The 288,358-nt window shown below is 33.9% G+C and overlaps 3 protein-coding genes and 4 long non-coding RNA genes across 7 annotated transcripts; 4 read left to right on the forward strand and 3 right to left on the reverse strand.

The window, feature by feature from the left end:
- Positions 1–231: 231 nt before the first annotated feature.
- Positions 232–114,212, forward strand: milt (trafficking kinesin-binding protein milt). The gene is given in 16 exon segments (XM_074175161.1): positions 232–284; positions 35,016–35,120; positions 37,324–37,428; positions 70,158–70,234; positions 72,182–72,431; positions 79,477–79,593; positions 79,677–79,807; positions 82,953–83,150; positions 83,153–83,253; positions 88,095–88,370; positions 91,438–91,566; positions 91,628–91,837; positions 93,337–93,647; positions 108,147–108,403; positions 113,626–113,809; positions 113,867–114,212. Coding segments are annotated over 13 exon segments (2,454 nt in total). The 5' UTR covers positions 232–284; positions 35,016–35,120; positions 37,324–37,428; positions 70,158–70,183; the 3' UTR covers positions 114,106–114,212.
- LOC111506272 (uncharacterized) lies at positions 10,628–13,302 on the reverse strand. The gene is made up of 5 exons (XR_012465405.1): positions 12,126–13,302; positions 11,546–11,728; positions 11,302–11,411; positions 11,018–11,221; positions 10,628–10,959 (listed from the first exon to the last, which is right to left on the reverse strand). It is a non-coding gene; the product is annotated as an uncharacterized lncRNA (long non-coding RNA).
- Positions 114,213–119,436: 5,224 nt separating the features above from the next.
- LOC111513498 (E2F transcription factor 2) lies at positions 119,437–123,542 on the forward strand. The gene is made up of 6 exons (XM_023169714.2): positions 119,437–119,639; positions 119,696–119,805; positions 119,865–120,141; positions 122,818–122,940; positions 123,091–123,238; positions 123,296–123,542. The coding sequence occupies exons 1-6, from the start codon at positions 119,532–119,534 to the stop codon at positions 123,421–123,423; spliced, it is 894 nt and encodes a 297-aa protein (XP_023025482.1). The 5' UTR covers positions 119,437–119,531; the 3' UTR covers positions 123,424–123,542.
- Positions 123,543–127,655: 4,113 nt separating this feature from the next.
- LOC141482194 (uncharacterized) lies at positions 127,656–155,255 on the reverse strand. The gene is made up of 3 exons (XR_012465406.1): positions 155,120–155,255; positions 153,288–153,355; positions 127,656–127,993 (listed from the first exon to the last, which is right to left on the reverse strand). It is a non-coding gene; the product is annotated as an uncharacterized lncRNA (long non-coding RNA).
- Positions 155,256–155,293: 38 nt separating this feature from the next.
- LOC141482195 (uncharacterized) lies at positions 155,294–161,201 on the forward strand. Its single transcript, XR_012465407.1, has 3 exons — positions 155,294–155,425; positions 155,478–155,528; positions 160,655–161,201. It is a non-coding gene; the product is annotated as an uncharacterized lncRNA (long non-coding RNA).
- An 18,103-nt stretch (positions 161,202–179,304) lies between these two features.
- Positions 179,305–265,509, forward strand: Gsc (goosecoid homeobox). Its single transcript, XM_074175165.1, has 5 exons — positions 179,305–179,475; positions 180,095–180,196; positions 180,308–181,052; positions 217,958–218,211; positions 265,218–265,509. Exons 3-5 carry the CDS (start codon positions 180,755–180,757, stop codon positions 265,389–265,391), a joined length of 726 nt encoding a protein of 241 aa, XP_074031266.1. The 5' UTR covers positions 179,305–179,475; positions 180,095–180,196; positions 180,308–180,754; the 3' UTR covers positions 265,392–265,509.
- LOC141482196 (uncharacterized) lies at positions 235,519–238,121 on the reverse strand. Its single transcript, XR_012465408.1, has 2 exons — positions 236,252–238,121; positions 235,519–236,197 (listed from the first exon to the last, which is right to left on the reverse strand). It is a non-coding gene; the product is annotated as an uncharacterized lncRNA (long non-coding RNA).
- Positions 265,510–288,358: the final 22,849 nt, after the last annotated feature.

The raw sequence follows: 288,358 nt of genomic DNA on the forward strand, positions 1-288,358 counted from the left end.
ATGAGGAATCAATAAACTGTGCAAATGTTTTATACAATGTTAAAACAATAATAATCATGAAACGATAACAAATTCTGCCAATTTCATTAAGTTTTCATTTTCACGCCCTTGTAATCCTGCACTGAACGTAGTTACGAGAATATCCGCCATGAATTAACAGATTTTTTCGTTCCAGGCTTGGTGATAACCGTTCGTTTTCAAACTGGCAGCCCAGGAAGGCGAGAGTGGCGCAAAGCGCGCACTCCAACCTAAATCTGGTACAAAAAATCAAGAAACTCTTACCGGTAAGTAGTAGAATGTCTATCACACTCTTCACTCAAAAATTACTTTTTTTATTCGTTCTCTATTCTGGTATCTTTCCTAGTCGTAGAAGCTTGCTTTTAGGAGTAGCTGTAGAAGAGTACCTACGTTGTCGATATGCAGGATAAGATAAAAAGTGACCATATCTGAAAAATCAAGTATAAAATATCTGAGAAGTGCATGAAATCATTTCATTAGCCTACGTGCAAAATGTGAAGTGTTTCGTAACAGTAATAATGTATGAGATAAAACGGACGTTTAATAATTATCTTAATGAGATGATTTATTTTACAGTAAGAGCAGCTTGTCGCTGATCCCATACAGTGCGTACGTATAAAGTTCTCTCTTAAATTTTGAACTGATTGATTTCAATATCGGACATTGAAAGACACCATTTTTAGTACTTTGTGATGAAAAATAAAACAATAGTTTTCCATCACTTGTCGTCGAAGCGGCGTCGTTAGATTTTTATCTAAAGGAACGGGAGGCTCTTATGATTCCTCGTTTGATAGGTCCTTCAATTCTCCATTTAATACCTGTTTATTTTTGGAAAATGGACCAGCCGTTTCTAAGTTTTATATTTTTCAAGAATCTGATAATCAAGGATGAATAACTCTTAAGATTATGGATTGTTATGTCGGTCAATTGAAGTCTACATTGAAATGTGCGTATTATGCTCGTGCTTATTATGCTTCGATCAATTAGTTCTGGGATTTATCTTTCCCCATACCCATGTGACTATATAGTCACATGAAATTAACACAACTCTAGATAAAGAAGCTAATCAGAAATACAAAGAAAGACGTAAATGCAGAAAATATATATCAATCCATTACTTTCCTCGAAATTTGGTCAGGCAGTAACACCAGAGAACATAAAAAATATTCACAAAATCGTTTTGAATGATCGAAAAGTGAAGTTGCGTAAGTTAGATAACATTGTGAAGATATCAATAGAACGTGTTGGCTTTATATTGCATGAGCATTTGACTACGAGAAAACTCTGTTCAAAGTGAGTACCGAGCGAGCTCACCATTGACCAAAAACAAGAACGTCTTGATGATTCTGAACAGTGGATACTGTTTTATATTTTTGCGAAGACACATCTTCTTGCAAATCAATTATCTCTATTTGAAGTGATGCCTTTGGCAGCCACATATCTCCATTCTGCTGTTACATCAACTTCAAATGACGATTTAAGAAACGGAGATAGCTTGCCCAGCTCTGCTCTGCATCTTGTAGCAAATTCGTTCCTAAGATCGGCCAGAAATTTCACAAACACTGCAATGTCTTCTTCAGAGTTCTTTTTATATTCAAGAATTGTCGGAATAAGAGTAAATTCTTGTCTTGCAATATCTTTATCAATATCTTTTTCAATATCTTTTTCAAAGATATCCAGCTTGCGACGAAAAGCAGACACGTTTTGTATCAGATCACATATTGATTTTCCATTTCCATTATGATTCTGTGTTGAACGCATTTGAATATTTCAAAATATCTTTTTAAAAAGTCACGATCAGCATATTAAGCTAGTTTGTCCTTTAGGGTTCCCTCCGTACCTATTTTTCTCAAGAAGGAGGTTACTTCTTCTTTTATCAGCCAGAAACTTTCAATAACTTGACCTTTACTTAGCCAACGAACATTTTGTCGTGTTGCAGTCGAGTCAGAATACGCTGTCAGAAAGAAACTCCTTGAAATATCGGTGCTGAAGAGCAGAATAAGATTTCATAAATTTAATCAACTTAACAAAGCTCTCCATCACTTCTTTTAGTGTAGCACTAAGTTTTCCGCAAAGGGCTGCCTGGTGAATTATGCACTAATACGATGTTAGACCTGAGTTTTTATCCCTGATTCTCTTTACTTCACTTTTTTCTTTGCCAATCATTGCTGGGGCCCCGTCAGTTGAAAGCGACACCATTTTATCTTAACAAATATTAGATTTAGTAATACATTCATCAATGACCTTGAATAAATCTTCTCGAGTGTAACCTTTCAACGAAAATATTGCTAGCAACTCTTCCCTAAAAATCTGACACTCAATATCAAGAAATCTTACGATAATAGACATTTGTTCATCATCAGCAATGTCATATGATTCATCAAGTGCTATGGCGTAACAAGGTGCCTTTTGCAGAAGTTCAAGAAGAGTGTTTTTAATATCAGCAGCAAAAATTTTCGTTTTTCGTATATTACTTCTCGCTGATAATGAAATACTTTGAAATGCTGCGACAACATCTTTTTTTCTTCAAAAAGTGCTGTGACTACTTCTAATATACATTTTTTCACCATCTCAGAATCTGAAAATGGTTTCCACTGATTATTAAGCATCCAGCACATACGTAGCACTGCTTCTGTGGATTTTTCTTGCTAGCTTATGCAAGGAACTAGTAATTTTGTTTTTTGTTTGTAAGAACTGAGATTGAAGATTTCCTTTACGAGCCTTACTGCCAAGAGGAAAGTTTTTGTGAAATTGCTGATGAGTTGTTTCGTAGTGTCGGTTCAAATTATCACTCTTAACAATAGCAACAGTTTTATTGCATATAAGTCACACTGGAACCGTTTGAGGCCTATTAGGCAGAGTAAGTTTATTCAGAATCCTTATTAGCATAGGTACGAAAATATTATGAAAAAGTGAAAAATCACAAAACAAATGAATGGTTGCTCCACGGTTTGCGCTACGACTGACAGTCAGCTTCCTCCGCCCACACGCCCGCACTTCTGATTTTGATACTCGCTCACGCTTGTTTCGACAAAACAAAATAGTGGCAAGCGCGCACAAACACGCATACACACGGGGTAGATAGGAAACTAATAAAACCATATCAGTTGTAGGTAGGTAGGTAGGTCTATTCGACCTTCCACCGCAACCCAAAGGGTTTATTGTGGCTCACACCTATTTACACTCGGCCAAATAAACCCAGCTTCTTAACGAAGCCGATTAATTTGTATGGTGAGTGGTCTTTCAGGTCAGATGGTGAGAGTACGACTCTGCTGAACTCTAAGAACCTGATTCGGTCCCCAGCGGGGCAGGCACAAAGTATATGCTCTGCTGTTTCATCATTTTCAAGACAGAGGCGACACACACTGTCTTCCAACAGTCCAAGTCTCTGCATGTGATGATTCAAATGACAGTAACCTGTAAGAAGGCCTGTTAGACATCGTAGTTCATCCCTACTGTAGTCCAACAACTGTTTGGAATCGAGCTTCGAAGAGTGAATAAATGCCTTGGAGTGAGCCAGTCCTGGAAGGTTCTGCCAGAAGTGCATAACTCTTCTTGCCATCCAGGTGTTGAGTGTTTGTTTGGCAAAACCCAAAGCGATGCCAGTGACAGGTTCTGGTCCAATGAAGCAGCTTGCAGCACCCTCCTTTGCAAGAGTCAGCAGCTTCATTGCCTTCCAGGCCAGTATGGCCCGGAATCCAAACCAGAGACAATCTGTTAAGTCTATCGAGGAGAGTCTTTTTTGGCAGTTTGCTACCAATTTAGACGTTGCTCGGTAGGAGCCAAGAGCTTCCAACTCGGTAGGAGCCAAGAGCTTCCAACGCCGCTTGACTGTCCGAGAATATTTTTATTGACTTGTGAGTGAGGTTGTAGGTACTTGTAAAACAAGTTAACTAGGCAACTTGAAATAAAATAAGTACATACTTAGTTGAATTCTATGTAGCCTTAAAATATTAATTCAATTAATAAAGGTATAATATACATTATCTACGTATCAATTTTTATATTTGGTATGTAACACATTACAATATTTGGCGGTCCGATGTTCGACTTTTCGCAGTCCGCAAATGGACCACGGTCCGCCTGTTGCCGACCGTTGAGGTAAAAGATAAACCGTTCTACAAAAGTGGTATTGAAATGTTACAGCGGCGCTGGAATGATTGTGTATCCCCTAGTCATTATAATTTTTATGCACTGTAAAATAACAGGGAAACCTCTTACAGAGGACATTACACAGAGCATACTGTAGACATCCGTACACTGGTAAGTGGCACGAATATAACGATTCACGTGTGTCACCAATTCCATCAAAATATCTAGCAAGTAGAGAGGCGTATGTCCTCTTCTATGAACAGGAGGGAACAAAATCGGACTTCAATTTGTAATAATTTGTAAATAGAGAGGCGTATGTCGTCTTCTGTGAACAGGAGGGAACAAAATCGGACTTACATTTGTAATAATTTGATAACTTCAAAACAATTTGAAATCGGATTATTCTTTCCTTTCGAAGTATGTATTATATGAAGAAGAAAATTATTAAAATTTTGTATTATCTGTTTAAAAAAAAAACTGTTTAAAATCTGTTTTTCCGTTAACCAGCTGTCGCACCCCTACGAACGACAACCCTCAGAAGTAGAAACTTGTGCGAGCTAAGGATTAACGAGGTCTTACCTTTTAACGTGTGATTCCTAACACGGGTTGGACGGTAGCAAGTGAAGATCGATCGTTCAGACTAGGGCTTGAACCACCGACCAACACGGCAGTCAATTCGAGTGAGTGAACAAAGCACCCACGCCGAACCGCTTGGCTACCGACTGACCAAATTATAATCATGCAATTTAGAATTTTTGATTAACCATATATTACTTTTCAATTTTTTTGCATCCACAATTGTACAATTGCAAAAGGTTGTGTTCAGTAGATCATCTGGTGCTGGTGGTGATAAAGTTGTTATTGGCTGTAGTATATCATTTTAAACTTCCAACCTCACTGTTCTGTATCAATTTCTCCTCCTAGCCAGGTTTGTGTTTGATAATATACTCGATGTTGAACTGTTGAAGAAGTATCTATCTATATGTCTAATCTATCTATACTAATATAAATGTGAAAGTTTGTGATGATGTATGTATGTATGTTGTATGTATGTTGTATGTATGTTGTATGTATGCTGTATGTACGCTGTATGTACGCTGTATGTATATGTATGATGTATGTATGCTGTATGTATGATGTATGTATGATGTATGTATGTATGTATGTATATATGTATGTTGTATGTATGTATGTATGTGGCTCTTTTACGACTGAACGATTGAACGGATTTATATGAAACTTTACATCAGAATAACATTAAGGCTACAATTCTACAATTTACAAAGATTTTGTGTAATTTTGGTCATAATGTAACGATAAGTATTGCGTGAGTATTCTTGCTCTGTGAGAACTATCTTGGCGTGCTCTGCCTGGACCATTGGAGTTACATGCAGACAATGTACCGTAAGATTGTTTGTCTTGAATAGTTCCAAATAAAAGTCCGCTATAGAATATCTACCTCTTATGTAGTGCCACTATATGCAAAATACTGAGTCACAAATATAATTAAATTGGATACTTTTTTCACAATGCACATTTTACAATATCTGTCAAATTCTTCTCACCAAATATTTGTCAGCTGAGCCATACACAGGTAGGCAGTAGTAGGTATAAAGGGACATATCTCAGAACAATAAAATAACATCTGCCAGTGGAGGTCGTTTGTATAATATATGTATGGTATATTTTACTAAGTTCCAAAACCTCTATAATATGAGTATATTTTTCACAAAACTCCCAAGTATAAGATAGAAGTTTTTAAGACACTCAAAAATATGAATAAAATGCAATAGAGTTTACGCCTTGGTGTTCGTATGTGAGTGCATTCTAGTGCTGTTCTCAGCGATCTACTCCGAAAACGGTTAATTTTGCAGAAAAATACATGCGGCATTTTTTTGATAATTTCACGATGAACCATTTTTATAAAGACCTCTATTGACCTCCGAGCAATAATTCGCGAGAAACTGATTTTCGTAACCTTTTGACCTTTATAACTTTTTTAGCCGGAACGATATTAATGACGATTTTTTACATCTTGATAACAACGCCGTGACTAAGGTTTATATAAAAATTCAGGTGACTAGCAATTTTTCCGCAGATTGGGGTTCAAAATGCCTAAAATAACTGGACTAATATCTCTGAGAACACCTTACTGGAAAGAGTCGGTAATCAGCACCTCTGTTTGGTTCGTGAATGCTTCAAGTACTCGTAATAACGTTAATAATTACGGAACCGTTGAAATGTTGAGTTTCCAAAGTGATAAAATTGGAGTTTTTGTAGCGGTATTTAGATCTTCGAATTCTATGGGTTTGACATATCGGTTGTTGATTCTAAATCCAAACTAAATTTAGCTAATCGTATTATTTTGAGTCATCCTCATTTCAACTATTTCTGTTTTTTACATTATGTTGGTAATAAAATCTATCGAAAATTTGAGAAATATTTTGTTCCTTAACCTTTATGAATGAATGGAATTTTTGGCTTCAGTTAACATCTCGTTTCTCACTTCTCTTACAATACTAACTCAGGTAGATTCTGGAAACAGATTAATAGATGAGTAATCCATACTAAACTGAAATAGGTCTTTGTTTACTTGATGATGTTGTCAAAGGAAAATTTCTAATAACGAAAAGAGTCCATGAGATATTGAATTGAGGAATTAATTTTTAACATACGAATATAACCTCAAAAACTAAATTCCTGTGAACTTTTATAAATCGTCACGTATTATTATAAAAAGTGTTGTGATGTGTCAACCAGTATTGTGATGCCCAAAGTTGCTATCGTATAGCGAAACACGTGTCGCGATTTTGTAAATTTTCAAGTGAAAATCTCACATTAAAGTGTGTGTTTTGAATACGTATGAAACTGAATGTAAGTTTATTTTCTATTTTACAAATTTTTTCACAAAAATATAAATTGATTATATGAAATGTTTCGAAAAAAAAACGATGCTAAGCTGTTTTTTTTTTCAAATAAATGAGTCAAAATTAAACGGGGTTTATTATTATTATTATTTTCTAGTTTGTAGTTTTTCTCTTTCCATAATGACTGACTGTTCTACTGTTTCTTCTTTTAGTTTTTTCATCTAAACTATGTAGTGTAGATATAGAAAGTTTAAATGGAAGTTATCATTATTTTTGATGTTACATCATAAGTCTGGAAGATGACATATTATCTTTGTTGTCTGAAAAATGTTTATTTTACAGATTTTGAAAAATATATAAAGTAATGCTCTACTCTAAATTGTCAAATTGATGTGTGGGTATAGGCCAGATCTCTTGTATAGATTAGAAAATCCTTCAAAAGCTGGTCTCCTACATTTTTTGTAACAGATTACTTTCTCATTGGTTATTTTTTAAAACATTTTCGTTTCGGGTTTGACCCCATTATCAAGTATAAATACTTGATGAGGGAGTCAAACCCGAAACCGGTCGTATAAATAAAATCTTCCAGTGGTATTTAAACGAAAGTATTTTTATTCATTTCATTTTAGTGATAAATGACATTTCCAAAAACAATCTTTTAGAAGAATTTTTTTCAATTGCTAAGATTTTGGTTGAATTATAGTCCATATGACCTTCTTTAAAAACGTGATTGCTGAGATCACATCTCCCAGGATGTAATTTACTATCACTTTTATTTGAAGTGATTTTATTCTTAAGTAGTATTAACGTATGACCAATATATTCATTACTACAATTCAAACATAGTATGGAACAAACGAATTGAGATCGAAAATTTGTAGGTGTTTTATCCTTAAGTTTCGAAAATGATTTATTTATGGTTGAGATGGTTCTGAAAGCTTTTTTTATATTTAAATTTTTGAAGGTTCTGCATAACTTAGGTGTCATATCACTGATGTATGGTAAAGAAGTGAATACTATAGGAATTAAAGGTGGATTAGTCCCAATTGTGATATTATTTGACGCTCAATTCGTTTAATTTTCGGCTGACGTAATTTTTGGTACATTTCGTTGATTTCCTCATGGGAGTACTCTGCTGTGATGGTTTGGCCCGGTTGCAGAAAGTTATAGTGTATTACACCAGCCGCTGACCGCTATACAGTAGTAACCACGGTCTTTTTTGGTGGAAATGGGTCACACTCGCTTACGGAAACGTTAACCATCTAAAAAATATGAATTATATAAATTAAATTTTTTCAATAAATTATTCAATCTGTAGTCAACATTTGTGAATATGACAAGTTACTGACCAATGAGACTCTTCAGTGGATTTTGGGGTGAACTTTTAGTTTGCCCTTTATTACAATTCAGCAGATTTATATTTGTGGGAGGTTAAATACCAAAAAACCAGCAAGAATCATTTCTTGTCGCTATTATTGAATGTATATTTTATTGCGTAATATTGGCATTATTTATTTATTTATTTATTTGATCCATACAAACTTGTTAAGTTTTATTACATGGATTCCTATTATTAACAATATATACAATGTAAATTCAACTTGAAAAAGGAATATATTTTTATTACGTACCTACTATAAGAACTGTTGGGGTACAGATTTAGGTAGATTTAATTTTCACGAAGATATATTCAGTATATCATTCAGTATTGTGTTACGGAATTTGGAATATGGTAAAGACCAATCAATATCCGTTATTTCATTGAATTCATTAGCTAATATCAACATGGTTGCGAGAGGTGATCTAGTGCCTAGATATTGACACAGAAATATTGAACATAATTGTATGTCGAGTACAGCGTGAAGGGACATGAAACGGAATCAAGTGTAGGATTTCGGGGGAATCAATTCGATTATTAATTATTTTATATATGAATATCAGGGCTGACAAATTGCGTCTTCGTTCTAATGATAATATTTTGAATTCGCTCCTTAGCCGTGATGTTCGTATTAAATTGTAATCGGGCCATTTATGATATTTTTTAAAATAGAGATATCGAAGAAATTTGTTTTGAACCTTTTCAATTTCTTTTCAATTATGATCAGTTAACTGGTTTAGGGATCCAATAATTGTTTTTTCAAGAAGGATTAGTTGGGTAACAGGATCAATTTTTACTAAAAAACAATCGTTTGCTTGCCAACGTTTCGAATTTAATTCAATTCATCGTCAGGGCGCTGTTACAATGAATTGACATTATGATTGATAGTTTATTGCCGTTACTGTATAAACATATTGCATTTAAAAAAAACGCTTTCCAGGCAATGAAGATATTCAAATCATTCCACTTTATCTTGGAGATGACTGATTTGAAAAACGAATTGAAATTTCAAGTCTCTTTTATTAATAATTAATTATTATTACCTTAACGGGCCCCTTTATCTTATCGATGCTCTTTGTAAATTTTGCAACTAGGCAATACTTGCGTCGGTGATAAATAATATTATCCATGATGATAATGATGGAATTTTCACAATAAATTTTAATTGAAACACGTTTCGCTACATGGTAGCTTCATCAGTTACTAATTGAATATTATTTCTTTTTCTTTCGCACATTTCGACTGGAAATATTCATTCAATCGGAAAGCAGTTTTAAAGTAGAGTTTACATGTGAACGCGAATGTGAATGAGACATGCGGAAGCGAGGCAAATTCAAATCATTTCACTTTATCTTGGAGATGACTGATTTGAAAAACGAATTGAAATTTCAAGTCTCTTTTATTAATAATTAATTATTATTACCTTAACGGGCCCCTTTATCTTATCGATGCTCTTTGTAAATTTTGCAACTACACTGTAAAAAATATTTTACACCATCTAACACCCGCTGACACCGACTGGTGTCCATATAGGTCCTCATTTTTTTAGTGACAAATAACACCGACATATTTGACACTACTGAAAGGATTACAGGGCACACCAAATATGGTGTTATTCACAACACATATTTTATTTTAAATTAATATTCCTTTTATTGATTTTGAGTTCACTCAGTGTGTTTTCAAATTTTTATGGTGAATATTATAAAAAATTTCGGTGTAAAATTCAATAATTTTTGGTGTGTATAAACTACAAAAAAGTTTCCTTCAACATTTTTGTAGTGCGATAAAACACAATTCTGGTGAAATGTTACAAAATAATGGTGTGAATCTACACTGCATCTGGTGTGAATTTACATCAACTGGTGATGTTTTTTTCATTTCATGGTAATATTTTTAATATTCAAGTGTTTTTTTTAATTAAGCTTCAAAAATGTTATTCCTGGCAGTGGTTTATAGCACTTTCTCGGTGTAAAGAAGCACTATTTTGGAGTGAATCAGGTTTCTCTCTCTAAATATTTTAAGGTGTAAATTTACACTAGGTTGTATTATATCATACTCTTCTGGTGCGAAATTTATCTTTTTTATTTCGAATTCATACCAGCACCAGTGTTTCTGTAAAAACATTTCGTGTAATTCTCAACTTAATTTGATGTATTTGTAAAGTACAATAAAATGATAAATATTAAAAAACACCGGTTTTGGGTATGAATTCGAAAGATACTCAAGAAATTAAATTCGCCTAAAAAAAAGAAAGAAAAACAAACATAAATCATGTATAAATTCCATTTAATATCAAAACGTGTATCTGTGGAAAACAAATAAAAATAACTTTTACATAATTACTTTAGAAATAATAGCTCTTTAGAAAACCTAACTGAACATGATTTTTGTTGACAATTGGTCTGATACCAAAACATAAATAATTCAAACAGAATATTATTAAATAAAATCAGATTTTGAAGTTCATTAGTAGGATTCATTTCCTCTGATGTTATCGAAACATTCTGGTCATGAAGGTGTTTGGCAGGAGGATTGTTTTTCTCTATTTTAGTTATTCTATTTTGAGTTCTCAGCCGATTTGCAGGATACCCTCCATTTGTGCTAGGGTTGAAAAAAATTTCCTAAAATATTACAAAAAAGTCATCAATTATGAACTCACGTAATCCCTTGTAGAACTTTCAAAATTTGTGTACATTGGGAAAATTTTTGCGCTCTTGGGTACTGCACTTCCATATTTTTCATAAAGCACATTTGCAACTATGTTTACTAACTATATTCTGCTTCTGTCAGTTAACATTTCATTCTTCTGGTACTGGTCTATTATGTACTGCCCGCCGCCACGAATAATTTGTGTTTGTAGATCCTACAAAATAATAATTATAACAATGATGTGAACACTGAATTATGGTAAGGAAAGCCTAATTCTACATAGTAAGTACTCACATCTACATCTGAAATATTTTTTTCCATTCTGGAGGTAATTGATAACGTAGATGTAGAGCTATTAGTTCTATCAAATATGTCAGTATCACATATTGCCTTAATAGTGGAATCTACAAAACCGAATCCGTATTTGTAATTAATTTTTTTATTTAAAAAGTCACAGTAAATTTTTGAAAACCTTGAATTCAAATGAAATAAATTATATTTTGCGAGAAAATATATTGGAAAAAAAGGTATTATTGACCTGACAATATGTCCAAAGGAGCCAAGATCTCGGAAATCGGATCAGAATCTAAAAATATTCTCAAATAAGGTTCTTCTTCAGATTTGCAGAAAAATTCCAAAAAATTGTCTTCAATTTCAGTGAAGTCTTTATCTTTTTCAAAAGTTTTTATTTCACTTTGAATAGGTACCCATCTTTTTTTTACTGAAACAAAGACAAAAACTTGCTGAAAACTTTCATAATATAAAAAAACAGATATTTGGTGTACTCCAGTAAGAGGTGTATTTTGTGAATCGGAATTTTGCTGTCCTACACCAGGAGGTGTTAAACCACGCCTAGGAGTGTTGGTTGACACTGAATCGGATTTTATGCAGGTAAAAACTGGTTGTTAATCATCAAATCCACACATTTTTTATTTCAGGTAAAATATTAAAGGAAAAACGTGAAATTAGACACATGTTCTTTGAAATCACCTATAAAATCTAGAAGTTGACTGACTACAGCTTTGAAATCAAATATTATACCTATGGAAGTTTAACCAACCATAATTCGCTAGGAGAGTAAACTTAATCATGTAAAATAAAATTTAAGAAACACTTACTTGCAGATTTGATTACTTCTGGATTACTACTGATTGTGATGTAGGATAACTTTTATAGGAATTGCTAGCGTTTTCTATATACACCAGTGAAATTCCTTCCAGAACTTTTAAGTTTCAAGATGTCTGATATCCAACTTCACTATACACAATAACGCCAACCAAGCACAGACAATAATTGGTTCCCAATAGCGAAATTTTTACAAACAGACGTCCTACTTACTGAGTGTAGAATTTGGAGTAACTCTTCCAAATCCACGGCTGTCTGATTTGATACGATCCTAACAGTGGCACTATTACAGCGTTGCCAGTAAAATAGGAAAATAATAAGACTTCAGTCAAATAAAAGTTCAAATAAATTTTTTGTTATATAAAGTAAGTGTTTACTTTGTATTCCAGCCTCAGAAAAATTAATTGAATGATTATTTCTTCTGTCAAATAGTAATTCCACAGAAATCCTGGAGGTTTCGAATCTAGGAAACATTTTTTTCTCAAAGGAAACATGTAAACTGTTCACTAGATACCACTTTGTAATTTTATAACCTGAACCAAATATTTTTCCTAGTGTCCATGATGATGATGATGTCCATGATGAAACCTGTGATGTGTTGAAACAGCTCTGTCTGATATTGGATCATGGATGGAATGTTTCGTTGCTTATTAATTTCATAACCTTATGGTTGACTGGAAGAGCAAAACCTTGTTCTATGAACAAGATTTTTGAAATATACCATTGTATTTTGAATGGTATATATATTAAGGTTGTGCCGGTGGGATCCTTTCCACGAAGCTCCGACCCATTCGGAGGGCTCGCTGACGCTGGCTAAAGACCACTCCCCACAGCTTGGTGTAGGTGATCACCGGGTCCGAAAATCATGTGCCCTGAGTAGACGTAATGAGTCATGAATGACAGCCTTCTGCATTTGTCCAGCCAAGATTTCTGCCGCATTGCGGCAAGCCGGTATGATCTTAAGATTTTAGAGTAGAGAGGGCATCATTCCACCAAGGACTCCAATAATCAGAACAACAATTTTAACAGAGTGGTCTGGGTAGAGTCTGTGAAGTTCGAAGAGTAAATCTTGATATTTCATCCGTTTTTCCTTCTCTTTTCGGACGATATTTGCCTCACCCGCATCTGAAAACTCCATGACAAATATTTTCTCACTTTGATGGTCGAGGAGAATTATACCAGACTTGTTTGCTTGTATCAGCCTGAGGAGGGGAAAATGAATAGTTTCAGTAAATTCGGCACTTCTCATTTTCCAAAACGAATTCAATATCCCCTGGAGCACTCGACCTGAGAAAAGCAAAGGTCAGGTGCTTTAATTAGCCAAGGTCTTCAATGTTGTTAAAGAAGACACCATGTATTGGTCTGTGGCCTCAACTCTATAGAGCTATTTGAATAATATTGGCCAAATAAGGTATGGCCGCACTGTCAGTCAATGAATAATAGGTAAACCAAATGAGTGAATTGAAGTACTACCCTGTGCCACTTGTAAGTACCTGATGGATAAAATGTTTCAACCACGAAAGAATTTCAACATTATAAATAATAATGTGCAGAGAAAATAAGGACAATTATGGCATACAAAGAGTATGCTAGATAGAGGTTATAATTTTTAAAATCTTTGCACCATATTTGAAAATATATTAATTACTACTCAAGCATTCTTGTTAACTGTCCACTTATTAATTTGATCATTTTTTTTTCAAATTAAATGTAACAAATATATAAAGTCCTTATAAAAATAACACCTAAAAATGTTTATTTCTGCAAAAATATGGTGTTTCTTACAAATAAACATTTTAGTAATCAAGAATATGTCATATTCGTGTATGATATTTACTCCTAATTGTCATAATGTAATAAATTTAGTGTAACTTATTAATTTTGGTGTATTTTTTGATACCAGATTTAAGGTAACACTAAGATATGTGAAAGTTTGTGAATATTTCTTTCACAAACTGTACAAAACACCGCTATTGGATTAATCACTACATAATGGAACACAAGTTACACCATATTATTATCATCTTGAAAAATATGGCAGATCTATAATATTTTGGTGTTATATTCAATCGGAGTGAATTGTGAAAACTCGTTTATTAAAATTACACTCAAATATTTTTTACTGTGTAGGCAATACTTGCGTCGGTGATAAATAATATTATCCATGATGATAATGATGGAATTTTCACAATAAATTTTAATTGAAACACGTTTCGCTACATGGTAGCTTCATCAGTTACTAATTGAATATTATTTCTTTTTCTTTCGCACATTTCAACTGGAAATATTCATTCAATCGGAAGGCAGTTTTAAAGGTGAGTTTACATGTGAACGCGAATGTGAATGAGACATGTGGAAGCGAGGCAAGGTTAAACGTATGGTACGAGTACATTTGTAAATAGCGAATGGGCACTGTTCCCACTAGTTGTTCCTTGGTTAGCGAATAAATTTGCAATGGTTTTTCAGATGTTAGTACATCAATTTCATGAAAAAGAAAAAGTATGGAGTGTTCTAATGATGAATCGACTGTCGCGAGAGCAGCTTCTATTGTAATTAGTAGTTTGACTAAAAAGCAAAAAAGAAGACGTTTGTGGATGACCACATTGTATAAGAATTGTCTCCTCACGCGTAGACCGTCGCCCATTGAAAACCTAATTGATAATGAAAAAGAAGGACACTTCCACAATTTTGTATGAATGAATTTACGCGACTTTGTAATTGTCTTGGAAAGTATTCGAGAGACATTTCAAGAAGCGATACAATTTACAAATGTACAATAAAGGGTTTGATTTTTGTAAATGTTAATCATTATTAATCATTTTTTTCATTAATATTGCGGTGCAGTTTTTTTTGCCTTTTTTTAGGTGGAGTGTAGCAAATTAGCAGTTTCTTCAGCCGTATCAGTATTTGATATTGTTGTAAATCATGCCCTAAAGAAAATAACGCCGCCCGTCACTGGTAGCCATGAACCAATTGTGACGTAGTTAAGAGCGTGCGAATTTACGATGTTCGCTGACGCTCTCGATGTAGCGAGAATAATGCTACCGACTTCGATGGAATTCCGGCGAATTTTTTACCGCATTCGAATACGATATATAAACGCTAGCCACAAGCATATCGACACAATCAAGTAGAAGTTACAGTGCGCTATACGAAGCGATTAAGTAAGGCGATAGACATTTGAATAATATTCTTAGTTTTAGTTGAAGTGTTTGTTGTATTTAAAGTGAAATGAAGTTGAATTTGATTATTGTTCAGTGTAGCCAATTATTGGTCAATCCACGTGAAAAACGAAATTATATTTTAAAATTTGAAATACCGTATATATATACACACACCACAGGCGTTGAAACGTAACTGACCACTCCGACAGTGTAGTGATATACCTGAAACAATGAATTCCGCCAGCCGATTGCAATTAAATCTGATTGGCCAGAGTAAGAAGGCTTGTTTATTTTATACAATAGATGAAAATGTGCGAGGTGATCATGCATTGATATTTCATCGTTTGGGTTACTTTGTTGGATGGATATAGTTCAGTATGTGAATTGAAATGGCTACTTCAGTTTTCTCTCTAGTGAAATGAATGAGCAAATGTGCTTTCTTTGTTATGACAGGGTGCAAATGACGTAAATTCAAGAATGATATAAAAATGAAGCTGTGAAATCACCAAAACCATCTTCAGGAATATAACTGCATGTTGATAAAAATTACAAACTTCGTTCATTTCATTTTAAGAAAGAAATACCGGCCCTCAACAAAATAATGGAAACCTTGAAAGAAGACCAAAGTATGTTTCCAGTGATAGGCAGAAAAAATTGTGAAAAACTTTAAAGGAATTAAGGAATGAAAGGGTTATTTTAAGTGATCTGGTGAGTCTCCAGTGGTAGGCGGAAAAATTGTGGAAAACTGTAAAAGAATTAACTTTTAGCTGGGGGAAAACAAATCACTCTCAATCGAAAATAATGAAATTATTTCCTGAATGAGAAATTACCACCTAAAGCTGATAAAAGGGTGGGAAAGTATTGAGTTTTATTAAGACGCGCACACGTCATGTTTGAATGTATGACCTGTATGGAATGATAAGCACTCTAGTTGATGACGGACAAATAGTTTTTTCCGTTAACCAGCTATCGCACCCCTACGAACAACAACCCTCAGAAGTCGAAACTTGTGCGAGCTAAAGACTAACGAGGTCTTAGCTTTTAACGTATGATTCCTAATGTCGTTCATATGATGCTTTTTAATTAGAACTGTTGATTTTGTTATCAATCATACTATGCATTTCAATAGTATCATTTATATTCGGTTCATTATATTCTGTGTCAATATCAAATGGTGTAACTGTATCAGCGATATTTTCCGATTCGTTTTTCTTGCTCTGCAGATTTTTATGCCTGACGTTTTATTGCTCTGATTGAACCCATACAAACTACACTTTTCAGAGTTTGAGTCTCCGGTTACATTGCGTAGGTGGTGAACGTGGCTTTGTTCCTGTTAGGTTTGCTGTTGAATGCAGGTAATCAGACTTTATTTATGTTGATTCCCTCTTCCTTTCGCCTGAAACTGTTTTGATTCCGGTTATTTTGATAGTGCATCATGGAGTTATCGATTTATGAAAATATTTAAAAAAAAAAATATAATATCAATAAAGTGTATTTCATCATTTCGGACTTCCATTGTCTAATATAATATAAATTGATTTGAAATAGCTGAAAAATATGTACAAAAACAAATATAAATATGTTGAAATATATGTTGTTCAACAACGCATTTAGTCAAGCTAGCGTAAAGATACGTAACATATGGAAACCTCTAATCAAACGAAAAACGACCAACTCCCGCCAAACGGTTATATCTCTCTTAAAACCAATGAAGCGGAGAGAGAGAAGAGGGGATAGGTGAAAGCACTCGAATGGCCTATAAATAGTCGGATTTCGGAGGAAAAAGTCCAGTTATCACCCGAAGACGATTGTGTATACTAACAATCGAAATGTCGTGACATAATTTGGTTTGAAATCTTTTAATTTTTATTTTTCATTTTTTGTTTATAATAATTTTTAATTTTCAGCTTTTATTAATATTTCAATTTTTATTTTATTGGTTGTTGTTTGGTTTTATGTTATTTCTTTGTAATTTCAGTTTTTTTGTTCAAATAAAATTGTGATTTTCGGTTAATCTTTTTAATATTTTTCAGGAATTTCAAATCAATTTATATTATATTAGACAATGGAAGTCCGAACTGATGAAATACACCACGAAATATTGTCAACCACCTTCAAACAAAAAAAAAGTGGTTAAATGCATTGTTAAAATTTTACGGCCCACTCATTTGCCAATGTTAGTTTTGGTTTATGGTACCACTTGGTGCAAGTACCATTATAGTGGATTCAATTACCAGTGATTTGAAAATGGGGCAAATGAATTATCCAATCAAAATCTTTTTCAACGGACGTTGCTTCAATTTTGATAGAATGGCAACGTTGGACGACAGTCCCCCACCTCCAAACTCCGAAACTAAGGTTGATAAAGTGTGGTTAACTCCAAGTTACTTAATTTACAATATTATTACTAGTGTTGAAACGAGTTGGAACTCTTGAGTATGGCCGATAAAAATAATGGTTTTCCCTTCAATAATTATATTATCTCACAGTAGTCAAATATTATATTCACGTCACGATCGTCTTGTAAGACATGGTATAAACATTCCGAGCGAAAACCCTCGACAGAAATTTTCAAAATAAACATTGATGATTAGAGTATGATTCGATGTGATTCAAGTAGGTGACATACTGGAGGCGTAGTGATTTATGTGAAGATGTATTTATAGTCTAAGTATAAAGAAAAGTGTAGTAGTGCATCGTGTGTTATAATTGAGGTAAAATTTCATGGCAAAATATATCTCGTTGCCCGTTATATAGGCTACGTACTGCTGATTTTGATTTAACCGCTTGTCAAAAAATATTTTCCATCAATATTAATTCAATTTTGTACCGCTGGAGAAAACATATTATTTCATAGATTTCATTACTTGCCAAAAATAACTCATGAAAGTATATCCATCCATTTCCATGAAAAAATAAACTGTGAGTAATCGCTATGTTGTGTAATAATAAAAATTGTTTTAGTATAAACCTACTAGTAGGCATAGTTTATTGTAAGATGTTTTACTAATAACAGGTTTTACAAAAACCCCGACCCATGTTCCGCTCAATTTAATTAGTGTAAACCTATCAACTTACGAATATCTTCAATTTATCTGAAATTGAATTTTATATAAAAAAAGAGGGAAGTTCGAAAATAAGAATATAATAGTATAAGAACGTAAACTACTGAAACAGCTTTGAGGTTTTTTCAAAGCTAATCATTGAACCATGTAACAGAGAACAAGGTTAAAGTAATATTTTCATGAAATATCGGCAACCTTAGAAAGTCATTTACTACGCCAATTAGCTTGGCCAGTTTCTCTTTATAATAAATCCCGTTGCTATTGACTACACAAACTTGTATTCATCATCTCTTAGTACCCTGCATTGCACCTTTGCTGATTGTTTTGGATATACAGATGATCTGTGAAAACTACACATTCTTATGGCAAATTGAACGTTAGGCCGACAAGTATTCAAATTATCCGACAGAGTATATATATATATACAGGGTGTCCCTGGACTTCCTCTTTTCCTCTCGGGAATGTATAGATGGTGTATAGATGGGGTCAAAATATCACCAGTACTTCATATAACTTTTTTTCCTAAAAGTCTTCGTAACCAAGTTACGGGCCCTCGAAGTTACAAAATGAAAAATGTTTTTCTTTGATAACTTTTCAAGTGAATATTCAAAATCATCCAAATTTTGGTAATTGACTAAACAAATGAATTCCGTCGATGAGCTTTCATGCAGGAGTCAGTTGTTTTGCTACAAAGTCAGGAACGGACTACCCTCGATGGTCCACACCCCAAAACTTTGAAATGACAGATATTTTTCAACAAAATAAGGTTACTTGGACAATTTTATGAATAAAAGTACTCGTGTGGAAAGTCGATCGGAGCAACGAGTCTTGATAAAAATGTAATTCTACTCGACGACATCAAACCCGCTCGTCCACCATTATTTGAAATGAATAATTATCAAAGCAGAAATAATAATGATAACGTTAATTCAACAACATTTATAACAGGAATAATACAAAGTATGCTAAAATGAAGTCGTAAACAAAAAGTACAGTACCTATATGGAAGTTTAAGTCACAATTGTGATAGCAGATATTTTTTCAAAAGAAATATCAAGTTCTGTAGATTCGTGGTGTTTTTAAACTAACAAGCTACTCTACTATGAAATATCGAATTCATTCCATATTTTGTATGTACATAATACGTGTGGAATAATCACGTTTCGTGTTGATCAGTTATCTGAATCTCATGAAACTCAACATTCGAATGTTTCAAATTCTTCTTCACAGCTAAACTGTTGAGGAGTTTCACTGATAATTATAATTTTATGGGAGAAATTCTTTAACACGAATATAAATTTAGCTGAAAAAACGCACATCGGAAAAAATATTTACTATACTAATAAAAAGCAAACGAATGAACTACAAAAACGGCTGCACACGATCAGGTGAATATGAAGAATTCATTTCTATCTTTTGATATATCAGTGCACACCAATAGTCCTACTAGGATATCTCCATATTCTCAAAGCACTATCGATTATATCTGTAGTAACTTGAACAACAACAATATATGCTGCAACGTAAAATCAGCGAACATTTCTGATCATGAGGTTGTCCATTGTGTAATAGATTTAGACAGTGTTATCGATATAAAAAAATATAAATATGGAAGGCTTTTCAGTAAACGAAACTACGACAAATTCTATGAAAATTGTTTACCTAACGATTGGAATGCTTGTTTAGAAACTATCGACCCATTCTTGTCTTTTTACAACCTTCTGACTTATTCCTTTAATTATTCATTTCCAATGCAAAAAATCAAAATAAAACGAAAAAACAAAAAACCGTGGTTAACACAAGGGATAAAAACATCCTAAAAAAATCTTAGATCGTTATATAATATAAGAAAGTATACAGATAACATATTCTTTCATGAATACTACAACAGGTATAATAGAGTATATAAAAATGTCATTAAATTAGCGAATAGGAGCTATTATAATAGCTCCTCTTCGCTAATTATCATAACAGAATGTCTAATAGCAAGAACGCTATCAAAGAGGCATGGCAGATTGTAAATGATTTGAGTGGAAGAAACAATCCAAGAACTGAGACCGTTACCCTTGATCCAAATTTACTCAATGAATTTTACTGCACTATAGCAAAAAAACTATCCATAAGCATTCCAGATTCCCCTGATCCCTTGATCTATATGAATAGTATCAAAATATCCGAAAACTTGATATTATATAACACCAATTTACAAGAACTTATGGCTACTATTAGTAGTATAAAAACAAAAAGTAATGTGGGTATGACAGTATCTCAGTTAGTATCATTGAAAACATGCCTATTTTCGTTTTAGAATTACTAGTCCAACTTATTAACAACTCGTTTGTGACGGGAACATATCCGGACTTCCTAAAAACCACTATAGTAATTCCAATCTATAAAGGTGGTGATATTAATAACCCTTGCAATTATAGGCTAATATCGCTTATACCAATTCTTGGTAAAATCATTGAGAAACTAGTAAAGGTAAGAATAATGGAGTTCGTGGAAAGAAATAAAATTCTAAATAGGCAGCAATTTGACTTGGAGATGCCATGTTTGTCTTCCTTAATGAACTGTACACTACACTAAACCGTGGAGACGCATGTGCGGCGGTGTTTTGCGACCTGTCAAAAGCATTTGACTGTGTAAACCATAAAATTCTACTGCGTAAACTAAACCAGTATGGTTTCAGAAAACAGAGTTATGATTGGATAGAATCGTACCTTAAACAGAGAACTCTGATTGTGAGAACACATAGGCTCTCAGATGGAGGTTCCGTCGAGTGTGGGGTTCCTCAGGGCTCAGTGCTGGGACCAATTTTGTTCTTACTGTATTTTAACGACTTAGTAAATATTACAACCGACGGTTCTTTCACAATCTTTGCTGATGACACTACCATTCTATGGTACGATAAAGATGCTGATAACTTGCACTCAAAAATAGTTTTAGGCATTACAAAGATCAAAGAGTGGTGCGATGCTAATTTACTCTCCTTCAATATTAAAAAAACTAACTGCGTATCATTCCACTGTGCTTTGTCGGATATCCCTCTGGGTGATAGTGCAATAAGAAATAATGCATGTAATAAGTTTCTAGGGGTGCACATGGATGGGGAACTAAACTTCCAGCATCATGTTAGACAGCTAGGTTCAAGGATCGCCTCGGGTGGTTATGCACTACGCATCGTTGTAAATGAACTAGGTACAGCGACAGCAATGCAGGTTTATCATGCCTTGATCGAATCGCACATTCGATATGGAATCGCTTTCTGGGGAGTCTGTAATCAAGTACATTTTAACTCAATCTTTGTTCTTCAAAAACGTGCAATTCGCTATCTTTGTAAGGCGGCTCCCAGGGTATCTTGTAAAGAACTATTCAAAACTCGTAAGTTGTTAACTCTGCCCTCATTGTTCATTCTCGAAACTGCCTGTCTAGTATATAAAAACAAAACACTTTACAAGTTCGCTGATGTAATCACCCGCCAGAGAAATGACATAAAACTTCCAATCCCAAAAACAAATTTAATAAAAAAATCATGCATAAATAACGCTGCCAAAATATTCAATCATCTGCCAACAGAAATAAAACATTCTGAAACATATGCTGTGTTCAGAAAAAAATTGAAAACTTCTCTTCTGGATCTGGCTTTATATAGTATTACGGAATTTTTTGAGACAGTGTTCACTGACGTCTAACATCAGCTCAGTATGTTATATGTTATATGTGTTATTTAATTTATTTATTTTAATACTTAGTTATAACCAATTGAAAATTAAATTAATTGATAGTCCTATTTTATTGACAATATCATGTGAACATTGATATATCAAGTTTTATGAATGTCTACACTTTGTCGATAAGATTATTGTATCTTCAGACAATAAAGTATATTTATTATTATATAGAAGCAAATCGGTAGTACCTGGTATGTAAAGTGCGTGTATAAATATAAATAAATTATATAACATTGAGACTAGAAGATTTCGTTAATAAATTAATTCAGTCTATGAAAGGGAGCCAGTATAAGCATTTTTCTGAGTTTTTATCTAAAATTACAAATGGGTAGTGATTTCAGAGAGGGGGGTAAGTGGTTGTCTACTTTGGTTCCCATAACTGTGAGACTTTGGCTCGTTATTTGAAGAGTATCGTTTGGAATAATTACTTGTATTTTTCTTGTGGAATATGAATGGGTATTATCTGAGCGGTTAGCTTGTGTGGAGCAGTACAAAGAAAACGCCCAGTATTGTGGAAAAACAATTTATGGCTTTTGCATCACGTTTGCTTGTTCGTGATTTTTTGGTCAAAAAAACTACTTTGAAGGGAAAAAATATAAATTGATGAATATATCAATATTTCTTGTAAAAAAATTAAATTCATCTCATTTTTTGAACAGACAGCTTAACTACTAGATAACCAGGCGAACTTGAAATTACTAACGTTGTGTTGGGTAATTACTAGCTTATACGATTTTCAAATTTTGTCGTCAATTTGTTTATCCTTTTTTTTAATTATTCACCTGTTTCAGTAGTCAGAATATCTGCCCTCTATACGTTGAGTTCTATCACTTAAAAAAACTAATGAAACTGCCTGAGCCCTTAATAAAATCAAATAAAAAAAGTTTAGCATACAACAGACTGTGCTTCATGATGTTGAAAGCCCTATTGTGGTCTTAAGACAAGAAAATTGTGGCTTTTCCATTATCATTGGTTGAAAAAATATCGTGGATCATTTTACACGCTTTATATTAGCTTCACCTGTATGAATGTCTGTATGCTTAAATAAAAGAAGTTTAGCATACAACAGACTGTGCTTTATGATGTTGAAAGCCCTATTGTGGTCTTAAGACAAGAAAATTGTGGCTTTTCCATTATCATAGGTTGAAAAAATATCGTGGATCATTTTTACACGCTTTATATTAGCTTCACCTGTATGAATGTATGTATGCTTGTTTGGATGTGTGCTTGTTTGTTTGTAACTTCCAACTCGGGATCTGTATTGAAAGAGTTATCGGCATTATTGTTTGATCTATTCGCGGGCAGATGACGCTGTATGTAATCTCCTCGATAGGTTGTTCGAAAGAAAATCAAAATAATAAATATAGTTTGAAAAACTAAAAAACACGCTTTTATAGCTAATGAAACTTGAAAGTAAAAAATAAATATAGTTCAAAAAACTAAAGAACACGCTTTTAAAGAACATCGAACTAAAAAGTCGAAAATAAATATAGTTTGAAGAAACTAAAAAACACGCTTTTAAAGAACATCGAACCAAAAAGTTAATTTTTTTTTTTAAATAAGCTTAAAACAATAACGATCGAAAAATATTAGTATTATTGTGACAAAAGCGTGGGCACTTTGTGCCATATTTTCTGTATATCTAGCGCCCAGGCTTTTCTCACAATATTACTAGTATTTTTCGATCGTTATTGTTTTAAGCTTATTTTAAAAATTTTTTTTTTGACTTTTTAGTTCGATGTTCTTTAAAAGCGTGTTTTTAAACTATATTTATTAACATTTCACTAGTTGTATTGTGGTGTACAGGTAGGATATAATTATCAGAGACATATTACATCTGACCATATGTGGCTTTTTCTACAATTTTCGGAATGGCCGATACTATATTTGTGGCTCCTAAATCATTGTGTGTCAGAGAGTTTGAAATATCGTTTTTAAGAAAAACAATACATCTTTTCATGCATCCACTAAGACACTAGTTTCTAAGCATTTTTCAAATGAAGGGGTTCATATAAGGACACAGATTTTTATCATATTTCTAGTTGCATTTGATTTTATCAAGTCGACTAAAATGTGAAGTTCGTCCATACTGATATGATGCAATTTGAAAATCAAATTTTCTTGAAATCTGGATGTTTTTAAGGTTGTCCACACTGATATGCTGCAATTTTAAAGTCAAATTTCCTTGAAATCGGGATGTTTTGTAGAAATTAAGAAGAGTATTAGGAGGTTCTGTGGCAACTTGACTGACCGAAGTAATAAAATAATTGTTTATTTCATTTGGATCAGAAAGAAGTTCAGGAATATTTTTCCTGTCTTTACTTTGTCAAATAACAGCTCTTTTGTCAATTCTGGATGGAATGCAAAAAAGCCTTTTTTTTCGTGCTGAACAGCAGATGCCATCATTTTCTCAAATCCTCATAAGTGTTCCAATTTTCATACGTTTTGAGTCGTCATCTGTTTTGAACCGAATCTTTTGTTTTAATCATAATCTTCAAAACGTCAGTCAACCAGGAATTATTGGTTCATTCTCACCATTATTAACGGGGCATGAACATCAAATACTGTAACTAATCTTCGAAAGTTTTCACAGTTCTACATATTCTGATATAGATATTATACCAGGACAATGTTATAAGATCTTTCAGAAAGGTATACTTGTAATAGTAGAAATATTTGAAAATTTCAAAAGTAAGTTAAATATGTTTCATTCTAACTGATTTGAAGTTTAACTCACAAGATACTAAACTATGATCATGTGTTACTTGAGATCTATATTAAAATGTCCGTTAAGTTGATTGTTGAGTTTTTCGCAATTGTGCAAACTTTGTCAATGGTGGCATGGCGATTGAGAGTTATTTCTTTAATAAATTTATTGACACTTGCTCTTGTCACGGAGTTGGTATTCTTGTTTCGCAACTCCCTCTGGATCTCAGTTTGCAGATTAGAGGTAGTTTTCGACCACTCTTTCGCACATTTCGGATGATAGTCGGCGATAACTTGACGAATGTTGGTTTTCAAATGCTCCAACGGTAGGGGATTATTTGCGTAGACACGATCTTTGACATAGTCCCACAAAAAAGTCTAACGGCGTCAAGTCACATGATCGTGGTGGCCAATTGACGTCGCCAAAACGTGAAATTACGCGCTGTGGAAACTTCTGACGCAATAAAGCCAAAATCGCTCGTGTTGTTTGGCTCGTGGCACCGTCTTTTTGAAATCACATAACGTCCAGTTCATAATCTTTAATTGCAGGCCAAAACAGATCGGTTATCTTACGGCCATAGCGCTCTGAATTGACGGTCATCATTCTTCCAGCGTCATTTTCGAAAAATGCGGCCCAATGACACCTCCAGTTACTTTTTTCAGGTACAGTGGCTTTTCCACAACCACTTCTGGGTTCTCTGAGCCCCCATATGCGACAATTTTTCTTGTTGACGTAACCACCTAGTGATAAATGAGCTTCATCGCTGAAAACAAATTTTATTCGAAAAACCAGCATTGAAAGCATCTTGCTCTAGCACTCAACCATCATATCTACGACGTTGTGAATAGTCAGCCGGTTTCAATTGTTGCTTGGGCTGGACTTTGAATGAATGGATGTGCAAATCCAAATGCGATGGTACGCCATAATGAGGCGTAAGATAGGCCCAATTGTTAAAAACGCCGTGGAATAGACAAGTTCGGATTATTTGCCACACTTTCACTAACAGAAGCAATTTTTTGCCAGTGCACCCATTGCGATGATGCACAGGCCTGACCACATCTGTAACGCTTCCAGTCTCTTCAAATTTCTTTATAATATTGCAATAATATTGAATCATCACATTTGTAGCAAGTTTTGTAGTAAACGGCAAATATTTCACTAAATGAATGACACTTCAGATGACAGATATTCGACATCTCACAGCCTTGCGGGACCGGCGGTTTTGAAACCACTAAACAGATAATTCTTTAAAGAAATTTCACTTACATGGACACTTGTCTTATCACCTCATCAGTACAACGGTACTTTTTCCCAAAAAAACTAATCTCTCTCGAAAATATCCTTTTCAATTCAAATGAAATCACTTCTGGTGCCCACGAGTTTTGAAATGGACTGCGGCCTATAGTACACTTCAGATGATGTCACGTACTTTTCTAAAAACATCTATAGACACTTCACATCAGATGACGAACCCCAATGATATTTATCGTTTGTTTGCAGAATCGTAAAACGAATGTGAAACCCTTCACCGCCGGAGATAACTGGCTACCTGTCCTTAGAGGTACAGAAACAAGGTCAAGTAATCCAATTAAGAGAAATCAAGCCATGACTACTAATAATAATATGAAACCAGAGTCAAATGCAAGTATCATGGTTAAAGCAATCAGAACAAGGATAGCATCAACTCGGGCGCTGCGACGTTTACCACATCCCCTTTGCTAATGTCTACCGCAGTAGTAGACAAAATCCTGCAGACCATGGCCAAAAAACCCGGAAAATAGCTTTCACACAAATATGAAATCTTCAAAGATAACATAATCCGGGCTGGTAGGTCGTCGAATGAAACCTCAGTACCAAACGTTTCGACATCAGTGGTACATGCGTTGACTGCGAGAATGAATATTATATCTTGAAGCCTCAGCAACGACCGAATGGCGAGCCCCCCATGCCCCCTCCCGGGTTGAGTGCCCTGAAGTAGAAGCTTCCCCCCCTGATAGTTTGCGCTAATCCCAATCCATCCACCCCCCTCCTCAACTTACTAATGGGCACTTCAGCAAGATTGACATCTGACCTCTTTTGGTCGAAAGTCAGCCTTTAGGTGCTATTCTTTCGCAATCGGTTAAACGTTTTCTCATGACTATTCCTAACTGAATTTTTGCATGGGGGCCCACAAAAACTAACCGGTGGCTATTGTTATTAGCATCGTGCATTCCTCAGTGAATCTAAGGAAAAGTGAATCGCGGTCGAGTTGTTCTGCGTTGAACCTACCTGAAAGAGAGTTTGTTTGATTAGTGTTATGCTTACCTGGGGGTGGTCGTAGATTCTGTTTTGTCGGCCTTGGGTGTTTATCCCTTTCTCGGAATCTGGGGTCATCCATATTCAACGCATCGTGTAGATCGCGTAGCGCTGGGTTGTTGTTCGATCTGATTCTATCGAACACGCTTTCTGCGTATTCTCTCATGTTCACGTCCACATATTGCGTGTCCAGGTCTAAGTCTCTGTATATAAATCTGTGCGTTTACGGCGGCCCTTACGCTCCCGTTCATAAACGACTAGCCCCAGGCAGTGCAGGCATACAGTATTATGGGCATGAGAACTGTTTTGATCATCAGCAACTTTACTTTAAACCCCATGTTGCTTCTGCGTCCTATGATTGGTGCCAGGCGTTATCTGGCGTGTCTAGCCATTCCGATTCTCTGCCGTACGTGAGACTGAAATGTTAGTTTCCTGTCTAAGATGACCCCCAGGTATGTTTGTTGGTCCACGGAATCTCTTGTCCGTTGAAGGTGACGATGCCTTCCAATTGTACAAACCTGCGAGTGAACAGTATCGCCTGACTCTTGTCAGGGTTTATACTGATCTTCCACAGGTTGGCCCACTCGTATTTATATTTTCAGATGGTCGTAGGGGTGAAGGTAGGGTCGACGGGGCTGATGGAGCGGACGGGGGCGAGGTGTCCATGCAAATGCACACTTTTACTTGGTCCGCGCTGTTACTCGGTTTATATGATCTGTCCACGTTTTTGACAGGTATGCTACTTGTGGAATGATTGGATACCACGTTTTGTCGATCCTTATACCTTCTTCTTTTCTGTTGAAATTGTTAGGATGTTTATAGATAGATCTCACTGGCCTTCCTATGAAGTCTTGCGTGGTCTTGCGTTGAATTATTACGTGGTCTGTTTCTTCTAGAACATTCTGCCATTGCGGATTTATCCGGCTGTATAAGGCGGCAGCTACCCTTTTGTTCTTGTATCTTGGTGTTGATTCCGCGTTTGGTAGTTCCAATATAAACTGAGCCACAGTAACATGCATCGTGTGAACACCGGCGGATGTCAGAGGCTTTATTTTGTCAATTCACAAAAATTGGCAGTCTCAAGTCTGTAGAAAGTATGGGATAAGTTATTTAAGAAAAAGGCAATCCTTCAAAAGTGAGCGTAGTCGAGAATCTTTGAATTTACGCCTTTTATTTTATTCGGATTTGTAAGTAATTAAGGTACAATCAGGAAGTCAATAAGTAGAGTTATTTTGTAAAAATTATTCTTATTATGTAGATTTGAGTCTGAACATATACATAGAGATGTCTATCTTGAAAAATTCCTTATAAATCACCATTGAACATGGCTAATCGTCCGGTACTGATGAAATTCCAGGTCTTGTTATAAAAAACGTTGCCAATGTAATTTCTGAGCCTTTGACTCATATAGTTAACTCCACTTTCATAGAGGGGAGGTTTCCTGATATACTGAAAATGTCAAAGGTTTTGCCAATATATAAAAATAAGGGCTCGAGATCTGACTGTGCATCTTACAGGCCTATATCGCTACTTAGTCAGTTTTCTAAGATTATTGAATACTGTTTCTATCAAAGATTATATGATTACTTTGAATCATTTAGATTATTTTCTTCTAGTCAGAATGCTTATAGAAGAAATAAATCCACTGTTGGCGCAATTGATCAACTCATTAAACATGTGTTGGAAATCTTGGAAAACAAACAGCAAACTCTGGGGTTATTTTTTTATTTGAGCAAAGCTTTTGACCTCGTTGACCATGACATACTGCTACACAAATTGCAGTTTTATGGTATACGTGGTCCTGCATTGAATTGGGTTAGATCTTACCTGACTGGCCGTAGTCAGCTGGTCTGTGTGAATGGAATTAACTCTGTAAGTAAATGTATAGTAAGAGGGGTACCTCAAGGCTCTGTTTTAGGACCTCTTTTATTTTTGGTTTTTATTAACGATCTTCCGAAATTTTGTTCGAAAGCTTCCATTATTATAATTTTTGGGGATGACACTAATATCTTGGTATCTGCGGAAACTATGTCCGCAGTAATTGTCAAAGCTAATGAAGTAACTGATCAAATTGAGGAGTGGTGTTCTACAAATGGTCTGCTGCTAAATTCTGCCAAATCTCAAATGCTCAACTTTGTTACTAAAAATATAACTATTGATAAAAGCTATTTGGTAAGATTAAATAATGAAACGTTACATCAAGTTAATTGTACTAAATTCTTGGGTGTTGATATTGATAATAAACTTACCTGGAGTTTCCATGTTGATAGTGTCAAACTGAAGCTCAGTAAACATATATATTTACTTCGTAGGTTGAAACAAACAGTCTCTTTTGATGTTCTCATGCTTTTATACCACAGTTTAATTCAGTCAGTGATTTCCTATGGTCTTGAACAGTGGGGTTTATCAGCTAAAGCTGATGAAGTGTTTGTTATTCAGAAAAAGGTAATTAGAATTCTTGCTGGGGCATCTTCAAGTGCAAACTGCAGGCCATTATTCATTCGTTATAGTGTATTAACAATGCCTAGTTTGTATATCTACCAAACTCTGATATACATAAGAAAAAATATTTCAATTATTCCTAGAAATGAGCAAATCCATGAACATTTCACCAGAAATAACCTTCAACTTTATCAGCCTTATAGTAGATTGACAGTATCGAAGAATCACCCCATGTGCTGTGGGATTAAACTATATAATAAGCTTAGTAATGACATTAAGTCCTCAAACATCAATGTCTTCAAAAGGAAGCTTAAGGTTTTTCTATTGCAAAAAGCATACTACTCTGTGGATGAGTTTCTCCTTGAGTCATAATCATAATTTGATTGTAGCTTAGTGATTTTATTTTTATTTAAGTTATGCTTTGTATTTGTTTTTCTATAATAGTTTGACCTGTTGTATCAGCCAGTATTTTATGATGATGTTTGCCTAATGTGATTGTAAATGAACACTGATTCAATAAATGTTTGATTGATTGATTGATATTGATGTTTATTGTTGGATTATACTCTCTGGAGAATAAAAACAGCCCCCTCAATATGTTAACAAATTCTGATCTTGAACAACTTAATTATTTTTATATTGTTTTCTTATCAAAAACTAACCTATAACCTAACCTAGCCTACGAAGTTGATGACGACTGCAGTGTCATAATTGACATAAGTGTATGATGTGATCCAGGATGGTCAGATACAGAGATTTTCTCAGCCGAGGGGATGATTCTTTTTGTGTACAAGTGTAGACATGTACGCCATCTAGATGTATGTAATTGACTGTGAAAAGTACATTTGTTACGAATTACTATTTTGCTCTCTTTTTTCTGATTAATTTGGCCGTTACTTGATGAAGATCTATAGTAATTTCAAAAACTACACCTCACGATTTGATATCCACAAACTTTATTTCACAATAACTATTGATTTAACAAATAATCTATTGTTCTCTAATGGTTTCGTAGTTTTAAATACATATTAAAATATCTTTTTCAAACTGGAGTAGTTAGTGAGACATTACAGATTTTGAAGGAACTTATAACAAGGAAATTGTTTCATATTTATTGTTAAAAATGTGGCAAAATATTTCCTGCCCGACATTTTTTCTGATTAGTGTTATTTTCATCAAGTTTGTCAATTTAGTTGTTTTTATTACAGTGCCTATATTCCAAAAGACTTTCATTTCATCTTGTTGAAAATTAAAATCATCACACAGTATCTATATTTTTCTTCCTTGAAGATGAATCAAAGAATCAACATTTTAATCAAATGAAGTGTTGACCTCCAATTATAAAGAATTTCTTGAATAGGATTGTGTTAAAAATTTCGTAACACTTTTTACAACAAATTATGCAGGTAATCTGAATATATAAAAGTTAATCAATTCTCTCTTAACCATTTATAATTTTTCGCAGTTTCATTTAACAAGGATTGAAATTCTTGAATCAACGTGCAATGCCTTTCAAAGCAACTTATCACGTGATCCCTTTCACATTTTTTCCATCGTACCATTTCATTACTACAGTGGTTATGTGATATTTCATTGGTAATGCATTTCTATTATCTTTTCAATCGGTATTTGTTTTTTAAGTGTCGACTTCAGATTTCAATGTATTTTCAATATATTTAGCGTACGCAGAAGTTATCAAGGAATTGTGGTCAGAAGATTCATCTGATAGAGTAATAAACACTGCTTACTTGAAAAGTCAGATTCAAAAATTTGCCCCTCGATTCATGGGATCTGCCCATCAAGACGCTCAGGAATTCCTTCGATATCTTTTAGAAGGTTTACATGAGGACCTCAATAGAATTACTGAGAAATCTAAACCGATCTTAACGGAGATTGACGAAAATTTGAGTGACACCGGAAAAGCGCAAGAGTCCTGGCTGAGATATTTAAACATAAACAACTCTAAAATTGTAGACAATTTCGTTGGTCAATTAAAATCCACTATGAAGTGCTCACACTGTGGACACTCTTCAGTAACCTTCGATCCTTTCTGGGATTTGTCTCTCGACATACCACAAAGAACTGACCAATTGAGTTTGTCACAATACCTAGATTCCTCTGAATGGAGATGAAAAACCAACGTGTTCGAGGTGCAAGGAAAGAAGAAAATTCACAAAGTCCCTATCAATCCATAAATTTCCCAGTATTTTAGTAATTGATTTAAAAAGATTCTCTCCAACGGAAAGATTCAGAGACAAATTGAATGTTGTCATCGACTTTTCTTTAGAAGGATTAGATATGAGCAATTATGCAGCAGACAATGTGGCCCCTTGTTGTTATAATCTATATACACTTTCGAATCACAGTGGGACTACTTACAACGGCCATTACACAGCATATTGCAGACAGTGGCACGTTGCATGAATACAACGATTCAAATGTGTGCCTAATTTCACCTAATTCGCTTGTGAGTGAGGAGGCATATGTCCTCTTTTATGAACAGGAGAGAACGAAGCAGCACTTTTGAGGTGTTTTTTTCCTCTTTTCTCTTAAATTATGTTAATTGATTTGTATGTTCTATCGGGTAAAATTATTTATTATTTAAAAAAGAAAATCAATTAAATTTGGATATGAGAAGGCATTCAATAGCTTATAATTTTCTGAAGAATAATCAGAATTTTGATCGGGGGTTATGAAATGATATGTTTTCTATTAATTTTTGGTAAACTTTTTCCATTTCCAAATGTTTGCGACTTGACGATTCTTCAAGAATCACATGTTACCTAAGCTAGAAGAAGGACTTTCAAATATGTACTCATATGTTCGTATAAATTGTTTGGTTTTCAAAATCGATGTAACTTCTACCGGTTGCAGTTTTCGATATAGTGGACATCAGAAGAAAAACATCACATATTGCGAAGGAGTTTATATTGCTCGAACTGTAAAAATATAAGATCTCATTATAAAAAGCTCCTCGACTCTACGAACCCTACCTTATAGATGCCTGGGATCAAACCGTTCCATAGGAATCCCGTAGAAATTCCTATGGGCTTATAATAAAAAAATTATCAACTCTTTGTTAGTTCTGAACTGTAAAAAAGTTATCAGATCTCATAGTATGTAAAACTTCTTGCGTTGGAGCGTGCAGATATGCTCTACAGACCCTATCTTATAGATGAATGGGACCAAACCGTTTCATAGGAATCCCGTAGAATTTTTATGGGCTCTTATGATCAAAAACTATTCACTCTTCGTTGTGTTCCAATAGTTACTGGAGTAAAGAAACGGCCAAGCCACATATTTGATCTATAAGGTAGGGCTTGTAGAGTCAAGGCGTATCTACACCCTTTAACATGTAACGTGTAACCCTACCTAATAGATGAATGGGGTCAAACCGTTTCATAGGAATCCCGTAAACATTCCTTTGGGCTTATGAAATGAAACTATTCATTTTTCCTTAATTTTAAACTGCAAAAACATTATCAGATCTCATAGTATGTAAAGCTTCTTATGTTGGAACGTGTAGATATGTCTCGACTCTACAAACCCTACCTTATGTGGCCAAATAGTTTCATAGAAATCCCGTAAAATTGTTATGGGCTCTCATGATCAAAAATTATTCACTCTTCATTGATTGTGTTCCAATAGTTCTTGGAGTAAAGAAACGGTCAAGCCACATATTTGATATATAAGGTAAGGCTTGTAGAGTCAAGGCGTATCTACACGCTATAACATGTAACGTGTAACCCTACCTAATAGATAAATGGAGCCAAACCGTTTTATAGGAATCCCGTAGACATTTCTTTGGGCTTCAATCTTCCTCAATTTTGAACTGCAATAACGTTATCAGATCTCATAGTTGAAAGATCTGATCTCTCAACTATGAGAGATCTCTCAACGCATATCTACACGCTCCAACGTAAGAGAGATCTCTTACGTTGGAGCGTGTAGATATGCGTTGACTCTACAAACCCTACTTTATAGATGAATAGAACCAAACCGTTTCATAGGAGTCCAGTAGAATTCTTATGGGCGTATGATGAAAAATTATTCACTTTTCGTTAATTATATTCCAATAGTACCTGCAGTTCCAGGGTCAGTTGAATTTTGTACAGGTGCAAGCCCAAGTCAAGTTGTGGTCTGCGAATGGTTGAGTTCTTATGAGCGAAACGAAATCGACTGCTTCGGAATCTCCTGCACATCCTCACAGACAACGGTGATGTTTCCATTGTGTTTCATCGACGTACGGGTGTTGATCAGTGGACTCAAATGTATCCACCACATTGTGAATTGTCCTCTCCGTAGGACAATTATGGCGACCGTAAAATGGGCGAAGCGAGCGGTACATTGCCCGGACAGAACACCCATCTTTCCGTCCATGGTGATTTGGTTAAACAGACTGAATAAGTGACAACTAATTTGACAGATGTGTCCGACCGAAACTGGTTTTTATGACCAAAAACGAATTTCAGCAACGGTCTCAGTTTCGCCCGAAACCGGAACCGAAACTTCCTTTCAAGGCTTATGTTTTGGGGGGAAAAATGAAGAAAACGTTATTATAATCAGTCAGTCTTTATTGTTTTATCTTTAAATAACAACGTTATGGAGTCTTCGACATTGTAATCAACATAACAAACCTTTATTTAAGAAAAAATACTAATTGCACCTTAAAAATACTTAAAATATGTGAGGTGTTTATTTGAGTAGATGTAGATCCTTCTTTTTTGATGGTTTTTCAAAAATATTAAACATAAAATTACTTATTTAAGTTGTTACCTACTATCGCAATAGGTATTTAATATTTATGTAATAAACAAAGTAAGTCACGAGTTACGACATGATTAGGCACGTGGACGCGGCAAAATGTCTTCGTCGTTTTTATGATATTCAACGTGCCGAACATGACCGATCACAGCGCGGGAACATCCGAATGCACTTTCGGTTTCGGTCGTAGTTTCAGCAGGTTTGCCGCCGAAACCGAAACTAAACCGAAACCTGTTTTTTTGCCAAAACTCGACCGAAACCGAACTTTCGGTTGGACACTAAGCTCCAAAAAGATGGCCGTTATCAATTGTCAAAGTTCGAGGAAGTCCCAGTTGGAATACCATATACTTCTGAAATACGCCACAATCCGCTTAATCAAATAAGCTAAGCCAGTCAAACAGTCAATGTAAAAATGTTTATAGAAGACAGGCATATAGACACCTTTTTTTTAAATTTTCTTATCGAGGTTGCTTGTGATGTTTGGGTCTCCAATTAGAAGGCCCATTCATCGGGTCCCAGGCTCTATGAATTCTTTACACATTCACGTATACGCACTTTAATATAAACTAAAAGTATTACATTTCAATTAAATTTTTCAAAATTGCTTTCATTTTGTTTTCATTCGTCATTTAATGAATTTTTCGACTTGCACACGTATACTATACTATTTCTGATACAATATAGATAAATGAATAATGTTAACACTTTTTTTCAGATCTGTGCAGTGGTGAACACCTGCCTGAAGTAGAGATTATCAGTCTCTTGGAAGAAAAAATCCCGAAATACCGATTGAGAGCTGATACTTTGACGAGTTTTGGAGGTACGTATCAAAAAATCTCCTTAGGGTGATTTATTGATGTTTCCTAATACACGAAATCCCTTCCTCATTTTAATGAAAGTTTCAAAGATAGTATTTACGAAGTCAATTCGAATGGCATAAAAACTAAATAGTTACCGAACGTCGGCAGTTTCTTCGTATGGCGTGGTCAGCGTAGCAAATTCATACGAGGTATAATCATTATTTTTATGTGGGAGGTTTTATATAGTTATAACTAGTAAATTTATCAGACCCGGTACATTAATCTTTTATTTAGCTGTACGAATTGACTTTGTATATATTACCTGTCCGTCAACCTGTCTATTAATGGCGAAGGTCAGCCGTTGGAAGTAACTTCATTCCCAATCAGATGACGCACTGGGAAAGTTATAATTTGTATGACCGTAAATAAATGTTGATAGCTCTTCACCTTTTTTCATCGCGTGCATATTAGGGCAATATCGCCTCCGATACCGAATTTCTCCAATGTAGCTGGATTCTGTGAGTTGGTGTCTCGTCAATACCGTAAGAGTGCTCGTCGATTTCACGTTTAACTGAAGTAAAACACTTTTTCAAGTAAACTTTATTTACTCGTTCACCTCTCGGTTCTCTAATACATACTGATAATTCTTCATCACCGTGGTTCGGATAAACCAAAACGCAGCTAGGGTGATTTATTGATCCAAAAACAAGAACTTCTTTCAATCACCAGAAATGCAATTCTCTTCTTGATGCGCGTTTCACCAACCAAGTTGGCGAGAAGATTATTGCATTTCTGGTGATCGGGAAAAGTGCCATTTTTGGGTTTATTCTATGGAAGAGGTTCCAGTTTTACTTTTTATGATTTTTGTTGTTTTCTAATACACTACACAATGTACGAGGTCTGTTAAAAAATAAGATGAATTTTTATTTTTCTCAATAAAAATGTATTTATTCATCAATTTCTATTTTATCCTCTTCAAAGTTGTCCCCCTCAATATAATATACTTCTGTCAGCGTCTTATCCAATCTTCGAAGTAGTGCAAGTAGTGCACTTGAATCTTGGGTCTCTTGAATCTTGGGAACAGGAAAAAGTCGCCGGGTCCAAATCTGGTGAGTACGGTGGCCGAGACACGATCACGATGCTGTTTTTGGTCAAAAAATTACGAAAGAGCAATGACTAGTGATCAGGTGCATTTTCGTGATGCAAAGCCATGAATTGTTTTTCTACAATACCGAATATTTTTTTCATTTTGCTTCTTGCAAGTTACTCATAACTTCAAGATAATACTCCTTATTGAACATACGACCATGGGGCACTACGAAATGGTAATCGAAGAAAACAGAGAAAAACCTTGACATTTTATCGAACCAGGCGTGCTTTTTTTTGTCTTTGCTCTCCTGGGCTCTTTTACTGGGACGATTGGATCTTGATATCGATGTCATAACCATATACCCATGATTCGTCACCAGTTATGACCGATTTAAGCAATTCTGGATCACCTTTGACGTCATTTAACAATTTCTGGGCAATACTCATGCGATGTTTTTTTAAGTGAAAATTCGGCAATTTCGGAACGAACTTTGTTGCCACACTCTTCATGTCCAAAATTTACGAAAAAATCACATGGCACTAGCCACCGGATATGCCGACACCCTCAGCAACTTCTCTAATAGTGATTCGATGAATCTACATAACAATTTCCTTTACTTTCTCAACATTTTCATTCATTGTTGACGTGTTGAGGCGTCAAGGCGAGCGTCATCATTCACATCTTCTCGACCATCTGTAAAAGACTTATTCCACTTGTAAACATTTTTCTGATTCAGAGCACAATCACCGTATGCCACTGTCAACTATATTGAAGTGTTTTTGAGCACCCAAATCCAATTTTAACACAAAATTTGACGCAAATTCTTAGATCCCTTTTTTTCGATAGCATCAGAAAATCGTCGAACACGCAAAACATTTCTAACTTTTATGCCTCTCACTAGCAAACTAAATATACTAAACAGCTAAAACTGTGAACATATTTTCGAGACGAGTGTATCAACTTAAAAAAATCGTAAATCGAATGTAGGTAGCCCGCGAAATCTGACATTTACCTCATTTTTTGAACAAACCTTGTATAGGTAGGGAATAATTGTATTGAGTTGAGTTCTTTTGTGATTCATAAATTTTTGAAATGTCATATCCGTTATTTTACTCAACATTTCTTTGTTATAGGTTACGGAAATCAAGATTGGTTTATATCGTCACCAGCACTTGAGGTTGATGAGGCTGACCTGAAATTAACACCGGATCAGATCCGAGAAACATTGAACTATTTTCGTAAGTTTTTTTGAAGTATGGTAAATAATAACTAAACCCAAAAAGATCATTTTACAATAATTTATTCACGATATGTTTATTATAAACGGTACACATATTTCCGAGTTTGTTCAACATAACGTATACAATATCAGAATTGCCATTATTGCATCGACAAAAGACTCGATTCATAAATATCGATATTTAACGAGGCTCACCAAAGCGTTTCATTGGATTCAACTGTCATTTAGGGTTCAGCCTAGCACCACTGATGAGAAGTATGGCGGATCAAAACAGCAATGTCTAGTGTAGGATCACGAATGCTACGTCTTTGAGCTTTGGTTTCATATAAAAATAATGACAAAAAAAGGCAAGCTCTATAGTGACAATACACTATAAAATTTGAAAAAGTACAACTGTGATACAGATATGAGTAATCTTGAAAGTTATCAGTGCCAAACTGAAACTAACCAAAATATCTAGTTGACAACGAAGCCAAAAATACAGGAGGACGAAATTAAATCAAAGTATCGTTTACCTGGATCTTTTATTTCAGGAACTTATTGTGAGTTGAATAAAAAAAAATAAACAGTTAAGCCAAAACTGTCTCTCATGCGAATTGCAATTTTACATGTGATCTGGTCAATATAATTACATGTCCTTGGATGTATGGTGCTATTATACACAATGTGTCTATACCGTGTATTTCTAATAGCAAAAAAATCTGCGTTTTATTGGTGAACTTACACACGTATGGACTGGTTATTTCCATATTGCTGATTATCTTGCTGAATTAACTATGTAATGATTAAGTGCAAAAATGTATATACTCCAGTCAAATTTTGTTTTTAGCGGAAAACTTTTTGGGTAATTTTCATTTCTTCCTCTTTGTATGTTTTTTGGGGTGCTGAATCCGAATCTGATTGTTGCTAACAAAATTATTCTACACATACCTTAATTAGATCATGTATATGTTGAAAAAATATGTTTCCTGGTTCGGCAGTCTCGTCCTTATGCATGAGGGTCTTTGAGAGCATCGATGAATCTTCGCAAGTAATTGTTCTTCTGTAGAACTTTGAGAAATTTCAGTTTTCCCAAATTGAACCATGCAGAAGTTGTGTCATAGCCACTCATCGCGTGCAGGAACAATATATGGTCTGATATTATAGAGGGTTTGAGAAACTTCCCGTTTTCCTGGTTTCTAAAAGAAGACGCCTTGAGAAAGCTATCTATGCTCTCAGGCAACTAAAGCTGAATGTGGATACAGACCATCTAAGAATGTCAACACAGATCACAGCTACAGAAAATATATTCATAGCGAAAAAAAAGTAATTCGAATAATAACATCCAGTTAATATGATGATCACTGTAAACCACTGTTCAGGAAATTAAGCATCCTGCCATTACCAAAATAAAAATATAAAAAAATATATTATGTCAAAGAATTCACTATAACACTCACTCGTATAATGCAAGGAAAAAAGTGATCTCTGCCAAACTTATAAAAACACAACTCCTATAGCTTTCTGGGCATCATTTAAAACTAAGATCTGTAAATATTCAACACAGTACTGTTTTTATTCCGTAGATGATTATCATGTAGTTAGATGTGCATGTGAGTAGGTAATCCTCTTCCTTATTGGGGTTACTATCATGTTCTTTGGTTTTAACAGGTTCATACTTAATTTCATAAACTACACACTCTAAAACAGTAGCTTTATCACTGTTATCGACAGTGATTTGAATTCAAATCACTGTTGATTGAGCTACTATGTCGTGATATATTTTTTAAATGAAGTTTGTGGAGATCAAATCATGAGGTGTAGTTTATGAAATTACTATGGATCTTCATCAAGTAACGGCCGAATCAATCAGGAAAAAAAAGGTTCGTACTTCTTGTTTTTAATTATATGTACCTTGTTACTTGTATGTTCATCCTGTGAAGCGTATTTTACACCATTTTATCTTATTTTATTTCTCTTATGTGATCAATATCACTATCTGAATTAATGTATACATATCTAATTGTTTGCGTGAAATAAATATTTCTATTTCATTCTTTATGTCATTCATTAAACTACATCAAACTTGATTTCAGTCCTCTAATAAGAGTTAATCATCAAACAATAGAACAGGTGAATTACATCAAATTTCTAGGTATCAAAGTAGATCAAAAAATGACATGGGATCCTCATATTAATGATCTAACAAATAAATTAAGCACAAGTTGCTTCATCATCAGTCAATTGAAAGGTACAATATCTCTGGAAACCCTTAAACTGGCTTATTTTGGAATAGTGCAATCGACAATAAGTTATGGAATAATGTTTTGGGGTAACTCTGTACATATTAATAGAGTTTTTGTTATGCAAAAAAGAATTATCAGATGTATGGCAGGAGTGCACTCCAAAACATCATGTAGAAAATGGTTCAATCAACTATAGTCCGTTCATAATTTGTTGATAGCTCACTGCAAGTTTGACCATCATTAGAGAACTGAAATACAGAGAGGACAGCTAATATGATATAATAACAAAAACCAAACTAAAACTGGCAGTTTAAGATGTTTTCGACTAACCCACCTTGTATCTGAAGAAATACAATACAGCTATAAAAGTTTTAATCCGATTATGTAGGTATTTTGAGTGGAAATGAGTGACCAGTGTCGTAGAGTATATGATTAAAACATTAGTTACTTTAAATAAATAAATATATTAATATTCTTAAACTGTAGGTACTGTAAACTGTATTTTTATTTTAAAAAAATTTCTTTATTTTATTCAAAAATAATAAGTTACTTGCAATTTGTAAAAGATACATTTATTTAATTAATACCTATTTTTAAATGATATAAACTACGATTACTTACAAAACTATTCAAATTCAAAATAAACAGGATCATCTTCGGAATCCGAGTCGTCTTGCAGGTTAATAATTAGCGGTTGTGTCTCTACAGTCGCATCAATTATATTGTCAAGATCCCACATTTTTTGTTCTTCTTCTATTGCATGTCTTACTGCATCTCGCCAATTTTGTTCTGTAATATGTTGTAAAGACTCATATAACAATTCACGTACAGCTTGTATTTTATATGACGTATTTTTTCTAGCCACATAGCTTTTCATTTGTGCCCAAATGAGTTCAATTGGATTTAATTCGCAGTGGTAGGGTGGAAGTCTAAGGATTGTGATGTTTCGTCTTTCCGCCATTTTGTCAACTACGTATTTCTTGAACTTAGATTTGTGTTGCCGGGCAATTTTTAAAAGTTCTGCTTTAACCATTCCATCTTCGTAAGGCAGGGACTTATTCCGCAGCCAGTCAATGATATCCTGTTTCTTCCACGCAGTCGTTGGAAGTCTTTCAACTAGTCGTGAATGATAAGGTGCATTATCTAATACTATAATTGAGTTTGGTGGTATATGTTTAATCATCTGCTCAAAATACTCTTCGAAAACATTAGCTGTCATCTCCTCGTGATAGTCTTTTGTGCTTTTGGATTCAAATTCCAACAAACCATGCTTAGCAAATCCTTTTTCACTGCCAATGTGAGAAACTATTAATCTACTGCCTTTACCAGAGGGTGGGGAAATACCAGTAGACCAACCTTCCATAAAGGCTTGCCTGGAGCTTGATATATTTTTATCTGTCCAAATTTTTGTGAGAGTATGACCTGCGTTTACCCACGTTTCGTCCTGATAGTAAATTGGCCTTCCTTCAGCCCGAAATTTTCGTATAGATCTTAGATACTTTCCTCTCCAACATATTATCTCTTCCCGGTCAATCAAAAGTGATTTTCGGTCTGATTTCTCCCACCGGAAATTTAATTCTTTTAAAACTTGCCACAATTTGGTTCGTCCGACATGAGGCAAATCCGGGTCGTCTCTAACTTCTTGTAAAATTTTGTTTAAGTTAGGTATTTCTTTTTTGTAAAAAAATTCGTGAATTTTCCTTCAAATACCATTTTTGGCAAATTCATCAATTTCAATAGGTTTTCTCCCCCTCTTTAAGTATTCGTTTGTATTTGGGTTAGCTATACCTTTTTTTTTTCTTTCTGATAGGAACCTATATATTGTTGACTCCCCTATGCCCGTCATGTTGGCACAACTCTTGATTATGTTCTAAACAGTGTTTGTGGGATTCTGAGAAACCAGAGCATCGTGAACGTTCAAAACAATAGTTTTCTCTCTTGGTGAATAGACAGACTTACTGACTGTACGCAACAGTACCGGTGTAAAACTTGATGATGTTGATGATAATGACGAAGCCATCGCAAGCAATCAAACAAAACAAGCAGGAACGAAAGGTACGTATATGTTTGTAGGAATATGAAAAAAAGTTACTCACGCACTGCACAAAATTCGCAAAATAAATATTAGAGACGTTAATTACTGCCGTAGACGCCGAAACACCAACGAGCCATAAATTAAATGCGATTAAAAAATGTACTAAACCAAAAATTATTTTCGATCGTAACAACTTCACCCTTTCAAGGCAAGTTTCGAATATAAACTGAAGCTTTATATTTAATGAAGAAACACCTCAGGAATCTCCGCCTATGATTTTACGAGTTTTACGACCGTTTTATGACTTGGGCCCTCATTTTGTGATATCGACAAATTATGAACGGACTATAGGAATTCTCACAGTCCCCTCACTTTATGTGCTGCAGATCATATTATACGTTAAAAAAGATGAAAATTATTTGAGAAAAAAAAAAAGATATACATAATTACTGTACAAGAAACAGTGAAAGATTATACCAGCCATACTCACGATTAGGAGTTGGTCAAGACTCCCATGTATATCAAGGTATTAAATGTTATAACAAACTCATGGCTATTCATCCTGAGTTAAGTTTAATGAGTAGGAATGAACTAAAATGTTGGTTGAATGAATTTTTAAAAAACAAGGTGTTCTACTCTCTTCAAGAATTTTCAAATTGTTGATGTTCATTGTATATTTTAATATTTTACTTATCAAAAATGTATATGTATAATCTTGTAAATTTTAATTACTTTTAAGCTCTCTTTGTGACTAGTCCAATAAGTTTCATGTATTTACACTTTTTTTATGTTGTACATGTGAACTTTAGTGATGAATAAACTTCTATTCTATTCTATTCATTACCTTTTATTTGAATTACCTGTACCATATTTGATTTAAATAAGGTATGCGCAGAAAATTTCTAATTGTTAGCCTTCAACAATAAATTAGAGTTTTGGAGTGGTAAAATTTGTTTTTTGCAAAGTCAGATAAAATACGCCAATTTTTAACTACAGTTTGCGCCAAACAGGTTTGTCGGAGAAAAAACCTAAATAGTGAAATTTATAGGAAATTTTTGTATGAAAAGGTCTTTCACGAAATGTTGATAGTTTCCGATTTATAAGCAGAAAACTGCAAATAATTGTGATTTTTTACCTTTTTTTGTATTTCCTTCAATGTTCCATCACGGAATTTTGTTAGCAAACCTCAGATTCGAATTCAGCACCCCAAAACATTTATCAGATGGAAGAAATCAAAACTACCCCAAAACTTTCCCGCTAGGGGTTTTTTCGAGCACAAATTTACTGTACTAATATAGCTTTGATGAAAATAAATGACACTATTCATGATAATAATCACAAATCTTCACCTTATTTTCAATACGCTTTTCACTACAACAGTATCATCGATCCAACTGAGAAAACTACAGTTGTAATTGGAAATAAAGTCTGTATAAGTATTACAGAAATGACATTATGACCCTTTGTGCCAGGTTACCTAATGTGTTAGAATTGGCACCTTATTGGTGTCAATAGCAACAGAGCTGGTGTTGATGGTAATAGATATTAAACTATGAGGTAAATAAATTAAATGGGATGTAGTAGTAACACAGATATTTCATAGGACAATGATGGAACATATATGTAAGCGTTAGAAATAAAAACAGTACCAAAGTCTGGTAACATATTTTTAGAGAAAAAAAAACTAATTACTGTCAAATTCACAATTGAAGCAAATATAAAATGGGCTTTTGTTTGTTTAAATGTGCCCAATGCTTACATTCGCAACATTGTAACCAATCTCCGGAGCTTAATGAATATGGACCACCACACACCAAACACAACCTCATTGGAAGACTCGGACGAATCATTTTCGGATGATTTCAGGGTTATTTTTCTATTTTTGAAGTTTTTCTTGCATATTGTCGATGGGAACGATTTTTTCTGTGAATTACATTCAAGCTGGACTTTACGCTTGACGGTGTCCCTTTTCTTTGAATTTTCTTTACTCAACATCTTCTCCATTGTATCAGTCAGTATAGCCGCATAGATGCCTTCAAAATCCGAATGAAGAGATGAATGAAATGATCAAAGTGTTACATGGTCTAATAAATGATAATGCTTATATAAACAATATAGCAATAATTTTGAGTTTTCGTGAACAACATTTCAGAATACCACATTATGCTGAAGAATGGTTAGTAAGATACATAAATTATGACTTTTTCTTCCTGTTTCGAATGACTCGAGATTCATTCGACACTTTACTAAGAGATATAGAATGTAAGGAAATACATAAGGATTTTGTAGGAGGAACTCAACCTATTTCCTCTGAAAAATTGCTCCTTATGACCCTCTGGTGGCTTGGAAAGGGAGAGTAGCTGACAGATTCAATATCGGTTTAAGTACAACTCACTCAAGTACAGAGTTGATTTTGGATTTAATACTAGGGCTTTTAGATAATTATATAATGTGACCTTCTGCTGAAGAACTACTTGTAATAGAAGTAAATTTCAGAGATAGAGGTGGATTTCCAGGTGTTATTGGTGCCATTGATGGTTGCAATATCAAGTTCAAAGCAAGCTCCATATCCACAACAAGATAGTCATATTGACTAAAAAATGAAACACTCAATCAAATTGTAGGGAATAGTAGTAGCTAGTTAATTTTTCATAAATGTTATGGTAGGTTTTCCTGGTTCAGCTCATGATGCTAGAGTTTTTACTAATTCAGGAATATTCATTGATGTGGAACAACAAGGAAAATATAGAAAGTGTTTTGAATGCAAGAAAACGCAATTTCAACACAAAATTGAGTCAAACAAGGATAGTAGTTGAACATACTTTTGGGCTTCTCAAGTCAAGGTGGAGAATCCTCAACTATGTCAATGTGAATAGTGTAATGAAAGCAGTTAAAATTATAACGGAATGTTGTATACTGCACAATTTTTGTTATATGGAATGAATATATTCCACTACCAGAAGATGATTGGTATGAGAATGCTAGTGATATAAATGTGGAAGCACAAAATAAACGAGAAACAATAGCTGCCTAGTTCCCAATTTAACTACTTTTTTGTTCATTTTTATAAATCAATGTGCCTTGAATAAAAACTATTCAACTCAGTTATTTCTGTTCTCTTCCCTTTTCGATTTAAAAGAAATGCACTTTACTTGAAAATAACATATATTTCTTTCATTATGGTAACAAAAATATAATGCTCCAAAATAGAGATCTAAATAAATGATTCTTAATTTTCTAAAAAATAAATGTTTTGTTCTAGGGTCAAATATCACAAAAAATAAATACACTAATTCTTCGAAAAGTATAAACCAGTCAGTACATGATACATGTAACTTTACCCTTCAAGTTTTTCAGAATCAAGTCTTCGGTTGGGATAAACCGTCTGCTTGCTTCTTTAGCAGTTCAATTATTCCCATTGTCTGTTCATGCCTTTGCTGATTCTGGACCTTCAATACATCGATGAGTTCTTTAAACTGATTGGTTTTACAGTCCTTTCTTCTCTTATTATATTCTCTACAGTGGTCAAAACAGACTTTTTGGACGGACAGATTTCTTAATTACTTCAAATGTATTTATTTTTGGTTTGTCAGATTGAGAAGTTGAAGGTCGACAGAGATATTCATCAGCGCCTATTTTGCTTGGGTCCTCCGGAGTCTCTTTGTGAAGTGATGATGCTCTACTTGAGTCCAGCACAAACTCAGGGTTGGACTTGTGCTTGTCCCCAAGAATATCATCTAACTCATCAAAAAATTGAGGTTTTTAATAAAACCTTCCCTGGCTTGTCTTGACTGATCTTTATATTTCATGTAGGAATGCTGCAAATTCATAAACTTCTGGCGGCACTTCTCTTTACCTGAAATGTCCTCTCCAAAAAAGAATCCCATTTCATTAATTCTATTGGCGATTTCTAGTCCTAAGATATTTTTACTAGCTTTTTTGTCATTGAACTTATCATTTAGTGATTTTCTTAAAGATATAAAAGCATAACAAGCTTCATTAGTAGGTTTTTTTGCGGAGGTCCATATAATTTTTGATGATTCTGATGACATTGAGGAGTCTAATGTTAGGGGTTCGTTCGAGGGTTCATTTTCCAAATTATCCTTTCCAATGTGTTTTTGAATTTGTTTTAAATAATTTGCGGCACATTCAGGATCTGAAAACATTTAAATGCAAAATCTCTAAAAAAAGAATAATTTTCATTGCACACCTTGTAAACTCTGGAAAGTGTTAAAATTGACATCCAAGCAATAATTTGCCAGCTTTATTTTGTACACCCTAACGAATTGTTTGATAAATAAATTTTCGAAAACAATCAAAATAAAGCAGAAAGTGTCAAGTGACGTAACGTAACGTCAAATTCAGTTTCAAAACCAACCTCACCTTAGTTTTGAATCATCATGAATACGTTTCAAATCATAATTCATGTGACGGCATCGTTTCAACGCCAGAATGAATGTATTTGAATCACAGACGAATACGTTTTGAATACATGAGCGCCAGAAAACGCATAAGATAGTAAGTAACACTGAAAATCTCGGCCGCGAAAACCTTGACCAATTTCTAGCCGCTTTTCGTCTTATTCTTCCTTTTTTTTTGGGTTTGGTCAGATCTGCTTTCGGAAATGGCGTTATGTCCTGAGGCGAAATAAATGCTGCTGGATTATTTGTCTTAGGTGACGGAGTAGTAGGCCTTTTTGGTGATGAGGTAGTGGATGGACCCGATTGACTTTCCACGTGACAGTTATCTTGAACTGTAGATTCTGGTTAATTTTATTTTCTACGGCTTCTTCATCAAGAGGCCTATCGGTTACAGCTGATGCATTAAAATCACTATCTCTAAACATCTCTCTTGAAAGGCCAAATAATTTTTATTTGGAGAAATCAGGAGAAATCAGCAAGAATATTTGTAGGCGTAGTGGCCAAAGGAAATGATGTTCTCACAATTGAAGGAAAATCGTATATAGTCATCCTTTTACCAAGATTGTTTTTCATCCACTGATCAGTAACATTATTAAAATATATCTTGAAAGGACCATACACCCCCCGATCTAAAGGTTGAAGCAAATGTGAAGAGTGTGGCGGAAATGAAAGTGGAGTAATGAAATTGGTTCTGCAAAATTCTATAAAGAGAAATTGAAATATGAGACGAGTGGTTGTCTAACAATACAAGCACATTATTGGCTTCACTTGGTTATACGTGTTTTACAAAATGTTCCATAAAATCAAGAAACTCATTATCCTGCATCCATCCAGATATATTTCCAGTTCCTATACATCCAACTGTTCAATCTCTAACAAAGTGGTCTTGAAAACGTAACCGTGAAAAGTCTAACATTGTAGGAACAGTGTTTCTTACTGCATTAACCGCAACACACAGTGTTAACTTAGAGTTTCGCGTTTCTAGCTATAACTTTGGATGGTTTCTTAATAGTCGAAACACCTGTCTCGTTGAGGCTCAAAATTATATCTGTCTAAAACAGATGACAATGTATTTAAAAAAATGCTCACATTGCTCTATCAAGACTACATTGCTCTACGAAGACTTGAATTTGGATTTCGTCGCATGAAAGCAATAAGCCAGTCTTCTTCATTAAATACTCTGTTGTGAGGATTGTATCCAACCCGAGGCTGCCATTTTTCACGTAACGAATTAACATAGCGATATAAAGAAACATGGCACATATCATAATCTTTAGCCACTTTTCTAATAGATTAATCAGTGTCTTTTGCCTTCCTAGCTGCTTCTTCATAAATAACTTTTGGTGTTAATCCCCTTTCCGTTTTTCTTGGCTTTGGCTTCACCATTTTTGATCGAACTAGAAAATAATTCAACTTTATTAGAAAAGATTATATAATAGGTGTAATTGCGTTTTGATTTATTTCAAAAAATGGCGTCACCCCTAGTTTATAAAAACGCAAGGTAACGAGGCAAGGTAAGGTAAGAAAGTTGAAGCATTGAGAAAACACACTTGCGTTCTAGATAAAAAGTAAGGTAAGGTAACGTCGGAAAGGCAAAGTAACGCAAGGTAACAAGTCGGCTATTTTCAACTTTCTGCGTTGCGTTCTTACCTCCGACCATTCAGGAAGCGCCATACTACGAACTTTGACGGATATATTCGAATGGTGTAAAGGTAATGTCACCAGGTAAACTTAAACGTCACATTGTGAAATTTGATTTTTCTTTTGATGGATATAAATACAAAAATTGCCGCGATCGTGTCAATAGTAAGTGTGTATCTTTTACTCAAGAGAAAGAAACGAAAAAGGAGGAGTTTTAATGTTAGACCCATTCTGAGAAGCAGAAAGACTCAGGTGTACACAATAATGAACAAGTATGTTCTGAACATTTAGTGAAACTGTTAGCGCCTTCATTATTAAAAAAAATATATGGATCGATATCTCCAGAAGAGAAATTGGCTTTAACATTCCAGTAAAGTGAATTGTTGAAATTGTAAATATGTATCTAACAAAAAAATGTTCAGCTATTTATCGCAAGAAACTTCGCAACAGTCGGAGGCGTGGGCATACCATTTGGGAAAGACTACAATCCAATATATCTTTGATATTGCACCTCTGGTAGCCCTATTATTTTGGCAATCACCTGCCATGCCTTCTCTTCCATTAATTTGTTTAAATTTTTTTTTATCATAAATTATTGGGTATTATTCTATTAATGATATAAGATATGCGTCTTCCATAATATTATAGAAACGAAAGTTGTTATTTATTTCATATGAATGATTGCTGCTGTCAAGATTATGGAAATGGAATGTAATATCAATATTTGTTTATGCATTCCTGCCAACTCAAAAATTACCAAAACCTATAATCCCTATGGCAATTCTTCATACTTTACTTTTTCGTGAACGTCAAAAAATGGATACCTTACCTTACCTCTCTGCATCACCTTACCTTACCTTACCTTGCATTATTATAAACTCGGGGTCAGGATCACTGTGTTTACAATGTCACCTGCTACAATTGAATTTAGTCTCCTCTACCAAATTTCAAGAATTGTTTACAATATGAGAAGAGCATAGAGAAGCATTCAAGCCAATCATTTTCAAAAATGGTTTGTAGATATCTAAATGGAAGGCTGAGGGTTTCTCAAAGTTACAAAAAAAAAATAAAAACAGTGATCAATTGACTCAACGCAACAGAAAGGTGTATGTTATCTAATGCAGTTCAAACAAAGTTTATGCGGTTATAATCTTTTGCCACAGGCGTATATTCCACATTTCAATAACAGTTTGCATTAGTAGTAAAATAAATCATCACATCATCGCTAATTCGAATGCAAATTTGAAATCAATAATCATATTTCAAAAACATTAGTGTTTGACAGGAAATATAAAATACATTCAATAATGGTGTTGTGGTTTTCTCGGTTTTTCCCGATTCTTAAGTGTTACAGCATGTAAATATAACAACATTTTACTCAAGCAACAGCTGCAGATTATCCTCATATTGTTTTTAAAGAAGTTTGAATGTACCAGAATTTCAACGAAACGTACTTCGATCAATTCTGTTTGTTGGAAAAGATTGATGAATTCCTAAACTGAACAAGGCACGAATGTCATAGCTAAATATACTCTCAGACCAAACGTACCTACATAGTTGTGAAAGAAGGTAAATATGCGACAATATTCATAACTTAAGGCATTTTACATGCACACACATACATTCAACCTAAATCATCAACATCACTTCAACATTGAACTAATTTAATCTGTATGCAGAAATTCTGTGGCAATACGTTACCCCTGTCGACCTTAACTAATTTGGTGATACTTTGATACTTTTTCAGTCATATTTGAAAAATCGCATAAAAAGTTCGTATTCTCGATTTGTTTACCAAATAAATACGAGTAAATAGATGCATATGAAAACTATATGGCATGAAAGGGTCAATGTAGATTGATTAATTGAATCAAACACTCGTATTACTAGGTTGGTACATATTTATCAGATGATAATAACCATGTACACTAATCCCTAATATGTTTGATATCAACGATTCTGAAACTTGATGTCATAAGGCATTTGTTTTACTTGTCAAAACATTTCCAGTCTCACCTTTTGGAGTTGTTCAATTTTTTTTATCTCTTTGAATCTATAACAAGAAATTGTTGTGATCGTCTTTATTCTAGGGACGTTCATCTTGGTTAATCAAAGTTCAAAGGTTTTATTTCTCCTACAAGTGGATAATTAGCAACTGACAAAAAGGTTTTCTCTTGGAGGGTGCTACTTCTGTGGGCTCAGATGTGTTGTCTTTCAGAGTTTGCTGATTGGATATCTGAGAAGTGAGTTCATGATTACATGATTACACTTTTTTCATTTCTGGAGAGTGTTTCAGCGTATTTGGTATCGTCAGTACCGGGCAGGTGGTCCTCGATTGGAGACAAAATGTGAATAACCAAGAAAAGTACTCAATAAAAATAACTCCTTAAACACAAGCGAGACATAAGTGGAACCAGCTATTGGTGTGACATCCAAACCAACTTTTTATGTCAGTGGTGGTGGTTTGGCCAACTGTCTACCGGTAGCTCTTGAATTGAAATCAATATGGGAGTTATCAGAATATTACTTATCTATTCTTCTTTTGATTTTCATGGAATTATTTCCCATTTATATATATATATATATATATATATATATATATATATATATATATATATATATATATATATATATATATATATATATATATATTCTTTGGTTTCATGGGTTCAGCAGTCAAATAATGTGAAAAAACTTTCGAAAAAATTTTTAATATTAAAATACTGAAAATGAAGGAAAATTAGTTGCATCATTATATTATACAGGGTCCTGCAACAGTGGCGCGGTGTTCCATATCTCTATATAGGAAGCAGATGGGAATCTAATTTTCTATAATATTACCTTATTGCTCGAGCTCGACAAAATAAAAATATTGGCGGTCACACAGGGTGTTCGATTTTTTCTGGGCGGATCCCAACTGTGTCTTTTTAAATGGCAACCTATATTTTTTATCGCTTTTTCGGTTTCTTCATAGAAAATAAAATAAACTTTATGTATATCTGCACTTCGAAAATATTGATGGTTTTCGAGATATCTAGCATGACAGGTTTTTTTTCCAATATTCGTCACTCAGAATATTTGAAATTATAAAGTGGTGCCAAGTCCAGTTGAAATTTTTTTTTTGGTCGAATATTCTACATTGGTAACTCTCTCAAACGATATATCTGAAATCGACCTGTGATATACGGGGTATGAAAAACCGCTTGCCAAATATTGTAAATGAAAATTTGCAAAATCTTCCTTATATTAAATGGAACACCCTGTATATTATTGATCCATAAGAAGCGCCAACGAAACCTCTACAAATTTCATTAAGTATTCCCTATGGCTAAGTTCAATAGTTTTTCTTAAATGAGCATTTCTTTCGAAAAATGGTCATTTTTTCAAAGCGAAATCCATTTGACGACTGATAAGAATATACAAAAAATACCCTTTCCTTAAAATATCGCCCATTCCTAAAATTACCTGTTGCTAGATAAACAAGTTGCGAATTACACCACAAAATGGACGTTCTTGAATAGTTACAATAATTTCAAAAATCTCGGAATTTGTGCCATATTCTTTCGGTCTAAAACAACCTTTCAGCGAATGAAATATTTATTGGAAATCAAGTAGTCTGGCAAATGACAGAACAAAATATTTGGCTGCAAATGAATATTGAAATTTTTAGTCAATCGTGAAGTTGAACTGTCGGTATAATTTCATCAGAATGTTGTTATCAAAAAGTGATTTGATTGATATGATTTTCATATTAGGTGAATCAGACAGGAATTGTTTATTGGCAAGTAGAATTTATTCTCAACGGTATCCAGATAGAAGGCATCCAGATGAAAGATCTTTCCGAAAGGTCTTGGGACGATTCGTTGAAACTGGATCTATTAATTATTCCAAACATGAGCGCATCAAGCCAGCTACTAATGAAGATAATGAATTGCAAGTTCTTCTTGCTGTTGAAGAAGATCGTAGTAGGAGTCAACGACAAATTGGGGAAATAGTGGATATAAGTGAGAGATCAGTGCAACGAGTATTGAAGAAACATCGCTTGCATCCATACCACGTTCAGTTACATCAAGAACTACTGTATGCTGATTTCGAGAAAAGAGTGAGATTTTGCAATTGGGCCATGAACAAAATTCGTCGAAACGAATATTCTTTCAATAATATTTTATGGTCGGATGAATCGACATTCCATAAAAATGGATTTGTAAATCGACATAATTACCATTATTATGCGACAGAAAATCCTCACTTATTGAGACAGGTGGATTATCAACATAGGTGGTCGATAAATGTCTGGGGAGGCATCATTGGAGAATATGTAATTGGTCCATACTTTTTTGAGGGACATATGAATGGTGCAATGTATCTCAATTTCTTACGAAATGATTTACCAGGTTTGTTAGATGATATTCCTCTTGACCTCCGCAATAGAATGTGGTTACAACATGATGGTGCACCTGCTCACTATTCGGCAGAAGTGAGAGATCATCTAAATGAAGTATTTCCCAATAAATGGATAGGACGGAATGGGCCTGTACGGTGGCCCGCTAGATCACCAGATTTGAAGAAACTAGATTTTTTCTTATGGGGATACATAAAAAATATGGTTTACGTTGAGCCACCAACTTCTCCCGAAAATATGCGACTTAGAATAACGAATGCTTTTCGCAGCATTACACCAGCTGTCTTGCGCAGGGTAGAACAGTCTTTCAAACATAGACTTCAGCTCTGCATTCAAGAAAATGGAAGACATGTTGAACATATTTTATAAAAGTTTCATTATCAACCTTAATTAAACTCTCCCTTTTGTAGTTTTGTAATTTGCCAGTTGACAAATTTGAATATCTAGAACTCAAGCTCTGAATGAATATAATAATATGAAAAAAATAGTTATTTATAATGTTTCTTTCTTTTAACTTGTTTGGTTTGATATTGCACGATTTATGAGTGAAATTCTGCATCCAATGAAAAAATAATTTTCCATTTAGCAAAAAGTGATCGGTACATACATTTATTTCGTTAAAAAATATTTGTTTGGACACCTTCTAATGTACAAAATTGAAACAAGATATCTTTCGTATATTTTTATCAGTCGTCAAATGGATTTCGCTTTGAAAAAATGACCATTTTTCGAAAGAAATGCTCATTTAAGAAAAACTATTGAACTTAGCCATAGGGAATACTTAATGAAATTTGTAGAGGTTTCGTTGGCGCTTCTTATGGATCAATAATATACAGGGTGTTCCATTTAATATAAGGAAGATTTTGCAAATTTTCATTTACAATATTTGGCAAGCGGTTTTTCATACCCTGTATATCACAGGTCGATTTCAGATATATCGTTTGAGAGAGTTACCAATGTAGAATATTCGACCAAAAAAAAATTTCAACTGGACTTGGCACCACTTTATAATTTCAAATATTCTGAGTGACGAATATTGGAAAAAAAACCTGTCATGCTAGATATTTCGAAAACCGTCAATATTTTCGAAGTGCAGATATACATAAAGTTTATTTTATTTTCTATGAAGAAACCGAAAAAGCGATAAAAAATATAGGTTGCCATTTAAAAAGACACAGTTGGGATCCGCCCAGAAAAAATCGAACACCCTGTGTGACCGCCAATATTTTTATTTTGTCGAGCTCGAGCAATAAGGTAATATTATAGAAAATTAGATTCCTATCTGCTTCCTATATAGAGATATGGAACACAGCGCCACTGTTGCAGGACCCTGTATATAAATGTATATATTATATATACAGGGTGTCCCTGGACTTCCTCTTTTCCTCTCGGGAATATATAGATGGGGTCAAAATATGACAAGTACTTCATATAACTTTTTTTCCTAAAAGTCTTCGTAACCAAGTTACGGGCCCTCGAAGTTACAAAATGAAAAATGTTTTTCTTTGATAACTTTTCAAGTGAATATTCAAAATCATCCAAATTTTGGTAATTGACTAAACAAATGAATTCCATCGATGAGCTTTCATGCAGGAGTCAGTTGTTTTGCTACAAAGTCAGGAACGGACTACCCCCGATGGTCCACACCCCAAAACTTTAAAATGACAGATATTTTTCAATATTTTTCAACAAAATAAGGTTACTTGGACAATTTTATGAATAAAAGTACTCGTGTGGAATGTCGATCGGAGCAACGAGTCTTGATAAAAATGTAGTTCTACTCGACGACATCAAACCCGCTCGTCCACCATTATTTGAAATGAATAATTATCAAAGCAGAAATAATAATGATAACGTTAATTCAACAACATTTATAACAGGAATAATACAAAGTATGCTAAAATGAAGTTGTAAACAAAAAGTACAGTACCTATATGGAAGTTTAAGTCACAATTGTGATAGCAGATATTTTTTCAAAAGAAATATCAAGTTCTGTAGATTTGTGGTGTTTTTAAACTAACAAGCTACTCTACTATGAAATATCGAATTCATTCCATATTTTGTATGTACATAATACGTGTGGAATAATCACGTTTCGTGTTGATCAGTTATCTGAATCTCATGAAACTCAACATTCGAATGTTTCAAATTCTTCTTCACAGCTAAACTGTTGAGGAGTTTCACTGATAATTATAATTTTATGGGAGAAATTCTTTAACACGAATCTAAATTTAGCTGAAAAAACGCACATCGAAAAAAATATTTACTATACTAATAAAAAGCAAACGAATGAACTACAAAAACGGCTGCACATAATCAGGTGAAAAATATCCAGGGAATAATATTTCTTTCACAGATGTTGACAAAAAAACCTTTTAGAAAGTTTTGATAAAAAATGAGAAACTGGAATGTGATTTTGTTTTGTTGAGTGGTGCGTTGTCATATGACTATCATTGTATTGTCAATATTCTATAGGATATTTTGGTACGGTTTTGCCAAAACGAGGTGGTGAGGGCGCTCCTAGGACTGTACGTACCGTTGTATTGGAGGAAAATATTTTGGAAGCCGTCGCTGATGATCCTTCAATGAGCATCAGAAATCTATCAGAACAGTTCCATACATCCAAGTCCACTATTCATAGAATAATTAGGGAACAACTGCTCCACCCATTTCACATCCAGAAGGTACATGCCATGACACCTCAAGATTTTCCAGCACGACTGGAATATGCCAATTGGTTCATGGATAGGCAAAGAGAGGATATGACTTTTATTAATCGAGTTTTATTCACTGATGAAGCAGGTTTCAGTAGAGATGGAGTTATCAACTCTCATAATCTCCATATATGGGCCGAAGAAAATCCCCATGGGATATTGCAAACCAAACACCAACGGAAATTCAACGTGAATGTTTGGGCTGGTATCATAGGAAACCATCTTATAGGACCATTCGTTCTACAGGACCGATTGAATGGAGAACGTTATTTGGAGTTCATTCAGAACGATTTGAATGGACTTTTGGAACATGTTCCATTGCAAACCCGAAGAGATATGTGGTTTATGCATAATAGCGCTCCTCCTCATTTTAGTTTGATTGTGCGTGACCATCTGAACCATATTTTCCACAATAGATGGATTGGTAGAGGTGGGCCATATTCATGGCCATCGCGGTCTCCGGATTTAAATCCATTGGATTTCTTTCTGTGGGGGCATCTAAAAAGCCTTGTTTACGCTACACCTATTCACACAAGAGATGCATTGTTGAATAGAATAACATTACATTGTGAAGCCATACGAAACGACCCTGGAATGCTATTTCAGAGAGGGTGTCTTCGCAGACTAAGAAAATGTATAGAGAGAGAAGGTGGTCATATCGAGCAGTTTCTGTAGCGGATTTTTCATTTCTGTTTGCTCTTGAGGCTCTTGAGTTTTCGTTAGTTAAACGTGTTTGCATTATAAAAATTCGTTATGAACATTTTACCTATCATTTCCATTTTCCTTAAAAACTAATATTTTCGAATAATGGTAGACATCTCAGGATAAATGTTGTTGAATTAACGTTATCATTATTATTTCTGCTTTGATAATTATTCATTTCAAATAATGGTGGACGAGCGGGTTTGATGTCGTCGAGTGAAACTTCATTTTTATCAAGACTCGTTGCTCCGATCGACTTTCCACACGAGTACTTTCATTCATAAAATTGTCCAAGTAACCTTAATTTGTTGAAAAATATCTGTCATTTCAAAGTTTTGGGGTGTGGACCATCGGGGGTAGTCCGTTCCTGACATTGTAGCATAACAACTGACTCCTGCATGAAAGCTCATCGAAGGAATTCATTTGTTTAGTCAATTACCAAAATTTGGATAATTTTGAATATTCACTTGAAAAGTTATCAAAGAAAAACATTTTTCATTTTGTAACTTCGAGGGCCCGTTACTTGGTAACGAAGGATTTTAGGAAAAAAAGTTATATGAAGTACTGATGATATTTTGACCCCATCTATACATTCCCGAGAGGAAAAGAGGAAGTCCAGGGACACCCATATATATATATATATATATATATATATATATATATATATATATATATATATATATATATATATATATATATATATATATATATATATATATATATGTAAACGGTCATTTGTCAGCCCGTAGAATATACGATGTGAACTCTGGTCAGCCCTCGGAAACGTCGGTCGTCCCGGTTTCAGGCTCACCAACGTTTCCCACTGTATATAGTGTTTTTTGGACATGTTATCATGTGAAATGACGTTTAGCAAATTTTCGGTTGGGCCGACCATTACACCATATACACATAGCTGATACACCACCTACTTTCACAAAACTTCGCCAGGAGGCGTGGCTGTGTAATTGTATACACCTGATGTGAATAGTGTCTTTGTGAGCCCAGGTTTATACGAACACTTTCAATGGATAGCATGTTGGTCAGCCCACAATCGGGCAACGCTGCACTTGTATTTCATGATTCTAACTAGATTGTCGTGGTGCAGAAATTCGATAATAGAAATGGAAAATTTTTTGAGAGATGTAGAATTTTATGAAAAAGTTCCTGTTTTGTATGTTTTTTGTACAAGCGTTCGTGTGCGTGCATCACCCTATATCTATACAAGCAATTTAGATCAGGAATTGTTTCGCATATAAAAGTTTTATCAGAGCTTCGTAACATATTCACTTGTAGAAAAATGCTTGATCTGAACTCATACTTTCCCACATTCGACTACTTACCCAAAATCAGATTTTTCGGATAACGGTTTCCGTTCTAGTTAGGATAATAATAATATAATTACTAACAGTGCGTTTTTCCATTTAGCTTGTCGAAGCAATTTTAACCTCTGCACTATCTTAGATACAAAAATTTGAATATGTTATAAGTTGAAAATATCAATATAGTGTTCGGAATCACACGTTAAAATGTAAGACCTCGTTAATCTATAGCTAGTACAAGTTTATACTTCTGAGGGTTGTCGTTCGTATGGGTGCGACAGACATATTTTAAACCGTTTCCTGTTTGTATTTTCAAATGTAGATTTTCAAATTCTAATTATTTGGCATGGACGCCTCAACAGAAATCACGTTGTGTAAATCAATTTTAGACATTAAGCAGGAAACTTCGGATTTGACTTTGAAATTGTAGATTTGAAAACCTGACTGCACAAAAATAATCGAAGTGTGACTGAGTAGAAATGAGTAGATGAAAAATGACATTTTTTTCACAAACGAAAAATCTAAAATGTGATGAATGATCTGGTAATGAATTTATTGAGAAATGAATAGTGAATATCCAGAATGTCTACAGTTTCAATAAATTCTATATAAAAATCCGCAGCATCACTACGGATTTCCGATATATAATTTAGTTCAAAAATTAGGTAAAAATCGCACTAAGTATGTTTTCTATGACGAAACGAAATTCTGAGTGACTAGCATAAGGTAAGATATAATTTGTGAAACAGATATTAGTAATAAGTTTCAATTCTCTTTTTCTTAGCAATAGTTTTTACGAAAACTCCCTTTCAGTTTTTGGAGGTATGATGTTGTTCAGGTTGAACATAATGAAGTGGAGATTAAACCAATGTTTTTCTATTATGTTGACTGTTCATGACGATGAATACGTCATATCATCATCGATTATAACATGCAGCAGACATTTCAATCAAAATAAAAAACACTTGGAATATTTCAGCACAGAAAAAATTTGATCAGGTTGAATAAACATTTATTTGAATGGAGTATTATTCTTCAATTTGAGAACTGCTGACAAAAATTGTTCGGTAAACTAATAAACACGTAGTATGAAAAAATAACATAATTTCTAATGAAATGAAACTACAACATGGGTAAAAAAATATCAAATGAAAATTATTAATATTATTTCTTCTTTCTATAACAACAGTAAACGTATTCTTTGATTGCAGCCCAGTTTCTATTTTTTAATAATGATGAATATTTCTTTTCCTTATATTTTAGATACAAACAAGAACTAATTCAATTCTAGCACTTCTTTTTTTTTCGGAGCGAAAAACTTTTTGACTATATTTCGTTTTGCTCCTTAGACCAAGTTTGTTTTTGAGAAGGTTTTATTGTTTTCAAAACTGTGCGTGTCTGATGATCTGAAATGAGATCAGTGTGTTGAAAAACTCTATCAAGATATCAAACGGGTTGAAAATGGATCCAAAAATGAATGATAAAAATAAAAAATGGAAGGACGATACTGAAAAGTGATTTGACTCATTTCCAACCTATACTCAGAGATACGGATGATTCCAAAACAGCTCAAAATATAAATAATTGATTGCATTTAGGGATTTTTTTTCAAAAGGAGCCACGTTCAATATCTCCATAAATAAGACAGTAATGTAAATTTCCCGAAACACCTAATTTTTGTGAAATAATATAAGGTATCGCTAAGATGCGTACACACTCCTCTTCAAAATATCAAACAAAATAACCCCATATATGCCATCTATTGGATAAGTGATTTTATCAGGAATTCAACGATGATTTTTCAGGGTTGATTTCTAATTTACTGTGAAGAAGGACCTTGAAGTATAAGTGAACGACTTTTTAGATTAATTGATACAATCTCTCACAAAAACGTATACAACAATTATTTCTATTGTCAAGTTCCTAACAGAAAACAACTTTTGTCGCGTTGAATTATATCTGTCGGATTTTTGGCAAAGTTTCTTTACACAAAACACTTCAAAGTACTTTCTAAAACTCACAGCCAAAAATGTTCCACTAAACAGTTTTATAAAAACGCGACACGTGTTTCGCCATACAATGGCTTCTTCGGGCGTATTTTTATCTACTATATTTTACAAATTTAATGCTTGGTATACCTAATTTTAAAATTTAAAGTACCTACATTTCAAGTAATTGAGTTTGTAATGGATTAAATGACCTGAACTTATGTCCCAGTCCCCACATTTGAAAAATATTCAGTAACGGTTATTCAATTCTAATTGATCATTTAGTTAGTTACCCGAATTCTTGAATCTATTGATTGCTTGACATTTTAGAAGATTGAATTTCAAACTCTTTTCTTCTAAATATAACATGTCATATTCATGACTGAACTCATGTACTTCTGCTAAAAGGTGGTTTGCAAATGTGAAATTGGTCTTTCTATTCACAAAATTACATCTAAGCTTTTAATTCTTTGGAAAATAATCTCCCTGTTTGGCCATTATACAGTTTTGGGCAAGAGTCACAACTCAGCTGATATACTCCTGATCTATCCGATACCAAAGTTTTGCCTTTATTGTTTTTAATAAATGCACTTACACTATTATTCGGACCATTACTATTTCTGTGAGCTAAGTTTACGCAGTCTTTCTTAAAAAAATATTATTAGTTGGTTCAGCCAAAAATGACAATGTCTCATAACTGACGTTATCGCATCTTGAATTTGGGTAGATATGGTCCATGGCTTGCTTTTGTAGTTTTTGTTTGATTTGTTTGATCAAACTCAGCTCTCTCTGGAAATTATTCAATAGTCTATGAAGAATATTATTGAATGCAGCAACTTTATGCTGGTAAGAGTGCGTAGAGGAATTATGTATGATAATGTCCGTGTAAGATGGTTTGTGGAAAATTGCAAATTCATGTTCATTGTTATTTTTTGTAATGGTTGAGCCAAGGTAATTTAATGAATTATTTACCTTCCTCTCAGTGGTAAATTTTATTGACGGGTGCATGGAATTGACATATTCAACGAATTTGCCTACTTTCTTTTCTGTAATGATTTCATTATTTACTAGTGATAAATGGATATCGCAATGCTTGAAGAAATACATGCATAATGAATATTTAATACAACAGTCCTGAACAAACTGTAACGTCTATTTGATAAGTATACCAAAATATTGGCAAGCCAATTAACAAAATAGCATTAGGACCATTGCAAAGATCGTAACGGTTCTCAAAGAGTTTCGCGCTAAAATAGTTAACGCGTGTCAAACAATTGCAGATTTCGTAGGAATACTGAAACTTTAATGAAATGAATAAAAACACTTTTGTCTAATTACCTATACTTGATTTCATTTATATGACCGTTTTCGGGTTTGACCCCATTACCAAGTATTACCTTACCTAGGTATAAATTTCGTCGCCGCTGATATATACCATTATTTTTTGAAGAGAAATTTTAATGATCATAATATCCTCCATTTCATAAATTTATTATCGTATGAAAAGTGCAATTTTCTATACTTCACTGAATTTGACTTCGATACTAAATTTTCCCATTTTCATGATGTTTTTCTTCAAGCTTTTGATATATCCTTTCCTAAACAGTTTCAAAAAATTAAACAAAATCAAAATTCAAGTAGACATAAACCATGGATTACTAAGGATATCGTTGAAGAAGGTATATTACTCAGAGATATTTATAATTTGAACAAGAGCTTTCAAAAAGTCAATACTTTAATAATCAATTCCTCAAGGCTCAACATAATCTGAAGCTGCCTGGTCTATCATCAGGAAAAATACTATTATAAACGATTCATCTAAGACATTGGCGATAGTGTACTTGTTGACGATGGTCCCGGTATATCTCAAGCATTTAGTAGTTATTTTGTCGATTCAGTGGAGTCATTAGTAAAAAATACTGCACCTGGTGGCATTGAAAATCGTTGTGTAAAAACTGAGAGTCTTTTCCTCTATCCAATAGATGAAACTGAACTCGTGGAAATAATTAAATTCGCATGTTCGAAAAATTCCAGTGGGGTTGATGAATTGCCAGGCAATGTTTTAATGAAGGCTGCTTTGAAAATAATGAAACCTCTGATTTATCTAATCAATTTATCTTTCTCTGAAGGTATTTTTCCTTCCCGACTTAAGCAAGCAATGGTCGTCCCAGTCTATAAAAAAAGCGATAAGCATGTAATGTCGAACTACAGAGGTATTGCTTTACTATCTCCATTTTCGAAAATATTTGAAGAATCATATCAAAACTTGTGTCCTTTTTAAATAAATACAATATCGTATCTGATAACCAATATGGGTTTCAAGTGGGTTTGTCAACCCAGGATGCCATCCTTTCTCTACATAATCATGTATTATCAAACTTCGACAACGATGAAAAATCACTTAGTGTTCTTTTCGACTTGACACGAGCGTTTGATATCAGTCATCATGGTCTTCTTCTTGATGAACTGTTTGGCATGGGCGTTCGTGGTCCAAGTCTGAAATGGATTGAAACCTATTCAACTGGTCGTACACAGGTTGTTAAAGTTAGGCTTCAGACTGGGTCATTTTTCTCTGAATTTCGAAACATTGGTACAGGTGTGCCCCAAGGTAGTGTTTTGGGGCCTACACTATTTATTTTATTTGTTAATGACCTTTCTAAAATTAATCATCCACAGTGCTCTATACAATTTGCTGATGACACATATTTTACTGTCAGTGGTTCGGAATGTGAAACATTGTCAGTAAGAGCAAATGATGCTGTATTCAACATGCAAAATTATTGTTCTAAAAATGGCTTGATTCGAAATAATCTTAAAACAACACCATTTTCTTTACAATTCAGGAAACTGATTGTAGTGTATTGGTTAGGTCTGAGATTAAAAATATTGAACAGGTAAACTATAAAAAATTTTTAGGAGTTTTTATTGATTCCCAACTCAATTGGAATCATCATGTTGATTTCATACTGAAGAAATTAGCGACACATTGTTTCGTTATATGGAATCTGCGTAATTTTGTGTCTATTGACATTCTTAAAAGTTACTATTATGCATATATTTACTCTGCCCTCAATTACTGTATTATTTGTTTTGGCAACTGCAAAAGAATCAGTGTCTTATTAATTTTCCAGAAAAAAAATATTAGAACAATTTGTTTTAAAAAAAAACTCGATTCCTGTAAACCACTATTTGCAAAGTTGAATATATACACTGTTACTTGCATGTATATTTTTAATTGCGTAATCTACGTTAAATCAAATTGCTCCAAGTTCTAGAACAGAGATGATACATGTCTTCTTTCGGGCTTCATCCTGAGAAAAAACTATAACATTTTAATTCCTAGTCATAAGTTAGCCAAGGTGACTAATGGACCTCATATCATGTCAAAAAAACTGTACAACAAGCTCCCAATATTCATTAAAAAATAACTAGTGTAAGGCTCTCTAAACAAAAAGTTCGGAAAGTATTATGTGAAAAGGTATTTTATTTGCTTGATGAATTTTTTCAGTCTGATTTGGAATTTTAAATTTTAATTTTTGTACCCCTTTTATGGTCTGAATGTTATGTAATATATCATATAATTATGTTGTTTTATGATTGTGACCTCATTGTAATTGTACTGAGTTATGTGACTTTTTCCATGCCGTCCCTAGGTCTACGGAAATAAAGATTTTTGATTTGATTTGAAGTATTGAAAAAATACTTAATAATGCGGGGTCAAACCCAAAACTGGTCGTATACATAAAATCAACTAGTGGTACTTAGACAAAAGTGTTTTTATTCATTTCATTAAAGTGATCATGAATTACCACAAAATAAACAAGTAATCAATCGTACATAATACAGAAACTATATGAAACATAAATATTCAATACTAACGGCATCTTTTTCTTTTCCTAATATATTTTTTCCGGTAAACTAACACATAGTTTACCTCTGAAAAACTGAAAAACTGGATTTGCCAGGATTTTAAAAACACTTGATACCCTCACGATGAAATCCAATGATACACTGAAATGGATCGCGTTCCTGGTCAGCCCTTCGATGTGGCAGCATTGTAGGGCTGACCAAGATGCTCTTCATATAGCGATTTGTATAACTATGGGCTGACCAACAGCATGGGGCTGACTATATTATATATATATATATATATATATATATATATATATATATATATATATATATATATATATATATATATATATATATGGTAAAATGGATTAACAGGGTCTCTCAGTCAAAAAAAATCAAAAATCAAACTCTGCTTTACTTTGCCAAGCTTTCGCTTCTAATGGGAAGCTTCTTCAGGGCCTATAATTTAATGATTTTTGAATATTTTCGCCTTTGAATAATATTACAAATCATACTTACAGTAAAAATGAGTGAAAAACAATAAATTGAAGATAGAATTGACATAAAAGTTAACATGTATACGATTTTTTTTGTGGGTTTGACAAATGTCATACCTTCACATAAATGTCATTTTTCAATGGGTATGATGATTTGATAATTTTTTACTGTAATGAAAGAGTTATTGATTGATACATCTTTCATTATTATTATGTTTTTGATGTAGTTCTAGTAAATTACTATATATACTACTGAGATTATCAATGTCAGTTTTCTTATTCATACAATCAGAAGACTTATTAATTTCCACCATTTCAAGAAAAAGGCGTTTGGAAATATTTTTTTCTGTATGTAAAACTTTGATATTAGAGAAATTTGGTTTATGACCTGTTTCTATAGAGTGTTGTGCTAATGCACATGATTTTTTATTGAGCTTTATATCACTTTTATGTGAAGTTATTCTATCATTAAGAATTCTAGATGTTGTTCCAATATAATTCAAGTTACAATTATTACAAGGAATGTTATAAATCACATTTGACTTTTTTGTTGTATCAGTTTTATCTTTCAATTTAGTATTCAAATTCTTTATAGTTTTAATATTTTTTTGGCATATTTTGATATTTTGTTCATTATGAAAAAGTTTTATGATATTTGAAGATAAATTTCCAAGGTTAGGTATAGATTTATAAGAAATATTGATAGGTGAACTATCATTACATACCTTTCTGTTGATTACATCAGAGTTTGTATTACTGCCAGTATTGAAAATTATTTTATTAAGAAGTTTTCTGTTAATCCATTTTACCATACATTTCTCCAGTCGCTAACATTATCCAATTTATATATATATATATATATATATATATATATATATATATATATATATATATATATATATATAATATAGTTTTATCACATTACCCAACCGCTATTTTCAACACCTCGACACGTGTTTCAATCCCCATGTGATCATCTTCAAGAGAAAGTATAATCTTCCTCTTGATAAAACTCCAGTAATATTCCCAGAAATTATTTATTACATTTTTTATGTGGTAACAACCGTTTTTCAATATAAATTACTGATAGAAGTACCACTGTAATTTCAACCTTCAAAGAAAATACTGTGATAGAAATACTACAGATTTATAGAGAAAGAGTGAAGGCAATAATACTTGTCACTCCTATAAATTTTGATTACTGTATTCGTCACTTCCCAAGCAAATCTCTTTCAGACCTAGGTCTTCATCATCGTCTAGCTGATATTCTCCCATATAATCACAACAGTTGCACTTGCACATTTGAGTACATCATAGTCCATTTGACTGACATGAATGGAGGAGATCAACGCCATTTTCGACTATGAGTAGGGCTGAGTTCCAAGGGTTGGTACCAACAACCTCTGTTCCATCTGAGACTGGTGGTTTGCCGGAATTCCACTAAAAACACTGAAGGTGAACTCTTAGCAACGCCGAATTTGGTGCAGATTTTGTTGGTAGGCTTTCATCTTGACATCGTTTCTTTGTAAGCAACAAAAAATAAACACTTCCAAGTTAGTCCTGACATCTTTGTTGAGTGACAGTGTCGTCCCCAATTTAGCCAAAGCTTCTAGCAGTGTGGCACTGGCGCAATTCAAAGCTTTTCATTACTTCATTCTGGACATCAGTTCCTGGGAAAATTACATGAGTGGTTTTGATTTCTGTGCTTTCTGCATGTCCGGTAGCACCACCACAATAGTCCCTTAACATTCATTGAGAAAATTGACTCTTTTTTTCTCCCCAAAATATTGATGAATTCGACTGCTGATGCTATTGATGAAACACTCCTATGCTCTTGCGGATGATTTTCATCATATTTTTGATTATCAACTCAAATAACATTCGTGAAATATTTTGGCGAATATTTTATATGGTACATGACATGCCCAACTGCATGTGAATCATTGATATCTAATTGCTTTATTTGAGAGTGCGTACTTTGCAAGCCTGCAACGGATTGTGACCTTCAGATATTTAGTAGCTTCCGAAGAAAGTACATTTTCTTGAGTAGGTTGAATACACTCTGCAGATGCCTCTTGAATTGTAGACATCGATTGCAAACACTCGTACTTGTTTTGAAGCCTGCCAGTTATGTTTTGTATGTAATATTTTTGAGATTGATATCACTTCAGATAGTATTGTTTCAATGTCTATAATAATAGATAGTATATGCATAATGATAGCTCAATATAATGGGGCGTCCAAATACCAATTTCATGTTTCTAGTGACTGAAAAACGAAATCTTTGGGCTAAATTTGGCTGTGATGGCTTTTCATAGACACTTTGATGTTCTTGTGAAAGAAGTATTCAACCAGGTCGCAGCCGGATGGACTAGGAAGTTGAATTTATTGATTTGGTATATTTTTATTAGTATAGCTTCTTTGTTGAGTGCCTGATAAATTTTAGAGATCATATGTCATTCGTTTTTTTAGAAATTTCACTTGATGTTTCACTTGAACTTTTACGATAATCACTTCATTTTCCTCAAATTTGATACAAATTGAATTCTTTGCTACGGTCTTCGAATTTCATCTGATCTTTCACTTGAACTTTTACGATAATTACTTCATTTTTCTCTAATTTGATAAATATTTTTGTCGCACATTCCCCAAATACCCTGCAGCAACGAAAGTTTCGTAGCACTGCATTTTCGATCCCCCCCCCGCTTTCTTTGCCACGGTATGTGTATTCCAATTCGATGTTAAATTTTTGCTCCCAGTTTTACAAAAAAGACCTTTGATAATAGTTTTTCTCATATCTTCAACGTGAAGAAAGTGGTATTGATTTACATAAGACTCACAGATGAATTTGAACACTGCCCAAGTTATGAAAAAAAAAAACAAAAATTGTTCACACTTATAAACTCCAACAAGGTTACATTTAATTATAGAACGCTTTTTCACATTTATTTCAGGACTGAAAGAAAAAGAAAACATAATCTAAAAATACTCGCCTCAAATATCCGCGGAAAGGATACATTTTATTTTTTTTTTTCAAAGCAATGAACCCATTCATTTTCTGGCAGCATGAGAGAAATATGTAGTTTATACCGAATCATCTATATAAGAATGTTTGGATAAATAACTTGAAGAGTTTTTTATGAAAGCCAGGAAAGAAATTTTAATATAAAAAATCGTAAGGTCACACATATCAGCACTATAAATCGATATAGTTGGGAATTATGAATGGACTTATCCGTTACTTGATCCATGATAATAATTAGGTATTTTTCACAAATGAAATTTCGCTAACACCGTAAAGTCATCAGTAGTAATGATGAAGCTACGATTTTAGCGAAACGCGTCTAGAATAAAAATGTTCAATTTGTTTGTTCAATTTGTTAAAATTGTTCAATTATTATCATTGATAGATTTAGTTGTGAGTTTAAATATACGAGGTGTGTTGAAAAAATTAGGTGAATGTGCAAATTTCGCGTTCCGAATATTTGTTAACATTTTCAGCTATTTAGCCTGTTCAGTTCGTTCGTGAGAGGCATAAAAAATTGTAGTGTAAAAAATTGTGTAAAAAATGGAATTAAGTGCTCAAAAACACTCAAAATGTTGACAGTAGCATACGGTGATCGTACTGTGAGTCAGAAAAATGTTTGTCAGGCGAGCATTCTTCGATTACCGTGGGCATAGTATAATAATAATAATAATAATAATACGCAGACTCTATCCAGACCACTATGTCAAGATGGTTGTTTTGATTATTGAAGTCCTTGGTGGAATGGTGCCCTCTCTACTCTCGAATCTTAAAATCATACCGGCTTACCGCACTAAGGCAGAAATCTTAGCCGCACAGATGCAGAAGGCTGTCATTCTTGGCTCACTGCGCTTGCTCAGGGCACATGATTCTCAGACCCAATGATCACTTGCCCCACGGTGTGGGGAGTTGGTTGGTTGATAATTCTGGCGCGCCCTCTCGAATGTATCGGGGCTTCGGGGGTAGGGCCTGACCAGCGCACACTACGATGAAAGAAAAATAATGTAAACAATAATAGACAAATGTGCAATGGACCATCTCAAAAGAGGACGATGCGGGGACTATGGAGAGGATGAGCAGCTCGTAGATGGAAACATCCTACACCATTTGGAGGCCGGAGAGACGTATACTTACCTCGGGGTGAAACAATGCCACTCACAAGAGGTAACAGCAGTGAAGAACTCTCTCCGCGGCAAGTATCAGCACAAACTTCGACAGATCTAGTCATCGGAACTGTCTGGGAAGAACAAAGTTGCTGCAACAAATATGCTTGCCGCTCCAATATTACTCTACTCGTTTGGAGTAGTGAAGTGGACTCGGGAGGAGCTGTAACAACTCAACGTAAAGACCCGAAAAATGATGCATCTCTATATGAGTTTGCATCCCAAATTGTCCGCTCCACGGTTGTACTTCCCCCGACAACAGGGAGGCCGTAGACTTTTGAGTTTGGAGTGTCTACAAGACAGAATGGTACTGGATACAGCCTGTAAAGTCCTTAGGAGTTCGGATCTCCTTCTCTGCATGGTCTGTGATCGTGAGAGAGCATGAATTGGAGCATATCCCTTTAGGGCAGCTGCCCGAGCAGCTGATGAACTCGGTATAGTTTTCGATACTAAACGAGGTGACCACAACTCTGTCAACGAGATGGAACCCGTTCAGCAAAAAGCTTATATGAAAGCCGTAGAGATAACCTTACTACTGCGGAAACACAAGGATAAGCCAATGCATGGGGTCTTCTTCAATAACATTAGAGACCTTGGCTTATCAAAGCGCCTGACTTTTGCTTTCCTCAGGTCGAGTGGGCTGAAGTCGGAAACTGAAGGGTACATCATGGCTTGCCAGGATGGTGTCTTCAACACCTTAGTCTACCGCAGTCGCGTGATAGGTATAGAGGTTCTTGACACAAGGTGCAGCGAGGCGTCCGAGACCCTAATGCACTTGCTATCAGCATGTCCAGAATATACGGCCTCGGCCTATATCCATCAACATAACACGGCCCTCAAAGTGCTATATTACCATCTACGGCACTATTACGTTATTGACGAGACACCGATGTAGCCCTACGCTCCGGGGTATATTGAATCCGTTGTGGGGAACAAGAAGTGCCGAATTTATGGAACTATTCGTCCTCTACCCTCAGGCTCATACAAGCTAATAAGCCTGATGTAGTCCTTCTCGACCACCAGAGCAAGACGATATCATCCAAAAAGAGGTGGAGAAACGGATAAAATTTCGATATTCTCTCTTCGAACTCCGCAGACCACTCTGTCAAGTGGTTGTTCTGATTATTGGAGTCCTCGGTGGAATAATGCCCTTTCTACTCTCGAATCTTAAACTCATACCGGCTTGCCGCACTAAGGCAGAAATCTTAGCCGGACAGCTGCAGAAGGCTGCCATTCTTGGCATACTGCGCTTGCTCAGCGCACATGATTCTCGGACCCAATGTATCGGGGCTTCGGGAGATAGGGCCTGACCAGCACATACCTAGTTCGGTATTAAAGAAAATATTTCCATAAACATGACTTCATGATACAATTAATGTGTAAATTTTTGCTGGTCAATTGTGTAATCTAATAGAGATACATATTCATTAACTTTTGAATTTTGACTAATTGTTAAATCAAGTTTTTCATAGGAAAAATGTTGGTTATTGAACTGAAAAGTGTCAGTGAAGTTAGTTGAGTTGTGATTCTGTAGTTAATATGGTGCAAAAAGAAGGTTGACAAGTTTCGGAAGTTTGGTGGGCTACAACTCTAGAAATAAGGGAGAGCACCGATTTTTTTTCTTCTTTCGGATTCGTAATCTACACGTCAAAATACATGAGTGCACTCAAACCTTTTTCAAAATAGGCAGATGCAGCCCATCCGTAACATAAAATTCACACTATATGTAATATTACCGCTCTTGGTGGAATCAAATGTGCCAATTCACTTGAACACTTCCCGTGAAAATATCTATAGAAGAGAGACAAATATCCAACCTTTCATCGATGTTCCAGACTATCACGGTTGCAAGTGATGTTCGCGATTCCAATGAGGCGGATGGCTCTTGTCTGGATGGAATCCAGCAACTTCAGGGTATGTTTGGGGGCAGAGCTCCATACATGAGAACAATACTCCAAAGAAGGTCTGATCTGACCTTTATAAAGCATCAAAAGTTGCTGATCTGTGTACAGTTTTCTGGTTCGGAACAGTGTTCCAAGCTTTTGAGATGTGCATCCGCAACCGATATCCTGGAATCCAAATGGAACGACGACGCAAGTGTACTGCCCAAGCTCAAAATAATTACCCTCTTTTATAACTTTTAATGATTTTTAACCACCATGTTTTATATAGTATATAATTAAATAAATAAAATGTTGTAATAATTCAGTTATTTTTTTTTTATTTGAATCTGGCTTGTTCCCTTTCTGATTAGTAAAATTTGGAATCTGGATGAATTCGTTTATTTTTTTTCATTACTATTATCGCCATTCTTGGTCAGAAGTAATATTCAAATTTGTTGTTGATGACAAAAATACGATGTCTCCAGATCAAAGCGTGACTGAAAAAGCTCAACGATGATAATATGTAGCCGGACTTGGCAAATGTCTTTACCTACTCCTTTACATCTTTCCCTAATTTTCATCTGATATTAAAAATGTTGATAGTGGACGATCACATTCAAAAAGAGGAATAGTTTTTGGCAACCTTTTTGGCCTTGTACTTCATGAGCATGAGCATGACAAGCAGTCCAAAATGTTTCCTAAACCCCGAGAAAATTTATCTGAGACGGTCCTCTAGTCAATTTTACAAATACCATAAGACATTTTATCATGATGTACACAAACACCTAGAGATATTTATAGAGATTATTATCAGCCGTGTCCTCATTATTGATTTGCTAAATTAATATTGTTTATTTCAGTTCTATGTAGTAATCGTGTGAGCCAAATGACCAAGACCTACGATGACATAGAAGCAATAACAAGGCTTCTAGAGGAGGTGAGTTTTTTCTTCCATTACTCTATATAGTGTATTCAGTAATTACTAATTTGATACTAATTTGATAAATAGAGCAATATGATAGTTGATCATATCTATAAAAAAGCAACTCATATAAACCCATTATTTGCCACTGCAAATAGTAATTGCGCTAATCCGCATAATATGTTGATTTATCACATTACGGATAATCATTTGTGGTTAAAAGGTCAATGGCAACTAGCAAACTAGCAAGATTTTTAATTTTTCGCATTACATATACAGCTACCTGAATAGAAAAAATTCATCAATACTTTTGTGAAAATGGATCACATTATTGTAATATCTCCCGTTTATGAATACTATTGTTTTAAGCAGTTACATAAGTCCAGTCTTCTCTTACCTACTCAGTAGGTTAATGGACTGACACCTATCAGAAAACAATTACTTCTCTGGCTAATACCACGAAGGGCGTTAGTTTATATCAGACAGGTATCATTGCATGATTGATGAGAAGTAATTCCTGCATATGATTTTAGTGATACAATTTCCGCAATCGATTTTCGATTATTAGAACGGTTACACATGCAGATCGGTTTCGGGCTGTTTGGCCACTCATCAGAGCAAGGTTGTGTCCTACATGAATATAAAGTCGATGATAAGTCACAAGAGTATTTCAATCACGTCTATACCAAAAGCTGGATAAGTGTTATACTAATTCCAGGCACATCAGTTTCAAACTTCATATCATAATAAATAATGATCAGGTACAGGATACATGCGTATTATATCTCAATTTGAAAATATAAGTCTTTAAAAAATATTTATTTCGAAAAATGGAAACAATACTGTGTTCCCTTGAGTTACAAAATTCAAATTATAAAATAACTGTAATGTGAATACAAACGTAACAAACTTGTAACTAACTCATTTCGCCATGCAGGACGGTATTTATAATAAAATAGATGATGACATAGGTTTAAAATAAACAAAGAAAATAAAGAATCTTTGTCGTTTCAAGAACTGCGTATTGCCGGATGTCGATTCATCATGTCAGCTTTGACATTATTCTTGTGTATCCATGTCACCTTGGGTATGAATAGAGAAGGTCAATGAACAACATATAACATGCTTATTATTAAATTTCCATTAACGTTTTTATCAGATACATCAGTGACGACTATCAATGTGCTAGTTAGATTTGGTAATCACCTGTAATCACCATAAATCATCCATTCTTGTTATTGATGTTTGAGATGTTTGAACTTATATCTCCTCTCAGAATTATTTTGTCAATATACGATGGAACTCACCCATATGCTTTAAAAATTATTCTGCATTCAAATATTTCTACATCCTATTACTTAAAATATGACCAACTGTTTTGTACTCTATCAGAGTATGCAGTATCAGTGTATGGGTGCCAAACAAATGTGTCTTTATAAAAAGTACAAAATCGATTCTTTCATTTTAAACTACAGTTCCTCTTCTGGACTTCATACTTTAGGAATTCAGCAGTTGAAACTAATTGAATTCACTATACGTGTCTTGTTAACAAGATCTTAGCATTTTTTCTCAACATACTTGACTTTTTGACTGGTCTATAGTAACTTTATATCTTTTACTAGAATGCTCTTTGTATGAATGAATGTATTGTACTTACATAAGCAAAAGTTCCTAATCATATTACTGTTTTTATAAAAAAACATTGAACATTGAACAAAGTATTATTCAAATTATTTTCTGATCACAAAAAATGCCGATTATGGTAAACGATTAACTGAGATATTTTCAAACGAAAGGAAGAAATATGGCACAGCTCGTAATCTACCACAAACTCAGAAACTAACACGATATAAACAAGACAACTCAGAAAATTTAATTTTCAACTTGCCTCATTTGGCTGTTACTTTTTGTTAGTATCCAATGAAGCAATTAAACCTGAAACCTGATTTTTTTCATTTGCAGAAAGAAAAAGATTTAGAACTGACAGCCAGGATTGGAAAAGAATTATTGGTGAACAACACCAAACTAGAGAATACTGTATCGTCATTAGAAACTGACCTGAAAGCAGCACATGAAAAAATCACCCAACTCAGTCATGAAATCCAAAAAAAGACTGAACTTATACAGATTCTTACTAATGATATGGATGAATCATGTTTGGAATCTGCGGATCTCGGACGGATAAATTTGGAATTGATAAATAAACGAATATGTGAGTATGTTGATATGTGCAATTCATAAGGTCTCGAAGGTTCACAATACATATATGATTCAAAAAGCATATACTAGACTGAAGAACCTTTTTTATTAGCACTATGTTCTGTGGTGGCAGTGTTAATACTCCACCTAGTATTATAATTTTGAACCAAATATAACCTACTAATAGTTTCAATCACAAAAAAATTATATGACATTCCTATATTCCCATTATTTTGGAAAAAAAAGTCTCGCACACCTGACAACTCCCACAATATTGTACCACCACCCTAATACATTTATGTGTGTTTCATCATGTTTCTACAATCCATTTGGATTTTTTTAAACTTTATTGTGGAGGCCCCTCTCCTGTGAAGGCCCCGGGGCAGTAGCCCCGCCTGCCTTCCCCTAAATCCGGCCCTGTAAATAAACACTCGTAATGACATAACTCGGGTGATTGTTTTATTGATAACTTTACAGACGTATTCCATCAATTCAAATCTATAGTTACATTTTTACCGTTGGTCATTTTTATCAGTGGGATGGAAAAAAAAGAATCTTGGTATTATGTGAATTCGGAGACTAATGACGATGTACTTTTTTCAAATGAAAACTCACATTTCTCTCTATAATTTGTGTTGAGAAAAATTATCTTCGCTTTATTTAGTGGCATTTTTGATAATATTAAAAGGTCACATTAAAACTGAAAAATGTCAAAATATACAAAATAAAGAGAAGGTGCTACTTATTTTTGAAATGGCGCAGAATATTTAGGTTATTGAAAATATTTTGGGTAGGCAAATCTTTTAGAAACATTAAAAAGATATTTTTTTCATTATTGGAAGTTTCCCAGTATTTTTGTTCAATAATGTAGATGTAGAATGTGAATTTTTTTTTCTCAAAGTGTTTTAGAAAAATGTCTTGTCACAAGTCATAAATATTCATATATGTTTATTTTATCGAAATATTTATTTTAAATCATCATTTATATTTGCCACCTACACGATATGGCAATTATCAATCATATAAGTAAAAAATAATGGTTGATGAAGTAATTGCTGTGAAAGTACTTACGCAAGTTAAAGATGTACGAGGTCTGTTCAAAAAATAGGGTGAGTTTTCATTTTTCTCAAAAAATAATTATTCATCAATTTCTATTTTGTCCCCTTCAAAGTAGTCCCCCTTAGATATTATATATACTTGTGCCAGCGTTTTTTCCAATTCTCGCAGTTCTGATATGCACTTTTTGGTATGACCTTGGGTTCTCACAGATTCGGTTTTTATCGCCTCAATCGTCGCAAAACTCCGTCTTTTCATAGGTCTCTTTAATCTTAGGAAAAGGAAAAAGTCGCAGGGGGACAAATCTGGTGAATACGGTGGCTGAGGCATGATTACAGTGTTGTTCTTGTCCCAAAAAATTGTAAACAAGCAATGAAGAGGATTGGTGTGTTGTTCTTGGCCCAAAAAATTGTGGACAAGCAATGACGAGAGAGTAGGTGAGTTATCGTGATGCAAAAGCCACGAATAGTTTTTTCGACAATACCAATTGCTCCTCGCAAACGGCGCATAACTTTGAGATAATACTCCTTATTGACCGTACAACCATGTGATAAAAACTCCTGATGCACTACGCCACGGTAGTGCATTAGTGTGTAAAAGCATGATATTTGATTGAACTTGGTGTGCTTTTTTGGTCTTGGCTTTTCTGGGCTCTTCCACTGGGACGGTTGGACTTTGGTTTTGAGGTCATAACCATTTACCCATGATTCGTCACCAGTTATGACCCTTTTGAGCAAATCTGGAACGTCATTGACGTCATACAACAATTTCTCAGCGATTCATATGCGATGGCTTTTTTGGTCAAAATTCAGCAATTTTGGAACGAACTTCGCTGCCACACGATTGATGCCCAAAATTTTCGAAAAAATTGCATGGCATGAGCCAACCGATATGCCTACATCCTCAGCAACTTCTCTAATAGTAATTCGACGATTCTCTATAACAATTTTTTTCACTTTCTCAAACATTTTCATCGGTTGTTGATGTGATGGGGCGTCCAGGGCGAGCGTCGCGTTGTCATTCACATTTTCTCGACCTTCCGTCGCGTCGTCATTTACATCTTCTTGACCTTCCGTCGTGCAAACATATTTTTGACTTTGAGCTCTTTTACCGTATGCCACTGTCAATATTTCGAGTATTTTTGAGCACTCAATTCCATTTTTTATAAAAAATTTTGTGCAAATTCGTTGAGCCTTTTTTTTTCAATAGGCAAACACTATCAACTTTTATGCCTAGAATGTATGTAGCCCGCAAAATTTGAACATTCACTTTATTTTTTAAACAGACCCCGTAAAAACTATTTTCATTCATTCAAGTTGCATTTTTAAGCGGATGTAAATGTTGTGAAAGGACTGATATTGTTTTTGGGATATGTAGAAGATTCTATCCTCTTAAAGTTGCATCCGTATGCAGTTATTCTGTTGAAGAATAATTATTGTAACTGATTTAGTTGAATACATGCTACCCACTCAAGATTTGAAATAAATACTTTCTTTTCATAGTCGGTAATTTAAGAAAAAAAAGTTGAACAGTAGTTATCTACAAATATGTAAACTTCCTACAGGTAATATTAATATATTTTCAGAAATCTTTCTAAATATTTAGAAGAGGTCTCTGTATGGGAATTTCCTATTACAATATTTTCTCTCATGATAAAATCTTTCGGAATTTGTACTGTAATACTAATAATCTCATGAAGCCATAATAATGGGCATTGTTTATATGTAGAGATATCATCATGATGTTCAATCTCAATTTCGAAATATAATGTCTATTCTTATTCGGTTCACATGGTTTCTTATTGAATGACTGAGAAAAAACATATGCACAGAAAATGTAAATAGTTAGAGTTGGTTATATCTGTTTCAATGAGGATGATTATGTAATAATGCACAAAGGTTTCGTTCTATGTTTTACAGTTGATTATGAAAAAATTGGTTTCGAATAATATTAAACATTCATCTCATCCATTTTAAAAATAAGAGAACTTCACTTCTAGAAAAAAGAAAAACTATAATAATTTTCATAAAACAATAAACGAATAGGTAGTAATATAGAACCATGATTTTGTATAAATTATCTCTGTTTATTCGTTTTTGAATTGTTGAGATTGTTGTAATTATTTTTCATTTTCATGCTGGGAGATTTTTGATACATAACCATTTAATATCAATTTGTGACAAAATTCCCTTTTTTTGTTGAACCTTGTTTGTTTAATTTACAATATACAGGGATATTCAAATTCATTTCTGTACATGGGGATCTCGTAAACGATGAGAGATAGAGTGTCGGTTAAATTGTGGCAAAGTTGCGTATTTTAGAGGCCTATTCAAAGATGTAAAAAAATTGAATATAACTTTTTTGCTTCTGGAGATATACAGAAAAAACCAAAAAAATCCCAAATTATTTTTTTGTCTACATCTTCTTTATTCGTAGACATATTTAAAATCTGTCCATATTTTGCCATTGGCACTTGATGCGTGGGCTATAAGAATATGTCCATGAATCTTTTATACAGGGTGTCATCTGACTTGGGCCACCCCCATCTTTGAATTTTTAAATACGGACCTGTATTTTTTGTTGTAGTTTTTGTATGTTCCACGTTCACTTCATACTGAGAAATTAAATTAAATTTTATATTATAGGATGTTTGGTTAATATTTGATTATAATTGTGTAAATTATTCCTTTTTAGATTACGGCTCTGCAAATTGATTGACTGCGTTGAAAAAAATACAATAGCAACGTTCACGTCTCCCTATGTACCGTAAAGTTATTCCAGAATTTTTTTTTATTTTTAGGTACCTATTCATTTTTTTTCCATGCTCTGAGCGTTTTCTACAATGAACTTCTTATAAGAAAACCTCTTATGATTATCTGAAACATATCTACATCAAAAATATATTATATGTGTTTTTATGAGCAGAAAAAGAAATGATAGCAATAATAACATCTGAAACGAACTCTATAATTGTAATGAAAATTGAAATGAAGTAATTTATTTACAAAACAAAATTAATGGCGCAATAAATGTTCGAATTGGAGTCCATCCATTTCGAGACATTTTTGAACTCTGTTTTTCATATTATTTATTGCCCTTAATACATTCATTTGCTGCATTGTTGCGAAATCATTCAAAATCCTCAATCTGAAATCTTCCACATTTTCTATCTCTCTGCCAGCGTCCCCCATATAAAATAGTCCAAAATAATAAGATCTGGTGATCTTGCAGGCCATCTTATTGGCCCATTATTTGTCTCGAAATGAAAGGATTCCAACTACTTCATTTCCATTTTCATTCGTTTCGGATGTTATTATTGCTATCATTTCTTTTTCTGCTCATTAAAACACATATAATATATTTTTATTGTAGACATGTTTTAGATAATCATAAAACATTTCTTCATTCGAAGTTAATTGTAGAAAACGCTCAGAGCAATGGAAATATAAAAAACAATGAAAAGGTACCTGAAAATGAAAAAAAAAACTCTCTAAAAACTCTACGGTACAAAGGGAGACGTGAAAGTTGCTATTGTATTTTTATTTAACTCAGTCAACCAATTTCCAGGGCCGTAATTTAAAAGGGAATAATTCACCCAAATATAATCAAATATTACCGAAACATCCCGAAATATAAAATAAAATATAATTTATCAGTATAAAGTGAACGTCTACGATCCAAAAACTACGACAAAAAATACAGGTCCGTATTTAAAAATTCAAAGATGGAGGTGGTCCAAGTAGATGACACCCTATATAGAAGATTCATGAACATATTCTGATACCTCACATCAAGTGCCAATAGCAAAATGTGGACAGATTTTCAATAAGTCTGCCAATAAAGAAGATATAGGCAAAAAAATAATTTGGGATTTTTTGGTTTTTCCTGTATATCTCCAGAACAAAAGAGCTATATTCAATTTTTTTACATCTTTGAATAGGCCTCTAAAATACGCAACTTTGCCACAATTTAACCGACACTCTATCTCTCATCGTTTACGAGATCCCCATGTACAGAAACGAATTTGAATAGCCCTGTATTTTGTTAATGCTACACATTCAACATGTTTGCGTACTTTATGTGAGTTTGATGGAATATATTTCATATACTTCGAATTATTCATTCATCTTCAATTAGCAGATTGAAACTCAAAATACTCAGGAATTATCCATTCTCTCAAATTCTGAAATTCTTGAAATGTGGTTAGTTTAATAGTTGAAGTGGAGCCACAATTTGAACTTGTGATGCCAAAAGTCGAACCTTCCGCAAGATAAGAATTAACGAGGTCTAACATTTCAACGTTCGATTTCTAGAATGGGTCAGATAATAAGCAAGCGGGCAGTCATCTCCCAGAATTGGGATCGAACCTACGTTCGCTAACGGCTGCTGTTCTGTCATGATTTTGTAAATTATGAATGTATTTACTTTCTAATAACTCTTGGGCTAACAAAAAAAATAGTAAATAGTGTGCAAATCAAACAAAAATTTCCGAAAGACATTGTTTGCTTAGAAAAATATCACCAGAGACTTCTCTGAAATGATATATCAAGACAGTGAAAATGTGAATAATAATAATAATAATAATAATCTCTTTATTTACTCAGATTGATTTGTATAACCACAAGAGCAGAAGTACAAATGAAAAAGAGGAAAACGTCAATGTACAATATTGAAAAGAAATAAAACTATACGAAATATATAAAGAAATAAAACTATACATGAATATAATAATAGATAATTGTTTTCTATACACACATATAGTATTGGATTACAAATAAAAGTCATCAATACTGTAGCAGTTCTTTGACAGAAGAAGTTGCTTCAGTCTTGATTTAAAAATGTGTAAATTTTCAGAATTTCTGATATTGTCGGGGAGTTTATTAAAAAGTTTGCAGCCTTGAAACTCAAAACTTCTTTGGAAAAGAGCAGTGCGATGTTGACTAGATAATAATAAGTGGGCATTCCGAGTAGAGTGATTATGACAGGCTCTGTTAGCAGCTAAAGTGTTTCTATTTCGATAGATATATGTGCAAGCTTCCATTATGTATACTCCTGCTAGCGTTAATATTTTCAAATGCTGAAAAGTTTCTCTACAAGAATCTCTATAGCCCAACTTAGCAATGATCCTAATAGCATACTTTTGTATAAAAAACACACGAGACACGGTAGAGGATGTGCCCCAGTTAAGGATGCCATATCTAAGATGCGAATTGAAGTTTGCGTAATAGACAGTTAATAAAATACTTTGACCACAATGGTGGGATAGAAACCTAAGAGAATAACAGGCTTTTCTAAGTTTATTACATAAGTGGTCAATATGTGTCCTCCATTGAAGTTTGTCATCAAAAATAACACCCAACATTTTTGTTGACTTGGTTAGGTTCAATTTTAAAGCAGTATCATCAAACAGATTCAACCCATATTGTTGCCCAGTATTCATCTTGAAATTTAACAAGTTAGTTTTGGCTTCATTCAACATTAAATTGTTTTTCTTTGACCACATAATAACTTTTTTGTAGGTCTCTAGAGCTGTGTTTTTGGCGGAGTCCATATCGTTTTCAATAATTAATATATTAGTATCATCAGCATAACATGTACAGTGAATGGCCGAGTTCTTATTCAGGTACACTGATAAGTCATTGGCAAAAGCTAAATACAAGAAGGGTCCTAGAATGGATCCCTGTGGTACCCCATCCTCAATATTTCTTTCAGTACTTAGACTTTTTCCAACTTTGACTACTTGCCTTCTCTTATATAAGTATGAGTTTAGTAAGGATAGGGGTATTCCTCTTACACCATATCTTGAAAGTTTGTCCAGCAAAAGATTATGGTTCACACAATATTTATAATAATAATGATAATGATCATAATCTTCTTTTTTGGCAATCATTGATTGTATAGGAAAAGTCAACAAAAATTATGACAAGTAAAAAAAAAAACATCAGTATATTAGTTTCAAATTGCATCATGCGATTCATATCTTGAATAAATTCAATTTGCAGCTTCACTGGAGGACGAGAATAAAGCTCTCAAAACAGAATATTGTCGATTAGCTTCATGTGCAGATGATATAGAGGCTCAAGAGGCACTATTACTGAAAGATTTGACTGGACAGCTAAGTAAGTTTTTTTACCTTTATATCTTCAATTTTGTAATGAAATGATGATGAATGAAAAAAAATGACCACAGCAATTATTTTAAGCGTGTGCAAACTCAAGCATGGGATTTTTAGAAGATGAAATTGATCGGTTGAAAGAAGAGAACCGAATCCAATATGAACAAATTTTGTTATTAAGCTCCCAGTCACAAGATTCAGAAGAGAAACTACGAAAGGTAATGTTGTTTTTATTGAAATTATTCCTTAACGAATGTTTGGAGTACAAACTGAATAGGAAAAAGTGTTTTTTATATAATTCAATATTCACATAAAAGTAGTTGTTTCGAAAGTCATTTTTCTTTCGTGTAATTCAATGTTTATATGAAAGTAGAGAGGGCTTTTTCTTCCAGTTTGTGTCTGAAAGTAACTTATTTGCATGATCTACGCACCTTAATTTGAAACTAATTGTTTTTTTTTCTTTTAGGGGCTGTTCAAGTATTACATAAGCATATTTATTACAATTGTTTACCCCTCAGCCCCCTTGTCAGCAAAAGTAAGCAAAGCTTTTACTCCCCTCCCATGGTTACGTAAACATTGTTATATGCATTTTTCAAACATAGACAATGTGTGGGTTGCCATATTTGTAAAAAGGTAAATAACAACTGCTGATGTAATCACCATCATCTAGACCCCCCCGCCTCCCATGTCATCAAAAATAAGCACAGCAAAGATGCCCCTCTATAGTTCTTACGTAATACTTGGACGGCCCCTTATCTAGAGGTTTCCTACATTTTCTTGTATGAAGATAGAGATGGAGAATGTCAAAACCGTTCTTTCCCATAAAGTATTTATTTTCACAAAGAAAAAATATAGCTAAAACATTTTTCGTTTGACTTCTAAAAAGAATTTGTGAAGTTTTATAATTTTCTTATAGTTCAGGATATTAATTTTGGAATATTGAACTGTTTTTGTTTTTATTTCAAACAAGCATTTGATTAAAGCATGAATTTGTGATGGCACCACATTCGCCCCCAAACAAGTGGAAGAATCATTCCAAAATATTTCAATGGCGATTGGAGTCCAGTATGTTGTTTCAAGTTCGAATTCTTCTCGCCTAATAAGTGTTTAACTAAGTCTTACAAATTGATAACTACCCGCTTCCATATAATAAAAGTGTTTGTTCTAGATGGTCATTTACAGATTGATTCAGTTACGAATTGATTCAGTGACAAGCGTTGACAATTCTTTGATAAAAATCCTATATGGGTGCTTGTTGTGTTCTATAGATTATACAAGTATTTCTACAAAAAGAAATCAAGGGGCGACAAGTCTGGTGCCGTGGAAAATGTTAATCTGAATACTGACGAACATTGAGATTCGTTACCCCTTATTTTCTTTATATGTTGGTATCTGAAGAGTATGATCTATATAACGCAAGCAGTATCTTTCACGATTTGCATAAAAAATTGTCTTCGAACCACTAAGGAAATGCTTCGGAATATATAATAACGTTTTTGAACGGATGTGGATGGTTTGTACCATCTGTCAACTAAATAGGGAGTTAGCAAATAAGCTAAATTTGAATACAATTTTGGACAGTTTTACTGAATATTCAGGACTGTAAATTGATACTTTCGAAATAATGCCAGGGCTTGAAATTTCTGCTTTTGACAAGACAATAATTGATGAATTGGTTAAGGCTTTCGCGGCCGAGATTTTCAATGTTACTATCTTCATTCGGGTTTGAAGGCCATCGTAGTTTGGAACTGCACCCTAACGTTTCGCCAGCACGAGTGGCTGGCTTCTTCAGAGGTTTATTCATCTTAATGATTCACCGATGACTGGTGTTTTGTAGTCCGTAGGTTGTATTTATGTTGACACAGGTAGTCCGCCTCTCTTGTTGATGTGTTGCTATTGGCCGAAGTGTTTAATAACATGTACCTGTTAGCGGGTTGTTATTGGTTACGGTATTAATACTTGACTTATTAATGAGTGACCTATCGTCTCTAAGAACCATTGCATTGCGCTGTTGCCACTTTAGCATCTTTGAGTATGGGATTCCAAATCCGCTTAAGCGTTACCGGCTTATCTTTTCTGTTGTAGTTCTCTGTATTTTTATGAATTTCTATGGCTTTCCGTACAAGCCGACTGTGGTGTCCATGATCGGGGACAAGTGGTTTCACATCTTCAAACAATATCCTGTGATCTTCTTCACTAAGCGCGTGTTCAGTTACTGCCGATTTATCTATTTAACCTAATCTACAGTTTCTCCGATGTTCATTCAGCTTTGTACCCACGGATCTCTTGGTGCTACCGATATAAACTTTTCCGCAGGGGGTATATCGTATACAATGCATATACAATACACCCCCGCAACTGATAGTGGATCTCTTTTGTCTTTCGCAGATCTAAGGCTTTGTTGTATTTTCCTGGTGGGCTTGAGCACTGTTTTTATTTTATGCTTCCCTAAGACAAAGGGTCTTGAGAGAACCAGGTCGTCAACAAAGTCTAAATTTTCCTCGAGAGGTTGCTCCCTATCAAGGAGGGACAGTGATGTTTTGGGGGCATCATGTTCAATCGCCGAACGTCATTAATTCCTATACGTGATAACATGACAAGTCGAGTTTATATTGAAAATGTTATCAGGCCCATTGTTCATCCATTACAAAAAATCGGGTGAAAATTTCAACTTCATCTACGATGACGCCTGACCTCATCGAGCAAGAATGGTTCAAGAAGTACTGGAACGAGGGCAAATTACCGACTAGACTGGCCACCTAATTCGCCCGATCAGGATCCCATTGAAAACATGTGGAATTTTGTTTCTAGAGTAGTTCACAACAGCATTAACCCATCCCAAAATGCAGAAGAGTTAATTGCAAAAACAAAAGATGGATAGAATAATATTGCTCAAGAAAAAATCAATTGCTTTATTGTTTCAATGCACAGTCGCGTCAATATGTTATTGAGAAACGAAGGAGGTCACACTCACTACTAATTGATGTTTAGTCAGGATGTCCTAAATTAATTAAAAGTGTATTTTTGCGGAAAAATACATTCGGAATTACTCATAGTTAGAAAAAATGTTATTTTATTTCAAAATAAAATAAATTACAAAATTACTTTCCGGTTAAAGACTTTGGATTTTGTATGTAGTAGTATTTTACAAAACTAATGGATAAAATTATAAAATTTAAAGTTTACAATGGAAATAATTTAAAGAGCTTCGAAACGACATCTCATGCCATTGATGCCCTTTCTTAGGAGTGAAAGTATAAGCACAAATATTGGAAAAAATGTTACACTTTTATCAAAAAACAGACACTGTTTCATTCGGCCACCCTGTACATAAATGTATATAATTAATTATGAATTTTTCAGCTTCTCAGTGAAAATGCTGAATTAGATGGTCTGTTACAAATCACCAAAGAAAATCAAGGTAGTCTCGCGGTTGAATTATCAGAATTCAAAGCAAGGTATTATGAAGTCGAGGCGTTACTGAGAGATACGCAAGAACAGTTACGGAAAATGAGAAAAAGGCAAACACCTGCTGCAAGAATATCGATGTTTTCTTCCTTGGTCAAAGTGCATCTGGTCCATATGATAGTTTACAGAGTGAACTTGAGATGTCTATTCATTCAGAACTTAGTGCAGATTCTGGAATATCTGGTACATATATATCGTAAGTTGAATACATTAATACAATATTTTCTTGTCAAACCATAATGACTGGAATTGAGTAACTATTAATATTCAAGTATGAAATTATATTATGATTACTTTGTGATATAATTCTGTCAGAAAAAGTGTAATTTATTGAATTAAAAATAAGGGAAGTGTTTCCTTTTTCTAATACATTTTTTTGAAAATATTTTACTGAAATTGACGTCCAATCAGTTTAAATACAAAGAACAAATAAAATTAACATTACACTGAAAATTTTTTGCCAAAAAAATTATCCTATCAAATTTGTCTATTTCTAGTCATGTGTGTCGAAATAACCAATGAAACCATCATTACACTGATAACTACCCATGGATAGTTTTCACGGGTAGTTATCACTTATGTCATGACATTGCTAAGCAACCAACACAATAAAGTTGTTTGACATTTCAGTAATTCAATTTATTTCGAAAATGTCACTTCCTCGCTTTGGTGTTCAAAATGATGCGGCAATTGACAAAATCATTGAAGAAAATACACCAAAAAATACTGTCAATAGTAAAAAATACACTTGGAAAATATTTATGGAGTTTTGTGACGCCAGAAAATATGAATTGGATGGAAATCGTACTCTCGAAGAGCTTGCATTAATACTCAAGGATTGGGCGATTAATATGAGAAAAAAGGATGGCACAGAGTTTAAGGAGGCTACTGTTAAAACCGTATGGAATATAACAAGCAAATTATTACAAGAAAAGTATTACAAGGAGTATAATATCATGCTAGAATCCTTTAAAAGTGTTGCATTCAAACAAGCGCGGAATGCACGCGACGCAGCACGAAGAAATTTACAAACAGATCCCACTAAACGCAAAACAAGCTCAGTACCATTAACTTCAAATGAAATGAGTAAAATTATAAACTTTTGGGATGAAAATACCCCTATAGGACTCCTACGCAAATTTTATCACATAGCAGCGGTGGAATTGGCTTGGAGAGGTGGTGAAGGTGCTGCTTGCTTAGTTGATTATTTTCATATCGAAAAGGACAACAATGGATCTCCAACTAATAGGATAGAATATAATCCAATTTTCAGTAAAACCTGCCAAGGGGTTCAAAGAACTGCGCCTCTAGCAAATGGTTAGTTCAAAATAGTGATAACAATGCTTGTCCTGTCAGATTATTCATTAAATTATTATCAAAACGAGGCACAAATATCAAGACAAATAGACTATTTTTAAGGCCAAATCGTCACTGGAAGACAGGAAGCGATAACTGGTATGACAATATGCCTCTGGGTAGAAATATAATCAACGGATGGACGAAATCTTCTGCTGAAGCAATTGGCTTGGATACGAAACAGAGGAAAATAACCAATCACTCTAATAGAGCAACTGCAGTCAGTCAATTAGCTAAGAGTGGAGTTCAAGAACAGCAATTGTTGAAAATTACTGGGCACAATAATGGAAATTCCATAAAACCTTATTTGAATATTGATCAGGAACATCATAACCAAATAATCAATAGTATGCGTGGAAACACCTATGCAGTAACCGAGGCAAATACAGCAAGATCAACGGAATATCATTATACGAATTGTTCTTTTAATAACTGTGTGTTCAATAAATAATTTTGTTCGAATTGCAAAAAATTTTCTCACCGAATATCCCTCGAACATTGATAAATAACTCATAATTTTATCACAACTTCCTCAAGCACGTTATTTTAGGTAACATCCCTCCGCCTTCGGCGTCGGGATGTTGCCAAATAACGTGCTTTCGAAAACTGTGATAAAATTATTTCGTTAGTTATCAATGTCCTTGGGATATTATAGCTGATAATGTTCATGTTGTCATAGAAATTGTGAAGGACGAAATGTCGAGCATTCACCACTTATCCAGGATTTTGAAATATTGTCTCATTTGATGTATGTTTAATGTCATAAGAAGTACATCTTGTCAACAAACATTTTTTTGCTAAAATGTAATGTATAACTATATAATATTAAGAAACTATCAGGCACATATTATACATGTACACACATATGAGCACATCCTCACGTAGAAGGCTTGTTATAATATAAGTTTGTACATTAGTGAAAATAAAATTGATTGAGTAAATGACATGTATAAAAAACACTACAGAGGAGAAAAAATATATATATGCAGAATATGTGTCGAAGTTATCCTTAAAAAATTCATCTAATATACAGGGTGTAACATAAGTACGTTAAAATATTCAAGTGACGTATTCCTGAGACAATTAAAAAAAAAGTCTATATGAACTTGTTTCCGAAAATGCTTCGTTTCGGAGATACGGGGTGTTGGAATTTAATTTTTTTGTTCGCTTTTTGAAAATAACTCTTGCAAAAAATAAGTTAATTGCACGAAATTTGGTACCTGGGGTTTTTTTGACGTGGAAAATCATAATTTCGTATTGATTTTCATGTAACATCTAGGGGGCGCTGCGTACGCTGTCATTAATTTCAAATTGCCCTAACTTTTTTGGCAGTGAACTTTTGGTACTTTTCATGAAAAAATCTAATTCTCACACCTTTTCCAAGTAAAAATGGTACACCTCCTCAACAACGCTGGAGGTGATTGTTTTCGAGATATTTACAATTTTCTATATCAATGCATATTACTTAGCTCCTAGGGCGCTAAGTGAAGTTGCTGAGAACATTACAAAAACTAAGTATGTGGTGGATCTCGTCAAAATAAACAACTTTTGCAGATGTTGTTCTTTGAAACCATTGAGCAAATTCGATACTGGTTGGAAATCAAGTAGCGTAAGTGCCTGGACACGCTGAATATGATAAGGATATAATTGCTGTTTCTTTAAAATTCTGTAAACTGTCATGTGACTCATATTTAAAGTTTGACTGATTTTTCTTGTACGTGTCTCTGGATGTTCACTAATTTCTTTGAGAACCGCCTCCTCCAATTCTACAGTTCTTCTAGTCCGTGGCCATCCTACTGCAGAATTTGTTTCAAAGCTTCCAGATTCGGATAGTCGCCGGAAAAGATTCGCAAATGTCGCTGCACAAGGAGTCACGCATTGGGGATATCTTTCCTGATAGATGCGTCTGACCTCGCTTGAATTTCCGGCAGCCAAGCCGTATGCAAAAACCATATCAGCTATTTCAGCATTCGTAAAATCGGGCATGGTATCAAAAAATCACTTTATAAACTCCGAACTGTGAATTTGTCAATTAATAATTAAAAATGTGACAGCGAACTTCTATTTTTATAAACAAACTTTCATAGCCTACTCGATTCAATTAACTTAATTTGCAAGCGGAGAGTGACAAAAATTATTGAAATCAAATTTGGCTATAAAGTAATGTGCATCGATATAGAAAATTGTAAATATCTCGAAAACGATCACCTCCAGCGTTGTTGAGGAGGTGTACCTTTTTAACTTGGAAAAGGTGTGGGAATTATGTTTTTTCATGAAAAGTACCAAAAGTTTACTGTCAAAAAAGTTAGGGCAATTTGAAATAAATAATGACAGCGTACGCAGTGCCCTCTAGATGTTACATGAAAAGTAATACGAAATTATGATTTCCCACATCAAAAAACCTCGGGTACCGAATTTCGTGCAAATAACTCATTTTTTGCAAGAGTTATTTTCAAAAAGTGAACAAAAAAATTGAATTTCAACACCCCGTATCTCCGAAACGAAGCATTTTTGGACACAAGTTCATCTAGACTTTTTTTCTTAAAATTGTCTCAGGAATAAGTCACTTAAATATTTCAACGTACTTATGTTACACCCTGTATAATGAGCCTTGCTGACAAAAATTGCCTTCAAGTTTTTCCTGAAAGATAGTCCTGTACGTACAGTATGTGTTGCACTTAATGTCATTTGAAAACGATTGATATAAAAATATGATAGAACTGACCGATACTTGATAAAAACCTATTATAACGCATTCAAAAAAACACTTTAATGTGAGATTTCTACTTGAAAGTTTACAAAACTGCGACAATTGGTATATTTTTGAATGTTGGCCAAGAAGTGTTTAGAATCATTTCCCATTCTATAAACTAATGAGCGTAGTGGATCAGGTGGTAGGACCAATTGTGGCAATTTTACTTTTCCACGAGCACAACACCGCTGTATTTCTTTGCCTACAATATTGAGAAATGATTGTGATTTTTCCAATCGTTAAAAATTTATCTGAACAATAATAAAGTTTTAGATTGTATCAGAATGCATCATTTTCAATCTCCTTGAAAGCAATTATGACATGTCGATTACGAGTATTATCATTTTCTGTGTCTCGTTGTTCATCAGTGTGATTAGCATGTGACGTAGCTCGTCACACATTTGCTTGATTTCCATAACCTAAGTAAGGTCGTCTTTTCCTTGGCATTGTTAATTTAAAAAGTTCTTACACAATAACTACTAAACTATTTTACTAATTGCTCTACATATTTGTTTGTTGTCAAATATTTATGGTGTCTTGTTACTTACAAATATGTATCAAGCTACACAGAAAAATTCCTATTTGGCTACTTGAGTAGCATGCTCATTTGGCACAAATTACCATTAAGTCATACGGCCAAATGTCACTTATTCCGGGTCTTTTATTTTCCTTGCATAATGTTTATCAAATAATTTCCCAACTTTTAAACCTTCCTTGGACTTGGACTACAAATATTTCAAAACCAAAATTAGCCAAATTGGTCCAGCCATTCTCTAATTTCTCTATGTAACTCTGGACTATTATGTTCCTCTAAAAAATATAAAACCTCCGACTTTCCAGTATATGTCATTACCCTGGAGGTTGTTTACAGGTCATAATGGATAAAATTCAGCCAGTGATCAACTCATGTTGTATTTATTTATTTGTAGGCCCCAATACAAGAAAGTTTTTGAGACGGTCAGATGTGCCTCCCAAAACTCATTAGGCAGCGGAGAAAGCATGATGGGCAGCTTCCATTCAAGCATGGGTGGTTACGTGAGCAGTTCTACAAGCGGTGAACCTCGGATGAGCATAAGATCTCAAGGTGGATTAGATTTAAGAAGATCGTCTATATATAGTAGCAGTTCTCTAGGATATCCAAGTGTTGATTCTACTGGTTATTCAGATACCGATTCTAGTCAAACTGATTCAGATGAAAGTTATCCGTAAGTTGTGAAAATGTATATAATGTAATGGAATTGGCTGATACTTGATGAAAATCCATAACGTAATCAAGAAACACTTTAATGTGATATTTTCACTAAACAGTTTTACAAAAATGCGACAGCAATAGCTTCTTCAGGCGTGTCTTTACTAAAGACATTCAATGTACTATAGAAATACTTTCATATGATAGGAATTCCTCTACATTTGGCATTATATTCAGTCTTATCTGACCCATTTTTTCAATTGAAGTAGTGAAGACTCACATGAAAATTTAACCATAAATGGTGATAGGTATTATCATCATCCCCATCAATTGATTTATTGATGGGGATGATGATAATACCTAACTTTGGGTCTAAATTCTTATATAATCTGTATGATCAACTAGCATTTGGAGATTTAATTATTGAAGTTTGAAATTCATTCCTTTCATATTCAATATTTATATCTTAGTACAATAATTTTTATCGTATGAGTTATATAAAACAGAACTGGTAACATTTATATCAGAAGATTTGTCGGGAATATTGATATTTCAAATGTCAGAAAAAAGGAATGATTGATATATTACATATTTATTAATTTACCTAATTTCTTACAATTTCTTTGACATATTGTCACCATTTTCTGCATCCTGCATCGACTATATTTGTAGCAATATTGACAAGCAAAATGTTTCATGCACAGTTATTCCATCTGGATTATCTGATCATGAAGCACTGACATGTTCTATTCTTTCAAAATCAACAAAAAAAACAAACCATACATAAGTATGGTAGATTGTTCAGTCGTTCAAACTATGATAGGGTCTATCAAAACTGCCTCGAAATAGACTGGGTGAGCATACTCTCTAAATGTGACCCCTTTTTATCATTCCTCAGTGCATTGTCCGATGTGTTCAATAATTCGTTTCCAGAACAAATCATTAAAGATAGATGTAAAAAGCCATGAGTGACAAAAGGACTGAAAACATCCCTTAGAAACCTGCGCTCACTGCATTATATCAGAAAATTCACAAACGAAATATTTTTCTGAGACTATTTCAATGATTACAAAAAAGTCTATCAATCCACTATTAAACTAGCTAAGAGGATATGTTACGGCAACAGAATGGGAGAATCGAAGAATAAAATTGAAGAAACTTATATAGTGATATGAAAGGTAAAAGAAAAAATAAAAACTTTGGACTCCCACTTAATCCATTGATCAACATAGAAAATATAAAAATTCATGACAGTCTTATTTTATAAGACACTGACCTTAACAAATTGTTCAAAACACTTCATGATATTAAAAACAAAAACACGGCCAGATATGATGATATTTCCGTTAAGATTCTTCTGAATTTACCACTCAATGCTCTAGGAACCTTGGACGCTATTATTAATACCTCATTCAGAACGGACTTATTTCCTTCTTTCCTGAAAACTTCCGTTGTCATTCCACTACATATAGGTGATGATTCCGATAATCCCTCCAATCTGCGTCCTATTTCCTTAATACCGACTTTAACAAAAATTATTCAAAGTCAAAGTAGGTTTCGATGAATTCTTAAAAGTGCACTGCATTATAAGCAAAAACCAGTTTGGGTTTTTGGCGGAAAAAGATACAAATGATGCTATCTTCTCTTTTTTATATGAAATTTACTCAGAATTGAATGCTGGTGAAGTAGCCACCGCAATATTTTGCGATATTTCAGAGGCGTTTGATTGCGTCAATCATAAAATTTTACTAAAAAAACTTCATAAATATGGATGTAGAGGTGTAACGAACACTTGGTTCGAATCGTAAGTTTCAGGTCAGAGTCAAATGGTGAGGACAACGGAACTCTCAGAGAACAGGGCCATTGAATTTGGTATACCACAGGGATGATACTACAATATTGTGGAATGAAAAAACTCAGTGAAGCTAAATAAAATAGTATCATCCGACTTGAAGAAGGTGAAAAGCTGGTACAATGCAAATTTACTCTCTCTCTCAATGCATCTAAAACGAATATAATATCATTCAAATGTTCGCTTGATGAAATTCCAATAGACGCTGCTATATTACAAAATAAATTAAACACAAAATTTCTCTGTGTATTAATTGATAATAGGCTGAAATTTGATGAAAACCTTAAACAACTCAAGAGTAATATCTCCTTCGGATGTTATGCAGTTAGAGTGGTTTCAAATGACGGGCTTCCATATCGCAAAGACCGTTCACCATGCACTTATTAAGTCTCGACTACGTTATGGAATACCTTTTTGGGGAGCATGCTACTCATCCCTTCTCTCTTCTGTATTGATATTACAGAAGATGTCTCTGAAAAGTAAAACACAAAGAATCGTGCAGAAACTTGTTCACTGCCAATAAAATTTTAACAGTCATCGCACTTTTTATCCTAGAGATGGTTTGCCTTATTTATAAACATAAATCGAAGTTCAACTTTGCCTTTAGACTTTCCACCCCAACTTCGAATTTAATCAAGGATTCCATATACTATAATGGTGGTAAGTTGTTCAATCATTTACCATTAGAAATGATATCTGCAAATCTAAGAAACATCCATTTCAAAAAGACGGTAAAGAACCTACTTGTTGATAGACCCTATTATAGGTTGGAAGAGTATTTTAGCGAATCCTTTTAACAATAAATTAATTTATTCTTTGTAGTAGCACTTTATAATATGGTGGTGTTTTATCTATATATGATTTGATTTATATTTTATTATATTATATTCAAAAATTTTCCTAATTTGTTCTTGTCCAAACGAATGTTCAGTTTTTAAGTTCATCTTTTCATAAGAAATAATAATTTCTTTTTAGTTATTCACTTTCGTGAATTTTGCCCAAATTATTCATTCACCAGGTACTGACCAGGAATTAAGAAATACACTGCTATTTATCGAGTTTTCAAAAACACAATTCCACGTAATTGTTTGCCATAATTCAACATAGATTTAGATAATTACGAAAATGCATTAAAATTTGTTAAGCCAAATGAGGGAAAATTATATTTTATATACTTATAAAATAAAAGTATTTTCAAACAAAAAGGGTTGAACTCTATTGAGTTTTTTAGGGGAGTTCCACGAAAAGGAGTCCCGGGTGTACCAGGTGCCACAGAACTGGAGGCAGCTGTGAAAAAGTTGACTCCCAGTGAAATCTTGGCGAGAAGATCAAATCTTCGTCATGGGCCTACATATGGAGGGTAAGTAAACTATTTTGATGGCAATTTATCTTTATCAAATGTTTATGAATTTTACTCTTAGTTATGATGGAGAATCATATCTTCCATTTGAATGTCGAACACCAGACAGCTTAATGTCTACAGGTTCCAGTAATTACAGTGGATGGAAATTACCTGAGAAGTTGCAGATTGTTAAGCCTATGGAGGGATCACAAACTTTACATCAGTGGTCACAGCTTGCTCAACCTACCTTTGGGGGTATTTTAGATGAAAGGCCTGGTGTTAAAATAAGGTTGGTTTTATTCCGTTCATATTAAGTTTATCATTACTCAAACTATTGTGCACTGTGAATTTATGAAAATGCAAGAAAAACACGGTGAAACACAAATGATATATGAATATAAAATGACCACTTTTGAATTTTTTATATAAATATTTGTGGTGATGAAATTCTGTAGTTCAAAAACTATGTTTTTAATATACAGTCTTTAAACAACATTCAATTATTTATTTATTTTATTTATTTATTTACGGACTTGACATTATACAATAAACACATAAATAGTGTGATTGAAAAAATAAACAATTTGAATAATAATATAGAATACCAAAAAACAAATATCAATTAATTATTAATAATAATAATAATCAGCAGTTTCTTCATAGTAGGTTTAACCTGATTTTTAAAAGAGTACAAGGATGAGCCAAACAAATCAATATAGCTGCTATTCTTATTTGCTAACCTAAGCATTCTGGTGATGGTTTCATTTAAGCCATAGAATAGTAAGGAACTTTAAACAACTCCGACACTATGGTTCTTCTTGAATTTACATTGAAGTTAATCATTTGTGTTACAAATGGACAGTTCATATCACCATTTAAAACTTTATGAAGAAGTCTTAGATCAATTTCAGCTCGGAGGTGCTCCAAAGTAGATAAATTCAGAAGAAGCATAATGTCTGAGTACTCATAGTCGGACCTCAGATATCCGAGCTTAAATGCACATGATCTCAGAAATTTGTTTTGTACTTTCTCAATCATAGATGTATCTGTCTGGTATAGAGGACTCCATATCATGCATTTATTTTACAATACTGAGCGTACCAAAGAACAGTACAATATTTCAAAGGTATTGTAACGAATTAAAGAATTAACTGTCTTAAACAAATTTATTTTAACAATACTTTACTATCACAACTAATTTATTTACATCACTCAGTAACTAACGCTTAATTTATCTTCACCGTTTGTTAACCGCTCGATTCGCTTTCTTGGTACAGACTACTCTTCGGGACGAAGAGCGACGTTTTTATATCGTCAACGAACGTTCCGGATCCCTCTGCGGATTTCGGGACCCATCCGGAGTTTTCGCGGTATTTCGCGATGCATCACGCGTTTGCTGACTGGGACATCGGTCAGGGCCGGCTTCAGATTCATTACAGTATTTATAGAAAATTTATCTGTGGATCATTGAACAAATCCCAATAATTTGAGTGATTTAGATATAATGTGATCAATATGACCTTTAAAGGTTACTTTGCTATCAAACAACACTTCCAAGTAATGAACGCTGTTAGTCAACGTTAGATTAATATATTTGATTTTATATGGATATACCATAGGTTTCACAGCTCTTGAAAATGTTATTTGATAACATTTATTTATATTTAAATGAAGCATGTTTTCATCACACCAACGAGTGTGATGAATATATTTGGGAATATTTCTAGAGGAGACATATTTGGAAACATAAGAATAAACGGATAACAAGTATATCATCTCAATTAACAGGGTTGGCAAGGAACTAGAGGACCTCGGCTTGGAATCCTATGCACTAAGTGATCTTGAAGAAGACGAAGAGTATACCAATCCCGGAAAAGTATTTGATACATCCGTTCATACATACACTTTTACAAATAGTACCATATTGCACCCAGAGGATGGAATGTATGTAACACCTAGCCAAAGAGGGAGTAGGATGTCTTCAGTATGTTCAAGTGTTCAGCCATCACCGCCCCATACTCCTAGGACTCTGAGCAGGCGAAATTCTTGTAGTACTTTCTCCACTACTTTAGGATTAGCTAAAATGCTTAACGAAAGAGGTAAGTTCATTTTTTTAACGATGGAAATCCCCATTTTTGAAAATGAGGATATTTATATTAAAATAAATAATATTAAGACTACTTATCAATTCTTGGAGTTTCATTGAAGGACTATGATCCCTGTAATTTCGATTGTGATACTTCACGAGAAGTGTCACAAGCTCCGGTTCATTTTAGTGTTCTTTCATTTTAAAGAGGAGACTTAAAGTAGTTGTGTTTCAGAAAACTTGGTAATCCTTACAATCCAGCTCCAGTTTGGATTGTAGTAATTGAAATTTCTGCACAAATACTCCATTTTCACTCCTGAGAATTTTTTTTAACTGTCTTCACTATGTTAATGTACAATTCATAGATGCTCCATACCAACAAAGCATATTCAATGTTAGAAAATATCTGTTAGGTACTTTTAGATTTTTCTGTAAAAAAGGTTTTTTCTTTAGGAAGTTTGTTTTCCAATTCCTCTATAAATTTGAGGTATATTTATTTGAAAATATAATGAAAACTCACCGATACTGAATGAAAATCCATTATAGCGTTTTCATAAAACTCACTTCAATCTGAGATTGAATTCAAGTGGAAACCTCACATTAAAGTATTCTTTGAATACAGTACATTTATTTATTTTTGTACTCGTGAAGTTCCGCTTTAGTTTTTTGGCATTCCTTGTCTGGAAACTGTGGGTTTCATATACTTTTTTTGATGATGACGTCAAATGAAATGATTTAGCTATTTGTAATTCCATGAAAAATTTTACTCTTTCAATCATGCCAATTTTTCTATTTTTGGAAATCTTGTTTAGTATTTATTACACTTGCAGTACCTCAACAGTCTAGATTCTACAGTAACTTTATGTTTCACCCTAATTTTGGAGTTAGTCAGTAACAAATCAACACTAGTATTAAGTACCACTGATAGATGGAGTAGGAGGCATACAACGCTTCGGATGAGATTTGTCTAGAAGGTGAAATATAGTTGAAGGTGTTGCACTGTGGTATGATGTAATGGTCTGAACAGCATCTAAGTTGTAAATTAGAAATAAGTGTTGTAACCAAATAGACGATAAAGTCTATTCAGTTGTAATCTCATTAATGATTCCAGTGATTACATTGCCGGTGCACTAAAACTTCATTAAGGGGTATGTTATTTGTATGAATATTTATTGTTGCACCAAGACTACATACAGGGCGACAATATATTTTACATAATCTATTATGAACCTATATCTTCAATATGGAAAATGGAATGTAATCATACTCTAGCAGAAACTACCCTTCAGGCGTATAAACCCTAAAAAATATATCATAAAATCACAAAAGTTGAAACAATTTTCATATTTGAATGTATGGAAATGACTGAGTTCAAGAAACACTTTATTGTGAGATTTTCACTAAACAGTTTTACAAAAACGCAACACGTGTTTCGCTATACAATAGCTTTTTCAGGTATGTTTATACTGTATACTGGAGTATAGACACGCCTGAAGAAGCGTGTATAGCCACACCTGAAGTGGCTTTTTTATAGCGAAACACGCCTGAAGAAGCTATTGTATACACGTGTTGAGTGTATACACGTGTTGAGTGGAGCTTCCTCAGGCGTGTATACAGGGTGTTTCAAATTCGATCCTCACCATTGGGATCTCGGAAACTATTAAAGATCGAAGATGGTTAAATTATGGCAAAGTTGCGCATTTACCTGATTAACAATATGCCGTTGAGAAAGTTCTGAAATTCCGAGTATATCCGGAGGTATCTGGAAAAAACAGAAATTTCGGAAAATGGTTTTTATTTTTTTTCTGGCTTTATTTTTCGAAGGATTCAAAAATAAATCGCACTTCCACATTGCCACTTTTTCCATGATACATACTTGTGTTTTCAGATTTGCTATCCGACGTTTCGTCTTTCGGCCACCATCTTCAACTTTATTTTTTTCTTATGGGCGCTACATTGGATTATTTCTGTTTTGAATAGAACCAGTTTTTTACCTTTTCAATAATATATCATAAGTAATCATTCTTTTTCGAAAAATTGGAGATATTGAAAAAAATTAATTCTTATCATAATAGGCTTTGACTTTGATGTTTCTAAATTTGATTTTCAATTTTTACACTCAATGACATTTTGTTATTGTACAAGTCATTGAATTTTTGGCGAAAAATGGCTTTCACGAATGAAGAAAAAAGAGATATGATACAAATTTATTACAAATACGATAGAAACAGTGTTAGGACATCGGAAATGTATTTAAACTTGTATCCCAAAAGACGACAACCACATCGAACTGTGTTCAAGTTATTGGATCAAACTCTCACAGAGTTTGGTTCGTTTGAAAAGCCGAGAAAAAAATACGGAGACAGAATGGACGAGGAAACTAAAGAAATTTTGATAAATAAGGTATGTATGAGGTAAGTTAAACATTGTGTCCTTTTCAATAAAAATTAATTATTTGCAAATAAACATGAACCCGGGGAAATCTACACGTCAAATTTCCTCCGAAATGAATATTTGTCATACAAGTGCTTGTAGACATCTCAAAAAAAGCTGTTTAACCCTACAGAGGTCGCGCGCGGAGTCTCACTCCGCAGGTGACTGGTAATCGTGATAACTCGGTCATTACGATTCCTTCGGCCGTCCGCGCTTTGGTACCTTCCGCCATTAGCGTGTAAATTAACTAGTCGTTACCAATTGCTTGGTAAGTTGAGGTCAGTCCAAGATATTAAGAAGTGCGTAGCGACAATCCGCAGCGAGCGTTTACGTGTCTCTTTTTTGTGAAATCACTTTTTAGAATATATTGTAAGTACATAATTTGTCTATCTAATAATTATATCAATATTATATATATATATATATATATATATATATATATATATATATATATATATATATATATATATATATATAATCGAAACTTGAGTAGAGGCATGTGTACTATTTTTGTTTTTTTGCTCAAGACATGGTATTCAGGTTATTTTGCCGAATAAGCATTTCTATGAAATCCATGTAAATTGTTACAGCAGTCTACGGTTTCAGGTAATATGGATTATGAAAAAGAACAGCAACGTCTTCAGCGTCTGATGAAAGAATGTTTACATTTAAGATTCAATGCCAGATGAATTTCAAGATGACGAAGATAAAAACGAAGATGACGTCGAAAATACTGAAATTTTGGATACTGACACAGAGCAAGAAATCTTGGATGATGATTCAATTAGCCAAGAGACAAGCGAAGAATTCAGACATACAATTTTTTATTGAGGAAATTAAACATTATTTCTGTGTCAAATATTTTTTATGTTAAGTGCATAAATCATCTAAATCATCAAATGTTTTTATGTTATGTGTTTTGTTTATATGATTCCTAATAAATAAATTGAATTGAATATTGAAATGAAAGTAAACCATTATTCTTTTGCAATTTTATTTCATACTGTGGCTAAAATTCATCTTATATTGTAGTGCGGAGTGTCACTCCGCAGCGACCTCTCATGCCCGAGAAATAGATGCGACTCGTGCAGGGTTAAAATGTTACAAAATACATATATCTCAAAAATTGCATCCAGGTGATCTCAAAAGGCGATTAGAATTTTGTAATTGGCTAATAAGAGGAAATTTGACGTGTAGATTTCTCCGGGTTCATGTTTATCTGCAAATTATTAATTTTTATTGAAAAGGATACAATGTCTAACTTACCTCATACATACCTCATTTATCAAATTTTATTTAGTTTCCTGTTCCATTCTGTCTCCGTATTTTTTTCTCGGCTTTTCAAATGAGCCAAACTCGTTGAGATTTTGATCCAATAACTTGAACATAGTTCGATGTGGTTGTCGTCTTTCGGAATACAAGTTTAAATACATTTCTGATGTCCTAACACTGTTTCTATCGTATTTGTAATAAATTTATATCATTTGTATCATTCGTGAAAGCCATTTTTCGCCAAAAATTCAGTAACTTGTACGATAACAAAATGTCATCGAGTGTAACAAATTGAAAGTCAAATTTTAGATACATCAAAGTCCAAAAGCCTATTATGATAAGAATTTTTTTTTCAATATCTCCAATTTTTCGAAAAAGAATGATAACTTATGATACATCATTGAAAAGGTCAAATCTGGTTCTATTCAAAACAGAAAGAATCTAATGTAGCGCCCATAAGAAAAAATAAAGTTGATGATGGTGGCCGAAAGACGAAACGTCGGATAGCAAATCTGAAAACACCATTATGTAGCAGGGAAAAAGTGGCAATGTGGAAGTGCAATTTATTTTCGAATGCTTCGAAAAATAAAGCCACAAAAAATAAAAACAGTTTTCCGAAATTTCTGTTTTTCCGGATATCTCCGGATATAATCGAAATTTTAGAACTTTCTCAACGGCATATTGTTAGTCAGGTAAATACGTAACTTTGCCCCAATTTAACCATTTTCGTATCTCTCATAGTTTCCGAATTCCCGATGGTGAGGATCGAGTTTTAAACACCCTGTAGGCAAGAAGCTATTGTTAAAAAAACTTTACACGTGTATAGACACGTCTGAAGAAGCTATTGAATAGCGAAACAAGTGTTGCGGTTTTTTAAAACCGTTTAGTGAAAATCTCACAATGAAGTGTTTTTTGAATATGTTAGAGATTTTTATCAAATATGAGAAAATTCCATCACATATGAAATAACTGAACTAGTTTTTTTTTAAGTTGTTACATTATTAAAAATAACACACAAGCATTCAACAAAAAACTAGAATGAAGTCAAAAATGGTGTTTTTTTTAAAGGAATCGCTTTTGAACGCTATATAAACATTGATACTGATTCAGTTTAATTCTCCAAAACACCCTCCAAGCACAGGAAATGTTCAATTGAATGAATCAAAAAAGAGTACAATAACTACAATGAGGAGTATAACTGATAAATTTTTGAAAGTTAAGCAGGAGCGAGGTCTTTCTTTTTTTTTTTTTCAATAGGAAATGTGCCTTGAGTATCATGTGAGTTTATTCATTGGATAGTTTCAAGTTGATAACACAGCTCTACAAAAAAAAAAATTGTGTTGCCCTGGATATTTTTGTAAATTTTTATGTTTTCGAGTGCCTAAATCACGAATATATTTATGAAAGTACTGAATGTGCTCTATTTTTTATGATTTTTGCGTATCTTGTATTTTTAATAATAATCGGCTTGTTAGTAAAATAAATTTATTTTCTCAGTCACGATTATGCTTCTGCGCAACTTCTTTGCTCTGCAAAACAGCTGAGAACTCAGTTATTTGATAATATTGAAGTACTAACACGGAAATCTGGATAAGTTGTTATATGTTAATATTTTGTTTCAATTGATGAGTGTCCGTTCTAATATATTTATCTTGTCTTTTTAAACATGAGTTTGTCACGAAAGAAGTGCAAATATAGTAGTGATTTATTCTGTTATATTTGTGGTATTTATATATCAAAAAAAACAAAGAAGAAATATCACATACTTTGTTTAGGAAACTTATGCTGAATATTTCGGTTTTAAAATGGACAAATTAGATAAATCATGGGTTCCTAATAAAGTTTGTAAGTCTTGCGTTGAGTCTTTGCGGTTGTAGAAAAAAGGAGAACGTTCTGGATTAGACTTTGTTATTCCTATGATCTGGATGGAGCCTAAGAATCATTTCGATGATTGTTACTTTTGCGTAGTAGATGCTAAAGGTTTTAATCGAAATCAAATGTGGAGATATCCAGGCTTACAGTCTACAAAATGTCCTGTTTTACACGGTGAAAATCTCCCTCGGCCTATTTATGTTTCACAAGTGATTCGCATGCCCTCAGAAACAATGATGTTGCCAAATTCACAGAAATCGAATCGGTCTACCAGTGGAAGTGAATGGGAAGGTGAAACATCTACGCCAAAGTTGTTTTCTTAAAATTAACTCAGTGATTTGATACGTGATCTAAATTTATCGAAACAAGGATCAGAATTGTTAGCTTCATGATTGAAAGAAAAAAAATTATTGGCACCGACAGTTAGAATTACAACGTACAGAACGCGAGAAAGTGAGCTATTACAATTTTTTGATGAAAATGAAGGATTGGTATACTGTAATAATATTGCGAAGCTGCTCTGGACATGGGTTTGAAAGAATACAAACCTACTGAGTGGCGTCTTTTTATTGATAGCTGTAAAAGAAGTTTAAAATGCGTCTTACCGCATAATGGAAATAAATTTGCATCAATTTCAATTGCCCATTCTACAAAACTCAAAGGAGAATATGAAAATGTCAAATTAGTTTTAGAAAAAATCATCATCAGCATCAATGGTCGATCTGTGTGGATTTAAAAATGGTTAATTTTTTACTTGGTCAACAAAGTGGATACACGAAATACCCTTGCTTCATTTGTATGTGGGACAGTAGAGCAAAGCAACGTCATTGGGAACAAGATGTTTGGCTTGAAAGAAATTCTTTAACTGTCGGTAAAGCTAGTGTAATAAGAGAGCCTTTGGTGAGCAGAGACAAAATTATACTTCCACCATTGCATATAGAATAGAATAGAATAGAATAGAAATTTATTCATCATTAAAAGATTTTATACATGTGGTACATACAGTATAAAACTTTATCAGACTAGTCAGAACCGAACATAAAGCAACTGTGCTTATCTATAGTTAGTGTATATATACATGTTATTAGAAGTTAAGTAGACATAATAAAAAGATGCAAGAACAGTGACAGATAATATATGCAAGTAGCTTAAATATTAAGTTAGGAATGATAAAGCAATTCGTAAAAGCTTTGGACAAGGAAGGAGATTGTTTTAAATATATTTGTAGAAAATTTCCAAAACTTAGTATGGAAAAGTTGAAAGGTGGAATATTTGATGGTCCTCAAATACGGCAATTGATTAAATTCACTGATTTTATTAAAGTTATGACTGTTCCGGAAAGTAAAGCTTGGGAAAGTTTTGTGTTGGTAGTCGAAAATTTCCTAGGTAACCATAAAGCACCAAATTATGAAGAAATTGTACAAAATATGCTGTCAAACTTTCAGATTCTAGGAGCAAATATGATTATCAAGTTACACTATCTTCGCAACCATTTGGATAAATTTCCAGATAATTTAGGAAATTATAGTGAGAAGCAGGGAGAGCGGTTCCACCAGGATATAAAAGTAATGGAAGAAAGATATCAGGGTCGATGGGATTGTCACATGATGGCCGATTTCTGCTGGTCTTTAAAAAGAGATCGTCCTCTGAAAAATTATAAAAGAAAAGCTCTTAAAAGAAATATAACATGTTTTCGAAATTTCCCTCTCTATTTACTTCAAAGTATCATATTTTTTTCCAAATAAAACTGAGATTATAAATATATCTGTTATTTTGTTTCTTGCTTTCGAATTTTTGTGATGTAAAATGAAAATAAATATTTAAAAGAAAACGAGAGCAAATCTTACAAAACCATTGATAATTTCATGAATTGTGAGTATAAATACACCCAAAATCAATCTTATATCTAGGGCAACAAAACCACTGTAGACCAGTGTAACCATTCTGTATTCAACTGCATCAGAAACTGATTCTGAAATCTTCATTTATATCAATTATTTAACTTAAACCAATAGCTAAAGTCATCAAATCATATATGGTAATATTGATATATACTTGATGATAATGATAATAACTTTCTGACACACAGTTGTAAGTTCACAGACACAACAAAAAGGCATATCTGAAATGTTTTTGTAATTCAAAATATCACTACAAGGGAGGAAATCTACTCCAAGTGTTCCACCGAATTATCTCTTCCTTTCTAGAGAAAAGGTCATCTTCGGCCTCATAAACTCCTTTAAGAAAGTAATATTTTTTTCGACATTTATTTATTTATCCACGGCATTGCCTATTTTTACAAAATAATAAATTCACTCATATATACTATAACTATCAGCTAGATGTAGGGAAAAAGCATAAAAAAGAAAGGCAGAAATAAGCCAATCAATTACAATCTTTTTACAGTCTTTTTTAAATGATTCCAAAGAAGAATAAAAAAGTTCTAAATCCACATTGTAGGTGTTTGCAAGTCTCGAAATTCTGACCAAAAATGGCCGATTCTGTAGTGTTAGAGGAAAGTGACTCTATAAATAATGCTGAAAATTTATTCATGTGCTGCAAGAATAAACCTAATTTTACTTACTATGTGTGCATTAAGTGTTCCCGCATTCTACACAAGAGCTGTTTGCAGCGAATGAAAAACGTGCACTTTATTAATTCTTACAAAATAATGTGTAAAGAATGTTACTCTACACTGGAATCAGCTGTTGACGATTCACATGAAATGTGTGAGAAAAAATTATATAAACTTGAAAAGGACAATGATGAAAAAGATAAACAAATCAGCAAATTACAGTTAGATTCAAAAACGATTTTAGATGAATCAATCGATATGGAATCAGAACTCAAAGCTATGATTGAAGAAAGAGAACAAGAGATAAGGAACTTGAATAAAAAAGTTCAAACACTGGAATCCTTTATAGCAAAAAGCATTGATGATAAAAACAATGTGAGTGATGTTTGTACACAAACAAGCCTTGAAAACAATATAACTGAAACTGAAGCTATTATACAGGAAGGAACACAGACAGACATTATTACCTTTTCTACAGAATGGACTCAAACGAAAAGCAAAACTGAAAATGAAATAAATATGAAGAAGAAAAATAAACGTAAATTCACTCTCACGAGAAAGAAAAACAGAGTCAAACTGAGAAAGAAAAGGGAGAAGTCAGGTGAAAATGATTTGGATAATGGGTTCAAGGTTCTAGTGATGTACAAAAATTATAGTCTCAATATACAAACTAAAAAGGACATTACTCCTCTGGTAACTACAAAGGATGTATCCAACATAAAATGCAATGAAAATCCTACAGAAAATAATGAGGGTGAAAAGAATTTTGAAGAAGATAACACCAAGAAGGCAGCTGATGATGAAAAAAATGGTTCAATGGATGCAAGTATAAGTGAATTTGTCTATGTAGCTATAGACTATATAGAAGAGAATTCAACAATAACAATTCTAATTAAAGGTGATGAATATACCGAAAATTTTTCTAAAGTAATAGGAATGATGCTTAACAATAGTAAAAAAATGTGATTTTATTTTATTTTCCATACAGAATTAACAGCCTAATTACATGGAAATTCTTATTACAAATTAATTGTGTGAGCTTACTTCTCTACATATACACTGAAAGATTCATTTTCAAACTTATTCTCTACGATCACAGTTATATTTCTAATAAATAATTAATAACATCATATTTGAAACCTGAGAATGAATTACTGAAATCTAAATTTTTTAAAACATTCATTTCATTTGCTTTTTGAAGGATGATCTAGAGAGGACTCAGAGCTGTTATTTCTTTACTTGCCTTGGGCCTTGGGTAGTTTAAAAAGGATTGGACATCTTTTAGGATACTGAGAAACATTAAAATTTTTGAGTTCGAGTATGTTTATATCCGTAATATTGTTATTTATCACTTTGTATAAAAACATTATTTGTTATATCCCATCTAATATAAAGTGATGATATTTTGAAATGCTGCCTCAAATCCATTGATCTGACTTTTGTGTACTCCAGCCAACAATATTTTCCTTAATAGTATAGATATCTCAGTAACCTATTTTGTATTTTTTCGAATCTGCTTAAATGCATCTGTGGTTGGGATTTCCAAATGAGCGAATCAAATTCTAATATTGGTCTTACAAGTGTGATATAAAGATGTTTTATTGTGAATACTTCCACAAATGAATAGCTAGATCTTATAATAAATCCCAACATTTTGTTAGCCCTTTTACAAATTTCATCAAAATGTTTCGAGAATGACAAAGTGTGATCATAAATAATCCCAAGATCTCTCACTCCATTTTTTCTGTTAAGGAAAATATCTCCAATTTGGTAACTGAATTCAATGTTGTTTTTTTCGCAATGAAAAGGTAACGATATTACATTTATTAATATTGAAGTATAATTTATTTTCAATTATATATCCTATCAATGTATTTTTGTAGTGCAACACAATCTCTGACGGTTTGAATTTCTTTAAAGCATTTGAAATCATCTGCAAAAAGGAACCCTTTGGAAAAATGTAAACATGATGTTAGATAATTGATAAATGAAACAAACAGCAAAGGCCCCAAGTTTGATCACTGTGGGACACCCGAGTTGATTTCATAGGGATCAGAGTAAATACCATTATATCTGACTACAAAGTTGCTATTCTGGAGATAATTATTGATTGAACCATTGTTGATACCACATTTGTTGAGTTTTGAAAGCAATATGTCATGATCAACTTTATCGAAAGCTTTCGAGAAATCTGTATAAATCGAATCAAGTTGCTGTTTATTCTCAAAAGTTTTGCAAACATCATTGGGGAATAGGAATAAATTTGTATTTATAGATTTTTTTAATAACAAAACCATGTTGCCACTCATCAATAGTATTTTGAGCATGAAAATAAATTTTTGTTGTATAGGATTTGCTGAAACAATTTTGCTAGTGGGCATATTATGGAAATTCCCCTATAATTAGTGATATCGTTTTTCTCCCCGGATTTGTAAATGGGTACACATATGGCTGACTTCCAAACCATTGGAAACTCTTCATTTTTAATCGCTAGATTATAAATGAATAGGAGTAGAGATTCCAACCATTCAGAACATGCTTTCAGTACATATGGTGGTATATGGTCAACTCCAGCAGATTTCTTTGGTTTCAATTTTTTTACAGCTAATTGAAAATCCTGTTCGTTCAACCAAAATATATCGTTTGTGATATGACTTTCCGTGAATTTCATATTATAATCTGATTTTTGTGCTGTATAGATGGATGAAAAATTTTGTGCAAAGCCATGAGCAACTTGACTTGTCTGTATGTGAATACCATTTAAATAACGAAAGATTTATTTTCACTTTTTAATCAATATGGACAGGATGATTATTTGAATTGAAGGGGTTATATTTTTAAGAGTGAATAATTTTTGGAAAAGAAAGTTTTTGGCTTTCTACTACTCCATCTTGATACAAAAAAAGGATGAGGGAATCTTTCAAAGAAAGGAAGGAAGTAATCAATTTGAAAATAAGTTAACTCTATACATGGATGTGTAGATCATGCAAAGAAGTAACTTTCAGACACAAACTGAAAGAAAATCCTCCTGAAACAGCTACTTTCATATAAACATTGAATTACACGAAACAAAAAAATTCTTTCGAAACAAATACTTCTATATGAACACTGAATTATACAGAAGATACTTTTCTCTACTCAGTTTGTATTTCAAACATTCGTTGTGGAATAAAAATCAGATATCATTTACATGAGTTCTACTTTAAATGAATGGTAACAAATTGTACTTACATGGAACACTGTCACCCTCACTGGTATACATCGATGTTTCGCCTTAAGACACTTGCCCTAAGGCTCTTCAGTACCAAATTGGATAAAATACACACAATTCATTCATGAATTACGATTTTTTATTGTCACGGAATAAGCTTGATCTGCTTATGTCATCGATGACATCGTAATGACATTCATTCACCTATTTGATTTAATCCCAGCCAAGAGGAATCTTATTTGAATTGAAGTGGTTATATTTTTAGGAGTGAATAATAGAAAGCCAAAAACTTTCTTTCCCAAAAAAGATGATTATGTTTTAGTAATGCTCAATACAAAAAATATCAGCAATAATCATACCTTAAAACTAGCTTCTGATTGGCAAATTTACGAATATTCTGATCATTGCAGAAGAGAATCAACCGATTGATATAACAATCATCGATCATATGAATAAAGAAATTGAAAATTACTCAAAAATGAAAAGAAATATTTGTGTCAATTTCTTAGTTGATCTCAAGATCAAAAATGGTAAAAAGTGCAATGCTGATAATATAAGACACTTTATATTCACTCATCAAAATGTTCAAATAGTCCTGAAAAGTGTAAGGCTTTGCGAAAGAAAATAAATTTTTTAGTCAACCTGAAGGATTTGATTGAAATCACATAAACGATAGCCACAACCTTAGTAATAGTAGTAGCAAATCTTGTGTAACTATCGTTTATAGTAATTATTTGAATAGTTTCAATGTTAACTCCCAACCCTGAGTGCAAAAATTAGTAATGTTGAGAAGAATGAATTTACTGTGTCCGAGAGTAATGCTCCGAGCCGTCTCTCATTTTGTCACCAAAACATTCAGTGTATTCCTAATAAGATTGTAATGTTAAACTATATATTTGCTAATGAACAAAAATGTGACATTCTTTTGCTAACAGAACACTGGCAGACTGAGACCCATCTTGACCTGCTGAAGCTGAAAGATTTTAGTATATGTTTCGAGGAATTAATGCTACCATTAATTATTTTGTGAATTAGTGTGAGGTCTGATTCTTCTTATATGAGCCAGAGTATTCAAGTTAAGAATGTCCGATATAATTTTATGATTATATTCATATCAATATATATCCCAGTTTGTATATAGAGTTTCTTAAAAACTTGTTTTGAACACATTCAAGCATATCAATATCCACATTATATGAAGGGCACCAAATTGTGGAGTTGTATTCCATTATTGATCTAACAATTGAGCAATATATGATTTTTAAGGAAGATAGGAATGATTCCTTTGCAGATCTAAGAGTGAAACCTAACATTTTTAGTGCTCTAGAAATAACATTTGCAATATGGGGTTTGAATGACATTTTCGGGTGATTCCTAAATCTTTGATTGTATTTGTTGTTTCCAATTCCGATTGCTTGATTTTATATGGAATATTTATGGGATTTTTTCTACAGAAAAAAATTAATTTATGACATTTGTACATATTCAGTTGCAATAAGTTTATATCACACCAGTGTACTAAGTTAGATAAATCAAACTAATAAATCAGTATTAGATAATAATAATAATAATAATAATAAATTTTATTTAATCTTTAGAAACACATACAGTTTATCGATACGTCAACAAAGTATATCTGAAATAGTCTAAAATTAAAAGCATTACAGGTTATTAGCTTAAAATTGAGTAATTGAAAAACATTAACACGCAAGTTAAAAATATCGACTTTATAGACTTGTAACAATTTTCATTTAGTCTTTAGGAAACACAGTCAATACAGGATAACATAAATTCATTATTACAATAATAGCATTACAATTGAAAGATATCACGTCAGTTTAATTTTCAACTTAATAATCTAGTAACTATCACATGCTATATATAGCTTTCTACTTTAGGCAATCAATTCGAACAAGTCTCTAACCTCCCAATTACATCAGAAAATTCATCAATGTTATAAATAGGGTTTGTACTCAAAATATTTTTTAACTTACTCTTGAATGTTTTGCTTGGTAATTGACGAAACTGAGGTGGTAGTAAATTGTATAGCCTGATACCGACATTATCAGTTCTCTTCAATCTATTTAATTCCTGTACAAGATCTGTTTTATGTCTTGTATTGTAATGATGTATGTCTGTGTGCATGGTATGTTTATTTAAGTTTTCCTTAATGTTTAGCAGATTTTCAAATACAATAACTAAATATAGAGTCATAATTTTCATAGCTTTAAATAACGGTCGACAGGTTTCACTGGGTTTACTCGAGGTTATGGCTCTCACGGCTGCTTTTTGAATAATAAATACTTTGTCTAGATGAGTTTTAGATGCTGAACTCCAGCTTAGAATCCCGTATTTCAGAATTGAATGGGAAAGGGAATGATATGTCATTAGTGCTGCATTTTGGTTTATAACTTTTTTATCACTCTTATTGCATAAATTGTCTTACTTAGTCTATTGCACATATTATTTATATGTTCTGACCATCTTAAATTTGAATCTATATTTACCCCCAAGAACTTGACTACCGATTGTTCGTTTATATTCAATTTATTGATTTCAAAAGTTAAATATTCAGTTTTTTGTTCGTTCAATATTAACTCGTTTGGTATAAACCAAGATTTTGCTTTATCCAATATTATATTCAGGCTTTGTTGCGGGCAATTTAATTCATCAACTGTTTTACTCAGCGTTGCATCATCTGCATACATTATTGTTTTAATATTTACTTGGCCCATGGTATGTGGTAAATCGTTATTATATATAAGGAACAATAGTGGGACCAGTATGGGACCCTGAGGCACCCCTCTGAGTCAGGAATAACTTTGTACATCTTCAGATCATCAGCAAATAGAAGAAATTCACTATAAATAATAACATCATTCAAGTCATTTACAAATAGGTTGAAAAATAAAGATCCTAAATGAGATCTCTGTGGTACACCACATGGAACCGTGATTGAAGAATGTATTTACTTGATAACGTTCATACCTAGTTTGACCTAGTAGATATATAATTTGTACAACGACCTATAGGGAACTATGAGAATGAGAGGACATTTTCAATACGTTGATTTTTGTGGTTAAAAATTAAATATTTTCATTAGAAATTATAAGTCAAAAAAGTGTCCAACTGCAAACCTTCCTTTCTAGGTATCAAGGCAGTCACCCCATCTTGCGTGAATACACCCTGTGGTGCGAACAGTTTCAGTCCAACTGCAACACCACACAACAGTCCAGACGCAACATCTTCTTCTTCAAGATGTGGCTCCCCCGAACCATATGAAGAGTTTAGTTTGCATCAACTGCTCACGAGTTCCTTTCCGCAATTCCTCAAAGAAACAATTGGTGGTGGAGCCAAAAAAAAGACACCTCTGAAATATAAGAAACCAGAAATCGAAAAACAGGAGGTAAGAATCTTCCAAATTTTAAAATCTACTTTCAATTCAATAATATTGAAAATTGGAGGCCTGTCGCCTTTAACGAATATTTGCAGTCTTTGTAAAACAATTCCTGAAGTGGAACTTGAATAATTCCAAACAGTAATCTGTTTTTAAACTTTCTCATGAAATGCCATGCTGCTGTAATTCATCTTTTTAGTCCATTGATATCTGTCAGTATGTTCTGTCTCACAAGTGAAGGATTTTAAAGGGTCAATGGGACTCGAATCCGGTGATTCAGGAGGCTATTCGAATATTTTTAATGCACCCTTTTTGATAACTCAGAAGTTGGTATTTGATTTTTATTTCGATGTCAGATCAGGCTATGTTATTCGAACAATTATTATTGTCATTATTGGTGATACCTTCCTTAAACAAACATTCAAAGTGGACTAGCGAGTCATAATATTCGTAATTATCAGTGAACAGTGAGCAAATTTGAAATTTATAACTTATAATTCATTATTAATCGATAATAACGATCATTGATCAAAAAGAAAGTGGACGGTTCAGGAGACTGTTAGGAAATCAAAGTTGGTGTAAGCTTTTCATTTCCTCAATAATCGTTAACTGTTTGAAAAATGTTTGATATCAAGTATGTTTCAAACAAATCTGTTCAGTTTGAATGTAATGATGCTGTCTATCAAATTGGTTGAGAAGAGGAAGTTATACTAAGAGTTGAGTTGCCAAGGTTGATGTTTTGATAACATGCTATTCTTTCATCAATTGTTGTCCACGATGTTGCTTGTAATGTTCATCAGCTACAGAGTTCACAAAAAACAAGCCCAATTTTTTAAATTTCAAATGCCTCGTTTCCCAGTAAGACTTTATTCTTAGATGAATTCACAATTCTATGGCAATATTTTGTTTGAAACAATAGCTTCAACAAAGAGGCTTTGCTTTCAATGCTTAAATTAAAAATAAAAGATGGTACTGGTAAGTTCCAAATTAAGTGCCAGCGTACTAAACCCATACATTAATTACTGTGGCATCTAGTCTAGTGACAAAATGAATTAGAAATTATGTGTCCCTGTGCCTTCATGTGCTATTGTATATATTTTGTGCTGCATTTGTCTGTTTTATTAGTTCACATGCCACATGTTGAAATTAAAGGTGGGCAGGACTGGTTTTGTGAATCTTGTTGGGTATTCTGCGTTCAATGTGTTGTAAGAAGGCTTTGTTGCTTGTTGAATTTTCATCCCAGATGTAGTGCAGGCTGTTTTGTGACATAATGTGTATTGCAAAATTTTTCAGTAAGTTATTAGGTGGTTATGTGTATCCTGTTTGCAGGCTGTTTTGTGACATAATGTGTATTGTGAAATTTTTAAGTAAGTTATTAGGTGGTTATGTGTATCCTGAAGTTCGTTTGTGTTCCCAAAGAAGTTGAGACAGAGTTACGTTTTTTCGTTGTATTTCAGAATGATTAAGAAGATAATTAACCAAGTTAGCTCAAAAATGAAGATGACAGAGGAGATCAAGAAAATGTTTTCGATGATAAAATACGTCATTGTTATATAATATATTCTTATATTGAGATTTGAGCCTGTTTTGACTTGTTTATGTATGTTACATATTTAAAACAGTGTTGTATGTTTAATTATGTATTTGATTTGTATTAAACTCTTTAATAAAAATTACCTTTCTAGTATTCTAATTTTTTTTTAATCATTTGTATTTGATCTTTGTGCATGGTTAATGTATTGGGTAATGTATAATATGAGACGTGTGTTAATTTTTGGGATTATATAAATAAGTCACTTGGCAAGTTAAAATTCGTTTTCAGTAGACATAAAGTTCTTAAAAATATATATATTGGATTAAAAATAATATGTATAAATTTTTTTTAAGGATTTCACAGTACAAAATAAATTGCAATTGGTAAGTAAGGGGCAAAACACGCATTTAGTTTCTCGTTAATAAATAACTCAACTTAAAAAAGGAAAATATTCAGAAATGAAAGGAAATTTATAGTGAAATAGTCCCAACTCTCGGAACTTAACCTCTATATTGGAACAACATTGGATCCACGAATAGAAGTACAGGTACCCGGTTCTCGTTTCCGCAATTGTGTTACAATGAAAAGGTGTCTAAATATGGTTACCCTTGACACTTCAGTATCTTCAAGTAAATAGTACTTATATACTCATATAGTGAAATTATTGAATTATTTATCACCTCCTTGTTTGTATAGAAATGTTTGAAATTCAAGCATTAATTATTCATCAGAAATCTCCGATAGTTTCTGGGTGAGATTGGCCTAGAGAACTCTTTCTAGGTGCACGTATCATAAACTAAGTTGAATAAGAAGCAAAAAAATTCAGGTGGTAGGGAGGAAATGGAGGTTAATAACATCTAGAGAATATAAAAAACCCAACACAACCGGCTTCATTCAATATTTACAGTTCTCATCAAATATCATTTATTCAGGAAACTCTCGTTCAACCACTGTTGACGGCACAAAAACAATGACATGTATTAACCAGAACAAAATCCGGGCATCAATGACATGTATGTTGGGAATATAAAGATGTTCCTGTAAAACTAAATTAACTGCTGTATCAATTCGACTCCCTAGATTAATAAGGTAAAAGAAGATTAATCTGTCCAGATTTCTTTGACGAATTAAGGCATTTTCAGAAATATCAGACAAAGTATTTTTTGTCGATGTTGGGTATGCCTTTTTACTAATAAACAGTTTTGTTTTTTTTGTTGAAAGAAATATTTGGTGGAATTTCAGGGTTGGCGATGAGAAAATTAGGCAGTTTCACAAAACTATACTAAATCAAAATTGTTATCAGAGAGTGAAATATCTGCAGATAGTCTTGTGTGACATTTCTGTCTACTCTGCCAATATTCGTGAGAAACTAGTTTCCAAAAATCATTTGACATTTTTGAGTATACCATTTTCACAGATTCACATTGTTTCTTTTTATCACTCATTGGGAATGGTTTCATTTTCATTAAAATAACAATCTCTGTGCATTCAATAGATTTCGGTAATTTTATTCTCAATATATCATTTCAAAAATAAAGCGGTTTCTTTGCCTTGAAGAGTTGTTGTGAGTTGCATGTAATAAAGGTTTAAAGAAAATAGTAGTTATGAATTATTCTTTTTCGATAAAAAGTTATAAATAATTGATAATTAGTTTTCAGAATGTCCCATACGTTTCAATCACCCTCAAGATTTCGTGGTGTTTGTATAAAAATCATTCCAAGTGATAAAAAAGTACCTACTTATGTAAAAATAAACCACCTAGTAACTTAAAGAGTAAAATCTCCATTTTTAGCTGTAGCACATTTTTCATTAATGGTGTGAAATGGTTTGCTATTTGTTTCATGGGGGTTGAATTCCGTATACTGCAAATATTCGTTAAAACTGACTTCCTGGAAAATACAATTGACTCGTCTTTCTGATTTTAAATGTTATGTATTTCAAGGATAATATTGAGGGTGATGAGTTTTCAAGTCGATCTTCTCTGTTTTGATATATAGAATTGGAACCTTCAACACTCTTCTGAAGGCTTATTTATATCCAAGGGAATGAACCCCCACTATTGCTTTTGGTCATGCATTAATGATTTCACGATTATAAATTACCTTGGAAATTTTCATTCAATTTTCGACAGAATAGTTCATAAAAATGCAAATGTTCGGAATGAGATCTTTATCACAATTTCATAGTTCTTGTGCCTCTCTTTGCTATTTCCATACATTTAAAAGCATCCAAAAGTCTACTATCACGTTATGGTTTCAACAATTTTAATCCATATGTTCATTTATTCCAAGGTGTGCGACAATAGACTTTTATGGTCTTCGAGATTGATTCTGCGCCGTATGTTCTTTGAAACGAGTTTTTAAAAGTCATTTAGTGTGACTTACATACCTTTTGTCAGAGTTCTCATAGCTCATTTCATGCACCCCTTACTTTTCGGTTTCGATCATCTTGTCTGTAGGGCTTGCCAACACTTGAAGTGAACAAACTGTTTTGAAGGCTACTTTTATGTTCACTTTTTGGAAATTTGATCCAACTCACTAGTGTGTCTTGGATTACAAGGAATAACAGTTAATTCAACTGAAGAAGCTATTGTGTAGTACAAAACGCGTTTTGAGTGAAGTTCATAATGTGAAAATTGATTATTATCATGGAGCATCTCAACGCCGAGTATTTACAAAGACACTATAAATTTTTATTATCTAATCAATTTACAAACTATATTTATAGTATACTCATTGTTTGTCCCTGATAACATAATTCTCAATAGGATATATTTCTCTGCTGATGGAAAATGTAACAAACCTACTTATAGTATAGGAAACCAGATATTTTGGCTGACTGGACTGTGAACAGCCACGATTCTCCTTGGGTCGTTCGGGCAAGTTATTGATATAGCTTGCTCAGATCACGAGGTTACTTACCATAGTATATGATACTATAACATCGAAGAAAAAAATTCTGAGAACTTTTACCATTGTCCAAATAAAAAATGTCGGGAATACACTTTCTTGTCCATAGGTTTGTTATGTTTCTCTTAAATAAAAAAGATACAAGAATTATGTTATCAAAGACATAGCTGAAAGCAAAGGGTAGTTGTAGTAATAATAGCTTGGATCAAATTTTCAAAAATGAACATACAGGTATTTTTTCACTCTAACAAGTGTAGGAAAATCTAAATATGAGATAATGGAAACCAAAAATCGGAAATTTATGACATGAGCTGTGAATAAAAACTACAAGTAGGTATATTGGTTAGACTAAATGAGCTATTAGAATTTGTTTGAAAAACATGCAGCTCATATCTGGAGACCAAAAAAGTCTAGTTGAAGGAAAATTGCTTTGAATTGTAGAGATCGGCACATGACAAATGATTATTGAAAACACTTTTTGTACACCAGAACAAAATCTCAACCTGTGTTTCGCTATCTAAGCATCATCAGATGATGCAAAGTATTATGTTATGACGAGGTAAAAGCGTTTCTAATAGAATTGTTTCCACTTTTGTGAACCACCCTGCCTAACATTAGGGGAAAATTTTCCGGGAAATTTCCCACCAATTTGTACTCCAAAAAAGTTATATTTGATGATTTAGTACAGTTTATCTCCTGATGACGCCAGATTGATTTGTGAAAATTGCGAGGATTGAGAAAATTGTTAGGACACTTCATCATATTCATTCATTTCTTTTTTTTTGCAGAGCCTTGTGGGTAGGATTGAAAAACTGGGAATAAGTAATCTGATGAATAATCCGAGTGCATTATACACCAGGACAGCGATGACCAGTCCTATGACACAGCTAACTTGTCTTTTGCTTAGTCATAGCTGTGATAATATTTCTCATATTGATAAAAATGTAGCACATAGTCCTTCAGCAATATCAGGTATTATCGTAATCAAACACATGTATCAACAAACTTCATGAATTTCATTTATTTCAGTAGGTACAAAACCGAAAACTAGTTTAGGGATTCCGGGAAAGCCTGGAAGCGGAGAACTCAATAGTCGGCTTGGGCAATTGAATGCAAGGAAACAACGAAGACAACAGCAAGGATCTGGAAAAACACGGCCTGATTTGGGAACTGTTTCTATCAAAAAAACTCCGGATTGTCCAGAACCGTCATCTACTTTTGGGACTCTCAGTTCATTGTTATTTGGTAGAAAAGGAGGCTTGTTTTAGGGGAGAGCCAAGTATTAAACCGTCAGTCCAGTTGACAGTATTTTTGTAGATAGAGAATTTGTTTAGAACCCATTTATTTAAATATACAATAAATAATGTTTCAGCGATGTTGTCTAATAATTGCAGTATCCTTTTCCATTGATGTTGATGAAGAAATTCATTTAGAAACCAATTGTTTCTATACTATAATTCCAAAATAGCAGGCACTAAATTCTCAGAAATGACTGAAGTTTTAGCCTCAATCTGTCTCTTGCGTACGGAAACTATACTAAACAGATGACGAAAAATGATGATAAATTATATACAGGGCTATTCAAATTCGTTTCTGTACATGGGGATCTTGTAAACGATAAGAGATAGACTGTCGGTTAAATTGTGGCAAAGTTGCGCATTTCAAAGACCTATTCAATGATGTAAAAAAATTGAATATAGCTCTTCTGGTTCTGGAGATATACAGGAAAAACCAAAAAATCCTAAATAATTTTTTTGCCTATATCTTCTTTACTGTGGGCTATCAGAATATGTTCATGAATCTTTTATACAGGGTGTCATTTGACTTGGGCTACCCCTATCTTTGAATTTTTAAATACGGACCTGTATTTTTTGTTGTAGTTTTTGGATCGTAGACGTTCACTTCATACTGAGAAATCAAATTCAATTTTATATTTCGGGATGTTTCGGTAGTATTTGATTATAATTGTTTGAATTATTCCCTTTTGAATTACGGCCCTGGAAATTTGTTGACTGAGTTGAATAAAAGCACAATAGCAACTTTCACGTCTCCTTATGAATTTTTTTCATTTTTAGGTATCTATTCATATTTTTTCCATTGCTCTGAGCGTTTTCTTCAATGAACTTCGAATAAGAAAACCTCTTATCTGAAACATATCTACATCAAAAATATTTTATATGTTTTTTTATGATTAGAAAAAGAAAAGATATCAATAATAACATCCAAAACGAACACTATAATTGTGATGAAAATTAAAATGGAGTCCATCCATTTCGAGACATTTTTGAACTCGGTTTTTCATATTATTTATTGCCCTTAATACACTTATTTGCTGCATTATTGCGAAATCATTCAAAATCCTCAATCTGGAGTCTTACAAATTTTTTATCTCTCTGCCAACGTAAATCCTATTTTTCATTGTCCCCCATAGAAAATAATCCAAAATAGTAAGATATGGTGATCTTGCTGGCCATCTTATTTGTCTCGAAATGGAAAGACTCCAATTACTTCATTTTAATTTTCATTACAATTATAATGTTCGTTTTGGATGTTATTATTGCTATCATTTCTTTTTCTGTTCATAAAAAAACATATAATATATTTTTATTGTAGATATGTTTCAGATAATCATAAAAGATTTTCTTATTTGAAGTTTATTGTAGAAAATGCTCAGAGCAATGGAAATATGAATAGGTACCTGAAAATGAAAAAAAACTCTATGGTACATAGGGAGACGTGAAAGTTGCTATTGTGGTTTTATTTCACTCAGTCAACCAATTTCCAGGGCCGTAATTTAAAAGGAAATAATTCACCCACAAATATTACTGAAACATCCTGAAATATAAAATAAAATTTAATTTCTCAGTATAAAGTGAACGTCTACGATCCAAAAACTACAACAAAAAATACAGGTCCGTATTTAAAAATGCAAAGATGGGGGTGGCCCAAGTCAGATGGTACTTTATATAAAAGATTCATGAACATATTCTGATAGCTCACATCAAGTGCCAATAGCAAATTGTGGACAGATTTTCAATATGTCTGCGAATGAAGAAGATATAGGCAAAAAAATAATTTGGGATTTTTTGGTTTTTCTTGAACTATATTCGATTTTCACCTCGTATACTTCCACATTTTTTGAAACCTGAAAATTCTAATGTGAGTTTATGTGATACATCGTATACAAAAAATGAACCGCTCTCCAGATATTTGTTTACTCAAATAAATAAACTAGGTATTCGGCTCTTAAGTGATTCCCTTATAAAATTCGAAAGTTTGATAGAATACATAAATACATACATAGATCATTGCCACATTCATGCACCCTGCTTGGTAGGTGAAACTTCAAGCTCATAGAAAATCCAAGAGAGACTAATAGAGGGGTTGCGATGACCGGAACTTCTACTTTAAAAATTGAGTGTAATTCTCAGAGGAAGTCTGGTCCTGGGATATGTACCGAAAATATGGATATATGTATATATACCCAATATGCAACAGGTAAGGCTTTATGCCGGTCACGGAAAAAGCAGAATAAGTACTTTTGGCAATCATCCAAGCGTCAAGAGGAGAAGAAGGATTAACTACACAAGCCGCAGGTGGATAAATTGTATGTTTAGAACAAGATTAGTAAACATGATTATTATAGGAGAGTTAGTAGTATTAAGACTAAGGCTTGCAAGAGACTGTCCTCAGAAGAGAGTTTTGTCTCTACCGTTATAAAACCTGGTAATTAACGAGGTATTAGGTATTCTGTACCATAATGGATACAGAGTACTGGGCTATGCATGCGACTTAGTTATCCTAGTCAATGAAAAATACAATGAAATACTGAGGGGGAAGCATGCAGCAGCTTCTGAATATGAAAACCTGACAGAGTGAGGAAGAACAGCTGAATATAAGCCCAACGAAATTGACCTCTGAAACTTCGAGGCGGAGAAATGCTGAACTGAAACCAACATCCAGAAAATGTAAAAAAAAAAGTAGAGGTGGCACTGAAGCTGATCAAACTCGCATATGGAAAGCCTTGGGATCTGAAATCAGTCATGATGTACTGACTCTACACCATGGTGGTTAAACCCATGATAACATATGAATCTAAGGTCTGGTGGCCATAGAACAACCAAACGATTGCTATCAACAAACTAGACAGGCTGTAATGACTTGCATATTTCGAAATAACGGGAGCAACAGAAACAGTCCAAACGGTTGCATTGAAGACACTCTTGGAATCTTCCTCTTTTATATATTGTAACGACAGGAGAACCAAGACTGGGCGAATCCAAACTGGAAAACTCGCCGACCTACATGGGCAATATAGAAATTTTGGATTATAATAACATATTCATAGATCGCATGACAACGAAATACATATTCGACATAAATTACACCGTTAAAGTCTAATATCATGAAGAGTGGAGAATGAACAGTTATCCCGAGAACACGCTCAATAAAAACACCTGTTTATAGACAGGCCGAAAACCAAACATGGGCCGTTCAATACGTGCGGAAAAATATTCATTTCAGTTACCCGCCCGGTCTGTACATATCCGTAATCCACGCTGAAGAGTATGTCTAAGGATTTATACACAATGTCCTGAGTATCATGGGCAAAGAAAAACAGTCGAGTGTGCCAGACAGGGATCTTCAACTTCATATATAGGCCCAGAAATACCTGTGAGGATACCAAAATCCCTTCAGGCTGCAGTGTTTTCCAAAGAAAGTAACAAGTCAGACGGCTTCCAGGAAGTGAAAAAACCGTCCTTACACCTACTGTGCCAAGTACAAAGTGCTCATGCGACACACTGATCATAATTCATATTTCACAGTTATAAGTGTAAATTCACAGTTGCAAACATGATTTGTGAATAAATAATATAGTTCTTCATATTTTTCCTGCCTCTGAGCATAGAAATGCATTTGAAGTATCAAATACATTTCAAGTATCATTTGATGTATGCATGATGAAGTATGCATTTGAAGTATCAAATACATTTCAGGTAAACGTTTTGCCGAATTTTTGTTTTTCCAGGCCAATTCACGTTAAATTGACCATTAGATTTATTTTGTAACACATTGTTTTTTGAGTTGGTTACTATTAGTGTCAGTTGTCACCTTAATAATTCCATTCAAAAAGCTTTCGGATTATCTCCTCAGAGTAATAAAAAATTATCTCAGTAAACAATCTTCAAATAAAACTCAATAATAGACAAAACTCTACTATCACCAGCGCCATATGACAACTGTTCTTATACCTAATGACAATCGTATAATCAAAGATGTCAAAGATATAATGTTTGTGACAACAGGTAAACATATATAGGTGACAGGTTTCGAACAATTGAACAACCTAAAAAGTAAAATTCCCTAGGATTTTTTTGTCCAAATCAACTTCAATACTTCGATTCATATATCCGGTAACAGCCAGGACTCTATAAAATTACAAATTCTACCTGTTCCGACTTTGAATTATTCCAAAAAAGGCCTAGAAAATGTCAGTCGGCTTAGACCCGAAAATTTTATAGTGGCAACACTGAATAGGGGTACTGGAATCGTCCATTAATTTTTTGTATGGTTAGCTGCCGATTATGTTGACTACCAAAAAAAGTTTCTTGGTATCATATTCTTAATCTTATAAACTAGAAACACATTTATCATAAAAAAATAATTTTGAAAGTTAATAAAATGTTTTTAGTGTGGGCACACTTAAAATAAGTGTTATTTCGCAATACCTGATTTATATAAAAAAAATAATATACATATTTTCATAGCTGAAGTATACACAGTTTTCTTTGGAACTTGTGTTCTGTACAACAACATGAATCAGGAACAAATTTTATTTTCTCATTACATTGTGAGACAGAGCACACCAATAGATCATGTGTTCTCTGACCATGACCATAAATCTTTTTGTTTTTTTTTCCACAAATAGTAATAGATTACAAGTTATTCTTCCAATTGTACATAACGACGTAATAGACACTGTGAAATGTATACTATACGTAGAATAGAGTTCACTGAATATACATGACCCAAAAGTAATGGATCTATTCCTATAGTAATTACATATGCCAGACTGAAACACATGTGTAAGCACAAAATAGTACATTGGAATGTTTGTTATGAGATTGGAATGGAGTTGTAGTGGATTATTATAAAAGTTTCAAAAGGATCAATAAACGAACAAAAAGTGGAGGTATATTTTTGATTGTAAAAATAATAAACTGAGGTTATGTTTGAGACAAAATGTCATTCAATATAAATAGAAAAATAAAGTATAAATGTACCTATGGTGTATGCCTGACACTTGTTCGAAAGTTCAGATTAACTTCATTCTGTATGATTTCAGTAAAAATTACTAAAACTACATTAAAATGTTTGGAGGTGATGGTGAAATCAGTGTCACTGGAATGTTTCTGCATTTTGAGGCGTCGTCTATTGGATTTTTTTTTGACGTTGGAGGTACCCATACTCTATGCCCTAAGGGATAACACAGACCTCTGAAGATGAGTGTCTCTTCTGTGTGGTATTTTGTGGTGTACGTAAACATCAGTGGCAACACTGATGTTCCTAAATTTTTTATGTTGTAATGTTGTCAGTATTAGTTGTCAATGGTCATTTATTCAGTGTGGTAATTTTCGAATGATTTGTTTATACTTTTTAGTTGTTTTAGAAGGGAATAAAAAAGTTGAAAATCATGGGTGAACCTTCTCACAGCAGATTTGAAAAATCTTTGGGTTTATTGACTACGAAATTTGTTGCACTATTACAGGCGTCTTCTGGTGGAGTATTGGATTTGAAAGTGGTAAGTGTAAATTCATGGCACCTAAATATTTTTTAAGGTTTCCAAATTACTTTCAGGCTGCAGATTTATTGGCAGTTCGACAGAAACGAAGAATTTACGATATTACAAACGTTTTGGAAGGCATAGGCTTGATTGAAAAGAAGAGTAAGAACAGTATTCAATGGAAGTGTGTACCTAATAAGATTTTTACAAAAACTCATATAATACAATTCACTTTTATTTCAGACCATATGCATGCAAGCATTTACCAGGAACAAACTCACAAGAATATTCATTTAAGGTTTCTGAATTGAAGAAAGAGTTGACAAAATTGAATGATTATGAACAGGAGTTGGATTTACATACACTACGAATTGAACAAAGTATTCGTAATACTACAGAAGATGTAGAAGCCAAAAAGTATCTTTATCTCACAAGTGAGGACTTCTTGAATGTATATGACAATGTAAATACTGTTATGGTTATAAATACACCTGTGGATAAGAGCCACATTAATTTACAAGTAAGTAATTAAAAGTTTAATTACATACATGAATTCCAAAATACCTACTTGATATTTCTTACTAACTGTATGCTCATTCATTCATTCGTATCAGTGTTGATACTTTTATTTTGTGATATCCAGGAAGAAACTTCAACTTGCTTCATTTCTACTTCCTATTGTTAGCCCTTTCCTTGAACAAATGTAGGCATCCTTTAGATATAATAAAAAATCAAATATATAAACAGCTACCGGACTGAGTCATGGCAGGTGGGAGAAATCGTATCTGCGTATAGTTTGGGACAACAAAGAAAGTATTAGGAAAAAAAGAATAGAAACTTTTGTATGCAATTTTATGTCACTGGATTTGTTTCTTGTTCCATATATATCTCACTTTTCATGGAAACACCCCTATATCTTCCGTAATAATCGAGGTAGAAAGATGAAACTCTCAGGACTGATGGAAATACTCAAAATCCACATACCACCTGAATGGGGTTGGCCAAATTGATATACACTGCCCGCCACTCGCGATGGAACAACCCATTTTTATGGTTAAACACACAAGGGGGCAAAATAGGCTGCAAATTCCTTCAGATTCGTGATCAGGACTACCAACTTACTATGAATACACTTTTTTATTCCTGAAAAAATTTCATTCCTGAAAAATCCGAATTTGTCTCACTTCTCATGGAAACACCCCCATATCTTCCGTAATTGTTGAAGTAGATATTTTTTTGGTTTTGGCATGAAAACATAAACCCATCGTAGAAAATCAGAATTTTCACATTAAAAAACAATTGCCAAGAGAAACTTGACTTTTGTTTTCACATAATAATTTATTTTTTATTTTAATGTATTTGTAGTAAGTTGGTAGTCCTGATCACGAATCTGAAGGAATTTTGAGACAGAAACAGTGTGTTAGTATAAGATCTTTCATCTTGAAAAAAATGTTGTGCAGTTATTGGGTAAATGATTATATAATGCAATATGTAGGGTATTTCGTTTCAATATATAGTTCAATATAAGTTAATCTGCCGACTTAGTGGGGTAACTATGGAGGGTACTGGCATAATTTATTCTTTTTTGAAAATTGGAAAGCACCATCCTCATATTTGTAGATTATAGAGCGTTGGATACTATAGATACAGTTTTATTGTGCAAAAAGTTGAAATATTTTGATTCCTTGATATCAGCAGCAGTTATTTGACTAGTCGAACTCAAACTCTTACACAGTAAGGTAAGTATTAGTAGTAGTAAGGTAGATAAGGAGATGTAGGAATAAAACTAAGAACAGAATTTTGAGGTATGTTGTCTGATGGACTCATTGCTGAGAATGGGCTAGTTTCATGCTATTTAAAATGATCTTTGTTTGCTTATAGAGTGATCAAGTCCCAAGATCTCTTTATATTTGCAGAAAAAAGAAGAATTAGAGAGGCAAGAGTTTAAATTGGTCGCGTGTCTGTTGACCAATAAAATTGATCGTGTCTACAGTGGTGTTGCCAAGTGTTTTTTTTTTATATATCCAATCACAGAACTGAAATATAGTGATTCAATTTGACAGACGCCATTTTTGTTGATATTGTTGTCAACTCTGTGTGAATACAACTATTATAATCCAATTTGTTCGTTATAATTTTCTAATTAAAGATCGTTTTCTCTCATATTTGAATCTGAAATGAATATTATTTTTTATGTATAAACTTATATACCAACTATAAATTGTTGTAATAAAAACTTTAATCCTGTTTGCTACATTTTTTGATTTTCATAACTGAATATTATTAATTATGTATACAATCATAGTTTGGGTAAATATTTTGTGATCTTTCAATTTTGTGTACTGATAGAAAAGTTATTTCCAGTCATGGTTTTCATATACATTTCATTTCACTGTTTTCATTAATTTAGTTCATTAGTTAATTAGTTCATATACACTTCCATTATTAACATTTCTGTGATATCAACATGAAAATGTCTACTGCCGGAGATAATTAAAAAATAACGTGTTTATTGAGTTTTGTGTTATTTGGATCCCATGTATAATTAAATATCCCTTCCAATGCATTTCTTGCACTTGTTTCGTAGATTCAGTTGTCAAAACTGAGTGATTTTACTTTGAATCACAACTGAATCAAAAAGTGTTTATAGGCTCCATGAGTTTTACGATTTGGCCTTGTTATTTATTTATATTGTTCCTATTAGTCAATCGAACAAGAAGAGGTAGTCTAGGCAGTCTTGCTCTGGTCTTCATAGGTACAGAAACATATATTAAGCACAATATAGACTTAAATTCAATAAGCGTTTCACTACAGCAGTTGATTGTTCTGTTTAATTAGTAGTCTACTTATCTTTTCTGATGCCTTTCCTGTGTATGTCACTGTTTTGAAAGTATTAGTAATACACTCTTTGAAAGACTTCTTACTGTTGTTCAATGATAAATAAGTAAATACTTAACTATTTGATTAGAATCCTTGAGAGTGATATAGAAAGTTTGAACCGTGTTGAATCTTAGATTCAATAAATAAAATAGAGCAATTAGACAAAAATGAACACTGACGGGGTTTTATAAATCTATTTAACCTTTGATTGAACATAATTCGTAAAATAATGAAAAGGAAATGTCTATTTTATGAAATATAAATTCATGTGTTTTGTTTGATTGTTAATATACTCAAAATTTTAATCCTGTTTCAGAAGTTGAATGAATCATTTCAAGTGAAAATTTCCTCATCCACGACTCCTATTGTTACTAGCCTTTTATGTGATTCATATGAAGACACCACAAAGAAAAAATATCCTTTGAAACGAAAGAATCAGGTAATTAATTATATTTTATCATATTACCAAGAATTTACCTTTTAACTTATTTCTGAATATGCATCACCATAAAATCTGATAAATCATTCAAATGCCTTTAAAGATTGTATGAAAATTATTCATGAATACCTTCTTTGCATCACATTTTAGAATAAAATGGAAGATGATGAGCCCGACATGAAGAAACCTCGTTTTATTTATAATGGAGAAGATCCTGATTTGATTACTGCAGGCATATTATTTAGGAAACATGGTTCCTCAGTTTTCAATGGAGATTTCTATGATGATAGTAATGAAAGTATGATCACTTCAAACTTGAAATTTTCAGTTCTCTACATATTTATTTTTTTCACAGGTCCTTTTATACATCTCAATTCATTCCCTATTAACCAAGACTACAATTTTGGACTTGCAGAATTGGAAGGTGCCGTTGATTTATTCGATGTGAATGATAGTTATCCTCCAACTGATACCAGTTTGTGACCAGCAAAATCAATTTCTATTACATTTTCATACATCTGTTAAGTTTTATATTAATTTTTTCTCTGTAAAATAGTTTTTCATTTAATTTTTGATATAAATATATGAAAGCATTTGTTATAGTTTTTGTATATTATTTACGCTTACTTACATTTAGAGTGGTAATAGCCACTGTTTATACACAAGATCAAGTGAATCTAGGAGTCACTTGAACATTTCACATATAAGTTGACCAAGAATTGCAGCAAATCCGCAGCTTTCTTTCAATGATCTAGAGCAGGGGTCTCCAAACTTTGAAGCCTTCAGGCCATATTGATTTTTTCAGTTTGCTCCAAGGGCCAATTTCTGCCCTTAACTATATTTCTAGACTAGGATAGTCGCAAAGTGCGTGACCTAAGCAAACTTACGCTTTTTTTGCATTTCAATTATTATTGTGTATTGTGACACTTAACGACATCTAGTGGCAAGTAGTGGTACTATATACTATCTTTTTCAGCCACCCGCTAGGTGGCATTAGGCGTAATTAAATTTTTGGATTTACCGCGTTGGTTCGAGAAAATTCTGGTTCTAGCTAGTGTATTCCGAGTGTATTACTAATACTAGTGTATTACTCGAGATGGCAGTAATAATTGCATATAAAAAGGCTAGCGGCGCAACTGCGAGTTAGTTTGCGTAGGAAAGGCGAAGGAAGCGAAACTGTCTATTGTGAAATAAAGTAACACCCGTCAATAAAAGTATTTTGATTTGACTTATTGTTTTTATGTGTGATTTGTTAATATGGAAAAGAAGCGAAAAATCGACAGTGAATGCAGAACGTTCCAAGAAAAATGGAACTTTTAGTATTTTGTTGAGTCCAGTAACAAGGCGCTATGTTTAATTTTTAATGAAACCATAGCTGTTCTTAAACGACACTATGAATCGAAACATCTTCAAAGTTACTCCAAGTATATTGGAAGTTTGCGGAAGGAAAAATTTGAAGCTTTGAAACGCGGACTCAAATCGCAGCAATCTTTGTTTACCAAAGCGAATACTGAACAAGAGTCCGCAACTCGCGCCAGCTTTCGTGTGGCTCTTGAAATCGGAAAACGTGGCAAACCATTCACGGGTGGAGAAATGATAAAAGAATGCTTGATTGCAGTAGCCGAAGAAATATGCCCTGAAAAGGTAAATTTATTTAAAAGTGTCAGTTTGTCAGCAAACACCGTGGCTCGGAGGGTGCAAGACATCGGAGAAAATATATCATCTCAACTGTCTGACAAAAATGGACATCATGAGTGGTTTTCTCTAGCATTGGATGAGTCAACGGATGTGTCAGATACTGCTCAGGTGTTGATTTTTATTTGTGGAGTAGATAAAAGCTATGAAGTGTATGAAGAACTTCTTGATATTGATAGTATTCACGGCACGACAACTGGGGCAGATATTTTTAAGGGAGTTGAAAATGCCAATAATAAAAAGAACTTTCAATGGAAAAATTTGAAATCTATAACTGATGGAGGCAAAAATATGTATGGTAAAAATAAAGGAGTGGTTGCACTTGACTGCTTGCAAAAGCTGTAGAAAATGATGGTGGTTCAAAACCATTAGTCTTACATTGTATCATTCATCAACAGTCCTTGTGCGGAAAATGTTTGGATATGTCTGAAGTTCTAAAACCAGTCATATCAGTTGTTAACTTCATCAGATCCACTGGGCTGAATCACCGACAATTCCGCGAGTTTATTCAACAGATTGGAGAAAATGATTTACCATATCATACTGTCGTACGCTGGCTTAGTTGCCGAAAAGTCCTTAAGCGCTTTTTTGAACTTCGAGCAGAGATCGAATTTTTTTTAAATGAGAAGCAGCGCCCTTTTGCCGATTTAGAAAATGGTGAATGGATGTGGAAGTTAGCCTTCTATGTCGATTTGACAAATCATATGAACGAACTGAATTTGAGATTGCAAGGAGAAAATCAGCTTCTCCCTGATTTATACACCAATATCAAATCAATATCAAAGCAGAAATAATACTATTTCAATCGCAATTACGTACAAAATGTTTCACACATTTTGAAACATGTGAAATATTCAGCCACACTACAGAGACTGAATTAATTTCCCGTCAATTTTGCAATCGAAACTTTGAGTGCTTTGAAGATAAATTTTGATACTCGTTGATGTCATTGCGAATGAAATTAAGCTTTTTCAAAATCCTTTTGATTCTGACATTGAAACCCTGGCTCTGGAAGTCCAAATGGAAGTTATTGATTCACGGTGCAGTGATATGCTTAAAATATATCAAAATTCATCTTTGTTGGAATTTCATACGAGTCTTCCACTGGAACAATTTGCATAAATTTGCTCGTGGGTTGTTTTCCGTTTTTGGTACTACTCACTTGTGTGAGAAAACGTTTTCCAAGATGAACTACACAAAGAATGTTTACAGATCTCAATTAACCGATGAGCATCTTAAATCTCTTTCGATAATTGGTACAAGTAAAATTGATACACAACTACAAAGTATTGTCGGTGGAAAATCACAATTACATAAATCTCATTGGTGTTTTTGTTTTACTGTAATTCATTTCAATTATTTGTTAGTTATTAATATGCTTAAACTTAGATACTTTTTAAGTTAAGTTTTCTTTGTCATCAATTCTGTCGTTAAGTTTTACCTTGCAAGTAAATAAAACCGAGTAATTATCATTCTGTGTTTTCTTCTTCAGCTTATCACAGCAATAGTAACAACAATTAGGTAATTTGACTGTCGCCGGCCAGATTGATGACAGTAAATCATTGGCTGTCGAGGGCCAGATTGATGACACTGGCGGGCCGGATTTGGCCCGCGGGCAGTAGTTTGGAGACCCCTGATCTAGAGTCTAGACAATCTAGTAACCTCAGGGAGCTCTATACTTTTTGACTGATACTAGTGTTCCAAGTCTGTGAGAATCTGTCTGTATTATCCAACCTCGTGGTTTCACCAAGTCATATTGGTATTCAATATGATACTCATCATTTCTTGATGGAGAAAATGAGTTTTCAATAATTAATCTGCCTGTCTGTTGTGTGTTCAAAAAATATGTATTTATCCAATTTCTATTTTGTCTCCTTCAAAGTAGTCCCTCTCAGATATAATACAGCGTTTTTTCCAATCTTCGAAGCAGTTCTATATGCACTTGAACTCTCAGCGATTAGGTTTTTATCTCCTCAATCGTCGCAAGACGCCGTCCTTTCATGGGTCCCTTCAATCTTGAGAACAGGAAGAAATATCAGAAAGGCAAATCTGGTGAATATGGTGGCTGAGGCATGATTACAGTGTTGTTTTTGGCCAAAACGTTTTCTTCGTATTGCTTCTCGCAAGTGGCGCATAACCTCAAAATAATACTCCTTAGACCGTACGACCGTGTGGCAAGAACTCCTGATGCATTGCACCACGCTCTTGGATATCCTGGGATCTTTCATTGGGACGATTTGGCTTTGATGTAATAACTATACATCCATTATTCGTCACCAGCAAATCTGGATCGCTGCTTCATGCGACGGTTTTTTTGTCAAAATTCAACTATTTTGGAACAAACTTTGCTGCCACACGCTTCTTACCTTTCACCGACTTCCTCAGCAACTTCTCTCTTGAATTGTTGATTCGACGATTCTCCATAAAAATTTTTTTCATTTTTTCAACATTTTCATCGGTTGTTGATATGCTGTGGCGTCCAGAGCGAGCGTCGTCATTCACATCTCCTTGACTTTCTGTGAAAAATTTGTACCACTTGTAAACATTTTTGACTCAGAGAACTATCACCGTATGCCTCTGTCAACACTTAACGCGTTTTGAGCACTTGATTGCATTTTTTACACAGAACTTAATGCAAATTCTTTGATCCATTTTTTTCCATAGTAGAAAATCGCCAAACTCGCGAAATACTTGTAACTTTTGTACCTCTCACCAACAAACTAAATATGCTAAACAGGTGAAACAGTGTACCAACATAAAAAATAAAGAAATCGCTGATTGAATGTACATAGCCCACAAAATGTGAACATTTACCTTATTTTTGAACAGTCTGAATCACGATAGAACTCATTTAGCTCCAGCTAAAGGAATCAAAAATTCAGGTGTGATTTTGGACGAAGGGCTTAGGCTGGAATGGTACCTCACAATGTTAGTGAAGTAAATTCGCTCTTGTTTTCTCAAGTTCAGATTTATGGAAAATATTTTCAACAGTAAACAAGTGATCATAATGTATTATTTATTATTTTGTAGAATCCTACGTTATTGTGTTTTGGCTTGAGGAGGAGCTTACAATTTGGCATAAACAAACTGGAGATAATATAAAATGAGTTTTAAAAATCATTCATAATGTAAAAAAAAATATTTCAATAGACGAGTTATATAAACTAGCAGAAGTTATGGATACATGTCAAATATATTTCATAACAATAGTACTTAATGAGAAAAAATAATAAACTCAACATGAACCGTATATACCCAACAAGACTTATAAGAGGACAAAAGTTAATCCAACCAAAATAAAAAAAGACACCCAAAGATGTGTTGCTTTCCTTGGACCGCATGCATATAATAACTCCAACTGAAATAAAACAATTAAATTCAATAAAATGTTCAAAAGTAAAATGAAGGGATGGCTTTTGAAACACAATAGATATCTTGCTCACCAAATCATAGACATGAACAACTCACATACTCGTCATTTAAATAAATTGTCGTTCGTAGGGATACGGCAGCTGATTAGCCGAAAAACTGATTTTTAAACAGATTTTTTTTTAACACGCTTTTATTAGCTTCATCTGTATGTATGTATGTATGTAAGTTTGTTTGTAACTCTCAAGCTCATGATCTGTATTTGACAGAATTATCGATATTATTGCTTGATCTATTTGCGGGCAGATGGCGCTGTACGCAACCTCCTTGATATAATAAGAACTCACTCTACACGTATTTCTTCATTTGAAGAGAATTTTTTTTATTAACATGCGCGCCTGCTGCCTTATTTATAACCCTCCTTCGCACGCCTGCTGCCTTGGGCTTGGTAGCTGATTTTCAGGCTCTCTTTCCGGAATCGGTAAAATCGGTAAATATCAATGGTCTTTTTCTAAACAATATACGGCTGATTGATCTCAAAGTTCAAATAAAATATAGTTTGAAAAGACTGAAAAACACGCTTTTATAGCATAAGAAACTAAAAAATTAAAAATAAATATAGTTTAAAAAACTAAAAAACACGCTTTTAAAGAACATCGAACTAAAAAGTTAAAAATATTTTTTTAAATAAGCTTGGGCGCTTGATATACAAAAAATATGTTATTTTTTTAAGTTTTTTTGAAAAAACATTTTCAACTTTTTAGTTCGATGTTCTTTAAAAACGTGTTTTTTAGTTTTTAAAACTATATTTATTGTTGATGTAATGAGTAACTGTTGTCAATTTTGAAATTAAGACATTAGATAAGTTGTGCATTAGAAAATGTGAAAGATAGATACTCGAAAATGGAACTCTTGAAGCAAATTTTGTGACTACTATTTTTGAGCATTTGTTTGCACATATATCTGTGATGGCAAAATTAATATTATCATTATTATTATTATTTAATATTATTATTCGAAATTGATGTATTTATTTTTTAAATTAAAATAGACTTCGATTAAACTATAACTTTGTATATTTCAGCAAAAATAGTATTCGTTAATATAAACAAAATTTTCAATACTGTTTCAGAAATTGAATGACTCATTTCAACTGAATGTTGAAATGGATGTCCTCATCCAAGACTCCTATCGTGACTAACCTTTTATGTTATTCATATGAAGACAGGATACAGAACCAATATTCTTCGAAACGAGGGCATGAGGTACTCATATATTATTTTGTTATAATACTAGCAATTCAACTTGGGTTATTCAGTATATGCTATATACATCACTATAAAAAGTGATAAATTATCCAAATGTCGCCAATGAATGTATGAAATTTATTCATTAACCCTTGTTTTTGTCATATTTTAGAATGAAATGGATGAAAATGAGTCTGACACGAAGAAACCTGGCTTAATTTATAATGAAGGAGATACTGACTTGATAAATGCTGGATTTCATAATTTTTTTTTATTAATGAAGGCCACAATTCAGAATGTGTTGGTGATTTATTTGGTGTGAATTGACAGTTATACTGCAACTAGCGAACCGCCCCGACTCCGCACGGGTGCAATGCTGATAATATAATAATAATATTAAAGTTCATTTGGATAAAATTCAACATTATATTTTATAAACTATGTAAAAAAATTAACAAGGAGAGAAACCGCAAAGCCATTGGCTGTCCGCGGTGAGGGTGGTTTATTAATAACTATTTATTCCTTAAGTATTTCAAATTTAAGTTATGTAATACAATGTAGGTTGCAATTTTTTAACATAGATGAAATTGATACAGTAAAATTTGTAAAACAAGATAAAAATTATAACAATAGAATATATAATTCATTACAATACTAAAAGTTTATTATAGATCATTTAAAAAAAAGTACGACAGAATTAGTAATAATAATGTTTATTTACCAAGTGCATAGATATGGTGAAGTGTACAGAGTATAATCTACAGTAGACAAACATGAATCCCACATAAACTCGAGGTTGTACATGGGAATCCGGCAAGTACACATGTATCATGGCCATAAAATGCAATTTCCATGTCAGTTGGCAATCAAATAATTATTCCTTGTACATATGTATACAAATATGTATATGTATATACCCACCGGAAATTCAAGAGTATGAGCTGACAGTGATAGAAATATAGTGTTGTTTTATGGACGCGCCTTTTTCCTCCGCGGCTGGTGCCCCATTTGCAGTATTTAAATATCCTTTCTTATTGCACATCTACAATATAAAACGAACCCACATACAAAATTTCAGTCTTCCAAAATATAGCGGTACGGAGAAAACAGTGATGAAAAGCTAAGTTTCAAATGTGAACGCGCTCCTTTTACCCCCACGGGGGGGGCGCCTCAGTTGGAATATTTGAAAATCCCTTTTTAGTGCGCATATTAGATCTAAGAAACACCTATATACCAAATTTTAGCTTCCTAGGACTTACCAGTACGGAGAAATCGAGTTAAATGATTGACTTTCCCATTTATAAGTAGGGGAAACCGGGGTTGGAAGTCATATTTTTTGTCTTTTGCATTTTTAGTGTCCTTTTTTTTAATTATCTAAAAGAACAATTCGATCAGGCCAGTCTCAAATTACTTACACTGCAGGTTAATGGACTGACACCTATCAGAAAACAACCACTCCCCTTGCTAATACCATGAAGTCGAAGATTTCCGATAATTGAAAATTTTCAAGGTAGTGTCTATCATCGACTTTATGTTGATGCACTGACCTTGCACTGACGAGTGGCCAAACAGTCCGAAACCCGCCAATAATTGAAAATCGATTCCTGCAGCTGTGTCGCCTACAGCATATGCAGGAATAACTTCAGTGGAGAATCTTGCACTGACACCTGTCGGATATAATCCAACGCCAGTAGGGTGCTAATGCCGACTGAACGCCTCCCCCCACTCCTTTTGACCTTGAGACGTCACACGACCTTGAATGACGTCACCTAACCTTGAACGTCGTACACGTAGTATGAGCTTGAATGCGGTGTTTGACCTTGAGTGTGGGGTTTGACCTTGACGTTCGACACTTCGACTACCTTGAGCTTGCTCCATGGCATTGAATGTTGACCTTGAATGAAATCGTGACGTGTACAGAATATACAGTGGGATTAGGCGTTGCGGTGTTTGACCTTGAGTGTGGGGTTTGACATTGACGTTCGTCACTTCGACTACCTTGAGCTTGCTCTGTGGCATTGAATGTTGACCTTGTAGCTCTCATTTGGGTTATGGTGGGGGGGAGGAGTTGGGCTTTTATAAGGAGTGTGGTGTGAACGTTTCACTCATTTCAAATTCTCCTTATCGTACGGTAGATATTTCTATATACAAGATGTATTCGTGCGTTGATTGTAAAAAAAGTTTCACTCGTAGTGACAACCTACGTCGTCATCAGCGGGATTCCTGCACACCCGCAAATGGTGATGGACCTCCAACATCGAAGAGGCAACGGTTGACACCCCCAGCACTTCCAACACTGCAAACATGCGTTTGCTGCAATTTGACTATTGCAAGCGATCAGATGAATGTACATCGGAGGACGTTGCAGCACAGAACAAATGCATGTGTTCAATATGGGGAAGGTGTGAAAATTGTCAATACAGCTTTCAAGTGTCGAATTGTGAGCTACCGAGTGGACAGTGAAAACCACCACATGGATTACCCAACATTCTTCAATGAAATTAAGCAGAAAGTAGTGAAACTACTCGAAGAAGTGTTGGATATCCATAAATGCATGAAAGTGAACATGGAAGTGTTTGGGCGGTACAGTCTGCAAACTAAGGATCTTTCAGACATCAAATCATTTAATAGTCCCAATGAAGTAATTGATCAATCGAATGATTTGGATGTGGTTTATAGCAGTTTTGCAGATAGTTTAACTGTTAAAGCAGCGGAATTTCAAGATCGGGAATCAGGTATGTGATCTAGTCAAAATGTTGATGATGATGGACTTATAGAGAAAACCCATATTTTCAGGTTGGACCATTGAGAAAATTTTGTACTTGGAGGTGAATATCAACAAGTATAGCCCCTTCGGAGGGTCTTCATACATCAAATTGCCAAGGTTCATCGAATTGAAGAAAAGTGTGGTGAATGTTCTTAATCAAGATCAGTGCTGCTTTGCGTGGGCTGTGATTTCAGCTTTATACCCTGCCAGTCAGAAACTCAATGAAATTTCATCATATCCCCACTTCTCAATCGTCTTGAATGTAGCAGGTATGGAATTTCCAGTTAAGTTGAAAGATATTCCTAAGTTTGAGGTTATGAACGATTGCTCTATCAATGTTTATGGGTTGGAAAATGTTTTTAAAAATGGTAGAATTGAATATGAAGTTGTGGGTCCGTTACACTATTCTAAACGTAGATTAAATAGTCATGTTAATCTGTTGATTATTACAGATGATTCTGGTAATAGTCATTATTGTTGGATTAAGGATTTATCGAGACTAGTATCATCACAAATATCTGCCCGTGGTCATAAAAAGTATTTTTGTGATGGTTGTTTATTGTACTTTGATAATGAACGAACTTTATTGCGACATCAGTTGAATGATTGTAATCACATATCGACAACGATACCATACACAAATTTCAGGGTTGATAAATTTGGTAAAAGGGTACCTGAGAATATTTTGAAATTTGAAAATATCGAGAAACAGTTGAGGATTCCATTCGTTGTATATGCTGATTTCGAATCTATTCTGAAACCAGTGCATACTAATGAGCCAAATTCTTCTAACTCTTATACAAATCGAACATATCTTCATGAACCATATGCTTTTTCTTACCTCATAAAGTGCTCTTTTGATGATTCTATATCTAAATTTGTACTATATAGAGGTGCTGATGCAGCTAAAGTGTTTGTGTCAAACTTGGAGGCTGATGTCACCAATATTTATCACAAATATTTGAAGAAAGTCATTCCAATGAGTCCATTGACTGATGAGGAAGAGCATGATTTCAATATTGCCGCCACATGTGGTATATGTGGAGAACCATTTGGTGATGGTGATATTAAGGTGCGTGACCACTGCCATCTAACGGGGAAAAAAAGAAATGGAGCTGCACATAGTATTTGTAACCTCAATTTCAAATTGCCCAACTTTATACCCATAATTTTTCATAATCTCAGTGGGTATGACTGTCATTTGTTCATAAAAGAGTTATGCACAAACAAAACAAAAGTTGATGTCATTGCTCAAACTAAAGAAAAGTATGTTTCCTTCACGAAACATATAATTATGGAGAGAATAGTAGATCACAATGGAGTGATGAAAAATAAGTTTTTGAAATTAAGGTTCATCGATAGTTTTAAATTTATGGCTGCTTCCCTTCAAGAGTTAGGTGACAATTTAGATGAAAAACATTTTGTGGAAACAAGGAAATTTTTTCCGGAACAGGATAAATTCAAACTTATGAGGCAGAAAGGTGTTTTTCCGTACAGTTTTATCGATTCTTTAGATAAATTAAATTATTCTAGTATACCATCAAAGGTGGACTTTTATGATAAATTAAATGAAAAACATGTTTCTGATGAGGATTATGATAGAGTAAAGCAGGTATGGAACACATTCAATTGTCAAGATTTGGGTGAATATTCTGACATATACCTAAAATCTGATGTTCTACTGTTGTGCGATATTTTTGAAAATTTTAGAAATATGAGTTTAGATACATATAAATTGGATCCTGCTCACTATTTCACTTCTCCAGGTCTTTCTTGGGATGCTATGTTGAAGTATACGGGTGTCAACTTGGAATTATTAACTGATATCGATATGGTGCATTTTCTCCAAAACGGTATACGTGGTGGTGTAAGCCAGTGTTCGGAGAGAAAGCATATTGCAAACAATCAGTTTCTTCCAAATTATAATCCCGAAGAACCTTCATCTTTCATAATGTATTTGGATGCAACAAATCTGTATGGTCATAGCATGTCTCAATCATTACCTTTTGGTGGGTTCACTTGGTTGACCGCCAGTGAAATATGTCAGTTGGATATCAATAGTATTCCAGATGATAGCCCCCAAGGATACATACTTGAAGTAGATGTGCATTACCCTGTCGAGTTACACGATCTACATTCGGATTTACCATTTTTGGTTGAAAGTATTATACCACCTGGTTCAAAGTCCAAAATACCCAAACTTATTCCTAATTTGAATGATAAAAAGAAATATATCGTTCATTATAGGAATTTGAAACAAGCGGTCCGTAATGGTTTGATGGTGATGAAAACTCATAGAATTCTCAGATTCAATCACCCCAAATCGAAGATTTACTGAATGTCTACAACCCGGACCTGGACGAGTCTCTGGCGGATTTATCGCATCTTCAAAGCTTCTTATCGCCCATCGAACTATTATCCCCCATCGATTCAGGGGATGAGTTCGAGAAACCGGTGAAGAGGGCCAAGAAGATGAAGAAGTCCGCACCTGTGAAGAAGTCCGCACCTGTGAAGAAGTCCGCACCTGTGAAGGCATCCAAAGCCAAAGGTGGGAGGGGTGGTAAGTTGAGTGCTTTTCGCAAAAAGTGTGAAAAGAACTCACCTTACGTTGGTTGGCCTACAGCACCCCTTCCAGTGATGGAGGTGCAGAACTTGGTGGAAGTCGTCGCCCAGGTCCATCGGGATGCGTCACCCCCTCCAGTCACCCCCCAGGTCCATCGGAATGCGTCACCCCCTCCAGTCACCCCCCAGGTACGTGTTGAGCATTCCGAACAAGAGGTTGGCCCGGAAAATGTCCTTTCACAGACTGTGGTAGAGGGTAATAAACTCAAAGAGTCTATTACCTATGCACAGTCTGTGAAAAAGAGATATTTGAGGGAAAAGAAGGTTGTGGATGGTTCTGATTCCAGAAAAAGGGCCTTGATGGCGGATATTTCCACCATCGAGGCCCAGAAACTGGAATTAGAGAAGCGACTCTCTATGCTTAGGGCGAAACTTCAAGAAGAAGATTCGCAACAAGGAAAGAGTTTGGCTTACATCCAAAAATATGGACCTCTTGTTCAGGAATGGGATGCCATGTGCCAGGGGTTCCTTAATACCTAACCCCTTTTGTAAATATATTTTTGTTTAGTTTAAGTTAGATGTATGTTTAGAATAAAAAATTTGTAATTTTAGGAATATAATAAAAACTTGCATGTTAATTTTAAGGTTATGAATGTTATGAATGAAAAAATAAAATAAGGAATATTGGAGTGCATATCTATTTTGGTTGTTGCACACAAAATACTGCGTGGTTGGGGCAGTATTTATTCCTTCATTCTAGTCATTTTCTAGTCACATGTAGTATATAGAATAAAATTAGTTAAATAGAATAATTGTATAGAATTTCCATCATTTGAAAGTGTGTGAATTGTAAAATAGTTATTTTTTCTAGAGAATAAATAAAAGTGATTCTAGTAATGCTCTGAGTATAATTCCAAAACTTTTGACACTTCTCTCATCATTACTTCTCTCAACATTATTCAAACAAATTTCATTTATGTGAATGTGTAAAAATAAAATCATGAATCTAATGAATATTATATTGGATTTATTCCCCAATTCTCACATCAATACTTGAATAAATAACCTAGTGGGTCTTTATTTTTCACATATTCCCCCTCCCTTACTCTACCCCACTTTCTTCAAATCATATAAATAAGATTGTATTCTCAATATTCTTCAACTTGTTCGTTCATCATGAATCAAGCAACACCAAATATTCGGGAAGCTGATTCCACCAGTGAACCTCATTTTGCCCCACCAGAGAATTGGTCCTATGGTGACATTCAAGTTGCTGTAGTTGATTCAACATCTCCCGATGATGAATTCGATGGTTATTCAGATACAACAAAAGAGCTGAATGAAGAACAAGATGTAACCTCAGACGAAGATGAGTTTGAACATGATGAATTTGCCAGCCCAGAACTTGTGGATCAACTGTGGCTTGAAGATCATCAAATCGCTCCACCAAATATCATCGTGGTGGTTGATTCTCCCGAACCTGACATCATCATTATAGATGATGATGATGATGATAGGTTAGGTTAGGTTTTCCTCGGAGTGCACATAGTACCTGGTTGGTGCACACGGAATGCTGCGTGGATGGGGCAGCATTCAACCTAACCACTCTATTTGGTAGTAGTGAAAAAAAATAGGCCTATATCGGTACACCCTTGCGGTGAAACGTTAGTTGTTTCGCTATAAAACGAACTAATTAGAAAATGGAAACAGTTAATCATTATCTTTGAATATCTTTGGAACATTATTTTAATAATGTTGATAAAAATTCGTATCATAAAGAAATTTCAAGCAATGTATATTCGGATAAGTAACGAAGGGAAAGGTTGTATAGGCGATCGCGAAGTGATCGCTTCGCGGCCTGGGGCGCTCAACATCCGCCACTTGCATCCGGGGTGCGTTTTTTGCGACCCCCACCTCCCCCCCACTCCGCCTCCCACTATACCCCCTCCTGTGCAAGAGTATAAATGTAGGAGTCCCTCAATGTAATCTTCAGTTGAGTAGCTATCGTCAGCATGTCAACATACCAGGAAGCCGATTCCACGACCGGACCCCAGGCGGAAGAACCTACAGCGCCACTCCCGGATCTTCAGTTGGAGGATTCCGATATGGAGAATCCAGATATGGAGGCCGATTCAACCACCACGCCTCATCACCCTTCCACATCTTCGGTCCAGGTACTGCATGTGACCAGTTCCGAAGACCACTCCGAAGACTCGAGCAGCTCGGATGATGATGACGATCTCTGGGACGACGACGCATTTGCGGAGGAAATGGCGTTTTCTGAGGGTTCGGTGATGTGGCAGTACTTCCCCCGACCCGATGACAGCGACGACGACGACGACTTGTAATCCTTTCCTTTTTTTTCCCTATTTTTTTCCCTATTTCACCCATCCTTTATCCTTCCTCGGAATACACATTTTGTTTGGTTGGTGTACACGAGACACTGCGTGGTTGGGGCAGTGTCTACCTCCCTCTCTCCTTTCCACCTTTGAAATAAATATTCTGAATTACAATACCAATTACTCTTATTGACTACTCTGAATAAACACCCCTCGAATTTGAAATATTGTCTTATGAAAATTATATTTCCAAATCTTGACATGAATTTTGCAATTGTTCAGATAAGAGAGAGCTAGTATGTTATCAAACAGATTCAAATCCACTCGGACGCTTAAACAATCATTTTTCAATGTGATTTATTTTACAAAGATAAGATATTCAGAGAACTTACATATTCTATAACACATTTGGGCATACCTCATATGTATATGGATGTACATTTTAGAGGTATATCCATATATTACAAACTACTCTTCGTATGATTATGTGACACTCAAAATATTCTATTTCTTTGATTGAGTGATCAATCTTATTATTAGATATCTACACTTTGTTTGTAGCTCTGAAAAGAGCTGTATTTTTGTTGACCCGAAAGTCCACGGTAACTGCTCCGCAGATGGGGTGTTGTTGCAATTTCATTATGAGATATTTACTCTTTGTTTAAATAATGTAGCCCTGAAAAGGGCTGTTTTTTTTTTGTTGACCCGAAGGTCCACGGTTACATCTCCAGAGGTGGGGTGTTGTTACATATGATACAGACGGCTATTCTCCTAAAGTTGGTCAAAGGCCTATCACATGCTTTACACAATGTTTGCCCCATCTCCATGAAGCGGGCGGTGTAATGAATGTCGACGTGCTCATAATACCCTCCATTGTTATTCCGCACAGAATAAAAGCGGAAGCAACACCAACACAACTTCTCTATTTCACCGTCAATCGTTTTGATCCTTACATGACTATCCGTTACACAATACAAATCTAACGGATCATCCAATGTCTCAGTGATATTCAACCACTCAACATTGCCAATAACTACTCCGCTATCGTCAGTCTCGTGAGTCGAATCTGTTGCGATACCTTCATCTTCTTCAACAAGACCTTCTTCATCATCATCAATATCTAAATCCCCAACACCTTGCTCAATTGCCTCATCGTCTTCGATATTTAAGCCACCTTCTGCACCTTGCTCATTCACCTCATACTGCATATCTCCACCATCATTTTCTTCGTAACACCCACTATCTGTCCAACGTCTTCAAACTCTTCCACCAGCTCATGGTTATTAATATCTCTCTGAGATAATAATGCTAACACAGCAGCTCTCTGGGCAGACATATTAATGTATTCTTGTGGTGATACTTGAATACTGACTGAAGTTTACAATCACTCACCGATTTTTATATGATTTTTGACAGTGGTGGTGGTAGCTCCCTCCACTCTACCCCACTCTTCACGGTACCTGTTTATAAGAGGGAAACATGGGAGCGTGAGAGTGTAGTTAAATTCATCGATTGAATATTTGTACATCTATCAGTGAATATGTCTTTCCCTAAAGAGTGGGATACAAAACCGACAATACGCGGCTTTCCAATCAAAATTGGCAAACATATAGTGTGTTACAACTGCCATGGGTATTGGCCTGAAACATATATCAACCCATGTACCGGCCTGTGTCGTAGATGTGTTGTGGCAAGGAATCCAGACCCACTTCGGAAGAGGATAAATGGTTCAACTCTAGAAGTAAGTGACTACCGCCAGCAGTGCAGAGAATGTTCGAAAGAGATTATGTGTAATAATATGGGCATTTCAAGGAATATATGCATAAATTGTGTAGCGACTTGCGATACATTAGTCCAGCGATGTCTACAATGTGGTGAATATAGTGTGGATTGTTGGAACAATTTATGCAGTGCTTGTAGAAATGATTGGCAATTGTGTGAGAATGTCGGCCAATTTCACCCCAACAGAGATGTCCACTTTCGAGAGTGCTGGTGTCTAACCCATGAAGAGCGGATAGAGAGACGGAGGATTCATGGAAATCTTATGCTAACATACACATCTTGAAGTGATTTCAATATGTTGAATTTATGAAAAATAAAACCAATAGTTTACATATTACTCGCATCATTTCTAAGATTATTATTCTATTTAGTTTTTAATAAATAAAACAATTTTAATACACTATTTTTTTATTTTTTATCTAATATTGAGTACAATCATGATAATGTCATTACACTAAAGAATTTTCATCGATCCATGAGTTGTGATCTTCAGAGAACCCCAGCCACTTTACATAGAGGCGATGTCCTTTTTTTTTTAAAACTCGCTCCACCAAATACGTATTGGGATCTTTCGTTTTATTCAACTCCAGCCCATAAAAACAGCCTTTGATTGGTTGCCCATTCACATCTTCTAATGCATAAGTTATAGGTTCTGTATTATTAACTTTCACAACTTTGAATATTTCAGCTGTAAAATTTGCTGTATAACCTTTATCGAATGCATTTTTATATTTGCTGATTCGAACACTATCCCCAATTTTAAACGTACTTTTTTTACGTTTCACATGTGGACTCTTAGATTCGGCATACATTGACAATTTAGTAGACTGTTTCACATCTGCAGGTTTCATACCAATCGTACGATGAACTTTGTTGTTATACTGACGAGTAATTCTAGGAAGAATGTTCAACCACTTGTAATGACCTTGAAGTGAAAACTCCTTATAAAGCCAACTCTTCAATGTTCTGATTACTCGTTCTGCAATTGCAGCTTTTTTTGTGCTGAATGTTGAGTAATGATTGATGTTGTGTTTCTTCATTAACGATGAGAATTTCGAATTATAGAACTCAGTACCATGATCAGATTGTAAATTTTTTGGAGTATATTTAGCATCTTTCAACACGCTTGCCATAGCTGCAGTAACTGAATCACCAGTTTTATTCTTCAACGGCCTTGACCATACAAACTTTGAATAACAGTTGATAACTATAAGGATGTACCTACATCCCTCATTTTCTTTAGAATATGGTTGTATTTCCATCAAATCCATCTGCCACAAGTCAGAAAAACCCTTTATTATCGTCTTCCGACGGGGGAAATTTCGACGCGCCGGCTTGTGTATTTCTTTCACAACCTGCCATTTTGCATTACTCATATTACTGCTCTAAGACTTCTTCAAGATAATAAAATTGAGGAATCACTTTTCTACTGATCAGGTGCAAGTGTAACGTTTGACTATTAAACTTCAATGACTCGCTCAGTAAAAGTATCAACCAACTTAGCTATTACGTCAGTTCGCTTTTCCACATTACTCAATTGATCAGCTAATGCAGAAGTGATGAGTGCATTTTTGTCAATGATTATTTGCACCTCATTATGTTTTGAATCAATATGTTTTCCGATGTTACGTAGCGTTGATGCAATGAATTCTTGGAAATACTTCAGAGTTGTCTCATTGACTCTTCTAATGTGATCGTCAACATATCCTTTAGTAACAGAATCTTTACTGTCTACAGGTTCACCAACATTTTGAAACCGCTTATTCTGAATATCATAATCACCATTTGGTGATAGAATGAATCCAACACCAGATCTTCCAACTATTGGTTTACTAACACCACCTCTTCTACGACCAAATTTATCAATTGTGGTATGCATAGTTAGATCGTTTGTGATCGACTGAGCCAGTTTCACACATCATGTTCATGATATTGCGGTCAATAGACTAATCCTTCTTCACGTAATTCCTCAATTATGGCTAATATTTCATTATCATGTCCGGTATGTCCAGCCAGTCGTGAACTCCAAAGTAGTCGAAGGCGATCAATCAATTCTTCGAGTTCATTCCAATAAACATAATCTGTATGCTTATTTCTGATATATTTTTTCTGGGTGGGTATTTTGATCATGCCAGCACCTTCTCTACTAGGGTTTCCATTGGATAATAATGGTAGGATTATTTCTCTATATTTCTTCCAATTATTCGATAGAAGACCTTGTTTTCTCTCATTGTATTTATATGCAGCCTTTGTTAATTTGAGTATATCACCATATGTGGTCATATCGGAAGAGGGGATATTTCTCGATGGTACTTTCATGAATATCAAGTTATATAGTTTTGGAGTGCCCTGATAAGAGCCAATAGTTTTACCATTTTTCATAAACATAATTTTCTCATCGATAAATTCCACATCAGCTACTCCCATTTGTAAATTTCCCGTTTCAGTGTTCATGTGTACTCCAAAGACTGTATCGTAAGAGGGATTTCCTGATAGTAACTTTTTTATATGCTTTTGTACTTCATCACCATCATCGAATACATTAGGTGATTGTGAATCTAAAGTTGTCAATTGAGAGGTTTGAAGATCCTTCGAGGAAGCCCCTTCAAATTTCGGTTTCCACTCACTTTCAATTATAGTTTTGGCTGTTAATGGTGTAGCAGGCTTTGTTTTCTGCATCACTTCATTCATTTGAGATGCTCCTTCAGTATTGGCAGATATTACTTTCAAAGGTGTTATTATTGGCTCATAGATCCTCTCGAGTGCTGATTGATCACCTAGACGACTACTTTTGATATAATTGAATTTCTTCCGAACGGCATCCGTTGCTTCAATTAACTTTCTTTTTAAACATATTTCATCATCATTTTTTCCCTCCATAATTCACTCCAAGAATTTGTATAATGAAGTGTTATCTCCACTATCTAGCACTCAAGTGATTCAATTCTTCAAGAACGTCAAGGATATATGAAAGCGTCGAATCCTTTTCGATAACGTCCATTTACCACTTCTCGATCCTTATCAATTACTAAAAATCCATATTTATCTTCCCAACATCTCGCACACATATCTTGAAATTGCTTATATGTTACATCTGGTGATACATGGTCGGAAAAAATATGATTGAGATTCATATCATCTTGTTTGAACATTACGATAAAATTTGCATTATCTCGTATCAATTGTTTCGGAACTCGTGAATATGTTTGGGCTAAATAGAAACAATCCACATTTTTATGACGACCCATACTGAAATATGATCGTATAACATCCTGTTTCTCGCACATAACATCATCAAAAATGAATATCGAATCAGGTTTGGCGTCTGAAGGCTCTACTATTTCACCTGCATTATTGGCAAAAGTGTAAAAACCCAACCCTTCGATTGGAGATAATACTTCACGTAAATACTCGTATTAAGGTTGATAAAGAGACTTTGAATAAAGATAAACATTTGCGAATCGTAATTCTAGAGGATGCGTTAGCAAAGAAATCATAACATTTGTCTTGCCACAGTTAGAAGGTCCAATAATCAGGCCGCGAATAGAAAGTGGAAGTAAAGATCCGTGACGTTGTTTGACACCGCTTCCCGATCCACCACCCACTTTTTCATCGAAATTATCGATGAAAAATTGCTGCTTCTGCTTCAATATGCGCATTGTATGACAGTTGGAGACTATATAAGCAGGGTTCCACATCGATTCCTTTATTTAAATAGGGGTTATGAGTCGATGCAGATCTACTGAATTGCATTCAAATAAAACTGGTAGAGGATTGATCAATTCCCTCATCAATAATCTACCATTTGAATTACACTTACCTGGCTATCAGTATTGCGGTCCGGGCACCAAATTGCAGAAAAGATTGTTGAGAGGTGATTCGGGTGTCAATCAGTTGGATTTTGCATGCAAAAAACACGATATTGCATATTCACAGAACCCCGATAATCTTGAGCTAGACACATAGCGGATAAGGAGCTTGCAGAAAGTGCTTGGAATCGTGTCAAAGCAAAAGACGCTACTATTGGAGAAAAAGGAGCTGCTTGGCTAGTTACGAATATAATGAGAGGGAAACGCCGATTTGGTATGGGTTGTGACTCATCTCCCAAGCAGTCACACATTCCGAAGAAAAAGCGTTCTATTAAGAAAAAAAAAGTTAAAAAAATATTGAAAGCTTCTAAGGTGATAGCTTTTGGTTCTGGGATCGTTCAGAAAGTGCGTGATGTTCTACACAAAGCGGGTGGAAGTGAATTTGTTGTCAAAAATTCTAAAAGAGCAGCTGAAATTGCACTCAAAGCAGCACGCAAATAAAGGGGAACTTCGATAAAATATTTTGATAGTTTTGGCGATTTACCCCCTCCCAAAGAACTGATTCACTATTTTTATATGGGTTCGAATCCTATCAATACTATCACATATAATTATAAGCGTGAACAACGATTCAACACAGTATGGTGTGGCCATTTGTGTTTGAAGTTTCTTCAGAACAAGACATGGAGTTAACACCAGTACAGGATAGGGAGAGTATCAAGAGGATGAGTCATTCATTGATCGCATATTCCAGAGTACGCACTTTACAAAAAATGAGTAAAGAACAACTCGCTGATATGCCGAAAGAGGTGTTGATTGGGTGTGCATCACATGAAATCGCATCTGTATGGGATAAGTTACCACAAAACCTACAAAATGATATTGATGTCTTGAAGTATCAGTACTGTCAAGAGCATTACAATGATTCCAGCGGTAGCAGTAGTAATTCCGATATGAATGATGGTCCACCTACAAGAAAAATTTTTTGTTGTTATTGTAAAGTGAATGATGTGAATGTAGTCACACATAATGATATGGATAGACCACCGAAAAAGCGACGATTGGTCCACAATTTCTGCTGTCAGCAATAAAAAGACATGAATCATCGAAAATTCGTCAGTCATGTCACGCACGTTTTCATTGTCGGGATACTCTAGCGAGTTGAGTGCCAACTTCTACCCACCCATCGAATTGGATACCAATAGTAATTATGGTCTGGGATTACATGGTTTCTACTCCTACAATTCCATATTCAATGTAGATGCTAAGAATAATGTTATCGGCTATTCGAAGACAATTATCTCACCCCCCACTATTATAAAAATTCCACCTGGGGCATATGAAATTGATGAAATTAATAAGGTGATTCAAAGATTCATGAAATCCAAAGAAGTGCAACTAGAAAATGGAATTGAAGAAAATATCGACGAAGTATTTCTCCTACGTGCAAACAATAACACTCTGAAATGTGAAATGCGATCGAAATATTACATTCATCTCAAACATGAAAACAGCATTGCTGAACTTCTAGGGTTCGATGACAATGTTTTCAATTGTGGTGAAATACATGAATCAACATTGCCCGTGAATATCAATAAGGTGAGGATTATTCGTGTGGATTGTAATGTCACAGCTGGAGCATATTCGAATGGCGATGAAATCCATAGCATCTTTGAATTTGATATTGATGTAGAGCCCGGTTACAAACTCACCAAAGAGCCACAAAATATTATTTATATGCCAATCCGACCTGGTGGTCGTCAGTACCTCGACAATATCACTCTTCGCATATTGGATGATAATGGTAATCTGATCAATTTCAATGGTGAAAAAATAATAGTCAAATTGGAATTGATAAAGCTATAATAATCATCATTTCTCATATATTTATTCACAACATCGACGACAGTCATTAGTAACAATCATCGTTTCTCATACGTTGATTCAGAACATCGATGACTGTCATTAGTGTATCATAAAGAAAATGAGTAAAGGAAGCATCGATAAGTTTGGTCGCAGAAGTAAGGCAGTTTCAAATACTGTTTTGCGTGGGCAGCCTGGAGTTGGTTTCAAATTAACAACCGATGGAAACTTTGATATGGAAAATAAACGTTTGAAAAATATAGCAGAGCCTGAAGAGAGTACGGATTGTGTTAATCGAGGATATGTCGGTTTTTACATCTCAAAGATGAGAGGAGAATTAGATACTGATATTGACAAAATTAATTTGAAATTAGATGGAGTAGAAAAATATTCCGTATCAGTGAGGGAAGATCTCATTACGCTTGGACTGAAATTAGTAGAATTTGTAAAAAAGTATGAGCATATGGATAAGGATATCAAATCGCTGCAATCTGATTTGAAAAAACAACCCTCGATAAGCATTCAAACGATCGAGCAAAAACGATGGTGAGCGATGATCATCTGTGAAAAAAGTCAATATAAAGCTGAAGTTGATCAAATTGTTACTCAGTATTTGTTACTTCCTAACGCTGAGCAGGTGATATTCATTGATGGAACTATAAATTCTGCGATTATCGTTTCTAAAAATGGGGTTGTGCTTCAATAGTCAGCGATTGCCGCAGCGGCAGCAGTTGAGCCAGCATAATGTATTTGGTGGAGGCTATGATCATGTGCATTTAAAGAAGCGAAAATCCAGCAGTCGATTCATTCCACGTATATCTGCCAAACGGTCAAGATATAGAATAAGTGCTAGTAGCCTGAACTTTCTCAAATCTATTGGCTTGAAGGTGCGATATAAAAAATAGTAATAACATGGCGACAATCACCACAAGTGATAAATTGGAAGTGTTCGAGGAGCCCATGTTCGACCATTCCCTCATCAGCCTTCATGAGCATACATATAAGCCGTATGGTTCACCATATTACAAAAATTCAGATGAAATACGAATTCCAATCAATTATCAAGATCTCATACTCGATATTGCAGATAGTTACATTTATATCGAGGGGAAGTTCACACCATCTGATGCCACAAAGCGGTGCTACCTATCCAATAATGCTCTCGCCTTTCTCTTCGACGAAATTCGCTATGAAATGGGTGGTGAGCAAGTGGTTGTTGTTCAAAAACCCGGCATAACTACCACAATGAAAACGATGATATCATTCGGAAAAACGCATGCAAATTCGCTACTACCGATAGGATGGGGACTCGATGTGAAAAAACAAGATATATTCGATCCCGTTAGCAATGTATTTAGTGGTAAATTACCCTTGAAGTATCTCATGGGTTTTGCTGAAGATTACAATAAGGGGATAATGAATGTGAAGCAGGAGCTCATTTTGATTATAGCTCGCTCATTCAAAAATTCATTCATTGGGGAAGTCGATGCAGATTTGGATATCAATAAAATAGAATGGAGAATCAGGCACATTGTGCCGGAAGATCGACAGAAACTGAAACTATTGAATCGCATAAATAAAAATGGTAATAATGCTAAAGTGAAGGTGGCTTATCGTATGTGGGACCTTTATGAATTACCCACACTTCGTGATACATCCTCGGATATATGGGCGGTGAAGACAACCAGCAGCCTCGAAAGACTACGATATATCATCATCGGCTTTCAAAACACCGACCAATCCGAAAATATGTCAAAAGATGTAACGAAATTCACACATGTGAATATTAATAATATTCGACTATCTCTGAACTCTGAAGTATACCCATATGAGCGTTGGAATCTGGATTTCGACAAGAAGTTAGACTCATCAGCTTACTATGCATATGAAAACTTCCAACGTAGCTACTATTATAAAACTATGAGTGAACCGATGATGGATATTGGTAGCTTTCGCAACAACCCACTATTCATTATCGACTGCTCCCATCAACCCGAAGCTATGAAGTCATCCACTGTCGACATCAAAATAGAATTCGAAACACGCAAGGTGAAGTTTCCAGCAAACACCAAAGTATATGCACTCATCCTCCACGATGCTGTTCTATCATATAATGCTCTTAATGGCTCTGTTCAAACTGGATTGTAATAAGATTGACATGTAATATGCTATGAAATATTCGATATTGATGAATAATAAAACACTCAATAATTATGTTATATCTTTTATTCACCAAACAATTAGATACAAACAAATATGGATTGAAACATTATTTTATTCACAAACATATACAACAGATTTCAAATATTTACAACACCATCATTTATCGCTTCTTCCAGTTGCGGGTTGGGACTCTGTGGTTCCAATTGATATTTCTCTATGATATTTTGCGGTAGGTAGGTGCATATGTCTTGAAGAAAATGTTTCAAGTCTGCTTCAATTATTAACTCACAGAACTCATCCAAATTTCTACTCCCATATGAATATTTATGACACAATGCCACACCGAGTTCATACTTCTCACTAAGCTCCAAAAGTTTTCGCACCTCTTCAGCATCGTAACATACACTCAAATCATAATTTGATGAATGTAGAGCATCAAAACTCAGATCAGCCATCTCCCAAGCCATTTTTCTTATGGCGGAATCCAAATCCACTGCTTCCGGCCACTCTTGGGCTGAATATTGCATCCACATATTTATAGAATGGTGAGTTCTGAAAATTCATAAATGGCATTCATTAGTTTGCAAATAATATAAAAAAAAATACTCACTTGAAATCTGACTATGTCTATGAAGTGACCAAGTTGATACATATTTTATATTATTCTACCATAGTTTCACTATTTACAAAAAAAAATCATAATTTCAAAATGTTCAATCTAAAACATTGAATTTCATCAATGATCGGGTTTTAGCACCAGGATAATCCTGCGAACTTTGACCCATATAAGTAAGTGTGAATTTGGCTTTGGATGAATTCACTTCACGAATGAAGTCTTCTGGTAATTGCTCTGTGACACGTTTTGGAAGCCATGCTTTAAAAGGAGTATCACTTTCCTCATCCAATAAAACTACTTGAATTGATTTACCATATCGTGTGGAATACATTGACATTTTTTCAATTTTATATTGTTTATCAATAACCAGAGCGTTTATAGGTTTCTGCTCTAAAGCTTCACTTTGTTGAATTATAGAAAAATTAATTTTTTCAATGTCAAATTTCAAATTATCCATATTCATAAATATAGTGAAATTACGGTTAATTAAAATAAAATATATATTCACCTCACTGACGAAAACGCCCTCTCGGATGGGTTGATACTCGTTGTCTTCACTTTGGAATTCGACAAATACTTCTGTTTACCTATTTGGGTATTTTAGAGTGTCTAAACTGAATGTGGAAGCATGATATTCTGAACTTATATAGGAATTACCAACAAGGGAGGGGGCAACGCCGAACCCCACTGTTCAAGGTTATATTCTGTGCACGTCACGATTTCATTCAAGGTCAACATGCAATGCCACAGAGCAAGCTCAAGGTAGTCGAAGTGTCGAACGTCAAGGTCAAACCCCCACACTCAAGGTCAAACACCGCATTCAATCTCATACTATGTGTACGACGTTCAAGGTTAGGTGACGTCATACGATATTCTGAACTTATATAGGAATTACCAACAAGGGAGGGGACAACGCCGAACGCCCACTGTTCAAGGTTATATTCTGTACACGTCACGATTTCATTCAAGGTCAACATTCAATGCCATGGAGCAAGCTCAAGGTAGTCGAAGTGTCGAACGTCAAGGTCAAACCCCACACTCAAGGTCAAACACCGCATTCAAGCTCATACTACGTGTACGACGTTCAAGGTTAGGTGACGTCATTCAAGGTCGTGTGACGTCACAAGGTCAAATGGGGTGGGGGGAGGCGTTCAGTCGGCATTAGCACCCTACTAACGCCCTTCGTTGTATTAGTCAGGGGAGTAGTTGTTTTCTGTTAGGTGTCAGTCCATTAACCTACTGGCCTGAATTAATTGTTCTCTTAGATAATTTGAAAAAAAATCTTTCAACATCCTCCATAGAGGAAATACAACAATTCTTATGGAAAAGAAAAGTGGGACATTTAACTCCGGGCCGGGGATGGTTGTCACAGTATCTGGGGCAGGTAGTCATATAAGTAATTGAGGGGTATGAAAAACATTCAAATGAATATTTTCATAGAAAGTGGAGTAATATATACGTGAATAATTATATTCAAGAAGTGAAAAAAGTGTCTCATTTGTTGGAAAAAAATGTATTTGCTTCAAATAAATAACTTCCATCTGGCAACTGGTAGCCTGATATGGCAAATGTAACCCGGCAAATGTAACGCTGTTTTTCGAATATCCTTGGGAGACGAACTTATCTCTCCGACAGTGAATTTCGAATATCCTTGGGAGACGAACTTATCTCTCCGACAGTGAATTTTTTGCAAAACAGTGTAAGAGTGCGATAAGAATTGATCCCAAAATCACTTCTCTTGTAGCACGCAATATCACTGCATGTAATACTAGCCGATCAGACTTTCTCATATGATGCCATGCCATTTCTATGATTTTCTTTAAAATAAACAAAATTGTATGTATCAGAAGCTCATGAAGCCAACAAAAAATGCAACGCACATATATGTTGTTGGTTGTCACATGTGACTACCAGCTCCCATCAAGTTGGGACAACCAGCCCCAAAACATATTCAAAACATAACCCCCTAAAATAACTCTAAATTAATATGCATTCATAAAAACGAATAGTGATATCATGAACCACAGGTCAAAAATACATGAAAAATTATATATATCTACGGAAAATTCTAGTATACTTATGAGACTCTACACAAATGCACCAAAATTAACTTTTGCCGCCCGAAAAAAAAAAATGTACGTATCTCCTACACACAGTATAAGAGTGAACTGAAGCACCATATAACTGAAGTGACGTTACGACGGAGGAATTGTTCTCGCGATCCTTAGATTTTGTTCGATATACAAATAAATATACAGAGAAAAAAAGTATTGCTGACAAATATCTATGTAATTTTTTTAAATGAAAGGTTAAACTGGAAATTCTAGCGTAGAATAAAACCAAAACAAGCACTTTTCCCAATCTCCAGAAATGCAGTAGGTACTCTTCTCGACGCATGCACAACGCATGTTTCACCAACCAAGTTGGCGTCTTCAAGAGATAAATAAAACTGAAAAACAGTGAGTATGAATTGCATTAGTTCGGATTTCCATTGTCTGATTTGATATCATTATGATTCGAAGTCTATGAAAGAACAAATTACCTATAAATAGCCATCTCTCGAAGGAATAGTCCACTCATCACCCGAAGACGATTGTGGATACACAATCGAAATGTCGTGAAGTAACTTGATTTGAATTCTTTTTCAATTTTAGCTAATTTTTAGTTTTTTTTAAATTTTTTTTTACAATGCAGTCATTTTCATTTTGTATCTTGTTTATTTTATTCGTTGTATTGTATTTCCATTTCAGGTTTCATTGCTTAACATAATTGATATTTCAGGTATTCATTCTAATTTCATTTGTTCTTTCATAGATTTCGAATCATAGTGGAATCATATTAGACAATGGAAGTCTTAACTAATGAAATTCATGACGAAACTTTGTCAACCACTTTCAAATAAACAGTGAGCAGTGAGTATATTAACATTGACGTTTTTCGACTCAGACGATTTGTAGCACAAATCCAGTTAAAGATATGTCTTATACATATATGTAGAATGAAACAATACTTTTCAACTACAAATAGGTAACCATTTTGTTTCGAATAGATAGCTAAATAACTTTTCCAACAATACTTTTTTATTTGGGTCTAAATATGATTTGTTAGTTGCGGGAGCCAAGAGTGTTGGTTTAAGAAGTGCAATTTATAGTGGTAATTGTAAGGACCAATTTGCAAAAGTATTTATTATAGACATAGACATACTTTATTTGATTGCGTTCATGTAATTTACATTTGTAGCAAGTCATATTACAAACATTTTATTTGAAAATAAATTGAATTTGTATTTTCCGAAAGAAAAAAAAATCATGGATTGAATGCAGAAACTGAATATACAGCATGAACAATCAAACTCAACAAAACATTAATACCTTAAATACGATCAAAGATATTAAACAAATAAAAATTTCAACATTCTCATGCGAAGGTGGGGGGGGGGGGGGGGTGTCTAAATAATCTGCAATATTGTAGAAACTTGAGCTGATGAGGAACTGTTTCACATTTTGATTGAAATAATTGGGGGACAAAGATTTAACTTCCCTGGGCAAGTGATTATAAAGAATTATATTGCGAGTTATTCATAGCTTTATTCAATCTATATCTTATAGTTCTAATTTGATCTGCATGTCGAGTGTGGTAGTGATGGAAATTTGAATTTAGTGAGTAAATGTTTTCAATTCTCTAGTTTTAATTGATGGCAGCGAATGGATGAATGTTAACTCAAAAATCATTATACCTATAGATTCAAAAATTTCATTTGAAACCACCTATAATTTCTGAGAGATGTGGTAAAGTGTTTGTTAAATCATGTTTCAATAGTGTTGATATATATTCATTTGAAAATTCAATAGATAACTTCAAAAATTACGAATTGGAAAAATCTGAAATTCATCACCATCGAATCACTTAGTGGACAGCGTGGAGTTGGCATTGGAATTATCTGTTGATCTTTGAGTAACTGAATTGTGAATGATACTTGTCTGCTGGCCATATTATAGGTAGAATTAGATCATACTAGTTGTTGCCCGCGGCTTCGACCCCGTAGAATCTGGTTTGTCACATTAAGTTTCGTGACAGACCATTTTAAACAAATAGTTACAATATTATCCCAAAACTTAGGTTTCCAACTTCAAATCTGACGAAAATTAAACAATCTTTGAACCCCTATTTTTCCCCCTTGGAGGTGGACATTCCTGATTCCCTTTCTTGATGCTCATTTACGCTATACAAAGAACCCACCTGCATATTTCAAGATTCTAGGTTTAGTAGCTTCGGTTGTACGTTACTTTAAAATACAGAAATAAAAAAAAGCCAACTTGACTAAGAAATGAATAGCTTCGCGAATCGAATTATGTTAACTATACAGAAATTCGCAAAAATACTACGACCGTCAACGACGTCTGCCCCCACGCGTCTGCCCGCGTTCTCGGCGATCGAGCTTCAGTAGACGCGACGTAATGGCTTACTGTCTTGCGTCAGGTTAATCTTATCGTGATAACTTTTAAACGAATCGTCCAAATTACTTAGTGTAAAAAAAAGTTTATATAAATTGAATACTTGAAATGACAATTATATCAATTTTTATAAGAATTTGGCAGATATTCTGAAATGTGCATTGTAAAAAAGTATCCAATTAAATTATATTTATGGTTCAGTATTTTGCATATAATGGCTACCACATGAAAGGTAGGTACATGCTATCACGGACTTTTATTTAGAACTATTTATATAAACGATCTTACCGTACATTATTTGCATGTATCCAATGGTATGGGCAGCGCACGCCAATATAGCTCTCAGGGTGCAAGACTTTTTCCGACTTACTTAATACTTATCATCATATTGTAGCCTATATGTTATTCTGATGTATAAGCTGTATTTATGTTAAGTTTCATCAAAATCCGTTCAGTCGTTTAGGCGTGAAAGAGCCACAAACATACATACATACATCCATCCTCAAAAACTTTCACATTTATATTAGTATAGATTAAGCAATAAAAGTGAAATGAAAATGACCCCAGAGTAGAAAGAACTAAAAAAATAAAGACAAACAAAAATTAAAAAATAAAATGAAAAATTTGAAAGATTTCAAACGAAGTTACTCTGCATTTCGATTGCTAGTATCCACAATCGTCTTCGGGTGATGACTGGACTATTCCTCCGAGAGATGACCATTCATATGTCATTCGAGCGCTTTCACCTATCCCCTCTTCTCTCTTTCCGCTTCACCGGTTTAGCAGCTTGATTACAGCACCGCTTGATTACAGGTTGTCATATGTTGCGTATCTCTACGCTGGCTTGGCTAAATGCGTCGTTGGACAACATATAAACAGCTTCTTTGAACTTCCCCTCAAACCAGTTTTCCTCCCTGTGGATGATTTCAGCTTAGGACCACTTAATGTTATGTTGATGAGTTCAGACATGATCTGCAATTCCCGATTTGTAGGTTTCACCTCGCTGTGTGTTTTTCTTGTGCTTGGCAATGCGGACTTTCAATGGCCTTTTAGTTTCACCGATATATAATTTGCCGCATTCATAGGGTATCCGGTAAATGCAAAGAACAAACAAAAATTGAATATCATCCTATCCATGGAAGCGTGTTGAAATTCATTTTTTTTGTATTTCAATGATGCAACTTATAGTCACAGACAATTATTCAAAATATATTTTTTTAGTTATTATCACACGTCTATACTACAAATCCCAAATCTAACGCATGTTTCGCTAGCTAGCTGTGCTAGCAAAACATGTTGTAATGTATTTTTCAAAATGAAATTTGTGAATATCAAATCGTGAGGTATAGTTTTTGAAATCACTATGGATCTTCATCAAGTAACGGCCGAATCAATCAGAAAAAAAAGGATTCAAGAAACACTTTATTTTCCCCAAACAATTTTACAAAAACGCAACACTAGTTTCGCTATAAAATAGCGTCTTCAGGTGTGTCTATACTAACTAAAATCTACATATTCAATGCTTTATATATATATATATATATATATATATATATATATATATATATATATATATATATATATATATATATATATATATATATATTTTTACAATTTGAAGTACCTGCATTTAAGTATCTGACTTTTACCTACCCAAATAATGTTAAACATGTATACTTACCTGAGTTTAATGGGAAGTATTCCGCCAATTGAAACAATTGAGCTGGTTAAGTGTCTCTTGAACAAAAACTACAAAAACTTATAAGACAGAAAATTTTAAATTTACTTAGTATTTAAGTATTTGTCTATCTCAAAATTATTTCCAACAGTTCAATCTTTTATATCTATTCTTTATATTGGCGAGGTTCATTTGATTTACATAATCATTTGATTCGTCTCAGTGGAGTTACGGTCTAGTCTTTTGTCATAATCATAGTATCAAATTAATTTTGTGAATTTCTGTTGAAGCATTTATGCAAAGTTTCAATATTTGGTCACAATCATATCTGAATATTTGATTCCATTGATTCAATTTGATAAGGACCATGATAGTGATTGAAATTGTGAGACCGAGGCTGAGGGCACGAAAATGGCGACGACCGAGCGTTGGCGAAGCGACGCGACGGCGGAACGGTGGCGATGCATACAACAACATCTATAGTAAAGACGTTTGAAGGGTATCATCATGATAAACACGTTACAAGTTTGGATTTGTCTAAATGATGTTCAAATCTAAAGAAATGAACTTTAAATGTTCAAGCCCGTCTCGGATATACCTACACGGTAGGTTGAATGGACTGACGCCTATTAGAAAACAAATACTCTACTGGCTAATACCACGAATGGCGTTGGATTATATCCGACAGGCGTCAGTGCAGGAATCTTTACAGAAAATATCCTGCATGTGCAATTGGCAATACAACTGAAAGAGTGGACCTTCAATTTTGGAACGGGCACACTTGCACACCGGTTTCGGGCTCCTTAGCCACTCGCCCGTGCAAGATAGTGACCATCATCGACCTAAAGTCAATGATATTCCATAATTGAAAATCGAAATTCTTTCAGAGTGTCTCATTCCTCGTCTCAAGTTGGAGCGAACATCAAAAATGTCACTCCATGTAGTGGACGAGGTACTAACCAACTGCATATCCGAAATTTGCCCGATTCCTCTGAATAAGGAAGAAACACTTTCTTATTAGTTAGTGGGATATGCTTGAAGTCAGGCAGTCAACAAATCTAAATAGATGAACTTTAAATGTTCAAGCCCGTCTCGAATATACCTACATAGTAGGTTGAATAGACTGACGCCTATCAGAAAACAACTACTCCACTGGCTAATACCATGAATGGCGTTGGATTACCTACTGTGCAGGTATATCCGAGACGGGCTTGAACATTTAAAGTTCATTTCTTAAGATTTGTTTACTGCCTGTCTTCAAGCATAGCCCACTGACTAATAATAAAATGGTGTTAGATTCGAAATCTATGGCAGAACATATATGAACATAAGTGAAAATAAATCAAATATAAAAGTCAAAGTATTCATTTGAATTATTTTAAACAGAAGTAGCTAATTTTGGAAAAAAAGGAGAAAAGCAATAATTGTAAAGAAGCCAATTTGCAAATATGAGTAGGTAAAACAGGTTAGTGTTACTGGAAATGAAAATGATAATGGGTTAAACAGTAAGTGAAATGTGAATAATTTTTAAACAATAAAAACGTGAAATGAAAACAAAGTGAAATAATCAAGATGAATGATGAAAATGCCAAAAATACTTGGAATTAAAGTTTAACATTTGATATTCAAATTGTTATGGAGATTCAGCTTATTCGTTATTGCACACTCTATCATCGTTTCGAATTTTTATTCCCGAAAAACTTCACACTTTTATATTTATACACGAAAAGTTACCTTAGTTTGCTAATATTTGTACCTTTTTCGCTATTGGCACAATATTCTTTTGTATACCGACGACGCAACGTAATTCAATATGTTAGATAAAATTTATTTACCGTGGAGGCACTCAAATTTTTCACGGAAGCTTGATCCTAATTGGAGGTCCATCATCATTCCAAATATCCCCAGCGAACTAGACAAACACTCCAAATCTAGACAGCTGCTACCATATAAGTCCACACAGAAACATACCTCACCTTAAAAGCACATTGACATTGTGTCAACATGACAAATTACTATTGCTTTTGTATTTAAAGAATTAGAAGGTCAATATTGACAAGAGGTTTCAAAATGTTTACTGCATTTTGACAAAATTTGTTTCGAACAAGGAATTCATGAGATTGTATTCCCTTGGATTACTGGTAAGTCACAATAGCGATATATGTTTACTAGTAATAACATAACCTTTGGTAGATTTTCTCCTAAGCATAAAGGAGAAGACTAATGAATTTTATTCTTAAACGAGTAAGTATAATCTACTTGAAGACATTCTAAGCAGATACTTGTAAGTATTTATGTACATAGCTGTGAAATACAAATAAAAGAATTAATGAAAAAGTTTGAATATGTAAGTACCTATATTCGATATGCGGTAATTATTCGTTATAATGGTTCGCACAAGTTAACTTTTTATCGGAATTAGGTACGTATTTTTGTCCGCTATCACGAATATAAAGTGGCGCTTCGGTCTACTTTAAAAAATTGAGTATTTCAGGAACTTACTTCTGGTAATAACTCGTTAAATGTCACTTTGTTTTCATTATCGCATTCTACCGTTCTTTATTCACTTGCCACGTCCAACAAGGTACTTTTTTGACTTTTGAATTAGTCCCGCTAGTAGTGTTACCAAATGAACCTTTTTCCTGAAGTACGAAAAATCACTCACTAGCAGCGCTAGTAGTTCGGTAGGGACGAACACTGTCCAATACTCATATAAACATATGGTAAAGTACCATAGAACAGAAGAAAATGTTTCTGAAGCAAAACTAAAATTTGCAACTATAAAGGATAACAATGTTGAAACATTAAAACGTTGGCTTGCATGCCGTAATTTAAAAGTAAGTGGAAAAAAAGTGAATTAATAGACAGGTTAGTATACATACGCTAGTAAACGAGTAACGGTAGATTCAAACTGTAATAAAAGAAATTTAAAATAATTATGAAATTCAGACTTATTTTCGAGTGAAATATGAATCAAATAAAGATGGTAATGAAATAAATTTAATGTAATATAATGAATATAATTTAATAAACGATTGAGGTTATATCTCATTTTAATTAATGGTAATTAACTATTAAAAATTTACTATTCATTTCATGTTAAAAGGATACATATGATTATTTATTTATTTTTTGCACTGTTAAATCCACTCTCCTCGAAGTATGTATCCATTTCTTTCATCTAACCTCATTAATATGAGGTTTTACAAATGGTATAAAAAACACGTTTTCTTCCGGATATCGATTTTCTGACGTACAATTCGCAAAACAGCAATGCTTTGTTGGCATTATACTAGCACAAAATATTTTTTTATATCAGATTTATATTTTTAAATAATAAATTAATATTACATAAATAACAGTGTTTTACATGTGAATAGTTTATTGTTTGTCCCTACTAGTAGTGCTGCCTCTCGTGGCACCTTTGCTGTACTATTCTCAGGAAAAAGGCTCGAATAAGAAATAAATGCGCTTTTGTCAAATTTTTATAGATATAGAAAAGATAAGAAATGCCACCTTGTTTTTGTCATGCGAAATGTTCCTCCCACAATTAGTCTACCATGTTTCATTTAGGAACATACACTATGTGGGGAAAATCGCGCACGGTTTGTAGCGTTCAAATTTTTTTCAACAAAAACATTTTTTCAGGCAGAGAGAGTGATTTCATCAAAGATTGAAAATACTAACGATCGAAATGTCGTGAAGTAACTTGGTTTGAAATCTTTTTTTAGTTTATTTTTTAATTTTTTGGTTATTTTCAGTTTTATTTTTTTTTACTCTGTAGTCAATTCAATTTTGTATCTGCGTTATTTTATTCGTCTTATTGTATTTTCATTTCACGTATTATTGCCTAATATAATTGATATTTTAGCTATTCATTACAATTTTGTTTGTTCTTTCATAGACTTCGAATCAAAGTGGAATCATATTAGACAATGGAAGTACGAACGAACGAAATTTTGTTGTTTTTATGAAAAAAACCGGACCGGTGATTTAAAAATCCAATTAGGGTTTCTGCATTTTTTTTGCAGTAGACTTGGCGACGTCTATGATTAAAGTACCTAGTCCAAGCTTCCTATCATTATCGCTACTTGCTCACTAACCGTGTTAGGAATCACACGTTAAAAGGTAAGACCTCGTTAGTCCTTAGCTCGCACAAGTTTCGACTTCTGAGGGTTATCGTTCGTGACAGCTGATAAACGGAAAACAGATTTTTTATTAGTAGGGGAGACCGGGTACAAAAGTAACAGCGGGTCGAAAGTAACAAATGCTCTCTAGATTGATCTAATAGACGAACACCGCTTTACCGCCGTCAGACGATAGCCAGAAGCGCCCCCCTCAATTGAATTCAGTCGCCGCGTGCGTCATGCGTCGTTAGGCTGTGTGACAGGACATTACGTGTTTTCACAAATCAAAAGTAAGTTTTTAGACGTATTCTTATTGAATGTTTACGAAGTCTGAAAAGGATGATAGTAATCCGAATATTTGCATATCCATTCTTGATTAGAGTAATTATATATTGCTTAAATTAATTTTTGTATAGCATGTTCCGTTTAAAGGTTATGTTGGACGTTTTGATAAAAAAGTGGACGGGTACAAAAGTAACATGTTACTTTTGTCCCCGTAATGATTTAATTATCTATCATATTTTTATGTGTGTCTTTACTTCAACAGAATGCCACGATAGCGCATAGGAACTACTGAACGAGGAACTACCGACACGGAAGTGCATCGAAAAGCGGCTGAAGAGCATTTTAAAGATGGTACAAAAATTAGAGGCCTGGCAAAAAATATAATGTTTGCCATGTAACATTATATAGATTTATAAAAAAACTAAAAGCAGGAAATACTAGCGCAGTTGTGGGCTACCGTTGCGTCAACAGAGTTTTTACTAATAATGAGGAAAGTAATCTACGCGACTATTTAATTGAGTGCTCTGCAGTGTATTTTGGGCTATCTCCATCTGAAGTTCGTAAACTGGCCTACGAGTTAGCGATTAAAAATGGAAAAATATTTCCTGAAAAGTAATCGATAGTCGAATGGCGGGTAAGGAATGGTTGACGGGATTTTTAAAACGACACCCGAGCCTGTCTTTGAGAAGTCCTCAAGCAACAAGTCTGTCGCGGGCTTTAAGTTTCAACAAGCATGAGTGAGTGAATTTTTTGATAATCTTGCTGAGGTAATGGATAGGTACCAATTCGAGCCAAAAGATATCTGGAATATTGACAAGACAGGCGTGAGCACTGTTCAAAAACCTAGCAAAATTGTAGCTCAAAAAGGAATTGAACAAGTGGATGCAGTAACCTCAGTAGAGCGTGGAAGATCAGTAACTGTTGCTGTTGTCATTAATGCTCAAGGAGGACATATCCCGCCTTTTTTCGTATTCCCACTGAAACGATTCCAAGACCACATGATACACGAGGGTCCTGTTGGTTGTGCTGGAGCTGGCAATGCTAGTGGATGGATGCAGGAGATGCAGAATTTTTACTGTTTCTACAACATTTCAAAAGACAAGTCAAACCCACAGTTGATCAGAAATGCTTGTTACTGCTCGACAACCATGCATCGCATACCATGCATCCTGGTCGAACGATGACTATTCATTACATTCCTGGAATTGTTAGAGAAGCATTTCCTCTTTCTGTCACTGATAGAAATGCAATTGCTGGATTCACCTGTACTGGCATAAGTCCATTTAATAGAAATATTTTTACTGCTGTTGACTACGCGCTATCATCTGTGACTGACCGGCCGTTACAAGTTAACAGACAAATTCTGCCAAATGATGTGTTGACTAGTTCTGACGCAATATCATCCATTCAAGTTGATCCAAGTTCTCTAGCTGGTGATCTTCCAACATCAATTGACCTATCTGTTCACCATATAGATAGCAATGATTTGTCAAACAATAATGACCAACCACCGGCTGATCAAAATATACCGGACCCGATCTCTGCTGACACTGATCCTGTGTTAGCTAACTCAATTTTTGATAAAAAATCCAAATCACCAGTGGCAGGACCTAATAGCGAGCTGCAATTTACAAATTCTATCAAGCCGTTTAATTTATCACCTAAAGATCTTAGACCTTTACCACAAGCAGGTCCGAGGACTGGAACAAATAAAGGTCGTAAAAAACGTAAGACTGCCATTCTGACGGATACTCCCGAAAAAAACTAAATTGAACAAGAACACCAACAACGAAATGAAGCCAAGAAAATGGTACTGCAAACTAATACTGGAGAAGGTAAAAGAAAATTGATATGTGCAAAAGAAAAGGGAAAAGGAAAAAAGACATAGAAGGCACCAAAAGAAAATGAAAATAAATCTGACGTCAAAGATTGCTTCTGTCTTGTCTGTTTAGAAACTTTTGGCAATAGTCGACCAAATGAACAGTGGATACAATGTATCGAATGTAAAATGTGTTCCCATGTGGAATGCATGGGTGACGATAAGAATTATGTGTGCCATAATTGCGATTCTGAGTGAGAGAATAATGACTGAATTATAAAAGTCTGATTGTAAAAAAATGATTAACATCATACTAAATTGATTTCATTACTTGAACTAAGAATACTTTTTATTGATTTGTTTTTTTAATATATAATTTTTGAACATTTAAAATACAGAAGTTGATTTGTGTTATTACGAAGTCTTCAAATAAATAATTTGTTGATTCACCACGTAGAATATTGTATTCATTACCAATCCCTGGTCTTGTTACTTTCGACCCACAACGTGTTACTTTCGACCTGCCTACGTGGTCGAAAGTAACAACTAACAATTTTTTTTTGAATTTATGTTATTCATATAAAACACATCATAATATAATAAATCGAGTTACTAGTGTAAAGGACATAAACTGAATTTATACATGGTTATATTAATTTAATAAAAACAGTAACACCCAGCCAGAAATCGAAGTGAAAGTACAAAGTGTTACTTTTGTACCCGGTCTCCCCTACTCATGTCATCGATGACACCATAATGATATTCATTCGCTTATTTGATTAAATCCCAGCCAAAGGAATCTTGTATGAATTGAAAGAGGTATATTTTGAGAAGAGGTTGATTTTTTGGGAGAGAAAAGTGTTTTTTGTATAATTCAGTGTTCATATAAAAGTATTTGGTTCGAAAGAAGTTTTCTTTCGTTTAATTCGATATTTATATGAAAGCAGCTATTTTGAGAGGGCTTTTTTGTATCAAGATAGAGAAGTAGAAAGCCAAATTTTTTCTCAAAAATTTAACCTATCTAAAAAATTACCCCTTTCAATGTTCATCAACTAAGCTAAGCTCTTCAATTTTGACTTTGACAAATATATTTCCTCATTAATATTATTTTTCGAACCCATATAAAATATATATTTCAGGTAAAACTGACACATGTTTCTTGCACTCTTTGGATGAAAAATGATAAAGAAAAAATCCCCAAACAACAACTCATTCTAATCTATTTTTGAGTCAATGCTATTATAACAATAAAAACTTTTACGAAAATGTAGTTCATGCAAAAGAAGTTCGTTTCGGGTACAATCTGGAAGAGTAAAAGTCACCCGAAATAACTACTTTCCATTAGAAAAATTAAATTGATTTGACAAATAACTTTGTTTCTCTGTTCTTATACGAAACATGCGTAATGGATTTGAAAACATTTATGAAAATATAGTTCATGTATAAGAAGTTCGTTGCAGGTACAATCTGGAAGAGAAAAAGTCATCCGAAATAACTACTGTCCATTAGAAAAATTGAATTGATTTGACAAATAACTTTGTTTCTCTGTTTGTACACGAAATATGGTACACATGCATGTTTCTGATCTGGATCTGAAATGATGTTATTCGCAAAATGTCATATTAAATGAATAGCATTATTGTTTTGGCAAACATCCCATCTAGAGTACCCCTTGCGATTGAGAACTCTTCATGTATTCCTAAGTGATTTTTTTTAGTATTATTATTTCTCATTTATATATTGAAAGGGTTTGTTTTCAGGAGGGATTAATTTTTGGAAAATGTTATCCGTATTTGCTACTGAGCCGATAAGGCAATTGTCTTAAACATCGAATGTCTAGCAGTGAGGATGACAGCTTTCCATGTAAGTGAAATTTTTATTAATTATATTGTGTAGAAATCCTGTGAATGATATCTGATTCGATCCCATATGAATGTTTCGAATGCTAACGGAATAGAGAAAAGTATTTTTCGTATAATTCAGCGTTCATATAAAAGTATTTGTTTCGAAAGTATTTTTCTTTCGTGTAATTCAATGTTTATATGAAAATAGCTGTTTCGAAAGGGCCTTGCTTCCTTCCTTTCTTTGGAACATTCCCACATTTTTTATATCAAGATCGAGAAGTAAAAGGCCAAAAACATTCTTTCCCATAAATTATTTCTCATATTACGTAACATTACATTTCCCGTACATGATATCTGCTTCAAATCCTTTGTTTGAAGGTGGTTGACAATGTTTCGTGACGAATTTCACTAGTTCGGACTTCCATTGTCTATTATATAAAATGATTTGAAATCCCTGAAACAAGTAAAAAAGAATAATTAAAAAAGAATAGTTGAAAATAACAATTATATTAAGCAACAATAAACCTGAAATGAAATGATAGTAAAATAACCTACAAGTAAAAATATAATAATTGAATGAATAAAAATTAAAGGAATGCAAAAAGAAAATAATAAAAAAATAAAAAAAAGTGTAGAGATTCCAAGTCACGTTAGTTCACGACGTTTCGATTGTTGGTATCTACAATCGTCTTCGGGTGATGACTGGACTGATTCCTCCGAGAGATGACTATTTTATAGGTCGTTGAAATACTTTCACTTTCTCTACTTTCCATTTTCCGCTTCACTGATTCCGTGAGAGATGACCGATTTGGCGGGAGTTGGTCATTTCTCGTTTGATGATGGGTTTCCATATGTTTCGTATATCTACGCTGGCCTGGCTGAATACGTTGTTGGACAACATGTATGCGGCTTCCTTAAATTTTCTCCTGAACCAATGTTCCTCTCTGTGCAAGATCTCAGCTTGGGACCACTCGATGTTGTGTTGATGGGTCCAAACATGGTCTGCTATTCCTGATTTGCTGGTTTCTCCTCGCTGTGTGTGCTTCTTGTGCTCGGCAATGCGAATATTCAATGGCCTCTTAGTTTCACCAATATAGGATTTTCCGCACTCACAAATCCATTAATAATTCAATTTTTGGGTAAATTTTCGTAATGTGGACACCTGGCGATTTTAAAAAAAATTTTGACTGTACTTACGTATTTTGATGCGTAGATTACGAATCCGGAAGAAAAAAGCGGCGCTCTCCCTTATTTAAAAAGTTACGGCCCTTCAAAGTTCAGAAAAGGGCAACTTTTCAGCCTTCTTTTTCACTAAATAAACTATTTAAAAACACAAGCATTTATTCACTAGGTCACCTTTACACTTTATTCCTCCTTCTTTAACACTTTTCACTTCAATAATCAACATTTTTCTTATAAAAAACTCAATTTAAAAACGAATGCTTCTCCTGGTGACATTATTCTATTTTTAGGTTAGTTACTAGTGACATTTCAGAAAAAAGCGGTTGTTAATTGCCGTCGCCTACTATTTCAAATTCGTAATACACCACCAAAAACCAATTTACGATCTAAAGAATGAAGGTAAAAAACATTTGAATTACTTCAGGAATATGGACTGCATCAGTCGTACCAACCATATCATTAACCTTAAAAACGTAAAATACAGTTATATGTAACCAAAAAGCAGCTCCGTACAATTTTTAACATTTTTATAAGAAAAATGTTGATTATTGAAGTGAAAAGTGTTAAAGAAGGAGGAATAAGGTGTTAAGGTGACCTAGTGAATAAATGCTTGTGTTTTTAAATAGTTTATTTAGTGAAAAAGAAGGCTGAAAAGTTGCCCTTTTCTGAACTTTGAAGGGCCGTAACTTTTCAAATAAGGGAGAGCGCCGCTTTTTTCTTTCGGATTCGTAATCTACGCATCAAAATACGTAAGTACAGTCAAAAATTTTCTCAAAATCGCCGGGTGTCCACATAACGAAAATTTACCAAAAAAAGATCTTTAGTCTATCTGCAGTGGATGTTTCCAGAACGGGTACTACTAATAACTTCTTCAAACTGCTTGCATTCGAAATTTTAGCTCTCATTGCAAACCTTGTTTCTCCAGTATCGACGGTGAAGAGGTACTGGTGATCAATCAGAAATTCTTCCACCACTAAGCTGATACTTTTGCGCATTTTTGGCATAAATGATGATTTCATTAAATTTTTTATGACACGCGACTGCTGCAGCTACGTATAAGATTTCAAAAATATCAATTGGCAAAAATTAAATCATCTTTCATTTTGGCAAACCTCCCACCCACAGAAGGAGCAGCAGAACAACATTATTACAGGGCATATTATCAGCTTCAAACTTGGTTGGGCAACGAACTGACAGCAACAGATTGGGGCTGGAAGCAACATCAACGTGGCTTTATCGAAATTCACAGAAAAGGAATTTAAAAAAATCTGTTCAAAATCTGTTTTTCTGTTAACCAGCTGTCGCACCCCTACGAACGACAACCCTCAGAAGTCGAAACTTGTGCGAGCTAAGGATTAACGAGGTCTTACCATTTAACGTGTGTATGTGATTCCTAACACGGGTTGGACGATAGCAAGTGAAGATCGATGGTTCAGACTAGGGCTTGAACCACCGACCAACACGGCAGTCAATTCGAGTGAGTGAACAAAGCACCCACGCCGAACCGCTTGGCCAATTGCGGAAGAACTACTTTAAACTATTTGCTGTAGCTGTGAAACTGGATGTAACAGTTTAAAATGTGGCTGTCGAAAACATGCATGGTTAAAATGCACAAAATGCTTAAACTGTCATGGCTCTGAAAATTGCCTCAACACGGAAGGAAAAATTTACGAAGAAGTTATTGATTTAGATGAAATTGTGGATGAAGAACCAATGCAGACTGGAAATAATATTGAAGACGAAGAAGGTGATGGTCTGAAGATTTCGAAGATCAACTAGAATTGGAAAGGTTTGTCGAATCTAACTATGAAGAAATGCCATGAAAGAGACAAAAATTAATGAATAAGTTATTAAAATTCAAGATGAGGTATTTATAAATAACAAAATTAAAGTTTTTAAAATATTATAATTAATAACGTAATCAGAATAAAGTATCTAAATTCAGTAGTACGATCTACATGTATATTTATATTTCATGAGATTTCCTATGACATGAATGTAATTAGAATTCAATAAATAATCTTTTAAAATGAAAAAAAATGCAGCAATCACATTATTTGTTGATGATAAAAATAATTCGAATTATAGTTTTTTTCGATTTTTTGCATTTTCTGAGAACATTTATTATAGTAATGTATTTTTTTAAACCATCAGAAAATAAAGATTTCAACGAACAAAAAGCACACCGACTTTTTGAAAAAATCTGATATTTTGACGCGAGAATTTTCGATTGAAAATTAGGGTGCTTTTTGATATTCAGTCAAAATAAGGTGAAAAAATAAATATTCTTAAATCAAATAAATTACAGTGTATTTTGTACATAAAAAGGTAAATTTTCACCAAATTTCGTAGAAAAAAAATCGAAAAAGATAAAAATAAAAAATCAAAAACTTGGTTATTTGAATTTTTCACATAAATTTTGGGGTTATGTGAAAAAATTGTGAAAACAAATTCATTCATTATATATCTACAACTTTGCCACTTACCTTTTTTCCATAAGGCGTGTAGTTTTGCCGGAAATCGAGATAAACCATTTTTTACCCTCAAAAACTCACCCCCTCCCACTTCCCGAACTCAGATCGCCGTAATTTATTTACCCTTTCATTTTTATTATATTCCCTTCTTTTTCTAATGGTTTTCATCCTACTGTATTTTTTTTGGTTTCAACTCTGGTTTCGACTCTGATTTAATATTGTGTAACAATCCTATGATATCTGATTCAAATCCATAAAGAATGTTTGGAGTACAAACTGAATAGGAAAAAGTGTTTTTTCTATAATTCAATGTTCATATAAAAGTGTTTTTTCTTTCGTGTAATTAAATTTATGTATGAAAGTGGTTGTTTCGAAAAGGCTTCTTCTTCCAGTTTGTGTCTGGAAGTAACTTCTTAGCATGATCTGCACTCTTTGTGAAGAGTTTATTATGAAATTAATTGCCAGCTTCCTTTCTTTAGAATATTCCTAATTTTTTTGTATGAAGATGAAGAAATGGAAAGCCAGAACCGTTCTTTCCCAAATATATTTTCTTCTTTTGAAATCACTTTGACTTGTATTATTTACCGGGTAGGTAACTATTATGGTAAACTTCTCTCATACAGTCAGTGGGCATACTTGAAGACTGGCTATAAATCAAATCATCTAAAAGAAAAATTCGTTCAGGCCAGTATTAACTCCGTACACTGTAGGTCAATTGACTGGCACCTATCAGAAAACAAATACTCCCTTGGCCAATACCACGAAGGGCCTTGGATTATATCCGACAGGTGTCAGTGCAGGATTCTTCACTGAAGTTATTCCTGCATATTCAGTTGGCGATACGTCTGTCTTCAAGTATGCTCACTGACTATATGTGAGAAGTTTTCTTTCCTTATGCGAGGAATTGAGCAAATTTTAGATATACAGTTGGTTACCTCGTTCACAGGTAGATGGGGCGATGACAAACCTGTTGTTTGTTGTCCGCTTCAGCCTAGTTCGAGAAATGATACTCTGAATGAATCAATTCGATTTTCAATTTTCGGAAATCATCGACTTTATGTTGATGATAAACACTACCTTGCACTGACGAGTGGCGAAACAGCACGAAACCGGTCTGCAAGTGTGTTCCAATAATTGAAAATCTATTGCGGCAGTTGTATCGTCAACAGTATATGCAGGAATAACTTCAGTGAAGAATCCTGCACTGATGACACCTGTCGGATATAATTCAATGCCCTTCGTGATATTAGCCAGGGGAGTAGTTGTTTTCTGATAGGTGTCAGTACATTAACCTACAGTGTAGGGAGTTGATACTGGCCTGAACGAATTGTTTTTTTACATGACTTGTATTATAGTAAACTTAATATATTTTTATAAAATTCCAACTATCGTCACTGACTTAACTTTTTTCGTTTGAGCAGTTACAATTAATTTAATTATGGTTTTAGGTTTTTAATTTATGTTAAAAAACCTGAACGAACCAGTTCCAAGTTATTTTGATTTCATCAACATAGATTAGTAGTATTTTTCCAATGATTATTTAATGGTCATCTAGTTGTCAAACTCACAGCTATGTATAAACAAACCTCGATAAACGACTTAGGCCGTTTAAATCATTCTGTATATGGGTGAAAGCAGTATTTTTATGAGTCAGTTCAGTGAGAGGTATCAAGAGCAGATGGGGATCGAGATTAAGTTAGGGTTGAAATAAATCCACCTTTAATCCACAATGTAGATTACATTTCTGAAAAAGATCATTACTTTTGACAGTTGTGATTTAGGTCGGCTGGAATCCAGAACCAGTGTGTCCGAAATCGCAAAACTAATCTGAAAATATCTCTTTCGATTTTGAAAAACACATCTATCGCGGAGATTTTACACAAGAAATGCCGAGAAATTCGAATGGTTTCGGACAAAAGAAACAATTTGCGCGTATCGTGTGAACCATTCATAGCGCTAATGTGTAAGAGTTCCAAGGTGCTTTACTCAATCTACCATATGAACATCCATTATGGAATCTTATGAGTTAATAATTTTTCCGTACAAATCCTGTTAATACACTGTACAATATAAAGGAGAGCTCTTTTCTTTAAATAGACGATTATTGTAATTTTTATCCCACACAGATGTGGCTGATGTGTTCATATACCTGGTGGCCGGCCTTAAAACGACCTACCTCGAATAATCCTCAGAACAAAAGAGTTATTCAAATTGATGAATAAATCAGAGACATGTTTACACGCGGGGTGTTTTTGTAATAAGATCCAGATTGTAAAACGGACTCTCGAGTCAGAGTTGCGAAGCAAAGTTAACTACTTTGTACACATAAATATGAAAAAATCATTTGTCAAATAATCGGATGTATTCGGCGAATCGGCATCGCTTCTGATAATGTATGCCGCAGTAGCAGACGAAACGTCAGATATAACAACCCGCTACAACGGCTAGTAAACCCGGAAACATCCAATAATTTGTTAATCACTGGCCTTGAAAGCATGATCGGGTATATTTGTGTTATATTTTAAGTATACTTTAAATGACACACTCATAGATTGATTAATTCATTGCAAATAATGAATTAGCAACTCTGAATCATTTGTGAAATAATATAAGCTCCACTATAACGATTATTCACTGTGAAGCACTTTGCTTTCTCTGGCCCTACTAAAAGCTGATTTACAATTTCTGTGATCTTGCTTCGATAAACAATGGGCCAAGAATGGCACATTCACATCGTATGTTCAAAATTATGAAATGAATTTCAAGATATATCGTCCTATTAGAGTTGATTTGATAGCCCTCATATATCAAATTGACACTGATTTGCTGTAAATCATATCACGTATGAGTTTCATAGTGAAATAAATATCTATGTATCGATCTATCCATGTAAGTGACTTTTTAATCCAACATTTTCCCTAACAAGTATTGGAAGGAAATATTTCTTTGAAATGCCTCCAAGATCGGCAGATCCAACACCACTGAACTCTTTTTGGTGGTCAAATGAATTAAATTTATTATTGTTTGAAAATTATTGTTTGGATTATTTAAATAAAACTTGTGGACAATTTGCTTTTTCGATTTAGTTCACCGAATCTCTTAACAATTTTTTAACATCAGTCACAACGCATAACAAAAAGAAATTGTGTGTTTGGAAGAGATTCAAATCTACTCCAAAATGATGAAGATTTTGATCCCTCGTGCATCGTTAAATTCACTACAGAAAGATGAACAACTAGCTATTTAAAAGGGTTATTCAGTGTGTAAAAGCCAAATGGAGTGAATTCATTATTACGGTTACAGTACATATTTTACAAAATCTCAAAACACGTCAAATTTAAATTATAATTTGACATACTTCAATTGAAAAATGCTACCCCTATCTTCAACCCCCGTCGAATGACAGGTATAACTACAAGTTTTTTGAATGGAAAGTATAGGCTTGTGATACATCGTTTGAAAGGTCTCTTCATTCTCTATAAAAAAATGTTATCTTTTCATGTTTATTGCAACAATTAAGAAAAAATAAATAAAATCATGTGGTTACCGAAATTCAATAAAATACACTAAAAATTATTGCAATATACTTAAAACTTATTTCATGTTGAGGTATTGATAATAAGAAAGTAAGCAAAAACCATAGCAATGTTATTTTTAGATGGTATCTTTTAAAAAACTATAAATAATTTCCGTGGCAACGTTAGTTTAAAACGCCTTGTCAACTTGTGTTGAATGTTACAACATTAGTTGTCAGTATTGTAATTTGATTTTAAAGATTGTTAACTTCAAGTCTGACAAATGGTTAGATTAACTGAAATGCATAAAAAAACAGTTTTACAAATGATTGATTACGGAGATAAAACCCGAACACAACAGAAAGTAGCTCATCTATTTCATGAGAAATTTCCTAATTTACCGCCCATATCTTAAGGAACAATAAGCAAAATTGAGAAGTAGTTTGCGAGCTTGGTTATGTGGGCAGATAAAAAAAGCGGCTGCCATTGCAATGAGCGATGAACTCAAATTAGATGTAATGCTTGAGTTTGAGGAAAACCCACATACATCGAGTAGACAGGCATTCAATACATTCAATGTTAGCCATACATCGATAGTAAACATATCAAAATAAAATATAATCCCTATTAAATAATACCTACCCAGGAGCTCATGGAAGACGATATTGATAGAAGACCTTATTTTTGTGAGCAAATGCTGGACATGTTGGATATCAATATCATCCAATTAGAAGACGTTATGTTTTCTGGTGAGTATACTTTGTCTCTTAACAGTCATGCTAATCAGCAAAGTTGCCACTACTGGTCAACGGAAGATCCTCACGTATAAGAAAAGAACACACGCAATACCCTCAAAAGGTTAATGTTTGGGCAGGGATTGTAGGAAACCATATCATTGGTCCTTTTTTCATTGAGGGCAACTTGAATGGCGATAATTATTTGGCACTACTTCAAAATGATGTAATTCCAAGTTTAGCAAATTTATATTTCGATCCAGGAAACTCTCAAATTCCAGTGGATAGTGAGGCGAGGATTGATTGAATGGCCAGAGCAATCATCTGATCTTTTATCATTAGATTTCTTTTTATGGAGATATGTAAAGAGTAATGTGTACAAAACTTAACCTTCAGATTTGAATGACTTAAAAGAACGAATAACGCTTGCGATTAGGTCGGTCACGTCTGATATGTTAAATAATGTTAGAAGACAGTTTTATTTGAGATTAGGATGTTGCCAACACGATCGCGGTGAACATTTTGAACACTTCGTTAACATCCATAGTTCTCTTTCGTATTCTACATTTCATTACGTTCTGCATTACATTTTAGTTTTTGAGTGCATTTTATCGAATTTCGGTAACCACATGATTTTGATTTATTTTATCTTCATTGTTCCAATAAACTTGAAAGCGACATTTTTGAATAGAGAATGAAGAGATCTTTCGAAAGATATATCACAAATCTATACTCTCCATTAAAAAATTTGGGAGTTGTACCTGTCATTCGAAAGGGGTTGAAGGTAGGGGTAGCATTTTTACGTTGAAGAATGTCAAATTATAATTTGCATTTGAGGTGTTTCGGTATTTTTTTCAAATATGTACAGTAACCGAAATAATGAATTTATTCCATTTGGCTTTTACACACTGTATATTTATGCGCGGAAGGAATGAGGTGGAATGAGTTTTCAAAAACTGAAATTTTAACCACTATTTGAAATCCAATTCGGAATACAGGGTGTTTCCCAACTACGGTACGAAACTTCAGAGGGTGATTCGTTAGGTCGTATTAAAAAAGTTTTCATGAACATATGTCCGGAATTGCTTCATTTCTGAGATACAGGGCATTGAAGTTTAAAAACACCAGTATTTATAAAATATCATAAATATTTATACACCGATTTGGTTGAAGTCTGCTACAGTAGTTTGAAGTAATAAGGCACTCATTTATCCCTAACTAGATTAAAATTATTAGGTCCAGTGGAGTCTCAGTGGGCAGCACATCCATTTATCAACTGAAAATACAACCTTGCTGTTGCTTGTGTTTTCTTCATATCTAACTTCGTTTTCGAAAAAAACAATTGAATCCACTTTGCATATCCACAGTTCTAAAAAGAAACCTCCAATACCTATATCACATACAGCGGGTCCAAGCTCTGCTGCCTCGGGATTTTCACCCAAGATTAATGTTTTGCAGGTGGTAATCACGATAGCACACAATAATAATTTTTCACGAGATGCTATTATAAATATTCAACGAAAGTCATTTTTTTGTGGAGGAAAATCAGTTTTTTAGCGACCTTTTTTGGGTATTTTTACCTTCCACAATCTGAAAAATATGAAAATTATAATGTTGGAGCGATCATCAGATCAATTTGATACAAATGTTTATCGGAAGAAAACACATACAAATAGATATCTTCACTACACATCGAGTGTTAAAAAAGATATAATATGCAATTTAACTGAAAATTTCAATAAAGAAATATCATTAATTAAATATATTCTGAAAGATAACGCTTATCCAAATTCGTTCATAAATTCAATGATAAATGCAATAGAAAATAAAGAGTCAATTAAAAACCAAACGACCCTTCAAACAGCTTCACAAATTCAACAACATCCAACTCAACAATTATCGATTCAACATCCACCTAAATCCACCTACACCTTTCACAACTAAAGTTATACCTTCGGTACATTTCAGGACTATCTGAAAAAATAAGACGAATTGAAAATAGGTATGATGTTAGAACTACTTTCAAAGCAAAAAATACCTACACTGAGATCTATACTCACACATACAAAACCCAACAACACTGAAGAAAAAACAAAAAACTGCATTTATGAGATAGGTACCTTGTTCTTGTGGTAAAAGTTGTATTGGTGAAACTTCGAGACCATTGAAAGTGCGTGAGAATAATCATCGAGATTACATAAAAAATAGACAATTGGCAGGATCTAAATTTAATATCAGACGGTGAACACCTAGTTGAATGGAACAAGACAAGAATGATTACTAATGAGCCTCATTCTAAGAGACGTAAGCTAAAAGAATCAGCGTATATTCTCATATCTGAAGATAATTGTATTTTGAACAGCTCCTTAGAAATAGACCGTACTTGGCTACCCATCTTGAAAAAAAAGGGATAGTGACGAAATGGCAGACTGATATCGGAGAGCACCTTGTATTACATTGAATGTTTCAGTTGTCAATTAACATTACAAAACTCTTTTTACATCTTTCGAAGAAGTTGAGAAATAAATAATCAGCAAAGGAATAACTTCAAATATCATCAATCATTCCTCAGAGCCGTAGAGGACTGTGTGGCATGGTTAAGTTGTTAGAAATGCAAGTTTCTAAATGCACAAAACTGCAAATATCTTTGAATTTGTTGTCTATTTCTGAAGATGGAGGCAGATTTTGGTCACCGAAAAGTAAAGATAAGTATTGTATTATTTCTTAGCAATTTTTTGACAGGCAAAATTGTAAATACGAAAAGTTACTGATAAATAGAACACTTTTCTTTCTGAAAAATACTTTGATTTTACGCAGTAACTTATCAGGGTAAACTAAAAAGTTGTCCCTTTCTACACTTATATTAAGTTTTCCATTATAATTTTGAAAAGAGAAATGAAAATTTCTATGTTTTTACCACTTTTAATTGTAACTAACGTTACTGCAGTTTCGTCCTACATGGACATTCTCAAACTAATTCAATATTGTATTAGTTTCTGTATGTAGTGTAGTTATACAATATTGTATTAGTTTTTTTGTATGTAGTGTAGTTATTGTATTAGTTTGAGAATGTCCTTATAGGACAAAACTGCAGTAACGTTAGTTACAAATAAAAGTGGTAAAAACATAGAAATTTTCATTTATCTTTTCATTATGATCTCCTACCACGTAGTAACGGCTACATCCATCAATTCATTATAATTTTCATATTTGTCAGATTGTGAAACGTAAAAATACCCAAAAAAGGTCGATGAAAAACTATTATAAACTTTCACGATGACCATTTTTGGGCCGACGAAAAACCTCACGTTACTAGAGAAAGTCATTTTCTTCAACAATTTTCGCTAAACGTTTTGGATAGGAATCATTGGTGACTACCTAATTGGCCCACACGGACTTTCTGCGAGATCAATTATCTATTTTGTTAAAAGAAGTGTCAGTACTTGTAAGTGGCAACGTGTGGTTTATGCAATACGGGGCTCTGCAGCTCACTTTAGTGTTCTTTCTCGTCAGCATCTCGACATCACTTACCCTAATCGCTGGATTGGACGTGCAGGACCTCAAAATTGGACAGCTCGCAGTCCTGATATGAATCCTCTAGATTTCTGTTTATGGAGTCATCTGAAGGCTCTCGTCTATAAAACTCCTGTACTAGATGCGAATAACTTGAGGAATCGAATAATTGACAATTGCAATGTCATAAGGAATAGTCTACGTATTTTTTAACGGTCAGACAATCAATGACAAATCGATTGCAGTCGTGGACTTTATCAAAAGGTGGACATTTTGCTCATTTACTTTAAAGTCGAAATTGTTTATTATTTACATTTGGTTTTTATTTTATGTTGTCCATGGACAGTTTTAAGAAGTGATTTGTTTTTCGAAAACGAAGCTTGATATGAAGAAAACACAAGCGGCAAAAAAGTTATATTTTGAGTTGATTGATCTAAAAAATTAAAAAACTACAAAAAAATCAGTAACATTCTTTTTTTTCTCAATGTTGTTGGCTGTGATGTCAAATTCATTCATTGAACTAACATTGTGTTCGTAACGAAGAACACAGATGAAAATGAGGACTCGGGAAGTGAAAATACCCCACCACAAATTTGTAGCGTGGTGAAAAAAGTAATACTATTCAAATGGTTATCACCTAATATAAAAATGAGAGTTATTGGAAACTTTAATAACTTCACCACACAGTAATTTGTGAGTGGGTTTTGGTATAGCTGTAAGAATGCTGGACTTCAATGTTCTTGGGTCTAAGTCTCATCAGTGGTGGACTGTTTTCCATTTTTTTCATCCACTCAATACTCGAACTATTTGAAATTGACTAAAATAACGAAAATAAAAATACTTTTGATTGCCAACCTTCTTTGGGTAATTTCACCTTCCACAATTTGAAAAATATAAAAATTGTAATGGATAAATTGGACAAATCCTTACAATTTATTATTTGAGATAAACTCCCTTTTTAGTCAAGTATTTACTTTGGAAGTATAAAAAAGAAATAATAATTTTCTATTGACTTGTATTAAATTGTATTAACTATAAAAAATAGGTATAAATACCTAATTTCAGACCATAATAAGGTATCCTAGGCAATTAACGTCCATTTAATTTCAAATCAATATATTATTTAATGAAATAATTTAATTGAAAAACTGTTTAGGAAAATAATGTTATAGACAAATAAAGAATACAGAAAACTTACACATTCCCGCTATTAGTCATATAAGATTATGCAAACAAAGACTTTTGAATACCCTGTCATGGGCGTCATTGAACATACAGTTTTTAGTAACGCCCATATGTTGTATTATCTTAATGAACATAAATATTTCGTCATAGAGCCGTACAAAATCTAAAAGAATATTATATTGTCTTTTTTAGATAGCATTATAATTATTATTATATGAACTACAAATACTACAATATTTAAATTTTGTAACACGTCCAACAAACTTCGTCCCTTCTACTTAATCATCTTTAACAAAAACCTGCAGCAGTCTAGGAAACTAAATTTCTTTTTGAAAATAAAATTGCACAAATTATTTTTATTAACAAAATATTTCTATATTCAGTTAAAAAAATTATAGCAAATCCACCCCTTCTAAATTCTACATTAAATCCTCATACTAATTCTGACTCCCCTTCTGCAAAAAAATGTTACTTCATCAGTAACTTGTCGTATTTGATAATTTTGTTTAATAATAAAAGAGCTATAAAATTATACAATATTTATTTTAACGTTTCGGAGGCTAAAATCTGCCTCCGTCTTCAGAATTGAAAAACATTTAGATTTATATACAATTTTTTCTTCGCTGATTTTTTTCATTTCTCAACTTTCTCGACAGATGTCAAAGGAGTTTTAAAATTCGAAATATGTCAATGTTGTTGATTGACTCCTGAAACAATAGATGTAGTACAAGGTATTACCTGATATCAGTTTGTTGCTATTTTGCCACTATCCATATTTTTATTCAAGACGAGTAGCCAAGTACAATCCATTTCTAAGTAGCTGATCGAAATACACTTTTTTCCAAATATGAGAATACACGAGTTTCACCAATATAGGTACATTTCTGATTACACCAGAAATGCGAAGGAAGAACTAAATATAAACTTAAATTTTGTCCAATTCTGAAAGTGATTTGAGCTTTCGAAACGTTAGCTTTGAGTATCTGTTTAATTCATTAGCTCTTTCTTCAATAGGCAAAATTATCAAATACGACAAGTGACAAGTTGCTGATGAATAAAACATTTTTATTTGGAAAATACTTTGAATTTACACAGTAAGAAACTGAACGGAATAAACTAAAAGTTTTCCCTTTCTACACGTGTTTAAAGTCCTCCAATACAATGCTCGTATTCTCCAGATTGTGGAAGGTGAAGATACTCGAGAAAGGTCGATAAAAAATGACTTACGTTCAATATTCTTGCTTCTTGTTATCAAATTTAATAATATTTCTCTCATTCCGAATATTTTCCCCAATGAATTCCATCTTGAAATATTCCTATTTTGAGTTCAGAAAAAGTATAGTACTCTACTCGGCTTTGGCTAACGTCGACAAACTTCATTCTCACGAGTAATGGCCACATTTCTCACTAGTTGAACAGTATGCTATTATCATGTATTATGAAGTACTGTAGGTTTGTATTTTTTTGAATTTGATCATTCTTCAATTATTCTTCAATAATACTTATCTAGAGTAGCTAAAATTTATAAACGGTTTTGACTTTCAAATACAAGAATATAGTATTCAATTAAGCGCTTCATATCTTTAAATTCAAATAAAACAAACTGTGTGAAATATCATCGACATTTTTATTTGTTTGAAAGATCTATTGATGCCATATGCCATTAAGTGTGGAATATAACATCGTTCAAATGTCCACCACGGCACGTGAAAAAGTCTAACAGGGTCAAATCGCACGATCTCGGTGGCCAGTTCACATCACCTCCACGTGAGGTGACCACACATTATCTAGATTTAAAGAAATCTTGCTCTCCTATATTCATGAAGAAATATTTTTATAAACTGAGAAATATAATTCTCTCAAGTTGAATTTAAATCAATAATTCAAATGGACTGAATAAACGCTTCTTTCAAGTAAAAAAAATATTCCACCAAGATTGTGCATACATTTCAATAGAAATCATCACATTAGCTCAAGAGAAGTAAGTATGAATTCTTTAGTGTGAGCAAAATCAATCTCGAAGCAAAACTTTTTTGGGTTTTGAAAGAATGATATATTAACTAGGGACACTATTTTAATATCTCCGTAGGAGAAATTAATTATTTTCCTCTGAAGAAAAGCATTTTTCATTCGAACGCGTTTATTTGTATAAATCAAATAAACTCATTCACTTCATCAAAGAGGAACTTATGCTTCTGTTTATAAACTTTACCTCTCATACGGATGTCTTTAGTTACTTGCATCCAAAGTATCTCATCTGTAATATGAACAGCTATAAGTGGTAAGGGAAGAAATTAATTAATACATTATCTATTATGATTGGTTTATTTGAAGCAATTGGAAATAATAAATATTATCCTGAAAAAGCATGTGATAAAAAACAAAACGTAATAGAGAACTAAATTGTCTTTGCTGATCTTTGCTTAAATGTCATATTCCAGTCACACACTATTGAGAGATCATACAGTTATAAAAACAACAGAAATAAATATTCAATCCAAAAACATATATAAAAAAAATTGACATATTCTAGACAAATTGCAAACTAACAAATAAAATGAAATCGAAGCCTATAAACAACATTACAACTCAGACAAGAAAATGAATTAATTTATTAGTAATTTTATACAAATAAAGTTTTTGAAGATAGATGCCATTCTGGTAAATAACATTAAAAAAATTAATATCGTCTATCAAGTTCTGCATTCTGCTTTTGTTTATCCACAATTGCCGGAACATCACTTGGATTCTGAAACGAAAGAAGAAATCAGCACATCATCGTTAGCCACTATTTCAAATATGTAGAAAGGCAAAACTATGAAAACAGCTGCCACTTAATCAAAAAAAGTATATCTCTTTTATTTATAAAAAACTGTTCGAGTGTGCGTTTATTCCGTTAACCAACCCAATTGTTGTCCGCATACGAACGACAACCCTCAAAATTTTAAACTTGTCTGAGGTCTTATTGTTTTACATACGATTCCTAGGAAGTTAAAAGATGTTCAAACATTTCTTGATCAGAAATAAATAATCAATTCAAAAGACAGCTCAATTCCCTTTGAAGTGGGCACAAGTAGAAAAATCACCTTTCAAAATAATCATTTTGGAACCGTTACTCAAAGTGTTGTGCTGTGACTATTATTAGAGAATCAATGGAAAATATAAAATATTTCATTTCAAACAAACAAACAAATACAAACATACTTAAAAGTATGTGATTCGCTATTTAAATAAAAACATTCACTGTTTTCACGTTTTTGGAAATTCTGATTTCTCCTCTGGTGAGTGTGGTAATATTTCCACCTATTTCTTACATTAGGAAATATATTAAATAATTTCAATCTGAGTTGGATATATTCAATTTGTTCTCAATGAATAACATGAAAACATTTTTGAAATAATTACAGAAAGCAAAGACATTTTGGAATTCAACAAACATTTACATATTGAAATCAGAAAGTGGCTGTCATATGTAGGTGCTTTTTACACCTACTGGTGCCTATTTTGGTATTTTTGTATTATAATTCATTGTCGAAACTATAAGTACCTCTCTCGTTCAATAAAAAATGAATTCGGTCTAAGAGAAAATAAAATTTTATTTAGAGAAAATGCACTTATTTAAAACAAGATAAAATATATGTTCAAAATAAGAGATAGGAGAATTTGAATCAACGTGGAGGATTTTTCATTTCAGAATAATATACACTTGCAGAGCTCGGCAAATCTAATAATGCATGTGTGAAAAATTACGAAGCATTGATATAATTTTCGCAAAATGAGAGCAAAATCAAGAGTTGCTGTCAAAGTTTACCACTTTCTCTTCGGTACTAGGTATACAACGCAGTACTTAGTAATATAGCGGAGTTTCTTTCTCAAATAATACTGAATTTAAATTCTTTTAAATAATATCTATGTTCAAATAAAACAGTTTTTTTCAAACTGAAATTAATGAAATACTTCTAAAGGAAATCCTGTTCATTCTATACAAAATTCATGTTATCTTCAGTCGAATATAGTTTTGTATATAGATTCACAAAAATCTTGTTATAAACGAATTGAGTTACTTGAAGGTACACAGTTTTGAATTCAAACAATATGTTTTCAGATCAAGTTGATATTGCTCTCCATTTGAAACAGTTCTAATTGTAGTTCTCATATTAATGTTCATAAAAAATAATAATAATGTAATTAACATTTGTAACATTTGTAACATAATTTAATTGTATCTATACCTATTGTTCATAACAAAACTTCTTTTATTGCTATTTGTTCAAAAAAAATCGTATTCAAATTACTTTCAACACTAGTATTGAAAATATTTTTAACACGCTACTTTGTAAACATCATCTTTTAATACTCTTGGCATCCATTAAAAATGCCACTTTTAATGACAGTTGTACAAAAATATCTTTGATGTGTCAATTAGATAAATCCCTCTTTTTTTTCGAAAATGAATACAACTTATCAAATCCTTATTTCAAGAGCAAACAGTACCTACTGCGTCATCAAAACCGAGCAGCGCTAGGCATGTAGATGTAAAGAGGTAGGGATATACAGCAATGCTGTTTGTGAACGACAGTTCCTACGCGCATCAAGATGAGATATAGGATTAATTACTTATTATCACAATTTTATGTACTACTAATGGTTGATGCATGTTAATCTGGAAAATGATACCTTCTTGTGTTACTTGTCAGACAGCTGACATATTTTTGTGGTACTCATTTTCTTCAGTTACTTACGAATAAAGCTGCTGTCTGTAGCATATATTTCAAACACCTACTAGAGTACTTTCTATCGCTATCTGATTATCTTGTGTTCTAAGACCACAATCTATTTTATGGCAGTTTTAGTAGGTATGTAAAGTGGCTTGTTGGCGACGTTCATTTCATAACTATATTTTGTTTTATAGGTAGTTAATATGTGAAAATATTGAGGAGAAATTCGTATAATGAAACAGTCACAACTTGAATAACCACAGCACCGAGTTCAAAAAATTCATAACACGGTTACGATTGTTTCTAGAGACCCAAATCAAAAAAAATGTTTGAAATATGTTTTTCCGTTAACCAGCTATCGCACCTCTACGAACGACCACCCTCACAAGTCGAAATTTGTGCGAGCTTAGGACTAACGAGGTCTTACCTTTTAACGTGTGATTCCTAACAAAATAAAATCAAAATTAAATAACAATTAGCTACAATGTTAATCCGAGATGAAAGATCAATAAGTAAACACAATGGAAACAAAGACAGCGACACTCAGTTGTCGATACTAGTTAGGTACAGAACCATCGGGTATTAACTGGTTATCACCCGATAATATATGTTAATTCTTTGCAATTTCAGCTTTTTTGTTTAATAAAATTGTTATTTCCGGTTAACCTTTTAAATTTTTTTTCAGGGATTTCAAATCAATTTATATTATATTAGACAATGGAAGTCCGAACTGATGAAATACACCACGAAACATTGTCAACCACCTTCAAACAAACGTTATCATCAGCTAGTTAGGTACATGGTTTGTATTTTAATTCCAAAATATCAATTAATAGGGAATTGCAATAATTTAACCGAAGGTACAAAAATTTGCCTATGAAAGTAAATTATCTGGCGTGTGCTCTTCGGGTTTTGGGTCGCTATAGTTTATATGTATAGTTTTGTTTACCTAATACCTACCCATTTGGCAAATTTCAGAAATCTGGAAAATATAATTAGCAAAACACATGAGTTGATGGTTACCTTAAAATATTTAAATCCAATTAAACATGCTTCACTTTGGAAATGTTATATCAGAGTGATTTCGATTGTTTGGCCACACTCAAAACGATTAAATAAAAAATTTGCAAAAATTTCTAGCGCAATATATTATTACGGATGAATTCAAAACAGTGGGTATACCTATCTATATAAGCAAAAATTTGAATGGGAGGCCATGCATGACTGTACCTACTGATATTTTCAACAAAATTGTCTTTTTCGACTGTTTGACCTGCTGAAGCCAGAAGTGCATTTTATACTTAATATGATAATCGAATATGCACAAATCTTTGCCGGTAAGCAAATTGTGCAACAAACAAAATTGTCATTTGTTGCAAACTTGATGGACCACTCACTGTATTACCTATTCCAGATCTTCATATTTGTTACTACCTACCAGATACAAATGTAACTAAAGGTGAATGGATATTCGAATTTAAAGAAAAACAGTGAAAAGTTAACTGCTGTTTGCCGAGTAAGTATAATATTTTAATAGCGTAATTCCCATAATTTAAAGAGTTTTCATTCAACTATCGTTCAATACCGACGCATGATTTAATAATGTCCTTAATTTGAATAACACCAGATTAGACAGAAACACCCCCTGTTGACACGCATCACGAGAGGAAAGATTGTCGAACAAATACGATGACAATAATAAAGCAGGCTGGCTATACACAAAACACCCCTAATACATATCTGATTTCACTGTGACAGCTCTATTTGTACCATTTAGCATGACACAGAGCGAAACTCTCACCCCTTGAACAGTCGAATGCTTCGCATTACGAGAAAGACCGTTCATTGGTCGGAGGCCATCCTCGGCTACCAATAGCGCCGCGAAAGGCGGGGCAGGTTATCATTATTGCAGGCAGTTATCACTCACAGCTTTATTTCGTCTTTCACGAACTCTGGTGATGGTTAAAGACTGATTGTGAAGTTAGGGAAAGAATTATCCACGCTGGCTTCTTTGGAGAAGCGTGATAGTGACTTGGATTGGTGCGAGGAAGATTTTACCGAAGAAGATATCAAGATGGTAGAGACTTCGCAACAGAAAAACAATGTTTTGGTGCCGCCGCATTTTTTGGGAAACGTTTTCCTAGGTGAAGGTTTTAAACCAGTGTTCAACAGTAAGTTGAGGGAGGCGTCAGTGGGACCGTCTACTTCTAGTAGTAGTAGTAGTTCGTTATTCACGATTGATAGCATCCTAGCTCCCAGACCGAAACAGATGACTTCCCTACAACGGCCGCTTGTGATGCAGCAACCGTCAGTTCACTTCGGTCATCTTACTGCTGCCAGTGGATTTGGCACTGCTCCAGCCGATTTCTTAGGTGAGTGATTACTTTTGAAAACCTATAGTTTTGTTTATACCTATTATATACGACAACCGATACGTCGTGGTGTAAAAATTATTTGGGTTTTCTATTTAGTAGGTAACTAGGTATGTAGCATATCTATATTTCTGTTTTTAACCACTTGGTGGTACCACTTTTCATGATGATCTCTTACCACGTACATCCATCAATATATAGCATATGTTTATAAATATCTGTGTTTTCGTTGTTGGTTATTAAATTGGGAACTGAAATTTAATTTAATCAATCGTCGATATTTTCTGTATAAAATATGTATAAAAATATATATGAAAATTCATTGTTACGGAGCCCTGAAGAAGAATTTAATTAAATTCGAAACGTCGACAAAGAAAAAATTGTTTTTTTCAAGAAAAAAATTTTATTTATATTTATATGAAAATGATTCTGAAGTATTTATTCTCCTGAAATTAAAGACAAATAATTATTTACTTATGTAGTACTTCATGTATAGTAAGCCACAATATATAGGCTAGCGTTTGTTTCTAATTTGTTTTGTCATACGAAAAATAGATTTTCCAATTGGGATTGTTTCTAAATATCTCTGTTACCTAACAGTAAAACGATATAAATGGTCATTTCAAATGCAAAACTCAAAATTTTGTGATTATATTATAATTTGCTACAGAAAGTATAGGCGGGTTTATAATACTTTACCGGATCCACCCTTTTTCTGTAAGGCGAATGGGTCAAAAATAAAAGATTTCATAAGTGTTCGGGTCGTTTTATTACTTGCAGGGGAGTGCGTTTGAATATTTAACTAAAAATACTTGTTGACACTAGGTAATATCTATGTTTATTTATTCATATACGATTATTATTATTATATAACATTTTAATTTGAAATGTTAATTTTCTGATTGATTCGGCCGTTACTTCATGAAGATCCACAGTAAATTCACGAACTACACCTAACGATTTGATCTTCACAAACTTTATTTTCAAAAAGTATATCACGACATGTTTCGCTCAGTAGGTAGGTATATAGCTGTTTCGTAGCGAATCCACTACGAAAAAGCTACCCGTTTTTTGAAAAAAGAATGCATAAACGTAGCTCACAGAACAAATATCTAATAATAGTCTATATATGTAAATTTATTTAAAACAATAAAGACAAAATTTCGGTATCGGATAGATCAGGAGTATATAAGCTGACTTGTGGCTCTTGCCAAAACTGTATATTGGCCAAACAGGGAGAACATTTTCCGAAAGAGTTAAAGAGAATAGCATCAGTAGTTTTGTAAATAGAAAGACCAATTCAACATTTGCAAACCACCTTTTAGCAGAAGAACATGAGTTCAACATGAATACGATGTATTACATTCGGAAGAGAAAACCTTGTAACTCAATCTTCTAGAACGTTTAGAAATCAATAGATTCAGGATTTCGAGTGATTCATTCAGTGGACAAGTAGAATTTAACAACTCCCTGTTACTAAATATTTTTTCAAATGTAGAAACAGGGACAAAAGCTCGGGTAATTTATTTCATTACAAACTTAGGTAAAAAACAGGTAGGTACTTGAAATGTAGGTACTTAAAATTGTAGGATAAGGTATATTAAGCATTGAATACTTAGAATTAGTAAAGACACGCCCGTTTCTGTAAAATAGTTTGGTGAATATTTCACAATAAAGTGTTTCTTGAATACGTTAGTTATGGATTTTTATCAAGTATCGGCCAATTCCATTATATATGTTATCAAAACATCAGATACATCTTCGTCGAATGATTTGATTAGGTGAAGGTTCTACAACTTCCTCAACTAAATGTTCTAATTTCCACATGTTGGCCTCTTCTTTCATAACATGTTCCATACATTTCGCCATTTTCAAGAACTCCTCGAGGAGTATTTTGACGTTCATTTTGAATGTATTGTTTCTTCATAGAACGAAACCCTTTACTTGAGTCCATAAGGGAGAAGACGCAGAATAATAATATAATATGTCGTTCCTGTGCCATCTTGTCGACTACATATTCCGTGAAACGAGCTTCATTTGAAGTAACAAATTCTGTTAGCGATGATCTAGATGTATTTAGTTGCAAGTTGTCAGATATGGAATCTACTTTCTAAAATTATTGTTTTGTCCCCTATTAGGAAATATAAAATGTGTATATGCTTGATACTCATATGAAAAGTTTGTGATGTAATCATTAAATTCTGTCAATTCCTGCTCTGTGACTGGGCTTTGTCCTGTAGAGTATTGTATTAAATAAATAAATGGTATGTTTTTTGTCTAAGCCATTCAATGATAACCGCTTTTCTCCATATATTAGTCGGTATTCTTTCAACTTTTCAATAATTAACGTACATCATCCATAACAATCACAGAGTCTGGTGGAATGAGGTATTCCATTTGTTTAAAATATTCTTCAAACACATCGCCGATCATAATGTCTTCATGGTAATCACCATACCTAATGTTTTCACCGAAACATCAATGATACGTCCTCAACAATACTTCCAATGCTGGTAATAATCAGTCGCTTTCCTTTTCCAAGAGGCAACGTTAATCTGGTAGACCAACCTTCTGAAAATGCTTGACATGAATGTAATTGTGATGCACTGTTTGGAACCTTTGGTGTAGTAATGAATATTACTGGAGGTTTTCCCCAACACCAAATCGTTATTTTAACAGCTGTGTTTAGATCACCAAGTGATAATCTTCAAGAGGAAGAGCAAACAGTTTGATTTTCCTCTTGAAGATGATCACTTGGTGATTGAAACACGTGTCGAGGTGTTAAAATAACGGTTTGGTGTTGGGAAAAAGTCCAGTAATATTCATGAATGTAATGTTTTTGTCTTGCCAAATCTTTCCAGCGGTATATCCTTAAGCCAAGTTCTGTCCAGATAATAAATCTTTCTATTTTCACGTCGATTGAGAGCAATTTTTTGTTTGTTTTTCCCAGCTGGAATTCAATTTCTTTGAATTTGTCTAAAATGTCTCTACCTATCATTGGAGAGACATTGGTCTTCTTTCAAGGCTCCCATTATTTTGTCGAAGACCAGTATTTCTTTCTCAAAATAAAATGAGTGTACTGTTCTTCTGATTGCAAGTTTGTATAGTTATCATCAACTGGCACAGTTTTTTCGTGATTTTATAGCTCCATTTTTCCTCTCATTCTTGACTTTATGTATCGATGATTTTGAAACCTCCGTCGTTTGCATCAGAGTACCAACGGTATACGAAGAATAATAATATTTTCTTTAAAATACGCAAGGGATCAATCAATAATTCATATTCTTCAAGTAATTAAGTACCTAGTTGATCGGATACTAAATTGGATCGAATTATGTGAGCTGCGCAGGTATGTGATACTTCGAAAAATGCTTTTCATAGAAAGTATTGAAAATTTTAATCAAAATCCGCATTACATCAATAATGCATTAGCTTGTATTCCATATTTTTGTTACTCATCGTATACATACAACTATAAAAAGTCTTTTGACATATGTTATATCAAAATTTACAATATAGATTTTCCAATTGTACCTAATTATCTTTTATATACTCCAATTCGTTATGGTTCATATAACTGCAGAACGAGTTGAATTATTTAAATTAATTGTTACAGAAGAGTACTTCAGTAAAATAACTCAGATATTCATTTTAGTTAGTGAGATGAGACTTTGATGGCTTCTATAGACACACCAAAAATATTTTCTACAATTAGGTGGTCTCCAAATTTCGAAAAATCTTTGAAAAGTGAAACAGTGAAAACCGTGTGAGAAATGAAGCAAGTGTGAACACTTCTTCATCTCCTGGTACCTATCAAGGTTAAGTATTCGTCAGCTGGCAAATGCTTCAAATAATTAACAATGAAAACTTTCTACTTAGTATATGCTTTTTGACTGATTGCGTTGATGTTTTTGGCCTCTAGCCTTTACCAGGAAGTGGATTCGTCTGTCTCATCTGAAAATCAAACTGGTTATGAAATGTATAGGTAGCTGATTAACGGCAAAACAGATTTTAAACAGATTTTTTTTTCTATGTAGCGCTTACTATCTTCAAATATATAAAAAAAACAAAGTGTGTGAAAGATATTAATTTTTTTTATTTTTTTGAAAGACGTATTACGTATTGATGTCATTTTATGTCCGCCACGGCTTCTCTGGGTGAAGCGCATCCGAAACGTCCAATTTTCTATGACTCTAGCGCAGAAATCAGGCTGAATTCGACCAATAGCATGAGTTATGTTGGCTATGAGAACCGCTGTGATTTTTGTTTTATTCGCATACACCTGCAACTTGAGAAAACCCCGGCACAAGAAAAAGTCTAACAGGGTCAAATCGCACCATCTCGGTGGCCAGTTCACATCACCTCCACGTGAGATGACCATGTCCTCAAATCGCTTGTGCAAAATATACAATGTGGCATGAGCTTTGTGGCATGTCGCGCCGTCCTGGTGAAACCACGTGTGGCTGGTAACCAGATCATTTAATATAGGCCAGTAGAAGTTGGTAATCATTGACCTGTAGTGTTCTCTGTTGACCAGGCAGTGATGGCCGGCCAACGTCGTTCCTAAAGAAATGTGGATCGATGACGCCGCGAGCACAAAGTCCACACCAAACAGTGACTTTTTCGGAATACATTGGATGCTCTTGGATCTCATATGGATTGGCATCGTCCAAAATTCGACAATTTTGTTTGTTCACGTACCCATTCATCCAGAAATGGAGCTCATAGCTGAAGATGATTTTTCGATGAAAATTAGTGTCAGTCGCCAATTGCTACAGAGCCCATTCAGCTATCGCACGTCATTGTCTATGGTCGTTTACCTTCAGTTTCTGGGTCAGTTGAATTTTGTACGGGTCCCAAGTCACGACGCAAAATTCGTGATGTTGTAGTCTGCGAAAGACTGAGTTCTTATGAGCGACACCTCGGATTCCTCTGCACATTCTCACAGACAACGGCGATGTTTTCGGCATATCTTGCGTTTCGTCGACGTACGAGTGTTGATCGATCGTTTAGTGAACCAGTGGGATCAAATTTATCCACCACATTGCGAATAGTCCTCTCGGTAGTACGATTATGGTGACCGTGAAATGAATGAAGCCCGGTTGTTGTTGAATGCTATATCCGTGTCCATGGTGATTTGGCAAAAGAGACTGAACAACAAGATGGCCGTTATTTTTTGTCGAAGTACGGAAGTCACATTTGGAACACCCTTTATTCATAATTATTATCCAAATTCATTAATTTGGCAACTAGAAAATAATGTCTAATTGTCACTATGACGAAAACAAATTGATACTCCTTTTTTTGGGTAATGGTTACCTTCCACAATCTGAAAAAATATAAAAATTATAATGGAGAACTTTATACAAGTGTAGAAGGGCAAACTTTTTAGTTTACCCCGATAAGTTACTGCGTAAAAATCAAAGTATTTTTCACAAAGAAAAATCTTCTATTTATCAGTAACTTGTCATATTTCACAATTTTGCCTATCAAAAAAATATTAAGAAATTATACTTATCTTTTACGTTTCGGAGGCCAAAATCTGCCTCCGTCTTCAGAAATGGATAAAAATTCGAATTAATATGCAGTTATTCCTTTTTTGAGAGCTCATTTCTTTACTTCTTCGACAGATGTCAAAGAAGTTTTGAAATATGAAATTATGTCAATGTTGTTGATTGTAAAGAAATGAGCTCTCAAAAAAGGAATAACTGCATATTAATTCGAATTTTTATCCATTTCTGAAGACGGAGGCAGATTTTGGCCTCCGAAACGTAAAAGATAAGTATAATTTCTTAATATTTTTTTGATAGGCAAAATTGTGAAATACGACAAGTTACTGATAAATAGAAGATTTTTCTTTGTGAAAAATACTTTGATTTTTACGCAGTAACTTATCGGGGTAAACTAAAAAGTTTGCCCTTCTACACTTGTATAAAGTTCTCCATTATAATTTTTATATTTTTTCAGATTGTGGAAGGTAACCATTACCCAAAAAAAGGTCGATAAAAAACCGATTTTTTCCTCCACAAAAAATGACTTTCGTTGAATAAATTGATACTATTCCGACAAAAGTTTGCCATGCCCAATTATTCATTAAGTACTGGTGAATTTTTGGATGATCATACTTTCCTAGACCTATACGAGTATTAGAAAACGGAATAACGAATGACTTTTACGTTCGATAGATTTGTCGCCACTTGATTTTTGATGTGGTGAAAAGAAAATTAAATGTGACTCAATACGAATGAACAGAAGATTTATGGAAAAGGTTTTCAAGTGAATAGCGTCATATCACTTCTCATCTTCTCAAAAACTACACAGTTTCCGATTTGGGCACGATACTCATTATTCTATGAAATTCCAATCGGGATAGTTATGTCTATACCACAAGTCAAATCTCTGTTTAATGTGTAAACAGTTTTTCAAAATGTCAAGTGAATGTGACTTCATTATAATTTCTTTTCTCTTATAAAATTTGATCTTTTTTAATAATAATTAGTTTTTGATGATATAAATGTGAGTGAATAAAGTATATCTCAGATCCGACAATGAATCATCAGAAAATCTGCAAGGAAAAACGAAAATTATTGAAATTCTACACGTATTGGCCGACCCCACTTTATTTAAAATTGTTTATCTTTCGCATAAAAAATCGTCGAGTCCGAGCGTTTAGGTTTGAAATATCTCATTACTTTTTAGTTTCTGTTTATTAAACGGTTTGTTTGGGTCAAATTCAGTAATTGAAGTTTGATCCCCTTCCTGTTGACAAATTGATCTGATATTTGATACACACATTCAGTTTTGATGACAATACAATTCAATACATTCTGTATCATTGTAAACCCTAGATGGTTGCAGCTACAAAATGGCCGAATACATATTTTTGACAATTATTTCAATATGGGTATCAAATGACAGAGCTTGACTAGTAGAATAGTAGTTCACGTTTTTCATGACTATGGCGGATTACATATTTTTTCACAACTACCTCAATATGGGTATCAAATGACAGGGATTGACTAGTAAAATAGTAGTTCATGTTGAAAAAGATGCAAATTCAAGATGGCCGCAGCTACAAAATGGCGGATTACATATTTTTTCACAACTACCTCAATATGGGTATCAAATGACGGGCTTGACTAATAGAATAGTAGTACATTTTGAAAAAGATGCAAATCCAACATTATAATCTAAACAAAGAACTTCGTCAACTGAGAATCGGGATACAAACTTGGATCTCCCACCCAAGTCAAGATTTTGTATCGTGTCCGAGGACTGTGTGGCGTTAGGGTGGCTAAAAATAATACGTCGTTAGCGATACACCACCCAAGTTAAGATAAAATGTTAAAACGTGACGAGAACTGTGTGGCATTATAGGGTGGATAAAAATTAAAAACAAAAATAAAATGAGTCAAAAAATATGTTGAACGGTTTTATTGAAAAAAATAGTGATGTAGACAGTGTACTAGAAACTAAAAAATAATTTGGAAGATCCTAGGTAGCATTCATCACACCATTTTCCTCAGCAATCTACGACATTGATCAGATAAAAAAAATAAAATCTTTGGGCGTAGTATTTACATATTTACTCAGGTTACGCAACGCCTAACGATTTTATTATTTTTATATTTGGTCAATAGTAGATATTGAGTGTTTCGCTATACAATAGCTTCTTCAGGCATTATGGTTTATTTTTTGTTAGATTAATTTCTACCTTTATGAAACCCATCCCTGACTACAAACGAAACACATCTGACTATCTGTTTGTAAATGTGTGATATATGTTGTAAACTGGAAAACTTTGTGAAAATACTTTTGGTGATGGCAATAATTTTCCATATTATTGTGACGTTCCTATTAGTTACCCCATATATTCAAGAAGAAAATGAAAATGCAATTACTCAGGAATTCCTATTTTACTTTTTCTCGAATGCAACCAAAATTTTCTATGTTGATTATAAACTCAATAATAATAATAATAAATTGTTTATTGCTTGCCGGTAAAATAATTACAGAACTGTAAAACTGAAGAAGACGGCGAAACAAAAGGAGTAGTGTTAGGTCAGTTGACTGATTCTTCGATACTCCCCTAAAAAAATTGTAACCAATAAATCATTAATGAAAAATCTACCTACTCATAATAAAGTATGTACCCATAACCTATATAAATAATTAATACTATATGGAACTCGGAAATTTGGGAATGTTACTAAATTATCACACCGTTTGAAGTAAATATTTATATGACTCCACGGTGTTTAATGTTATAGTAAAATTCTATAATAGTAGGAATTAAATCATCAGAAATATATATTATTGCATTAAAACGAAAACATTGTTGTCAAGGTTGTGATTCTATATATTTTATTATTATTTTTCCTCATTTGATAAGTATAATTTCCATACGCCAATGCAAGAGATAGATTAAGGCAAAAACGTCACTCATTTCTGAGAATTTAGTGCCTAACTATTTTGGAATTATAGTATAATTCTCCTTCATTTACCGATATTGAACTGGTTTCATGAAAATTTCACTGGCATTAAAGTTTTGGTTTTAGTAACATAGGTTGCCAGAAATCCTCCTTTGAGATGCCGTGTAAACGTGGTCTATTTTTTTAATTTGCAGATTCTCTGACAATGATAATTTCATATGATTTGCAGTAATAATAATAATAATACAGATGGGCTAGATGTGATAGATATGTGATAGAACACTTTTGTATAGTGGAACACGTGTTACTTGGATAATTTTTTAATTTTCATCAAAATCTAATCGTTTGCATTCAAAAAAATAAACGGAACTGGAACTACTACAAATCAGTAGATACTGTCACTGTTATCTTTTTGGATATTTTCTCATTCAACAAGAGCGATAATATCAACAATAATTTTTGGTAAAACTGTCATTAAAAGTGACATTTTTAATGGTTGTCAAGAGTATTGAAAGATGATGTTTACAAAGTAGCGTGGTAAAAATATTTTTAATACTAGTGTTGAAAGTAATTTTAACACGATTTTTCCGTCAAATAGCAATGAACAGAACATAATTAATTTTTCAAGAAAGTTCTATTATTAAATATATATATATATATATATATATATATATATATATATATATATATATATATATATATATATATATATATATATATATGATATGTATATATAATATGATATATATATATATATATATATATATATATATATATATATATATATGATATGTATATATAATATGATATAATATATATATATATATATATATATATACAATTAAATTCTGTTACAAATGTATTATATACATTGATTACATTATTATTATTTATGAACAATTATATGAAAAGTACAATTTGAACAACTGCTGATATTAAAACTTTGCGATGTAGAAGAGCCTTGTAATATATTTTAACAGAGTTGAAATTTCATGGGCATTAACATTTAATTCTTGAAGTGAAGAGGACGATGCTGTATGCAGCAATATCCTTTTTACGAGAAATATATTTATCGATGTAACCCTCAGCTACTGTTGTAGACTTCCATCCTCCGTGCTTCCTAATAACCGTTATATTTGCTCCTGATTCTGCTAGCAAAGAAGCAGAAGACCTTCTGAAACAGTGACCTGTATATTTCTTCGGTTCCGGGAGGTTCAGAAACTCAGCAATGGTAGAGGGCATTTTCCCAAAAGTGTTTATACCAACTGGGTTGGCACTGCATTCATAATTTGTGTACCTATTTCAGAAGAAAACGTTGATGATTTATAGCAGAATGGTGTAATGCAACGTATTTATTGAAATAGTCAATATTTTTTCCAACAATGCAAAAAGAACGACCTAGTTTCGTTTTTGTTTTTGGAACTTGAACAATCAATGATTTATCCATTGATTTAATGTCTTTTATTAATTAATGGCACATCTCTTCAAGCCGGCAGGCTCCATATATTCCGAAAATAGTAGCAACTTTTATCATCAAATATTTTTCATCTGGCGCCTTATTTATAAACCTCTGGACTTGTTCAAACGCAAGAGTTTTTGATTTTCTGGGTCTATAACTTTCTCTTTTCCGCTTTGAAAATGCTATTACCTTTGAAATATTTGCTTGTATCAACACCATTTTTAACGAGCGCACTCGACTCTATTCATCATTGAAAACTTACTCTACAAAGTTGACGAGTTTCATATTTTTGATTTCTCTTCTAGATAGGCTAAGAAGACGGTTTCGCTGAAAATTTCTTCTATATATACTTTTTTGAGTATACACCAGTTAAGCAAATTAGAATATGCTATGTCGTACTGCTGAGCAGATTTTTCGGTAACAATTCAATTGAAACTCTTTTTGCTGCCTCTTCCATTTCGTCAGGAACACACAATTCCTCACTGTTGTTCTTCATTATGCAAGACAATAAACACCATCAAGAAATTTGAATGTGACTTTAAATAAAACGCGTGAGGTGTAAACAATACTGTTTGTTGGGAACCAGGTGATTCGGCGTCACCTGACACGGCCACTTCACAGCAAATGCGATAACACGAAAATAGTTAACTGACAAGACATGTCAAAATGTGTTTTTCTAGAAACATTAAATTCATCTAATTTATTATGAAAACAGGATAATTGTACAGAAAACTGTGTATGATATTTGTGTTAAAAGTAAGATTTATTTTGTTCGTGAAATTACTCAACTCGCTACGCTTGTTTCGCAGATTATTTCACTCACAAAATAAAAGCTTACTTTTAACACTCAAATCATAAATAGCTATAAAATGAATTCTCATTTGGAAAAAAGAGCTACTTCGCAACCTCGCACAAGAGATCTTTCTATTTGTGTTTAAATGTAAAATTCTCACCATGGCTCATCACTTTGTTGATTAAAATAACTTTGAAAACAGTGTTAGACAACATTTCATTGTATTTGGTGGGAAATAGGTATTAGCAATGCATGAAGTAACTATGTTCGTTCAGCGGCTGCCCTAGGCCATTATTAGGGTGAAGCGAGATTTCCTTTTAGCTCCCTTCACTCATCTTTCCTTGAATCATTTTATACAAAAAATAAACATTGAAATTCAATGTACCCACTTTATATACTGCGATAGTCAAATCCTCATTCACATAACCATTTTGCGGATAATACTAGTGCGTGCTGTGGCATAGCTAAACCCCACAGCAACTCTTTGATGCAAGTAGAGAAGGATATGAACTGATTAAAACAATGGTATGACTCAAATGTTATAGCTTTGAATTTGAATAAACCAGTATTATCACATTCCGCTGCACTTTTTGTGATATACCTATGGCAAATGATCTGAAAAATAAAAAATCGCTAACGAAATTTCTTGGTCTCGTAATTGATGACAAATTGAAATTCGCATGCCATATTGAATATTCGTGTAAGAAACCAGCATCAGGTTGTTCCGCAATTCATTTTTTTGTCAGAGGAGAAATAATCTTTAAAAGACTACGGTCGTTCCGTAGTGATAGATTTTCACCACTTGAAATATAATCTCCTCTTCAGCGCTTCCTCCTACCCCTCCTACTGGAACCACTTTGGTAATACTTCAATGGGAGTTGATATAATATGGACTCATTCGTCCATTCTATAAGTTTCGATCTTCATTCTCTTTATTCTCTCTCTGTCGGCAATAAGTTTCCTTGTTACACTTCCTGCTACGAAAGATAATCTTTCAAGCTTCATGAATTCCCGCCGGAAATCTTCCCACTTGAAACAATTGGCTTCATCGTCCTGTAGGCCACATCGGATTCTACTTTCACACGAACGTATAGATACTTTCTGAAACAGCGTGTCCTGATAACGCTCATGAGAAAAAGTAATCCACTTCTATGTATGACCTCGCTGTCCAATCTAGTATGTTTGGGATTATGTAGTATGCATATCTTCCATAGTTATCATTATTACATTTGGCTTACCAATTAGTCACTAGGTTTTCCTGATATGCTTTCAGTTGTTTCCAGGTACCCCTCCCGTCTTTCTTTCATAAGGATTTCAATGGTAGGGACTCCAGCTATCACCCTTGCCGCTTCAGCTGATACAGTTCTGTAGGCACTGCGAATTATTAAAATAATTTTTATTTGTAGACTCGTAAATTTCGACAAGAGTTTTTTGTTTTACACAACTGAATGCTAAGCAGGTGCTGCATATAAAATCTCAGTAATATAGCGGAGACCTGAAAAGACTGTTACGCATATTGTTTAATCTCTGATGAGTTGGGTTCTAGAGTATCTGTAATGCTTAGTTAACTGACGGTGTGTTCATTTTCCAAAATAGAGCTTTGAGATACATTTGTAAAGTTGAAAGAAGATACTCTTGTGGAGAACTGGTCAAACAACATAAAATCTCAACAGTAACTACCCTTCATATATTTGAGACAGTATGTCTCATACATAAAAACACAAAATCCGCACAAATCTTCTTATCATCCGTAATACGAGACAAAACTCGCTCTTCCAACTACCGATAACTTGCACTGTTCTGATGAAGGATTCAATCTTTTAAAATGATGAGATCAAAGAGAGGGTTTTGAGTCAATTTCGTTTTTGAATTCCTATTAGAATTACAAATTTCGAAAGAAAACAATTGTGTGCAGGTAGTTACGAATACGAAAGAAAACATCGGTGCTCTAATAGGTCAATTCTAGAGTTACAGCGCTACACAACTCAATAACTTTGCAGCATTCTTTTTGTAAAATATAAACTATAGAATCACAAGTTTTTATTTCCAAATCATCTACATTATTTCTATAAAGAACTTGATTTAATAATTGTAAGTTTATACATTATTGACTTTCGGAAAAAAATCATCTCTAACAAATAGATTTTTTTACATGAGAAATGTTGATTGATAAACTGAAAAATGCCAAATGAGGTGAATTAAGATGTGGTGAATAATTATTAGTGATTCCATAGTTTGAATTATGCAAAAGGAAGGCTGAAAAGTTGCAATTGTGGGAACTTTAGTAGCTGTAACTCTAGAAATGAGAGAGTACCAATTTTTTCTTTCGGATTCGTAATCTTCACGTCAAAATACGTAAGAACACACCATTTTTTTCAACATCGGTCTTTCCGAAGTAAGTCAATCACGCGAGTCTCACTAGAATACCTTTTTTCTGAATTCCATATGCTATTTTTCTCCAGATACAAAAAATGACCTTGGAAATTCAGGAAATATTTTTTTATGGTAATAAAATACTTTTTCCGAACAGCGATGAAACTGACGGCCATGATATTACCATGTTATATGACTAATAAAAATGATTTGATATGAATTTTTTGTTTCTATATCGATGCATTCAGCAGAGACAAATTCACAGTGACTATGATAAAGACTGTGACCCTACTGTTAAATAACCATACAATGAACAGACAAGATATCGAAATGAAAAAGGAATTGCCGTACGTCACTCATTCACATAACCCCCACTTCGAATACCAACAATTTATATATGCTATTTAAAAACCTGAATATCTCAATCCAAACTTATTGGTACTTGTATAATGAGATATTTTTAATTCGAATCGAAACAGTATTCCGAATAGAAGCAATTTCATTGAAGTCAAAAAGAATACCCGACGTTAATCCATCTAGCCGCGTCATGTAAGTTGGGAGTCTCGGGTGCTGGCTCTACGGTTTCATCTCAAGACAAGATAGATTCAATAATGGAATCCTGTTTTTGGAAAAAATGAGTAGTTATTCACGTACTCTGTTGATATATTCGAACATTGTGTCTTCAATAATTGTACAGCATGATAGAAGTTTTCGTTCATAAATGGAAATTTATAGATAATATAGATAAAATGTCAATGTTTCTACCGTTACTTTGCACACATTGAATAAGGACCTTCGGCCCGTTTCAACTTAACTTTTGTTAACATATTTCTTGTGATTACATAACAAGCATCTCGTATTTCAGGTTTCTTAAATCATTGGTTGAATAACGATACATTTTATTTTACAAACTCTCATTTAACATGCAATGTTTCTGTATATGTAAGTATTTAACACCTGGGCTGAAAAAGTCCCGGGCCTAAGAAAGAAAACGTGTTTTTTTTTTCAAAATTGGCTTTATTCATCAACGTAATCTTCATCAAGAGCCACACAATCATTTCAGCGCTGCTATCACATTTCAATACAACTTTTGTAGAACGATTTATCTTTTGCCTCAAAATAGGCCCCAGTTTCAGCAATGACCTTTTCATTGGAGCGGAATTTCTTACCGGTGAGTATTTTTTTGAGGTCTGCCAGTAGTCGCTGGGAGTCAAATCTGGCGAATACAGTATATGCGGGAGCAATTCGAAATCCGTTTCATACAAATTTTGCCATCGTATTTATTGATTTCTAGCCTGTGCATTGTCTTGATGAAGCCGCACTTTTTTTTCTTCAAATGGGGTCATTTTTCCGCAATTTAGCCCTTCAAACGCTCCAATAACGCTATATAATATTCACTGTTGATGGTATTTCCCTTCTCAAGATAGTCGATGAATATTACACCACTCATATCCCAAAATACCGGGGCCATAAACTTTCCAGTCGATTGTTGTGCTTTCGGCCGCTTTGGACGATCTCCAGCTGCTCTCCACTCAGACGACGTTTTGATTCCGGAGTTCATGAAGTGATGGATCCATTGTTTCATCCATTGTCATATATAGACGCAAAAATTCCGGTTTGGTATGTTTAAACATGGCCAAACACTGCTCAGAATCATCAAGACATTCTTGTTTTTGGTCAACAGTAAGCTTTCTCATAGTAATATAAATCTCATGCAACATAAAGCCAACACATTCTTTTGATATCTTTATAATGTCACATAACTCACGCTGTTCACTTTTTGATCATTCAAAACGATTTTGTGGATTTTTTTATGTGTTTTGGTGTTACTGCCTCATTTGAACGTCCACTGCGTCCTGCGTCATCGGCGTCTCTACGATCACGTTTGAAGTCAGCAAATCAACGTTTAATTGTTGTTTATGATGGAGCAGCCGTTGCTTCGCTAGATCAGTATTTTTTCCCATCATGAAGCAGTACACCTCAAACTTCTTGAGAACTTTTTTCCAAATGAATTTAATATCCATATACTGTATTACTGTATGGGGGGGGAACTTTTAATACTTTGATAAAGCCTCTACAAGCCATGCAGAATTCCTCATTAAAAATAATATTAAAGAAAGATAAACGATTTTCGATCCAAAAACTGTATGAAGAAACCAAATTACTAAATGTTAGATCACAGTACTGCTACCAGTGTTTGATTTGGATGTTTTCAAATTCAAAAAAATATACAACAACTTTTAAAAAAACTAGATTTACTGATAATCAAAATGTTAGCACCCCCCATTACCGAAAATCCCATACGCAAAAATTCGTCTTTTTTTCGGGCCAAAATTATATAATCAGCTTCCTAAGGAGCTCAAAACAATATCAAAAATTGAAAAATTTAAATCTGCTATCAAAAAGTATATATTAGAAAATTCTAAAAGATTTGACATATTCTGAAAATAATGAATGAATGAATTACCAACAACTCATTATTTAGTGCTGGGTGTAACTTACAGTTTACTTTCTTCCGACCTTCACCCCCATTGTAATTTCAATCAAATTTTGATTTACTGTCACTTTTATGTTTCTTTTGTTCTATATTGACAATAAAAAATAAATAATTTTTGTTTGAATTATGTAAGCATGAAATGTAAAATGATATTCCAACTATGAGTGGAGTGAAACAGCACAAACAGGCATTCTGATGCCTAGGTGTATTTCACCAATTTGTAGTGGTTTTGACATAATATGTTAATGACTAAATTTCACATATTTGTACTGAAAAATTGAAATGAATTTGATTTGATTTTGAATTTGATTTGATCCAGCGATTTAAATTCAACGTGAATCGCTACTTTCGCACAGGCACCGCTCTTAGAACGTCTTAAAGATTTTGATGTAGTGCTTGTGTTTTGTCCTTAAAAAACACGAATTTGTTTTTGATCGATTGTTTGAGTTTGAGTAGAATATCATGAAATTTCAACAACTTCATTTTGAAGGTTAGTACTAACTGAAAAAGCAGTGAATGACATAAGACGAGCACCATCTATGTGTTAGATCTGAGACTTTTCAGCCTATATAGTATGTAGGTAGGTATTCATTATGTATGTATGAAAGTATGCATGTAAGATGTATTTCCCATTCTCTCTAATCTCTCTAAATATTTTGCATAATTTACACTATTAATATTTTGGACTTACACAATTGCAAGGTTTTTCTCTACTGGGATATTTGACAGTATGCATCTACCACAACGTGTTGTGGTAGATTACGCCTACAAAGGGTGAATCTCATAAATTAAGTTGTTTCTATGCGAAGTGAGTTAGTCATATAGTTCAAGTTATTTTTTAAAATCGAATAATTATATTCTGCTTTTGATACTTTTTCTTTCCAAGATGATCTGCGTACGACATAAATTCACCTTCAAACTTTTGTTTTAAGATTTAGTCAGAGAATCGCACATCGGGGAAAATTGATCTAGTTCTGGTGTGTAGGCAAAATGGTTTCATCAGATGAAACAATATGATATCAATAAAAATATTGAAAACTTAAAAAATAAATCCAAGATCTTAGCTAGGGATTTACTTTTTGTTATTCAAAATGATGGCTTTATTCAGGTATACGCTGATAACATGTAAATAACACTAAGATGTTTTGTTGGTTTCATTTTTCTTTGATGGGAATGCAGGTAGAGATATCATTATCTCATTTCTATTATTGAATGGAACGAGCCTTCGGGTGAAATCGAGCATTAAAATTGAATGTGTAGCCTGAACACATAATGGTGCTTCGTGGTAGGCCATTTGGCTGGCTGGCATTATTGGTGAAATTTAGCACGATATGATAGAAAATAGGTATTTTTAACAGTAATCTCTTGTTCTGTTTATATTAATATTGTGGTATATGAATTTCAATAATTTCAATTCATTTCGACAAAGTGAAAATGAATGACTTGGTCCCAGACAAATTCCCTGTTTCCTAATGATTATTCTACTTGATTTAATTTTGACAGTTTGCTGCATCTACATATATGAATCTTGCTTGCATAATGAGAAACGTAGAAATGAATTGAAGAAAAACAATTACCACCACCAATACGATACTAGAAATACTACTAATTTAATAAGAATAACTCACAGAACATGCGCATTCAAAAAATCACCAACCTAAGCTGGGTTGAAAATATATAATAAAACTCCCTGATCTAATGAAGACCTGTGATAGTCTTGAATTCAAAAAATCACTGAAAGATTTGTGATTGGCTGAAGACTTTTGTACATTACAAAAATATTTCGATAATTGACTTTTTGTAGATATTTCTATGTAAATCACCCAATTCTTCAATTCTATACGTCAACATGTTGATTCATATATTTTATAGGACGGTAATTATCAATTTGGGACCTATGTGCATGTTTATATGTATATATGGATGTAGGTACCTGTTTAAATATTATATATTTTTCATTTAATGAGTGACACAATCATATATTCACCATATACAAGTATATGTAACAATATTTCTATGTATTTTGTAAATGTTTTTACATTTTTTGTATTTGTATAACTGTATTTATAATTATGAATACGTTGGGAAATGATGTTTTTGGCTTCCTACTACACGTTATTATTATTATTATTATAGTTCTTATATATTTATAGGTATATAATGTATATTTTAATGGTTCTAGGTATATATGTATGTAATTTGTTAACCGGTTCAAATTGTATACTTACTTTCCTGATTATATCACTTTGAACAATTAGTTATATTAAGTGTAAAATGTAGTTGGTTTACGTACGAATACATTTTTTTTCTTCTTCTTTCCTCATCAATAGTTGAACTGCTCATAAATGTATTGGTTTTTGAAACGTTTTTTAAAATATACAGAACCTTTCAATTTTTTTAGTAATTATCAACATTGATCAAGAATTGACAAATCTAAAAACGGTGAAGTTCATCAGTTTCATGAACATTTGCCATTAATGCAAATGTTTTTTTCTTTAGTACTTTCTGTCGCATTGTACTTTGCAGCCAGAATATTTCGAAAAATAGATATTCATTCATTTGAAAGTGTGTCTGATTTTTTCCATTGAGTAACTATTGGTCATTTGAAGTATTATTGAGTTGGTAAAGAAAAAAACAGTGGCACAAAGTAGTAATGTTATGAATACATTGATCGTTTCATCTTATCTTGTTATTCAGATTGGAGCTGAAGAGGCAATAAGACAAGTGTCTTATTCCGAAACATCGATGTTCGCCATTCAGGATAACAGTGTTTCATGAGAGTGAAATTTTATCTTTCATATACATATATTGTGAAGTAATCCTGTAAGTGATATCTGATTCAATTCCATTACGAATGTAACTGAATAGGAGGGAGTGTTTTTTGTATAATTCAATGTTCATATAGGAGTTGTTATTTGGAAAGTATTTTTTCTTTCGTGTAATTCAATGTTTATATGAAAGTACATGTTTTCAGAGTTTTTTTGCTAGTTCGTGTCAGAAAGTTACTTCTTTGTATGATCTACACATCTTTGTGGATAGTTTATTTTCGAAATTAACTGCTTCCTTTCTTTGGAAGATTCCCACATTTTTTATATGAAGGTGGAGAAGTAGAAAGCCATAACCCTTCTTTCCCAAAAATTAATCTCTCTTAAAAATATACCCTTTCAGTTTTTTATTTATGTTCACATTTGACTATGAAAACAAAATATGAGAAACATTATTATCTGAATGAATGGGTAGCTCATCGTTATTTATGGTCTAGTCAGTGTCAAAAACTGTTTATAGATCACATCAAAAGCACCTTCGAACACTTTAAAGTTATGGTGGATGCGAACTAGATGCATTCGCCAAAAATTCAGACGGAAATGAAATTGCGACACATTCAAATTATATTATAAAAGGTGTTGGCACAAAAGTTGAAAAAAGCTATTGGAAAAACCTTTTCAAAATTGCCAAATGCAATTATGAGCTATTCATTTTTTGAATCATAAAAATATGAAATATTTTTGTCCGTTTCAATGTCATGTGTTTTTGTACATTCATATCTTTGTACTGTTAATTTTTGAAGTGATAACTTCTATGGGAGGGTAAACCGCTTCGTTACATAACGCGTAACGGCGCCAGTATGTCTGGCTTCCCTGGTTCGTGGGTTCGAGTAAGTCTACTTACTCTACTACGCCAGCTGTATTTCGGACAAACGCTGACTCAGTGTTCAGTGTGCGATCGACATATATTGTTGACATTGAGCAAATTATCTAAAACTATCATCACTTTTGAAAATGATTATGAAAAGCTTGATGAAACAAGCAGAAGCTGATCCTCGGAACATTACAGATAATCTCCTAACGAAAGATAAGTTCAATAATATAATATAATACGATTTATCAATAACATCAGGCCAGTCTCAACTTATCTACACTATAGGTTGATCTGTTTAAAATCTGACTGTTCAAAATCTGTTTTTCCGTTAGTCAGCTGTCGCCCCCATACGAACGACAACTCTCAGAAGTTGAGAAACTCGTGCGAGAACTAACGAGGTCTTACCCTTCAACGTGTGATTCTTAACACTAATGGACTGACACCTATCAGAAAACAACTATTCCTCTAGCTAATACCACGAAGGACGTTGTATTATATCCGACAGGTGTCAGTGCAGAATTTTTCACTGAAGTTATTCATGAATATGCTGTTGGCGATACAACCGGAATTGATTTTCAATTATTGGAACACACTTGCAGACCGGTTTCGAGATGATTGGCCACTCGTCAGTGCAAGATAGTGTCTACCATTAGTATAAAATCGATGATTTCCCAAAATCGAATTCCTTCAGAGTATCATTCCTCGAACTAGGCTGAAGCGAACAATTAACAACATGTTTGTCATCGCATCATCTGCCTGTGAACGAGGTAACCAACCGCATATCTGAATTTGCCCAAATTCCTCGTATAACGAAAGAAAACTGTAGATGAAGTGAGTAGGCCTACTTGTAGACTGGGGAGACCGGGGTTGGAAGTCACATTTTTTGTCTTCTGCATTTATTGTGTCCTTTTTTATAAAATTACTTACAAAAACAATTCGTTCAGGCCAGTCTCAACTTACCTATAGTTTAGGTTAATAGGCTGACACCAATCAGAAAAAAAACTACTCCCCTGGCTATACATATAACGTTTACGATAACTTCATATTTTGTATTTATTGTAATATAAACAGCATATAACTAGTAAGCACATAAAATTCTTTCATTATGTGAAACGTGGCTCAAAAATAATGATACTAATTTAGTGTATGTGCATTATTAGTATCATTATTTATTTCTACAAAAGTAACAATTGGCTTACGATAGCTATAACATACGTACAAACACAAAATAATCAATAAAATATTTCATTAATAAATAATCTTTCCTTACATTATCATATTGATATACATAAAATTTAAGTAATAACCTAAGCTTGTCTTAAGTTGAACGACAACGCCTGTCCGTACGTTTCACAAATCACCGTCAGAAAATTGAATGAATTGAGAGTCGAAGTTCTGCCTCATCCACTATACTCCCTAGACCTCTCGCCAGCCGACTACCATCTTCTCAAGCACTTCGATAACTTCCGCTATTCAATCCGTCGCCAACCAGGACCAGGAATAAACAGCCTTCGTCGACTTCATCGAATCCCGAGCACAGAATTTTCATGCTGACGGAATCAATATCGACTTATATTACGTTGGGAGAAGTACACTGATTCAAATGCTGCTTGTATCGCCTACAATGAATGAATATTCACTGAGATATTACAGTTTAAAGTAGACTCATAAAAAGGGACCCAACTTTTGAACGACCTAATAATACATACAGTGCGTTCCTTTTAAAACGAGCCACCCTGAATAACTCTTGGTACAATGATTTTTAGGAAAAATAAAAAAACACGTCAACAATAGTTTACAGGGGGATACATTTTGACATATTCACATTTGATGTTACTTTCCCTATCGTACCCCCATAGCATAGGGGTACGATAGGGATCACCCTATATTGTTTCGCATCATCAGATGCTACGTGATGAGCAGATTTAACAAAGTATAAAACATGTGGTCTGAAGCTTATGGTTCGGGAGCTACAAATAATTTGAGTTGAAAACGAGCCATCCTGAATTACTTTTGAAACAATGATTTGCAGGAAAAATAAAAAAACAGGTCAACAATTATACAGAAGGTCACATTTTGAAATATTCGTTTTAGAGACAAATATGGAAGCAATAAATCAGTAAAAGAGATTTTTTATTAATTCTTGAATCAAAATCTGATAACTGGACAATGAGAAGAAAAAAATTTCCATAGTAAATATTCAAAAACGTTTCTACAAACGTCCATACAATGCAATAGTATAAACGAGCTTCAAATCTTCTATTGTTGTTGATTCTATCTCATACATTTAATTAAGATTTCAAATAACCCCACAGAAAAAATCTACCGGAGAGATATCCGTAGACCTTGGTTGCCATTCTATAGGACCTCTTCTGCCAATCCAGCGACTAGGAAAATGATCATCCAAAAATTGCCGCACCTCGCCATTCTAACTGAACGTACATTCAACGAAAAACAAATTTTATACAAGAAATTTTGGTGCAAGTTGATCCGTTCAGCGAGACTTTCACAAAACTCGATACGTCTATCGAAATCATCTTCTTTCTATTCATGAACTAGTCTAAGCTTATATAGATGACATTTGTACTCATGATGGATTCTGAAAACATTTGTACAACTGACTCCTGATTCTCGAGACAAGTTAGTAAGAGATTGCAAATTTCCATTAGTTCAACGTGCCCTAAAACTGTAGTACAAATAGCTTCATCGTTGACAACTCCTGAACGGTTATGCTTTCTATTGTTAACAGATTCAGTTTCCATAAATTTATTCAATACTCAATTATTGAATAAATTTATGGAAAACGTATTTGTGTCGTACATTTCTTCCTGGATGATTATCATTGAATATACGACCAGCAGCTCTAGCACTATTTCCATTCTGGTAGTACAAACTTACTATTTCAATCCGTTCTCGAAGCATATAAACCATTGCTTCACAAAAATTCACAAAAAACAGAAACACCAATTGTAACTTCACCTGGTAGGTAATCGTTATTGCAGAATGAATCAAATACAAAATAAAGAGAATATCCAATTCAAACTTAACTATGCAAAATAAGACTTTTTTGAAGTATACACAAAAACACCTATAAACCTAGGTAACAGATTGTACAGAAGTTCATTCAGGGTGGCTCGTTTCCAACTAAAATAATTTTTAGCTTCCAAACTATGAGCTTCAGATCATAATGTATTCTACTTTGTTGAAATCTGTTCATCATGGAACATCTGATAATGCAAAACAATTGATCAATTAAAAAAAAATGGTGACATGCTATGGGGGTGCGATAGGGAAAGTTAGATCAAATATGAATATGTCAAAATGTGCCCCCCTGTATACTATTGCTGGGGTGTTTTTTTATTTTTCCTTAAAATCATTGTTCCAAAAGTTATTCAGGGTGTCTCGTTTTCAACTCAAATAATTTATAGCGTGTTGAAGTCTGCTCATCATGGAGCATCTGGAAATGCGAAACAATATAGGATGATCCATTTAAGAAAAATTGATGACATACGCTGGGGGTGCGATAGGGAAAGTTAGATCAAATGTGAATATGTCAAAATGTGTCCCCCTGTTTACTATGGTTGACGTGTTTTTTCATTTTTCCTACAAATCATTGTACCAAAAGTTATTCAGGGTGGCTCGTTTTAAATGGAATACACTGTATATACAATTTATTTTACTTCACCTAAACTGAAAAGTATAAACACATAAACCAGTGGAAGATGCAAAAACAATCATTTGTAAATTTTTTAAGAACATTTTTTGTGCTCGTGATTATATTTTTTTACACACACCTTTGCTATAGGCAACTAGTTTCAGAAATTTTAAAATATAATTTTTTGAATTATGGTTCAATTAAATTATATCACGCATTTGATAATTGTATAACGTAATATGTTTTTCACTTTGCCTGTCTCATTTTACTTCACTTTGGAATTTGACATATTTTGCAATATACACGTGTCTTCAAAATTGAATATGCAGCTGGAAAATCAAACGTACTCTATTCCTGATTTGCTAGCATTTCACTGATTCATTTGATTGGAAGAGCAATAAAATCAAACTTGTTTTGAAAATATTGTCCAATATTTCCAAGGAGACAAAAATCAAATATATCGTGTGAAATCCTATTCCAGAACGTAAAATAGATATTTTCAATTTCTTTCATGTTTTCAAATATCAACAAATGCATTTCAATTATCTACTGTTGAATGGAGCTGTTAGAGTATGACGTATTGTTGTTCCAGTGGTCGCAAGACGACAAATTTTTCTATTTATGTTGTAATGTTTCTCCACTTGAGTACTGATATTATAGTTTCAACAAGGAAAAACTTGAGTGAATTTCAATGATGAAGATAATTGAAGGTAATTCGTTAATTTGAGTTGAAAGTATAGACGCAAAATTTTAACTCTTGTGGAATTTATACAAAAATACTTTTTTTTTTCATTGGGTATCTGCCTGAACAAGTTTCAATATTCTTCAATTCTACATGCAGGAATTCATTGTTTGAAGTTGGTACTAGGATAGAAAGTCCTCAAAGGGGTGTAAAATGTTAATATAAGTTAATTGTTTTTTGGGAAAAAAAGGTTTTGCCTTTCCACTTCACCATCTTTATACAAAAAAATGTGGGAGTCTTCCAAAGAAAGGAAGGAAGCAATCAATTTAAAAAAGTTAACTCTATACAAAGATGTGTAGATCATGCGAAAATTGATCGCTTCTTGAAATATACACTTTCAATTTGAAGTTTATTGTATTAGTTTGAAAATGTCCATATAGGACGAAACTGTGGTAACGTTAGTGTGTATGAGAACATAGATACAGCCATCTATTTTTTCTTGCACTCAACCAGTCTGTATTTGATTTATTCAATTTGTTGTGGAAATATAACATATTTTTTACGGAATTTGTCGTGAATATACAATCAAAAGTTCGATTTTGAAAATGCCCTCACACTTCTAACTTCAAAAATAGTAAAGTGTTTAATATTTAATACCTTGGCTGAAAAAACTCGAGTCTAACACATAGATGGTACTAGTATTGTTTCATTTACGTCTTTTTTAGTTAGTAGTAACCTTCAAAAGGAAGCTGTTGAAATTTCATGATATTCTACTCATAAGAAGTTTGTGAGTTATTGTGCTAAGAGTGACACTACTTTTGATATTTTCAACACAACGGATCAAAAACAATTTCGTGTTTAATTTTACACTGCATCCATTGGGGCTCCGCTCCATAAGAAACAGCAATCAAACGTTGGTTTGCTGACTTCAAACATGATCGTAGAGACTTCGATAACGCAGAACGCAGTGGACGTGCAAATGAGGCAGTAACACCAGAAAACATAAAAAAAACACCAAATCGTTTTGAATGATCGAAAAGTGAAGTTGCGTCAGTTACCTGACATTGTTAAGATATCAAAATAACGTGTTGACCTTATATTGCATGAGAATTTGACTACGAGAAAGCTCTGTTCAAAGTGGGTACCGCGCGAGCTCATTCCAAAACCAAAGGCATCTTGATGACTCTGAGCAGTGTTTGGCCATGTTTAAATATAACAAACCAACACTTTTGCGTCGACATGTGACAATGGATGAAACACTCCGGAATTAAAACGAGTTTCATCTGAGTGGAGAGCAACTGGCGAACCTTGTCCAAAGTGCCCGAAAGCGCAACAATCGGCTGGAAAGGTTATGGCCACGGTATTTTTGGATGTGCGTGGTGTAATATTCATCGTTTATCTTGAGAAGGGGAATACCATCAAAAGTGAAAAAAAAAATTCATAAAGACAACGCGCCGTATCACAACTCAATCAAAACAAAGACAAACCTACATGAATTGAACTTCGAATTGCTACCACATCCACCGTATTCGCCAGATTTGGCTCCCAGCGACTACTGACTGTTCACAGGCCTCAAAAAATTGCTCACCGGTAAGAAATCTCGCTCGAATGAAGAGGTTATTGCTGAAACTGAGGCCTATTTAGAGGCAAAAGATAAATCGTTCTTCAAAAGTGGTATTGGAATGTTAGAGCGGCACTGGAATGATTGTGTGGCTCTTGATGGAGCTTACGTCGATGACTGAAGAAAATTTTGAACAAGAAAACGCGTTTTCTTTCTTAGGCCCGTGACTTTTCAGCCCATGTGTAGAGTACAGTTGCGACACGGTTTAGTAAAACAAGATAAGCGGATGAATGTCATTACGAACTGTCATCGATGACAAGAGAAGAATTAACTCATTTGTTACGAAAGGTCGTAATTTTATGAATGAATTGAGTGCTTTATCTTTTAATGTCATTCTGATTAGTGCTGAAGAGGCAATTAGGCTAGTGTATTATTCCGAAACAACGATATCCGCCATTGAGGATGACAGTGTTCCATGTAATTGAAATGTTTCCTCTTTCATATACTATATTGTGTAGCAATCCTCTGAATGATGTCTGATCCAATCCCATAACGAATCTAATATATAAAAGTGGATGTTTGTTGGTTGGTTGGTTGGTTGGTAAGTGATAAACTTTTACATCGCTCAACCGATCATGACGAAACTTGACATGTATAAGTAATTTTTCATAGAGAAGGTTTTTAGGCTTTCAATTTTTCTGAAACTCGCCACTAGATGGCGCTGTAGAACAATTTTTTGAAAGCACTGTTCTATAACGCTGCGCAGGCCTAAGTTCGTTGATTCTGATTCTGTCAAAACATTGAAACAGCAGCGATACAGCAACATAGTACTAGTATAAGTATACTTTTTCATTGACCTTTTTGGGTATTTTTACCTTCCACAATCTGAAAAATATCAAAATTATAATGGACAACTTTATACAAGTATAGAAAGGGCAAACTTTTCAGTTTACCATGATATTCAAAATATTTTTCACAAAAAAATGTCCTATTTATCAGTAACTTGTCATATTCAACAAGTTTGCCTATCAAAAAGAATGCTTAAAAATAATACAATACTTATCTTAACGTTTCGGAGGCCAAAATTTGCCTCTGTCTTCAGAAACGTACAAAAAAATTTAAAGATATTTGCAGTTATTCTTTTGCTGATTATTTATTTCTCAACTTCTTTGACAGATGTCAAGTTTTGTAAGGTAAAAATACCCAAAAAAGGTCGATGAAAAACTGATTTTCCTCCGCAAAAAATGACATTCGTTGAATCCGAGTAGTGGTTTCGAAAGTATTTTTCTTTCGTGTAATTCTATGAATGTAGTTGTTTCGAGAGGGATTTTTTTCCAGTTTGTGTCTGAAACTAACCTCTTCGCGAGATCTACTCATCTTTGTAAAGAATTTATTCTGGAATTGATTGCTTTCTTTCTTTCTTTAGAAGGTTCCTTTCCAAAAATTGATCCTTCTTGAAAATATCCCCCTTTTAATTCAGCCAAAGAATTATCGCACTAAATAAAAATAAAGTTTATATAATCTTTGAAGCTGGGAAACTGAAAGGGTTCCAAAATTTCAGTAGTTACGCAGTTTTTCTAATATACAGTGTAGTACAATTAACATTTGTACAGGTTTATTCTCAAACTGGGTTAATAATTACGTATTATTATGTACCACAAACACATTAACATATTTTTTTCAAGTATTTAAGGTTCCATCCCATTCCACCCCGTTTTACTGCTCGTCTGATTCATCAGTTACATTTTCGTAAGATTCATTCCACCAAAATTTCATCAAAGTCCTATAATCAAACTTCACGGAAGTTACACCAATACATTTATGGAATATTCAACAGAAAACTGTGTAGTTCATAAACTTTCAAATTTTGAAATAAATCACTGATTCAATATCGAAATAAATGCTCCCCTTTGTAGGATCAAAAAACCGTTAAACTTTCTTAGAAGGCAAATTATTGAGTACATTCCTTCAGTTTTTAGCGAATGTATAAAGCGAATGAATGAAATCAAGCACAAAGGCACTTACGATCTTAAGCAGACGTAAATTTACAGTTCATCAAACGCCAATCCTCGTCACATCATTTCAAAATCTCCATATTCTTACGGGATTTACTCAACACCCATCGATTCTGTACTCAGTTCTTCTATTCACATTTCCTGTCTACGCAGGCATCGATGCAGAATAAAGTTCATCCTATCTCGCAAAGACGTGACAAAACTACTTCCTACAATGAAGGATTCAAGCGTCCATACATAAAATACAGAATGAAAACATTCCTGATCGACGCGACGATTGGATTTTAGTTCGGGTGGAACTTTTGTGATTTCTATACCCTGCGAGTAAACAATTGATGAGGCAAAAAGGGAACATAACTGTCATCGTAACGCTCATTTAATTGAATTTGGTTTTTTCTATTTGAAAAATCAAGTACGAGGTAAATTTTCAAACTTCGTGAGCTATGTACATTCGATTTCCTTTTTTTTTATGTTAGTACACTCGTCTAAAACATTTCACCGTTTAAACTGATTAGCATGTTTAGTTTGTTGGTCAGACAATTTTCTGCTAGCGAGAAAAAAAGATCAAAGAATCTGCATAAAATTTTATGCAACAAATGAAATTAAGTGCTCAAAAACACTTGAAATATTGACAGAGGCAAACGGTGATTGTACTCTGAGTCAGAAAAAAAGTGGGACCAGCTTTCCGCAAAAGATTGAGAAGATGTGAATGACGACGTTTGACCTGGATGCCCCAGCATATCAACCATAGATGAAAATGTTGAGAAAGGGAAGAAAATTGTTATGGAGACTCGTCGAATCACTATTACAGAAGTTGCTGAGGATGTCGGCATTTCAGATGGCTCATGTCTTGCAACTTTTTCGTAAATTTTGGGCTTGAACAGTGTGGCAACGAAGTTCATTCCGAAATTGCTGAATTTTTACCAAAAAAAAAACTGTCGTCGCATTGGAATCGCTCAGGAACTGTTGAATGACGTTAACGGCGATCCAGATTTTCCTAAAAGGGTGGCGAATCATGGGTATACGGTTAGCATTAGCATTTTTACGTTTCCTACCCCGTGAACGCTACTTGTTGCGCTGACGAGCTAGGAAATGTACTGAGTGCCAAACACTCCGTTTCGTAGATTGTGGGTGCGACGCCACGTGCTTCATTATTTCGCGCGTTTTTTTGCTATGGTGCCAGTAAGTCGTCCACGTACAAGTTAAAAAATGTATTTCACATATTTTGTTTGTTTTGTGAAGGTAGGATTGTCAATATGAATCAGGGCGGAAAAGAAACTGTATAAACGTTTGATAGTAATATCAGAATAAATGATATCGACCAATTCAAATTCATTCTGAGAACCAATATCGAAAGAGATGTAGATGTTACTGCAATTGGATTAAACACTTTTCTAAAGCTACTTGCACAGAGTGGATTGTAAACAGAACATATCCTGAAATAAAAAACTAAAGTATCGAAAATATTGGGTTTGTCAGCACAATGCTAAATATAAGGAAACAAAAACAAGCAGCGTTAGGAAAAGAAACAGGAACTGTGGCGTCAAAACCTTTATTGAGGTTGAAAATGAAAACAAATTAAAGATGCAGGGATCCCTTGCCAAAAATTTCCATAAGTCGAAACTAATGGCTACCACTTCAAGTGATAAAATATGTGAAACTCTTGCCAATGTCCAAGTAAATCATATGAAACGATCAATTTATCATTTGTATGAACAATGAATGTACGTTCACTGAGAGAAGTTTTTTGCTACGATAGAGAAATTTCTTACAGCATCAAAACCGTTATGGCAAAGTGTTTTTAGCCACCAAAAAGTAGTTATTTATTAGTAGTAAAAATTTGATTGTGGTAGCAAAAAATGTCAGCAGCAGTTACTTTTCAAACAGAATTTTCTCAGTGTATTTCTGTTAAAATTTGTTTGAAATTACAAAATTATGGAGAAAGAACAAGCAAAAGCGTTTTTGAAAAGCTGATGGAGAAGGCACATTTTGAAGAGAATGGTACAAGACGTTTATAAGCGAAGAGCTGTTTTGCTATATTGTGGTAACGTCCTTAATGCTAAGAAAATCGAAACTATTGAAAATATTAAGTGTCGTTTGCTCATATCTGCACAAGCATTTGTAATTTAAAAAAATGAGAAAGATAAAAGTCCAACCTACTTCTATTGTACGCCGGTCAAATAGAAGTTTACATGCTGGCGCTAGAGCAATAGAGGCAGGTAGGCCTTCAAAGTTTTAAGAAACAAAAAGAAGAGATAAAATAGATGAGATCATTAAGTAAAAATATTGAGCTTGATCAACCAAATGCTATCAGCCATGGATGTAGACATTAAAATGTGCTACCTGTATACATATTTCTGCATTTATTCATATTTATTAAATAGGTGTTTATTAAGTACCTATTACACAATGTTACCTACTATCAAAATCAAAGCATCTAAAAGAACAATTCGTTCAGGCCAGTCTCAACTCCCTACGCTGTAGATTAATGGACTGATACCTATCAGAAAACAACTACTCCCCTGGCTAATACCACGATGGGCGTTGGAAAAAATCCGACAGGTGTCAGTGCAGGATTCTTCACTGAAGTTATCCCTGCATATGCTGTTGGCAATACAACTGCCGCAATAGATTTTCAATTATTGGAACACACTTGCAGACCGGTTTCGAGCTGTTTGGCCACTCGTCAGTGCAAGGTAGTGTATATCATCAACATAAAGTCGATGATTTTCGATAATTGCAACTGCAAACGTCTTCTAATTGTGTGTTTAGAAATGTTTGAAATATGTTTTTTCGGTTAACCAGCTATCGCATCCCTACGAACGACAACCCTCAGAAGTCTAAACTTGTGCGAGCTAATAACTAACGAGGTCTTACCTTTTAACGTGTGATTCCTAACACGGGTTGGACGATAGCAAGTGAGAATCGCGCGTTCAGCCTGGGGCTTGAACCATCGACCCCAGGCAGAATGCTTGATTTTCACTTGCTATCGTTCTTGTAGTGGATGCCTGTCTAATCTATGTATGTGGGTTTTTCTCAAACTCAAGCATCGCATCTAATTTGAATTCATCACTCATTGCATTGCAACGAGTTTTGAGTGTATTTTATCGAATTCCGGTAATCATTTTAATTTATTTTATCTCAATTGTTGCAATAAACTTGAAAGCGATAATATTTTTAAATAGAGAATGAAGAGATCTTCCAAACGTTATATCACAAGACTATACTTCCCATTTACAAAATTGTTAAAATATGTACCGTAACCGAACTAATGAATGACTTTTACACACTGTATATTACACTTATAATGACAGCACACTTTTCTTCTTCTGATCTAGATATACAATCTTTATCAGCTGCTAGTGCATATTTTCGATGACAACAAGTAGTTTGATTAAGAACAATTCAATGCTGTGAAATTCGAGCATCAGTTTTCTCTAAAAAGGCAGAACCGAACATAATAATGCCAGAGCACAGTATACCCTAAAGTTGCTAGATTGAATTTACGAAAAAGCTATTCGTTTGATTGGAGACCGAAACAATACAAACAACCTCGTTAGACTGAAACATCGACGGTAAGCTACATGTTTTCTCTCTATAGATACTTTCACGGAAAGTTTTCCACTGACTTAGCAACTCACCAACTGGAATAACACTATTGAAAAACTTAAATTTTGAGAACGACGTCCCTGTGAAATGAAGTACTTTAGACGGTTTTCCAAATAATTATAATGTACAGAGATTTGAATCTAACATGAAAACTAGTCGATTTCACTCAGTTCCTGAATTATATTAATGACTTGGTGAACCCTCCTAAAACCTTACTTGAGAATTCAAAAAATCCTTCAGATATACGTCATAACACTCCGAAAAAAAGTTCTCAGATTGGACATATTTTAAAAGTAAGCTCTTAAATATAATTCCCGCAAGGATAAAATCCGTACTTACTTTGTCTTAATTTTTTCATGCATGATGAACAAGGGCGTAGGGAATATTCTGTGTTGCCTGAGGGTCAGTCGTGATGAAGAAATGAATTAATATTTCATTATTTTTGAATAACTCCGGGTCCTGATTGAAAAATTGATCGAACACTGGTTATATTAACATTATAATATGTAACCGACGTGTTCGAAATGCAAGGAAAGGAGAAAATGCATAAAGTCCCTATCAATCCACAAGTTTCCCTATATTTTAGTAATACATTTAAAAAGATTCTCTACAACTGAAAATAGAGGCAAATTGAATGATGTCATCGAATTTCCTCTAGAAGGATTGGATATGGACAATTTTGCAGGAGAAAATCTGGCTACTTGTTATAATCTATATGCACTTTTAAATCACAGTGGGACTACTAACAGAGGACATTATACAGCATACTGCAGACACCCGTATACTAGCGCGTGGCACAAATACAACGATTCACACGTGTCACCAATTTCACCAAAGTCGCTTGTGAGTGGAGAAGCATACGTCCTCTTTTATGTAAAGGATGGAACAAAATCGCGCCTTCAAGATAACCGAGGGAAAGTTTAACTTTTAGTTTCTTCAATTTTGTAATTTTTTTCAACATCTCATTTTTGTAAATAAGTTAAAATAAAAAAAAAAAACTTATGATTGATTTGTAATAACTTATCGGATTGTTTTCCGTTAAGAAATGATATAACGTTACTTCAAGAAAGGAGACACTTTTCATTTTTCTTCTTCCTTTTGTTTATTTCTGTACTAAACATAAGTTGATGTCACCTTCATGAATTTTATGTAGAATATTTATTATGACTCATATACGATTTCAATCTTACGATGGTCAATTCATTGTTTCAATTCAACAAACGTGATACAATTTGAAAAACACGAAGAATGCACGTGTTAGAAGTAAGTCTTGTTCATTACACTCAAAATAGTATTGACATTGTACAGGGAATCTAAAATACAGAAAGAACTACCAAGTATATAGTTTCAAAATAAAATACAGTGCGGACTTAATATTTGAACGGGGCAAGATATCAAAGTCGGACAAAATTTGTATCATAAAGATGTATCTCGGGCGAGAAATAGATAGAAATCGTTGCATCTGTAGTGAATAACCTCCTGCAATACACGACAGTTGCTCGTGAGAATGGTATCTCAACAACCAGCTCAGAAGACATAAGTTACGCTCCTATTAACTGAAGATATCATTCGAATTAAATGAAGTCGACCCTGACCAAAGAATTCAGTTTTATGAGTTACTGTACGAAAGTTAGATTGCAAACCGAAACTGCGTTAAAAGTATTTGTTCCAGTGACGAATGCACTTTTTCCGTAAACGAAAATGATAATCGCCAAAATGTGTGATACTGGTCAGTTAGACATAAAACTACATATGTTTCAAGAAAGTCACACTCAGACTCCTGTGAAGATGAATGTCTGGGTGGGAATATTGGGAAATCATATTGTTGACCTCATATATCTAGGAATTGTATTTTCACACACGGATTCAAGAAATCGTGGTCAATAATCAAGAAGAATTAAAAAAACCCAGTTGTTTTACAACAAGATGGTGTTCCTCTACATTTTGTAGGCCTGAAAGAGATTGGCAGTGTTGCCAACTAGTAGAACTATAAAGTCGCTACACATCAATCAAAATTCCGCCACACTGCTTCATATTCCGCTACGCTTGTATATCTGACGCAATCAGTTGGCTCATGTGCTCTATCCAAAATTGAATACCACAGAACTTACAGTTTGTAGTTTGTGTACCGTTCAGATACCACCAAACTGCTGTCACTAATGTAAGTAATCAGGATCATGATAATTTTCAACCGCGCAACTCAGTAGATGGTACCTAATTTACAGCAGTTAATTTTTGAAAGTTGTCGTCTCGACCAAATATTTTTTAGCTTGAAAAAATGATTTTGAACAGTAAAAATAAAAATCAATTTGTTCACGTACGTATAGTCACACTGAGCTCTTGAACGATCATTCGCGACACGACTAATCCATCCTTTCAAGTTGGAATCAGACAAACAATGTTAATAAAAAGTTTGTTTTCGAGACTTTTTGTATTTTTTTTAACATACCCCATTCCCGTCAATTACAACTGCGATAGCTCTTTCGCTCGAGTCATAATCAGATGACTGTACTGTAATTTGTTTCATATAAGTTATAATACTCGAAACAGGTATTGGAGGTCATACGGTTTATGATATGAATGAAAATATTCAAAAATATTCTTCTCATTCATCATGTAAGGCCTCACTACTAAGACTATAACGTATTAGCTGTCAGCTTTGAGTGCTGTCTGCGGATAGCCTTAATTGCTGAGGCCATTGAATTGAAAAGAAGAAGGAGAGTGCTGTCCACTGCCTCTTCTTCTTCCATATTTTTTTTCAATATTGACTATAGAAAATTCCGCTACTTTATGTTCAAATCCGCTACGCCGCTACCGTCGAGTAAATTCCGCTACAGTAGCGGAATTCCGCTACGGTTGGCAACTCTGGAGATTGATTTCATCAGACATACTAAAGCATGTGGATTATTTTGGCACAGCTCGTTGGAATGACCTTCTCGTTAACCTGATTTGACGAGTTTTTCCTTTGGGCCTATATCAATTCAAAAGTTTTATGGGACAATACGTGAACTTAGAGACAGAAATACTGAAGCTTGTGCCAACATTACCCAAGAAATGTTCCAAAATGTTGAAAATGATTTCGAAAATAGACCATTCTACTCTCAGGAAGTTCAACGAGATAATTTTTAACATTTCCCCGCATTATTTTTTTGTATAAGATTAATGATCTGTCGTTTTATGTTCTTGAAATTAACACTTATGTATGACAAAAGATGTAACTGTAAAAAAATTGAAATACTTTTCATATGAAATGTAACAAACCCCGTTTCCGACGGCAAGTGAGGTCACATCACTGACTTTTTTATCAAAAAGTACTGAAAATTAAAGTTAGGAGGGGAACAGTTGAGGCAGTTGATTTCGCGTTGCTCACAAGAATTCGGCCTTTCGCAGACCACGACTAGGCGAATTTTGCGTTGTGACTTGGACCTGCACCCGTACAAAATTCAACTGACCCAGGAACTGAAGGTGAACGACCATGACGTGTGTTCGCTGAAGGGTCTCTGGAGTAGTTGGCAACTGACCCTAAATTTCAACGAATAAACATCTTCACCGATGTTCTGCATCATAAAATGCAACGATGTCAGACAGAGTGTAAAAACTATCAGTATGCAGTTGGAATAAAAACATCTTAATATAAAACGAGATTAACAGCAATCCAGATATTCCTGAATGGAATATGGTTCCAAGTCTATAAGGAAATCTTTCATTTTTTAAATTTTATAAGGCTCTTATAGGATCTGATATTTTGTGGTAATTTATTGAAAAATTCGATTGATGCATATGACGGATGCTTTTCTGTTAGTGTTAATCTATGAATAGGGAGACATTCGGCAAAGGGTAAGTATGATTTGATTCTGCTTCCAAGAACTTATCTTTATGTTTGAATAAGTACATTACACATTCATGAACGTACAGTGCATGTAGGTACTGTCATTATATAAGTATATTTGATTTTGCCCCGACAAGATTGGCGGTACTTGTTTGAATTCCAACTATATTCGAGATGCCACTACAAGATCCCCAGAATAACATACCAAATTTTGCGGGAGACTCAAAATTTACTGCATATATGATTTTTAATGATTTTTTGTACTAACTAGCCTTACACTGTAGAAGATCTGATTAAATTTTTTTCCTAAATTTATAATGAAGGTATGATAACGAATATGCTCATTGATGTGTATACCTAAAAATTTTGTGTACTTTCATTTGATTATTTGCTAAATGAACAGTTGTTGCTGACTCAATTCTTTGTTGAAGGGTTCTAAATAGAATCACCTTGGTTTTGTCGGTGTTGAGAATAAGGCCATTTTCAGAAAACCAGTGCTGTGTTTTTTCGACTAAATGGGATGATTTAGTATTTAAATTTCGATAGTTGCAGCTAGAAACCAGTAAATTCGTGTCATCGGCATAATTAGTGATAGTAGCCCCCTCGTTATTTTAAATATCTAAGATATCGTTCATAAAAATTACAATGAAGCCCATTTCAATCCACATGAGATCCAAGAGCGTTCAATGCCTCCCGAAAAAGTACCTGTTTGGTATGGATATTGGAGTGGCGGCATCATAGGTCCATATTTCTTTGAGAACGACGTTGGTCAAGCCATCACTGTCAACGGCAAGCCCTATAGGTCGATGATTACCAACTTCTTCTGGCCTAAATTGGATACCAATAAGATATAGTTTCAACAGGATGGCGCTACATGCCACACACCTCATGCCACATTGGATATTCTGCACGAGCGATTTGACGGCTTGGTCATATCACGTGGAGGTGATGTGAACTGGCCACCGAGATCATGCGATTTAACCCCGTTAGACTTTTTCTCGTGAAAAAGTCGCAGGTGTATGCGAATAACAGCAGTCCTCAGAGCCATCATAACCTAAGTCAACTGTCAAATTGAGCCTGATTTATGTACCAGAGTCTTGGAAAATTGGAAGTTTCGGAATAAAAAATTTCGTTATCTCACGCCCACTTTCTTTTATTTGAATTTGAAGATAGGAAGCGCTGAATGAAAGACCCTATATAGTATCTACCGCATAAAGTAAGCCGGTGACTCATATTATAGAAAAATACGAGTTATGTTATTTACGTTCCCGTTCATATATAGGAGTAGTCCAGTCATCTTAGTAAGTTCATCTAGGAATTTGACATGCCCAGCTATAAACTCGTATAACGTTGAATTTTGACATCCTAAAAGTTGTCTCAAAACCTATATATAGTAGCGTGTACGCCACTATTGAATTCTAAGATCGAAGTTAACGAAAATCGATTTTTCGCACATTTTTTGCAATTATGTCGTTTCCTGTGATTTTTTGCTATTTGTAGTCATCATCAATATTGTAGATGATTGAATTCCCACATAACTTTTGTTTCCAACATTTTTTTTACGTCGAATCGTTTTCGAGAAAGAGGGCGGAGGACGCCCTCATTTAAGGCCAACCGGTAGTCTCGGTCAAAAACACGCCATATAAAATTTATTAATTATTGATAAATACATTATTATTGATAATTTTCTTACTGCCTAATAATAACAATCATGATCTCCAAACATGACTCAACCTCTGACGTAAGCACTAAACTCTTACGAAGGTTCTTAATAGATGAACACTTCAATCTAGCAGACCACCATTATAATCTCCATGCAGTCATTGTTCACTGTGGTTCTGGCGTTGAATCTGGTCATTATTACGCATTGGTCAAAAACGATAGTCGTGTCACTAAGTATTCTGGCGAAGTCTTGAATTTATTGTAGCCTCTGGCGACACCCTACTTTTTGTTTTATTGAAGAGGGAACATTAGCAGATCAAGATCTTCAGATGATGTGTTGCTGCAGGTTTTTCCGGGTTTTTCTGCAGCTGAAAATGCAAATGCGCCACTGGAATCAATGAAGTCGCCCCGGAGCACTAATTAATTTTTGTTGTTTCATAATTTCATGATTTGAATTACTTTCTTCTTCAATGGATCTTAAAAAATATATTAGTTCAATTTTCCTATTACATTATATACCCAAAGAATGTCGATTAAAAACTTTGAGGTGACAGAGAAATATTTTTCAGTTTTTGCAATCTAAATTTGATAAGAGTGAGATTTGATAGAATTCATGCATACAGGCCTATAAAGGTAGACTCCTAATTTTGAACCAACTAACCTATTTGAGGTAAATGATATATTAACTTATTGTTCCAGCCATGGCGTACCCAGGTCTGTATCCAGGCTACGTTCACGCACTGGCAGCAGCAACCCAGGCGGCTTCTTTATCCGGCAATGCTCATCACCACTCACAACATCAGCCTCCCAAAAGGAAAAGGAGACATCGAACGATTTTCAGCGAAGAACAACTAGAACAACTTGAAGCTACTTTCGAACAGACCCATTACCCGGACGTTGTTCTCAGGGAGCAGCTAGCAATGAAAGTAGATCTTAAGGAAGAGAGAGTCGAGGTAACCAAAATGTTCATATTATCCATGTTGCTATACTAAAATTGAAGTTTAAAACAGTAATCTATGCACTATTTTTTTATTTATTTATTGCACGTGAGAATAAAATATAAAAAGGTTCAAAAACAGATAGAAAAACATTAAATAATGACAGTTGATAAACATTTTTGGCTGACATGTCAAGTGGGATACTCGAATGATACTCGAATTACTAGATCTTTCATTTTCTTTATCATATTTCAGTAGGTACGTGTAAATAAGACTATCAATATCAGTTCGTTTATTCATTGAATGTTCTTCGTTATTAATATGTATCATTCCCAAAAATATTCTTTTAGTTGTATTGGTTTCTCTATCTAAAATATTTGGATTTTCAAAATTCATTTTATGATCCTCCGAATTAACATGTTCTGTTAATGCACAAGAATTAACATTTCGTCTACAGTCGCTCTTATGGGAAGTGATGCGACTACTTAGAGGTCTAGATGTTTGTCATATAAATGTTTTAGAACAATCCATACAAGAAATTTTGTGTACTTAATTGGGTTTTTGTTTATTTGAAATTAGAGCTTTTAGTTTACTGTATAATTCAGATATAGAAGTGACATTTGTTTTAGATATTTTGAGGTTATTATTTCGGAATACATTAATTAATTTTGGTGTCAATTATTGAATATATGGGAGTGATTTATATATGAATGAAGGTATAACGTTGTTATGTTCAACTTCTTCATTATTATTTTGAAAGTTTGTTCTTTCACAAAATAAAATTCTGTTTACTAAAGATTTAGGATAGGAATTTTGGATCAGAATTTTACTGAAATTAGACAAACTTTGGTTTCGTAAATCGGTATGGGTAATTTTGATGATTCTGTTTTTTAATGATTTTATTAAATTAATTTTCATTTTATTTAATAAAATCATTGAAAAACAGAATTATCAAAATTACCCATCCCGATTTACGAAACCAAATAAATTAATTTTCATTTATTTATCTTTTGATTTTCATGGAATTATTTTCCAGCAGCTTGACTGACATAAACCTTACTCGGTTTCATATCATTCTTAGAAACATGTGGATTCGTTTTTCGATGGCATCCCAGGATAGCTACCCAAATTTCTTTACCGCAGCTGTCGCTTGATTGGTCAAAATACCAACACTGACATAAAAACTTGGCAAGTTGACTTGGGTGTCATACCTACAGGTGTTGGAGATATATATATATATATATATATATATATATATATATATATATATATATATATATATATACCTGCCCGGTACTGACGATGCCCAATAGGCTGAAACAGGTGTCTACCGGTGGCTCTTAAATTGAAATCAATATGGGAATGATCAAAGAGTACTTATCTATTCATTTTTTGATTCTCATGAAATTATTTTTCAGCAGCTTGACTGCATTAACCCTTCTAGTACTGAAGATTTGGAAAAAAAGTTTACTGTAATATAAAATCACTTCACCTGTACAATTCGTTTCTTTAAAGTGTAACCTCGACACAATTCAGGATTCTATACTGCGAAGGCGTCGTGTGTCCATGTCAATTACAAACTCGACTAAAACCATTAAGCTTTCATAAAGCTGAAAGACACACATATAAAGGGCCTATTGTTGAAACCATCATCTGGCGTATATAAAACTTCATTTAGTTTTCAAATATCAAGTATTGTTGGGTGGAAACAAACATTGGAAAATATTTGAAAAGAAAAAGGATTCAGATTTTCAATAAAAGTACACGAGTACGATAGATTTCACGCGATGTATTTTATTAAATATCATAAGGCGATACAGAGTCGAGAAAAAAAATATATTTCCTACATTAAAATAAAATCTTTTCCAAAATTGAAGCATGCATAAGCTGATTATTAATATTTTTTTTGATCGGTTGTTGGGAAAATGGTGAGAAAAAAATATGTAGATCAATGTAAGACTAGAAAATGCACAGTGATGCTAATAAGAGAATTTTTGCTTATAAGAAAAACAATATAAATTGTCCAATTTGTATTTTGAATACGTCTACAATGAGAAAGTTGAAATATCTACTCATCTTAATTGTAAGGGATACATTTTTAGGAGAGAATATAATATTTGAGAAAGAAATATTTTGGCTTTCTGCTTCTCCATATCATTACAAAAAATGTGAAAATATTCCAAAGGAAGAAAAAAAATTGCAATGAACTCTTCATACAGATATGAAGATCATGTCAAGAAGTAACTTTCAGACACAAACTGGTAGAAAAAGCCCTCCAAACAGTAAATTACACGAAAGAAAAAAATACTTTCGAAGCACCTACTTTTACATGAACATTGAATTATACTCCAAGCATTTGTTATAGAATAGTATATGAAAGAGGTAAAATTTCACTTACATGTAACACTATCATCCTCAATGACGGATGTCTTTGTTTCGGAATAAGACACTTGTTTCATTATCTCTTCAGCATCAATCTGAATAACATTACAAGATAAAGCACTCCATTCATGCATGAAATCACAACCTTATGTCACACAACAAATCTGCTCATGTCATCGATGACAGTATGTAATGACATTCATTCGCTAGTGTTGAAAGTATTTCTAACATGATTTTTTTGATCAGATCTATAAAAATCTGTTTTTCCGTTAATCAGCTGTCGCCCCCATACGAACGACAACTCTCAGAAGTTGAGAAACTTGTGCTAGCTAAGGACTAACATCAATAAATAAAACATAATCATTCAATTTTCAAGGAAGTTTTATTATGAACAATAGATAAAGATACAATTAAATTCTGTATTATATATATTAATTACATTATTATTATTATTATTTATGAACATAACTTTGAAAAGTGAAATTAAAACAACTGCTGATATTAATAACTTGCGATGTTGAAAGAGCCTTGTAATATATTTGACCTGAAGATTTGGGTTGATGAAAAAATATTGTAACTATTTGTTTGAAATGGTCTGTCACGAGACATCATAACTCTGGATGTCTATAGGGTTAAACAGTAGTGCGATTCAAACTCCTTATCTTTCAACATAAATAAAATAAACATAGTTTGCTTCAAACTCAATTTTGACGACTTACTTATAGAAAATCACACTATAGTTAACAAAACTCATACAACGTTTTTAGAGGTATTTATAGATGATAAATTGAAATTTGATGAGCATATAACAAATTTATGCAAAAAATTAGGATCTGGCTGCTATGCAGTTTGAGTTGTTTCTAATGAACTCAATCAATTCTCAGCCAGAACTATGTATTTTTCCTTGATAGAGTCGCAGTTGAGCTTTTTTAGTCAGCAACTACTAAATTCAGTATTCCTGCTACAAAAAGGACTGTCAGATACATAATTGTACGGAAAAATTATAAATAAAATAATATCAATATGAAAAAATACAAACATTCTGATACAAATGTAAAAATAAAGAGTTACATAAGAAAGTCATACATAGGAATATACTATATTTTCATTAAGAAATCCTTCAATTGTCTTTTGAATATATTTATCGAACCACTATCTTTAATTTCTTGAGGGAGGTTATTAAAACAATGTACTCCTTTATAAAATAAAGAAATATGTGTACTATTTTTTTTACATTTTTTAACTTTTATACAGTGTCACCGATAAAGTCCGCATCAAATGGGAAACTTTTTTATTTATCGTTTTATGTGAAATTTGATTTTGGCAGTAGATTTTGCTTAAGAAATGATGTCAAATGGCGTCTACAAAATAGGTCACGTGATTTCCTTAACCTGTCAAAATTGACATTTAAAAAGAGAAACATCGAAAAATTACATTATTCTTCAAAATATCCAAAAATATCAAAGGATAAAAACATTTTCTTTTGTAATTTTATACCCACACACCAAGTTTCAAACTCATAATAAGTATTTTATATTTTCACTATTTTTCCGCATTCCTGCTTTTTCTACTTATCAAAATTTAAGCACACCTGTACTCAATCATTTATTTTAACTAAACTCGTCACCGAATTTCTTTTTTTGTAATATAATAATATTTTAAGATCCTCTTTGATGTTAAAAACAAATTTTGAAAAATAAAAGTTGTCAAACTTGATGCAAAGCTCATCTAGTTTCAACGGGGCTTTTCAAACTATACAGTACTTGAGTTTTTTAATGAGCAAATGGCCTCACAATATGAATTAAAACAAAACGGAACATTAGGAAACAATATCTTAGAGTGTTTATTGTTTTTTTAACAAAAAATACAGTGGAATTTAATCTTAATTAAAAGGAACTGAAAATAAACATGTACCTATACCTAATAGCAAAAAAACACGAAAAAAAGACTCACGACATTGAATACACTACATTTCTGTATGTCTTCCATCACGTTCTATGCAGATAATTGTCCTTCTTGATACATCTTTTATTGAGTTGCTGATACTCACAGGGTTTATGTTTAGAATAGAGTTTCTAATAACAGTTTCTAGGTGATTCACGTCACGAAAAGGTCTTTCTTTATGAACGATTTGTTTTAAGTAACCCCACAAGAAAAAATCTAGTGGGGTTAAATCTGGCGACCTAGGCGGCCATATTTGCTCCATATTTCGCCCAATAACTTTGCCCCTAAACATTTCTAATAGTTTCTCTTTGACTTGTCTTGAACTATGAATAGGAGCCCCGTCACATTGATACCACAGACTGTGTCTTATTTCAACCGGCATATTGTCCACTATATCACTGATCTCAGTATTTAGAAATTGAAAATAATCCTGAGAAGTTAAATTGTGTCTAAAAAAGAATGGTCCCATTACCTGATTATTTAAAACACCGCACCACACATTTGTTTTAAATGAATATTGGTCCCGACATTCTATCACAAAATGAGGATTTTCCTGAGCCCACCACCTACAATTCTGGGAACTGACTACGCCGTTCGATGTGAAGGTAGCTTCGTCGGTCCATAGGATTTTGTAAGGAAATTTTCTGTTTAATTCTACTTCTCCTTGGTACCAGAAAGAGAAATCTAGTCGAACATCGAAATCTCTTTCCTTTAAGGTATTTATAAATTTGGGTTTGTAGGGTTTGAATTTATTTTTATGTAAAATTGCTCTTACGCTTTCTCTTTTAACGCCAGTTCTATCTACAATATTGGTAATACTTGATTTTCCCTGTTCGATAACATCCAGGCAGACAGCCAACTGAACCTCATCATTATTGCGTGATGGATTATGACGTTTTTTAAAAGTATTTTCAACTGAACCAGTCAGTTTGAATTTTTTTAAAATCCTACTTACAGTGGATTGCTGTACATGTCTACCAGGATGTCTTGCGTTAAAAATATCAGCCACTTGTCGATGCAATGTGTTTTCACCACAAATTAGCACAATTTCAATTTTTTCTTGTAAAGATAACATATTATTTTAATTTTCATACATTACATTGAACTAACAGGCATTAATTTATTCAGTGGCAGTGACGTTTTCTAAAACACATTATGTAGTTTCATATTTTTTCACAGCCTACCCAGTTTTTTTAAATTAGTGTTGTTAGCGGAGTAGGTAAATGTAAATACTATGAGTTTTTTTCTTTTATTGAATGGGCTTCAAGAATTACGAAATTATGTTTCCTAATGTCCCTTTTTTTCTAATTCATATTGTGAGGCCATTTGCTCATTAAAAAACTCAAGTACTGTATAGTTTTGAAAGCCCCGTTGAAACTAGATGAACTTTGCATCAAGTTTGACAACTTTTATTTTTCAAAATTTGTTTTTAACATCAAAGAGGCTCTTAAAATATTATTATATTACAAAAAAAGAAATTCGGTGACAAGTTTAGTTGAAATAAATGATTTAGTAGAGGTGTGCTTAAATTTTGATAAGTAGAAAAAGCAGGAGTGCGGAAAAATAGTGAAAATATAAAATACTTATTATGGGTTTGAAACTTGGTGTGTGGGTATAAAATTACAAAAGAAAATGTTTTTATCCTTTGATATTTTTGGATATTTTGAAGAATAATGTCATTTTTCGATGTTTCTTTTTTTAAATGTCAATTTTGACAGGTTAAGGAAATCACGTGACCTATTTTGTAGACGCCATTTGACATCATTTCTTAAGCAAAATCTACTGCCAAAATCAAATTTCACATAAAACGATAAATAAAAAAGTTTCCCATTTGATGCGGACTTTATCGGTGACACTGTATTGTTTCTGTTTCTGGTATTATGCCCATGTATTTCAGCCACATAAGTTAATTTATTCTGTAGATATACAGGTGAATATCCAATTTTGATTTTAAAAATAAACATTTTTGTGTTTGGTATTCGAAGAGTTTCTTCACTGGTAGCCAGTGAAGGGTTTGCAACATATTTGCAGGTGTTATCCTCTAACATTGTGACATTATTCGCATAGCACGATTCTGCATCTTGTGTAGTCTGTTTATCAGTCAGAAAATTCTTACTGTACCTTGTTTGTTCCTTTTAAGGTGCGTATTCACCAAAAAAGCGAGCACGAGCGAGCGTTCGTGTATGTTCGTTCATGTTCGCTCGTGTTTGCTCGACATATTGATGTCTCGTCCAGACCAGAGCGAATATCTTCAAGTTCGTAGTACCGTCTTCTTCTCGATCTTTTCTGAACGCGAACAAGCACACGTTCGCTCGCTCGCTCGATCTCAAAATCAGCAATTACAATTTGTTTTTTGATATATGGGAACAAGAAAATATACAACCACCTTCCAGTGTGCTATAGGTCAATAACAAATTAGAAATAATTGGTTAAAGGAGTACTTCTGCAAAAAGACGGCCATGAGTTAAGGGAATATTACATTGATGCATTTCAACTCTTAGTGTTTCAGAAGCTTACATATCTGTAATAATTTATTTATTTATTATATATAATGGTTTATATATTGTTTCATTTATATGTATTCATTGTATACGTACATTTTTAAACCTATAATGATTGTTCATTGAATATAATAATTTTAATATTTTTTTAAAAACTTTAACCCTGTTGACTTCGCTAGCTTTGTCAATAAGGATTTCTTGGACATGATTGATTGATCGATCGATTGATTAATTGATTGATTGATTGACAAACCAAATTCCAAGTGGGCAAAGCCGCGGGCAACAACTAGTAAAACATATAAATGAACATCAAATTTGGTGGCAAATTTCAACTGATATCTGATAATGAACATTGCGATTCTACGAGTGCCTCACTTTTATTCGTTTTTCAAACTGTGCGGAGAGAAAATCTCATAATAATGAAATGAAACGAACAAGTAGGAGTAATTAAGTGTCAACAGTAGGGCTTCTTGTACATGTTCGGGAAATCTTTTCTAGTTACAAAATATACGAACAGTCACTAACATAATAATTAGATTCTTTTCTTTAATTCACAAATAGGATATACGGTTTCATATTAAAGTGAAAATAGCTGTTTACTTATTATGGCCCTAATTTGCGTACAAGAGAAGGGCTTCTTCGGTATAAAGCGTGATAATGGGGACGCTTCCATATAGGCCTGCGGTTTTATTCGCTTCCCTTATAGCCCTAGCAACCCGACTCAGCTTTCCCTTATGTAAATAAAGCGATTTATTTTATGGTATCACCTATCTTTAGCGTTGAAAAATTGTTTTCAGGATTGATCATAACAACGTCTCAATTTTAACCAGTAAGAGTTTGTGGAAAACATTTTTCCTGATATTTAAACTCGAAAAATATTATCAATAATACATTTGATTCAGTATAGCATCTAACTATTGTCACATTCTAACTTTTTTTGGGTGCACAAGCAAGGTTATTCCATAAGAACGCCATTCTCCGAATATATCTGTATGAAATCAAGTGGGTTGAATCAGTCAAACACTCTCTGTGAAAGTATCTACAGAAATAAGAGGAGCCCCCAACCATATTTTGATGCTCCAGACTATCAAGGTTGCTTGTGATATTTGGGTCTTCAAAATATGGATAGAATCCAACAAGCCTTAGGGTATATAAGGAGCGGTCCTTCATGTATGTGAGCAATATTGAGTTATATTATATTCACTATGCAGGCCGTTTCATTTATCATGTGGTAACAATGCTATATTCTAAACCGTAACAGATACGAAGACGATTAAATGGAAAAAAAAGTAACTATGATCGGGAGCATTACAATGGTCAAAGAAAATTTACGGGGACTATCGCCCTTCTCGAGTTATACGGAGAAAACCAAAAATGCTGTTTTTTGTTTTTTTCGAATGGAATTGTTATTTCGTAGAATATCAAAAAATTAAATAGGAAAATGTTTTGTATTCGAAGTGTACTATGACGAAGCAATAATAAAAATTCGATAAAACGTTTCGTGTCAACAAGGCCCCCATCATTTTTAAAAAATACAGTCCTGTCTTTTTTATTACAGATATTGATGAAGCGATAAATCACAATCCAAGGGTATATCATATTTGATATTTTTATAACGTTTCATCTGAAATAACCACCATCATCAGTGACAACAATCAAACAGAAAAACAATTTATTTTATCATGAACTTTTGGGAAAAATGAAACCAATTCGGAAAATCAAAGCTACATGGCAATCTACATTAAATGCTCGATTTGACGAGCTCTTTGTTGAATGCACATAAGTTGTCGGTACAGACAATTTCTGTGGCAATTTTCTAGCATAAAAGGTGTAATACTAGTACATGCATCTTTCATTTTTTGTTTGAGATGGTCGATATCGGCACTTGGTGTTGAAAAAACTTTATGCTTCATGTATCCTAAGACAAAAAAATCTAAAGGAGTAAGATCTGGAAATTGAGCTGGCCAGTTATATGGTCCATTATTTTCAATCCATTTTCTTGAATGTTCCCTTACTATTGCTGCATTATGGCGAGTGGGTTTATTCGATCCTCTACCGCAACCTACAAGGGTTCATTGTGGGTCACACCAATTGACACTCGACTGAATAAACCCAGCTTCTTAACGAAGCCGATAAGTTTATATGGTGAGTAATTTTTCAGGTCAGATGGTAAAAGTGCGGCTCTGCCAAACTCTGAAAACCTGATTCGATCCGCAGCGGGACAGGCACAAAGTATGTGCTCTGCTGTTTCATTAGTTGCCAAACAGAGACGACACACACTATCTTCCGAGAGTCCGAGTCTCTGCATATGATGATTCAGACGACAGTGACCTGTGAGAAGGCCTGTTAGACAGCATAGTTCACCCCTACTGTAGTCCAACAACTGTTTGGTTTCAAACTTCGAGGAGCGAATGGACGCCTTGGAGTGAGCCAATCCTGCCAATCGTAAAAGGCCATGCGGCAACTAACGAAATTCTCTTCTACGAGATACTACATCACTCAAGATTTGGATCTCCCTTTTTTTCATTGGTAATGGGTGCTGGGTGCTGGGTGCTGGTAGCCAGATGGTTGAAATAATTTATGTGCTTTTGAATTCCTATTGCTTCCCTTTATAGTCTTGTATAATAGCACTGAATTATATCGAGCTAGTATTTACAATTATTTATGTGGTTCCGATATAGACCGATTCACAACTACAAAAAATCTGGTATATCCCCGGTGTTGTTGATATCGAATGCAAGAATCACCCTCTCTCTCCCTTGTGAATTATGTTTGTTTTATCGAATTAAGAAAACGTTCAAGGGACGCATTGCTGACATAAGATATATGCAAAAATGGAAGGCAAACAAAAACCGATAGATTTCGTTGGGACTTTTCCAACTGAACCGACACCACCGACACATGCGATTAAAGCTGAAAAAGTAGTAGAATTACTATAGAAATCTCCTTCGTCTTCTTTGTCCCTCGTGGACTTCCACTAGAGATCCATTAACTATGTACCTGCTTTTGGCGCGGAGTCCCTTAAGTGGATTATGGTCTTTTGTGAATTTTGTAGTAATTGCTTTATCGTGTAGCTAAGTTGCTTTCTTTGCGGGTTTAAGAGATGGTGTTCGAATTAAAAATAGATCTCCCACAGCCATATAACTTTGTTTTCGTAGAGTGAATGTCAACAAGTGTGGGTCAATATAACGAAATCGCCTTTACTGGACCGAAGTAACCAAGTCGGGTAACGAAATGGAATACTATAAAATCAAATCGATACTTTAAGATGTTCGGCTTTTTTTGTAAAAATCAACAATCTTAATGGATCCAATGATAAAAACCTTTCTTGTATTTTCTATTCAGTATCTAGATAAAACCACTTCGAAATCGTTGTAATAATGTCAAATTTAAAAGTATCACTTTGATGGTATATTTTAAAAAAATCACAAATATGTTGAAGAGCGAATACAAGTACTTGGTTGGAAAGGAATATACCAAAAATTATCTTACACTTTTCAATTCGTAATTTTTGAATTCTGTTAAATATTTTTCGTTGAATCTATTAGAACTGTACTTATGCAGTGGTGCCACTACTATTCAATTCTAAGAATCTGATTTTGAAACATGGATTTCGAGTTATTGGGATATGGGTTTTCCTAACTCCCACGTATATATACCTGAAGTTGGTACTTACTATCGCGTCCAAAAATCTATCCCCCTGAAAAATGTTGATTTAGTTTGCGATAGCTTCATTCATATATTATGAAAATTCACTCCAAATCATTGTTATCTCCACTTATTCGAAAAAGTATGCGACAGTCACAGAACTTTCTTTCTTTATGGGCCCCTGGCATTAGAGCCAAGGATCACTTTTGCGCTTCATCCTTTTTCGTGCCAGGAATCGCACGATAAAATATAAGTCCACGTTATTTCTTAGTTAATACAGAATGACAGTGAATCTGTGAAAACCCTATTGAACCCATGTTAAAGTAGTTTTTATTAATTTAGTAGTTTATTTTCGTTATTTATTATTATTATTATTATTATCAGATGTAATTCAACTTGAAGTATCATATTACTACATTTCAATAACTTGAACAAATGTCAGGATGTATATACACAATGTTTTAGGACATTAGTTACTTCAGCTGAACCATCAAAGTAATGAAGGAATAAAACTACCTTTTCAAGATAAACATCAAAGAATTTTTATTGCGCTTGACATGAGATTCTTTCAAAATTATTTATTAGAAGTTAAAATAGGTGAAAAATGTATGACATTCGTAGTTTGCGAATCTTAATTGAAATAACTATAAAGTGAGAAATGTAGTTTGGTATAACAGCACAAGTAGACGGCTTTAAAAAGAATTCTCCATTCTGAAGCAATAGTTTTTAGTTTCTGGGGTTGTCATCAGGAATTCTCTACAATGAAAATAAATTCCTTTGATCTTTATATAAACATAATCATGTAAGCAAACTATCTGTGCAAGTTCACATATAAGACATTGATATGGGGTCGTATTTAGGTAACATGTGTTCCATTATATATCAATCATGTCAAATTACAATAACGTATAAATAAATAAATAATAATTATTTCTTCTACCTACTCAATGGCTAATAGTTCTACCTGAAAATTAGTCTCTGATAGTGAAATATTCAACAGTCTGTTAATCATACTACTGCTACTTTATGTTGATATGGATGTATCGAAAAATTATGTATGACCAAGTCCATATAACATTGTTTGTGAAAAATTGCAAAATCATTTTTTCATTCATTCCTACAATAGTCGTATCTAGACGTTCTAGTAATGAATTTTATTGACGGAAGAGTGAAATTGACAAATTCGTCAAACTTGTCCAAGTACCTAGCTCTATAAGTGAAACAGAGTAAGATGTCATCTACGTATCTATACCAGTATAAGAAACTGTTAATCAACTGATCATTATGAATTTCATTTTTTTGTAAAATTCAGCTATCAAAGGACTCAACGAGTTTCCCATTGTTAGCCCTTCGCTTCATGAATGAAACTTGGATATTATTTTGGGACACAAACCTGGTATCTAAATAAATCTAGAATTTCCTGTTCCATTACAGGATTGAAATACTTTCTGCCCAACAAGCTTAATTGTTTCGATTGGCGGAATACTGAAAAATGAATTTTGAACATCGATGTTAATTTAGCGTTATCAGGAAGAATTATGTTCTAAGTTCTAAGGAGTTCGAAAGAAATTTATGACCATCTCCTCTTAATTTAATTTGTAGTCAAATCTATTAATGAATAATTTGCCTACACTATAACCAAAATAGTTGGATACAGAAGTCGATACCGCCCCTTCAGAGGCGGTACAGCAGTAGAGACCAGTAGCGTAATAAAACCAAAAACTGTACGGAGATTTTTGGAAAAGAAAGTGTTCCATGTAATGAGGGTTGTCGCTCGTAGGGGTGCGACAGACGTGTATGTAAGATACCTCACAGTGGTTAGTCTTGCAGATGTTACTCATTCATCCAGAAGCGGGACCATGCTGAAATCGATCGAGTAGATCACCTACAGACCGGTTACGAGGTATTACCTCTCAGTATTACCCGCAGGTGATACAATGAGTAATTCGAAAACTGTGTCTTTGGGATACCTCAAGGAACTATTCTAGGCCCCGTTATTTTCACAATTTACTTGAATAAACTGCTCCTTCTTGATACAAGAAGTAAGATTTTGAGCTTCACCGGTGACACTGCTATCCTATTTACAGGATCTACGTGGAAACAACTCAAGTTATGTGTGAAAAGAGATTTCCTGGCAATTGAAATTTGGTTTCGACAGAACAAACTCACAATCAACTACTGTATAACTGGAAGGGACTCAATTAGATATATTATCTAGGAGTAACAATTTGCATGATAGACTTCTGTGAGGTGGGAAGAAAGAAAGTTTTTGGCTTTCTACTACTCCATCTTGATACGAATCTTCCAAAGAAAGGAAGTAATCAATTTGGAAATAAGTAACTCTATACATGGATGTGTAGATCATGCAAATAAGCAACTTTCAGGCACAAACTGGAAAAAAAAACCACCTGAAACAGCTACTTTCATATAAACATTGAATTACACGAAAAAAAAAATTATCTCGAAACTAATACTTTTATATGAACACTGAATTATACAGAAGATACTTTTCTCTACTCAGTTTGTATTCCAAACATTCTTTATGGAATAAAATCAGGTATAATTCACAGGAGTTCTACTTTAAATGAATGGTATTCTGAGGTATTCTGCATGAATGTCTGTTTTTTCCAGCGTGGTATTAGCTGGCAAAGTAGTTGTTTTCCGCTAGGCATCTACCAGAACCTACTGTATAGGTACGTTGGGAGAGATGAATGTTTAGAGATTTTATTTCGCAATATTTATGTTTTCATATTGCCAGTTTTATTTTTCATAAAAAAAATTCGAGCTATTCAACTATTGAAATCTAGATACCGTACTTGTGAAAATTCATACGTTGATACCCATTAAACATTTCTCAATACAAAATATAATTTTTTTGTCATACCTGAGTTTTGCAACGCCACCTTGCGGTAATGGCCATGCCGCATGCCGAAGTATTCCGCATTGGACAAACAGCCCTCTCGAAATTCAAGCTTCCAAAAAACCAAACGCCATCAATAACTCAGAAACCAGTTAAATCAAAAATATTTTTCTCTTCGTGTATATTTCAATATGAGAAATGACAGATTGCGCTGAGAGTAATGGGTGGCGGGATCGTCCCTATAGTATAAATAACAGGCAAAGCAGTTTAGTTAGTTTAGCAAATGGAGCGAATGTTTTGACAGTCTTCCTTCGCTTCTAGATGCGGATATCGAAGCTCGATTACGATGAAATGAAATATCGTCGTTTCGAATTATATAAATACAAAAATTATATCCGTACCGTGCCGTTTCTTGAAAGATGAAGGTCTTAAGTGTTCTCTGGAAATGCCAGTTTTCAATTTCGAATGAGCTCACTGAATTTATGAATATTTGAATAGAAACATCGAATCAAATTATTTTGAAAGTATATATTTTAAAATTGTGAAAAGATTTAGCTATTTATATTTTTGTAAATTTAGTTTCTTCCTGAATAAGCATGTACTGTTATTTTGACGCATAAACCAAATTCATGTTATTTGTTTAATAACATATTCGAGAATATGGAAAATAATAATTCTTCCTTTTCGTAGTTCCAGTGTAGACCGACCTGCAGCTACAAGGAATCCGGTACACCCCGAGTATTGCTAAGGGTTCTCTGGGGTCCTTAGCTGACCTCATACTTTCTCCAATTGTTTTTGTTGGCCCAAACTTCATAATGAATACATTGGGCTACATTTTTAACATTGATAATTCAACAGCACCATGATATTAAGATTTCCTGCTGAACAACTTAACCGAACTATTTGAACATATCTCCAATGACCGATGATGATGTGACAGCAAGATGTAGCTTCTCTCCATAATTTTCAAGTTTTTATTCAACTTATTAATGGCATATTCTCAGAAAAGTATAGGCCCGTTTCCTTGATATGACTCCACTAGAATCTTCTATATGAAAGACATTTTGTACCAAGTGTCCTCAGTAGAATTGAAGGACCCTAAAAATTGAATCTGTCGTGCATGGCACATTATTACAACAGTGATTACATCGACGTGTACTAGGGAATTAATGAGACGATCTGAAACTTTCGTGGAATCTGCTGTAGAATATTTTTAGGGTTTGGGAAGTTTTCTGTATTCCATGTAGGTTAATGAAATATTTGAGATATTTCGTTGAAAATTATTGTTCATAGCATTTGAATTATGAAAAATATAACTTATCTGTTTCTAGAATAACAGGGAGAATCAAGTAATGTATACAATTTTTGGGGATGCCATTAAAAAATGTTGGGTGTAGTTCCTTAGAAACTGCAATGGCTACAACGATTTCAATGATGATTTTGAGTAAATTCTGGGACACCCTGTATATGGTTTGGGTCACAATCTCTCTTTTTACACTTGTGGTTGCACCAAGAAACTCACCATGGATAATTGTGATGACTAAGAGAATAATTTTATTTTCTCTAAGAGCCAGAGTGATGGTATTTTTCAATTCACCAAACCCTGAAGTCTATGAGTATGTGAGCCGTGAAATTTTTTTAAAATAACACATACCTTAGTAGTATGACTATATTAATAGTTACAATTCATATTCCCTATTTATCTATCAATTTCAATCTCAGATTTCGAATAAAGTTCTATATATCTTAAAAACTTTCGAGTATCTTGCGACTAAAGTTTTGAAGCTCAAAGCACCAATTTCTCAACTTCTCCATTTATTAAATTTCTATTTAGTAAAATATTCAGAACAACTTGCGATTGCTCTAATTAACGATGTAATAAAATATCTTTGAGAAAGGGCTACAGGAATAAGTTTCTCTCTTGGTAAATCTAAATTTGTAATTAACTAACCATTCAGAAAATAATCAAAGTTAAGCGAAAGTTAATGAGGCGAAAGTTGAATGCAGTATTAATAAGAAACATGCAAATCGCGAAACAACTTCATTAATATTCTTTGGTTCTCCTCTGTAGTTAATATCTCGAATGAAATGAAGCCCTTTCGATACGGGGAAGTTAGCGCATTATGGAACGGTTGTCATTGTCTGGGTCTGGGAATAAAACTCTCAAATTTGCCTGTGAAACATAATGAGTTGTCTTCAATTACGCGAGTTTCAACTTTTCAAATTTAAAATTTTATAACTGAATACAAATTATAATATTCAGATTTAGGAAAAAACTGTGGAAGGTAACTAAAAAGAAATTGATACACTCAAGTCCTAAACTTGGAACTGACTGGGAGATTGTGACTTGTTGCAATATACACATAGGAATTTCTTTGAAACTGAAGAAGGCTATAGAAGACATTTTACCTGGAATGAATGCCGAGCATAGACGGAGATGTTGACTGGCTCTAAGAACCCATTCATAGTGGAACCAATATTACGGGCAAAACAACAGGTGTTCCGCTGAGAGACGTTTTGTCTTTATGAATGGTGAATATCTAATTCGTGTTTGGAGACCAACGTTGGCACTGACTGAATTTACCACCCAATATCAATCTTAATTAATGTGAAAGCATGATAGTGGATGTGAATTATTATACAAAGGACAATGATGGGACAATATTACTTTCAGAACATTGTTTTTGAGACGCCAATGGTGATAATTGTATATTTATGGATCGATCATTGGCAAAATGCTGTAGAGGAAAAAGGAACTACCAAAATGGATTGGCCACCTAACTCAGCCGATGTAAATGCGATAGAGCATATTTGGAGTTACATAATATCTCTCTGCATTTTATCAACACCCATATTGACATCATCAATAGGGGAGGAAACCTGTTGGAGACAAGGGGAGGCAATAGGTCTCATTGAAAAAAAATCATGACTTACTTTATTGAATTAATTTCAAAGTATGTGATACACAGATGTTTATAACTATTTATGGTATCCATAAACTATTTTTTAGGCAGAACACGACATAGTTTTTTGTTGTATTTTTTGACATTTTTATATCCCCATTACATAGTTTGAAAAGGAAACTGATATTTCAGAAATACAGGCTGATGCATTAATTTATTGTTAGGTGATTAATTAAGAAGTTGACATTAAAAAAAAGCTTCTTGCTTTCTCTTCTTCTTCTTCATATAAAAATTGTAGAAAACTGCCCAAGGAAAGAAAAAAGTGATTAATTTCGAAATAAACTCTTTACAAATATGTGTAGATCATGCATAGAACTTACTCTCAGATATAAACTGAAAGAAAAAGCCCTCTCTTAACAAAAACTTTCATATGAACATTGAATTATACGAAAACAACTTTTTTCAGCTTGTACTCCAAACATTCATATATACTTCAGCATATGCTAGCAGCGCTGAACTGGAGGTTTGTTTCTAAATACTCTCTATTTTTGACATTAGTGTTCATTTTTATAAAATTAAGATGGGCCTAGCACCTCCATATCTTCTTAATAAAATAATTTAAAACTGTCAGATTCACCTATATCAAGCAAGAATCAGAAATAATAATTTTCATGTGCTACAACTGTTGAAAAGCTCTTTACAACATTCCATATTTTTCGAAGGTCTGAATGCTTTTAATAAATTGCCTGTTTTTATTCAAGAGATATTACTGGAGTTTTATCCGAACACCAAACCGTTATTTTAACACCTCGACACGTGTTTCGATCACCAAGTGATCATCTTTAGGAGGAAGATTAAAATTAAAATACGTAGAATGTTATCCTTATTTATACCACAGATACCTCTTCTATATACCTGCGTCTTGAGTGTCTTAAATTAATTTCACAATATTCCCTTATCTACTAGTTTTAAATTAATTTGTTTCACTACTAACCTGAGAAATTGCTATTATTTACTCCATTCCCCTAACAAAAATTAATATTTCTCACCCTTGGTAAATAATGATAATAAAAAAACACCTAGGTAAATAATGAGAACAATTCTATAATTTTAAAGATATTTACAGAAACTTTTGTTAACTTAATTATCAACTAGAAGTAGGAAATTGAACATTGGAAATACGCTTGAAAATTATTTGAAATTATAATTAATTGTACAATTGTGACAATTCATGTGTATTCCAGCATTTCCTGTATTAATGGAACTAACATTTGTACCAGGTAAATTCACTTCTGTGTTACAAACAATCCTCGTATTTTGAAAGCATTCATTACCTTTTTCCACTATATTATCTTCAACATGGACGTTTTCTAAGACAGCATCTTGACTTGCAGAAGAAGTTATATTTGAAGCTTCATTGGGTAAATTACATTTTTGCACTAATTCGGCGATTCTCTTCTTATCAGCTATTGATTCCTCAAAATATCCTTCAGCCACTGCGGCCGACTTCCACCCACTGTGCCGTTTCAGGCTTAGTAAGTCTCCTTCGTTTTCTGCGAGAAGTGTTGCCGAGCTACGTCTTAGAGAATGACCAGTATAATACTCCATTGAAGCTCAACAACAACAAACTTCCTTGATGTTCTGTTCTTTGAATTAAGAATATTTATCATGGTAATATCATCGCAAACATCTAAATCGTCTAGGAGCATATTACATAATTCACCTGTTCTGCAGGCACCGGCAACACCAATTACCATAACGGCCTAAATATCATTCCATTAAAAAATTAAACACAATCTAATAATAAAAAAGTATACCTTTTCTAATAAATTTTCGTCATCAGGAGCTTCAACTATAAATTTGTCAATTTATTCCTTTGTAAATACTTTCGATTTCTTAGGTTTATAATTACTGTATTTTCGTTTTAAAAATGCTACAAGCTTGAAAAACTTTGAAATGTCAATATTTTTTTTATATCAAGTGTCGATTTTAGCATGGAATAATTTTCTCACAATGTCGATACCTTTTTGCCTTCAGATTTCTCTTTGGAATACGACAATGAAACATTTTCTGTTACTTTAGCAACTTTCCTTTCTTCACACCATGTTTTCAGTTGGTTATATGCATTCATATTTTTTTGGCAATGAATCACTACTTGTACTAGCTGCCACCACTCTAACTTCAGGCGGGGTACATATCATCTCTAAATCATCGTCACTTGAATTTTCACCCATTTTTCAGTTAATTATATTGACGTTTTACTTATATAGATCTTTTAACTTCTTCAAAATGACATCTAAATTTGAATTAAAACCGCATTTGGCAAACTGACAGCAATAATAATCATTGTACAGTGTTTGGTTGTCATGGAAACGCCGGCAAACGTTTTCATGGCCTAAGTAGATGTTGCGCGCTTATCCGCGCTTATCATCGACATCGTGTATTCAACATGGAAACTGTACCGTTTCAATTCGACATGCAACAATTCATAGCTGCCTTGGGTTATCATACAACCAAGGAAATTTTTTTCTCACTATAATGCAGAATTGAGAAATTCTAAGTTCTGAACATACAGAAGCGATGAGAGAAGTGGCACATTGAAATATATCAAAAATGCAAAGAGATATTTTCTAGATTCATATCAAAATTTGACACATGCCAAATTTTTACATAAATAAAGCCAGTCTGATTAGAAACACGCTCCACTCTAATTGATATTCCGATATATTCAACAAATTGTTACAAAATTACTAATGCCAAAATCAAAATTGTTAATATATCAATGTTAGTAGTGAAAACAATTCTATATATAGCTCAGCTGAGAAAGCTATTATTTACCTCGCACATTAAAATGATCGGTAAATAATAGCTCACTTCTCACCCTAGGTATATAATATACTATTATAATGTGTCCTTATTTAATAGTCAGGTAAATCTGATTATTTCAAGAAGCTATATAGTATACTATTAGGTATTGGTCCACCATGGTTATTCATAATATTATTATGTTTACTTATTTCTACACTCTCATAGGTAACTAGATGCCTTTTGTTGTTAACCTTAATGGAGTATATAGAATGGTTTTGTTGCAAAATATGGTGGGCGACTGCTGATTTTTCTGGTCTTCCATATTTTGGGTGTGCTAAGTGTCCCTTATATCTTATTTTGAAAGATATTTTTGTCTGTCCATAGTATTTTGCATCGCAGTCTCACATTTAATTTCATTTCGTCAATTCCAGACTTCTTCGAATTCTCGACTTTGTCTTTTGGACTTCCTAAAAGGCTCTGTATTGTATGACTTGTTTTAAATACCACCTTCGTACCTAGTTCCTTGAAAATCTTTCCAAAGTTTTTCGTGTGTTGATGGTATGGAACAGAGATATATTTATTTCGTTTTAACTGTGATTAACTCAGTATATATTGTTATAACTAGAACTTGCCTCTAACAAAATCTTAATTTTTCCCATTCATAAAAATGGGAAAAAAGATAATATTGTTCATGGGTAACATAGTGTCAGTTAACTGAAATGAAAACAATGATCGACCATTAAAAAAAAGAAAATCCGGGTTGGTAGGCTGTGGTCGAAAGAAACCTGCAATACAAAACGTTTCGTGTCTTCTCCGGCAGACATCATCAGTGGTATATACGTTGGCTGCTGAAACAAAAACAGTATTGTAACATGGAAGAAAATAAAAATTCTGTGGAAATTTTGAAACAGTAACTTATGATGGATGCTCATGCTAACATACCTCTCATTCCAAAGCATAAAATGTAAGTATAGTTTGAGGTATTTCATTCGATTATAAAGTAATAGAGAGTAGAGCAATACGAGATTCAAGGATATTGTTAGAGTTTGAATGAAGCAATATTTCCAAAAGAACAAAAAATATAATATAAAAACGAAAGGAAGCTGGGAAACAATTCTGCACATATGATGTAATCAAATGAAGTAGTGAATCTTAGATTTCATACCAAAAGGCAATCTCGAGAATATAACGTAGCCATGAATTATAACATGCCTGAAGGGCGAACATTTTGAAATCGAATAAATCTGTATTTATTAGACAGTTTGAATTGTTGTCTTTACCAACCACACCTGACAGAATCAAATTTTAACATTGTTTTAATTTCCTCACAAGAACTGTAACTGAAATTAACGATATTTAACAGCAAGTCTAGTTTCAGTGGGGTTTAAACTAAATTATTTCAGAGAAAGAAGTGACGCGTAACTACTTTTTCTTTAAATAAAAACTATTTATGAAATACTTATTCCTTTCTTCAAACGAATGATTTTTTTTATGTAAACACCGTTTATCAAACGAAAAAAATCGAGGAATGAAAGCGTTCAGAAAGTAAAGAAAATTTTGTAGATATATTTGACCTGAAAAAAAATTAGTTTATTACTTTTATCAATATAAATTATTCAGTGCAAATACGCACTAACAATAAAAAATCATGTTGTGCAGCAGAATATTCATCCAGTTGAAACTTAGTTGCTTGTAGATAAAAAACGAATTTGAAAATTAGTTTTCTGTTAACCAGCTGTAGTCTCCATATGAACAGTGAACTTCAAAAGTCGCGACCTGATGATTAACAAGGTCTTGTCCTCTAATGTATGATTCTTAGTACAGCCGAGGATTTGTTTGAAGGTGATTGACAATGTTTCGGGGTGCAATATTGAGTAAAATAAAAAAAACTGAAATTGCAAAGAAATAAAATAAAAGCAAACCAAAAAATTGAAATATTAATACGAGATGAAAATTAAAAAAATATCAACAAGAAATGAAAATCAAAAAAAATAAATGATTCTAAGCCAAGTTACTTCACGACGTTTTAATCCACAATCGTCTTCGAGTGATAACTGAACTTATTCCTCCGAGATCTGACTATTTATAGGGTATTGCTTCATTAGATAGTGAATATTATTGGAAGAAAAATATTCCTCTTGAAAATTATCAATTGATGATTGAAACACGTGTCGAAGTGACTCAGATATATTGCCATCTCCACGACAAAATTGTGAATGGCGAAAAAATATCCACAGTATTTCATCTTTGAAATATCAGAAAAGGAAAACTATAACAACAAAATGTTGGTAAAGAAGAGAACCGACTTTTTCACTCATCACCTTGCGATTTATTCACAAATTTTCGAACCAATTCATTTCTGAAAAAAATCTATTGATTTAGTTCGTCAGATATTTCACGATCTTTCGATTGTATCGATAGTTCCTTCCGCCTCTGAGTAGGTCCATTCGACTTATGTGACGTGACTTTACAGCATCAATCAAGCAGCGTATTTCAGTATTTTCCAATTAACGAGAGGAATTTCAAAAATGGTAGACGCTATATTAAACTATGCAACAATTTCATGATGATAACTTTAATTAGGCGTCAGTACATATGTAAGTATTTTTTATCTGTTTGTAGACTTGTATGAAGGTTTCTTCATATTTTACATGTTACTTTTGTTTTACTTCCGCTTTTATAATACAACTCATACCGAATGTAAATTCACCAACAGGAAATTTAAGGACACGGAGAAAAAGTAATGAAAATGTAACTTTATTTAATGAACGCTCCTTTTCCCGCGGCTGGCGCTCCAGTTGAAATATTTAAAAATCCTTCCTTATTGCACATCTACAACATAGAACAAACCTATATACAAAATTTTGGCTTCCGAAAATATAGAAACAGAGATGATAAGTAATTTTCATATATAAACACTCCCCTTTCATTCCCAGTTGGAATATTCAATAATTCTTTTTTATTACGAATCTACGAATGTCATTATTCGATTGACGTTCAGTAACTGTTAAATAGGACAGTAGTTGTTGTATTAATTCGTAAATTTTCTGTAGTATTGCTGCTAATTAATTTGAAGTAATAATGAATTTAAGTGTTAAGTAAAAAATTGAAATACTTATGATGATTGGCTATGGAGACAGATCGCGAATTCAGATGGAAGTGTGCAACTTATTTAATGAAAAATATCCAGAAAGACGCATAACGCAGTCAGCAGTAAGTAATATTGAAAATAAATTTCTAGAAACTGGTTCAGTTGAAAATGCACGCAAATCAGGTTGTCCTTCTGTAAATGATGATACAAAACTAGATGTTCTACTTGCTTTTGAAGAAGATGTGCAAACTTCTGTTCGTAAGGTTAGTCATGATTTCGATGTCAGTGAAACAACCGTACACAAAGTGTTAAAATTGGAAAAATGACTTCCCTTTAAAATCGAATTTCTACAGGAATTAAACGAGGATGATCCAGATAGAAGAATAAAATTGTGTGAAGCCATGATGGATAACTGTCACCGAGACCGTCTCCTCGTAAAAAATTAATTTTTTTCTGATGAAGCCACTTTCACATTAAATGGTGGGGTCAACCGTCAGAATTGTAGGTACTAGGCCAAAGAAACCCCCACTGGATCCGTGAGCATCATACACAATACCCGCAAAAGGCAAATGTATGGACTGGCATTGTAAGAAACAGGATCATCGGACCCTACTGTTTCGATGGTACTTTAGACGGGTCAACATACCTTCAGTTTTTAAGAGGATAACTTATACCTACTTCATTTAATTCATTCCCCAGTAGAATTAATCCTGGAAGTTTTGATGAAAGTTTATGGTTTCAACAGGATGGTGCGCCTTCACATTATGCTGCAGATGTTCGAAAGTATCTCGTCTAAATGTTTACGAACCGATGTATTGGTAGACGTGGACATATTGAATGGCCAGCGAGGTCGCCAGACTTAAATCCGTTGGATTACTTTATGTAGGGCCATCTGAAGAATGTTGTTTATAAAAAAAAACCAGCAAATATTCAAGAATTAAAAGAGAGAATTCGAACAGAAATAAACAATATTTCTCAAGAAACCATAAACAAGGTTCAATAAGAATTTATTCAAGGTTTAGGTTACTGTCAAATACAGCAAGGACTACAGTTCGAACATTTAAAATAAAGTCAAGTATTCATTACTGGATTACTTTCCTATTGTTGAATTAATCATTAAAAAAAATATATAAAATGATTAATTAATTTCCACTTTTATTAGATATCAATAAATTTTATTTTCTAAGCGCACATCTTTCAAATTCTGTCCGTTAGACCCCAAGTATCATACTTTTTCGGAATCAGCTCGTTACGGATTATCTAAAACTGACACCAAATACAGGGTGTTGCATTTTAAAAAATTACCGATGACGTCATCACATTAATATGGATCACCCTGTAAAATGAAATTTTGTTGTAAAATGTAGAATATAAAAATTAAAAATCGACGTTTTTCAGGTTTTTGTAAAACGACCTTTGTTTTTGGAAATATCGAATTCATTCCATATTCTGCGGACACACTGTATAAGAAAATCGTAGAAAAATTGGTTGATTTTAAGTTTTATATTTACAATTTTTCTCCATTTTGTATTGTCGTACATTCAATTGTTTTTTCACAAATCATATTTTGTCAATAATATATTGAATTTTAGAATAGAACTATGTATAAACTTGTTTTATATTTACAATTTCTATCTTGCTTTGCCAATAGGAGTAACTCTTTGGACAATAAGGCGTACTTATTATTATCATTGACATAAAATTGGCGAATTTCATATATCAATTTTGATTAATTCACCAACAACAACATTTCACTATTTTGTGATACATTTTTGGCTTAATTCTGTAGGAGTACGGTTATCGAGTTGTTTATATAGGAGACAAGGTACACTGTTTTAACGACACAATCGCTTCCATTTTCACCATATCATATCATGGGATCGGGGAAGAATTAAGTTGTTTACTTTTAACTTACGGATATATTGTTATTAGTTATGGAGACAAGCACCCACTTACGAGAAAATGTGACGTAGATGCAGACCTCTCGACTTCTGTGTGTCAACAGAAAACTGCTGACACATGCCGAAGCCACCCAGAATGTCCTCACTTGTCTACACCCATAATACCTTTGTATAATCTTGTCGATCAGCCAGATTGTCATTGGTGATTTGTTAGTACTCAAGCAGTAAGCAATTGTTTATGAAAAGTTTGATATTTATATATTACTTTCAGATATACTGGGGTCCTCAAATTCGCCAAAAAATATATATGAATTAAATTTATACTTATACCACCAATACAAAATTATTGACTCCTTGTTCCTTAGGAAATAAAAATAAATTGAAATTTGAAAGTATACACGCAGAAAAAAACACAATGCCTTTTTAAAATATAACCTTTTTCAATTAATTCATATTGATTATTGTCATTCCGCCAATTTTGGTCAGTTAAAGAAAAATTATTAAATTCCAAATATGAATACACTTCAAACAAGCACTTTTTTCAATCACCTGAAATGCAATACTCTTCCTAACGCGCGTTTCACCAACCCAATTGACGTCTTCAGGAGATGAAGATAACCCTCCTGAAGACGCTAACTTTGTTGGAGAAATGCGCGTTAAGAAAAATGTTGCATTTCTGGTGTTTGAACGTCAAAGTATCAATTTCAATTATATAATTCCGTTGGACTGGTATATACTTATCAATCCAACTGATGAAGATACCGTGTAGTGAAACACGTCTTGCCTAAAGTGTATAGTGCAACAATCATAAAATTATTGTTTTTGATAATTTCAGCTTCACAAAAAAGAAGGTTAATGAATGATGTTATATTTATACGTATTTCAATACTTCTACAGCAAGTGCCAAACGTGATGGCGAGCCCGCCCTCTTGCCTCAATGTAAGTCCCACTACACCACTTCAAGACATACAAATGCTCGGTACAGAGGCGTATCGTGACTTGTCTTCCAATGCTTTTGGTCTATGGCATTGTCTGAATAATTTGTGTTGCTTATGAGAAAATGTTATCACCTAACAAAAAACCAGTCACCAAAAGTCCATCATTATAAAATATTTTAATGAACTGTCTATTTGCTACCCTGTCGGCACTGGCCGACAAGGGGATTATCGTAATCCAATAGTAACCTATACCTGCGCGATCGCTCGTCATCACGTTTGGCGCTTGCTATACACAGCTGTATATTTTATGTTGACAATTGTTAATATGTCAATTACAAATCCTTCTGCTACATGGTCTGAAAAGTCTTGGGCCCAAAACATAGATGGCGCTAGTCTTATTGCATTCACCACTTTTTCAGTTAGAACTAACCTTCAAAAGGAAGCTGTTAAAATTTCATGATATTATACTCATAAATTTGTGAGTTATTGTGCTAAAAGTGACATTACTTTTGGTATTATCAAAACAATGGATCAAAAACAATTTCGTGTTTTGATTTTACACTGATTCTTGATGGGAAAATTTTCGTTCAAGCGAAGCAATGGCTTGAAAAGTGTTATAAGGACTCGATTCCATCAGAAACAACAATTAAACGTTGGTTTGCTGACTTCAAACAAGTTCGTAGCGACACTAATGATGCAGAACGCAGTGGACATCCAAATGATCATTCAAAATCGTATGTATGAGAAAGCTCTGTTCAAAGTGGGTGCCTCGCGATCTTACTGTTGACCAAAAACAAAAACGTCTTGATGATTCTGAGCAGTATTTGGCTATGTTTGAATATAAAAAACCAGAATTTTTACGTCGATATGTGACAATGGATGAAAAATGGATCCATCTCTTCATGAACTCCGGAACCAAAACGACCGTCATATGAATGGAGAGCAACTGGTGAACCTCGTATAAAGCGCCCGATAGCACAACAATCGGCTGGAGAGGTTATGGCCTCGGTATTTTGGGATGTGCGTGGTGTAATATTCATCGACTATCTTGAGAAGGAAAATACCATCAACAGTAAATATTATATAGCGTTATTGCAACGTTTGAATGCTGAAATAGCATAGAAATGAACGCATATGGCAAAAAAAAACTTTGTTTCATCAAGACAACGCACCGTGTCAGAAGTCAATGAAAACAATGAAGAAACTACATGAATTGAAATTCAAGTTGCTTCCACATCCACCGTATTCACCAGATTTGGCTCCCAGTGACTACTGACTATTTGCATACCTCGGAAAAATGCTCACCGGTGAGAAATTTCGCTCAAATAATAATAATAATAATGATAATAATAATAATAAAATGAAGAAGGTATTGCTGAAACTGAGACCTATTTTGAGGAAAAAGATAAATCGTTCTTCAAAAGTGATATTGAAATGTTAGAGCGACGCTGGAATGATTGTGTGGCTCTTGATGGAGATTACGTTGATAAATGAAGCTAATTTCGAACAGAATAAAATACGTTTTCTTTCTTAGGCCCGGGATTTTTAGCCCAGTTGTTATAATGCGGTCGACATTCACGGATGAATAGAACCATGTCACAAGACGTATTTTCATACGATATCCTTCAAGATAGTCCATAAGGTTACAACAAAAAATATATTTTGGATATTGTGAAAATATTGACATTATATTTCATTATGTGATCCGTTAATCCTCACCTCGCCCAGGTTTCGACTTTTGAAAGTTATCGTTCGTTAAGGAAAGACAGCTGGTATAATATAGAAGAATTATATCATCTATGTACCTACAGAATGAATATCCACTGAATATCCCTGAGATGTCCTTGTGTTAACATGATACTTTCAATATTGTCATTGTTGTTTCCCTTAACAGTTTTCAAAAATGGTTTACGGTGGATTGAATTTATATTTCAACATTATTGCCTTTCGTCATCTTGAAAACAATAAGGAAAGTCATTTTCTCAAAGACTTACAAATTAGCAGTAGTAATATTAAATAGATAACCACTCGTAGTTATGTGCGAAAACTGGATCCACTGTCACGCCTATGCAAGTCAGTTTTATATAGATAATAATAAACCTTCATGTATCAACATGATACTTTCGAAATTTCCGTTTTTCTTTCTCTTCACTGTCACTGTCTCTTCACTTCACTGCACAAATTTCGAACATGCCTGTGTCTCTTGTGTAATCATGCCCTCCAATTTATCTGACCATGAGGCAGTCATTAGTAAAATAAAACTCAAATTGCACAAATCAAGAAAAAATTCTCACCTTGGTAGAATCTACTGTACAAAAAATTATAATAGGTTTCATCACTTATGCTCATGTACTGATTGGAATAGTGTATTGTTAGTAGATAAACCGTTCGAGGTTTTCTATATAATACTTGTTGAACATTTTGAGACCGCGTTTCCCAAACAAAAAATTAACAAAAAGAAACGGAAACATTGGATCTAAGGGAATACGAACTTCTTCAAAAAATATAAGATCAAATCAAAAAATTTACTAATAGTTTATTTTTTGACTGTTACTTCAATAATTATAGGAAAGTCTATAGAAAGGTAATCAGGGCTGCAAAAAACTTGTACTTTAATAACAGAATCACGGAAGCTGACAACAAAGCTAAGGAGAGCTGGTCAATAATCAACGAACTCGGAAGACAAAATATGTATACAAACACAACAGATACATCCTTGAATCCGGACCTTCTAAACAGCTATTTCTGCTCCGTCGCAACAAAACTCAGTCAAAACATTGTACCTACTCACGATCCCCTAGAATATCTCAGTGATATCTATGTAGACAGTACCTATTCATTACATCACATCAGTACAAATGAATTGAAAGAAGTGAGGGCAACATAAAAAATAAGAAAGCATCTGGCTTTGATGAAATTTCTATTAAAATTCCCGAAAGGCTTCCTGAGACTGCGCGCAATATACTTGCTGAACTGATTAACAACTCCTTTGAGCAAGGAACATTTCCTTCAATTCTCAAAACCTCAGTTGTCCTCTCCATAAAGGCGGCAAAAATGAAGGTCCAGCAAACTTTAGGCCTATACCTCAGCAAAAATAATTGAAAAACTGGTAAAAAAAAGAATAATGAAATTTTTGACCAGTCATCGGATATTGAGTACACATTAGTATGGCTTTCAGAATTTTAAGAGTACAAGTGAAGCTATATCAAAAATATTCCAATTGGTGTATAATGAAATCAACAGCGAGGAAGCCACTGCAGCAGTGCTTTGTGACTTATCCAAAGCTTTTGACTGTGTCATACACAGCATATTGCTTCGGAAACTCATAAGATATGGTTTTAGGGACAACAGTCATATTTGGATTAGTTCATACCTTTCTGACAGAAAACAATTTGTAAGAACGTCATCTAACTCGGACGTGGGAGAGATAAATTGTAGAGTACCTCAAGGCTCTGTGTTAGGTCTTATACTGTTTCTGTTATACATTAATAATTTGACCAACATATCGATTACAGGAAGCTTTACTTTATTTGCTGACGACACCACATTATTGTGGCATGATAAGGACAAAAACAGATTGCATAACAAAATGTGCCAAGACATGAAAAAAGTGAAGAATTGGTTTGACTCGAATCTTCTATCATTGAATACTAGCAAAACAAATATATTAGCATTCAAGTGTAATATACCTGATATCCCCCTAGACAATAACACAATAAAAATTAACTCCACTTTGAAATTTTTGGGAATTTATTTGTATGAAAATTTAAAATTCTCCCAGCATATTGCACACATCAACAAAAAATTGGCATAAGGATGTTTCGCACTGAGAAACATCTCAAAGGAACTGGGGTTTGCTGCAGCGAAAGTAGTGTATTATGCCTTAATAGACTCTCATCTAAGGTATGGTACACCCTTTTGGGGTGTTTGCAGTAAACAACTTATGCAGTCGGTTTTTGTCTTGCAGAAAAGGGCTATCAGGTACTTATGTAAAGAGAAATGGCGGGATTCATGTAAACCCCTTTTTGGAGAACATATCATCCTTAAGGTTATTTCAATATTTATATTGGAAACCGTGTCAATTATACATAAAAATAGGGAGAACTATGAATCTACAGCTACAGCCACATACCACACAAGGCGGTCAAATGAAATTAATGAAATTAAACGAATTGAGCGTCGACGTTCTGCCTCACCGACCATACTCCCCAGACCTCTCGTCAACCGGCTACCATGTTTTCAAGCAATTCGATAACTTTCTCATCGGTAGAACCCTCGCCAATCAGGACCAGGCAAAAACAACCTTCATCGACTTTATCGCATCCCGAGCACCTAACTTTTATGATTGAATTGAATAAGTTTTCTATGAGATATTTCATTTTGTACGTAGACTCATTGAAACGGATAAAATATTCGAAACAACCTGATAATATTAATTACCGCGTTCATTTGGAAATCAAAGATCTATTGTAGTCAGTTTTATGCGATGAGAAACTTTGTTATCTACTTTTCGTTGCGTCACCTATCGTTTCATTTGAAGCTACGGTATTTATTAATTGTACACCCGCTAGATACTGAATGGATATTCACTGGATATCTCCGAGATGTCCATGTATATCATTTAGAAGAGTTACAAATAAGAATTATGAATCCGACAATTCATAGTCAGTTTTATGTAATAATAAACCTTGTTGTTTACTTTTTCTCGTCACTTATCATTTTATCTGACGCTATGGTATATATTCATTGTACACTCACTATATACCGAAAGAATATCCTCTGGATGTCACTGAGAAGTCATCATTTTTCATTTTCTGTACCGTCATTGAAAAGAATTTACAGTGTGTTCAATTCATTTTTCAATATTATTCATTTTCATCATTCAGAAACACATGTTTCAACGTTACTTAGTCCCTATTATCATTCTGAAAAAATTAGGGAAGTCATCATTGTAATTATTATTGTATTATTAAACCATTGTAAGTATTAAACCAACAATTTGTCCTCAGTTTCATGTAATACTGAACCTGGTATACTTTCTTCGTGTTCCCTATCGTTTCATCTGAAGCTACGGTATATATTCATTGTACACCCGCTATATACAGAATGGATATCCATTGGATATCCCTGAGATTTATGTGTTGACATGATACTTTCGATATTATTAATATTATTTTCTCTGTACTGTCATTGAGAAGGGTTAGCAGTGTATTCAATTCGCATTTCAACATTATTTTCGTTGAATATTACTGGAGTTTTTTCCACACCAAACCGTTATTTTAACACTTGGATACATGTTTCGATCGCCAAGTGATCATCTTCAAGAGGAAGATTAAACTTGTTAAAATAGTTGAAATTATTACTTAACATTTTGTTGCAATTGAAAGTTATTTAGGTTTTTAATTTATTTGTAACATATTTGAAGCCAACAAGCGCTTGTCAATATATTGTAAAATCATTAAAAGTTTTGGAACTACTTAAAGCTACTTACAGTATTACAGTGTATTTTACTACTTATAAAGTATTGATCTGAAAAAAAACTATAAGTGTACCGAGTGTTGACTTGAATTTCTGGAGTAAGTTCAATTTCCTACTGAAAATTCTCTGAATTTTTCACGAAAAATACTCAGCTTCTGATTAAACTCAAAAAGTATGTTTTTCCTTCAACCAGCTTCAACCAGTTTTTCTGTTAAATAATTCTTTTGATATTTATCACCTTTAGAGTGTCAATATACGAACCAGTTTGATATTCCTCTTGAAGATGATCATCGAAATATGTGTCGAGGTTTTAAAAAAACGGTTTGGTGTTGGGAAAAAACTCCAGTAATATTCATTACTACACCAAAAGTTCCAAACACTGCAACACAAATTATTTTCTTTCATCATTTTGAAAAATATAAGGGAAGTCATTATTTCAAAGAGTTGCAAATTAAAAGTATTAACCGACAATTCGTAATTATATACGAAAGCTACTCAAATGTCACTTCTACTGGATTCACAGTGTAATAAATAATACTAATTATCGCGCTTATTTGGACGTCAAAGACCTATTTAAGTCAGTTTTATATAATAATAAACCTTGTTGTCTACTTTGTTCGCGTCACCTGTCGTTTGATCTGAAGCTGCGAGGCGCGATTTTGTCGAACAATCCATGCAGAACTAATTCCAATTTATCAGTACTGTGTACCTGTGCGAGTCGTTTGTTCATTGGCGTCTACTGGTTGATATGAAGTTTGATGCGATCATTCTACCGGAAATATTTCAATAGATGCCTCGGAGAGAACGAAGATACAAGTCATAATACCGAGAGATGCGACAGTGCGTTTTCCTATAACACGTAAACTATTCAAATAAAGGTGGAAGATGGAAAGAGTTGTCTACCTTTTTTGAACGGTTTTTGTTTATAGTGTTAGTTGAAACTATCAAATCATGAAACTAGTTCGTAGAAGGGCACTCTAAAGATGATGAAAATCGAAAGAGCCATTTAAGGGAAAAACTGGTTGAGGCTGGTTGAAAGAAAACATACTTTTTTGAGTTCAATCAGTAGCTAAGAATTTTTCGTGAAAAATACAGAGAATTTTCAGTAGGAAATTGAACTTACTTCGGAAATTCAATTGAACTATCGATACACCTATAGTTTCTTTTCAAATCAATATTTTATAAGTAATAAATTACAATGTAATACTGTGAGTAGTTTCAAGTAGTCCCAAAACGTTTAATGATTTAATAATAATAATAATATTTATTCAATTTGATCATCTATAGATGACATTGTGTACAAATACAAAATTAAAAATACAAACTCCGTGCATTCAGAGGCACAATATACAATTCACATAGATAATATGATATATAATAGTCAAAACCTGAAATAATCTGCTATTTATGCAACAAATTCAAATTCAAATCCAAATTTATTAACAAATGAACAATATCAAATGAATGTCTATAAATATTAAAAAATTGTAATTACTTGTATGATATTTCAACACAGTCTGCTAAGTGTAAATACTTGTGTTTGAGTGGGTTAGTTGAAAAATAAAGATAATGTTAACTGTTAATAGATATTGTTCATGAAACAATATGTAGAAAAGGAAAAATGTATCAATAATAGTGTTTTATTATGAATGAGGGTGAAATAAATTATCTGTTGAACTGAACTATTAACTAATATCCAATTGTGTAATGTTTTTTAAATGCTGTTGTTCTCAACTTTTTAATTTCTCGTGGAATTATATTGTAAATTTTACAACCAATACATATGCAGTGTTGTTGGATTAAATGTAGACTACACTTAGCAATTTGAAAGCATTTATTGGTTTTTGATCTTGTATCATACTGAAGTTCTATTATGCCAGTATTTGCAAAAAAAATTATATATATGGTACTGATTTTGTAAAATATTTCTCTGATATTTAAAATGGAATATTTTCTGAATAAAATTTTCGATGGAAATCTGAAAGGTTTTTTAAAAATTATTTTTATTGCATATTCATGAATAGATTTGACATATTTTAGCGAATTTTCATATGCACCACCTCAGGCTATTGATTCCGTAAGTTATAATATTGGAAAATAATGCATGATGAAACATCAATAGTGTTTTTACTTCAAATATATTTCTCAGAAGTCTAAACTCATAAAGACATTTTCTTAATTTTTTTGTTAGTTCAAGAAAATGTTTTTTCCACTTCAGGCACCAATTTATATAAATTCCTAAATAGTTTATTTGTGGGGTTCTGTTTAATTTAAGAGTGCAATCGCATTTTTGAAAATGTTTCTGTAAACATTTCGAACTATGAATTTTTATTTCATCAAATTTTGGTTGATATTTTTCATTACATGAAAATGTCATGAATTTAGTTTTCGTGATATTGAGTGTGAGCAAGTCATAACTCAATAATATAATAGTCAAAACCAAAAATATCTGTTATTTATGTAACAGCATCGTTATTAAATTCTTTCTAAAATGTTACACGTGTAATATGTACAGGGTCACAAGTTATCATCCATATTCTTTGAGAGAATAATAGGTTTTATCCAGGAGCAACTCTTTGGTTTGATAGTTATACCGTTTTAGAGCCAGATTTTTTATTGTACTTGGAAGTTTATTGTACAATTTAATGTCCATAAGCCTGAGGTATGATTCGGATACAACTGATCTGTGTGTTGGCACTTCCAACTGTAGGGAATTTCTAGTATTATAATTTTTATTACCATTAAGAGTAGGAAAACTGGTTAAATGCGATATCACATATTTTAATATCTCATAAATGTATTTACTTGTAACAGTCAATATTTTGAGATTTTGAAAGATGAGTTTGCAACTTGTCCTTCCAGTAACTCCTGCTATATACCTTATGTTTTTTTTTAATATTGAGTATTCTGGAACAATCACTAGATGCTCCCCAGCCTACAATACCATAGGGAATGTTACAATGGAATTATGCATGTTAGTACATTAATGAGAGTGATCTATTTACATTACAGCGTAGTTGTTGAATACAATAAGATATTGAGGATGTATTTTTACAAATCGTATCAATATGCTTGAAATTAAAAAATATGTGCAACTAAATATCAGCAATAATGAAATACTTAATATTAAATTGTTTCAGAAGTTTTGTCTCTTTTAATGTCATGTGTTTTTGTAGCTCCATATCCCAATAAATATTTATTCTACTATATGGTGCTATACAGTGAGGACGTAAAAAGCCCCCCCGCCCCCCAACTTTTGAACGGAATCAGCTCTCGAGGTCGGGTGCAATTCAGTTGAAATGGTACTACTTTTACTACATTTTGGCATAAAAATGATTGTGGTCACGTGGCCTAGTGTCAAGAGGGCACCATCAATTTTTTTTATGTAAAGGGAGGTAAAGTGGCTTCTGGTTTTGAAGGCCTTCCGAGTCTCTATCCAACATCGCTGTGTTTGTGAAAACCGGCCAAGTCGTTTCAAACTGACAAGCGTTTGCAACAAAATGTTGCAACAAAATTTTAAGTAACAATTTAAACTATTTTAACAAGTGCTCGAAATGTTCACCGTTCGTTTCTTAACATAAAAAAGTCGGTTTTGGAATTCATTCCGAACGTTATCAAATGTTTCAGGGGTAAGACTGTAACACATATCTGTTATTCGATTCCCGGAGTGACTGTGGCTGCGTGACGTACACCTTAGATTATATGCACCCTCAAAGAAAAAAGTCGATAGGTTTCATATCAGGTGACCTAGCTGGCCATTCAATGGGGCCACGTCGGCCTATCCACCGTCCCGGAAAATTCTCGTTGAGCCATTCCCGGACACATCTGTAGTACCTAGTGAGGGGGTGCACTTCTCACTACTACACGGTAAATTTATTTGGGATTGCCCCAACTACTTTTTGAATACTGTGGTGGATCTGATTTTGAATTATATTTAAATACAGATGCCTAGTTACATGTTCTACTATAAATTTTGGACCTGTGATAAGGTCACCCAAAATACCAGCCCATATGTTGAGCTTCTCTGAAGTTTGAGTATGACCCTCTCGAAAAACGTGCGGATTTACGTCTGACCAATAACGCACATTCTGTCTATTTACTGTTCCATTTAGAAAAAACCTAATTTCATCACTAAAACAAATAGAGTTAATGTAACCGGGATTTTGGGCTATGAGGTCAGACGTAACCTCACAAAACTGGAGTCTTCTATACGGGTCGTCTTCTGTTAATTGCTATAGAACCACAATATAAAACATCAAAAATATGCGCACCTGTTTTATCACAAAAAATTGGCTTTTCGACCAGAATCAGTAATGGAGTTAAAATTCTACTGCAATTAATAGTTAAAATAATTGATTTGTTGAATATTTGAAGCAAACATTAAACGTTTGTCAGTTTTGCCAATTTTCACTAACACAGCGGTGTTGGATAGAACTCGGAAGGCCTTCAAAACCAGGAGCCACTTGACCTCCCTTTACATAAAAAAAGTTGATGGTGCCCTCTTGACACTAGGCCACGTGACCACAATCATTTTTTATGCCAAAAAGTAGTAAAAGTAGTACCTTTTTTTAAACTGAATTGTAACCGATCTCAATAGCTTGGTGCGTTCAAAAGTTACAGATCATACTATATGATGTAGTTGAGACATTTTCGGCCAATTTTTCTCTACGAACTGAATTTGAACCAAAGCGCTACCGAATCAGACCGAAAAATCAACCAGGCATTTGACAATGATAATGTTAATGTACGCACTGTTCGACGTTGGTTTTCGAAATTTCGTTCTGGAGCAACGAAGTGGTTACGCTACAGTTATCCAGGACGTGGATTCAGGACTCTGGTTGAGACTGACCCATCACAAACGGTGCGTGGGATGGCAGAAGAACTGGGCGTCAGCTCCCATGCTGTTTTTGATGGTTTGAAACGTATTGGAAAGGTCGAAAAGCTCGAAAAGTGGGTGCCTGACTAATGCGCTTCCCCCTGCTTTTTCGACTTGGGAAAAAGTTGTGAAATTTTGGGCCGTGAAGATAGAAAATAATAATAGTAAAAAAATTAATAAGAATTGAAAAAATTAAAATGAGAGAAAAAAAAGGGAGAGGTAAAAAGAAAAGAGACATGCATGCAACATGCATGATTTGGAGATCCCATACTTTGAAATTCTGAGTTGTTTGAGAACTTCAAAAAAGTTTAATTTCTCCCAAGTAAGAGAACAGTCCTGAAAAGTCCACAAATCTTGAAGTGAAAATTTTACACAATTCCCAACTTTTCGCAGTTTTTTCGACTTGGAAAAGTTGGGAAATTTCGGGCCGTGAAAATAGAAAAAAATAGTAGAAAACAATAAGCACAATATTATTTAAGTGTTGTTTCCTTTCATTTGTATTGAGTATTCCTATAAATGGTGGATATGGTGGAAGACCAAGGACCTTGGTCCAAAGTAGAATAATTCCCATTATCATTTTTATAAATTCCAAAATTTATTTTTGTTTGTGCATACCCTAACGGGCATAGGCATTCAGCCAATCATTGGATAGCTAAGTAATAAAATCAATATATTATAATTGTAACTAATCCCTCGGCTTTCATTTTGGGAAATTTTGCTGGTGGGGTTGGGAAAATTTGGATTTCCTCCCCTCCCTGATATTTCTTTTCGCTACGGCCCTGCACATAACATAACATGTTAACCACCCAAGATTGTTTAAAAATGTTGTTACCTAGATGATCACTTCGTTTCAGCAAAAATATTAATCGGACACAGGCATTCAGAACTTTTTAGATCCTCAAAGAAGTTTTTAGATCAAGGCACGGTCGAAGCCTCAGCAACAACTGACTGTCGAGCTACTTGTTCACTCGTATTTATAATTTTATGAAAGGGTGGTGGATGACTGAGTGTCCATGTTGTTGACAGATATGCTGCTTGTGGGATGTTGATTGGAGTTGTTCTAGTCCATTTATGGCTTTCTTGAGTACTGGAAACCACAGTCTGCCGACCGGTCGTAACTTCTTCTTCTCAGTTGAATGCTTATATATCTCAATGGCCTCCCTATGAAGTCTTGCGTATAGCAGTTTCTTTGTTTTTTGAATAGTCTCTTTCAGAAAATGTTCTGCTATTGCAGATTTACCGGTTGCATGAGGCGGAGGCAGAGCTTGTGTTCTTGTATCTTGGTAGTGATGCCGCGTTTAGTAGTTCCGATGTTAACTCAGGCACAGGAACAGGGAATCCTGTAAACACCGGTTATAGTTAGATGATGTCAGTATCCACTACTCAAGACGTTCAGAAATGGACTAGAATTCAATTACGATCGACACTCCACCAGAAGCATACTAGTCCGTAGACCAATCAGAGCAGCTGAGTAACAGTGCGGTATAATCAGAAAGACCCAGTAAAAGTGCAGACCAATCTGGAGTGAACATTCGCATAGACATCGCCATTACCCCTATCAGCATTATCACCCCACCACTATCCCCACCACCACTCAACATTACCATCCCCACCACCTTCTGGCATTATAAAAACGAGTGAATACGAAGTTCGCCAGTCAGTTGTTGCTCAGACTTCGAGATATAACATTGGTGCTCGCAGTAAACGCACTTAGGATTGATTATGTCTGCCGCAGTAGCAGAATAAACGTTGGGGACCTTAGGTTCCATTTGTCCACGGCCTATCAGCCTAGATTTTGTTCTCTTTAATCGTTCTCCGGCTGTAAAAGCATATGTTCTTATTTCATTATTATCAATCGTAGTCAATGGTCCCAGTAAAATGATGAATTCATCTGTTTCCACCGCATCCATTATTTTTGAGAAACTTGTGAAATGAAAATGGATAATATTCACCGTTCGAGAGCAGATTATACGAAGTTACTATACCCTGGTAATGTTGCCGTAACAATCTCCGAATCCGCTGAAAACAAAAGATTTCGCGGCACCCTGTTTTTTGCCTATGCCGCGCGACTCGTATCCCGAGGGCAGCTAGATCAATGCCATGGCGCGCATAACTCTAATTAACCTTCCGTTGAATTTTTGATCCACTTGAAACAATGAAATGTTTTGAGAATAAACAAAATTAGCCCTCCCCGATGTTGATACGCGGTAATAGAATAATCTGGCAGGCAGCACCCAGCAACGCTGCTAAAACACACGAGCGGCGAATAGCGCTCGCTCATCGCAGCAGGCCGGGGAAAGTTAGCTAAACAACGAATGGGAAAACAGCCGACTTAATTGAATTATAGAGATGATGGGAAAATACTAAATAATAAAATGCAGTCATTGTAGGAAGTTATGGATTATTTTGAATGTTGAAATGTATACCATGTGAATGGGAGAGAAAACATGAAAATAAATACGAGGTGTTATTAAATGTACCTAATGAAAAATAATTTGGATGATCTCCTTCACACCGTCTGCTTTATTTTTAAATTATTATGGTTGAGCCTCTTACGGTGAGAAGTAAAACTATTTAAATTGAAAACGGGTTATATTTTTAGGAGTGACTAATTTTTTGCAAGAGAAAGTTTTTGGTTATGAACTCCATCTTGATACGAAAAAAATGTAGGAATCTCCCAAAGAAAGGAAGGAAGCAATCAATTTTAAAAGTAGTAACTCTATACATAGATGTGTAGATCATGCAAAGAAGTAACTTTCATACACACACTGGAAGAAAAAATCCTCCTGAAACAGCTACTCTCAAATAAACATTGAATTATACGAAAGAAACATTATTTTGAAACAATTACTTCCATATGAACACTGAATTATACAAAAACACTTTTCTCTACTCAGTTTGTATTCCAAACATTCGTTATGGAATTAAGTCAGATATCAATCACAGGATTTCTACACAATATACTAAATGAATGGTAAAAATTTCACTGACATGGAACACTGTCATCCTCACTGGTAGACATCGATGTTTCGCCGTGAAACGCTTGCCTTAGGGCTCCTCAGCTCCAATCTGGATAATATAAAAAATAAATATAGTTTAAAAACTAAAAAACATGCTTCTAAAAAACATCGAACTGAAAAGTTGAAATATTTTTTTAAATAAGCTTAAAACAATACCGAACGAAAAATACTAGTATTATAGTGAAAAAAGCGTGGGCCCTTGATATACAAAAAATATGGCACAAAGCGCCCACGCTTTTTTCACAATAAAACTAGTATTTTTCGTTCGTTATTGTTTGAAGCTTATTTAAAAAAACAATATTTTTGACTTTTTAGTTCGATGTTCTTTAAAAGTTTGTTTTTTAGTTTTTCAATATTTATTAATAATTTTTTTTGTTTCGTATGCTATAAAAGCGTGTTTTATAGTCTTTTCAAACTATATTTATTTTATCTAAACTTTGGGATCAATCAGCCATATATTGTTTAGAAAAAGGACTGCTGATATTTTCCGATTCCAGAGAGGGAGCCTGAAAATCAGCTACCAAGCCCAAGGCAGCAGGCGTGCAAAGGAGGGTTACGAATAAGGCGGCAGGCGCGCGTGTTAATAAAAAAAATACTTTTTTCAAATGAAGAAATACATGTAAAGTGAGTTAGAATTATATCAATATGACGTACAGCGCCATCTGCCTGCGAATAGATCAAGCAGTAACGTCGATATGTCAAAGAAGTTACGTACAGCGCCATCTGCTCGCGAATAGATCGATAAATAATGTCGATGTATCAGGGATATTACGTACAGCACCATCTGCCCGCGAATAGATCAAGCAAATACATACATTCAGGTGAAGCTAATAGAAGCATGTTAAAAATCATTCATAAATTACGATTTTTATGTCACGGAATAAGTTTTGTCCACTTATGTCATCGATGACATAAGTGGACATAAGTGATCATTATCCATACATATTGCAATAGAATCCAAAACAATGATTTTTAGAATGTTTAACTGTTGAGTGCGGTTTTCACCAATGTTTTGTAGTAAGTATTACTTAATATTTGGTGTCTGATTTATTTTAATCCATTCATAAATGAAAAAGTTGTGTCAATGTATGAAATATTATCAAACATTTCATGAAACAGAAATACTGTTCAATTGATTTGACTGAACTTTTCGTTAACGATATTTTATAGTTTGTGAAATGATTTACGCCTAAATAAGATAATATATAGCGTGATTTTTGATAGCATGTTCATATTCAAGAATGTTATTTTTGGATCCATTTTGAAAAGAACCTCATATAAATATGAAATCCAGAGAGTCCTCACTTTTGAACTACATAGTGCTAATTTTTTTCATGGATGAATTCTTCATGTTTTAACTTTAGGATTTCTCTAAATATTCACGTGAAACATTATTATGCACCAAAAGGCATCTTTGCTACACAACAAAGTTTTTGCCAGTGACATCCGTGCGGAATTTGCACTGAATATTTTTATATAAAAAAGTGTTAGGTCACTGCTTTTCACTGAAGTGACAATTATTTTTGGATTCTGAGTAGAGGCCTTACTTCACTTATGGTAAATGGCATTCCATCAAATTTGTCAAAATTTTGTTAAATTGCAGTTCTCGACCCAACTCAACCATATGACCGATTTTCAAGAAACGTAATGTTGAAGTTGAAATGTAGCTACTATTTTTCATAAACTATTTCGAAAATGGGTTGAGAAAGTTCTTATTAGATCCAAAACATATTTTTGTTAAGTTTCGAACATAACATATTTATTATAGTAATCCACTACTGAAAGTGAATAATGGGAATTATATAAAAAAACAAATCAAGTGAATCAAAAAATGCTATATAATGAATTGACACAATATTTAATATAAAGAGGTGCATCGAAATATGCATTACTTCCTATAAAGTGTAATAGCACATTTTGTATATTTTGTTAATATAGTTCTGTTAATATAGTTCTGTTCCGAATAGTTCTGTTATATAGGATAAAAGAGTGATAGTGAAGTTTTCTACTTACAATGAAATACAATCGTTCAATTGTTTTTCCAAATAAACCTGTACTTCAAAACCATCACCGTTTTGTTGCATTTTTTCCATATCGTCTGAATCATTATGCTAATACAGATATACCCTGTAACTGTAATCAATATCAACAACTTATATGCGTATATAATGTTCGGAGATATACAAAAACATATCTTCGGATCTAATTAGAAAGTTTTTCAATCCGTTTTCAAAGTTAGTTATGAAAATTAGTGGGCGCATCTCGACTTCAATATGTTATGAAAATTACTGGGCGCATCTCAAGTTCAACACTCCCTATCTCGAAAACTAGTCATACGATTTAGTTGGGCCTGAAAATTGAGTCCAGGTAATCTATTGTAAACACTCTCAAGTCACCAGAACAAAAATAATGTCTCTCCGTGCGCGGATATGACTAAGACTAATTATTATAACGGCTACGTTGATGACACTGATACTGTCTTTCCGCGCACGTTTCGATAACCAAGTTAGCATCATCAGGATATGACTAAGACTAATAATTCTAACGGCTACGTTGATGACATTGATACTGTCTCTCCGCGCACGTTTCGATAACCAAGTTAGCATCATCAGGATATGACTAAGACTAATTATAACGGCTACATTCATGTTTCTATATGAATCTATACGAATCATTACCTTGCATAAAGATGGTCAATGAAATTGACCAAGATGTAAAGAGTTTATTTTGAAATTAATTGGTTTTTTTGAGAGATTCCTACATTTTTTGTATGAAGATGGAGGAGTAGAATCCAAAACCGTTCTTTCCCAATTTCATAGTATTTTGTCATTGTTCCTAATATTATTGACTACTTGTTTGATAACTAATCTTTATAATCTTTATCTGTTTTCTACCTGAAATTACGCGAGAGTGCGAACAAAGCTGTTATAAATGATATTTTCGTCGATATTATTCCACATTTTTCGATTTCTAACCTTCCAAAGGCATCTTAAAACGTGTTGTCACAATTTCAAACAATCCTCACTTATTTTGTGGCTGCTCTCTATGTCATGTTGAGCAACACCGGACCATATACTTTGATATGACACTTCAAAACTAATGTGACATCTGAATAAACTGCAAATGTATAGAGTGAATTAGTGACAAATGGATTAAGTAAAACACAACAATTTGAGAATTTTCTGAGATGATTTATAACAAATTTATTAAACTGCTGATGATGTATGTGATACCTTTTTTGGTATCTTCAGGTGAAAACACCTTACCCCTCGCCTCTCATGTAGACCTACGACTTTGTAGGTACGTGTGGCAGACACCCGACGAAAATACAACATGTCATTGCCTCATGCATGTCATATGCACCCCTCCGGAATATTAATCCGAAATTATTCCGACTCCCACCCTGGAGTATGTGTTCGTGGAGTTGTTTCCTGATTTTGACTGCAGGTGACACAGTGGACATCCCACTGAATCAACAGCAGAAAGATTTCATGACTAGCTGGAATTATATTTGTTTGGTCGTGAGATTAGTCAGGGAAGCTATCCAACCCACCCCAGCCAGGTAGGGGTACACCGTGAAGGGCGACACTGATGTCTAAGGACATTCATGCCGCCATACCATCAACACTCACCATCAGTTATGACCCATTTGTCCTTCTGGCAAACATCAGTCCAAAGGGTAAGGGAGCCAGGCTCCAACCTGTTTGAAATCAAGACGACGTGCATGGTTTGGTCGTGAGAACATTTCAGGTTAGAGTAGAGGGCTATCTATCTGACAACAGAGAGATCCTCGCTGGAGTGCCACAGGGGGCCGTGTTCTTTCCCACGCTTTACACTAGTGACCTTCCGAGGTCTGAGCACGTGAAGATATCTCTATACGCCGACGACACGGCTCTCTTCTCATCTTCCATGGGTCGGGAGCTCGGGATTGTCTACATGCAACGTACATTGGACGACTTCGAGCGCTGGTACCTCGAATGGAAGATACGAGTGAACCTGGACAAGACTCAGGCGATAACCTTGGGAAGAACAATATATTCTCCGGCCAGAAAAGTGAGAATCTCTGGAAAGGAGATCGACTGGCAGGCCTCGGCTTTCTGATAGACCGTAGGCTCACCTGGAACAACACAACCGTGAAGGCAAAGTTAGAGGGTCGGATCAGAAGTATGTACCCTCTGATCAACAGACGTTCTAAAATGAGCCTTAAAAATGAGCTTACGATCTACAAAATGATGTTCAAGTCTGTCATCATGTATGCTTCAGGCGTCTGGGGACGAGCAGCTCCGTCTAATATCTCCATTCTGGAGAGAGTACAAAACAAGTTAATACGGATTATTGTGAATGCTCCGTGGTTCATGCGGAATGAAGCCATTCGCAGAGACTTGGCGCTGCCTTCCATTCAGCAGTCCATTCAGTGGAGGAATCGGCGAGTTTTTGATAGTGCGGAAACTCACGAAACTCCATTGATTAGGGATGCTATAAATTATGCTGTAGAAGACTTCTCCCGATAAAGAAGGCCCCGACACTGTGTCGAATGAGGCCCTCATGTCCCCTGATAACGGATGAACAATTCCCTCATCCATCCCACCCCAGCAAGATAGGGGTACACTGATGTCTGAGGACTTTCATACCGTCACCATTTGTCCTTCTGATAAATATCATCTACAAGGGTATGGGAGGTAGGCTCCAACCTCACTGAACGGAAGACGCTTGGTTAGTTTGATCGTGACGCTCAGACGGTTTGATCCGTGCCCGGTACTAAAGATGGGGCAAGTACCCCGAAACTGATCTGTAAGTTGGTCGTATCGACCAAATGAAATTAATGTCTGCTTTTCATAATGGGAAATAATTTGCAACGAATCTTCTACAGGTATTTAATGCTGTCACTTAAGCTTTCTGCGCGGCATTAGCTGGGTTAATTGTTGTTTTTCCGTTCTAACCAGCAAGCATGTAATATTATTTTATTTTGTGAATGTACATTATTAGTATCATCATTTGATTTTACAAAAGTAACAAATTGGTAACAATAAATATATGTACATACACAAAATAATCAATAGAAAATTTCAATTATAAATAACCGTTCCTTACATTATTATATTATATACATAAAATTTAACCTATAACCTAAGCTTTTTCTCAAGTTAAACAATTTCAATATTAAGTAGTTCAACTTAAATTAGTTTAAGTTATCACTTCTGTCTGGCGTCTCGAGAGGCACACGTTTTTTTAACAAATTAATCTCTTTGTCGTGATATATAATAAAAATGATTACACTTTACCGAAGTGTTATTAGCTTTGTCCATTTAAGTGGTATAAAAATTTCAAACTCTCTGTGATATCACGGTAAAAGCCTTTGCTTGCACCCACTCTTCTCTGCTCTCAGAATAAATAAATAAGGTCGTCAGTGATATAGTTGAGGGAGGGTTATCGAAGAGGGTTTTCCTAACAATAACATATTTAATAATCCATCTATTGTTCGGGTACAAATTCCCGCTAAATCCACATTCAATACCTCATATCATCGCATTAATAAATACAATCACTTCTCTGAAATAATTTGACTGTTTGTTTTATGTTAACGGCAGCGAGCGGGCCTCGACGTAGAACAAGCACACAATAAACTGAATATACCCAAAGTGGAAACAATGTTTACTGGAGGCGGGACGAAACACCGATTGGGTTGGATCATTGAGGTTTTCCGATGTCATAATTAACTGTTCACTGCGGTTTATCCGAGCAGTATAATATTGTCGATAATTATCTTATTAAAGGCTCAAATGAATATAAATTTGAAAGTAAAGGCTATGACAATAAAAAAGATGAAATATATTTTGTCGGACTACTTCACTATTATTTTTATCGCCAACTACATAATTATTTAGGTACTCGATGTCCGTGCGAGCATGAACTGCTCTTTGTAGAGCACTGATCAAGGGCGGATTTATGGGGGGGTTAGACCCCCCCATATCAACATTCATTATTCGTTCTGAAACCAGATTGGTAGGACAACAAGAGATTATTTGTGTTCAGATATTGTGAGAGTTGTTGATAAGCTGCACAATAGTATTCGAAAAAATGTAGTAAAAAAGATCATTGATGTAAATAACGAACAAATGGGGTTTCGAGACAGATCCTTGGTGTACACCATATGTTATTTCATGTTAAGTCGGATAGTTTTCTGTTATCGAAGACACACTGAGTTCTTCCTGTAAAATATGATTTTATCAGTTGGAGAGATAAACCTCTAACGCCATAGTATTCAAGTTTTTTATCGAAAGATCCTGAGAAACACAATCGAACTCTTTACTGAGATCTACAAGTGTGATTGATGTATAAATACCTTCCCCGAAACCGTCGATGATGTTTTTTACTGCCGTATAAATAGCATAAATAGCATAAATAACATAAATAGCATATTGTTCCACCCTGCTTTATCTTTTAGATAACAACAATATACAGAAGTTACAGAAACTGCAAAATCGAGGTTCAAGAATCATCTTGAAATGTAATAGATACACTCCCATTCAATGCATGCTGAGTGCCCTCAAGTTGTATGATGTGGCAGATAGACTGTATTACTCAAGTATGATAATTATCTATAAAATAACCAGAAATGTATTACCAACATATTTTAATTTCTTCATTACGTACAATAATCAAATTCATGACTACTACATAAGAACCACCAATCAATTCCACATTTCCAGGACAAGAACAAAGCAATCTATGAAATCGTTGTTTTTCAGAGTATTGAATGATTTCAACCAATTACCATACCACATTAAAGATTCTGTTATTTTATATTCATTCAAGTCTCAGTTGAAAATATATCTTACATTACGTACTCTATGAATTTTCGGATTTTTTTTTTAATTTTTATGTTTCACATCATCGAATTGGTTCGAGCTTTTATGTGTTCTGTATACATTGTGTTACATCGTGTTACATTGCGATATGTTAAATATTTCATTACCTATCTACTCGAATAATTGTTTTCATGCCCTAGTATAATTGTAAAATGGAATTAACTATTCTGAATACTCCTGATTTGTTCTGTGTTATGGGACAATATTCTCAGGAACACATTTCTATTTCTGGCTTTCCAGCTCCTTGTATTTATATAATATTTGAACGTATTTTATTGTTAGAAGAATTTTTATACTATTTTAATATTTTTTATATACCATTTTTACCTTTTTGGAGTTGTATTTATATTAGGATTTCCTGTTTTCAAATAAATAAATAAATAAAATTCATGTAAATCATATATCAACTGTTCCAGATTGTACCTGAAACTGAAGTTTATGTATTAGACAATATTTCTCAAAGGAGCTAGTGAGAATTTTTTTCAATATAATTTCAATCAATTTCCCAATGACAGGGGCTAGAGATATAGGTCGTAATTGATGGGGTCATCGGGGTTGCTTGTTCTTAAGATAGCAAAAACTTTGAACATTTTCAGACAATCTGATGGTTCGAAATTCCCACTACTTGATGGTGTTAATTATTTTGTGAATTGGCATAAAAAGAAGAGCAGAAAAAATAAAAGATGAGTTCAGTAAAAAAGAAGGAAAGTGGAACAAGAGACCATCTTAAACAATTAGACCAACAACATCATCTTTTATAGAAGTAGCCAGAATTTACTTTTTGTATTGATATTAAAGCGTGTTTTGTTTCAGTTCATTAAACTATTATTTATTTTTCACTTTTTAGTTAGGCTTGCTATATAAAATAAGTTATGCTTGTAATATCAAATATATACGCATGCGCAGACAGTGTGGTTGTCTCACTTGCTCTCACACAGATACTATGCGAGGAAATTATTTAATCCTGGCGATCCTGATCAGGATAATGAGACAAACTTATGAAATTATTGTATTGTTACCGATTTTTGATGAGTGTACAAAGTTTATTAAAGTTAGTCAAAATCGAATTTATAGGAGTCGGTTACATACATACAAGTGAAGCTAATAAAAGCGTGTCAAAAAATTGGTGAAGAATATTGTTAATAGAAAACTATCAGAGGAATGGAAAATGTGTAAGGAACTTTTTATGAATGACGTTGAGATAAATAATATGGTATACATTTGATGGGAGGTTTTTTGCATGCAAACAGAAAACTTCTACAACAAATTTTGTGATAAATATATTGTTTCGCTCAAAATATAGTTCTTCCTGTAACCAAAGAAACACAGAGAGATCATAATTTTGTGGTGTTTGTTCTAGTTGAATATTTTGTATAAAGTAACTATGCGTCTAAATCACCCAACATAAAGGTAATAATATCGTAGCTTGATAAGCACATGTGTATATCATTTTTACATATTTGTCAACTGTCAAATATTCTACTATTCGAAGAATGATACTTATGGTATTTTTTTCTATCAATCTTTTTTAAAAAGAATGAGTATAATGCCATTATTTTGTGAGAGCGTAGTTTGTGAAATAATTCAATTTATCCTTCTTCATTGTTCGCGAGTGAAAGCCACACTCATTCAGCAATGATTATAATGCAAATATCGGTAGAAGGCAATCTATTCTTATATATCAATAGTAATGTTATCACACCCCTTCGTCATTTCCGCCGACACCCATACAGCCTGAAAATGACGTTAAGTGCTGCGTAGATTCGAATAAAAATAATTAATTCATTGTTCAACTATTTCAGGTCTGGTTCAAGAACAGAAGAGCAAAATGGAGGAAACAAAAGAGGGAGGAGCAGGAGCGAATGAGGAAAATTCAAGAGGAGGACGTTTGCAGCAGGAATTCAGTCGACCAAACGCATCTTATGACACCGCAGAGTTTCACTGACGACGATTCGTCTGATTTGGAAGTAGCCTGAATTTGTGTGACAAAAGAAATACCTCCATTCATATTGTCTAGTCAATGGATTATTTGTTTATGTAAATACTTCTTGTTTTAATTAAGGAATAGCTAAAATAAACTTGTGTGTAAATCATTGTTACCCGTTGAATACCCACAAAACACTTGGTTATTGTTTTATTCTTTCACTAATAATATTAACGTTCATATATAAAAACGGAAAATAACAATATCTAATATAGAGGGTGTTTATTAAACATGCGGCAAAATTTCAAGGGACTATTTCTTGGACTATTCTCAGGATATTTTGTCCTTTGATGATTTTTGATAGGGCGCTTCGTTTCGAAGATACGGAGCGAAAAAGAATTTCGACAATAACAATTTATTATCAAAAGTTACATTCAATGTTTCTTAATCTACAAGAACTGTTGAAAAGGACTACCCCCCGCTCTGATGCAAGAATCCAATATTCTCCTCATCGACTTCCGAACTCTTTCAAAAACACCAGGATCGTTTCTCATTGCGTTACACCCAGCATTATCCGATTTCTCAAATCTTCCACATCTGCCAATGAAGTTGTTGACCAACGGAATTGTTAAATTTTTTATAACTCGGTAGGTCCTTTGTAGAACGCTATACTTTTATTTCGTCTACGTTAATAATTTCAAAGGTATCGAAATTGTTATTGTCGAAATTATTTTTCGCCCTGTTTCTTCGAAACAAAGCGTCCTATTAAAAATTATCAGAGGACAACACATCCGTAGAATAAATAGTTCAAGGAATATTCCCTTAATTTTTTGCTGCATGTTTAATGAACACCCTGTATTTCAAACGCTGAATTCAATACTTCTGCCTGATGAGCATAGTGATCTGGCTAACATTTCAAGAACTGATGATGAATTTGACAATTCAATCCTGGTTTTCAGATAACTTGAAATGAAAGAAAATACTACATCGATGTTAGTGATTTCGGAACTGACGGATGGGAGGAGGGGGTGCGTTTTTTCAACACAATGCAACATATTTTTGCAAAAAAATTAACATCTAAAAACACGGCATCAATCTATATCTGATAACTTTCATATCATTTCGGACTTCCATTGTCTGATACGATATAAAATGATTCGAAATCTCTAAAAGAATCAATAAAATTAAAATGAGTAGCTGAAAATAACAATTTTATGAAGCGAAAAAAAACTTTGAAATGAAGTTACATTAAGATAAAATACAAGCAACAATTGAAAATTGAACAATTAAGAAGGAATAAAAATTAAAAAGTTTCGATTGTTAGTGTCCACAACCGTCTTCGGGTGATGACTGAACTTATTCATCTGAGAGATAACTATTTATAGTGCTTTCACCTATTCCCTCGTCTCTCACTCCGCTACACCGGCTTAGCGGAAGCTGACGTATGGCGGGAGTTGCCCGTATTCAACTTGATTATGAGTTTCCATATGTTGCCTATCTCTACGCTAGTGTGTCTGAATGCGTTGTTGCGGATATGCGGATTCTTTGAATTTCCTTCCAAACCAGTGTTCCTCCCTGTAGATGAATTCAGCTTGTGACCACTTGATGTTGATGACTTCAAACATGCTCTGCTATTTCTGATTTGCTGGTTTCTCCTCGCTCTATATTTTTCTTGTGCTCAACAATGCGGACTTTCAATGACCTCTCAGTTTCACCGATATAAGATTTGCCACACTCACAGGGTTACAGGTAAATGCAATTCTTGGAATCGCAGTCTGCGTTTGGTGACCGGGTTTTCTTTAGGCTGCTACGGATAGTGTTTACGGATCTGAAGCAGGTTCTGATGTTGTATTTGGACCCAATTTTTCTCAAGCTTTCCGAAAATCCTCTGATGTAGGAAAGTGCAAGTACTGGTTGTGACGGCTTCTCTTCCTTGCGAGGATCTTGCTGTTTTTAAGCTAAAATCTGTCCACCATCACATTGGAGTAACCATTGCGTTGAAGATCATTTTTGATAAATCCTGGTTTCTTCTCGAGACCTTCCTTCGTATTACAGAGCCCGAATGTACGGTCCACTAGAGTCATGATGATTTCTCTTTTAGTCGATTGATGGTGGTTGGATTCGTGGTTCAGATACTGTCCTGTGTGAGGTTTTCGGTATGCAGATGTTTTCCATTTAGTGTCGGCCCTATTCGCCAATATGTCTAAGAATGGCAATTTGTTGTGGACTTCCTTGTCCATTGTGAAAGTGGTAGAAGGTGGCTAGCTTCAGAGGTTTATACATCCTGAGTGAAGCGTATTTATGTTGACTCAGGTAGTTTGGTGTGTCAACATGTAATATCCAGTCATCCAAAATAAATTAGGATGTAGCTTCTGAAGAAGCTAGCCACTCGCGCCAGAGAAACGTCAGGAAGGAATTCCGAAAACCGAGGGCCTTCAAACCCGAAAAAAAGTAACCCTGAAAACCATGACCGCGAAAGTCTTAACCATTTTGTCTGATACATTAGACTTTTCACATATAGTCAGTGGGCATACTTGAAGACTGGTTATAAATCAAATCATCTAAAAGAACAATTCGTTCAGGCCAGTCTCAACTCTCTACACTATAGGTGAATGGACTGACACCTATTAGAAAACAACTACTCCCCTGGCTAATACCACGAAGGGAATTGGATTATATCCGACAGGTGTCAGTGCAGGATTCTTCACTAGAGTTATTCCTGCATATGCTTTTGGCGATACAACTGCCGCAATAGATTTTCAATTATTGGAACAAACTTGCAGACCGATTTCGGGCTGTTTAGCCTCTCGTCAGTGCAAGGTAGTGTATATCATCAACGCACTGACACCTGTCGGATATAATGCAACGCCCTTCGTGGTATTAGCCAGGGGAGTAGTTGTTTTCTGATAGGTGCAATAACCTACAGTGTAGGGAGTTGAGACTGGCCTGAATGAATTGTTCTTTTAGATGATTTGATACATTAGAGGTTCAAAATTTCAATTTATTATTCAAGATGAATAATAATGATAAAGAGTCTTTCAAATTTGAATCTTAGCATAGGTATTTCTTAAACATGCGGCAAATTAGGGGACTATTCCTTGGGCTATTCTACGGATATTTTGTCCTTTGATAATTTTTGGTAGATCGCTTTGTTTCGAAGATACGGGGCAAAAAAGAATTTCGACAGTAACAATTTTCGTTATTTCAAAATTATTAACGTAGCCGAAATAAAAGTATAGCGTACTACACTGGACCTACCAATTAATGAAAAATTTAAAGTTATTAGTTTATACTATTCCAGTGGAAGATGAAGATTTGAAAAATCGAATAATTGCTGGTTTTAACGCAACCAGAAAAATCCTGGTGTTGTTGATAAAGTTCGGTAGTCGATGAGGGGATGATTGGGTTCTTGCATCCGAACGGGGGGTAGTCATTTTCAACAGTTCTTGTAGATTAAGAAACATTACATGTTATTTTTGCTAATAAATTGTTATTGTCGAAATTCTTTTTCGCTTCGTATCTTCGGAACAAAGCGTCCTTCTAAAATCATCAATGGATAAAATATCCTTAGAATGGTCCAAAGTATGGAAATTTTTGGGAAAAAAGGTTTTGGCTTTCTACTTCTACTTCTTCACAAAGATGTGTAGGTCATGCATATACTTTCATATAAACGTTGAATTACACGAAAGTGAAAATACTTTCGTAACAACAACTTCTATATGAATATTGAATTATACAAAAAAAATCCTATTCAGTTTGTACTTCGAACATTCGATATGGAAATGAATCAGAAATCATTCACAGGATTGCTACACAATATAGTATATGAAAGAGGCGAAATTTTACTTACATGGATTAGTGCCATCCCCAATAGCAGACACCGATGTTTTGGAATAAGACACTTGTCTTACTGCCTCTTCAGCACTAATTTGGATAACATTACATGAAAAATCACTCAATTCAATCATAAAATCACGAACTTATGTCACTCATGCCAAAGATGTGTCTATCATTTACAAGGAAGTAACTTTCAGATTCAAACTAGAAGAAAAAGCCCTCTCGAAACAACTACGAAACTTTTATGAAAACATTCGAAACAACAACTTTTATATGGACATTTAATTATACAAAAAACGCTTTTTGTATGATCTTATTCCGATAGCTCACTGAACGTTTCAATGGCAAAGTGTGAACAAATTTTTAATATTATTGCAAATAGAAAAGATACTGCAAAAAATATGAAATCGAAATTTTTGGTTTTCCCATATATCTCCGGAATAAAAAAACTATAGACAGTTTTTTTGGTTTAATTCAATAGTTCCCGAAAATAGTCAACTAGGTATCTCTTAAATGAATATTACTGGAGTTTCTTCCCAACACCAAATCGTTTCCTCGACACGTGTTTCGATCAACAAGTGATCATCTTCAAGAGGAAGATAAAACAGTTCAATCTTCCTCTTGAAGACGATCACTTAGTGATCGAATCATGTGCCGAGGTGTTAAAAATAACGATTTGGTATTGGGTTGAAACACCAGTAATATTCATTATTACATCAAAGGTTCCAAACAGTATATCACATAGGTATCTCTTGAATGAAACGAATAAAAACATTTTTGTCTAAATACCACTGGTAGATTTCATTTATACGACCGGTTTCAGGTTTGACCCCATTATCAAGTATAAAGCTGGGGTCACACCCGAAACCGGTCGTATAAATAAAATCTACCAGTGGTATTTAGACAAAAATGTTTGTATTCATTTCATTTAAGTGATCATGAATTACCATAAAGTAAACAAGTCATCAATCACACAAACTAGGTATCTCTTATAGGTACTTCACGAGTTCCCCTTAGTTAGTCTCGAATTCGATGTAAGTATATAAATCTCATCGTAAAGGCTTGATAATATTTTTATTTATGAAGCTAGTATACAGGGTAGCCTAACGAAAACAAAACTGCGTTCTTATTAGAAACGGCGTTAACATTTTAGAAACAAGTTACAGTCCACTTTTCATCGAAAGAGGAAGTCTTTTCTGGAATTATCGACGGGAACATTTCAAGCAAGTGTGATAATTACCCCAAAATCTGTAAATTGCATGGAAGTAGAGTAAAATGTTATTTTGAAGTCCTTAAAAGTTTGATCAAACGTTCAAACTAATAACCACCTGCATCCATACAAATAAAAGAAGAATGAGGGAATCTTCCAAAGAAAGGAAGGCAAAAAAAATCTCTTTCGAAACAAATACTTCTATATGAACACTGAATTATACAGAAAATACACATGTACTTTCTCTAATTTTATCCAATTTGGTACTGAAGAGCCTTAGGGCAAGTGTCTTAAGATGAAACATCGATGTATACCAGTGAGGATGACAGTGTTCCATGTAAGTGCAATTTGTTACCATTCATTAAAAGTAGAACTCATGTGAATGATATCTGATTTTAATTCCACAACGAATGTTTGAAATACAAACTGAGTAGAGAAAAGTATCTTCTGTATAATTCAGTGTTCATATATATTTGTTTCGAAATATTTTTTTTTTTTCGTGTAATTGAATGTTAATATGAAAGTAGCTGTTTCAGGAGGACTTTCTTTCAGTTTGTGTCTGAAAGTTACTTCTTCGCATGATCTGCACATCTATGTATAGAGTTACATAGAAGATTCCCTTATCCTTTTTTTTGTATCAAGATGGAGTAGTAGAAAGCCAAAAACTTTCTTTTCCTGAAAAACACGCTTTTGAAGAACATCGAACTGAAAAGTTAAAAAGAATACAAGTATTATTGTGAAAAAACCGTGGGCGCTTTGTGCCATATTTTTTGTATATCATACTAGTATCACAATGATACTAGTAGTTTCGTTCGTTATTGCTTTAAGCTTAATTTTTTCAAAATTGTTTTTTCTACTTTTTAATTCGATGTTCTTCAAAAGCGTGTTATTTAGTTTTTTAAACTATATTTATTTTATATTGCTGTCAAGATGTTTAATCACTTACCAGCTGATATTGAAACGGCAAATTTGAATAAGTCAGTTCAGAAAAACCGTAAAAAAAAATTTCTGAGAGACCCTACTACTCGTTGCAATAATTATTCCATTCATTGCCTCAATTGTGCATACAATGTTTTATATTTCAGGGACTCTATTATGTTGTTTCCGTCTATACTATTTTTTCATTTTATTTTCCTGGTGACGTTACAATTAATTCAGGCTTTTAGTAGATATGACATTGTTTTATTTATATTCCACATTTGTTAATGAGGTTGTATGACTTATTATTACTATTATTTTTTTCACCGTAGTTTGCGCTGGTCAGGCCCGATACATTCGGGAGGGCGCGCCAGCATTATCAACCAACGAACACTCCCCACAACGTGGAGTAAGTGATCATTGGGTCCAAGAATTATGTGCCCTGATCAAGCGCAGTGAGCTAAGAATGACAGCCTTCTGCATCTGTTCGGCTAAGATTTCTGCCTTGATGCGGCAAGCCGGTATTATTTTAAGATTCGAGAGTAGAGAGGACATCAGTCCACCAAGGACTCCAATAATCAGAACAACCATCTTGACAGAGTGGTCTGGATGGAGTCTGCGGAGTTCCAAGAGAAAATCTCGATATTTCATCCGTTTTTCCTCCCCTTTTCGTCTCGCCAGGAGCTGAAAACTCCACGGCAAATATCGTTCTGCTCTGGTGGTCGAGAAGGAATACATCAGGCTTATTAGCTTGTTTGAGCCTGGGGGTGGGGAACGAATAGTTTCCCAGACCGGATTCAATATCCCCCGGAGCGTAGGGCAACACCGGTGTCTCGTCAATAACCTAAGAGTGCCGTAGATGGTAATATAGCACTCTCAGGGCCGCGTTATGTCGATGAATATAGGCCGAGACCGCATATGCTGGACATGCTGATAGCGACTGCGGTATACTAATGTGTTAAAAACACCATTCTGGCAAGCCATGATGAACCCCTCAGTTTCCGACTTCAGCCCACACATATTATTATTATTTAACGTGAAAGTAGCTTTCATAATTGTTTGGTCAGTTCAACAAATGGTTAAGATACGCAACTTGACAATTTTAAGTTGGTACTTCAATTTTCAATGTTGTTTACATTTGGGAATGAAAAATTCAAGTGAAATACTTTTTTTACAATGATGTCTTTTAATTAAAGATCTAAACAAAATACATGCAACAGATTTCGATTCTGGCACAGCTAACTAACATGTGTTGTACAAAGTTAGGTCAATCTCCTTCGTCGCTAAAGGTTTCTATACATCTTCAACACTGAACAACAATAATCAAATATCTGTGTGGCATCATAACGTTGTCAGCTTTGCTATGAATGACATTTAGGATGAATCTCTATCCACCACTTCATATCATGTCCACAAGATCAGTCTCTTCTATAGTAGGTTATTTCAAAAGTTTTTTCCGTTTTTAAGTCATGTGATATTATAGCTTCATATCTCAATGAATATTCATTTTACTGTTTGGTGGTGTATTTCATTAGTTCGAACTTCCATTGTCTGTTATGATATAAATTGATTTGAAATCTCAGAAAGAATCTAAAAAAAAATTAAAAAACTGAAAGTACAATGGAATAAAATACAAGCAACAATCAAAAAATTGAATTATTAACACGAGGTGAAGATTAAAAATTATTAACACGAAATGAAAATTGAAAAATTAAAAATTGAAAGATTCCAAGCCAAGTTACTTCACGACGTTTCGATTGTTAGTATCCACAATCGTCTACGGAATAATTCCTCAGAGATCTGACTATTTATAGGTCATTCGAGTGCTTTCACCTAGCCCCTCTTCCCTCTCTCCACTTCATCGGTTTTAGCGGGAGCTGTCCGTTTGGCGGGAGTTGGTCATGTTCCGTTTGATCAAAGGTTTAGATATGTTGCGTATCTCTACGCTAGCTTGGCTAAATGCGTTGTTGGACAACATATATTCGGCTTCTTTGAATTTTCTCCCAAACCAGTGTTCCTCCTTGTGGTTGATTGCAGCTTGTGACCACTTGATGTTATGTTGATGAATCCAAACATGCTCTGCTATTACTGATTTGTTGGTTTTTTCTCGCTGTGTATGTTTCTTGTGCTCGGCAATGCGAACTTTCAATGGCCTCTTAGTTTCACCGATGTATGATTCTCCGCACTCGCAGGATATCCAGGAAATGCAATTCTTGGGGTTGCCAAATCTGAAGCAGATTCTGATGTTATACTTGGACCCAATTCTTCTTATCCTTTCCGACAATTTTAATGAAATGAATAAAACACTTTTGTCTAAATACCACTGGTAAATTTTATTTATACGACCGGTTTCGGGTTTGACCCCATTATCAAGTATCGGTCGTAAAATAAAATTTACCAGTGGTATTTAGACAAAAGTGTTTTTATTCATTTCATTTAAGTGATCATGAATTACCATAACGTAAATAAGTCATCAATCACACTTTCCGACAATCCTCTGATGTAGGAAAGTGCGAGTATTGGTTGTGACAGTTTCTCTACCTTATAAGGCTCTTGCTGTCTTCAAGCCAAAGTCTGTTCCTCCATCACTTTGGAGTAACTATTCCGTTGAAGGTAATTTTTGATGATGCCTTCAACGGAGCGTGCCTACGGAATTAATCGGCCCATGTTGAGTTGGCGATTGAATTGAATAAGTATGCACTCGGATATCAAAGTTTAAAGGTGACTCATAAAAATAGACAAAACTTTTGAAACAGCCGCAGCCGAATTTTATACGCATTTTCTGAGTCAACTTGAGTGACATCAACTGGTGTCGGTACTTGTTTGAAACTACGGAATATATACAGAATGTTAGCAGGAATTCCGACATAATATTAAAAAAAGTTGAATTCGGTGGATTCACCCATTTTCTAAAAAGTTGCGAATTTCAGCTTGAATGATAATATTTGTAACGCAATCATTCTTGTATCCTGATGATTGCTGAGCTAACGTTACCATCATGTGAATATAACCTCAAATTGAAGTGTTTCTTACAGAGTCAGCTTTGTAACGTCATTAAGCTCTACCAATTTTTGTCATTTACCTCTTCTTTCTGGTACAAAAAACTGAATGACGGAGTCAGTTGATATTTAAGTAATTCATTGTGAAATAAATCTGAAGACAGAATATACGACATTTCAGTGAATCATGAATCATAGGCAAAAACATTTTATCCTCTTATGCAATTTTTCTAGAAATATTTCGAATTTTTTTCGAGTTTCCGATTTTCCTTTTGAAATTGCAAGTTACCTCAACGAAAAGTCGAAATTTTGAGAAAAAAGCAGCGATATCTCTGAAAATAACAAAAAATTCAGTGTGTTCTTTTATACTGAATCAAATTTTATAGGAAAATTCAAGTACTTTTCAAAACAATCGCAAAAAAAGTTCGACTACGTTTGACAAAGGCGTACCATATAGGATTCCCATCTTAAATTTAAATGTTTTTGTTTGCTGTTTGTTAACCCATTAACACAATTTCCTCAACGGATGTTAGATATTTGATACTATATACTGTCCGCACGCATCAGGTCATTTAAATATGATTTCAATGGGAGTGGCAGCTTTCGATTTGTAATATCCAAATCTATCGCGACGAGAGCAAACAAAGTTTGTACTTTTCAGGATGATATATTCTAGAAGTTATTGAGTGTCATCGGTATCGACTGTTCGGTAATTATTAGCAAAAGTAGATGAACTATTAATTTGTTGTTATTTTTTTTAGCTGATTTTCAATATATATATAACCGAAAATATTTTCATTTTCCACTTACTCTCATTATTAAATATAACACTTTGTGTTTTTTCAGTCAAATGATAAACATATTCGGGAAAGTTTTTGGCTTTCTACTTCTTCATCTTTGTACAAAAAATGTTGGAAGTATCCGAAGAAAAAAAGAAAGCATTCAAGTTCAAAATGAACTCTACATTTTTTTAATTAACACACTTTCGCTTATGTCCATTCGGAGATTGATTGTAGCGTAATATTTTGGTATCATGCACCAACATCCAAGGATATATTCATCTATCAGAAAAAAATCATAAGAATTATGCACAACCTGAGAAATGATACCTCTTGCAGACAATTATTTTCTAATTTAGGAATTATGACTGTTCATTGTGCCTATGTATATATATATATATATATATATATATATATATATATATATACATCTACGCATTCCACTACATAGAACAAGACTATTCGAGAAAGGTCCGTACTACTGTATAAAAATATATACCTAATGCACTGCCTCCACATTTCAAAGAAATCAAGTTTGAAGATACCGAGTTTGAAGATAACATGAGTATCTTCAATCGAACTTTGAAGGACTATCTGACTGAAAATCCTTGAAATTTACTTGACGAATTTTACAATGTCGGTAAAGTGTAATGTATGAGTTGTATATGCATACTTTCTTCTATTTTTGTAACAGCCACAAATGAACGTACTCAAAGTGATTATATATATTTTTACATTTTACTTGTAATTTTGATGTCATTTTAAGTATTTACTCATTTATTTATATGTGTGTTTGTAAATTGTAATTTTGTATTTGACGTTGCTCATGTTTCATAGGAAACCCATGGCTATAAATATATTATTATTATTTTATTAGCTTCACTCTCAGGCTCGGGATCTGTATTTAACAGAATTATCCACACTACTGCTTGATCTATTCGCGGGCAGATGGCGCTGTACGTAACCTCCTTGATATAATTCGATCTCACTTTACATGTATTTCTACATTTGAAAAAAGTCCTTTTTTTATTAACACGCGCGCCTGCTGCCTTATTTGTAACTCTCCTTTGCGCGCCTGCTGTCTCGGGCTTGGTAAAAAGAAAAATACTAGTATTATTCTGACAGAAGCATGGGCGCTTGGTGCCAAATTTTTTTGTTCATCAAGCGCCCGTCGCTTTTTTTACCATAGTACTAGTATTTTCGTTCGTTATTGTTGTAAGCTCATTTAAAAAAATATTTTTAACTTTTTAGTTCGATGTTCTTTAAAAGCGTGTTTTTTAGTTTTTTAAACTATATTTATTTGCATTGAGATGGAGATAGAATGCCTGAAACCTTTATTTTTGTTCTCCGTTCTCTCCTTGAAATATATCCCCTTTCACTTCAAATAAATATATTAATTATTAATAGATTTTGTTGTGACAACATGACTCCAGTTCATAAATCCATTTTTTATAAAAGAACAATAGTGAGAAATAAGAGATTTTGGGAAAGCATTAAACTGATGTTAGTTGATATCAATTAATCAGATAATTTTTCGAAAACAATTTGTAACAGCGCTATGGACATTTTGTTGATATTTCCAATACAATCAAACCTCAATCTATACATTTCAACTATTTTGATAACTCTGAAAAACTATTTATCAATTATACACTCCTCAAAGAGAATACCAAGGCGTCTTCAGGAGATGTTCAACACGTTAAACCTCTGCTTTCACTTTCAGACCCACATCAATGATCTCGAGTGTACATTCGCCAGAATTTTTCTCATGAAAGTTCCCGTTAATTCTAACAGAGCAATCTATATGAAAGTAAACAATGGACTGTTTGGAATAGGCCTTTTGTCACTGTTCAAAGTTTCCATGTCACACTTTGCTACTTCCAAATTATCGAAAATATCCAAAAATCTAGAGTCATCTAACGATATCAACAATTTCAAATAGACGTGTTCAACAAGACGTGTTGAGCGATAGTATGGATAGATTTTTCTGTTCCCTAAATCAGATAAGTGCTGTGTGTTCTATGAACCAAGTTTTAATAGATCGCTTAGTCTGGCCGATGTAGTTTTTATCACAGTCCCCACTGCTTATTTCAGATATTTTCGACGTTTCATTTGTCAATATCTTCGTCTTACGAGTATGGTTACCTAACATATGTTGTATTGAGCGCAGGGTTTTGAAGGCTACTTCCAAGTTAAACTTTAAAAAAAGCGATCTAATCCGTTAGTGTAACTTCGTCCGTACAGAAGGAAAATGAACTTTTTGTCTAGGTTTTTCAAAAAGTCGAGAAGATTGTTACTAAATTTATGTTTCCTAATTCTAATTAACTTATCACTACATAGTATAAAACAAAATCGCTTTCCGCTGTCTGTCTCTATATAAACTTAGATCTTTTAAACTACGCAACAGATTTTGATGTGGTTTTTCTTAATAGATAGGGTGATTCAAGAGGGAGATTTATATGTATATAACATGATATAGTAGCGAAACACTGATAATTTTAGAGGTTTCTACTGTTCTAATGAAAGTTTTGCGCTCACATTGCAAACGCTGGCTGAACCCTATGAGATAGATTAAAAATGTATTACAGTTATTGTACACCTTCAAAAAGTCTACAAAAAAGTCCGCGATGGTATATGTCTATCTCTTAGGGATAACTCACAATAACCATTTTTCATCCTCGAGAAATTATGTCTACTTTACGAAGCGATTTTAAGCAAAAACATGAATCCTTATCCAATCAATTACCTAAAATACACTGTTTTTTAAAGGACAAAACACAAGCACTACAGGAGAATCCTTAAGGCGCTCTCAGAACGTTGCGCCTGTGCGAAAGTAGCGATTCACATTGGTTTTGAATCGCTGGAGATTAAATCCATTTGGAAAAACGTTCTCAGGAAGTTTATTCCACATAAACGCAGTTCTCCAGATGGAAGAGTTCTTAAACAGTGAAGTTCGAGGTGTACTGAGTAGAACCCCAAAACCATGAGCAGTCACATTTCTGATACGTACCGCTCTTGGTGGAATCAAATGTGCCAAGTCACTTTAACACTTCCCGTGAAAGTATCTATAAAAGAGGAACAAATCTCCAACCTTTCTTCGATGTTCCAGGCTATCAAGGTTGCACGTGATGTTCGCGTCTCCAATCAGGCGGATGGCTCTTTTCTGGATGGAATCCAACAAATTCAGGGTATATTTGAGGATAGAGACTCCATACATGAGAATAATACTCCAAAGAAGGTCTAATCTGAGCTTCATAAAGCATCAAAAGTTGCTCAGATGTTCACAGTTTTCTGGTTCGGAACAGTGTTCCAAACTTTTGAGAAGCAGCTTTTGCAATTTCAACGACATGATTGTGCCAAGACATATTGATGTCCATTTTAACCCCCAACAAACTTATCGCAGCAGAAAGCGGAATTGTCTGACCTGACATTATTATATCCGGTTTGGAGACATTTATCTTCTTGGAAAAAACCGATGCCGTATTTGTATCATATCTATTTTTTCTTCATTGTACAATGACTTGTACAATAACAAAATGTCATTGAGTGTGACAAATTGAAAGTTAAATTTAGAAACATCAAAGTCAAAGCCTATTATGATAAGAATTTTTTTTTCTTCAATATCTCCAATTTTTCGAATAAGAATGATAACTTACGATATATCATTAAAAAGGTAATATCTGGTTCTATTCAAAACAGAAAGAATCCAATGTAGTGAACATAAGAAAAAGTCAAAGTCAAAATATGCTTTATTGTCCGAAGATTAACATCTTATCGACAAAGTTTTGTTAAAATAATTCGAGAAACAAATTCACACATAGTAGCTATCGCTACTTGTCAAGTTATCATTATTCGAGTAATGTTCTCGAAAACTATACACTATAAAATAATATACATTGGCATGTTGTTGAATAAAATTTCAGGTAGTTATTGAACATATGTACAAAGAACAAAAAAAATAACCCATTGTAAATGAAAGAGTCTTTAATGAGGGAATATTTTGGAATGGGCAAATTAAAGTCGTTTCTTTGTCGAGTGGCGTTTGAGTTAATTGAAAATCGTTTTTCAATGAGACATATAGTTTCAATAATAAAAATAGATATTACAGTGAGGATTTTCTTTTCCTTAAACAGTGGTCTGCAAGAATCTCGTGGTTTTGCTTTACTTAGAAAACATACAGCTCTTTCCTGTATAACTAAAATTGATTGCAGTGTTGTCAGAGTACAAGCACCCCAGAAAGGAATTCTATATCGTAGATGAGATTCTATGAGAGAGTGATATGTTACTTTGGCAGCAGCAAATCCCCACTCACGAGATGTCAGCCTCACAGCATAAGACTCTGAGGATAACTTTGATTTGAGACTCTTGATGTGGTTTTCAAATTTCAAATCAGTGTCAATAGATAGTCTCAGAAATTTGGTTGATGGTTTATTCTCAACAAAGATGTTGTCAATTTGTAAATTGCTGATGGAACATTTGAAGCAAAGTACGTTCGTTTCAGAGATATTAAAACTGAGAAGATTTGCGTCACACCATCTTTTTATCATGCTAATATCATGATTTATTACTGTGTCGTCAGCGAATAGTGTGAATTCTCCTTTAATATCAATAGATGTCAGATCATTTATATACAAAAGAAATAATAGTGGACCTAGGACTGAGCCTTGTGGAACTCCACAGTTTATTTTTCCTTCCTCAGAATAATTAGTCTTTTAACAATTTGACGACGCTCAGATAAATAAGATTCAAACCAATTGAGACTTACAACTCTTATACCATATTGTTGTAATTTCCGAAGCAGTGTATCATGAGTAACACAGTCAAACGCTTTCGATATGTCACAGCACACAACAGCTGCAATCTCTCCATCATTTAATTTGTTATATAGACTGTAGAATAATGACAAAATGGCATCATAAGTGTTTTTTCTACTCTGGAATCCAAACTGACATTTGTTTAATATCTGGTTTCTCTCGAGAAAATCAACTAGTCTTCTCTTGACTAGTTTTTTTATAATCTTTGCAAGTGTCGGAAGTTAGAAGAGATGCCAATATCTCCACCTTTATGGAAAGGAATAACAATAGACCTTTTGAGAAAATTTGATAAAACTCCTTCTTTATATGAGATACTTATTATGTCAACTAGTACTGATAAAGCATTGTCTGATAGATTTTCGAAAATATTCAAGGAGATGTCGTCAATTCCTGAAGTGTGTTTATTTTTCATCTCCCTAAAGACTCCTTTCAATTCTGAGAGGTTTGTGTCATAGGGAATTATGTTTACGAATATCACTAGACCTGATGTCGTAAACTATCAATGTTTGTTCTCTATCTATTTAAAAAATGTTCCTACTCATAATTTGAAAGGTGTATATTTATAAGAGAGATTAATTTTTGGAAAAGAAAGGTTTTGGCTTTATACTTCTCCATCTTTATACAAAACCATGTGGGCAGGGCAGGTTGGGCTTGCCCTGCGCCAACCTGCCCTTCCCCAACCTGCCCTGCCCCAACCTGCCCTGCCCCAACCTGCCCTGCCCCAACATGCCCTGCGCCAACCTGCCCTGCGCCAACCTGCCCTGCGCCAACCTGCCCTGCCCCTAGCCGAACCTCTAGCCGAACCCCTAGCCGAACCTCTAGCCGAACCCCTGACCGAACCTCTAGCCGAACCCCTAACCACTAGCCCAACCCCTAACCTAACCTAACCCCTAACCCAACCGTGGTTGATTTCGCGTATATATAGTGAAATATAGTTTAAAATTAGGTTAGGTTATGTTTGGTTAGGTTAGGTTATGTTTGGTTAGGTTAGGTTAGGATAGGTTATGTTTGGTTAGGTTAGGTTTGGTTAGGTTACGTTAGGATAGGTTAGGTATATATTTAGTTAAATTCCGGCAACACTGTACACTAGATGTCACGTCGATATAAAAAAATCATCTAATTCGAAATCGCTAAAAGTCTGAAAATGTTGTATTTATTATATTGTATGGCGGCGGCAACACTGTACGCTGGACGTCACTTAAAGTCAGAGTCGTACAGTTAGAGTAAAGCGGAGTGGCTGGTTTCTAGCGACGCGATACCTGCTATATCAATTAAATTATCAAGTGGATCATACGGAATGTGAATATTTTCAGTTAATTTTTCTCCTATCATGCAAAAATAGTTATTGAAATCGGTGGATGATAATGGAGTGTCCAATTTTTGCTTTCTACCCTTTCCCCTGAGATTATTAATTATCTTCCATGTTTCTCTTGACTTATTGCTTGCTTTGTTCATTTTGTTGGTATAATAAAGAGTTTTAGCTAGTTTTATGGTGTTTCTATACATTCTGCGGTAGTAGGTGAAATAATTTAAAAAATATGCGGATGATGTGAACTTTCTAATGTATTGCAAGCAACGAAAATTTCTTGCAGACACCCTTATTCCGTTTGTTATCCATTCTTTTTTATTATTATTTTTTATTTTAATTTTTTGTATTGAAAATCTATTATTGAATGTGAACAATAACATGCTATAGTATTCTAGAAATAAAGTGGATGGTGGTGGTCGGAAGACGAAACGTCGGATTGCAAATCTGAAAACACCATTATGTAGCAGGGAAAAAGTGGCAATGTGAAAGTGCAATTTATTTTCGAATCCTTCTAAAAATAAATCCAGAAAAAAATAAAAACTATTTTCCGAAATTTCTGCTTTTTCCGGATATCTCCGGATATACACAGAATTTCAGAACTTTCTCTACGGCATATTGTTAGTTAGGTAAATGCGTAACTTTGCCCCAATTTAACCATCTTCGTATCTCTCATAGTGTCCGAGATCCCAATGATGAGGATCGAATTTGAAACACCCTGTATATTCTTTCAGCAGGTAATAAGTGTATCTCGAATATTTTTCTGGAAATGGATAGTATTTGGTTGTCATTACTAAGAAAAGAGTTTGAAACGGAAATATCGTCGGCCTAAGATGCAAATATCCTAACTCCACTTTATGCCGAAATCGAGCTTTTGCTGCCCTTTGGTAGTCAAACGACCACCTCATCTATTGACAGTCGTTCTATTATCAAAATACAACTCTTCGCGCTCAAATATACGAAACGCGTTTGGCAAATCTCCACTGCATTCAAATTCAATAAGCAAATTTTTGAACTCACAGTTTCAACACAGAGAGCAAAGTGTGTGTGCATGTCTTCTCTTGTTATGTGTTAAAATGTACGTTCAAAAGTGAGTATTATTCAATAATAATATTCTAAATGAATCTTGGTGATATTATTCAAAATGAATCTTTGGTTATTTATGATACAAATAATAGTTTCAGTTGAAATATCTAGTAATTCTTCATTCAATTTCACCACAAATTGGTTGGTGAGGCCATTTCCGATCTTCTGTAGACAGGAGTTTGTTCATCTGCTCTCTAAATTGAATTCAATGTTGCTGGCTATATCTGGAATATATTTTATTACCTTTCAGTAAAAGTTTACCCACGATTGTTCATAATTATTGAATGTATCTTTTTCAGAATGAACAAACAATCAAGATCATATAGAATGCTCACCATGGCGGGTGTCGATTTACAAAATCAATTCAATATAGAAACTAACATAAATCGAGCTAACATTCAAACCACGTTCAGTTCCGCAACAGATACACGGTCTTCGGAAAAATATCATTTATCAGACCGACAACATCTACTTGCACTAATATAATGAATTTGGATCCTTTACCTCCTGAATTAACTACTTAAAATGATGTAGTATTCTTCGAGGCATGCGACATTCAAGTAGATAAAATTGTTGAAAATGATGATCTTGATGCAATATTTACATCTGCAGCTTCAATTTCTGATGATTTAACTGCAAGCAGCTGATGAAAAAATAAATCTACTGAATTGTATTTATGAACAAGAAATCACTTTTCGAGATCTGAATGCTATTCAAGAACCTGATACCCATCAAGAACTTGCCATTGAAGAAGCTAATACTCGAGAACCTGCTACTCATGAACCTGTTACCCAAGAACCTGCTAATATTCAAGTACCTGATACGTTAGTTCCTGACACTTTAGTACCTGATACTCTGGAAACTGAGACTCACGAATATTATGAACACAATAATCAAGAGCATGGAAATGATAACCAAGAGCCTAATTCTCATTCTGATTCTAACGACGAGACATACGAACAAAGAGAGAGTGACATGGAAACCGATTCCAGTGGCAAAAAAGATCGAGAAGAAATGCCAAGAAATGAAGGAGCAGCTGAAATTTCTCTGAGAAAGCGCAGAAAAAGAAGACATGTAGATCGAGCAACCTGGAAAAAAACAAGAATAAATTGAACAGACAATCTGGAAAGGAATATTTTGGAAAAAAGAAGCAGGAGGAGGAATGGGATTTTAATGTACTGAAAAGTGATGGGAGCAAGGTGCAACTGTGGGAAAAATCAGTCTTGAAATGTAAAGGAATATCAGATCAACAGAGGATACAAATTTTCGAAACATTTTGGAGACTTTCGTGGAGTGAGAAGAGAATTTTTCTCTTGGCACTAGTTGGAAAACTGCCAATCAAGAGAGCCAGAGATCGAAAAGTTGAGAACGAATCAAGAAGAGAATTTTCATACGTGTATCATCTAGAAACAACTACTAGAATCAGGGTATGCAAACTTTCTCTATTCCTGTCAGAACTGTAGGGCGTTGGATGATTGATAAGCATAAAAACAGCAGTGTATGTGAAGATACCAATTAAACAGAATTACCAATGAATCGAAGAAAGGATGAAGTAGATGCGAAAAAAGAAAATCTCACGAGTTTCTCCAACAGTTTACCGAAACTAGAATCGCATTACTGTCATAAATCAACCAGTAAGCTATATCTCGAACCGAATTGGAAATCGAAAATGGAACTTATAGATTTTACAAGGATAATTGGTGTAAGGAAACAGTTTCATCACGTATATCCATGCGACCTTCTCTAATACATTCGATGATTTTAATTTGTCTCTATTCTCACCCAAGAAAGACGAGTGTGATATTTGCGTCAGTTATAAAACAAAAAACATCGATGATTTTCATCGATGCAACATTCAAAGAAAAAAGAGGTGGCTGGACAAGAAAAAAATTCTAACAAAACGGCTGAGAACACGGAGGTTTTTACAATGGATCTGCAGTCAGTTCTTTTGAGCCCTAAATCCAACGTTTCCTCTTTATATTATAAAACTAAATTGATAGTACATAATTTCACAATTTTCAATTTGAAACCTGAAGATGGGTTCTGCTTTCTATGGCATGAAGGGAACGCAAGTCTGTCTTCAAACACGTTTGCTTCAATCATTTACCAATTTCTAGAAACTCACGTCCTACCCGAAAGAGATTGCTTTGATAAAATAATTCTGTACAGCGACGGGTGTACATGCCAGAACCGAAATGCTCTTCTTTCTAGTGCTCTTTTTAACCTCGCCAAACAAACAAAAGTAATTATAGAACAAAAATATTTAGAATAATTTTCGAAAACGTTAACCACTTAGGAAAGATAAGTATTAATATTTATTATTTTTCAATTGAATTTTGTCAATTTGTAGGCAAAATTCATGAATACGACAAGTTTCTGGCTAATTGGAATTCTCAGTAGTTGCGGTACGCAGTAACTTTTCAGGGGGAACTTTTCTGTTTGCCCTTTACTACACTTTAGCAGATACTCTGTTAAGCTTTTATTTTTTCAGATTGTGGAAGGTTATAAACCCAAAAAATAGTGTAAAATATTGGGCCGTCCACAAAAAAAAATGTCGTTTAAAGAATGTTGTGTGAAACATGAATAAAGTTATTATTACTATTATAATTATATTCTCGATTACCATAAGTTTGACAATTATTTTGAGTGAGAAAGTATATACGAAAGGACAGTCGATTCAAGAGTGGTGTGATGGATAAAGTAATTACTGCGATGAGTTGGCACAAAGTAGCAGGGTTTTAGTTGCGAAAATAAAGTTGGCGTTGCTAGGATCAACTTTGACAAATCCGAATAACCCCCGGCCAAAAAAGGATCTACCGCTCTTGAATCAAAACTTTTGAATCAAAACAACTAGATGCCGAAGCTTCAGAGTGTGAAAGCAAGTGAATTAAATGAAGAATTGTCTGGAATAGGTGTATATTAAAAAATAATGTTCAGTTCAAAATCCGTTCAACGTAATGAGAGATAATGATTTCGATTTCAATAGTTCTTGTGAAGTTACTATTTTTATATAATGAGAAACAGATTTGTTTTCAACCGTCAGCTAACATATTGATACAAAAGATTGAAATTTTTTTGAGGAAAAATGAGCAAGAGTTCAAGTACATGGTCATTTTTAATTAAACCTTTTCATTCAGCTTGCCCCGTTTGTTTGTTTGTTTATTTATTCAATTATTTCAGTCAAATCCACTAATTGAAGTTTGACCCCCTTCCAGGTGACAGATTGAGTTGATATTTGGTACACACATTTAGTTTTATTGACAATACAGTTCAACACATTCTGTATCATTGTAAATTAAAGATGGCTGCAGCTACAAAATGGCGGATTACATATTTTTTCACAACAACCAAGTTAGGATGAAAGGTTGAAACGTGCCGAGAACTATATAGCATAGGGCGGATGAAAATTATAAACTAAAAACTTGAGAATAAAATAAGGAAGAACAAATTTTATGTCAAACAGTTTTGTTGAAAAATATACTAAAAAGTAAAAGATGATTCGGAAGGAAAATAATAAAATCGTTGGGCATAGTATTTATATATTAACTGAGGTTACGCTACGCCTAAAGATGTAATTATTTTTATCTGATCAATACCGTAGATTGCAGAGGAGAGTGGTGTGATGACTGCTAGCTAAGACATTCCGAATTATTTTTTACTTTTTAGTACATTTTTCAATGAAACCGTTTAACATAATTTTTTTACTCATTTCTTATATTTTTGACACAATGGCCTAAAAACAACAACAAATAATGGTATCGATTGATTGCCTTTATCATTGGTGGTAATAAAACGTCCAGTAGCGTTATCTTGAACTTGACAATTTTCTAAATCACCTTCGAACGGAGGTGAAATATCTTGGCACTGTCCTTTATCAAAAAATCTCCTGGAACGCTCACTTGGAAAAAGTTTCATACAAAGCCAGACTATTTCTATGGACATGTCAAAGGGTTTGTGGTAAAACTTGGGATTTAGGTCCCAAACAAATTCAATTGAATTTATGTGATGATTGTCAGACCAATGTTCACTTATGGTGCAAATGCCTGTTGGCCGAAGGCTTTACAGAAAACGGCCCAAGCGAAGCTCTCTGTGGCTTACAGAGACAGGCTTGTCTGGTCATCAGTGGTGTGATCAGTACCACACCGTCAGCGGCCATGGAGATCCTTCTAGATCTACCTCCTCTCCACATTGTTCTGGAGAGAGAGGGGCTAGATGGACTGCATATAGACTTGTGCACATTGCCAACTGCACAAATCAATTAAATGCAGAGTGCAACAGACTGTTGGTTGACACTGGAAGTCACAGCATTCTGGAAATGACCTCTGACTTTATGCCTCCAACTGTCAACTACGAACTGCCTTATAAAGTACTGTTCCCGAGTAGAGAGGACTGGATCCTCCGGGTGAAGAAAATATTAAGAGCAGATAGTTGTTGGTTCACAGATGGATCAAAAACACCGTTCGGTTCTGGTGCAGGTATTTTCAGTCGCAGACCCAGAACAGAAATATCAACCTGCCTAGGAACCTATACGACTGTATTACAAGCGGAAATTTATGCTATTGAATTGTGTGCGGAGAGATTGGAAGAATCCAACCTCATACACATGTAAACAAAAATATTCTCGGACAGTCAAGCGACGTTGGAAGCTCTTAGCTCCTACCGAGCAACGTCTTAATAGGTAGAAAATTGCAAAAAACGACTCTCCTCGATAGGAAGACTTAACAGATTATCTCCGGTCTGGATTCCTGGCTATTGGCCTGGAAGGCAATGAGGCTGCCGACTCCCGTTTTTGGTAAAATTTAAAAAAAATTATATCGTAAAAATTAATTTGTTTAAAATAAATTGTTCATTAAATAAATAAAGAAAATATAAATTAATTTTTTTTCAGAATATCAAAGAGAAATACAAATTATGATTTTAAAAAAATCGTTTTTTAATATTCATATTTAGTAGCAAAAAAAATGCATTTGCGAATTGCAAATGCATTTTCAAGCAATAAAAAAATTGTTTCAATAAATGATTTCGGTTTTAAAAATTATAATATTTCTCACTGATAAAAAGTACCCCAAAAAAATTTCAAATACCTTATAAACAATACATTTGTTTATAAAAATTTTTTTAACAAATAGAGCTAAAAATTATGAAAAATCATTTTTATGTGACTTCAAGTAATAAGAATACGAATGAATTTGAATATTGGAAGAAACATTTTTTTCATTGACCTAATTGAATTTTTCACTTTTTGACGTCTTTGATTATTATTAAGAAAGTGGAAAATCAAAATTTTTATAATATTTCCAACAGGAATCTTTTTTAAGGCTTTCGAGAAAAGCTCCAATATCTAAAAATTAGCTAAAAATTATCATGATTTTTATGTTAAATTTCGTATTTTCTCATCGCATATCATTGAAATGCTCTCTTCTCTCGAAACGAAAGTTAAGTCTGAAAAACAGATGAATATTCAGAACGACACCATTTGGGATGTTTCGAGTAGGTACTCATCGTTAACACTCTTATGGATTAAGACAACGAATTCGGGCCCAAGTGGTTGACTCTTCTTGACTATATTTATGACCCCGACCATTGTCGGTGATAATTTTTCGAGAGTTACTTCGAACGTATTTTTCAGCCGATGCATTCATTCTGTTCTGGGATTTCGACCGGGAACTAATTCGGATTTTGATTCTCCTGGCCAGAAGATTACACTGTTATTTTCTGTTTGTCGTTTTGTTATTAATGAATTTTATTATTTGTAAGCGCTGTGTCCGTCTGATTAATGATTCACCTATCACCAGTCCCGACAGTTGTTACTGCAATTTTGTCCTAAAAAGATATTTTCAAACATTTACAATAAACGCAGGTGAAAATGCAGTAACAAGACGAAACTGCAGTAACAACGTCAGTTACGAATAAATGTGGTAAAATTCTGGTAATCACATGTGAATGCCAAGAATAGTGCAGCAGACGATTATTTCTTTGCATTGATCGTGGTTTAAGGGAGACGAGCACTTCGACTGCAAGTTGCTGTAATAATGGTTGTCGACTAGAATCATTTTTAACAATTTGTTTG

The sequence above is a fragment of the Leptinotarsa decemlineata genome, unplaced genomic scaffold (genome assembly GCF_025532065.1).
Source record: "Leptinotarsa decemlineata unplaced genomic scaffold, Ldec_3_MD MMD2_tig00000882_RagTag_RagTag, whole genome shotgun sequence".
Lineage (NCBI taxonomy): Eukaryota > Metazoa > Arthropoda > Insecta > Coleoptera > Chrysomelidae > Leptinotarsa > Leptinotarsa decemlineata.

Excerpts from the sequence above, each read along its gene's own strand:
- Gsc (XM_074175165.1), top strand. The coding sequence starts at position 180,755 with ATGGTAGAGACTTCGCAACAGAAAAACAATGTTTTGGTGCCGCCGCAT. Across the intron at positions 181,053-217,957 it reads TGCTCCAGCCGATTTCTTAG|CCATGGCGTACCCAGGTCTG; the intron begins GTGAGTGATTAC and ends TTATTGTTCCAG. Across the intron at positions 218,212-265,217 it reads TTAAGGAAGAGAGAGTCGAG|GTCTGGTTCAAGAACAGAAG; the intron begins GTAACCAAAATG and ends CAACTATTTCAG.
- LOC111513498 (XM_023169714.2), top strand. The coding sequence starts at position 119,532 with ATGGGTGAACCTTCTCACAGCAGATTTGAAAAATCTTTGGGTTTATTG. Across the intron at positions 122,941-123,090 it reads CTTTGAAACGAAAGAATCAG|AATAAAATGGAAGATGATGA; the intron begins GTAATTAATTAT and ends ATCACATTTTAG. Across the intron at positions 123,239-123,295 it reads CTATGATGATAGTAATGAAA|GTCCTTTTATACATCTCAAT; the intron begins GTATGATCACTT and ends TTTTTTTCACAG.